We start from the raw sequence: 237,895 nt of genomic DNA on the forward strand, positions 1-237,895 counted from the left end.
ATGGCACCCCACTCCAGTACTCTTGTCTGGAAAATCCCATGGATGGAGGAGCCTGGTGGACTACAGTCCATGGGGTCGCTAAGAGTCGGACACGACTGAGCGACTTGACTTTCACTTTTCACTCTCATGCATTGGAGAAGGAAATGGCAACCCACTCCAGTGTTCTTGCCTTGAGAATCCCAGGGACGGGGAAGCCTGGTGGGCTGCCGTCTATGGGGTCGCACGGAGTCGGACACGACTGAAGCGACTTAGCAGCAGCAGCAGCAGCAGCAGCAGCAGCAGCAGCAGCAGTATTGGGATAGTTGGGAAGAAATGGGGGAGTGACGACTAAATGGTTTCTTTTTGGAGAGCTGGAAATGTTTAAAATGATCGTGGTACAGCTAAAATGATTGCACAGCTTTGTGAATAAACCGATTGCATTGTAAAACAAAAAACATTGATACTAGTGACCAATACAAAAATTGAAAAAGTATTTAATACATCTAATGTCTGCATCATTGCATCTGTCACAAAGTCCAAACTCGTACGTGGGAATTGAGTCACGAAAGGGTTGGGAACTTGAATTTAAGAAAAGCAAATTGAACTCAAAGGTGAACGGTCTGCCTACAAAGAAGAACTGCACTTGTAAGGAACAGTTTCGCTTAACAAAGTCATAACGGATCTTACACAATGTTTTGGGAAGCTTGCTTTTAGGGATTGGCGGTATTTCAGAAGCGTGAGCGTACACCGACTGAGTTCCAGCTTCCTCCGCACGGTTATTAGAGTAACGCTGCTGAAGGTCTACTAAACCTTTAGAAGCCTGGTCCCCGCAGTGAGGCACTTGCTGATTGGTTGTCGCCTAGAAGCATGGAGCTGTCAATGATTGGCTGAGGCTGACATTGATTTAGGCTGACTTTGATTTAGCAACTTTCAGAAGCCTAGGTACTGGAGTGAAACTGTTGTTGAATGGCTGATCTTCAGAAGCCACTGGAGTGAGGCTGTTGCTGATTGGTTGGTTTGCAGAGCCAGTGTACTGATGTGAAGTGATTTCTTGTTCAGGATTTGGAACTTGAGCCAGAAAATCTTTTCCTTTCTTGAATATGAAAAACAAGTACTTTTAATTTCTAGTTCCTTCTTTTGGTGTTCCCTCAGCCAAACTCATTGGAGAAACCATAGAGATTGACCAAATCTTTTATTTGTAGAGAAAGGACTTTCAGCTAGTAATTTAAGAACAAAATACTGTGGCAGAAAGAAGTGTTAAAGAGTGAAAGTGTTAGTCGCTCGTCCTTGTCAGACTCTTTGAGACCCCATGGGCTATAGCCCGCCGGGCTCCTCTCACCAAGGGATTCTCCAGGCAAGAATACTGGAGTGGTTCGCCATTTCCTTCTCGAGGGTATCTTCCCAACTCAGGAATGGAACCCGGGTCTCCCACGTTGCAGGCAGATTCTTTACCGCCTGAACCACCAGGGAAGCCCAATTGACTGTAAAAAGACGAATATAGGACATTTAGGGCATCCTGACAAAGTCAGTATATGACGCAGAACAAAATCATTAAATATATCCCATATATATATATATAATGCCTGGAAACTCTGTGAATTATACATAAGACTGAGGCTCTTTTGCTTTCTTACACATTGCCCTGCGGTTGGAAACGGGTGGACTTAGAATCTGAACTGTAAAAGGCAGGGATCCTCTGGGCCCCTGTGAGCCCCTAACGTCTGTGCAAGGTTAGGCGCGCATTGCTAACCCGAGGTCGGCTAGAAATCGGCTGAATGTTTGAAGGGAGGGTGCGTAGTTGATTAGCAGCGGGTGTAGAAACTGCAGCAAGGTACCCTCCGGGGAGACCGGGGTACGCGATCCGAGCACCTAAGCGGCATTCGAGTCTGCCCCCGCGCCGGCGAGGTGCAGCAGCTTCTGAAGGTTCTGCAGGAGGCCGAGGGCTGCTTAGCGGGGCGGGGCGGAACGAGGCCCCGCCCCTGGGAGCGCCTGTGTGCGTGGCTGGCAGCGCCGCAGAATCCGACTCCACGATAGGGAGCCTGAAGACAGGGCAGAGCAGCGGCGTGGTAGCCTTAATTCTGGGCAACCGCGCTCGCAGCATCCGACGCAACCGCCTCGAAGCTTAAGGAGGACTCGGCCCTGCGGCCCTGTGCCCGCCCCCTACCCACTGCAGACGCCCACATCCGCGCCCTTTGCGCCCGTCGGGCTCCGCCCCCGCCGTGCTCCTGCACGCTGCGCCCCCCGCCCACCCGGCACGCCCAGCCTCCCCGCCTGGCAGAAGTGGGCCTGAAGCCGCCCCTCAGGCTTGAGCGACCCTCGCAGCGGCTCGGTCCTCCTCCGCTGTCGACTGCAATGGACGCATATCCCCCGCACCGGGTGGGGCTGACCCGGGCGCGCTCCCTCGGCGGCCTTGGCCGAGGGTCGCCCTCCGTCAGGTACAGGGGGACGAGGCTTCACAGGGGCGGGCGAGGGGTTGCGGGCTGTTGGGGTCTGGCGACGCCGCTCGCCGAAGGGCGTGGTCCGATATGGCTTCCTAGCGGACGGTTTTTCCCTGAACAGTTTCCTGAGGAACGTTTCCCGAGGAACGGCGCCTGGTGCCGAGGCTCCCACAATGGCTTCCTTGTCGACAACCCCACAACGGATCCCCTGTGAAGACCCCCGTGCTATGACATCCCCACCCCCACAGAACATTTCACCATGAAAAGATTCTCTTATCGAGGACCTGCACAGTGGCTGATTAACTCACTTGCCTTCCCCGTAGAATATTTCTCCCAGAAATGGCCATCATTGAAGACGTCCCCTCACAATAGCTCCCCTGTATAGAACCCCATATTGGTTTACCTAGAAATGGCTGACCTGCCTTGCTCCCCTGAAGGAGCAGGTCTCGTTTAGAACCTTTCCTCTGCATTGCGTCTGCCCCCTCGCTCCCCCTACACAAACACCCACCCGGACCGCATCTTCCATACTGCGCGTTTCCGCACTTCCCCACTGCCCTGTCCTGAGTCGCTCCCTCACTCCATGATGAGGAGCTCAGATTGAGGAGAGGTGGAGGTCGTTAGGGGCGCAGGAGGCAAAAACTGCGTAGGGAAGGGGGGCCAGAATCCCCGAAAGCTGCGGACCCCAGGCCACAGAACCTAGAGATAAAGGCCCCGGGGTGCCTCAGTACAGGGAGAGTCCCCACTGCCTTTCTGTATATGAAGATTTATTTCTACTCTCTGTGCCTTTGGGACTGACCTTAATAGTCTTGGTATCGTTTGTGATGGAACTGGGTTGGGGCCGTCAGCGAAGTGCGGATGATGAAATAATGGAGGGGTTGTGGCAGAGACCGTTGAGAAGAATGGAGGAAGAGAGAGAAATGGGCTTTGGTTCTGCTAAATTGTCATTAAGCCAGAAGAGGCTTTTGTTTGTTTTGTTCGCTTTTTCTCGATTCTAGCTCTTTAGCAAAGCAAATATAGTGTTCCTATGAAAGAAGGTTCTCAACTTACCTGTGAAAACAGTCTTTCCTATATCTTTGTTACGGTATTTAAGGCATTGTATTTTAAAATTTTTGCTCGAAAATGTTTTTTATCGCTTTGTTATGTTTTTATCTTGTTTGAACTCCACCAGATTCGTGACGAATAAGAGCTAAATCTTAGAATCATGTCCTTCTCATACTTATTGACATTCCTTCTTCCACGCCAGCTACTAACGCATGTTTGTTGAATAAAGGATAGAGGAGGTGGGACTAGATACCCTTGGTTTCATTTGGGAGTCTTAGTTGCTTCTGATTTGGCTGGTGACAGGTGACATAGTTGGATTCCTCTTCTGCTCTGCAGTGGAATTCCATTGGGCTTTAAGGTTCCAATTGTTTAGCTGCTTGTGGTAACCATCTCCAGTCTGTTTTAACGTTTCTGGCAGCCAGTTTCACTGTTACAAAGTATTTGAATGTTGAATACAATAGAAACTGCTCTGGGTACTTAGAACTTGGGCAGCCACCCTTTAAATTCAAGGCCTTTGTAGACTTGAGATTTGTCCCTATCATCTTGAGCTTTGAAGTCTGGAGTCTTTTAAGGAAAAAAAAGCTTCCCAGTAAAATCCATCTCTAAAATAACTGCTTCCTTCCTTGCTTCTAGTAGCATGGCAGCATGCTTTTTTTTTTTTTGGTAAGTATTTTTTTGTTTTGTTTTGTTAAAAACATTAACGTTTACTAACTTTACTAATCATATTCAAATTTCGAATTTTCCGCCATGTGGTTTGAGTGAAACTTGTTAGTCGTCGGACAGGGATAGTACCAGGTACCTCAAGGCCTGGTGTTTGTATACCTTTGGTAAAAGAAATTTGATGCATTTCCTTTCCCTTCCGTTTTTGACTGAACATACTTTTTTTGCTCATTCAGTCAAGCCTTTCCCTGATTATGACGCTGAATGTTCCTACCAGGTTTGTTCTCAGTACTTTGCTATCACCCATATTTGGGCTTCTTTGCTACACTCCGACTCCTGAGTGATTAAAGAGGCAGGCCTAACTGGTGAAGTTACATTCCTAAAGACCCATAGATGGTACTTTGCAAGTGAGTGGCACTATTCTAGCAATGGGGTTAATCTTCACAGACTAGGTATAGAGATCACGAGTTAAAATATTGTTACTTAGATCTGGAAGCCACTCATGGTAGTCATCAGTGCTGTCCATCAAATATCTTGGGTTTCTGTCTCCTGGGCACATGGTACAGTTGTACTTGCTTGCCCCCTTGAAGTTGAGTATGGCCTTGTTAGTTGCTTTTGGTTAGTGAAATGTGCACAGGAATGATGTGTATCCCTTCATGGTAAAAGCTTCTGGTGTGTAACTTGCCACTCTCTTTCCCTCTGTTTTGGTGATTGTGTGCTCCAGATGGTGACTAGTCTTAATCTGGGAACCAGAACTAGCTTCCAGATGACCTATCTTTGACATGTAGACTGAGCAAGAAATAAGCCTGTTTTCAAGCCACTGAGATTTTGGAGTTATTAAAATAACTGAAGTGAAAGTCACTCAGTCATGTTTGACTATACAGTCCGTGGAATTCTCCAGACCAGAATACTGGAGTGGGTAGCCTTTCCCTTCTCCAGGGGATCTTCCCAACAGAGGGATCAAATCCAGGTTTCTTGCATTGGAGGTGGATTCTTTACCAGCTGAACCACAAGGGAAGCCCAAGAATACTGGAGTGGGTAGTCTATCCCTTTTCCAGCAAATCTTACCGACCCAGGAATGGACCGTGGGTCTCCTGCATGCAGGCGGACTCTTTACCAACAAAATAACTATCTTTGTTTGTACTAAGGAACCAATGGAAATAGTTGAAATATGCTTTCCTACTTAAGATCTTTTCCTGCAGAGGAATCTGATCCTGCTTTGGACTTGTTTAATAGTTTAAATTTCACTGCCTCTTTATGCAAATTCCAATATATACTGTGCTGGATGCTGTGAATTCAGACAGATAAGACAGACATCTGCCCTCCAAGAGGTTCTTTGTAAGGGGAGAGAGATAAAAACAGTAAAAATCATAATACAGAATGGTGAGAAATAAGTCTTGGGGATGAAATAGGGCTGAAGGAACAATAATGTTAGAAGGCATAGGCAGTTTTGAGACTCAGCAGTTGGAAGAATGGAGTTGCCAGTTACTCATATTGGAAACACTGGAATAAGAGTAAGCTTGTGGAAAAAGGGTTCAATTTTGGCCTTGTTCATTTTGAGTTTCCTAATTGATATCAAAGTGGAGATACTGCATTAGCAGTTGGATATATTAGACTGGAGTTCAGGGGAGAGATTGGAACTGGAAATACCACTCATATTACTGATGACTCCAAGTTTGTTTGTTTTTTTTAAACTTTTAAGACTGGATAGAAACCCAGGGAGTAAATGTAGATAGAGAAGAGGACCGGCATCCAAACTCTGGGATTTCCTGTGTAGAAAAGACAGTGTACCAATGTCTTCCAGATTTTGAGGGAAAATGGATTCCTACCTCCTGAAATAAGGGAAGAATCAAGGACAGTTATGGTCTAATGATAAATGTTAGCATAGACAATTAGATTTGGTAATACGGAGGTCGTTGATGGCCTTGACAAAACAGTTTTGGTGTAGTGGATTCAGGAGAATCTAGGAGAGAAATTGGAGACAGTGAGTATAAAGAGTTATAGTGATGTTATTTCAAGGATTGTTATAAGGGAGAGCAGAGTAATAGGGCTGTGGCTGGAGGAGCATGAAATGCTAAAGTTCTTTTTGTCTTTAGGTGGGCAGATAGCATGTTTGTAAGTTAACAGGATGTTGGAGTACAGAGAAACAAATTGATGATTAAGAGAGAGAAGGGACAATATGGATATGTTGGCCTCAAGCTAGATAGGGACGTGGACAACGGTTCATCTGTGGTGATTAAACTAACCCAAGTACTGGGGCATTGTTAGCTTGGTAGTGGGACAGAGTGAAAGTTCTCTTCTTATTACTTCATATGCTCAGTTAAATAAGAAGGAAGGTCTTCAGCTAAAAATGAAAAGTGAGAGAGGTGTTGGAAGTTTGAGGAGAAAGCAGGTGTGAAATTCATCCAGGAGAGTGAGGGAAAATGAGATGAATAAGGAAATATTTTTGGATTGCCAGATAGCACCAAGTGCCCGTTTGGTTGAATTTAAGATGAGACCCAGTTACCATGTTGAATATTTTACCTTAAGATGTATTAAGCTCCTTGGATGTGGGCAGTGGGGGAGGGAGTGGCAGAGGTAGGATAGAGCAGTGGTCTCCAATCTTTTTGGCACCAGGGACTGATTTCATAGAAGACCAGAGTTGGGGGTGGGGAGAATGGTTTTGAAATGATATAAGTGCAGTAGGTTTCGAGCTCCAGTTATGCCAGCAGTGGAGAGTGGCTATTAATACACATGAGGCTTCACTTGCTCACGACTCATCTCTTGCTGTGCAGCCTGGTTCCTAACAAACCATAGACCAGTACTGGTTGTCACCTAGGGGTTGGGGACCCCTGGGATAGAGGACATCATTGGAAGATAGGAGTAAAGGAACTGGGAGGTAAGGATAGTAGAAGGTCAGTGCGTATTGAGATCATCATGAATTAAGTTCGGAGTAGTAATAGCAAAGAGACAATGATCCAGAAGCCAAAATCTTGAGGGAATGTGGAGGACTGAGTGACCTATTGTAGATGTCTGTAACAAGAAGGGATAGTGAGTGGTTATTATTTGTTGGGATGAAGAAATCATCCAATATAAAATACAGTTTCTCAAAAAGTCTCTGTTTCCAGATTAAAACAACCCTCCAAAAATCCAGCACAATTAATTTAAAAATATGCATGTGTGGCATAGCATCATGACATTTTTGAGCACTATAAAGAGAAAAGGATATCTACAAATAAAATAAAGTCAGGAATCATAAGATTGGACGCTAGAGGATAATGGAGCAAATAGTGCTTACTAAAAGAAAATGGATTCCCACTCAGAATCCTTTATCCAACCAAATTCTCAGGCAGGTGAGGGAGGGATAAAAACATTTCACACATGCAAGATCTCATAGTTTGACTTTCCATGCACCCTTTATGAGTCACTGAATGGGGTGTGCTTTAGCAAAACGTCTGACTAAGGAGCTCCTGTGCTGGAGTTCTATAACATGTATAGGTGAGATTTCTTCCTTGTTAAAGGGCTCATAAGAAAGGGCCTTCTTCGTTGGCACCTGGAAATTACCAAAGAGTTGGGACCATTTTTTGGTTGTCATTTCCCACATTGCTTGCCCTAGTGCTTAGGTCAGTGTCTGGCACATAGTCAGTACTCAGTAAATGTGACCACTGTTGTTAGCTATTGTGAAACACTGCTTGCACTAATTATTTGTTGAATAAATGGACAATAATTATAGGTGAAACTGTGGGTTCTGGGTGTTCAGAGAATGAAGACTCACATTTGTAAGCTAAATGGTGGGAAAGTGGTTAATCATAGTGATGTTCTACTGAGAGGGCTTAAGTAAAGCCTCACAGAGGCAGATTCTCTCTTCAGGTGATGTTTACTGGCCAGTACCCATGGTTCTGTTTTTGGTTTACAGATCTACAGAAATAGTAATTGTCCCTGCCTTTGTTGTTGTTGTTCAGTCGCTCAGTTGGATCCCACTTTTTGCGACCTCATGGACTGCAACACACCAGCCTTCACCATCTCCCAGAACTTGCTCAGACTTATATCCATTGAGTCAGTGATGCCATCCAACCATCTCATCCTCTATCGTCTCCTTCTCCTCCTGCCTTATCTTTCTCAGCATCGGAGTCTTTTCCAGTAAGTCGGCTCTTTGCATCAGGTGGCCAAGTATTGGAGCTTCAGCTTCAGCTCAGTCCTTCCAGTGGATATTCAGGATTGATTTCCTTTAGGATTAACTGATTTGATCTCCTTGCAGCCCAACGGACTCTCAAAGAGTTTTCTCCAACACTGCAGTTTGAAAAGATCAGTTCTTTGATGTTCATCCTTTATGGTCCAATTCTGACATGTGTACATGACTACTGGAAAAACCATAGCTTTGACTATACCAACCTTTGTCGGCAAAGTAATGTTTCTGCTTTTTAGTATGCTGACTAGGTTTGTCATAGCTTTTCTTCCAGGGAGCAAGCATCTTTTAATTTCATGGCTGCAGTCACCATCCTCAGTGATTTTGGAGCCCAAGAAAATAAAATTTTTCATGGTCCCTGACTTAGGAGAACTCAATATGCAGAGCAAGATATGACCTTGTATGTATGAAGATGTGAAGTTTCACCTTCAGTATACTTACTGGGATGCTGGCCAGGGAGGCTTGGTTTGGTGCTTATAGAAGTAAAAAGGGTTTGCTTACTTATTTTTTTATGACCTTATTTCTGAACCAGGGGTGGAGGTCTATTTATGGATTTCACCCAGCTCTTAGAAAGTAGGGCCTTCCCAGGAAAACTTTTGTAAACTGAAATGGCATAAGTGAAGAAACAGTTACTTCAAAACACATCTTGCTAACAGAGGCACAAAGTAAATCAGGCTAAAGCAGAGATGCTCACAGACACGGTTCAAAGCTGTTGCTGAGATGCTGAGTGTAGTTACCAGGAATGAGCTTGGCAGTGCCACTCATTGCTCCACTGTAAAACAGATGGTGGCTATCTTTGTTTTTCATCTTTTTTTCATAAAAGCAAAAACCTTCTTCTAATTTCTTTCAGTTACTGAAAACGGGTAGGTCTTTTGTAAAAACGACATTTTGAAAAGCAAGCCTCTGCCTGCTTATTTTCACATATATTTGGGATGACTGTGTTGTTGCATCAATAGGGCACAGTATTTTAACAGTGTTTCCTAGCTCTTGGGCTCTTCTGTGATGTTCTGATTTTTGGAGATGGGGAGTAAATGAGATGCAGATGCCCTCTACAGCTTACATACTGTTGTTTTGCCCTGAAATTAAGAAGAAAAGAAAAAGCAGTTTGTGACTTGGGTATTTAAAACTGTTAGCTGTAATTTGGGGCTTCACTGGTGGCTCAGTGGTAAAGAATGCCTGCCAGCACAGGTTATGTGGGTTTGATCCCTGGATCAGGAAAATCCCCTGGAGAAGGAAATGGCAACCCACTTCAGTATTCTTGCCTGGAAAAATCCCATGGACAGAGGAGGAGCCTGGCAGGCTACAGTCCCTGGGATCACAAAAGAGTTAGACATGACTTAGTGACTAAACAACATCTGTAATTTTGAACCCTGGTTTGAGGGAAAGTTAGCTAATTTGGCCTGTTTTTTGTTTTAAGCTTCTTATTTGAAATAATATTTATAGGTGAGTTGCAAATATGGTATATAGTGTTTCTATATGACCTTTACCCTGCTTCCTCTAATGTTGACATGGTGCATTTATCAAAGCTAAGAAATTAATATTTGTATTTCATATTAGTTTACTAAGTAAATTTTTGTTTACTTGGAGTTTATTACTCCAAACTTCATTTGGATTTGCCCAGTTTTCCCACTAATGTCTTTTTTCTATTCCAAGATTCATGTCAGGACTCAACATTGCATTTATATTTTGGCATGCTTTTAATAGTCAAAGAAATGCAGGAAAGTAATTGTGGATGCCTTCTGAATGAAGACCTGTGAACTGACTTTCCAAAGAGCAGATTGTGGAAATGTTCAGAGAAGGCTGGAGAAAAGGAAAAAAAATGGAAAACAATATATTCTTTCAGTGAAGTGTAGTGATAGACTTTGAGATACCATTTTTCCATTTTCTGAAGTTGGGTAGCATTTTCTGAAGTTCTTATATTTAGTTTGCAGAGAGTCTTACATACCCCAATTTGTGCAATGGGTCTAGACATGAATTGTAGTTGGGTGCAAGTTTTAACCATTTTAGATAAGGTGACCTATCTGTTGTTGTTCACTCACTCAGTCGTGTCTGACTCTTTGTGATTTCATGGACTGAAGCACGCCAGGCTTCCCTGTCCTTCACCATCTCCCAGAGTTTGCTTAAACTCATGTCCATTGAGTCAGTGATGCCATGCAACCATCTCGTCCTCTGTCATCCCCTTCTCCTCTCGCCTTCTATCTTTCTCAGCATCAGGGCCTTTTCCAGTGAGTTGGCTCTTTGCATCAGGTGGCCCAAGTATTAGAGCTTCAGCTTCAGCATCAGTCCTTCCAATGAATACTCAGGACTGATTTCCTTGAGGATTGACTGGTTTGATCTCCTTGCAGTCCAAGGGACTCTCAAGACTCTTCTCCAACACCAGAGTTCAAAAGCATCAATCCTATTGGGACCTATTAGGAACTATTTGGCAGCTGGTAAAAGATAGTTAACAATAATGACAACTTTGAGGTTTAGTCTGTCTTGCAAAAGATGTCTGTCTAGAGGAGGGCAGGCTACTCCTAGTATGAAGTCATCAGGGAACCAGCCTCTTCTGTGTCTGTATTTAGCAAATGGATTCCATTTTTTCTATAGCTCCAGGGTCACAGAATGACTGCAGGAAGGAACTCCAGCTATCAGATCTTTGAGGAAAGAAGGCAGCTTTCCTAGATGTGTCAGTTCCTTCTCTTCAGAAAGCTTTCCCAGCGGCCTCAACCTGATGGCTTTTGCATGTCTCATTGGTCAGCTCTAGAAGTAGAGAAGCTGTGCCTATTGTTGCTCCAAATCAGAATACTATTAGTAAAAAAAGAAGGAGAAAATGCATATGGACTAGGAAACTGTCTCTATCACAGGGAGGTATTAATAGCTATGTGGAATGAAAGTTATATTGCTTAGAATTACTAATGGGTCTGGTGAACTATATGAAAAAATGCTGGGAGAAAATTCAAGTCACTGAATAGTCAGGTGATGCCAACACATCTCTCAGTCGTGCATGCTCACATGTATGTGTGTATGTGTTCCTTCAGTTTGAGTCACTTTTTGGTCACTGTTTAACCATGTATTGGTCATGATAGCAGTAATGTTGGCTTTGTGTGTTCCATTGCAAGTTGCTCCAGAAAGGAATTCAGTGGGAAAGGACATTTATTGACTTGAGACACATCCTGCCTTTTTGCCTTTCTTCCAAGTCTGTTTCACAGAGAGAATAAATAATTGCCACTTTATTGCAGAGCCAGCTTTCTTAAACCTTAAACCCTTTTCTTAGTAGTCCTACAGTAGCTCGTTGTAATCATTGCCTGAAGTCCGAATTAATGCTGATATAACTTGTGTTAACTCGTGTTGTTGATTTCCCCCCCAATATTTTATCATGAAAACTGTTCGTAAATACAAATAAGTTGAAAGAATTTTTCAGTGGACATTCATGTATATTCATACCTAGATTCTCTGCTTAATATATTTGCTCTGTTTGCCTTATAGTCATCCTGATATTCACCCATCAATTCATCCTATATTTTAATGCTTTTCAAAGTAAGTCATAGACATTGGCGTGGTTTAATCCTGAACATTTCCTGATGGTCCGTCTAATCAAGAGGTATGATTTTGTAATAAGAAGAATGCTTTCTGTTTCAAGTGACAGAAACCCAACTCAAAAGAGTAAAGTAAAAAAGGAAATAAATGTATTGGCTACTTGACTGGAAGGAATAGTGGGGAGATAGACAAGCAGATGATGACTACAGCCATGAAATTAAAAGATGCTTGCTCTTTGAAAGAAAAGGTATGACCAACCTAGACAGCATATTAAAAAGCAGAGACATTACTTTGCCAGCAAAGGTCCATCTAATCAAAGCTTTGGTTTTTCCAGTAGTCATGTGTGGATGTGAGAGTTGGACTATAAAGAAAGCTAAGCACTGAAGAATTGATGCTTTTGAACTGTGGTGTTGGAGAAGACTCCTGAGAGTCCCCTGGATAGCAAGTAGATCCAACCAGTCCATCCTAAAGGAAATCAGTCCTGAATATTCATTGGAAGGACTGATGCTGAAGCTGAAACGCCAGTACTTTGGCCACTTGATGGGAAGAACTGACTCATTTGAAAAGACCCTGATGCTGGGAAAGATTGAAGGCGGGAGGAGAAGGGGACGACAGAAGATGATTGGATGGCATCACTGACTCAATGGACATGAGTTTGAATAGCATCACTAGGAACAAAGCTAGTGGAGGTGATGGAATTCCAGTTGAGCTATTTCAGATCCTGAAAGATGATTCTGTGAAAGTGCTGCACTCAATATGCCAGCAAATTTGGAAAACTCAGCAGTGGCCACAGGACTGGGAAAGGTCAGTTTTCATCCCAATCCCAAAGAAAGGCAATGCCAAAGAATGCTCAAACTACCGCACAATTGCACTCATCTCACACGCTAGTGAGGTAATACTCAAAATTCTCCAAGCCAGGCTTCAGCAATATGTGAACCGTGAACTTCCTGATGTTCAAGCTGGTTTTAGAAAAGGCAGAGGAACCAGAGATCAAATTGCCAACATCTGCTGGATCATGGAAAAAGCAAGAGAGTTCCAGAAAAACATCTATTTCTGCTTTATTGACTATGCCAAAGCCTTTGACTGTGTGGATCACAATAAACTGTGGAAAATTCTGAAAGAGATGGAAATACCAGACCACCTGACCTGCCTCTTGAGAAATCTGTACGCAGGTCAGGAAGCAACAGTTAGAACTGAACATGGAACAACAGACTGGTTCCAAATAGGAAAAGGAGTACGTCAAGGCTGTATATTGTCACCCTGCTTATTTAACTTCTATGCAGAGTACATCATGAGAAATGCTGGACTGGAAGAAACAGAAGCTGGAATCAAGATTTCTGGGAGAAATATCAATAACCTCAGCTATGCAGATGACACTACCCTTATGGCAGAAAGTGAAGAGGAACTAAAAAGCCTCTTGATGAAAGTGAAAGAGGAGAGTGAAAAAGTCGGCTTAAAGCTCAACATTCAGAAAACAAAGATCATGGCATCTTGTCCCATCACTTCATGGGAAATAGATGGGGAAACAGTGGAAACAGTGTCAGACTTTATTCTTTGGGGCTCCAAAATCACTGCAGATGGTGACTGCAGCCATGAAATTAAAAGACACTTACCCCTTGGAAGGAAAGTTATGACCAACCTAGATAGCATATTCAAAAGCAGAGACGTTACTTTGCCAACAAAGGTTCGTCTAGTCAAGGCTATGGTTTTTCCAGTGGTCATGTATGGATTTGAGAATTGGACTGTGAAGAAGGCTGAGCGCCGAATAATTGATACTTTTGAACTGTGGTGTTGGAGAAGACTCTTGAGAGTCCCTTGGACTGCAAGGAGATCCAACCAGTCCATTCTGAAGGAGATCAGTCCTGGGTGTTCTTTGGAAGGAATGATGCTAAAGCTGAAACTCCAGTACTTTGGCCACCTCATGCGAAGAGTTGACTCATTGGAGAAGACTCTGATGCTGGGAGGGATTGGGGGCAGGAGGAGAAGGGGACGACAGAGGATGAGATGGCTGGATGGCATCATTGACTCGATGGACGGGGGTCTGGGTGAACTCCTGAAGTTGGTGATGGACAGGGAAGCCTGGCGTGCTGCGATTCATGGGGTCGCAAAGAGTCAGACACGATTGAGCGACTGAACTGGACTGAACTGGGAGTTGGTGATGGACAGGGAGGCCTGGCATGCTGCAGTCCATGGGTCACAAAGAGTCGGACTCGACTGAGCGACTAAACTGAACTGAGACAAGATAGGAAGAATTGTAAGAAGTAGGGCCTCAGGAACTGGGACTCTGCTATCAAAATAGTTGCCTCTATCCATATAGCCTCAAATCCACTTTCTTCCTGGACTGTGACCCTAGAGGCCATTTCTCTTCTACATCTGAAACAGAAAGTCCCTGGAAAGGACTCCAGCTGGGCTGGCTTGCTGCTGGGTGACTCATGATTGGATGCTGTCGAAGAGAAGAGGCATAGTGTATGTTACTAAGGAAGATAAAAATGGAAAGCATGCCGAATGAATTATATACCTCAGAAAGCTTTCCCACTTGTTCTTGGATGCGAGCATGATTCTGGTGTTTGACAGAGAGATTACAAAGGAAAATAACAACTGCAAAAATCCTAAATGAAGTACTGGTACAGTCAGCCCTTCAGATCCACAGGTTCTGCATCCATGGATTCAACCACTCAAATCAAAAATATATTTTTGAATTTAGGAAAGTTCCAAAAAGCAAAACTTGAGTTTGCCATCCACAAGCAACTATTTACGTACCATTTACATTGTATTTACAACCGTTCACATAGCATTCATATTAGGTTAAGTAATCTAGAGATGATATAAAATATACTGGGGAGCTTCCTTGGTGGCTCAGTGATGATGGATCTGCCCATCAATTCAGGAGACACGGGTTCACTCCCTGATCCAGGAAGATCTCACATGCCACAGAGCAGCTGAGCCCATGGACCACAGCTATTGAGCCTGTACTCTAGAGCCTGGGAACTGCAACTATTGAACTGATGTGCTGCAACTGCTGAAGCCCACATGCCCTAGAGTTTGTGCTCCACAACAGGAGAAGCCACTGCAGTGAGAAGCTGGCACACTGCAATGAAGACTAGCTCCCATGCAGCAGTGGAGACCTAGCATAGCCAAAAATTAGCAAATAAGAAAAATTATTAAAAAATGTACCAGATAATGTGCATAGGTTATAATGTAAATACTATGCCATTTTATGTAAGGGACTTGAACATCTGCAGATTTACTATCTGAGGGGTTCCTGGAATCAATCCTTCATGGATACCAAGGGACAACTGTCTGACAAGGAGACTTCTGACTATTACATTAATAGTTCAAGAGTGGTAATACATGGTTTAGAAGTTATGGGGAAACAGGTATTCTTATATTGTAGATGAATGTTTTAAGAAAACAATTTAGCAAAATTTCTCAAATTTTTAAATGCAGATACCTCTTAACCTGGCAATGCTAGTCTCTGCCTTGCAGAAAATTTGTTGCTATTCGTGTTCAGTAGGTAAGTCTTGTCCGACTGTTTTCCACCCTATGGACTGCAGCACGCAAGGCTTCCCTGTCCTTCACTATCTCCTGGAGTTTACTCAAACTCATGTCCACTGTGTTGATGATGCCATCCAACCATCTCATCCTCCTTCTCCTCCTTCTCCTCCTGCCCTCAGTCTTTACCAGTGTCAGGGTCTTTTCCAGTGAGTCGACTCTTTGCATCAGGTGGCCAGAGTATTGGAGCTTTGGCTTCAGCATCAGTCTTTCCAATGAATATTCAGGGTTGATTTCCTTTAGAATTGACTGATTTGATCTCCTTGCAGTCCAAGGGACTCTCTAGAGTCTTCTCCAGCACCACAGTTCAAAAGCATCAGTTCTTTGGTGCTCAGTCTTCTTTATGGTCCAACTCTCACATCGGTACATGACTGCTGGAAAAACCATAGCTTTGACTATACAGCCCTTTGTCAGCAGAGTGATGTATCTGCTTTTTAATACACTGTCTAGGTTTGTCGTAGCTTTTCTTTCAAGGAGCAAGCATCTTTTAATTCTGTGGCTGCAGTCACAGTCTGCAGTGATTTTGGAGCCCAAGAAAATAAAATCTGTCACTGTTTCTCCTTTTGCCCCATCTATTTGCCACGAAGTGATGAGATCTGATGCCATGATTGTAGTTTTCTGAGTTTTGAGTTTTAAGCCAGCTTTTTTTTTAGACTTGTGCCAAAGATGGCTTTATAAGGTTGTTCATTGAAACATTGTTTGCTGTTTGCAAAAATAATAAAAATCATGAATGTTCAATCATAGTGTCTTGTTAAGTAAAAGCAAAAGGATATAGTACAACAGTTTTAAAAATGAGGTTGTGTTGTATTTACTATCTTGGAAAGATCTTGAGGTACAATGTTAAGTAAAAAAAAAAAGCACGTTGCAGAGCAGTTACATATCTCATTATTTTGATTTTATGTAAAAACAGTGAAATGAAAAACAACTCTCTCCCCAAAAAACTCACCCAAACTATGTATTAACTGTATTATATCAGATTGTTCACAGCAGTTTTATAGGATGAAGTGATTCAGATTGGTATGAGAATTCACTTTGTAAAACATCCAAACCACAAAGCATATAAGGAGAATATATTCATGTTTTAATAGTTTGATTTTAAAAATCAAAAAGCATAAATTATGAAGAAAAACAGACAAAAATAAAAATTGCAAAATTTCTCCCATTTCCAGGGAACCATGATAATAAAACACAAACAAAATATACTTAGCTATGTATATAGTAATTGTTATAACAGCAATGAGCAGTGAACTAACTAATAAGTATAAAATGGACAGTGGGGAGAACAGAGGTGATTGTTAAGAATTCAGAAATACTGTGTCTGAGGCTAACTTTGTTGTCAGGAAATCAGTGAGGTACATCAGAAAGTAAAATTCAGAGCCAGGATATTTGGTCACTCAGGTTCTGATGCTGTTAATCTTTACTCAGCCTTGTGATCTGGGCAGACTGCTTCTGTTTAGGTCTTGTTTTTGCCGTATCACCTGTCATGTCTAGATTTTGAGGCTGAATCCAACGAAAGTGAGAAGTATAGTATTCAAGCAGCTTATTTGATAAAAAGTGTATTTCTGGCTGTGCTGAGCGTTCACTGTCGTTGTTTAGTCTGCTTTTGACCCTCTGCAGATACTCTAAAGGAGGAACTTTGTAGCGTTGCAGGTGACCACAGGCCTTCTACTCGGGATGTGCTAGCTTTTGTTCAGGTAGACCTGAAAGCTACAGGGCAGTGCTAGTGCTGGGTTTGGTGTGTGTCTTTGAGCGACTGAACTGAACTGAAAGTTTCTACTGAAAAAAAAGGGAAAAAAGACTGGATGGATACAAAGAAAACTCATAATGGTCACCTCTGAGGGTGGGGAATAGTGAAGACTTAAGTTTCGTATGTAGTGTTCTGATTTTTAAATAAAAAAGGATAATAAATTAATACTTCACATAACTGAAAAAAGCACTAATGTAGGTTAATTCTGAGTGCTTGGAATATGAATATTTTGGTTTTCTTATACTTAATAGGTGATTTTTAAATAGATAAATATTTCAGTAAATGAAAAGTTTAATGGTTCAGTGATAGGCTATGTTCTAGTCAAAAATTGGGAAGCAAGAAAACGTTCAAAGGAAAAAAAGAACTAAATTTAGATCTAGCCATTTTACAAGAAAATGTTATTAATGTTTTACTCTGGGAAGAGAAAGATCTTCCTACATTTTATTTGCTTCTACTTGCTTTGGCCAAAAAAACCCTCTTTTGCTCCTGTCTTGGCTTCCCATAGCAGTAGTTGGGGAACTGGCTTTTCCTGGTCACATGACCTGTTAAAGCTTTTTGGCACTGGCTGGTTCTGAGCTTGAAAACTCGAGCTCTTGGTAACTTGGTAGTCAGCCAGGATTGGGAAATGGACCAAAGGACCAACTTAACGAAATCTTTCTAGTGCAGAGAATGATTGCAAGATGAATCTTACATTAAACATGAGAAAGTGGGGATGGATAGGCAACCATTTCCCAGGGATAGAGTTTTCTTACTTTAATCTTAATCATGTTGCAGTTTAAATTCTGCTGCTTCCAAAACCCTGAGTTACTCCACATGTTCCCCCTTATCTCTGCTGCTAAGTCACTTCAGTCATGTCCGACTCTGTGCGACCCCATAGACATCAGCCCACCAGGCTCCCCCGTCCCTGGGATTCTCCAGGCAAGAACACTGGAGTGGGTTGCCATTTCCTTCTCCAATGCATGAAAGTGAAAAGTGAAAGTGAAGTCGCTCAGTCGTGTCCGACTCTTAGCGACCCCATGGATTGCAGCCTACCAGGCTCCTCCGTCCATGGGATTTTCCAGGCAAGAGTACTGGAGTGGGGTGCCATTGCCTTTCCGCCTTATGTCTAGCCCCAGATTTTTATTATGAAGATGTTCAAACAATACAGAAAAAATGAAAGAATAGTACAAGAATATACCCATCACTTAGATTTACCAGTTTTGACTCTTTGCCTGTGTGCATTGTCTTTAGTTTTTCTTTTCTTTTCATTCTTTTTTCTGTTAAACTCTTTATGTTGACATAGTAGTAGACATCATGGCACTTTGTAGACATCATGGCACTTCACTGAAAAAGGACGTTCTACTATGTAACCACCATAATATTATCTCAGCTAAGAAAATTGATAGTAAATTTGAATATGCCCTGGATAATAGATAATATTCTATTAATATGTAATAGAGGCATACTCAAATTTTTGTCAGATGTCTTATAGATGTTTCCCTTGGGTTGGTTGGTTGGTTGGTTTTGTTTAAATCAAATTAAGGTTAATAAGTTGCACTGACTTACTATTCTTTATTACAAGAGTTCTCCCTCTCTGTTTTTTCTGTTTTACATGACATTGGCTTCTTTAAACTTAAAATTTTTTAAACTATGGCAGAACATACATAAAATTTACCATCTAAACTGTTCTAAGTGTACAGTTTAGTGGCATTAAGTATTTTTACCTTATTGTGCTACATTCACCAGTATCCATCCACAGAACTCTTCATCTTGCAGAACTGAAACTCTGGTACCTGTTAAACAATAACTCCCCACTCCTTCCTCCACCTCATCCCCTCGTCCCCTGGCAACCACCATTCTACTTTCTGTCTTTGTAAATTTGTCTGTTGTAAGTACCTCATAAAAGTGGAATCATACAATATTTGTCCTTTCGGGACTGGCTTATTTCACTTACTGTAAGGTCCTTACGGCTTATTTCATGTATTATCATGTGTCAGAATTTCTGTCCTTTTTAAGATTGAATGATATTCCATTGTATGTATAGACCACAGTTTATCAGGTGGCACTAGTGGTAAGAAGCCTGCCTGCCTGTGCAGGAGACATGAGAGACATGGATTCAATCCCTAGGTTGGGAAGATCCCCTGAAAAAGGGATAGCAACCCACTCCAGTATTCTTGCCTGGATAATCCCCTGGACAGAGGAGTCTGGCATTAAATATATAATATTATATATTAAGTTCCAATGTAGGAATATGAATGTATTTCTGTTATTGATGTCTTCTTTAATTTACTTCAGAAATCTGCAAGTGATTCAGTTTCTCTGAATCATCACCAGCATTTGATATCATCACTGTTTGTTATTTTAGTAGTAGATGTATAGTAGTGTCTCACTGTGGTTTTAATTTGCATTTCTCTAATCTATGAAATCAAATTGCCAACATTCATTGGACCACAGAGGAAGCAAGGGAATTCCAGAAAAACATCTACTTCTGCTTTATTGAGTATGCTAAAGCCTTTGACTGTGTGGATCACAACAAACTGTGGAACATTCTTCAAGAAATAAGGATGCCAGACCACCTTACCTGTCTCCTGAGAAACTTGTTTGTGGGTCAAAAAGCAACAATCAGAACCTAACATGGAACAGCTGACTGGTTCAAAATTAGGAAAGGAGTATGACAATGCTGTATATTGTCACCCTGTTTATTTAACTTCTGTGCAGAGCACATCACGTGAAATGTTGAACTGGATGAATGACAAGCTGGAATCAAGATTGCTGGGAGAAATATCAACAACCTCAGATATGCAGATAATACAATTCTAATGGCAGAAAGTGAAGAGGAACTAAAGAACCTCTTGATGGGTGTGAAAGAGGAGAGTGAAAAGGCTGGCTTGAAACTCAACATTTTTTAAAAAAACTAAAATCATGGCATCAGGTCCCATCACTTCATGGCAAATAGGTGAAATCAGGTGCGTTCAGGGTGATATAGCCATAGACTTCATGGCAAATAGAGAAAAAGTGGAGGCAATGACAGACTTTATTTTCTTGGGCTCCAGAGATCACTTCTGACAGTAACTGCGGCCATGAAATTAAAAGACTCTTGCTGCTTGGAAGGAAAGTTATGATAAACCTAGACGACATTAAAAAGCAGAGACATCACATTGTCAACAAAGGTACATATAGTCAAAGCTGTGGTTTTTCCAGTAGTCATGTACGGTTGTGAGAGTTGGAGCATAAAGAAGTGCCCAGGAACTGATGTTTTTGAATTGTGGTGCCGGGGAAGACCCTTAAGAGTCTCTTGGACAGCAAGGAGATCAAACCAGTCAATCCTAAAGGGAATCAACTATGAATATTCATAAGGACTGATGCCAAAGCTGAAGCTCCAATATTTTGGCCACCTGATGCAAAGAGCCAACTCATTAGAAAAGACCCTGAAAGACTGAAGGAAAAAGAAGGGGGCAGCAGCGGATGAGATGGTTAAATAGTATCATCAACTCAATGGACATGAATTAGAGCAAACTCTGGGAGATAGTGAAGGACAGGGAAGCCTGAGGTGCTGTAGTCCATGGGGTTGCAAATGGTCAGACACGACTTAACTACTGAACAACAACAACAACAATGGATAATGATGTTGAATCTGTTTTCATGTGTTTATGTGACATTTCTCTATCCACTTTGAGAAAATTTTCTTTATACCTTGACCTATTTTCTAATTGGAGTGTTTTTTTTGCTGTTGAGTTTTGAGTTTTTTTGTATTGTGCTTTTTCAAATAAGTGATTTGCAAATATTTTCTCCCATTTTGTAGTTTGCCTTTTCATTCTCTCAATAGTCTTTCACAAAGCAGAAGTTTAAAATTTTGGTGAAGTCTAATGTATCAATTTTTAATGGATCATACTTTTGGTGTCAAGTCTAAGAATTTCATTGAATCCTATATCCTGAATATTTTCTTCTCTTCTTTTAAAGATTTTATATATAAATCTTTAAATCCGTGATCTCTTTTGAGTTAATTTTTGTGCCAGTTATAAGGTTTTGGTTAAGGTTCATGTTTTTGTCTATGGATATCCAGTTGTTCCAACGCCATTTATTGAAGAGACTATTTTTCCTCTCTTGGGTTACTTTCCATGCTTTCTCAAATATTACTTGGCTATATTTTTGGGTCTATTTCTGTTGTTCCTGTTCCATTCCATTGGTCTATGTATCTGTCTTTTAGCCAGAACCACAGTCGTGATTACTTTAGCTATATAATATGTCTTAAGATCAGACATAGTGATTCCTCCCACTTTATTCATTTTCTAAACAGTTCTCACTGTCCTTGAATGTTCCTTTATTTTTCCCTCTAAGTTTTAGAGTGATCTTGTCTATGTCTGTAAAAAAATCTTGCTAGGATTTTAATAGGAATTGTGTTAAGCCTATAAATCAATTTGAGAAGAATTGACATATATATTATGTTGAGTGTCTCCACTTACTTAGATCTTTTTCGGTTTCCTTTATCAATGTTTTGTATTTTTTAGCATGTAAGTACTGTTCATGTTTTGTTCAGTTTATATTTAAATGATACTATATTTTTAATTTCTGTGTTCATGTATACAGTTGGTTTTTATATGTTGATATTATGACTTTGTTGAACTCACTTATTCTAAGATTTTTTTATAGATTCTGTGAGATTCCCTATATAGGCCATTGTGTCATCTATGCAAATAATTTAATATCTTCCTTTTCTATCTGTATACCTTTTATTTCCTTTTTTTGCCTGATTGCATTGGCTTGAACTTCCAGTATTATGTTGAATGGGTTAATGAGAGCATAGATCTTTTTCTTGTTCCGTGTTTTTTTTCTTTTCTTTTTTTTTACCATTAAGTATATCCCAGAATTTGCTTTGGAGGGTTTTTTTGTTTGTTTTTTTTGGTATCAAAACCAAAATTGATTTTATCAAGTTGAGGAAACTCATCTATTTGTAGTTTTCTAAGTTTTTTAAATTATGAATTGGTGTTGAATTTTTTCAGATTTTTCTGCATCAATTATGTGGTCATATGATTTTTTTTTTTCTTCTTTAGCCTGTTAGATTAGGGATTATATTTATTGATTTCCAGACTTTCATCCCTCTTGGCCGTAGTGTGTAATTCTTTTTATATGTTGTTGACTTACATTTACTAATATTTTATTGAGGATTTCTGTATCTATATTCATGGTAGATATTTATTTGTATGTTTCTATATTTTTGGTGCTGTCTTTGTCTGGTTTTGGTATTAGGTAGAAGATGGTGAATGTCTTGAGGGAAGGTAGTGATAAGGACCACTAAGTCATGGACTTGGTGTGTGGGAACGTCAGAAAGAACAGGGGGAAAAGGGAATTCAAGACATGGAAATGGTGTTATTTAGCTGGAAATACTATTGCTTGGATGAGTATAGGACAAGTGTACTAGAACAGAGGAGTGAGGATGGAGTCTGACTGTTATGGATGGAACAGTTATTGTAGTAGGTTTATGGAGAATCTTAGATAATGAGGATGTGGTGGGGCTTCTAGGTAGCGAAGAGGAACTAAAGAGCCTCTTGATGGGGTGAATGAGGATAGTGAAAGAGCCAGCTTAAAACTAAGTATTAAAAAAACTAAGATTATGGTATCCGGCCCCATTTCTTCATGACAAATAGAAGGGGAAAAGATGGTAGTCGTGACAGATTTCTTCTTGGGCTCTAAAATCATTGTGGATGGTAACTACAACCATGAAATCAGAAGACAATTGCTTCTTGGCAGGAAAGCTATGACAAACCTAGACAGTGTGTTGAAAAGCAGAGACATTACTCTGCTGACCAAGGTCTGTATGGTCAAGGTTGTGGTCTTCCCAGTGGTCATGTACGGTTGTGAGAGCTGGATCGTAAAGAAGGGAGAGCACCAAGGCATTGATGCCTTCAAACTGTGGTGCTGGAGAAGACTCCTGAGACAAACTGTAAATCCTCTCAGCTGTTACATAACCGTATATTTACAAAAGGTGGGGGTGAGACAGCCTGGCCACCGCCATCTTGGCTAATTCACTTTTCTACAGAATTGCTCCATTTCTGTGCAAATCTCTGATTCCACTGCTGTTAGAGACATACTCTTCCAGTGCTTTTCAACACACTGTCTAGGTTTGTCATAGCTTTCCTGCCAAGAAGCAATCGTCTTGTTTTATCTCCCTTGGACAGCAAGGAGATCAAACCAGTCAATCTTAAGGGAAATCAACCCTGAATACTCACTGGAAGGACTGATGCTGAAGCTCCAGTATTTTAGTCATCTGATGTGGACAGCTGACTCACTGGAAAAGTCCCTGATGCTGGAAAAGATTGAGGGCAGAAGGAGAAGAGAGAGTCAGAGGATGAGATGGCTGGATGGCATCACTGAAGCAATGAACATAAACTTGGGCAAACTCCAGGAGATGGTGAGGGACAGGGAGGCCTGGTGTGCTGCATCCATGGGTTGTAAAGAGTCAGACACGACTGGGTGACCAAACAACAACGATTGGGAATATGTTGACTGTAGGGGGGAAAATTAATATAAGAGCCTTAAGGGGTGAATAGTGGAGACAGATCTTGGACCAGAAGGTGATATGGACAGACCCTATGGAAGGATCAGTCTCAAGCAGGAAAGTGAACCACTCTCGGAATCTGGGAGGGAGAAGGGATTGATACGGAAAGCATGGGGTCCTTAGAAGTGATATCAGTGTCCGGAAGTACCTCTCCTTATGCTTTGTTTGGAAGGAAGAGTATGTCTCTAACATCAGTGGAATCAGAGATTTGCACAGAAATGGAGCAGTTCTGTAGAGAAAGATCGAATTAGCCAAGATGGCAGTGGTCAGGCTGTCTCACCCCCACCTTTTGTAAATATATGGTTATGTAACAGCTGAGATGATTTACAGCACTGTGCACACACATCACAGTGTACTCACTTGGTCCATTTTAATTTTGTAAACCTGTATAATTTCCACTTGATAAGCCCTTGAGGCTGTGTTATGGCTGCATCCACTGGGTCAACCAAGAGAGAATGCAGCATGGCTGCCGTACGGCTGCTATGCCAGCCCAGAGAGAATTAAACACGACTGCAGTTCCTACAGCTCCTTGAGTCTTCTTCCAGCTTGCCCACGCACCCCTTGCCTACCCTGGGTTCAGTGAACAGTGTGAACAGCAAGACAGTTGGCGTAGTTGGCAGGATGATACAGCAAGAAATACCATGTACTGACACACTTATGGGGGTAGTTGTGATGACACTCACTGGTCCTTAGTTTGATTTTTATCTGCTTGTTTTTTGTTTTTAACAGATCAATAAGGACCACAGTTAGGGCAAATTAGTGTAGAAACTCTTCTTTGATAATATTCAAAATTAAGACATTGGAGGTTCTTCTGGTCAGCTGCTGGGTTCTAGTCCTGTCTAGCATTGATTATGACAGGGCCTTTGGTTCCATTCTTTGTTGAATGAGAGAGCCACTGATCATACAGTTTATAATCAGCAGTTCAGACTTAGTCTACAGACCAATTCTGCATAATCTCTTCCACAAAATATTAGAAAAAAGAATACGTAATTTATTTTTATGATTCTGACGTCAAAGTCAGACAGAGAACAGTTTCCATCACTTGCTGTCATTTTCTTTCTCATGCCTTCATGTGCTGGCACTCAGGGAGCTGATTTCTTTTCTTATTGCAGCTGCAGTCGACTCCGCCAGGTTCAGCGCATCTTGACCCAGAGCAGCAAGTCTCGACCCGACGGGATCCTCTGCATCCTAGGTCAGTGTTTTTCACAAGCTGGGACTCAGGGCTGGGGCAACTTGCTTCTGTTCACAGGAAGATATTAATAATAGTGTCATCACTGTGAGACAAGCTGTGAGTTAGTATTCTTCTCCCAGCCCTTGTTCCCCTTAAATCTGTTGCTGTTTTAATGAAGTCCACTGACGTATCAGTGAAATAGGGAGCCTGTACCACAGAGTAGGCACTTTGTTTATGTTATTTCTCCTCACAGTGATCCTTGTAAGGGGGCGAAATTGAGACTCTGGGAGACAAAACAGACTTGCCTAGGGCCATAGAGTGACAGAATTGGGTGTTTATTCTTTATCACTTTCTTTTACTATGAAAGAAAAATTAAGACAGTACACAGTAATGAAGTTTTCTAATCATCCCAGATACCAGTTCCACTCCCCAAGAGATAACATCAACTGTATTTTTTTTAACACAAAAGGGAACATTTTATGTATATTGTTGCTAACCTAACTGAAAAAATTTTCACTTGATAAGTGTATCTTGGAGATTTTTCTATGTCAGATCAGTCTCCTTCTTTATTTCATTTTCATTTACATTCACAGTATTGAGTCATAAAACTTGCTTGGATCAGGTTGTTTGTCTGTCAGCCTTCTAATTTCCTTCCCACCAGAAGTGAACCACTTTCTTTTTTGTCCTTCAGATAGTCTATGCATAATTTTATTTTTTCACTTACTAGCACTTTCATTTAAACTTATGAGAGTCAGTGTGCAGAGTGCACACTGGAGTTTGAAATACGCACTCTGGAGCCAAGCAGGTTTTGGGTTTGAATTTTGACTCCATCACTCACTTACTCAAGAGACATAGTTTACAGTGGGCCTAGAATTCCAGTCATTGGTTTCAAATGCTGAAACAACAATCACTGGATTCTCTTTCCAGCTGCAGCCAATAAAGGGGGTGGGGGCTCTCTCTGCCATGAAGTTACTTTTGAATAAAACCACCTATTTGTTACTGTACTTATGCTATTATTTCTGTTAGTTAAGGCTCAACCTAGTAAAAATAGGCAGCATAAAATCGATCACGTGGGCAACTTGAATACAAATACTAAAGGATTGAAAAAAGGGTCAACCTAAAGAATACCATGAGACCAGATACATATATATATATATATATATATGTAAAATGAAAACACAAATCTTGCAGAAATTGATGTTTGAAGGTGGGTATGTGAAGTTTAAGGTAAAAAGTTAATAAACCTCTAGGACAAAGAGCTGTGAAGCCAGAAGTCAATGAGGCACTTGTATGTTTTTAAACAACTTCAGGAGTTTAGTGAATTCTACTTTGGGGGGTAATTAGAGTTATCATAGCATCTCGTGATCAGTTGGTTGGTTTAATTTAGCCTTCTAACCCCTGCAGTATCCTTCCTAGCAACTCTGACTCCCTCCACTTTGGCATTTGCCATTTAGTTCTTATGATAAAGGAAATGTTTTCACTGATTTTCTGCTAACCTTTGTAAAAAAAACAGTTTTATGGTGGTATTAATTCATGTATAGTAAACTGCATATATTTAAAGGGTACAATGTGATAAGTTTTGACATATGTATGTTGTTGCTGTTTAGTCGCTAAGTCATTTCTGACTCTTTGTGACCCCGTGAACTGCAGCTGGGCAGGCTTCCCTGTCCTTCGCTATCTCCCAGAGTTTGCTCAAATTCATGTCCATTGAGTCAGTGTGATGCTATCCAGCCATCTCATCCTCTATCACCCACGTCTCCTGCCCTCAGTCTTTTCCAGCATTAGGGTTTTTTCCAGTGAGTCGGCTCTTCGCATCAGGTGCCCCAAGTATTGGAGCTGCAGCTTTAACATTAGTCCTTCTAATGAATATTCATGGTTGATTTCCTTTAGAATTGACTGGCTTGATCTTCTTGCAGTCCAGGGGACTCTCAAGAGTCTTCTTCAGCACCACAATTCAAAAGCATCAATTCTTTGGTGCTCAGCTTTCTTTATGGTCCAACTCTCACATCCTTACATGACTACTGGAAAAACCGTAGCTTTGACTATACAGACCTTTGTTGACAAAGTGATGTCTCTGCTTTTTAATACACTGTCTAGATTGGCCATAGCTTTTCTTCCAAGGAGCAACCATCTTTTAATTTCATAGCTAGAATCGCTGTCCACAGTGATTTTGGATCCCAAGAAAATAAAATTTGTCACTGTTTCCACTTTTCCCCCTTCTGTTTACCGTGAAGTGATGGGACTGGATACCATGATTTTAGTTTTTTGAAATGCTGAGTTTCAAGTCAGCTTTTTCACTCTCCCCTTTCACCCTCATCAAGAGGCTCCTTTTTGCTTTCTGCTGTTAGAGTGGTATCATCTGTATATCTGAGGTTGTTGATATTTCTCCCAGCAGTCTTTTTTATTTACTTATTTATTTTAATTGGAGGATAATTACTTTACAATATTGTGGTGACTTTTGCTATACATCAACATGAATTGGCCATAGACATACATGTGTCCCCCCGTCCTGAACGCCCCCACCACCATCTTCCTCCCCAGCCCCCTCTCCACCACCTTCCTCCCCACCCCCTCCCCCCAGGTTGTCACAGAGCACCAGCCCTGGTTGCCCTGCTTCATGCATGGAACTTGCACTGGTCATCCATTCTGCATACAGTAATGTACATGTTTCAGTGCTATCCTCTCAAATCATCCCATCCTCTCCTTCTCCCACTGAATCTAGAAGTCTGTTCTTTACATCTGTGTCTCCTTTGTTGCTCTGTATGAATCAATCTTGATTCTAGCTTGTGATTCATCCAGTCTGGCATTTCATATGATGTACTCCACATATACATTAAATAAGCCAAGTGACAATATGCAGCCTTTTCGTACTCCTTTCCCAATTTTGATCCAGTCCATTGTTCCATGTCCAGTTCTAACTGTTGCTTCTTGAGCTGTATACAGATTTCTCAGGAGACAGGTAAGATGGTCTGGTATTCCTATCTCTTGAAGAATTTCCACAGTTTATTGTGATCTACACAGTCAAAGGCTTTAGCATACTCAACAAAGCAGAAATAGATGTTTTTCTGGAATTCCCTTGCTTTCTCTATGATCCAACAAATGTTGGCAATTTGATCTCTGGTTCTTCTGCTTTTTTGAATTCAGCATGTACATCTGAAAGTTCTCTGTTCACATACTGCTGACGCCTAACTTGAGGGATTTTGAGCATTACCTTGATAGCATGTGAAATAAGTGCAATTGTATGGTAGTTTGAACATTTTTTGGCATTGCCCTTCTTTGGCATTGGAATGAAAACTGGCCTTTTCCAATCATGTGGCCATGGCTGAGTTTTCCAAATTTGTTGGCATATTGAGTACAGCACTTTAAGAGCATCATCTTTTAGGATTTGCTATAGTTCAGCTGGAATTCCATCACCTCTACTAGCTTTGTTTGTAGTAATGTTTCCCAAGGCCCACTTGGGGATGGTCTTGATCCCTGCCTCCTGTACAGTGTCATGAACCTCTGTCCATAGTTCTTCAGGCACTCTGTCTGACAGATCTAATCCCTTGAATTTATTTGTCACTTCCGGTGTACAATCATAAGGGATTTGATTTAGGTCCTCCCTCCAACTATTACTTGGGCCCCCTGAATCAGAGACCCTCTATATGAGGGTTAGGAGCATATGTTGCCTCACCAATTTAGGCACAATGCCCCTTATCCGCTTGGAAGCAATACTGAATGAGAACGATGCCCCCCTTTCCCTAGGAAACATAATTCTCCTAAAAGAAAAGGGGGGAATGAGAGGTTAACAGGCAGGAAGGCTAGGGGTCTCCAAACGGAGGAAATTGGCTGCAAGTGTCAGACGTTTTTTCTCTCTCTCTTAAGTGGCAGGAGGAAACAAACTACAAGTGTCAGATTTTTTTCCCTTCTCTACACAAATTTAAAAGGAAGTTTCTCTTAAAAGTCTGTGTTGCCAAGATGACACCTGGTTCCACCTGAACTTAACTTTTCTTGAGCTAACCTATGTGTTTTTCTTATAGAAATGTTTTTCTTAAGCTATGTTAATGAACTATGTATTTACCTTAGACTCTTTCTTCAAGTTGGTTCTGCTTAAGACTCAGAACAAACCACTGTTTTACTCATACATTGTTCTCCTAATCTATGTTAGTGAAACTATATATTTACTTGGAAACCTGCCTTTCTTCAAGATTCATGGCAATCATTTTACGGCCTGGGATGACTCACCTTGTGCCAGAGTTATCTCAAAATGCATGTTGTGGGTGAGGGGCTTGGTTCCAGGCTGTGGGTTTTGAGACATTCCCTTTCTGTAATTAGCAGCCTGCTGGTAGCTCTGTAACATCCAGCTAAAGACTAGCAGGGGGGCACTCTTTCTGCCCCCTTCTGATGTCTATGTCAGAAGCTTTCTCTTTTATACTTTAATAAAACTTTATTACACATAACACACACGAAGATGCTTGCTCCTTGGAAGAAAAGCTATGACCAGCCATACTAAAAAGCAGAGACATTACTTTCCCCAAAATGGTCCGTCTAGTCAAACCTGTAGTTTTTCTAGTAGTCATGTATGGATGTGAGAGTTGGACTATACAGAAAGTTGAGCACCGAAGAGTTGATGCTTTTGGACTGTGGTGCTGGAGAAGACTCTTGAGAGTCCCTTGGACTGCAAGGAGATCCAACCAGTCCATCCTAAAGGAAATCAGTCCTGAATATTCATTGAAAGAACTGATGCTGAAGCTGAAACTCCCAATACTTTGGCCACCTGATGGGAAGAACTGACTCACTGGAAAAGACCCTGATACTGGGGAAGATTGAAGACAGAAGGAGAAGGGGACGACAGAGGATGTGATGGTTGAATGGCATCACCAACTCAATGGACATGAGTTTGAGTAAGCTTGGGAGTTGGTGACGGGCAGGGAAACCTGGCATGCTGCAGTCCGTGGGGTCACAGAGTCGGACATGACTGAGTGACTGAACGGAACTGAAGGCCCACTTGACTTCACATTTCAGAATGTCTGTCCCTAGGTAACTGACCACACCATCATGGTTATCCAGGTTATTAAGATCTTTTTTGTGTAATTCTTCTTTGTATTCTTGCCACCTCTTCTTAATTTCTTCTGCTTCTGTTAGGTTTTTAGTGTTTCTGTCTCTTACCATGCTCATCCTCACATGAAATGTTACCTTGACATCTCGTTTTCTTGAAGAGATCTCTAATCTTTCCCTTTCTAGATTTCCTCAATTTCTTTGCATTGTTCACTTAAGAAGGCTTTCTTATCTCTCCCTGCTAGTCTTGGAATTCTGTGTTCAGTTGGGTGTATCTTTCCCTTTCTCCCTTGCCTTATGCTTCTCTTCTTTTTCTCTGTTGTTTGTAAAGCCTCCTCAGGCGACCACTTTGCCTTCTTGCATTTCCTTTGGGATGGTTTTGGTTACTGCCTCCTGTACAGTGTTACAAACCTCGTTTATAGTTCTTAAGGTACTGTGTCTGTCAGGTTCTATAATAATATATAAGGAATAGATTACATAATATATAATATAATATATAAGGAATAGATTCTCTTGAGTCTATTTCATCACCTCCACTGCATGATCATAAGGGATTTGATTTAGGTCCTACCTGAATGATCTAGTGATTTTCCCTACTTTCCTTCAGTTTAAGCTGAACTTTGCAATAAAGAGTTCTTAATCTGAGCCATAGTCAGGTCCAGGTCTTATTTTTGCTGACTGTATAGGGCTTCTCCATCTTCAGCTGCAAAGAATATAATCAGTCTGATTTCAGCGTTGACCATCTGGTGTTCTCCATGTGTAGAGTTGTCTCCTGTGTCATTGGCAGAGGGTGTTTGCTATGACGTGTTCTCTTGACAAAACTGTTAGCCTTTGCCCTGCTTCATTTTGTATCCCAAAGCCAAGCTTGCCTGTTACTCCACGTATCTCTTGATTTCCTCCTTTTGCATTCCAATCCTGTGATGAAAAGTATATCTTATTTTTGATGTTAGTTTGTATAAGGTCTTATGGATCTCAGAGAACCGTTCTCCTTCAGCTTCTTTGGCTTTAGTAGTTGGGACATAGGCTTGGATTACTGTGATGTTTAATGGTCTGCCTTGAAAACGAACTTAGATCATTCTTTTGTTTTTGAGATGGCACCTAATTACTGCATTTTGGACTCTTTTATTGACTATAAGGGCTACTCCATTTCTTCTAAGAGATTCTTTCCTACAGTAATAGGTACAGTGGTCATCCATTCCTTTCCGTTTTAGTTCAGTGATTCATGTTCATTCTTGCCATCTTGCTTGACCACATTCAATTTATCTTGATTCATAGACCTAACATTCCAGGTTCCTATGCAGTATATTTCTTTACAGCATTGAACTTTACTTCGGTTAAGGGGTGACGTATGTGTATACATGTGAGAGTACCACTACAGTCAAGATAATGTATGTAGCTATTACTAACTCTAGGTTCCCTTGTGTCCTTTTGTAGGGTCTCCATTCTGTCTCTTCTCCACTCTTAGGCAATTACTAATATGCTTCCTGTCATTATACATTAGTTTGCATTTCTCAGAGTTTTATATAAATCGAATCATACAGTATATATTTTTTTGTCTGACTTCTTTCACTTAGGATAATTATTTTGAGATTCATCCTTACAGTAGCATCTATCATGAATATGTCTCTTTTTATTGGTAATTATTATTTTATTGTATGTACATACCAGTTAGGACCTACAAATAAAACTACTGTAACATTTGCATACAGAGTGGTTCTACTGTATTATATTTTTACCAGCAGTTCTTGAGAGTTCCATTTAAAAAAAATAATTTTTTAGCCCAATTTTAGATTTTTTTACAATTTTTAGGTTTACAGAAAAATTGCAAAGAGAGTAGTACAGCGTTCCCATGTGCGCTTCATCCAGTTTCCCCTATTGTGTGTCCATGCTGTGTTGCTTCAGTTGTGTCCGACTCTGTGCCCGTATGCACTGTAGCCCATCAGGCTCCTCTGTACATGGGATTCTCCAGGTAAGAATACTGGAGTGGGTTGTCATGCCCTCCTCCAGGAGATCTTCCCAACCCAGGGATCAAACCCAAGTCTGCTGCATTGCAGGTGGATTCTTTACCAGCTGAGCCCAGAGAAGCCCAATTAATGAGTATTAATATATTATTATTATCTGAAGTCCACAGTTGCTTCACATTTTCTTAAATTTTACCTAATGTCCTTTTTCTGTTCTAGGATCCCATGTGAAATTTAGTTGTCTTCTTAGGCTTCTTTTGACCATAACAGTTTCTCAGACTTTCCTTGTTTTTGATGACCTTAATGACAGTTTTGAGGAGTAATAATGAAGTACTAGTACTAGAAAAATCCCTCTATTAGGATTTTTCTTTTGTTTTTCTCATAATTAGACTGGAGTTGTGAACTTTGGAGTGGAAGATCAGTGAAGTAACATGCCATTTTCTTCACATGATAGTGAGAGTACATATTAACAACAAGACTTTTCAGTGAATATTGACTTTCATCATTTGTCTGAGATAGTATTTGTGACATTCTGTACTATAAATTTTTTTCCCCACCCCTCCGTCCATACTGTCCTCTGGGAGGAAGTCACTATGCAGCTTACACACTAAGGAGTAGGGTTCATACCCCATTGCCTTGAGCAGAGGATAGTAATTACATAAATTATTTGAAATTCTTCTTCATGGGATATTTGTCTTTTCTCCCTCATTTATTTCAGTCATTTGTTTGTATCAGTATCAATTCATGAATATTTATTTTATACTTTGAGTTAAAATCTAGTATTATTTCATTTATACTTTAGGTTATATTCCGTTGCTACTTCAAATTGTATCAGCTTGACCATTTGGAGCTTTTTTGGTTGACTCCTATGTCCCTCCCTTTGATATATCCTCATCGAAGTTTTAGTCTGTTTAGCACTTCTGTATTTTCTGACAGTATAAGATTCTCCAGTCTTATTTTGTCTATTACCTGCTTCAGTCCTCAAAACACCCATGCTCTTAAGGAGCCCTGATTTCTGTTATTGGAGAATTGTATTAGAAACCAAGATCTAGGTACTGTGTATGCTACAGGGATGTCATTGCTTTTAGATCCTCCCAGCTGAGGAAGCTCGAGTTGAAGCACTCGGGTTCAGTAGTTGCAGCGCACAGGTTTAGTTGCCCCTTGGCATGTGGGATCTTAGTTCCCCAACAAAGAATTGAACCCACATCCCCTGCATTAGAAGGTGGATTCTTAACCACTGGACCACCAAGGAAGTTCCCCACTGGTTATTTTTAACTCTAGCACTTTTGATTTTTTTTTTATCCCTTTCTTCACTGAAGTGTTGGTTGGGATAGAAGAGGACTGTGCTGCTTTGATCTAGCTGAGAAAGTAGTCTTCCCACAGAAGTCCTCTCTCAGCCCTACTGGCCTGAATGCCCACTACTTTTCACTTTTCACTGCTCTGAAAAACCATTGGCAGTCCTGTTTCCCAAGCTCCAGCTGTATTTACATTCTTTGAGCTCCTTCTGCCACAGCCCCTTCCCTTCAATCTTACATAGACTGCTCCCTGCCCTTGACATGTCCCAGAGCTACGGCTCTGGGCTTTTACACATAGACAGGAACCAAATAGTATATGTGCCTTTGGCATTGAAAGGCAGTTATGAAGGCAGTATTTTAATTTCCTTTTCATTAGTCTCTGACCCAGCCCCATTAGACTGTAAGCTTCATGAGGACCATTTGTAGGCATGTTTGCATGCTTCAGCATCCAGCACAGTGCACGGCTTTGGGCCTGATAAATATTTGTGAGAAGATGGATGTCTGTGGTTTCATTCACTTGTCCTCTTTTCACTTCTTTGAGTTCTTCTCAAACCACCTTAATTCTCCTCTATTTGATTTCATTGTTTTGATAAAGGTCGTTTTGAGAAGAAAATACTTTTTCTGATGCCTAGTCCTATTCCAACTGGAAGTATTACAAAATCTTTAACCACCTCTGACAGGGTGTGGACTGTATTTTCTGGTAACTTCTATCCTCAAAAATTTCATTTGATTAAATTAATAACTTCTGTATTCTGTGCTGTTTCACCATCTCAGGTATTCAGATATTGAATCCATGTAAGAATACTTGATGCTGAGGCTACTTCTTTCACAGAGAGTTGTTTAGTTTGGTTTCTGGCACGAAACTGGTCCGAGGTGCTACCTTTAACTTAACCATCACAGTTTTGCTGAGCAGGGACAAACTATTGGGACTCATTTTCTCCCATAGTACAGTACAGCTGATCAGAACCTTCTTTGTCTTGCAGGAATCGATAGCAGGTACAATGAAGGCTGCAGAGAGCTGGCAAATTATCTTCTGCTTGGTTTGTACAATCAAAATGCCAGTGATTTTGAGAAAACAGGGTTTTCTGAAGAAGTTTTAGATGGTAAGTATATATTGGTAGACTCTGTGTGAGAGAGAAGTTACGTGATTTATTCCTTTGAATGCTTATTTCAGTGCCCTTTTATGGAAAATTTAAAATAGCCTGCGCTCCCATAAATTTTTGCTCTTTTATTAATGAAAAACATTTCTTCTTTGCTGATATGTTAAGTAATATGCTTTTGGTCACCTACTAGATAATAGACTAGTGACAAGTACGTGAACCATGAACTTCCAGATGTTCTAGTTGAATTTAGAAAAGGCAGAAGAACCAGAGATCAAATTGCTAACATCCTTTGGATCATCGAAAAAGCAAGAGTTCCAGAAAAACATCTATTTCTTCTTTATTGACTGGCAAAGCCTTTGACTGTGTGGATCACAACAAACTGGAAAATTCTGAAATAGATGGGAATACCAGACCAGCTGACATGCCTCCTGAGAAATCTGTATGCAGATCAAGAAGCAACAGTTAGAACTAGACCTGGAACAACAGACTGGTTCCAAATCGGGAAAGGAGTACGTCAAGTCAAGCCTGTATATTGTCACCCTGCTTTTTTAACTTATACGCAGAGTACATCATGAGAAATGCCAGGCTGAATGAAGCCGCAAGCTGGAATCAAGATTGCTGGGAGAAATATCAATAACCTCAGATATGCTGATGATACCACCCTTATGGCAGAAAGCAAAGAACTACAGAGCCTCTTGATGAAAGTGAAAGAGGAGAGTGAAAAAGTTGGCTTAAAGCTCAACATTCAGAAAACGAAGATCATGGCATCCGGTCCCATCACTTCATGGCAAACAGATGGGGAAACAATGGAAACAGTGACAGATCTTATTTTCTTGGGCTCCCAAATCACTGCAGATGGTGACTGCAGCCATGAAATTAAAAGATGCTTGTTCCTTGGAAGAAAAGCTATAACTCACCTAGATAGCATATTAAAAAGCAGAGACATTACTTGACCAACAAAGGTCCATCTAGTCAAAGCTATGGTTTTTTCAGTAGTCATGTATGGATGTGAGAGTTGGACTGTACAGAAAGCTGAGCACTGAAGAATTGATGCTTTTGAACTGTGGTGTTGGAGAAGACTCATGAGAGTCCCTTGAACTGCAAGGAGATCCAACCAGTCCATCCTAAAGGAGATCAGTCCTGAGTATTCATTGGAAGGACTGATGCTGAAGCTGAAACTCCAGTACTTTGGCCACCTGATGTGAAGAACCAACTCATTGGAAAAGACCCTGATGCTGGGAAGTTTGAAGGCGGGAGGAGAAGGGGACGACAGGGATGAGATGGTTGGATGGCATCACCGACATGATGGACATGAGTTTGAGTAGCCTCCGGGAGTTGGTGATGGACAAGGAAGCCTGGCATGCTGCAGTCCTTGGGGTCGCAAAGAGTCATACAGGACTGAACAACTGAACTGAACTGAGTGACAAGTAGTTTTCAGAGTATGTTTATTGGATAAATCAGTTTTAGAGGAAATGGTAAACATCAGTATTTGACATTATATCTTCTTGGCAAGGTACTAGTTTTCCTGTAAATTTCCTACTGCCTCTACATGCTGGAAGGCTCATGTTATATGCTGTTGTCCTATGATAGCACTTTCAACTGTAAGTCAAGGACGAGCCTGCAAGGTTCTCCTACAAGGAAGATTTCATGTAGATCTTCAGTTTAGGAACAAAGGCTCTTTGTCCTGCCCTGTCTTTGGGCATTGTTTTCTATGTGACTGTAATTTATGATGGTGCCTGTGATTACAATGCAGTCTTTCTGCTAACATTCCCCTTTTCTCACTTTGAGACACTCACCCTGTGGTTGTGCTGCTATGGGGGTGATGCCCAAGAGCTATCTCTGATATCACATACTTAGCATCATGACTTGTCTGCCAGATGGATCAGAAGACACGGGAATAGACAAATCAAAATGGACAAGAGACAGCTCTTGTGAAGCAGCTGGGGGATGCAAAATCTGATGTTGAAATAATCTTGCTGTGAATCTAATGCAGTGATTCTCAACTAGAGGGTTTTATCCCCCAAGGGACATTTGGCTGAAGACATTTTTGATTGTAACAGCTGGGCAGAGTGGGTAGAGCCAGAGATGCTGCTAAGCATCCTATGATGCATACATAGGCCAGCTCCTCACAACAAAAAATGTTCTGGTCTAAATGTCAGTAGTGCTGAAGTTGAAGAACCCTGGCCTAGTGTATATGAAAATTCTTCTAATTTCTTAGTAAAGTCCTTAGTAGTATCTATCATTAGAGATTTGTTAAAGTTTTTCTTTTTATTAGTGTGGAAAGAGCAGGCTGAAATTATCCCTTCTAGTAATTTTTTTTAACTCAAATTTAGTTTCAGATTCTGATGTTAAAAATTGCTTTCTTACACTGTATAACATCTACTGGTTTGGAAATAATTCATTTTGGCAGCTCATTGAGAATTATAAAAAGGCAGATGCTTGTGCAGCCACACATTTCATTCACTGTAGTCAAGGTTGCTAAGGACACTACAATATTGAAATAAAAGAAATAGTTTAAGTCCTCAAAAGTCCTCTTTTCTGCTTATCTCTGTCTTTATCCTGTCGCCTAGCACAATGAAGGCTTGTAATGAGCATTTTCTTCCAAATTAATTCATTTTTTAAATCCAAATAGCTAGAAAGGTGAGTTTACCAGATTTATCTTCTGCGTTACAATCCCTAATTATCTGAAAGAAAAAGAGGCAAATACAAAGAATTTATTAAAAAAAAACTTTTAAAATAGTTTATATGTTCATCCAGTTCTCTTACGCTTTCTTCTTTTACCTGCCTGTGTACTCTGTTAAAATTTACTTGTGGTGATAACCTTAGTCCTGTGAGATCCAAGCATGCTTCATTCGGTTTAGTGGCTGTTGCATGATTTCTTTTACTGGATCCTAATTCTTTGCAGTATGTTGTACATCAGTATAGAGTACAGTCGACACAGGAAGCTCTCAGTGATGTCAAACTCTCACTGTTAAGCAGGTCAGCTACAAGTGATTCAGAGTAAGTCTCCCAGAAGGATGAGAGGGCGGACTCTTTCCCATCCCATGGTGCCTTTTAAGTCCAGCACTTAGCTGAGAGTCAGCAGTGAAGAGGCTGCTCCATTCTGTGATCCCTTGAACACCTTGGATCTGACTGAGTGTGGAGCTTAGAGTGATTTTATAGGTCATAATCATAGAGCTTTATTTCATGAGGCCACCCAGCTGTGTAGTCAGCTGACATCAGTATTCACTGGGCTTTATGTTTTTGTAGATTATTATCTGTCACACTGTGTTACATGTTAGCATTGCCCTAAGCCTGGTGCCTCAGTTGCTCTCTGCTCCCATGCTCCTTTCTCATTTCCAGCCATCTCCTCCAGCCCTTTCCCAAATATTGTGTTGTTAGAAAGAGGCCTAATGGCTCTGGTATCTGAGGAGCCATAGAATGAAGCCTCTGCTTTTCTTCTGAAAGTGTGACACTTTCTTAGTGTTTAAACTGTTTTAATATTCCTGCCCTATTCCTTGGCTCATTTGTTAGTGTGTGTTAGTTGCTCCGTCGTGTCCAACTCTTTGTGACCCCATGGACTCTAGCCTGCCAGGCTTCTCTGTCCATGGCATTCTCCAGGCAACAGTGCTGGAGTAGGTTGCCATTCCCTTGTCCAGGGGTCTTCCTAACCCAGGAATCAAACCTGGGTCTCCCACATTGCAGGCAGGTTCTTTACCATCTGAGCCATCGGGGAAGCCCCCGTTTGTTAGTTTACTTGGTTTTATTTGCACCTTTGGGATTGCTTTGTTTATTTGACCCAGCAACACTGATTGTTATTCCTTGTATCTGTGAGCTGTTGATCTATTTATAGAAGCCTTGTCCACTTGCCTTTCCTTCCTTCCTTTCAGCCTCTCCTGTGTACAGAGTTCACCCTTGTATATAGTAACCTTTCCCAGGTCACAAGGAAAGTGATGTCCTCAGGCCCACAATTTGCCTTGACCCAAACTAAGAGCTTTAGACACTGATGTATGCAGGAGAACCGGTCACTGGCCATATTCTGTGCTGTTTTCCTGCCTCAGTGACTTTTAGCTGCAGAGTTGCCGTTTACTATTTATTTCCACAGTGAAGAACACAGCTGAGTTTGGTACAGCAGACTTTGCTTTGTTGAACTTTATGAAATGCACTGAAGGCTGTTCTTTTGACTTATTCTACCATAACCAGAGCGCTACAATGGATGAAGTGTTGTGTGGGGATGAGGAAATCTTTGCTGTCCACACTTGAGTGTTCTACAGTCACTTTGAAGCATGTTGCCTAATTTAAAATTTTTCAGTTTAGAGTTTTGTTACGTTGTTTCTGAGGTAGTTTTAATGGTTTCACAGATTATGTGGGCAGAAGGTGTCTAAAGGAAATCCTCTGACCATCTTGTGTTTTAATTTTGTTTTCTTACAGATGTGATTATATTGATTAAATCAGATAGTGTCCATCTGTACTGTAATCCTGTAAATTATCGCTATCTGTTACCCTATGTGGCCCATTGGAGAAATCTGCATTTCCACTGCATGACTGAAAATGAGGTGAGGAGAAAATATAAAATAAAAACATAGAGACACTCTAAGGATACTTAAGGAAAAAATAGACGTGGAACAGAAAGTCCTTAAAAAAATTAAATTGGGGCCTTCCCTGGCAGTCGAGTGATTAGGACTCCGAACTTCCACTGCAGGGGGCACGGTTCAGTCCCTGGTTAAGGAAGTAAGATCCTGCATGCCATGTGGCATGACTCCGTCCCCACCCCAAATCAAATTGTGAAATGTGGTTTCACAAAAAAGTTGTTTTAGTGGAACTTTTCATATTTCATTATGAAGCTACCCCAGCAATAAATTACATGCCTGAAAAAGGCGAAAAGAACTGTTAAAATTGTGACCTAATAGTAGGCTTATGAACCTACCTTCCTGCCCTGCTTCTTCATCCCCAACTTGGGCCCATTTGCTCAGGCCTAGGAATGGCCCCAGGAGCCGTTCTGTGACATTCCCATGTTTGGATTTCTTGGTATTTGTTTCTTTTTCCCTTTGGACCCTTTCTAAGAGTTTGGATAGAAATCAAATTGGGGCTTAAGATTTAGAATTTCATGGAAGTTGGGACCCAATGTAAGTTTAGAACCCTTTTTCCATATGAGCATTCGGGGAATTTGTTTTTGGCTGTGCCGTGTGGCATGCTGTACCTTAGCTCCTTAACCAGGGATCCAACCCATGCCCCCTGCATTGGGAGCTCTGAGTCTTAACCATTGGATCGCCAAGGAAGTCCCCCATTTGGGAGATTTTTGAGGATAAGTTTTATCTCTTGAATTTAGGTCTCTGATCCATTTTGAGTTGATTTTTGTGTGTGGTGTAAGGTAGGAGAATGATGTGTTTTTGATCAACAGACACAAAAAGCTGGCTTTAAAAATACCCTCTTGAAGGGAATTCCTTGGTGGTCCAGTGGTTAGAGCTCTGTTCTTTCACTGCCAAGGACATGCGTTCATTCCCTGGTCATAGGATTAAGATCCTTCAAACTGAACAGCATGGCTACCAAAAAAAAAAACCCCTCATGGGACATTTGGGACAACTAATAAAAATGCAGAGGAAATATGGAATTTTATATGATGTCTCATTAGAGCCTGATTCCTTTAATTTCCTTCTTTAGTATGAAGATGAGGAAGCTGCAGAAGAATTTAAAATTGCCAGCTTTGTGGACATGGTTCGAGACTGCAGTAGAATTGGCATTCCTTATAGCTCCCAAGGTGTGTATCTGACAGTCATCCATTTTAGAACCTTGCTGGGCTGGCGTATGAGTCGAAAGTCCTTACTTCTCCTTTCAGTGGAGACATTCATCTGGAAAACCCATTGATCTGTTTTCAGTAAAGGCAGAGAGGATCGGGCAGAATGAAATCTTAGGACTTTGCTATGCAAGTTTTTGTTCATAACTGAAGTTTCTGCAGCATCACAGCATGCTACCAGCAATCAGATTGAAGGACTCATGAGGATCTAGTCTGTACCACTTATTAAAGATGAAATATAGTTGTGGCGCCTCTTGCCAATAAGAAATAGTAATTTGGGTAGCTGTTAAAAATATGCTGACAGTGATGCTCAAAAATAATGTATAGGGGATTTTCCTGGTGATCCAGTGCTTATTAAGACTTCGTGCTTCCATTACAGGGGGTGTGGGTTGAATCCCTGGTTGGGAAACTAACGTCCCATATGCTGTGGGGCATGGCCAAAAAAACAAGTGTAAAAACAGAGGGAAAAGATCAGCAAGTTTAGCAGTGCTTCTGTCTTTATCTACTAAAAGGAAAAAAAAAAAAAAAACTTGTACATTTAATGTTTCCTTCCTTATAATAATAGGGAAGGAAATATTTTGATTTCATACTTTTCCCTTGAGGAAGTTGGTTAGCTATGTGTTTTTTAAGGGAAAGGAGTCAAGTTTTGGTCTGTTAATAAATATATCCACTTAGGGATACAAGTCAGATATAATAGGCCACTATTTGTTTTCTTACTTTCCCTGGAAACCAGAATGTGAAAATATGGAGAAACTTGAATTTTTGTAACTTGTTTGTATTTTGTTTTTTCCTTGACTTTCATTTTGTATTTCTAGTGTTAATATCTAACCATTTTATCTGTTTCAGTTTTTGGTATTTTTTTTGCTAGATGAGGCTGTGGTGAACTTGTAAGAAATGATGCCTTTCTGAGCACATTAGATCAGGTTTAGACTGCTGTATTCAGGATGAAATTTGATACATGTTGTACTTGATTCCTCTAGGTCACTTGCAGATATTTGATATGTTTGTAGTGGAGAAGTGGCCTGTTGTACAGGCCTTTGCTCTTGAGGGCATTGGAGGGGATGGATTTTTTACCATGAAATACGAGGTATGTATGAAAAGCAGCATGTTTGGTTTTTCTGCCACTAAGCTGTTTTTATGAAGGCCCACAGTGTGGGTGTTCATTATAACACTCTAGAAAGCTGGGAGTGACTCCAAAGGGTATGGGACAGTTTAAAGTATTTGAAATGGAAAATTATTGCTGTTTAAGGCTAGTCTGCAAAGTGAGCTCCTATGGCCTTTATTCGTAAAGCTTCTCTCTGTCCTCCTTTTTTTCCCCATTCTGAGTTACCTATAGCACCCCAGGCTGACTCCTCATAACTTTTACTGTCCTATGTCACTTATATCTGTCATACCCACTTACCCACTCACCCACCCCTGGCCTCTGGATTGGAAGTTTCTGGAGAACAAAAGCATTCTTATTGTTGTTTGTATCTCAGAAGTTTGTATAATTTAACTATTTAAGGGCAATGAAAGGGAAAGTGCAGAATTTTGTATAAGTACTGTGTACTAGGGGCTTCCCAGGTGGTGCTAGTGGTAAAGAACCCACCTTCCAATGCAGGAGATGCAGGTTCAATCCCTGGGTTGGGAAGATCCCCTGGAGGAGGGCATGGTAACCCACTCCAGTATTCTTACCTGGAGAATTCCATGGACAGAGGAGCCTGGCAGGCTGTAGTCCATGGGATCAGAAAAGACTCAGACACTACTTAACAACTAAACAACAACTAAAGGAATAAAAAGATTAGCTTTTATGGTAAGAACAGTATCTTTTTTTTCAGTGTTCTGCATCTAGAAGATGACCAGTTAAGTATTGTTAAGTGAATTAATGAATGAGAACTGGAAGAGAGGATCATCTAGGGTATGCATTAGGAAGGATGACTTGGTATCCATATGCCTCCATAGGATCCCCACTGAAATGATCTGCTCCCAGTACAGGAAACCAGACGTGCTGGAAATGGGGCCATACTCTTAGGGATAGAGTAAGTGGGATCTTTGGAAGCAAGGTCCAGGACTGATTCTTTTGCCTCCTTCTGAGAAGTAGCAGTGTCCCTGAGAAATGATTGGAGGTTCACCTGGCAAACCCTGTAATGTAGAGGAACATGGGCTGTAGGGATGAAGAAGACACACACCACATCAGCCCCATTCTTCTTGCCCCAAACCAGTTTTCTCACATTTATTACAATAAAGTAGTAGAACATCCACAAGGCTGTGGCAGCTGCCCCTGACAGCAGTTAACACCCTAAAATTTGGAAGAAGGGGGGCTTCACAGGTGGTAAAGAGCCTGCCTGCCAATGCAGGAGACACAAGATACATGGATTCTATCCCTGGGTCAGGAAGATCCCCTGAAGCAGGAAATGGCAACCTGCTCTAGTATTCTTGCCTGGAAAACTCCATGGACAGAGTAGCCTGGGGGGCTACAGTCATGGAGTTGCAGAGTTGGACGCAACTGAGCGCACACAGTTTAGGAGAATAGGGACTTGAAAGGAGGCATGCCATAGGACATAGAGAAGAACCTTAAAATTTTTAGTGATAATGGTAATGTTTATTTTTAGTTAATTGTATAAACTATGCATTTATACTGTCTTGTAGATGCCAGGCACTGTTCTCAGCATTTTGTATAAATTAATTTGGAAAGAAAGTGAAAGTCAGTCCTGTCTGACTCTTTGCAACCCCATGGACTATACAGTCCAGGAATTCTCCAGGCCAGAGTACTGGAGTGGGTAGCCGTTCCCTTCTCCAGGAGATGTTCCCAGCCCAGGGATTGAATCCAGGTCTCCCGCATTGCAGGCAGATTCTTTACCAGCTGAGCCACCAGGGAAGCCCATGAATTAACTTTAATTCCTACAATAACCCTCTGAAGTAGTTCTGTTACCATCCCTATTTTACAGAAAGTTTAAATGAATTTCCCAGGTCACAGAACTAGTAGCCAGTGAGTGGCAGGGCTAAAGCCCAGTCCAGAAAGTCAGGCTTCTGACCCTATGCTTCTAACCCCTGGGCTACCACTAGGTACTTGAAAAGCAGTGTGCTTGGAAGCTGGACAATTCATGCAGCTCAAATGGGGCAGGCCTCTGGCTCCTGCCTTGAGGTGCATCAAACCATGAAGTCAGATCCCAAAGGAACAAAATTCTTTTTCAGAAAAACTTTTACAAGGTAATGTAGATTTTTCCTGGAGGGTAGTGTTTTTAGGGGCAGTGAGGAGGAAACAGCATACATATCATATAGTAAAAGTTACTCTAACTCTTCTTTCAGAATCCCTTTCTTTAGATCCTGCCCTTCTTTTTAGCCACTAATTTTCATTCTCTCAAATACTTTTCTTTGTCCCCATCTCATTTTCCCCGACCTCTCTTCTCTTCCTTACCCTGTCCTTCCTTGTCCTTTAAGGTATGCAGCAGTTTGGCCTAGTGATCAACTCTGCCATTATACTGTCTGCTTCTCTCTGATTGACGTATTAGAGGCCTGATAACTGCCTGAGCCAGAAAAGTTCCTGCCTCCTTTGAAAGCTAGGAGGAGAACTACAGATATAACTTAAGTTTTTAAACTTCTCTTTTATTGCATGCTTATACCCAGAGGAAAATCCTTAACTTAGAGGATGTTTTGTCCCTGTTGTGGTAGGTGCCAGCATGAGAAAGGAAACCAGACCCTTAGAGCATTTATTTGATATTTAGGCTGGGCCAGACTAAGTTATGGATACAGAGAACTCTTTCTTCCTGGAAGCAGTACAGGGTAGTTCTTCTGCTAGGGCTTTCCCCATCTCCAACTTCCTTCTTACTCTCCAGCTATTAGAACTGTGTGATCTGGTAATATAAATTTACATTAACCAACTCTTCAAGGGAGAATTCTAAAAGCAAACTTCTGAGTAATAACTACAGAGCAAGCATTCATTCACCTGCTAATGGACAAACATAAAAATTTTTGTACTGAAAAGTAGAATAAACCCTATGAAAAAATTCAGAAGATAAGAAGGAGACCATAGCATATTAGATGCAGGGATGGATCAGCATGATTTTAAAAAATATTTTCTCCAGGAAATAAAAATTGAGAAAAATATCATTTATACTTTTCAAGCATGCAGTTTTTAGAAAGAGAGGCAAGATGTGGTATTTAGAGCAAGCAGAATTTAAAAGAGAAGTGGATGGCATATGAGAAAATATTGTTCTAAGCCTCAAAATTCACTAGTAGAATTAAGATTTGAATTTCAAAATAGAAATCAGGGAGATTGGCCAAATGGGGAATATAAGGACCCTGAGCTCATCCCCTCTCCCAAGCACACCAAAATCACAATTATTTGCAGAACAACCATTGATGAAAAAAAGACCATAACCTACCAGGAAGGACTTGCTACAGCTAAAGTCATAAGGAATGAACCAAAAGACAGGAAGGATGGACTTCTGATGTACTCAAGTCCCTTCCCCCAGGTAGGTGACCCACAGCTGGAGAATAATTACATTGCAGAGGTTCTCATAGAGCAGTGAGAGTTCTGCGCTCCATGGTGGCCTCTGCAGCCTGGCAGCCCTGCACTGGGAAGATGAGCTGCCAGAGCATTTGACTTGGAAGGCCAGCAGGGCTTAATTTCAGGAGTCCCACAGGACTGAGGGAAATAGAGATTTCTTTCTTACAGGGTATACACAAAGTATCACATACTCCAGGACTCAAGACAAAAGCAATCATTTGATAGAACCCTGGACCAGACTTATCTGCTGGTGTTGGGGAGTGTCCCAGAGAAGCAAGAGGCAATTGCAGCTCACCCTGGGGATATAGATGCTGATGGCAGCCATTCCTTGGGTGTGCCCTTCTGCCATGTGGACACTGGTGGTAATGGGCGCTGTTGTAGAATCCTCCCTTTCACTCATTAGAACCAAGACCTGGCCAATAAACATGTAGGAGCCAGTGCTGGGACACCCCAGGTGAAACTAATTGGGGGGAGGAACAGCCCCATCCAGGAGGAACAGCCCCATCCATAAGCAGGCAGGCTACCTAAAGATTTCCTGAGCTCTCAACCACCTTTAGACTTACCCCTGCCCACCAGAGGCCAAGACCCAGCTCCACCCACCAGTGAGAAGGCACCAGTCCCAGGATCTCCTGATCCCTGACCCTGCCCTCCAGGAAGCCTGCTGTGGCCTCTGGACCAGCCTCACCAATCAGGAGTCAGACACCAAATGCAGAAAAACCAGACTTCCACAGGCTGTGAATCCAGCCTGCACAAAGCAGGCCCTGACTTAAGACCACGTTGACCCTGGCCCTGCCCACACTAAGAGGCAAATACAAGCTTTAGGATATCCTGAACCACAAACGCAACTGTCACTCCCCTCTCCCAGTAATCTGACACCAGCTCTGAGATACCTGGGCCCAGAAACCAGACTCCAGGACCCAGATCTACCTGTTAGTAGTCTGGTACTAACCCCAGGACCTGGCTTCACCCACTAACAGTCTTAGAGTCTTATGGATCCTGACTCTTCCTACCAATGAACCAGCACGAGTCCTGGGGCTCCCTGAGGTTCTCCAGCCCACCAACCTGCAGCCAGCAGTCTCTGCACAAGGCAGGGCCTGGTAACCACCTGGACCAGGTGCCAGCAAAGTCTTACCACATCACCCAAATAGCCCTCCACAAAAGAGGGACCCATGCAGCCAACATGGGGAAACCCCTGGAACATATAGCTTGGGTGATGAGAGGGGTGTACACTGTTGAGATACATAGAATGTCTCCTACAGAAGGCCTCTTCTCTAAAGTCAGGAAACATAACTAGCCCACCAGATAAGTAATACATACAGCAGCTTAGGCAAAATGAAATGACAGAGAGACATGTTCCAGTCAAAGGAGTAAGAAAAAAAACCCAGAAGACAAGTGAAAAGCTTAGTTTTCCCAAGAAAGAGTGAAGGTAGTGATTGTAAAAATGATCAAAAAATGTGAGAGAAGAATAGATGCACAGAGCAAAAAACTGTAAGTTTTTAACAATGAGAAAATATAAAGAACAGCTGTAGATGAAGAATACAATTAAAATGAAAAATACATTAGAAGGAATCATCAGTTTAAATGATATAGAATGGATCAGTGAGCTGGAAGACAAAGTAGTGGAAATCACTGATGCTAAACAGAAAAAAGAATGAAATGACATATAAGAGACCTCTGGGACAACATCAAGCACACTAATATTTGCATTTTAGAAGTCTTAGAAAGAAAGGTGCTAAGAAAATCCCTGAATACTTAAGAGCCATAAACAGTCCTTCAAGACCAGGAAGTGCAGAGAGTCTCATATAGGATTAACCCAAAAAGAACACACCAAGACACACTGTAATCAAAATGTAAAATTTAAAGAGAGAATATTAAAAGTAACAAGACAGAAGGAACAAATAACATAAAAGGGAACTCCCATAAGGCTGTCAGCTGACTTTTAAGCAGAAGTCCTGCAGGCCAGAGGGAAGTGCTGTAAGTTTAAAGTGATGAAAGGAAAATACCTATGAGCATGAGTATGCTACACAGTAGTGCTCTCATTCATATTTATTGGAGAGAGTAAAAGCTTTGTAGACAAGCAAAAGCTAAAAGAGTTCACCAAACCAATTTTACAAGTGTTAAAAGAACTTCTCTAGGTGAAAAAGAAAAGGCTATTACTCTAAAAACATGAAAATTCTGAAATGAAAAAGGTAAAGGAAAACATACAATAAAGATAGGAAATCATCCATGCATGAACCTCTTAGGAAGGTTTAAAGACAAAAATAGTGAAATCCACAGTATCTACAAACACCCACAATAAGCAGTTAAAGGGTACACAAAACAATTAGATGTAAAATACGATACTGAAAATAGTAATTGAGAGGGGAGGAGAGTATACGCTGTGGGATTAAGATGCATTTGAAATTAAGAGATCAACAACTTAAAAACAGTTAAGTATGTACATAGAACGTTATATTAAAAACCTCATGATAGCCACAAACCAAAAATCTGTAATAGATATACACAAAAAATAAAAATCCAAATACAATACTAAAAATTGTCACTAAATCACAACAGAATTAAGGAAGAAGGAAGGGGTAAAAGGCCTACAAAAGTAACCCCAAACAGATAACAAAGTGGCAATAAGAACATACATATCAATAATTACCTTAAATGTAAATGGACTGAATGCTCCAATCAAAAGACACAGAATAGCTGAGTGGATACAAAAACAAGACATGTGTGTGTGTGTGTGTGTGTGTGTGTGTGTGTACTGCCTAGAAGAGATCACTTCAGGTTTATAGACAGACTGAAAGTAAGAGGATGGAAAAAGATATTCCATGCAAATAAAAATCAAAGCCAGGGTTGCAATACTTAGACAATAATAAGCCCTAAAATAAACGCTGTTGTAAGAGATGAAGAAGGATACCACATGATAATCAAGGGATCAGTGCACTAAGATATAACAATTATAAATATATCTGCACTGAATATAGGAGCAACTAAATAGAGAATTGGACTATAAAGAAAGCTGAGCACTGAAGAATTGATGCTTTTGAACTGTGGTGTTGGAGAAAACTCTTGAGAGTCCCTTGGACTGCAAGAAGACCCAGCCAGTCCATCCTAAAGGAGATCAGTCCTGGATGTTCTTTGGAATGTCTGATGTTGAAGCTGAAACTGAGATACTTTGGCCACCTGATGCGAAGAACTGACTCATTGGAAAAGACCCTGATTCTGGGAAAGAGTGAGGGCAGGAGGAAAAGGGGACGACAGGATGAGATGGTTGGAGGGCGTCACAGCCTCAATGGACATGAGTTTGGGTAAGCTCCGGAAGTTGGTGATAGACAGGGAGGCCTGGTGTGCTGCGGTTCATGGGGTTGCAAAGAGTTGGACACGATTGAGTGACTAAACTGCCTGAAATACATATATCAGATATTAATGGACAGAAAGGGAGAAATTGACAGTAACACAATAATAGAGAATTTGAACACCTCAGTTACATCAATGGACAGATCATCTGGACAGAAAATCAATAAGGAAGCACTGCCCTTAAATGACACATTGGACCAAAGGGACTTATTTGGTAAGAGTATTCCATCCGAAAGCAGCAGAATACACATTCTTTTCAAGTCTACGTGAAACATTCTGGAGGATAGGTCACATACTAGGCTACAAAACAAGTCTTGGTGAAGAAAATTGAAATCATATCAAGCATCTTTTCCAGCCACAATACTGACTAGAAACCAACTGCAATGGGGGAGAAAAATGGTAAAACCCTCAAAACACATGGAGGGTAAACAATATGTTACTTAACAAATGGATCACTGAAGAAATCCAAGAGGAAATCAGAAGTTACCTAGAGACTAATGAAAATGAAAACATGACAATTCAATACCTTTGTGTATGCTAAGTGTGCTAAGTCACTTCAGTCATGTCTGACTCTGTGGCCCTATGGCCTGTAGCCCACCAGGCTCCTCTGTCCGTGGGATTCTCTGAGCAAGAATAGTGGAATGGGTTGCCCGTGCTTTCCTCCAGTGGCTCTCTTGTCTCCTCCACTGGCAGACAGGTTCTTTACCACTAGTGCCACCTGGGAAGCCTCCTCAATACCTATAGTGAAAGTGTTAGTCGCTCAGTCATGTCTGACTCTTTGCAACCCCATGGACTGTAGCTTGCCAGGCTTCTTTGTCTGTGGAATTTTCTAGGCAAGAATTCTGGAGTGGGTAGTCATTTCCTTCTCCAGGGATCTTCCTGACTCAGGGATCAAACCTGGGTTTCCTGCCTTGCAAGGAAAATTCTTTACTGTCTGAGCCATCAATATCTGTGGGACACAGCAAAAACAGTTCTAAGAGGGAAGTTTGTACCAAAACAAGCTTACTTCAGGAAAAAGATAAATCTCAAACAACCTACCAGTGTGAGTGAAATTGCTCAGTCGTGTCCTACTCTTTGTGATCCCATGGACTGTAGCCTACCAGGCTCCTCCATCCATGGAATTTTCCAGGCAAGAGTACTGGAGTGGGTTGCCATTTCCTTCTCTAGGGACCTTCCCGACCCAGGGATAGAACCCAGGTCTCCCGCATTGCAGGCAGATGCTTTACTGTCTGGGCTACCAGGGAAGCCCACCTTACACCTAAAGGAACTATAGAAAGAACAACAAACAAATCCCAGAGTAAGTAGAAAGAAAAAAAACATAGAGACAGCAGAACTAAATGAAATAGAGACTAAGTAAAAATAGGAAAGATCAGTTAAACTAAAAGCTGGCTCTTTGAAAAGATAAAATTGTTGCGTCTTTAACCAGATGCATCAAGAAAGAAGGAGAGGGTCCAGATCAGTAATGTGAGAAGTGAAAAAGAAGTAACAACCAACACCACAGAAATACAGAGGATCATGAGAGACCACTACAACAACTACATACCAGTAAAGTGAACAAACTAGAAGAAATCAACCAATTCTTAGAATGGTACAATCTCCCAAGAAATAAAAAATATGAACAGACCAGTTACCAGTATTAGTATTTAATCAGTTCAAAAATAAAAAATAAAAAACCACACACAAACACCTTCCAGAAAACATTAGAAGAGGACCAGATGTCTTCACAGGTAAGTTCTACCAAACATTTGAAGAGTTAACACCTATCCTTCTGAAGCTATTCCAAAGACGGCAGAGAAAGAACACTTCCAGAATCATTCTGTGAGGCCAGCATCACCTGATAGCAAAACTAGACTAAGATATCACAGAAGAAGAAAATAACAAGCCAATATTAGTGATGAACATAGGTGTGGAAATTGTCAACAAAATCTTCAGTTGATTGCAAAGCACATTTAAAGGATCCTACATCATGACCACATAGGACCTATCATTGGAAATTTTCAGTATCCCTAAATCAATCAGTGTGATACATCACATTAACAATGTGAAAACTAAAAAAAAAAAAAAAAAAAAGTGGTTATCTCAGTAGATGCAGAAAAGGCTTTTAACAAAATTCAACATCTGTTTATGATTTTAAAAAAACCTCCAGAAAGTGCACACTAAGGGAGCATACCTCAGCATAATAAAGGCCATACATAACCAAAAAAAAGGAATTAAGATTGGAAAGGAAGAAGTAAAGCTGTCACTGTTTGCAGATGACATAGTTCTCTACATAGAAAATCCTGCAGATGCTACCAGAAATCTACTAGAGCTCATCAGTGAAGCTGGTGAAGTTGCAGGATACAAAATTAATATACAGAAATCTGTTGCTTTTCCATACACTAACGGTTAACTATCACAAAGAAATTAAGGAAACAATCCCATTTACCATCTCATCAAAAAGAATAAAATACTTAGGAATAAATGTACGTCAGAAGATAAAAGAACTCAGGAAACAGACATTGGTGAAGCAAATTAAATACAACACAAATGGAAAAATACACTATGTTCTTGGATTGGAAGAATTAATATTGTTAAAATGACTATACTTATCCAAGGCAATATACAGATTCAATGTAATCCTTGTCAGAATACCAGGGTCTTTCACAGAAGTAGAACAAATCTAAAATTTGTATGAAAATACAAAATACCCCAAATAGCCAAAATGGTCTTGAGAAAGAGAGCTGGAAGGATAACAGTCCCTGACTAAAGACTGTACTACACTACTACAGTAATAATAGCAGTATGTCTTAATACTGACACACAGACATACATAGATCAATGAAACAGAATAGAGAGCTCAGCATTAAATCCATGCACTTAAAAAATAAATCATGCACTTAAGGTCAGTTAATCTACAACAAAAGAAGCAAGAATATACAATGGAGAAAGGACAGTCTCTTCAGTACATAATAGGAAAACTGGACAGTTGTGTGTAAAAGAATGAAATTAGAACATTCTCTGACACCATATACAAAAATAAAGTGGATTAAAGACCTAAGTGTGAGACTGGAAACAATAAAACCAGAAGAAAACCTAGGCAGAACACTCTGACATTAATTGTGGCAATAGGTTTTTGGATCTGCCTCCTAAAGCGAGGAAAATAAAAGCAAGAATAGACAAATTGGGCCTAATTAATCTTAAACCATCAACAAAATAAAGACAGCCTTGTGAATAGGAGAAGATACTTGCAGATGATATGGTTGATAAGGGTTAATATCCAAAATATGTAAACAGCTCATAGAACTACACATAAAAGAAAAAATCCAAAAATGGGTAGAAGAGCTAAAGAGACATTTAACCAAAGAAGACATACAGATGGCCAACAAGCATGTGAAAAGGTGCTCAACATCACTAGTCACCAGGGAAATGCAAATCAAAACCATAATGAGATTTCACCTCTTATTTGTCAGCATGACATCAAAAAGAACACAAATGTTGGTGAGGATGTAGAGAAATGGGAACACATCATACACTGTTGGTAGGAATATAAATTGGCGCAGTCACTGTGGAAAACAGTATGGAGGTTCCTCAAAAAGCTAAAAATATAACTACCATATAACCCAGCAGTTCCACTCCTAGGGAACTACTGGGTTTTATATATATATATATGTATATATGTGTGTATGTATGTATGTATGTATACATATATATGTTTACATATATGTAAACCCAAAACCACTAACTCAATACATGCACCCCAGTGTTCATAGCAACATTATTTACAGTTGTAAACCCAAAACCACTAACTCAATACATGCACCCCAATGTTCATAGCAACATTATTTACAGTTGTCAATATACGTGTGCTGAGTCACTTCAGTCGTGTCTGATTCTTTGTGACCCTATGGACAGTAGCCCACCAGGCTCCTCTGTCCATGGGGATTCTCCAGGCAAGAATACTAGAGTGGGTTGCCATGCCCTCCTCCAGGGGATCTTCCCGACCCAGAGATAGAACCTGCAGCTCTTATGTCTCCTCCACTGGGAAGCAGGTTCTTTACCACTAGTGCCACCTGGGAAGCCCATTGTCAATATGCGGAAGCCACCTAAATGTTGATAAATAGATGAATGGAAAGAAGATATGGTATATATACGTATGTGTGTATATATATAGTGGAATACTGCTTAACCATAAAACGAAAACTTGGAACAACATGGGTGCACTTGGGAGGGTATTATACTAAGTGAGGTAAGTCAAAGACAGGCACTTATGATATCACTTACATGTGCAATCTGAAAAATACAACACTACTATGAATGGAAAAGAAACAGACCCACAGATACAGAGAACTAACTAGTGGTTACCAGTGGGAACAGGGAAGTAGGGGAAGGCAGGATAGGGGTAGGGAAATGAGAGGTACAAACTATTATGTTGAAGATAAGCTACAGAGCTTAATTGTACAACACGGGGAATATAGCCAGTATTTTATAACTATAAATGTAGTATAACCTTTAAAGTTGTGAATCACTGTGTTATATACCTGTAAGTTATATAATTTTGAAAATCAACTGTACTTCAATATCAAATAAATTAAAAAAATGGACATCAAGTTCAGTACCTCAAAAATCTCATCAGTTGGCACACTTGTAAAACTGTTGCACGTTACAGAGAAAGGAGCCAAATAGGTTAAATCAATGAGGAAAAAGATAATAAAATGGAGGATAGAGAATGGAAAATGGTGATATCAAAAGTGAAGGTTATGTAATAGTGTGTGTTTATGTGTCACGGAGTGTGACACAGAGTGACAAGCAACCAGACATTTACCAACTGCCACCTCCTTAGTAGGAAAAACAAGGAACAAAGTGAGTGGGTGGAGTTTCTCTGTGGAAACTTGAAAACAAAGGTAACGCTTTGGGTAGTGTAGTAAAGCTCTCTACATTTTGGTATTTAGAATATGAGGGAGTAGAGATCCTATAGCTGCCTCTTACATGTCTACTCTGCTACAAAACTTACTGGTACTTGACAAGCTCTGCTAAGAACAGAAAGCTTCCCATCAACATTTTTTTGAAAATATAAACAGGCAGTGAAAGCTCACCACACATTGGATTAAATCACCTGTAATTTGAAAGAAAAAGTCAAGATTTTTAAAAAATTCTGAATGTGACACAAAGATAATTTAAGATATAGGGGGAAAGTTAAGATATAAAACTCTATTTAGGATGCCTGGAGAAATGTAAGATTTGATGACCATAGAACAAGAGTTATTTTGTGATAAATGAATATAAGGAAAATATGAGCTCTGGGAAGTTATAAGTGATAAAATGAACAGAGCAATTGGGAGGGTAAAGTTAGGAAAATCTCAAAATTAAAAACTTTAGAAATAAAAGGAAATATGAGAAAAAACTTTAAAATCTTAGAGAACTTATCTATGATGTTTGATATCCTTTAAGTAGGAGGTCTAGAAGGATAGAACAGAGATACCAGAAGGGAGGAAACTTAAAAATAGAAGTAAACATTTCCAGTGATAATGATAAATAAAAGCTTTTAAATTAAATTTCTTAGCAAGCATCAGTGAGATTTTTAAAAAAGCTTAAATCTGTCTGTGCTTTTTTAAACAATAAGAATTAAAGAATATCATAAAAAGCTTCCAGGCAGAAAAAATAAGTCTTGTACGATAAGACAACAGAAGTTTGATTTCTCTCCTTCCCCAACCAAAACAAACAAACATTAAACTAACATTAAACATGATAAAAATGGTTTTTAAGACACTAGACGTCCGGCAAGGAGGTAATTCCCTTGAGAGAGAGAAATAGACAAGATGAACCCCAGGATTGTCCTAGCTTACTACAGTTGACCTTCAAAAAAATAGGAGTTTGAACTGCATAGGTTCACTTACACAGAGATTTTTTTTTCAGTGGTAAATAATATAGTACTACATGATCCACAGTGGGGTGAATCCACGGGCACAGAACCATGAATGCAGAATTGCTTTTACAGAGGGCTGACTGTAAGCTTTATTCATGGCTTTTCATCTGCAGAGAGCATCGATTCTCCCATGTTAGCATTAACACCCATGTCACTCAAGGATCAACTGTACTTTGAGAAAATTCCCAGGCCGTGGCACAGGAAGGGGGTACCCAGGTAGATCCCAATGTACTTCCTGAGCTGAGTAGATGCTGCTAAGATTCTGATGAGACCAAAGCATCTAGAGTACTAAAGAGGAAAGATTTCCCCCAAAACAGAACTCCCAAGGTCTGCGAAGATTCCTTTCCTCCTCCTCTGGCATCCCAAGTATTCAACAGAGTTTTGCTATATGTGCTTTTGTGTGACTTAACCACTGAAGTTGGAGGAAGAAAAACACAGGTGAAATTATTCCAGAACAGTTCCTGATGCATGCTTAGAGCTGGGAATAGTGCCTGTTCCCACCAATTAGGTGGGAACATAATTCATAAGGGGCATTGGATAAAGTCTTCAGGAGGGTTTTGTCTCAGTAGTGGGGAATAATCAGCCCTAGTATGAGCACTGCTCTGGACCCTCCTAACAATTTACAAAAGTAAGACCTGAAAGGATCAAACAGTTTTCAAGTAACTGCATTCCAGAATAAAGCACAAGAATATTTATAGGAATATGAAAATACCTGGTATCCAACAAGGTAAAATTCAGTGTCTGGCATCCAAAGATTATCACTTTACAGGTAAGTGGGAATATATGACTGATAATAAGGTAATCAGTCAAAATTGACCTGAAATGGACAGAAACATTAGAATTAGCAAACAAGGACATAAAACAGTTATTCTCATTGTATTCCATATGCTCTAGAAGCTAGAGGAAAGATTGAATGGGTTAAACAAATAGAAAATATAAAAAGGACCCAGATAGAACTTCTAGAAGTGAACATTGCAATATCTAAGATGAAAAATATACTAGATGGCAGTAACATTAACTTAGATCCTGCCAAAGAAGATTAATGATTTTTAAGCCATAGCAGTAGAAACCATCCAAGGTGAATGAAGCACAGAGAGACTAAAGAATCCAAAAGAATGGAAAGAGCATCAGTTTAGTTCAGTGGCTCAGTTATGTCCGACTCTTTGCGACCCCATGAACCGAGCATGCCAGGCCTCCCTGTCGATCACCAACTCCTGGAGTTAATCCAAACTGTTGGACACGACTGAGCGACTGAACTGAACTGAACTGAACTTGGTTATCTGGGTCATGATCTTTTTTGTGTACTACTTCTGTATATTCTTGCCACCTCTTCTTAATATCTTCTGCTTCTGTTAGGTTCATACCATTTCTGTCCTTTATTGAGCCCATCTTTGCATGAAATGTCCCGTTGGTATCTCTAATTTTCTTGAAGAGATCTCTAGTCTTTCCCATTCTATTGTTTTCCTCTGTTTCTTTGCATTGATCGCTGAGGAAGGCTTTCTTATCTCTCCTTGCTATTCTTTGGAACTCTGCATTCAAATGGGTGTATCTTTCCTTTTCTCCTTTGCTTTTTGCTTCTCTTCTTTCCACATACCTGAATGGTCTAGTGGTTTTCCCCACTTTCTTCAATTTAAGTCTGAATTTGGCAATAAGGAGTTTACGATCTGAGCCACAGTCAGCTCTTGGTCTTGTTTTTGCTGACTGGAAAGAGCATCAGTGATTGCCAAATCAGTCATAGGACAGAATAAAGACATTTTTAAACTTAAAAAAATTTTTTCCTTCCATTAATCTTTTCTTAGAAAGCTATTGAAGGATGTGCTCTAACAAACAAGGAAGTCAGCCAAGGAAGAGGAGACAAATTAAGCCACGGGATCAAATCCATCATGTGAAAGCTTCAGAATGAAGCTGGAAGAAAGAGAGAGATTATCTGATATCTTTAAACCAGTGGTTCTCAATTGGAATGATTTTGCTGTCTCATCCCTCTCCTCCCCCCAATATTTGGACATGCTTTTGATTTGCCTAGACAGGGAGGGTCATTGTTATAGGCATCCAGTGAGTAAGAGACCAAGGATGTTGCACAAAACAATGCAAGGGCATCCCCTCACATCAAAGAAATAACTGGCCCTCAAATCACAGTAGTGTTTCTATTGAGAAACTCTAGTGTAAGGAGATTAACTGTGAGCAAATTAAGTGGGAAAGGTAGAAAAAAATTTAGGATTGATTTTTTTTTTTAATATATATATATAATACAAGTAAAAAAAAAAAGCTGTTGGTAGCTTTTGGAAAAACGAAATTTGTTTAAGAAAGTAAATAGTATGGTATGTACTAGGCGTGCAGTAAATTTTATATATTACATATATATCTTTAATATTGTAAATAATAACTACTAGTATAGCCAACGGAGAAGGCAGTGGCACCCCACTCCAGCACTCTTGCCTGGAAAATCCCATGGATGGAGGAGCCTGGTGGGCTGAAGTCCATGGGGTCGCTAAGAGTCAGACAAGATTCAGCGACTTCACTTTCACTTTTCACTTTCATGTATTGGAGAAGGAAATGGCAACTCACTCCAGTGTTCTTGCCTGGAGAATCCCAGGGACGGGGAAGCCTCGTGGGCTGCCATCCATGGGATCGTACAGAGTCGGACACGACTGAAGAGACTTAGCAGCAGCAGTATAGCCAAAAAAGTCATATCATGGTATTAGGTATGTGTATGAGAAAAAGTGAGAATGGGGATAAGTATAGCAGAGCTACATCTTTGTCATAAGTCAGTATTTAATTTCTGAATTGATAAATGAAGAAATAGTGGTAGATGCTTATATCAAAATATGGAGGTAATTACCAAAAAGAAAACATTAAAAGACTTCAAAGTGGTTGCCTCTGAGGATTGAGACAAGGGGCAGTTTATGAAAGATTGAAGTAGGGATTAAATTTTTTTCATTACAGGCCTTTAGTACTAGTATTTGATTTTTTTAAACTGTAAGAATATATTCTAATTAAAATTTTATTTTAATTGAATTCACAATATATTTGTGTGTATATGTGTATAAATTTGTATATGCCCATCAAAGATGATATTCAAAAGATATACTAAAGTCTCTGAATCTGAAAAGATAGTTTCCTTCAGTGGGACACATTTATCAAGTATGTATAGGTTCTGATAATTGACAAAGTTTTGATATATTATTCACCAAGATAACCATTTCTAAATGTCAGAAAATAATTCTGATTGTCCTAATGATACCGACTCAGTTATTTCAGTGTTTTCCCCCTTGTATTACAGTTGCAAGATGTGAGTTTGAATCTATGGAATGTCTACAGCAAGATGGATCCTGTGTCCCTGGAGAGTTTGCTTTCCGAGGTAAAGAGCCACACTGTATTTAACATATAAATATAACCAGCTCAGTAATCTACTAATGATATTTAACTTGTAGAAATGCAGGATATATTTTAGTTTGCATTTAGTTAAAGAATTGAGCAGTTTCTTCCTTGATTGTTATCTTGAACTCCTTTGGAGTGAAAGAGGACCTGGAAAAGAGATACTGCCTCTTTCACTCTGAGAAACCACCTAAGATGAAACCAAGGCTCCCTGCCTTGTCCAAGGTTTAGGTTTTCACCTAAAGACATTCTTTCTGTTGGGCTGGACTTTAGAAAAACAGTCCAGAGGATGCCTTCTCTGAATGAAAAGATCTAATGAAAAGATTAAGAAATTAGGATATGTCTTAAAGGAATTAAGTATTAGGGGTTGGCAATGTTTTTCTGTTAAGAGGTGGATAATAGCATTTTAGACCTTGTGAGCCCTGTGTCTTTGAACTATTCGACAATACCATTGTAGGCAATGCTTTAATGAATGGTTATGTCTATATTCCAGGGAAACTTTACTTACAAAAATAAATGGCCTTCCAACAGGCTGTAATTTGCTGACTCCTAGATTAAAGGATCAGGTATTAATTTTTCATCTGAACTTTGAAGAAAAAAATTCACAATGGGCAGAACAGTTTGTAACAAGGAGCAACAAACAAAACTAAGATATAGGTACTTTGTTTAAACAGCTCAGTAGTATCTCTCAGCAGTCATGGATGGATATCCATGGAAAAAGAACAGCTTATATGTAGCCTTCTAATGATATTAACTGTCAAAGTAAGACCCCAAATAATTCCAAAGACAAAAACAATTCCAAAAATGAAAACTACACATCAGTTTCACTTACAAATATCAATGCCTATATTTTAAGTAAAATGTCAGCAAATAGTATCATACTAAAAGAACATTCTATGATGAATTAGGGTATTAAGCGTTTAATATTTAGTTTAATACCAGAAAATCTGTTAATGTAATCACTGTACTAATTTTTCTCCTTGGAACCATTTATGATGATTCCATAGACACCAAAAAGACATTAGATAAAATTGAACATCCATTCTGTTTAAACATTTCTAATAACATAGGAATATAAGAGAAAAATAAAACCTGAACTTTTTGTTCTCTAAAAAGACCTAATCGTCATCATCAGTCCATGGTGTGGCTAATTATGGGAAAAAGTGAAAGTGAAAAAATGTATAACATTAAAAGTGTAAGAATGATGGGATTTACCTAGTCGTCCAGTGACTAGGACTTCTACTACTGGGGGCCCAAGTTCAGTTCTTGGTCATGGAAATAGATCCCACGAGCCAAAAAAAAAAGGAAGGGAAAAAAAGACTAAGAATGATAAAGAAAATTTAAATACTGACAACTAAGAGTGATAAGTAATATAGGAATTTCTGCAAAGTATCTGGGAGCCACACCCCACTTGTGTGCAGTGCCCTAAATAGGGAGCTGCAGGTCACACATGGAGACTAGACATAGCATTGTAGTTTTGAGAACACTGCAATCATCTCCATAGTCAGTGGAATAGGACCACCCACAGAACATCTTTAATTATACCTAGAGCAGCAGTGACATCATGCAACATCAAGTAACAGCGGTAATCATCACGAGTTGTAGACCAAACCCTTTCATGGTTCTCTAATTTCCAGTGAGCTTCATATGCTTAGATGGTATCTTGAAAAAGTGAAAGGAAACCCTTTTAATGTCTGAGGTTGGACTTCCCATCTAAGAGGAAAAGTGAGGGCTCAGAGCCAGATTTAGTTTTATTTACAAAGAATAAAGTAAGATGGTATTTCTTATACCAAAATATGATTGAGTGCATTTATACCTACTACATTATGGAGAGCTCTTACCAATTGGTAAGAAAAATACAATGGTGTGGAACTGGAAGACAACTAGAATTGGCTGTTCACAAAATAAATAAAAATGACCATGATTTTTTTCCTCCAAGTTAGGGATATAGAAAATCAAAGGAGACCATTCTTCTCATCCTAACAACCAAACAATCTGAATATGCAGCAAAATAGTAGTTTAAAATCAATTAGAGAGCTGAAGATGCAAAGAAACTGCAAAGAACTCTGTTTCTGAAAAATAGGGCCCTTCATAGGATGCTGTTCTCATTTTTAATGGAACAGCATGAGGAAGAGAAATCTATCATACACAAGGATCAGTAAAAATCAGTTGACCTTTTAAAGACCTTTTAATGGCTGTATGTGAGTGAGTCAACACTTACCCCTCAACTCGATACCATAGGTCTTCACAAGTGTTCAGGTTAATCTACCCATCTTGCCTGAAGCACTTGATACTCAACTATAACCTGGATTAGAGATGAGAGCTGAGAGCAACCCTTTGGCAGCATTTCAGGTCTTCACAAGGTATAAGCAGCTACCCTTTTAAGGCTAGGGACAGGCAGCAAGACTAAGATCTCTTTACATACACAGAACCAAGGGACTGGAGATGGAGAGCAAAGAGAACTTCTTAGCCACCCAAAAAGCTGATAGCCAGCTTGTAAAGCAGGGAGAGATTGTCCGTAATTCCTAAAGCTGATAGCTTAGCTGTGAAATGAAAAGAGATTTCCAGAAAATTGTCAGAGCAAAATCACTAAAGTTCACAGCCTACCCTTAAAATATTTGAATTTGAATTTAAACCAAACTACAAATGTTACAAGATCCAGACCCTGATCAATTACAGATCAGATTAACTTAGTTCCCTGCTTTAGTGGTCTAATGAAAGAGAGGGATCTAGTGGCCCTTTCTTAGAGGTGAGTGGTATTTATGTCAGTTTTTACTGTTTTATATGAAACATCTGGCATATTTTTTTTTTAATTATAAAATAAGAAGAAGCAAGAAAATTTGATATGTGGTCAAGAAAGGAAACAGTCAATAGAAGTAGGCCCAGATGTTAGAATTGACCAATGGAGAGTTTAAATGATGAAAGTGCTAAAGAATCTGGAAGAAAATGGGACAACATATGTGAAGAGATGAGGAATTTTAACAGAGACCTGACAGCTATAAAAAGAACCAAATGAAAATGCTAGAAATGAAAAATATGGGCTATAAAAATGGAGAATTTATTAAATTGGCTAATTTATTAAATTAGACTCCAATGAAGAAAAGTTCAATGAACTTGAAGATAAGTCAATAGAAAGTTTCTAAACTGAAAGACAGAGAGAAAATGAACAAAAAGGGCAGAGCACAGTATCCAGTATCTGCCAAACAGTGTCAAATGATCTACATAGTAAATCATTGGAGTCCAAGTATAGTTGGAGTCCCAGAAGGGAGAGTAGAGAGAAAATGGGGCAATAAATTTAAGTTGATAATATCCAAAAACTTTCTAAATTGATGAAATACATCAATCCACAAATTCAGGAGCTTTCATAAACCCTAAATCCAATAAAATAAATATGTACGAAAATGACTATAAATTTGTAAAGGGATCTCTGAGGTGAATCTACATGTTTTAATAAGATTCAAATCCAACAACCAAAAGAAGTTAAAATGCAATTTCAGTCCTGACTTGTGCTGATAAAAAATTATTGAAGAAGGGAGCCAATCCATACCCATATTACCTCTTCGTTTTTTAAATTTATCTATTTTTGGCTGTACTGGGTCTTTGTTGCTATTTGCAGGCTTTCTCTAATTGCTACAAGCAATTACTCTCCAGTTGCAGTGCACAGGCTTATTGTGGTGGCTTCTCATTGCGGAGCACGGGTTTAGTAGTTGGAGCATGCAGGCTTAGCAGCTGCAGCTTGTGGGCTCTAGAGCAGGCTCAGCAGTTGTACATGGGCTCAGCTGTGGTTGTCCTAGAGTATGTGGGATCCTCCCAGACCAGCAATCAGTCTGTGTCGCCTACATTGGCAGGTGGATTCCTAACCAGTGGACCACCAGAGAAGTCCCTATAAAAAAATCTACTTTTTTTTTCCTTCTCTCTTTTCTTGCTCAGCTGCTCCATAGTCTCCAAAGTTGTCTTTAAAAACCCTTTTTCTCTTCACTGTCCAAATACGTTTGCTGTTCACATGTGTTTTCTCTTTGCTAAGACTGATAACCTTATAGTCAGAATTAGCATCTAGGCCTTAAATCTCACTGGCCAGTCTTTGCTGGCAGCTATTTGATGGCCAGACTGCCTACAGCTACATGCTTCTTGGTCAGATCCTGCAAAGAGAAAATGCAGACTGCTCTGAGATTTTATTTAGAAAGATGTTCAAAATATCTTTGGTGGGAAAAGTAAAAAAGTAGAGTATATGTCCATCTTTGTAAAATAATTTGTATTTGTGTATCTTAGAAATTTCAGATGGTAGTCTTACTGGTTATTATTTTTGTACTGGTTATATATTTAAAAAATATTATTATTTTACTTATTTTTGTTTTCTTACATTTATTATATAATGTAATTCTTAAAAATACTTTTAAATACTGAAATTAAACTTCTTTTCACCCTTTAAGTCATTTGAGAGCAGACACTGCTGTATGCCAGCCTAGGGCCAGGAGTCCTGTCTGAAGTTCAGGGTCCTTCCGTAATGGGCAAGGGTGAAGGCACACTGACATGTTTCTTGAGTTTTGCAGACTTTTGCTGCTTATCTGACCTTGATATCTGTCTGGGCCTGTCTTCTGAATTTGGCCTTGAGTCTGAGCAGATAGACCTTCCCTTCATCATCAGATCTAACAAACCAATTCTACCTCCATACACAGAATCCATTTCCACAAATGCAAGTGGAAAAATTTTGAGAATGATGTGTCTGGTGGAAACCATACAGGCTCTAGGTATCTCTCACATAGATATATTTTCACTTTTGCTGGTTATTAGTATTGCATCCTCGGGTAACTTTACTGTTCAGTACCTCAGTCTCCTCATATATAAAATGAGCATAGAGAAGTACACAAGGGTATTCAGTTCAGTTGAGTTGCTCAGTTGTATCCGACTCTTTGCAACCCCATGAACTGCAGCATGCCAGGCCTCCCTGTCTATCACCAACTCCCAGAGTCCACCCAGAGTCCACCCAAACCCATGTCCATTGAGTCGGTGATGCCATCCAACCATCTCGTCCTGTCGTCCCCTTCTCCTCCTGCCCTCAATCTCTCCCAGCATCAGGGTCTTTTCCAATGAGTCAGCTCTTTGCATCAGGTGGCCAAAGTATTGGAGTTTCAGCTTCAACATCAGTCCTTCCAATGAACACCCAGGACCGATCTCCTTTAGGATGGACTGGTTGAATCTCCTTGCAGTCCAAGGGGCTCTCAACAGTCTTCTCTAACACCACAGTTCAAAAGCATCAATTCTTCGGCACTCAGCTTTCTTTATAGTCCAATTCTCACATCCATACATGACCACTGGAAAAACCGTGGCCTTCACTAGATGGACCTTTGTTGGCAAAGTAATGCCTCTGCTTTTGAATATGCTGTCTAGGTTGGTCATAACTTTCCTTCCAAGGAGTAAGCGTCTTTTAATTTCATGGCTGCAATCACCATCTGCAGTGATTTTAGAGCCCCAGAAATAAAGTCAGCCACTATTTCCACTGTTTCCCCATCTATTTGCCATGAAGTGATGGGACCAGATGCCATGATCTTAGTTTTCTGAATGTTAAGCTTTAAAGCCAACTTTTTCACTCTCCTCTTTGAGTTTCATCAAGAGGCTCTTTAGTTCTTCTTCGCTTTCTGCCATAAGGGTGGTGTCATCTGCATATCTGAGGTGATTGATATTTCTCCCAGCAATCTTGATTCCAGCTTGTGGTTCCTCCAGCCCAGCATTTCTCATGATGTATCCTGCATATAAGTTAAATAAGTAGGGTGACAATATACAGCCTTGACGTACTCCTTTTCCTATTTGGAACCAGTCTGTTGTTCCATGTCCAGTTCTGACTGTTGCTTCCTGACTTGCATACAGGTTTCTCAAGAGGCAGGTCAGGTAGTCTGGTATTCCCATCTCTTTCAGAATTTTCCAGTTTATTGTGATCCACACAGTCAAAGGCTTTGGCATAGTCAATAAAGCAAAAACAGATGTTTTTCTGGAACTCTCTTGCTTTTTCACAAGGGTATTAGTAAGTCTTAAATATATCGATATTTATATAGATACATATATTTATATATATATGAACATTCCATGTATAGTGGTAGTTATTTTTGGTATGACAATTTATTGTATCTTCCATTTCAGTCATAGTGTGGATTCCTGGTGGTCTAGTGGTAAGGATTTAGTGCTCTTAGTCATAGCATGGAGTTGAAAGAAATATTTAATGGTTCATTTCACCTTATTCTATAATTAGTAGTGACATAGCCACCTACCTCAGGGAAGTTTTTTGGGAGCAAAGTGCCTATCTTCTTCTGTGTACTCCACAAAGCATAGAATGTTTTTCGCCTAGAAGATAACCAGAGAATGACTGCTACCAAACTATATAACTTCACTTTCTTACCATAGATCCACACCAAGGTGAGTATCACCATACAGGCTATTAAAATAGAAGCATACCTCTGAGTTTGTTTCTAAATAGAATTGTAAAACAGAACAAAGTGTATTCTGTACTATAGCTGTATTGGTTCTTTTTTGTTTTCCTAAGCTTCACAAAGTAAAGCATTCTGGCATAGACCAAGGGATTGGACAGAGCTGAGCAGATGAGGTACAGACCCACACTGGGGTGCACAGCCTCAGATGTGACTTTCCTGAGGCCAGTGATACACATTATGGGTGTCTGAGAGACAGAGCAGAGAAATGTCAGGAAATCTAGGGAGAGGCTCAGACATTCTTAGCCAACTCCAGCTAAGCTGATAGTAGAGGCAGAGAAATTGACAAGTATTGCAGGGATCTAGTATGTAAGACCTGGTAATAAGCACTTTCTATAGGTTATTTCATGTAATTCCTGTAATGTATCTGTAAGGTAAATATAATAATCCTTCCATTACACACATAAGGCATTTGTGTCTCAGAAAGGTTAGTTTCCTTACCCAAGGTCACACAGCCAGTAAGAGGCAAAGCAAAGGTTCTGGCACAAGTCTTTCTGAATCTAATTGTACTTTCAGTTCCAAGATGTGGTGGCAGCTAGCTGGAAATGGGGACTGGATCTGAGAAGAAGAGTTGGACAGACATTGAAGATTTGTGATTAGTGTGGTAGTTGGACGAGTGGAGAGTGCAGTTCTGTTCACAGTCCATGTGGGGTAAAACCAGTGCCAAAGTGGGAAGACTGTCCTAGAATCAGGGCCACTGATTGAACCTAATAGCAATGGGTCAAGATCTGAAACTCCGAAGGTCTGTTTTACTGGAACAAAGGGCAGAGGTAGTATGGCAAGGCAGCCTGACCTAATCAGTTGTAGACTACCAGTTACTAGTATATATTTGTTTACTCTGTAAACTACCTATGTAAAATTAGGAGAGAATATCTTAAAAAACATTAATGATTTTATTCTATTTTTTTCTGAGTTTTGTTTTTAAAGACTTTTTATTAAAGTAGCACAGATTCAGAAAGCAGCAGAAAATTAATGTATAACCTAATAATTATCATACGGCAAAGCAATAGAACCTTGCTGGCTACTCCAGAGGCAATCTGAGTGCTTTCTGCCGAATCTGTCACCTTCCTCTCTGAAGAATAACACTGTCGTGAATTCTGTGGTAATCATTTCCTTTTCTTTGCAGTGTATCATCTAGATGTGCTTCTGTAAACACATAGTTTAGCTTTGCCTGCTTCTGTGTGTTGCAGGTTTCTTCTAATGTTTAGCTTCCCCCTCCTTCTCTTTATTCCCACCCATCCCTTGCTAACTGTCAGTTGAAAAAACCAGATCATTTGTCTTATATTTGCCCTTATGGGATTTTATTGATTGCATTTCCATGATGTAGTTTAACAGTTTTCCTGTCTTGAATCTCCTGATGTTAGTAATTGATTCTAGAGGTTTTATCAGTTTCAGGATTGATTTTTAGAGGGAAAATTACTTCATTGTTTCTAGGTCTCTTCAGTGGACAGCACTAGGAAATTTTCTTCTCTCTCTTCCTGTCCCCAACCTCGTCTCTCCCTAAATGTGTGTGTGTGTGTGTATATATGTATCTGATTTTTTATCCTACATTATATATAAAACATATTCAGAAATATCAGCACTGTCTCCTACATATTACTGAAAATAATTTTAGACATATATTGATATATGTATATAATATTTATCAGTTCAGTCGAGTCCAACTCTTTGCGACCCCATGGACTGTAGCACGCCAGACCTCCCTGTCCATCACCAACTCCTGGAGTTCACCCAAACTCGTGTCCATTCAGTCGGTGATGCCATCCAACCATCTCATCCTCTGTCATCCCCTTCTCCTCCCGCCTTCAATCTTTCCCAGCATTAGGGTCTTTTCCATTGAGTCAGTTCTTCGTATCAGGTGGCCAAAGTATAGGAGTTTCAGCATCAGTCCTTCCAATGAATATTCAAGGTTGATTTCCTTTAGGATGGACTGGTTGGATCCCCTCGCTGTCCAAGGGACTCTCAAGAGTCTTCTCCAACACCACAGTTCAAAAGCATCAATTCTTTGGTGCTCAGCTTTCTTTATAGTCCAACTCTCACATCCATACATGACTACTGGAAAAACCATAGCTTTGACTAGATGAACCTTTGTTGGCAAAGTAATATCTCTACTTTTTAATAAGCTGTCTAGGTTGGTCATAACTTTTCTTCTAAGGAGCAAGTGTCTTGTAATTTCATGGCTGTGATCACCATCTGAAGTGATTTTGGAGCCCCCCCAAAAAGGTCTGACACTGTTTCTGCATCTATTTGTCATGAAGTGATGGGACCAGATGCCATGATCTTAGTTTTCTGAATGTTGAGTTTTAAGCCAACTTTTTCACTCTCTTTCACTTTCATCAGGAGGTCCTTTAGTAGTACTTCGCTTTCTGTCATAAGGGTGGTGTCATCTGCATATCTGAGGTTATTGATATTTCTCCTGGCAGTCTTGATTCCAGCTTCTGCTTCATCCAGTCCAGCATTTCTCATGATGTACTCTGCATATAAGTTAAATAAGCAGGGTGACAATATACAGGCTTGACGTACTCCTTTCCCAGTTTGGCACCAGGCTGTTGTTCCATGTCCAGTTCTAACTGTTGCTTCTTGACCTGCATACAGATTTCTCAGGAGGCAGGTCAAGTGGTCTGGTATTCCCATCTCTTTCAGAATTTTCCAGTTTGTTCTGATCCACACAATCAAAGGCTTTGGCATAGTCAATAAGGCAGAAATAGATGTTTTTCTGGAACTCTCTTGCTTTTTAGATGACCCAATGGATGTTGGCAATTTGATCTCTGGTTCCTCTGCCTTTTCTAAAACCAGCTTGAACATCTGGAAGTTCACGGTTCATGTATTGCTGAAGCCTGGCTTGGAGAATTTTGAGCATTACTTCACTAGCGTGTGAGATGAGTGCAATTGTGCTGTACTTTGAGCATTCTTTGGCATTGCCTTTCTTTGGGACTGGAATGAAAACTGAAAACTTTTCCAGTCCTGTGGCTACTGCTGAGTTTTCCAAATTTGCTGGCATATTGAGTGCAGCACTTTCACAGCATTATCTGTTAGGATTTGAAATAGCTCAACTGGAATTCCGTCACCTCCATTAGCTTTGTTCGTAGTGATGCTTCCTAAGGCCAACTTGACTTCACATTCCAGAATGTCTGGCTCTAGTTGAGTGATCACACCATTGTGGTTATCTGGGACGTGAAGATCTTTTTTTTTATAGTTCTTCTGTGTATTCTTGCCACCTCTTTTTAACATCTTCTTCTTCTGTGAGGTCCATACCATTTCTGTCCCTTATTGAGCCTGTCTTTGCATGAAATGTTTCCTTGGTATCTGATTTTCTTGAAGAGATCTCTAGTCTTTCCCATTCTATTGTTTTCCTCTATTTCTTTGCACTGATCACTGAGGAAGGCTTTCTTATCTCTCCTTGATATTCTTTGGAACTCTGCATTCAAATGTGTATATCTTTCCTTTTCTCCTTTGCTTTTGGCTTCTCTTCTCTTCTTACAGCTATTTGTAAGGCTTCTTCAGACAGCCATTTTGCTTTTTTTGCATTTGTTTTTCTTGGGGATGGTCTTGATCCCTGTCTCCTGTACAATGTCACAAACCTCTGTCCATAGTTCATCAGGCACTCTATCAGATCTAGTTCCTTAAATCTATTTCTCACTTCCACTGTATAATGGTAAGGGATTTGATTTAGGTCATACCTGAATGGTCTAGTGGTTTTCCCTACTTTCTTCAATTTAAGTCTGAATTTGGCAATAAGGAGTTCATGATCTGAGCCACAGTCAGCTCCCGGTCTTGTTTTTGCTGACTATAATAATAGTAAATATAAATAATATAAATATTGATAAATATAAATAATAAGTATAAATAATATTTATTACATGTAATGTTATATATATATTATAAATAAAATATAGATCATCTAGGCATCAAAATAGTGAAGACACTTGAGAATATTGTTTACACTAAGTATTCTCTGCAGAGGTTAATTGTGCCTTAGGCCTGAGGCCAGGTGTATAGTCGTTGCATGGTTAACACAGTTCATAGATCTGAGTACTTGTGTATCCTTAAAGAGATGACTAGGAAAGAGCATAGATCCAGACAGTCAGTTTTAGTGCAGCAAACAGAATGCCTACTGTAAGCAAGGTGAGTGCTTGTCATGTACACTTACACAGTGTGAGACGGCCAGTGAAAACTACTCTCCAGGGACTTCCCTGGTGATACAGTGAATAAGATTCTACCTGCCAATGCAGGGGAGACAGGTTTGATCCCTGGTCCAGGAGGATTCCACATGCTGAGGACCAACTAAGCCCATGTGCCACAACTACTGAGGCTATGTGTTGCAACTGCTGAAGCCTCTGCGCCTAGAGCCTGTGCTCCTCAGCATTCACCGCAATGTAGCCTCCACTTGCTGCAACTAGAGAATCACTGTGAGCAGCAGTGAAGAAAGTGCACAACCAAAAGAAATATAAGGGCAGGGTTGGTTTATTAAAAATAAGAAAACTCCTATCCAATTTGAGTACAAATTAACAGTGACTTCAAAATAGGGCCAAAGATGTCACTTCAAAATAAGGCCAAAGATCAAGCAAGTCATAGCTGATATTTTGGATTAGCTGATGATGCCTTAAAGAAAAGCCAAAAAAGCAATGTGTAGTGGTTGGTTACAGGAATGAATTCAGAGAGGATGCTTAAAACCAACTGGGATGGGGGAAGGAGGCAGGCTGTATTTGGAGGAGAATCAGCAGGTAAGGTACATATTTGCATTCCCCCTAGGAGGAGGGGATGAGGGAGAAAGGGGATCAGGGTCACTTCTGACCCCACTTAACTTCTAACTAAAGTCAACTAATTTGTCCTTGAACAGACTTCACTGTTGTAACCCTTTTGGTACTTACTAGGTACAGTGTCTCATAAATAGCTTTACATTGCCTCATAAATAACTCCCTCTCAACAAGGACTGCCGATTGTCCTTTTTAAAAATAGCTTTTAAAGGAAATTACTGTCCTTTTTTTAAAAAAAAGCTTTACTGAAATATAATTTATATGCCATAAAATTTACCCATTTTAAGTATACAATTCGATGATTTTTAGTAAGTTTACAGAACGATGCAATTATCACCACACTTTGAATTTTACAACTTGTCATCAACCCAGAGAGTTCCTTTGTGCTTGCAACAGAGCGGGTTGAGCACACCCCTTAACAGGCAGCCATTGCTGTGCCTCTTTACTCCACACCCTGTAACTAGGCAAATGGTCTTGCTCAGCCATTTGGTTGGTGCCTCAGTGCTGCCCTGTTCCTCCCCTCAACCCCTCAGCAATCAGCTGTCGAGTGACCCTTAGGGAAGTGATTCAGTCAATGGTCAGTGGTGTGGTAGTCACCAGGTGGAGAGTGAGTTAAGAAGCAGATTCAGGCCTTCTGGAGGCCTTCCAGCTCACCCATTCTAGAGGGCTCCAGAGCCCTCACTAAGGTCTTCCACTAGCTGTGGCCCAGGCCTTGAGGAGTAGTGAATCTCTTCCCCCTTCCCTGTCTGTCCATCCTACCAGCAGTGGATGTCTGTCTCGTCACAGTCTGTGAGATCTGGTCTCCCTTATTTGAGCGACCTGAGGAGACGGAGGGCCAGTTAGGTTGGGGGCCTGGCTCCCTCAGGGATGATAGCTGGGCAGGATGTGAGAACCAGGCCCTGAAAGAGGTGCCGACTGAGATCTGTCTTCTCTTATCCAGGACTGGGACCTTGGAGGGTGAAAGTTGTACCTTAGGGCTTTGCCCTTTCTTGTCAGGACAGAGACTTAACATTAAAATCTGGTAGAGATTTACAGGAACATCATTAGCTGACTATGTATGACCTCACCTCAAGAACAAAGGATCTGACACTGAGAAGTCTGCAACAACTAACTGCGCCCATCCCTCACCTTTTGCTTTTAAAGGAGCTTGCTGAAAGCTTTCAGTAACTTTGGGGTTCTTAGAGCATGAGCCACCCATCTCCTTGTATCAATCTGTAATAAACCTTTGTCTGTTCCAAACTCTGCGTTTTAGTATTGACAGGCCTCACTGTGTCAGGCACAAGGCCTTGAGATTCGGTACATGCTGACATGTAGTCAGTTTCCATTCCCACTCCCAGCCCTAAGCAAACCACTAGTCTACTTGCTGTCTCTCTAGATTTGTCTTTTCTGAGTGTTTCATATATTGTAGTCTCTCATATCTGGTGTCTTTCACTGGGCATAATGTTTTTAAGGTCCATCCATGTGATAACAGGTATCAATAGTTGGCTACTACCTTTTAAACAATGTATTTAAATAGTCTGGTATTTTGAGATCAGATGTGGTTTCATGAGTCTGGTTTTCTAAAGTATCTCCTTAAATGACCAAACGCATTATCTTTTTCATTTTCTTTCTAGGATTTGGTGGCTTTTGAATATCAGTGGACTAGCTTCTTCGCTAATTTTGACACAGAAATTCCCTTCTTGCTAGAATTGTCCGAATCTCAGGCTGGTGAGGTATGTAAAGGAAGGGTCAAAAAGAAAGAAAAAATTGGCTAATTTTTTTAATTTTTATTAAAAAATTTTTCAGACTACAACACTACCAATCCTAATTTGGTTATCATTTCCTTAAACTTTGTTGCATGATGTAAAGAAATTTTTAGTTTCTGTGCCACCCCCTATATTCTTAAACTTAATATATATATTAAGAATATATATATTCTTAAACTTTGTTGCATGATGTAAAGAAATTTTTAGTTTCTGTGCCACCCCCTATATATATATATAAGAATGTATATATATGAATATATAATATATATATAAGAATATATATATGTTCTTATATATTCTTTTTGGTTTTTCTGTGCCAGTTTCTTTATAATACAGATACTCATTTCTTAGAGGTGGTGTCCTTGTCAGTCAGGAATTCTGCTGGGCACCAGTTAATAAGCCTAGGAATAATTCTTCACATATGAATAGCACACCTTTGTCAGTTGAACCTCTAGGTGATGACAAGCTTTCTTTCTAAGCAAACAACGTGAAGTTGCTAGGTTCAGGCTAGGAACCATTCCATGAGTAAACTGAGGTATGTAAATCAAGAACTAAGGTACAGAACTGTTCCCAAAACTAGTCAACAGGCAGAATCAAAGAGATCTTGAGCTTGCATTTGAGCTTACTTTGGGTTTGGACTGCCAGTCTTCAGTCTCCTGTGTTTCACTGTGACCCAGTATAAGCCCTACTCCTGATCTTTAGAACTGGAGCTGATCTTTGTTGCCATGCACTTTACTTTTACCTTTTTTACCTTATGCTATAAACCCCACAGTATATTGGTATTATTCTTGTTTAGTCAATTATCTTTTTATCTTTAAAAATACTTTTTAAAGATTTTAAGTAATTTAAAAATCTTACATATCTGCCCATGCAGTTGAAATTTCTGGTGCTGTTCATTTCTTTGTGTTAGACACAGATGTTCATATGATATAATTCCCTTCTCCCTGAAGGATATCCTTTAACATTTTTTATAGTGTGAATCTTCTGATGATTCAGAAGAAAATTCTTCCAGCTTTTGTATGTCTGAAAATATTTTTTTCACTTTCATTTTTAAAAGTATTTTTGTGGTGTATGGAATCCTAGGTTGACAGTTTTTTCCTTTCAGTACTTGAAAGATGTTGTTTCACTCTTTTCTCACTTGCGTTGTTTCTAATGATGTCTTTTATCTTTTTCTTTGTTCTCCTGCATATAACTAGTCTTTTTTCCCCTCTGGTAGCTTTGAAGATTTTCTCTTTCATTACTGGTTTTGAGTAATTTGATTACCATATGTCTAACTGTAATTTTTTAACTGTTCATTTTTTTAAATCATTTATTTTTATTTTTGGCTGCCCTGTGTCTTCATTGCAGGGAAGACTTCATTGCTTTCTCTAGTTGCTATAAGCCGGAGCTACTCTCCAGTTGTGGCGTACAGACTTCTCATTGCAGCGGTTTCTCTTGTTTCAGGGCACAGGCTCAAGGCATTGGGCTTCAGTAGCTGCAGGTTGTGGGCTCAGTAGTTGTGGTGTGTGGGCTTTCAGACGTGCAGGCTTCAGTAGTTGTGGCACACGGGCTTAGTTTCCTTGCAGCATGTGGAATCTTCCTGGACCAGGGATCGAATCTGTGTCCCCTGTGTTGGCATTCTTAACCACTGGACCACCAGGAAAGTCCTGTCTGACTGTAATTTTGATCATACTTCTTATGCTTGGGTTTTGTTGAACTTTTTGGATCTGTGGATTTATAATTGTATCAAGTTTGGGAAGTTTTTGGCTATTGTTTTTTCTGTCCTCTTTCCCTTCAGAGACTCCAGTTACCTCTATATTAGGCCACTTGAAGTTGGCCCACCTCTTACTGATGCCCATTTCCTTTTTGTTTTTTTAATTCTTTTTTTTTTTTCTTCTCTCATTACTGATTCTAAGAGTGAAAAATATTCACAAAGATTTGCTCAGGCAAGTGTCACTCCTGGTTTCTTGGTACCTTGTTCTCATTCCCACTTTCTTCCCATTCTCTTTCACCCATTCTGTTACTAATAGGTAACAAATCTCTGATAAACTCTTTTCTGTCTCTTTTGCACAAATGATCAGATACATTGCTGTTTTCTTATAAACTCTTCTTTCTTTCATTGAAGAGTAGCATACTATATGTAGTCATTTCTACTTTGCTCTTTTAACACTATGCTCAGTGTATCCTAGAACTCTCTCTAGGTCAGTTCATTGAGAGCTTCCTCATTCTTTGTTATAATTCATAGTACAGTTGACCCTTGAACAATGCAGACTTGAACTACCTGGGTCCACTGATACATGGATATTTTTCAGTAGTAAATACTACAGTACTGCAATTCACGATTGGTTGAATTCATGATTGGATGTGGAGAAGCTCCGAATGCAGAGGGCTAACTGTAAGTTATACACAGATTAACCCATGTGTTCAGCTGTACTCCATTGTGTGGATTTATCTTAATTTACTCAGCCACTCTCTTAGGTATGTGTATTTAGTTTATTTTCAATATTATGCCATTGCAAACAGTGCCATAGTAAATAACTCTGTGCTTATGTATTTTCATATTGTTGGAGGTTTGTATACCTAGTAATGGGATTGCTGGGTCACAAGGTAAGTGCATTTGTAGTTGTGTTAGCTATTGCCAAATTTCCCTTCAGAAAGATTGTACCGATTTGCATTCCCACTAGCAACATATGAGAGTGCCTGTTTCGCCATAGCTTCCCCAGTAGAATGTGTTGTCATACTTTTTAAGTTTCGACAGTCTCATAGATGAGAACTGATATCTTGGAATTATTTTAGTTTGTGTTTTTCTAATTATTACTAAGCTTGAACACTTTTTCATATGTTTGAAGGCCATTTTATATTTTATTTTCATGTCTTTTTCCCATTTTAATATTGGCACAGTATTATTAACTGGAGCTATAGAGTACAGGTTTTAGGTCTTTTGTCCATTGTTTTTTTGAGTTCTTTATATATATTTAGTCTATTAACTTTTTGTCTATGATATATATTCAAAATATTTCTTCCTTTTTATCAGTTGCTTTGTTTATTGTGGTTTCTTGCCATGCAAACTTTTTATATAAATTTATTAATATTTTCTTATATTGCCTATGGATTTTAAATCGTATATACAGAAAGGCTTATTAAGGTTAAAGAGGAGTTTACTCATTTAGTACTTATATGGTTTAATTTTTTAAATTTAGATCCCTAATTTACTTGAAATCTTCTTGTGTATATGATGTGAGATATGAATCTAATTTTATCTCTTGTCCCCAAATCCAGTTAGAATCCTGACTATGTTGCTCACTAGCTCTGTGACCTGGGACACATGTAAATTAGCCAGCTCATCTGTGGAGAGGGTATCATGATAGACTGAACCACATAGGATTACAGTTGACCATTGAACAGCACTGGTTTTAGGGACCCAGACCCTCCACATTCTGCATGTAACAGTCAGCATTCTGCATGTAACTTATTGTCAGCCTTTTGTGTACACAACAGCCTTTTGTGTACAGCCTTTTGTGTACAGTCAACATTCTGCATGTAACTTACAGTCAGCCTTTTGTGTACACAACTCCTCCTATACTCAATCATTCCATATCTGTGTTTCCTTGGCATCTGCAGTTCCACATTCACAGATTCAACCAATTGTAGATCATATATTATTGTGGTATTTACTATTTTAAAAGATCCACATATAAGCGGAACTGTCCAGTTCAAACCTATGTTGTTCAAGGATCAACTGTATTTGAGATAATATATTTAAATACTTACCATAGTTCACATGGTAAATCCTCAATAAACTTTAACTGATTACTTTTAAAGAGTTTTTACAAATCAGTAAGACAAACTCCAACTAATAAACATACAGAGGATGTAAATAAGCAGTTAATGACCAAAGGGAAGTCCAAATGGCCACTGAACATATCTGAAATATTCTGCTTCATTAAAAATCAAAGTAAAATAAATCAACAATGAGGTACCATTTTTCATTTGTCACCATATTTTTAAAAGGACATTTAATGGACAGTGCTTACCTTGAGATAGGCACACTCAGATATTGTAAGTGGAAGTGTACATTGATCAAACTTTTTTGAAACCAATTTAGCAATATAGTTCTGCCTTTTTACCCTATAATTTCATTTGCCTTAAGGACATAATCAGAAATGTAGATAAAATTTATGATAAATTCATTGTAGTATTATTCATGATATAAGAAAGTTAGTAGCAATATAAATTTCCAAGAATAAAGGACTTTTAATAAACTTTGGTACAATCTGTATATATTCTATGACTATACCATAAAAAAAAGACTTGAAGAAAATGTACCAGAATGTTAACAGTTCTTAGAGATTGTAGGTGTTTTTATTGTGTTCTAAAATAAGCATATATTACGTATTTAAATTGAAGGGGAAACAGTGAGTATTATTTAAGGAGATTCAAATTGCCTTTTGAAGTTTTGAACTCTTGACATAGATCCTGCATATTAATGTTTGATTAATGTTTAGCACTATGCACGTCAAAGCTGAGACATACTTCTGTGGTTTCCTGAGAAACTTCTGTCAGTACTTCTATCCCTTGGATTCTTCCTCATTGCTGATGTTAAATTAGTATTATTAGAATTAATAAATATTGTAATTTATAGAAGTAACATACTTCTAATTATTGAAAATGTAGAAAAATTTTAATAGAAGAAAAATACTCCTTTATGGTTAGTAACTTAGAACACTGATGGTGGTTCTTCCAACTTCCTTTCAGTAGTTAAAAACTAAAAATTTGACAAGAATGTCTTTCCTTCACCTTCCATTTCCTTTCTTTTTCTTTTGCAGCCATTTGCCTTTTTCCTTTGCTAATTTTTGTTTGCTATCCCCAAAATTCGTGTTGTCCTCTTGTGTTCTTGTAAAAACCTGCAAACATATCTCTCCCTCTTTTTCTCATTCTCTGTCTCTTTGACACACTTTATTTATATACCTGCATGCATATATCAGGGGTTTGTGATTGTTTTATAAAATTGTGATCTTAATATATATAATGTTGGCTTCTTTTTTAGCCATTCAGAAGTTACTTTAGTCATGGAATGATCTCCAGTCATATAACTGAAAATAGGTAAGATTCTTGGGAAAGAAAGGTGAATGGTAATAGAGAAAATGGGGTTGATAAGGGAGTGGAAATGGGGGTAGAATCTTAGTCTAGAAGCTGGATCAAGAAAGTATGAGTTGATTTTCTTACAGAGTAAGAAATCCATACTCTATAAAATCCTTTCACTCCTTCTGTATTTATGTATTAAAGAGTTTTATATTAAACTGGTTTTTAAAACATTGTAACTTGCTAAAATCTAAAGAAAGGAATTTTTTTTATTCCATCCCTAGCCTAGCAAAACTAGAGGAAGCAGGGTGTCTAAGGGCTTGGCAGGCATCAACTGTGGCTTTTAGGGAGTAAACGGGATCCAGCATAAAGGTCCAGCCCCAGGAAGACATGGGAGCATGAGGGCTGCTGTGCTTGTTTTCTTGTAGTGTTTCCTCAGCACCCATGATAATCAGGAGGGCCAAGCTGGGGATAGTTCCTCTGATCAATAAATGAGAGTTCAGTTCAGTTCAGTCACTCAGTTGCATCCAACTCTTTGCGACCCCATGGACTGCAGCACGCCAGACCTCCCTGTCCATCACCAACTCCTGGAGTTTACACAGACTCATGTCCATTGATGTGGTGATGCCATCCAACCGTCTCATCCTCTGTCATCCCCTTCTCCTCCTGCCTTCAATCTTTTCCATCATCAGGGTCTTTTCCATTGAGTCAGTTCTTCATATCAGGTGGCCAAAGTATAGGAGTTTCAGCATCAGTCCTTCCAATGAATATTCAAGGTTGATTTCCTTTAGGATGGACTGGTTGGATCTCCTTGCTATCCAAGGGACTCTCAAGAGTCTTCTCCAACACCACAGTTCAAAAGCATCAGTTCTTCGGCACTCACTCTCTTTATAGTCCAACTCTCACATCCATACATGACTACTGGAAAAACCATAGCTTTGACTAGATGAACCTTTGTTGGCAAAGTAATATCTCTACTTTTTAATAAGCTGTCTAGGTTGGTCATAACTTTTCTTCCAAGGAGCAAGTGTCTTGTAATTTCATGGCTGCAGTCACCATCTGAAGTGATTTTGGAGCCCCCCAAAAAAGTCTGACACTTGTTTCTGCATCTATTTATCATGAAGTGATGGGACCAGATGCCATGATCTTAGTTTTCTGAATGTTGAGTTTTAAGCCAACTTTTTCACTCTCTTTCACTTTCATCAGGAGGTCCTTTAGTAGTTCTTCGCTTTCTGCCATAAGGGTGGTGTCATCTGCACATCTGAAGTTATTGATATTTCTCCTGGCAATCTTGATTCTACCTTCTGCTTCATCCAGCCCAGCGTTTCTCATGATGTACTCTGCATATAAGTTAAATAAGCAGGGTGACAATACACAGCCTTGACGTACTCCTTTCCCAATTTGGCACCAGTCTGTTGTTCCATGTCCAGTTCTAACTGTTGCTTCTTGACCTGCATACAGATTTCTCAGGAGGCAGGTCAGGTGGTCTGGTATTCCCATCTCTTTCAGAATTTTCTATAGTTTGTTGTGATCCACACAGTGAAAGGCTTTGGCATAGTCAATAAAGCAGAAATAGATGTTTTTCTGGAACTCTCTTGCTTTTTCGATGATCCAATGGATGTTGGCAATTTGATCTCTGGTTCCTCTGCCTTTTCTAAAACCAACTTGAACATCTGGAAGTTCACGGTTCATGTATTGCTGAAGCCTGGCTTGGAGAATTTTGAGCATTACTTCACTAGCGTGTGAGATGAGTGCAATTGTGCTGTACTTTGAGCATTCTTTGGCATTGCCTTTCTTTGGGACTGGAATGAAAACTGAAAACTTTTCCAGTCCTGTGGCCACTGCTGAGTTTTCCAAATTTGCTGGCATATTGAGTGCAGCACTTTCACAGCATCATCTGTTAGGATTTAAAATAGCTCAACTGGAATTTCATCACTTCCACTATCTTTGTTCGTAGTGATGCTTCCTAAGGCCCACTCGACTTTGCATTCCAGAATGTCTGGCTCTAGGTGAGTGATCACACCATCGTGGTTATCTGGGTCATGAAGATCTTTTTTTTATAGTTCTTCTGTGTATTCTTGCCACCTCTTCTTAATATCTTCTGCTTCTGTTAGGTCCATACCATTTCTGTCCTTATTGTGCCCATCTTTGCATGAACAGTTCCCCTGGTATCTCTAATTTTCTTGAAGAGATCTCTAGTCTTTCCCATTCTATTGTTTTCCTCTATTCCTTTGCATTGATCACTGAGGAAGGCTTTCTTATCTCTCCTTGATATTCTTTGGAACTCTGCATTCAAATGTGTATATCTTTCCTTTTCTCCTTTGCCTTTCACTTCTCTTCTTTTCTCAGCTATTTGTAAGGCCTCCTCAGGCAACCATTTTGCCTTTTTGCATTTCTTTTTCTTGAGGATGATCTTGATCCCTGTCTCCTGTACAATGTCATGAACCTCCATCCATAGTTCTTCAGGCACTCTTATCTATCAGATCTGATCCCTTGAATCTATTTGTCACTTCCACTGTACAGCCATAAGGGATTTGATTTAGGTCATACCTGAATGGTCTGGTGGTTTTCCCTACTTTCTTCAATTTAAGTCTGAATTTGGCAATAAGGAGTTCATGATCTGAGCTACAGTCAGCTCCCAGTCTTGTTTTTGCTGGCTGTATAGAGCTTCTCCACCTTTGGCTGCAAAGAATATAATCAATCTGATTTCGGTATTGACAATCTGGTAATGTCCATGTGTTAGAGTCTTCTCTTACGTTGTTGGAAGAGGGTGTTTGTTATGACCAGTGTGTTCTCTATTAGCCTTTGCCCTGATTCATTCTGTACTCCAAGGCCAAATTTGCCGGTTACTCCAGGTATTTCTTGACTTTCTACTTTGCATTCCAGCCCCCTATAATGAAGAGGACATCTTTGGATGTTAGTTCTAGAAGGTCTTATAGGTCTTCATAGAACCATTCATCTTCAGCTTCTTCAGCACTGTTGGTCGGGGCATAGACTTGTATTACCGTGATACTGAATGGCTTGCCTTGGAAAAGAACAGGGATCATTCTGTCGTTTTTGAGACTGCATCCAAGTACTGCATTTCGGACTCTTTCATTGACTGTGATGGCTACTCCATATCTTCTAAGGAATTCTTGCTGATAGTAGTAGATATAATGGTCACCTGAGTTAAATTCACTCATTCCAGTCCATTTTAGTTTGCTGATTCTTAAAATGTCGATGTTGACTCTTGTCATCTCCTGTATGACCACTTCCAATTTGCCTTGATTCATGGACCTAACATTCCAGGTTCCTATGCAGTATTGCTCTTTACAGCATCAGACTTTACTTCCATCACCAGTCACATCCACAAACTGGGTATTGTTTTTGCTTTGGCCCCGTCTCTTCAATCTTTCTGGAGTTATTTCTCCACTGATCTCCAGTAGCATATTTGGCACCCTCCAACCTGGGGAGTTCATCTTTCAGTGCCCATCTTTTTGCCTTTTCATACTGTTCATGGGGTTCTCAAGGCATAATACTGAAATGGTTTGACATTCCCTTCTCCAGTGGACCACGTTTTGTCAGAAGTCTCCACCATGACCTGTCCGTCTTGGGTGGCCATACACAGCATGGCTCATAGTTTCATTGAGTTAGACAAGGCTGTGGTCCATGTGATTAGATTGTATAGTTTTCTGTGATGGTGGTTTATAGTCTGTCTGGCCTCTGATGGAGAAGGATAAGAGGCTTATAAATGAGAGTAGATCTTTCCTTTCTTTTCTTCCCTAATTCCAGTCCAATCTGATAAGGAGACAAACTACCTGACTAGGATTCAGAGTCATCTTTTTCTGCTCAGTGTGTCACTTAGCTTAAATTAAGCATCAGAATAGAATCAGAGTCATGTTTACTTTCAAAAACCACAGTTTGATGCTTAAGAACAGTGAAAAGAAATGCAAAGGATTTTCCGCATGACATACTCTTAAGTGAAACGTGTCATTTTGGGGGCTCCAGAGAGCTGTAGTACCGTAGTCCTTTATGTCTCAGCACAGAAGAGAATTCAGCAAGAGGCAAAGTAATAGGTAAGAAGTGATTTATTAGAATAGGATGCTTTTGAGGCTTACAAGGGGGCAGTTGACAGACACTACATCTCCAAGAACCTTCTGGGCTACAATTTTATAATCATAGAAAGTGGGGAGGGGGAAATCTTTGTCTTTCTGGAGTAGAAGTCATGCTTCCATCATCAGCTACTCCTCTAGATTGAGCAGGAGAGTTTTCTTGTCCCTACATGGTCAAACTAGGTCCACAAATTATTGTTTTTTTGTTGGGTGCAGAGAGCATGTCCTAGCTTACTGAGCTCACTGGGCAAGATGTGGGTCTCATGTCACCATTGTTTTAATGTTTTGGGGCGTGTTTTGTGCTCCTGTTGCATGGTTTTGTGGTAACCACAAAAGTAGCAAACCTACTTTCTTGAATAATCATAAACTTACAGGGGTCTACCATGTTCTTTCTACTTACAGTCTCCTAGTGGGATTAACTATTTAATCACCTGCTTTGTCCCTTTACTTTGCCGCTTTCATAAGGACACTTTCAGGAAAGGATATGTGATAAAGAAAGCTGGCTTAGTCTGTTTTAGCTGCTGTGACAAAAATATCATAGACTGGGTAGCTTATAAACAACATTTATTTCTCCATTACAGTTCTGGAGACTGGGAAGTCCAAGATCATGGCACTGGTAGATTTGGTGTCTGGTGAGGGCCTACTTTTTCATAGATGGCTGTCATTTCACTATAACTTCATGTGGCAGGAGGGGCAAGGGACTCTCTCTGGAACCGCTTTTTATAAGTCTGTTTTATAATCCTGTTCATGAAGGCTCAATGAAGGCCCAAATCTCTCTCTCCTAATACCATCACTTCGGTGGTTTGGATTTTAGCAAGTTGAATTTTGGACGGACACAACATTCAATCTGTAGCAGAAAATATCTTTTTAAAATACCCTATAGTCATTGACTATTTGTTGAGAAGGCATGACATACTAAACAACAGATACATGATTAAAAAATAAACCAGACACAGTCTCTTCCCTCATAGAGTGTATAGCATGGTGGAGAAATAAGGCATTAATCAAGCATCCTCACAAAAAAAATATGTAATTGCAAAACTCTGATTCCTTGAAGGAGAAAAGAACATGGTTACTGTGAAGACCATACCCCAGAGCTGACCTCTGGGGGTAGATGTGAATGATAAGTAAGAATATTAAGGGAGAAAAGCAGTGGTCCTGAGATGAAAATATCAGAAACATAAAAGAAATGTGTGTGAAGGAAAATAAATTTGAGTTTGCCTGAAAGGGGGAGTTGGGAGAGAGTGGCCTTTCATGGAGCTAAGGAAATTGTCTAGGCCAGACCATGTAAGTCCCTGTTGGCCATGTGAAAATTTCAGCCCTTCTAAAAGTAAAGGTTTTGTGTGTTTAAAAGATTGTCTTCTCTGCCATGTGGAGAATGGATTGTAGAGGGCAGAGTAGAAAGCACAGAAACTACAAGGAAGCATTGCAGCCAAGAGGAAAGAGGGTAAAGGGGGGATGGTTGCAGGAATGGGCAGGTATGAGAAAGTTTGCAGCTGGGCTTTCCTCATTCCCTCCTAAAAGCTATACAGGAATGGTTAACAGCTCTGTTGTCTGTCTTCAGTGTATCACAACTGCTATCATTCTTGAAAATGTATATTTCTATCAAAATGCTGCTGTATAAAATTGAGATTTTGCTCTGTCTCTGCATCATGAATAGCAAACTTAAAGAACTTTCTCCTTAAGCAGCAAGAGAAGTTGAAAATATAAATGTGACTTCGGTTTAGTTATGTCTTCTCTTCTCAACTAACAGGGAGCGTTAGGTGGACTGTACTGATCACCTTGCTCAAACTGCAGGATGCCACTCAGAGAAGCCCAAGAATGTCCTCATTTAGAAGTTTCCTTGGCCAGGAATCTCTTCACTAATCATGTTTTTGATTTGCCACTCTAGCCCTAATAGGCAGCCATTCGTTCTCTTTGGTAATCACTCCACACGAGAAAACCTCAATGCTGGCAACTTTAACTTCCCTTCTGAAGGGCACCTAGTACGCAGCACTGGTCCCAGTGGGAGCTTTGCCAGACACATGGTGAGTGACTTGACTTCCTGGGGCTTAATTGGTTTTATTATCAATTGGGGAGGAGGGGAGCTGGATAAATGGAACTTTTCGAATTGGTGAATTGATTTAACCTTAAACTTGAAGTTGTTTTGGTGTAAAAAGTGATTAAAAACTGTTTTTATATAAAAGTACTAGGTATGATTTGAAAGCATATTTAATTTTAAAATATTTGAAAGGAAAAGGATAAAAAAATACAAGCCAAACTTTAAGATAGCCAATTAGTATCAATAGTAGAATAAGAATTTTAAATTAACTTGAAAATAGTCATTCCAAGCCTAAGTTTATGTCTTGACTGTTACATTTCAAGTGCTGAGAGAGAACTATCACCTAGAAATCTATATCCAGTGAAAATCCCGTTTAGTAATGAGGTAATCAAGACATGCCCAGATGAAAGAAAACTTAAGAGAATTTGTTACCAGCAGACCAACCTTAAAAGAATGATTAAAGGGGGACTTCCCTGGTGGCCCAGTGGCTAAGACTCTACGCTCCCAATGCAGAGTGCTCGGGTTCAATTCCTGGTCGGGGAATTAGATCCCACGTGCTGCAACTCTGAGTTTGGATTCTGCAACTGAGAGTTCACAGGCCACATGTTGCAACTAAGATCCAGAGCAGCCAAATAAATACATAAAAATAAGTATTAATAAAAAAGAATGACTAAAGGAAGTTTGGGTGAAATGAAGAAATGATTTAAAAAGGAAGGACTCTTAGAACAATAAGGAGGATGAAAGAATACAATGATGAAACCAGTACATTTTTTTGTATACTTTAAAACAGTGAATTTTTATCTCAAAAAGTTACAGAAAAAGAAACCAGCCCCAGTCACACTCACGTTATGGATGATACAGCCAGTTTCTGTTTTTAGGTCTTTATGACTCCAAAGCCAAAGGGCTTTGACTCATTAATTCAGTAATCCTTTTTGACTATGTTCCAGTCACTATGCTAGGTTGAGGAAAATATTTATGGTCTTTGCCTTGGAGGATCTCACAGACTACTAGAAGAGTCAGTGAGGATTGTGCTCTAAAATGTTTGGAGTGATAATTTAGCCATCCATTATACACCTTAGAATGGCTGAAACACTGACACCACCAAATGCTGGAGAGAATGGAGCTTCCGAAACTCTCATTCATTACTGGTGAGAATGCAAAATAGTGCAGCCACTTTGGAAGACAGTTTGACAGTTTCTTACAAAACTAAACATCGTTTTAGCATCAGTTATGCTCCTTAGTATTTACCAAGAGAGTTGAAAATTTATGTCCACACAAAAAGCAGCTACACAAGGAATTTATTTATAACATCACTTTTTATAATTGCCAAAACTTGGAAGCAACCAAGTTGTCCTTTAGTAGGTGAATGGATAAATAAAACTGTGGTAAATCTATATAGTAGACTGTGTTCCAGTGATTAAAAAGGGCTATCAAGCCACAAAAAGACATGCTGTTGCTGTTGCTGCTGCTTAGTCGCTTCACTTGTGTCCTGCTCTGTGTGACCCCAAGGACTGCAGCCTGCCAGGCTCCTTTGTCCATGGGATTCTCTAGACAACAGTACTAGAGGGTATTGCCATGCCCTCCTCCAGGGTATCTTCCCGACCCAGGGATTGAACCCAGATTAGGGAAGCCCCACAAAAAGACATGCAGGGACCTAAAATGCATACTGCTAAGCTGAAGAGCCAGGGACTTGCCTGGTGGTCTAGTGGTTAAGAATCTGCCTTGCAATTCAGGGAACGCCAGTTTGATCCGTGGTCTGGGAACTAAGATCCCACGTACTGTGCCACAACTACTGAGCCTGCACATTCTGGAGCTTGTGTACCATTGCTAGAAAGCCTGAATGATGCAACTAAGACCTGATGCAGCCAAATAAACAAATAAATATATATATTTTAAAATGTTAAGCTAATCTGCAAAGGCTACATAGTGTATGATTTCTACTGTGTGACATTCTGGAAAAGGTAGAACAATGGAGACAGTACAGTAAAGGAAATTCCCTGGTGGTCCATTGGTTAGGACGTTCACTCTCACTGCCAAGGGCCCGGGTTCAGTACCTGGACAGGAAACTAAGATCCCACAGGCCATGTGGTACAGCCAAAAAAAAAAATACCAGTGGAGATAGTAAAAGATCAGTCATTGCCTGGGGTTTGGGAGGAAAGGAGAATGGATGGATCACAGGGGATTTTTAGGAAAGTGAAATTATTCTGTATGATACTAAAATGATGAGCACGTCATTATACATTTGTCAAAATCCATAGAAAGTACAGTACTAAGAATGAACCCTAATATAAACGGTAGACTCTAGTTAATAATAATTTATCAGGACTTCCCTGGTGGTCCAGTGGCTGAGACACACCATGCTACCAATCCAGGGGGCCCAGTTCCCTAGTCAGGGAACTGGACTCCACATGCCACAACTAAAGATCCCATGTGCGACAACTAAGATCCAGAACAGCCAGATGATAAATAAAAATAAATATTTAAAAATAATAATTTATCAACATTAGTTCATCAGTTAAAACAAATATAATATTATAAGACAAATAATAGGGGAAATTGTGGAGACAGGGGGAAGGAGAGGAGGTAATATGGGAATTCTTTATACTCCTGGATCAGTCTTTCTTTAAACCTGAAACTGCTCTAAAAATAGTCTATTAAAACAAACATTTAGCAGATTATTTACACAACTTTTAATAATAATCAGAGTGCTTTATTATACAAATATGAAAACATAATGAAGTTAAGGAACTCACTTGAGAGCTGGTCCTGGGGCAGTGGGGGCCCTAGTTATGAACTTTCATCTTCATTCAGCTCTGTTCCAAGGTGATATACTTAACTTTTCCATTTCTGTGCTATTTGTGAATAATTTACAAATTAAATAGGTGATATTAAATCTGCACATTCAGATTATCTGAGCAGTTTTACATTATACATGCAGATCCTATTGTACCAATTTCCTTTTTAGTGTAAACATCAATAAAAATTTTTTGAAGTATAGTCAATTTACAATAGTGTTAGTTTCAGGTGTACAGCACAGTGATTCAGTTATACATACACACACATATATATATTCTTCAGATTCTCTTCCCTTATAGGTTATTATATTTTGTAATATTGGCTATGCTATACAGTAGGTCCTTGTTATCTATTCTATATATAGTAATGGGTATATGTTCATCCCAACCTCCTAATTTGTTCCTCCTCCCATCCCCGTTTCCCCTTTGGTGACCATGCATTTGTTTTCTGTGCCTGTTGGTCTCTTACCGTTTGCAAAGTAAGTTTATTTGTATTTTTTTCTTTTTTTGGTTCCACATATAAGCGATAATATATGGTATTTATCTTTCTCTGGCTTACTTCACTTACTGTTATAATCTCTAGGTCCATCCATGTTGCTGCAAATGGCATTATTTCATCCTTTTTTGGCTGAGTAATAGCCCATTATGTATATATGTACCACGTCTTTATCTAATCATCTGTTGATAGACATTTATGTTGTTTCAATGTCTTAGCTATTGTAAAGAATCCTGCAGTGAACACTGGGGTGCATGTATCTTTTCCAGTTAGGATTTTCTCTGGATATGTGCCCAGGAGTACAGGATCATGTGGTAGCTCTATTTGTAGTTTTTTGAGGAGCCTCGATACTATTCTCCATAGTGGCTGCACCAGTTTATATTCCAACCAGTGATGTAGCAGGGTTCCATTTTCTCCATAGCCTCTCCAGCATTTATTATTTGTAGACTTTTGATGATAGCCATTCTGATCAATGTGAGGCGATACCTCATTGTAGTTTTGATTTGCATTTCTCTAATTAAACATGTTTAGCATCTTTTCACGTGCCTTTGACCATCTGTATGTCTTCTTTGAAGAAATTTTTTCATTATTTAAAATCTTCTGCCCATTTTTTCATTGAGTTGTTTGTTTTTTTTGATATTGATCTGTATGAGCTGTTTGTATATTTTGGAGATTAATCCCTTGTCAGTTGCATTTAAATAAATTTTAGGTTAATATATGCTTACATGAATTTCTGACATCATCTAAGGAAGCATATTTGAAATACATGGCACCTTGAAAAAAAGCCTTTAGTTAGGGAAAATTTGGAAATCCAAGGAACATGTTGGAAATAAGCCTATTAACCAACAATTAGAATTATGTACATGATTTTTCATTTAGATTCATGACTATGTTGATCATATTCACTATGGTATGATTTAGATTAGTCAGAATTAAATCTTCATTTCAAGTCTATAACTTGGGTTACAGAAAAATGCCATTATTTTCTCTTGTGACTTAAACAGTGGAGTGAAATAGAAGGAATGGATATTTGTGTTATATTTAGCTATTTTTAATATACTGTACTAATTTCCTTTCCTTTAGTTCTTGTGGTAGCATTTTTGCATTTTGAACCTACTATCCTAGGAACCCTGATGAGATGTTGGATTTTCAAAGGAGAAAAGGACATCCATTTCCATCTGTATAAATGAACAACTAAGCAGGGAAGAAAAATAAGAATTAAAAAATCTAGAGAACTTATTTTCTCTCCTGGAAGGCCTGTGTACAAAGATGAAATACAGATGAAGAGAGGGGCCTGGGTATCACCTCCTTTCCTGAGTTTGTAGCTGCCCCTCCACATCTACATATCATGTCAACCAAGGTCCTCACTGTGAAAGATCTGGACTAAATATTAATGACAGTCAAAACCTAAGCACATTTTGTCTTCTTTTCCTTCTAAATTGTTAATTCTTTAGCATCCTGGGCTGACCCAACAGCAACCTCACAAAATAGCCGAAGTTAACACACAAAAGATATCTTTGGGAAAACAACAGTTAAAGGTGACCTTTTCCCCTATGCCTTTTCAGTTCAGTTCAGTCACTCAGTCATGTCCAACTCTTTGCGACCCCATGGACTGCAGCACACCAGGCTTCCCTGTCAATCACCAACTCCCGGAGCCTACTCAAACTCAGGTCCATTGCGTCGGATGCCTTTAAAAATTAATAAATCAGCTATTGGTAAAATAAAATGCATTTCCATTAATTACACACTTTGTAAAGTCCCTCCTCCTTTTTTACTTTTTTTCCTGACATCCAGGTAGTACAATGTGTTTCACCAAAGGGACCCTTGGCTTGTTCAAGAACATACTTTTTTGGAGCTACTCATGTTCCTTACTTGGGTAAGTCCATGTAAGTTGTCTCATCAGCTTGCCTATTCTCCCATGAACTAGAGATGGACTCAGGATTTACTCCTTTCCTCAGAAGCACATTTTATAGCCTCTAATTCCCTCTCTGGTTCCAAGTGGAGAGTTGTGCCTAACACATTTCACACAGAGTGTATTTCAGGAGGAATAATTATCAGCTCAGTATATATTAGTTCTAATCATATGTAAGACCATGTAATTGGTATCAGAGGGAAGGCAAAGATGAGTCAGCTGCAGTTGCAGATAGTGGGAGGAGATACGGGCTGCAGTGGGAGCTTGGATGACTCAGCCAAGTGCCTATTAGTCTTATGAGAAAAGTGAGGAAGAGCCACAGTAGAAGGGTACCTATAAGCTGGGAACATTGACAGGAGCAAGTGTCAATGCTCTTGAAAGGCCAGGCTGACTGAAGCTGTCGTCTTTGCTGGGCTAACCAGAAGCTACAGACTTCCAAAGAGACATAGAGAAGAATAAATGAGGATCCCAGCACTGTTCCACAGAGGAGAGTACATCAGAAACCAGGTTTTCTCCTGAGAGTTATTATGTAAGCTGAGAAATTCTGAACATAACATGACTTGAGTTGAATTGAGATGAAAAAAAGAGGTAGAACTGAGCCTGTTTACTTATACCTTCTTTTTAAAAAAATTAAATATAGAGGCAGAAACTTTCTGAAGCTGAAGATTCCACATGTCCTCTTTGGTATTTAGTGGTGATGCTGTGTGTGTTGTCAAGATCATTGTCCAGGATAAAGGTCTAAGAGGATATTCACAGAAGCTAGGTTTCACTATTACTTGTACGTGTACACTATTTAACTCAAAAGAAACAAAAATACAGTCCTTAACATCTCCTTCAAAATAGGAAATTCTAGTCTCCTTGTAAAGTGTTTGCATTTCCTGTAATCTCACATTAGTAATAAATGGTCCTCTTTTACAGGAGATGACAACAAACTGCCCAAGAAAACTGAACAAATGTAAGTCTTCATTTCTATTACACTTTTTATTTCTCAGAGTTAAGTTACTCAGAAGTTGAGACCATCACATCTACCTCCTTTTGAGATTGACATTGGGTAGGGCATTTGGTTTAAGACTGAGCAGAGCTGTGTGGTCTCCCAAGATGTCTCAACCCTGTCTCTCATCTTGGAGTCTAGGCTAGAGACTCTGCCAGGTTTGCCATCTGTTCCTTCTCCAGAACTCAGAGACTTCCTACCTGCACATCCATGCATTTAAATACCATAACTCTTCTTTTTTTCTTTTTTTAAAATGAAGAACCAGGCTTCCTTATTTCTTTTTTTTTTTTTTGGCTGCACTGGGTCTCTGTCCCTACAAAGAATGAGCTTTCTCTAGTTGTGGAGAGCGGGAAAGTTACTCCTGCATTGTGTGGGCTTCTCATTGTTGTAGCTTCTCTTGTTGCAGAGCTTGGGCTGTACGGCGCATGGGCTTCATTAGTTGCAGCTCATGGGCTCACACGAATCCTATTGGATTAGGGCCCCACCCTTAGGACTGCCTTTAACTTTACCTTTTAAAGGCCCAACTGTACCTCCAAACATTGAGGGTTAAGGCTTCCATGTGGATTTTCAGTTCAGTTCAGTCGCTCAGTCGTGTCTTTGCGACCCCATGAATTGCAGCACGCCAGGCCTCCCTGTCCATCACCAACTCCCGGAGTTCACCCAAACTCATGTCCATCGAGTCCGTGATGCCATCCAGCCATCTCATCCTCTGTCGTCCCCTTCTCCTCCTGCCCCCAATCTGTCCCAGCATCAGAGTCTTTTCCAATGAGTCAACTCTTCACATGAGGTGGCCAAAGTACTGGAGTTTCAGCTTTAGCATCATTCCTTCCAAAGAACACCCAGGACTGATCTCCTTTAGAATGGACTGGTTGGATCTCCTTGCAGTCCAAGGGACTCTCAAGAGTCTTCTCCAACACCACAGTTCAAAAGCATCAATTCTTCGGCGCTCAGCTTTCTTCATGGTACAACTCTCACATCCATACATGACCGCTGGAAAAACCATAGCCTTTGACTAGACGGACCTTTGTTGGCAAAGTAATGTCTCTGCTTTTGAATATGCTGTCTAGGTTGGTCATAACTTTCCTTCCAAGGAGTAAGTGTCTTTTAATTTCATGGCTGCAGTCACCATCTGCAGTGATTTTGGAGCCCCAAAAAATAAAGTCTGACACTGTTTCCACTGTTTCCCCATCTGTTTGCCATGAAGTGATGGGACCAGATGCCATGATCTTCGTTTTCTGAATGTTGAGCTTTAAGCCAACTTTTTCACTCTCCTCTTTCACTTTCATCAAGAGGCTTTTTAGTTCCTCTTCACTTTCTGCCATAAGGGTGGTGTCATCTGCATATCTGAGGTTATTGATATTTCTCCCGGCAATCTTGATTCCAGCTTGTGTTTCTTCCAGCTCAGCGTTTCTCATGATGTACTCCGCATAGAAGTTAAATAAGCAGGATGACAATATACAGCCTTGACGTACTCCTTTTCTTATTTGGAACCAGTCTGTTGTTCCATATCCAGTTCTAACTGTTGCTTCCTGACCTGCATATAGGTTTCTCAAGAGGCAGGTCAGGTGGTCTGGGATTCCCATCTCTTTCAGAATCTTCCACAGTTTATTGTGATCCACACAGTCAAAGGCTTTGGCATAGTCAATAAAGCAGAAATAGATGCTTTTCTGGAACTCTTCTTGCTTTTTCCATGATCCATCGGATGTTGACAGTCTGATCTCTGGTTCCTCTGCCTTTTCTAAAACCAGCTTGAACATCAGGAAGTTCATGGTTCACATATTGCTGAAGCCTGGCTTGGAGAATTTTGAGCATTACTTTACTAGCATGTGAGATGAGTGCAATTGTGCAGTAGTTTGAGCATTCTTTGGCATTGCCTTTCTTTGGGATTGGAATGAAAACGGACCTTTTCCAGTCCTGTGGCTACTGCTGAGTTTTCCAAATTTGCTGGCATATTGAGTGCAGCACTTTCACAGCATCATCTTTCAGGATTTGAAAGAGCTCAACTGGAATTCCATCACCTCCACTAGCTTTGTTCGTAGTGATGCTTCCTAAGGCCCACTTGACTTCACATTCCAGGATGTCTGGCTCTAGGTCAGTGATCACACCATCATGATTATCTGGGTTGTGAAGATCTTTTTTGTACAGTTTTTCTGTATTCTTGCCACCTCTTCTTAATATCTTCTGCTTCTGTTAGGTCCATACCATTTCTGTCCTTTATCCAGCCCATCTTTGCATGAAATGTTCCCTTGGTATCTCTGTGGATTTTGGAAGGACATAATCAGTCCATAATAATTCAGGAATCTCTGAATTCTATAAAGGGATTTTCATTCAGAAATATGAACATTAAATAGAGTTCTGTTATTACCTAATTAGATATCCTGGCATAAACTCTTTAGGTCTGTGCTTCCCAAAGGTAGGAGACAGACCACAGAAAATCATTTAAGGATCTTTTTAAAAAGATATGTTTCCCAGGCTATGGTATTTCTCAAAACCACTAAATCAGACTTTCTAGAGTAGGACCCATATGACTCTGTCCAAAACATATAAAGTAATATAGTCACACTAGAAAATTTGAAAATAAAGGGAAAAAAATAAGATTAGCTGTAATTCCTCCTCTTTGACACTGCCTATTAGTATCTTAATATATACCTTTTTGTTGTTTTTTAATTATACATACAGGTTTTGTGTAGCTGCAGTTACAGTATGTATAGATTATTGTCAGGGTTTTCTTTATTTTAGCAGCAAGTCAACCACATTCTCATATGTTGATGGATATGTATTATCTTGCTTTGTACCTGCTTGTACTTCCGTGCCAGCTGTGCTTAACCATTGCCCTGGATCCTCATTCTGGACCCTTAGACATTTTGCCTAAACCAAATCCATTGGTACTATACTTCAGAGACGGATGTTAAGCGGTGCTTGGGCCCACATCAGATGATTTGTTAAGTCACAGGGCTAGTGGAACTGCGGCCTAATGGAGTCCTAGTGAAGGCAGTAGCAGCACTATCCAGGCATAGAGCAGGCACTTCCCTAATCATGGGTCTCTGGACTCCTGTCCAGCCCTTTCTATGAGTCAGAAGTCAGGAAGCTTTGTATTGAACTCTTGCCTGAGAGTCTGTATAGGAGAAAGCCAGGCAGGGTGTCAGCCTGACTAATGGTACTAAGTGATATTTGAATTCAGCTGGGTGAGGAAGAGAGGAAGGGTATCTATATATTTTTGGCCTCTATAAATCTTTGCCCTTAGAGTTGAGATGTGAAGGCTTCTTGTCATGTCTGAAAGTGACCAAGCTCGTGGACAGTGTCCCTGCTGGACACCTTCCTTACCAGGACATACCCCTCTGCTGTAGCCTAGTCAACAGTCTTCAGGATATGTTGAACCTTGGAGCTGTCATTTTGTTATGTGTTGTTTCTCATTTTCTTCTACCCAACTCCAGTCTCTTATCTGCCATAAAAAGGTGTGGTGTGGAAGCCAAGAAGGAAATTGGCAGTGTGGTGTGACACAATGGAAAAGCACAAGGCTAAGAGCAGACCTGAGTTCAACTGTGTCATTTTCTATGGCTTTGGACAACTTATTGCACTGCTATAGGCCCTACTTTTTTTGTTTATAAGATGAGAATGACCAAATCATTTCTCTGATCCTTCCTGCTATCAAACTCCCTCCTTTTGCCTTCCTTTACCTGTTACAGGATTCTCAGGCTTAAACATAGGCATATTCTTAGATTAAACAGTTACTTGCCAGATACCTCCCTTACATTTTAAGGCCTTGTGAATGAGCCCCTTTTCTCTGCAGGTAGTGGTGCTGGTTTAGTCACTAAGTTGTATCTGACTCTTGGGACCCCATGGACTGTAGCCTGCCAGGCTCCTCTGTCCATGGATTTCCCAGGCAAAAATACTAGAGTGGGTTGCTGTTTTCTTTCTCCAGGAGATCTTCCTGACCCGGGGATCAAACTTGGGTCTCCTGCATTGCAGACAGTACTGAGCCACGAGGGAAGCCCCCTTCTCTCTGTAAATTATCCTAATAAGACCCTGGGTCTCCTGAGGCAATGGTTCTCAACCAAGGGCAGTTTTACTGCACCACTCCCACTAGTCCCTTCCCAGCCCCCACCCCCAGGGATATTTGGCAATGTCTGGAAACATTTTTGGTTGTCACAACTGGGGGTATTACTGAGAGGCCAGGAATGCTTCTGAATATCCTATAATACACAGGGCAGACCTCCCAACAAAGAATTGTTGTTGTTCCGTTGATAAGTTTTGTCCAACTCTTTGTGACCCTGTGGACTTGACTATCTTCACCAACAAAGAATTAGCTGGCCCAAAATGCAGATTGAATAACTCTACCCAATAGGGAACCAGATTGGGATTTTCTAGAGATCTTCATGGCATTCCCCATATGGCAAAGAAAACACCCTTCTTCTAATGGCTTTGGGAAGTGCAAAGTCAGATAAGAAGAGCAAGATTAGGCAGGGCCAGGGGGTCCTTCCCCTTGTCAGGTGTGGTTCTTCCCTTGGTCCTTGTCTTGTCACAGTAAAAGAAGTAAAACAATAGACTATAAAGCTCAGTAGGCAGGATTTATTAAACACATGACATGAAAAATATACTCCCCAAGATGTGAGAGCCGACCTACCCCAAAGGAGTGGGTCCCACCCCATTTTAGGTTTCTCTTTTTATGTCCTTGTTTCCTGCCCCCAAGCAGGGCTTGGAGTCTGATTTGTTTTGCCTCATGTCAGTCAGGGCTTGTATCCAGGACCAACTAGGGAAGGGGGCGTGTTGGGCATGTTTTTCCCACCAAAGCTCCTTGGTATAGATTTTCCCTTTGTTCTATTTTTCACGGGCTTTTTCAATTCTGTTTTTTTGTGGGCTTTTTAATTTCTTTATTTGCCTTTTAGTGCCACTTTTTAATCTCCATTTTGGACTCTTTACCTAACACCCTCAGAAGCATTCTCTGTTCTCTAAATCTGATATTTAGAAAGTGGTTTACGGCTGTTGTTTTTCAGTCACTAAGTCATGTCCGATTGTTTTCAACCCAGTGGATGGCAGCACGCCAGGCTTCCCTGTCCATCATCATCTCCTGGAGTTTGCTAAAACACTATGTCCATTGAGTCAGAGATGCCACCAACCTGTTAATTTGCATTTAAATGGAGGCTGTCTTTGCAGTCAGATAATCTCTTTTGTCCCCTGAGGGCTCCTACTCTGAGGTTCCAGTAGCAACCAGCCCTTAGCAGGGGAGGAGACTACTTGAAGTTGCGGTGTGGTTGGTTCCTGGAGAAGCAGCAATTCTGTGTCTTGACGCCTTTCAGGTCCTCTTTGAGGATCAGAGTACTCATACAGTTTTTGTCAACTAAAAAGAGAGGCACAACGTGAGAATTGTGAGTTAAGTTTTATTTGAGGCAAAATGAGGACTGCAGCCCAGGAGACAGCAGCTCAGATAGTTCTGAGAGACTGCTGCACATTGCCAGTGGGGGAAGGTCAATGTATATAATTTTTGTGAAGGATGAGTTCAGTGCAGTCAATCTAACTTTACAAAAGATTTTCTGCTAGTCACCAGGAGCTGATGTCACCATGAAGGGATTTAGTACTTTTCTAGATGTGAGGAGATACAAGCATTGGGATCAATTCCTGAAAATACCAAACTATCTAAAGATCTGTTCCACCAATTTCCTTGGAGCAGAGTGTCTCACCTCCACCCTGGACTGCCTTCAGGGCATGTCAAAGGTAACAGCTGCAGCAGCACAGGGTTCAGAGACAGATGGCATTTGCCCTTGGCAATTTGTAGTTGACATTTTCTTCTGTTAAATCACAAACAGGGAGAATTGGTCTTTTGAGCAGAATTAAAACAAGCTGATTCTCAGAGTGAAGTAAGTCAGAAAGAGGAAAACAAACATCGTATATTAACTCGTATATGAAATTTAGAAAAATGATAGTGATGAACCTATTTTCAGGGCAGCACGGGAGACATAGACATACAGAACAGACTTAAGGACACGGGGCGGGATGGGGGTGGGCAGTAGGGAGGAAGTAGAGGGTGGGAGGAATGGAGACAATAACATAGAAACATATACACTACCATATGTAAAAATAGATAGCCAATGGGAATTTGCTGTATGATTCAGGGAATTCATACCGGGGCTCTGTAACAACCTAGAGGGGTGGGATGGGTTGGGAGGTGGTAGGGAGGTTCAAGAGAAAGGGGACATAGGTATGGTGGTGATGGTTTAGTTGCTAAGTCATGTCCAACTCTTGAGACTCCATGGACTGTAGCCTGCCAGACTCCTCTGTCAATGGGATTCTCCAGGCAAGAATACAGGAGTGGGTTGCCATTTCCTCTGCAGGACATAGGTATGCTGCTGCTGCTGCTGCTAAGTCGCTTCAGTCGTGTCCGACTCTGTGCGACCCCCTAGACTGCAGCCCACCAGGCTCCCCCGTCCCTGGGATTCTCCAGGCAAGAACACGGGAGTGGGTTGCCATTTCCTTCTCCAATGCATGAAAGTGAAAAGTGAAAGTGAAGTCACTCAGTCGTGTCCAACTCTTAGCGACCCCATGGACTGCAGCACACCAGGCTCCTCTGTCCTTGGGATTTTCCAGGCGAGAGTATTGGAGTGGGGTGCCATTGCCTTCTCCCGGACATAGGTATACCTATGGCTAATTCATGTTGATGTATGGCAGAAACCAACACAGTGTTGTAAACCAATTATCCTTCAATTAAAAATAATTTTTTTTAAAAAGCTGATTCTTATCATGGTTTAACAAGAGCAAAGTAAAAGTTGGAATGGGGCACACAGCTTTTAAAAGGTCTAGAAATCAACAAATTCTGTTTTTATACTTTTCTGTGTTTCAAAATCAGTTTCTTGGAGAATGTCATTTTTGTGCATGCAGCTTTTGATGAAACCTTGTGATGCTATAGGTAACCCTTATTTTCTGTTTTTAAAGTAGGCTCTTGTCACAGGTATATGCTACTGTTATTGAGGCTGTTTTGGCTGCCATTGCATGTTATGCTAAAACTTCCAGTCTCATAAAGGTAATTTCAATACCACATTTCTCTTTCCTTGGTTATTTTAATGTGAAACTTCTTATCCATTTGTTTTACCTTTGGACACCTTTTTATACTTAATTTTGTGTGTGAGCTTGGGCACCAGATAAAGAGATGCCTTAAGAGTACTAAGCTTGTGATGCCTGGGACCTGCTGTTGTCTTATGGATGACAGCTGATTAGCAGTTCTTTGTAGATATCTGATTGTGTTAAAAAAAAAAATCAAACTATCGTATATTGTTTTATTTAGTAGTTTAAAATGATTTCAAAAGTTAAAAAAATTAAAGAAATAGAGATTATTCTGCTATGACTTTTAATAAAGTTAGATCAGTTTGTTTTGAGCTACATAAATTGATTTCCTATAATTCTTTCTTCTAAAAAATTAACTAAAGACTAGAAAAGCTAACTTGCCTCTCCTTGATAGGCATGTATGTTCTCTTTTTCTGACCATTTTCTTTTTTGCTGTTTGTGGTTAACCTGCCATGCTGAGTTGGATTCTGTATCTAACCCAGTAACAGATGAGACGAGTTGGCTTGATTCCTCCTATTGCCAATAGGACCTCTCCTGAAGCAAATCATTTGACATTGGAAAGGTTGTGTTGTAGATATCAAAGAGACTGTAGCCTAGTCACCAGTTCCTTGCCATCTTCCCTCCTCACTGAACTTGAATCCCCCCAGGACTTGGGATTTCTCAGCCCTTGGACTGAAAGCTTATGCAAAACAACAGGTTATTCTTTGATATCAATTCTGCACCTTTGTTTTTTAACTGATTTTTTAACTTTATTTATTTGCATGTTGATAGCATCTGGGCAAGAAATACTGAGGGCAGTGGTCCCTCCCCAAGAGCTAGGGAGAGGGTAGGAGAAAGCATTTTTCCAGGCCTCATAATGGCACCATCCCAGCCGATTACAGTTCACCAGATCAGGTTCCAGTGCCAACCTGCCTGAATGAAGTGTTTCCATGTGAATAGTAAGGACCTTACAGAAGTAGAAGAGTTTAGAAGAGATGTCTAATCTCTCCTAATCTCTTAGATCTCTTCTAAGAGATTAGAAGATGTGTCAAGAATACACAGAAGAACTATAAAAAAAAAGATCTTAATGACCTGGACAACTATGGTGGTAATGGTCACTTACCTATCACCAGACATCCTGGAGTGTGAAGTCAAAGGGACATTGGAAGCTTTACTACAAACAAAGCTAGTGTAGGTGATGGAATTCCAGCGGAGGTATTTCAAATCCTAAAAGATGATGCTGTGAAAGTGCCACACTCAATATGCCAGCAAGTTTGGAAAACTCAGCAGTGGCCACAGGACTGGAAAAGGTCAGTTTTCATTCCAGTCCCAAAGAAGGGCAATGCCAAAGAATGTTCAAACTACCATACTGTTGAGTTCATTTCGCATGCTAGTAAGATTATGCTCAAAAATCCTTCAAGCCAGTCTTCAGCAGTATATGAACCAAGAACTTCCAGATGTACAAGCTGGGTTTCAAAGAGGCAGAGTAACCAGAAATCAAACTGCCAACATTCATTGGATCATAGAGAAAGCAAGTGAATTCCAGTAAAATGTCTACTTCTGCTTCATTGACCATGCTAAAGCCTTTGACTGTGTGGATCAGAGCAGACTGGAAATTCTTAAAGAAATAGAAATACCAGACCACCTTACCTGTCTCCTGAGAAACCTGTATGCATGTCAAAAAGCAACAGTTAGAACCAGGCATGAACAACTGACTGCCTCAAAATTGGGAAAGGATTATGACAAGGCTGTATAGTGTCCTCCTGCTTATTTTACTTCCAAGCAGAGTACATCATGCAAAATGCTGGGCTGGATAAATCACAAGCTGGAATCAAGATTGCTGGGAGAAAGATCCAACAGCCTCAGATGTGCAGATGATGCCACTCTAATTGCAGAAAGTAAAGAGGAACTAAAGAGCCTCTTGATGAGGGTTAAAGAAGAGAGTGAAGCTGGCTTAAAGCTCAAGATCAAAAAAACTGAGATAACAGCATCCAGTCTCATCACTTTATGCTAAATAGAAGGGGAAAAAGTGGAAGCAGTGACAGATTTTATTTTCTTGGGCTCCAGAATCACTGCAGATGGTGACTGCAGCCATGAAATTAGAAGACGCTTGCTGTTTGGAAGGAAGACTATGGCAGACCTAGAGAGTGTATTAAAAAGCAAAGATATCACTTTGCTGACTAAGGTCCATCTAGTCAAAGCTGTGGTTTTTCCAGTAGTCCTGTACCGATGTGAGAGTTGGACCATAAAGAAGGCCACAGTATTGATGTTTTCAAATTGTGGTGCTGGAGAAGACTCTTTAGAGTCCCTTGGAGAGCAAGGAGATCAAATGAGTCAATCCTAAAGGAAATGAATGCTGAATATTCATTGGAAGAACTGATGCTGAATCTCCAGTACTTTGGCTCTTGATGCAAAGAGCCCATTCATTGGAAAAGACCTTGATGCTGGGAAAGATTGAAGGCACAAGAGAAGGGAATGGCAGAGGATGAGATGATTAGATAACATCACCGACTCAATGGACATGAATTTGAGCAATCTTCAGGAAATAGTGAAGGACAGGGGAGCCTGGCATGCTGCAATCCTGGGGCCACAAAGAGTCAGACACTACTTAGCAACTGAACAACATGTGAACCCAGCCTGAACCAACCAAATGTAAAAAGGGCCCTTTCCTCACAGCTAAATATACTCTTTCCTGCTGTGAAAGCTAATTGTCTCTGTTTTATTATTGGTTTTACAGGCCAAGGAGGTAGCTGAGCAGACCCTGGGATCTGGGTTAAATTCCGTTGAGTTGATGCAGTTTAAGGCAACTTTACGGTAAGCAGTGGCCTATATTATCAATAAAAACTTTTATTTAATGTTTGTATTTTTAAAACTTTCTCCCGTGTATTTGATATTCTGTCTCTCCTTTGAGGAATGTTCTGGTAAATCATTAGTATATGAAGGAGAGTCTTGCATGATCGGGGCTTTATTTGAGAAGCCAAGGATGGAGGAACTGTTTCAGAATCAGACACGCTGATTAGGCTGGAATGGGAGACATATCAGTGCTAGAACAGACAGATGTGGATTCCAAGGTTTAAAAGATGAAGCTGGGGACATGAATGGTGAGGTTTGTTAGTGGTGATGATGAGGGGCCTTGGGCACATGAAAATGGTCACTGCTTAGAAGAGAGTTGTCCTAGGCCTTATCTGCCTCTCAGATGGTAGAAACCCCTGAGCCTGGCCATGTCTCAGCGTCTAGATGATCTAGGAATTTGGCTTCCTGGCAGTCTTGCCATCACTCACCTGGCATGTCACAGTGGATCTCTGTGTAGTCTTTGTCCATAGCTAAACCTTCAGGAACCTAGTCCACTCAACCTTCTGTCCCATATTAGGACCATTTGGTGTACTTTTTTGCAAAGGAGACCAAAGACACCAATATTAGAAAGTTTCTTTAAGAATATTTCTGGGTTGTGGAGGGGAAAGGTGGCTTCATGGTGGCTCAGAGGTAAATTAATCTGCCTGCTAGCACAGGAGACATAGGTATGATTCTTGGTCTGGGATGATCCCACATACCTTAGAGCAGTTAAGCCTGTGTGCCACAACTACTGAGCCTTTGCTTCTAGAGCCCAAGAGCCACAATTACTGAAGCCCAGGTGCCCTAGAGCCTGTTCGCCACAAGAGAAGCCCCTGCAATGAGAAGCCTGCACACCACAGCTAGAAAAAAATCCCATGAAGCAATGAAGATCCAGAACAGCCAAAAATAAAATAGCTAATAGATAAAAATAAAATACTTCTGGAGGGACTTAATTCAAGGGGCCCAGGTTCTATGCCTGGTCAAGGAACTAGATTCCACATGCTGCAACAAAGATGGAAGATTCCATGTGCTGCAACTAAGTACAGCCAAGCAAATAAATATTTTTAATAAATAAATAAATAACATTTCTGGGATGTGCACTGTGATACCTTGGCTCCATGCCCCACATTTTCTTATGTCTACAGCCCTAGGTAGTGAGAAGGAACATTTAGAAAACTAAGTTAATAAACTAACAAGAATTCTTTGGCTACAGCTCCAGGAGTGAGCGGTAATGAGCCAGAACTCTTTGATACAAAGCTTTAGGCTTGCTTAAGATTTCTTGTCCTTTTTTCTGGGTCTTGTGGCTCATATCTCTGGCCATAAGAGAAGGCTAGAGGAAGTTTGGTTTCTTAAGGCTGTGTGCTGACCCGTACTATCTGTTCCTGACAGACTTGAGTTTAAGGAAGCTTCTTTGCCTTCCAACTGGGTGACTTGGGCAAGATAGGGAGCTCTCTGTGCATCTGTTTGATCATACTCCTGCCCTGTAGAGTGATTGGAAAAGTGAATGATAGCTGCTGTCTCAGTGAGTTCTCTTCTGTTACCATTGGCATGGCTGACAGAGTCATCCATTCCTCCTGTCCTTGGCACCTTGCCTAGAACACTCTGCCTTTCTGGGGCAAGCCACCTCTCAATCCCGTGGCCTCCTACATGGGGCTGGGGTGGGGAGGCAGTGTCCCACCCTGGCTAGAGAAAAGAACAAGAGGAGAACACCCAGGCGATAGGAAGAATCTTCGCGAGCCAGTTCTCCACTCTAGAACTCCACTTTTCTCTCCACATGGTTGCTTCTCTTAAACTGCATCAGATTAGCAAATTCTCCCAAGAGGAACAAAGGCAGTTAGCATATGACTGACCAGCATTTGTTACAGCGAAAAGATAAACAATTCAATTTAGAAACTTTCTTTTACAAAAGGAGTTGATGCCAAAAGGTTTATCTGGTTATTCCTCAGTTCTGAAGTCCTGTCTTGATTATACAGCAGCAGTTGATTGTGGGTAGCAGTCTGGCTCTAGTCAGGGATGGCAGCTTGACTGCACAGGTGTTGAAGAGAGGAAGAGGATCAGGAGAATATGTCAGGGCCGTGGGCCAGAGGCCTGGGGCACGTAGAGGTTCTCTCAGTCTGTCGTGGGCAGTAGTCACGTAGTTCTCTCCTGCTCTGTTCGAGAGTCAAGATAGTCCTGAGAATCTGCACAGAGGCAGGGCCATGACTGGAGTCAGACACTAGCCCCGCATTTGCTGATGGCATGAAACCCTAGGGCATGTAGCGACATGCCATATCTCACTGGGGCTCTGAGGGCCCAGCACAGGTGCATTGCAGTGGCAGGTGTTTAAAGAGCTTGCCATACAGTGGTCGCAAAAGCAGACTGACTTTTGTTTTGTTTTGGGTCTACAGCTCCAAGATGGCTTTTCATATACATGCTGTGAATAATCAGGGAAGGTAAGTATGTGTTTATGGTGTGTCCTCATTTGGGGCAAGTTTTAAGAGCAAACTAAGAGAGGCTACCGTGTAACTGCTATCGTGGATGATCTTTTCACCCTTCCACACCTGGCAGTGGCATCACTCCAGGGCTGGGCTCAAAGCTGGGTGTGCTCAGCTGAGACCGCTCTATCCTGACTGCTTCCCATGGAAAGACTAGAGTAGGGTCGGGGGTGGATCTGATTCCGTCTGAGTGGAATTTTGCATACATGCAACCCAGTGTTTTGAAAAAGCTCCAAAGAGATCTAAGTGTGTGAATTGCTTGCAAGTTGAAAAATAGAGAACATTGTAAATCTAATACATGTCTTTCCCATCAATTTCCTTTTCTAGAATCGTGCCTCTGGACAGTGAAGATAGCTTATACTTTGTGAAGACGGTAAGCAGAGCTGTTAAAGGTCAAGTGGCAAGGAATGGCCTATAAAGGACATCTACAAGGGGTGAGGTAGGAGTAGGTGAGGGTCTTAGGTAGCCCACTAGAGAAAGCTAGTTGTCTTCACTACTCTTCCAGCTGCAGCAGTGGTGAATCTGTGCTTTCTGAGGGTGCCAGGCAGCTAGCTGTACCAGGCTCACCACATCCACATGTCTGTGTCTAGGCACCCCTCGGTGTAATCTTAGCTGGAGGGGAGGGGGAGGGGGCACCGGGGGATGGTAAATATATCTTCCTGAGGTTCAGAAGGCTTCTTTCAAGTGGCTGAGATTTCTCTGACCTCACGTGGAAATGGGAGCTGAGGACAAGCCTACCTCAACACAGACCAGGTTTTCACTGGCTTCTCTATGTTCCAAGCCCTGTGTTGATGCCCTTATTTAAGAGGAGCTTGTGGAAATAAAAACAACCTAACATTAAAAAAAAAAACATACAGGTGAAATGGGGTAGTCAGAGCAGAGCTTTCTGACCTCTCTACTAATGGGCCAGGGGAATGGGTTTAGAGATACAGAAATATTGGTCCCTGGGGTGGTCTTCAGCAGCCAGAGTTTCTAGACTAGCTGCTCCCAGTCACATCTGAATCCTCTGTGCATCCTGCCCCAGTGCATCCTGATACAAAGAAAATTGGCAAGCAGTGCATAAGAGGATGGTGGATATCCAGCCAAGATTCTGGTTGTAGTGTATGTGGGTACAAGATACATCCTATGTCCATTCTGTGACTCCTGCCTGAACTTAATTTCAGTGAGATTTTGATCATGGGGAACTGGGTGCACAGGGGTGGATGACTTGGAGAAAATGCATGCTCATTGCCATCATCAGTGGACAAGCAGTAGTGTTATCTACAGAGAGTAGGACAACATGAGTAATTTTTTAAGGTTGTGAGTATCTGTTTTTATAATGTACCTGCTCCCTGTCTGTGTCAGCATTTTCTGTTGTTCTTTTAGAACTAATTGAGCCTTTTTTGTAACATTATTAAGACTGGAAAATGAATACTTTCTGATGCTTAGGTAGATACTACTTTGTCTCCTTGCTAGACTTTAGATTCCCTTACTTCTCTTCTTAGACTCTTATGCAATGCTCTGGAAGGTGTTTTGCACTGGAGTTGGTGATTAGGAGTTCAGTACTGTGTTAAGTACCCATTCAGCAGCAGCTAATGAAATAGGAAAGAAAAAATAGGATGTTGGTGCTTTCTGTCCAAATCCTGTCCTCCCTTCCAGGCAGAGATGAAGTTCTGCCTCTTCGTTTAAGCCTGCCCTACTGACTTCTCCCTACAAGTACTGTGTTCTTAGAGTACTCGAAGGTTATACTACATAAATTAGGGAGTAATTCTATAGTGTGTCACATGTTGACTTCTGTGTAGGAATGCTCTTATCTCTCCAACTTTACTTTATAGGTTTCCTGAGGATAGGAACCATGTTTCATATTTTTTCTGTCCCCTTGCCACATATGGGAAGTACGTAGCAAGTGCCTAAAAAATACTACATATATTCTTTTTAATGTCCTCTCTCCCCTTCCTGAACACCAGAGGCCAAATAAGAAAGTGGGGATTAGGAGCTACAGGATTTGTCTTTCTAATTGACTTGGGAACTGAATTGATCATTGTCATATAAGAGGAACCATGTAGCCCAGGATGGTTCTGTGTCTTCAGATACTCAAAATTCTTTGAAACAAATTTAAATAAACCTTGGTTCAGACGGTAAAACATCTGCCTGCAATGCGAGAGACCCAGGTTCAATCCCTGAGTTGGGAAGATCCTCTGGAGAAGAAAATGGCAACCCACTCCAGTACTCTTGCCTGGAAAATTCCATGGACAGAGGAGCCTGGTAGGCTGTAGTCCATGGGGTCACAAAGAGTCAGACATGACTGAGCAACTTCACCTCACTTCTAGTTGTTCAGCCTAATAAGAAAGTTAACAAAAATATAAAGCCTATCGTTTTATGCATTTCTTTATCATGACAACATGGATGAAAGGACTTTATGGTGTTTTTTTTTTTTCCTTTCAACTCTTCTGCCACCTTTTTTTTTTTAGAATCTCTCAGTCTCTTCTGTAGGCCAAGGTCTTTTGTCTCTGTCCTAAGGGTAGAGCAGGGTCCCACACAAGGACATCAAGATATGAAAATGAACTCTAGTTTCAGGAGCTCTGTACCTGGTCATTCAGCAGTGTCAGGCCAGGAGGGGCAGGAACCTGGGAGGGCTTATCATGCAACTTACTTCGTATCCCTCACCAGATTTTCACAGTCATCTCAGACTCCAACTCTGGTTTATACCATTTTCTGCATTTCCTCTGCTAGGTTGTCCTCAGAATTATTTTATTTTCACTAGTTTTTAACTAAATTAGAACCTTCTTACCAGCCATTCAGGAGCTTTCTCTGAGTTGCTTCAGTTTTTTTTTTTTCTCCTGACCTATGTAAGACTCTTATTTTTATTTGTCTTGGCCATAAAAGCTTGAACAGTTTTCTTTTAATTTTTTGGTCCTGAAAGGAGTGTTTGTATGTTTTGACATATAGCCAAAAATATCTGTGAAAACCTGTATCTTACTTTCCAGATTTGTTCAGAACTTGAGCCCAAACCAAAGAAGGAATGTATGACCATGTGGACATAGTAGAATGTAGCAGTGGTCACAGTTAAGAAAGGCTGTTACATTGCTTTTCAGGCAGGAGAAGCAATTTGAGGGAATTTATAGAAACATATGGAGAAGGCAATGGCACCCCACTCCAGTACTCTTGCTTGGAAAATCCCATGGTCGGAGGAGCCTGGTAGGCTGCAATCCATGGGGTCCCTAAGAGTCGGACATGACTGAGCGACTTCACTTTCACTTTTCACTTTCATGTATTGGAGAAGGAAATGGCAGCCCACTCCAGTGTTCTTGCCTGGAGAATCCCAGGGATGGGGGAGCCTGATGGGCTGCGGTCTATGGGGTCGCACAGAGTCGGACACGACTGAAGTGACTTAGCATAGCATAGCATAGAAACATAAAGATATTCTTCTTCTAGCCCAAGTGTGCCTCTGACCTAGGAGCAATTGTAAGGAAGCCTAGGTGATCCTGAAGTCATCTCCCAGTTTGAGTTGCATTTCAAGATAACTTGAGTTTTCCTTAGAAATTCTCAAGTATTTTTTTGCCATGTGGCTTAGTATTTTGTGGTCTATTTCTTGTGGATCTTTCCCTGAATGTTTAGGACTGACAACTGGTCTAACTCTGGTTTCTCATTTGATACAGGCTTGTATGGCCATCTATGACATTCCTGACTTGCTGGGAGGAAGGGGGTGCTTAGGATCTGTGGTGTTCTCAGAATCATTTTTGACATCTCAGATTTTGGTTAAAGAAAAAGGTAGGTGTATGTCATCTTTGGAAAGCAAAACTTGAACTTCCTTTTATATATGTGTGTATATATATGTATGTGTGTGTGTGTGTATGTGTATATATATATGTATATGTAATATTTGGCAAACCATAGTCTAAATCAAAAGACCAGGAATAAACTGGTGAAAATATTAGAATACTTGCAATAAACAAAGGGTGTATTTCCTTATTTATGAAGAGCTTTTATAAATTGATACGAAAGAAACAAGCTACCCAATGGTAAATGGGCAAAAAATATGAGCAGGCAGTTCACCAGAGTGTTTGAAAATAATATATATATTTTTAATGTTTATGCACACACACATGTACATAAGTGATCCCTGAACACAAGTTTAAACTACACAGATTTTTTTCAATAAGTATATACTACAGAAGTACATATTCCATGGTTGGTTGAATTCATGGATGTGGAACTGTGGATATGGAGTGCTGACTGTAAAGTTACTCATGGATTTTCAAGTGTGTAGAAGGTCAGCACCACTAGCCCCCACATTGTTCAAGGGTCCACTGTGTGTGTATGAATATGAATATGTACAGCCTTACTAGTAGTCAGGAAAAACAATTTGAAGCAATAGTTAGATCAGTTTTTTTATCCATTATGGTAGCAAAAAATTCTATAGAATGATAATATCCAGAGCTTGATGACCTTGATAATTTTTGTTTGGTTTTTTAATGCAAACACCTGTACTACCTTGGCAAAAATTAAAAGCATGGATTGAAAAGGACTCTGTATTTAAATATGTATTTCTATTTGTCTTAAAAAGAATAATCACATGAGGAAGCCTTTCTCCATCCCCTCATTAGGTTCTTGTCCCCATATGAGGAATTCATTTTCTGAAGGCATCAGACTTTGTATCCTAGTAAGAGGAGCTCTCACTCTTGAGGATGGGAAGCAGTCAGGGGCCTGCAAGGTGGGCTCTGGTGGTGGGCAGTAACCGACATGTCTGTGGTCTTCCTGCAGATGGCACTGTTATCACAGAAACCAGCTTTATAATCCTGACAGCTGCCATACCCAGATTCTGCTCCTGGCTGGTTAGTATCATTCATCAGGTGAAAACGGAGATAAACGTGGAGAAACTGGGGAGAAAATTTAAGGACGAGTCTCTCGTGGGATGTCAGATCCTGACCTAACCACTGTTCAGATAGAAGTTTTTATCTCTGCTCTTCTTCTCTATACAAATGAATCTAATTTCATTAACGTGTAATCTGGGGAAAGTTCCAAAAGAAAGTAAATTATCTGGGTCCCTGTTAAATTGTCAAGGGAAGAAGTTAATATCCTCATTTTACAGATGAGGAGCCTGAGGTTTAGAAATCTCCCAACCTGTCCAGGGTCACACAGGAAGTGAAAAGTGGATCGTGTGCTCCCTTTTCTGTCAGAATAGTTGCTGCTGAGTTTTTACAACCATGTCTCTACATGTGGAAAGGTCCCATCTTCATCTGTGGGACTCGGTCTGAATCTCTGGTGCCTTGGGACACAAAGTACTAGTAATGGTCTAAGTACCTATTTCAGAATTTGTTTATATTCTGTTTCTACAATTCTGAACTGAATAAAGACAAGCAAAAGTCATCCTCTAATGTGAACATGTTTAAATGAGAACACATTCAAAATATTTTAGTATGTTCTCTTTCCTTCATCCCTAAAATTCGTTTTCTCCAAAATGAAATTTAAGTGGAGACTAACATACTCTCTCCACATAATGTAGGCTCATTTAGCTGGACTTCATGTCCCTGTAAGGGAGCCTACCATGGCCTGTGCTCTGCATCTGGTATCCAGCAACCAGGTCTGCCAGCCATCAGGGCCTGAGAACCCTGGATTTGACAGAGAGACTGCTCTCTTAGAAATATGTGAAGACAGGGGGAGACCTAGCAGAGTTTATGCCCTTGAAGCAGTGAATTGAAAATCTGTACTCCTTTTGGACACAGGTAGAAGATATTGAAGTAAAATTGTCTGAGAAAACCCAGCAGTCAGTTCTGGTAAGCAGACTTCTTATTCTTAATGTTGTCAAGATGAAATGTAAACAATTTATAAAAACAATTTAACATATTTCATCTTACTGCTAATCTAAGGGTTCTATACCTCCTTGTCTCAATTCCTGTTGTATTCTTCCCCTTCAGAGCAGAGCTCTAGAAATAACCACGTATGGAGTACACAAGCGGGATTCTTACTGCCATTTAAACCTTTCCGTGTTTTTTCAAAATCTCTCAGTACTTTTAGAAGCAGTTCTCAAATTGAGACATATAGAACTGAAGGTCAAGGCTTTAGGCCAAGGAGAAGCCACCTCTGTTATCAGAGGATATAAATTTACTGGAATATGGACAAGCATTGCAGACCATGGTGCCTAGACTGAGAGGACCTTAACATTTTTCTTCTCAGCATAAGTCACAGGTGCCAGTAATATGGCAAAGAGCCAAGAAGTGCCAAGAACTGGAAGAGAAGTTGAGTATATCTGAGGCTGACTTAGCAGCTTTTGTAGACATACAAACGTGGACAGAAGTTTTGATTCTGTCAGTGTTTATGCTGTAAATCACCTGCTCTTTGTGTTTGTTTTTTCAAGGGAGATGAGTGTTTCCTGGGTACTTTTCTAACTAGAGGAGAAGGAGCATACCTTTATTCTAGTAATTCACAATCTTTGCCTGAAGAAGGTGAGCAGCTCTGACTTTTCTGTTTTTTACTCTGTCTGGGTCCCTCTTTCACAGGTTTTGACATGAATGTTGTAATTAATGATACATGGGATATTTGAAAAAACTTTTGAGTGTAGAAGTGTTTTCCCACAGCTTTTCTCTTTTGATCTGTCCATTTTCCAGATGAGGAGACTTGTGCTAGAAAGGACTGCCGCCAACTGCACTGGTCCTCTTGTTGCTGCCTGAGGATTGCTCTCAGGATGGGCTAGAGCAGCAGCATGTCCAGAAATAGGTTCTGTTGGGCCAAAACAAAATCTGGATTAGTTTTTTATATCTGTGTAACAAATCACCACAAATTTCATAGCTTAAAACAACATGCATTTATTATCTCACAGTTCTGTGGGTCAGAAGTCCAGGCAAATTTTGCTAGATTTCTGTGTAGGGTTTCATAATACTGAAGTCAAGGCATCAGCGGGCTTATCTCTGGAGTCTCTGAGAAAGAACCTGCTCCCAGGCTCATCCAGGTTGTTTGCAGAGTCCATTTCCTTCAGACTGGAGAACTAAGGTTCTTTTTTTTGTTGCTGGCTATCAGCTGGAAGCAGTCTTAGCTCCTACTTCCAGAGGTCCTTGCCCTGTGACCCTCTCCCATCTCAGCAACAAAGAACCTGCATCGTGTTGAATCTCTGACACTGTTAATCTCTCTGAACTCCTCTTCTACCACCCAGAGAAAACTCTGCTTATAAAGGGCTCATGTGATTGGAGGAGACCCAATCACATAATCTCCTTTTTGCTATATGATGTTACACAAACACTGGAGTAACCTAAGAGGCTGAAGGTCATGGGGGCTGTCTTAAATTTCTGCCTACCATAGTATGCCCTCTGACCCCAACAGTTCTCACATGAAAGATATAATCAACCCCCATCCAAGAGCCTCATTCCATTATGGCAGCAATTCAAAGTCTTAACTCTGACCAGCTGAAAAATCCAAAAATCTCATCATCAAGATTATCTAAATCAGCTGTAGGTGAGGCGCTGGCTTGTAATTCATAAAGTACAGCTCCTGAACAAGATTCCTTTCCATCTGTGGACCTGTGAAATTAGAGGCTCTTTATCTTCCCTAGCCCTCCCAATGTACAAGGTAGGAGTGGTATAGGGTATAGACATTTATATTAAAAAGGAGTCCCGAGCCCAAGACAACTTTGAAATTAAGCTAGGCAAACTCCAGCTCCTGGATTAGGTTTCAAGGCCTGGGAATAGCCCTCCAAGACCCTTAGCTCTGCCCTCTGGGTTCTTTGTTCTACTTGTTAAACTCTTAGTTCTGCCTCCTGGGTTCATGACTCTACCCTCTTAGTTTGTGACTATACCTGTGTCATCCTTCCTTTTCGTGAAGGTGGCACTTTGTAGCTTATTAGTTTTTCAGCCTGCTTCTTGCCTCTAGAATTTTGGGGGTCCAACAGGCTCCTTTCATTTTCTATTCTCTCTATCCCCTTCAATCCAAACTGGCAGTATTTCTGCTGATTTAAAGTTCTCAAGAACTCTGTGGGTCTTGCATGGATTTCCTGGGATTCATTCCATACTCCTTTTGGTCTCCTCAAAATAACGTATTCTTATGAGTCCTATTCTTTCCATGTTAGATAAGCCTTTTTTGTTCCACAAATTCCTCATCCTTTACTAAGCAGATTCTCTCTCTGGATAATTTGTTCTTCTTGAAAATTCTCTCCAGTGGCAAGTTGCTCTCCATGTTCTCAGATCACTGGTTAAACTTTAGCTTCTCCATTGTCACAGAAGACAAAACACAAGGAGTTCTGGTTTTCGATCCACAAAATGCCAGGTAGCGTTCACTATCATGACTGTGCTGTGGCCCCTGCATTCCTGCCTCTCCAGATCCTGGTGCAGAAGACCAGGAAGTTAGGAACATTTGCTGAAAACAAGAGTGTGTGTGACAGTACTCCCAGCCTTGAGGCAGAATTGCATAATGTTTTAAAATCAGCTTGTAGACACAACACAGAGACAGTTATACTCTGTCATAGTTGAGCCAGTTATAATATTTAGCAAGGATATTTGCCAAAATCAGTTTTCACCTTCTTAGCAAAAGGCCTTGTTAAAAAAATAATCTTACACTGTATTGAGTTATCCAGCAAGATTCAGTCTATCCTGAGATCTCTGTTGTTGTTCAGTCACTAAATCATGTCTGACTCTTTGCCACCCTATGGACTACAGCATGCCAGGCTCCCCTGTCCTCCACTGTCTCCTGGAGTTTGCTCAAATTCATGTCCATTGAGTCAGTGATACTATTTCTTCCTCTGCTGCCTTCTTTTACCTTCAATCTTTCCCAGCATCAGGATCTTTTCCAATGAGTCTGCTTTTTGCATCAGATAGACAAAAGTATTGGAGCTTCAACTTCAGCGTCAGTCTTTCCAATGAACATTCAGGGTGAATTTTCTTTAGGATTGACTGGTTTGATTTCCTTGTAGTCCAAGGGACTCTCAAGAGTCTTCTCCAGCACCACTGTTCAAGAGCATCAATTCTTCGGCACTCCGCCTTCTTTATTGGAGAAGGGGATGGCAATCCACTCCAGTATTCTTGCCTGGAGAATCCCATGGACAGAGGAGCCTGGCAGGCTACAGTTCATGGAGTCACAAAGAGTTGGGCACGACTGAGTGACTAAGCAGCAGCAGCAGCCTTCTTTATGGTGCAGCTCTCACTTCCATACATGACTACTGGAAAAACCATAGCTTTGACTATACAGGACTTTTGTTGATTTGCCTTTGAACTGATTCCCAGTTGATTCTGAAGAATGAACATGCCAGCAGCCCAGACCAGTGCCTTTTCTCTGGCTTTGAACCCTTGGGACTAAAGAAAATTAAATCAGGTGGAAATCACATGCTCACTTACAAGTAATTTAAAAATGGCAGAGCAGGACATGTGCTCATCTTCTGCGAGAACTCCAAAATTGCAACTCACTGCTGAACTACCATCAACAGGAGAATGTTGGATACCACCAAAAAAAGATACCACATGTCGAAGGGCAAAGGAGAAGATCCAACAAGATGGTAGGAGGGGCAAAACCACATTTAGAATCAAACCCAATAACTGCCAGAGATGCTCGGAGGGCTCAAACAAAACTTTGTGTGCACCAGGACCCAAAGGCCCCACAGAGACTGAGCCAGACCTGCCTTTTAGTGTTTGAGTGTCTCCTGTCAAGGCATGGGTCAGCAGTGGCCTGCCACAGGGACAGGGACTCTGGCTGCAGCAGACCTGGGACATGTGGTATGTGGCCTAAGCCCTTTTAGAGGGGGTTACCATTAGCCCCACCATAGAGCCACTGAGCAGACAACCCACAAACTGCAGTACTATTATACCAAAGAAATTCTCGCAATGTTAAAAAATTCTAGGACCCACAACAGATATCCCAACCTGGGGATCTGGCAAAGGAACTGAGAATCCCCAGGGAATTTGACTTTGGGGGCCAGTGGAATTTAATTACAGAACTTCCACAGGACTGGGGAAAACAGACTCTTGGAGGGCACACGCAAAACTGTGTGTGCACCAAGACGCAGGAGAAAGGAGCAGTGTCCCCACAAGAGACTGAGCCAGACTTGCCTTTGAGTGTCCAGGAGTCTCTGGTGGAGGCGTGGGTTAACACAGTGGCATGCTGCGGGGTCAGGGGCACTGAATACAACAGTGTAGGCAAAAGTCTTTTGGAAGGAGGTCGCCATTACCACCATTACCCCTACCATAGTTTGGCCTCAACCAAACAACAAGGAGGGAACACAGCCCCACCGATCAGTAGAAAATTGGATTGAAGATTTACTGAGCATGGGCCCACCCATCAGAACAAGACCCAGATTCCCCCACATCAGTCTCTCCATTCAGGAAGCTTCCACTAGCCTCTTATCCTTATCCATCAGAGGGCAAACCAGAATGAAAACCAGTCATACAAAACTAACCAAACCGATCACATGAGTTACAGCCTTGTCTAACTCTGTGAAACTATGAGCCATTGCCATGTAGGGCCACCCAAAATGGATGGGTCATGGTGGAGAGTTCTGATAAAACTCTCCAGTGGTCCACTGGAGAAGGAAATGGCAAACCACTTCAGTATTCTTGCCTTGAGAACCCCATGAACAGTACGAAAAGGCAAAAAGATAGGATACTGAAAAACAAGCTCCCCAGGTTGGTAGGTGCCCAGTATGCTACTGGAGAAAAGTGGAGAAATAACTTAAGAAAGAATGAAAAGATGGAGCCAAAGTGAAAACAGTGCCCAGTTGTCGACGTGACTGGTGATGGAAGTCAAGTCCAATTGCTGTAAAGAACAATATTGCATAGGAACCTGGAATGTTAGGTCCACAAATCAAGGTAAATTTGTGGATCACTAAAAAACTGTGGAAAATTCAAGAGATGGGAATACCAGACCAACTTACCTGCCTCCTGAGAAACCTGTTTGTAGGTCAGGAAGCAACTGTTAGAACCGGACATGGAATAACGGACTGGTTCCAAATTGGGAAAGGAGTACGTCACGCCTGTATATTGTCACCTTGCTTTTCTAACTTATATGCTGAGTATATCATGTGAAATACCAGGCTGGATGAAGCACAGCTGGAATCAAGATGGCCAGAAGAAATATCAATAAACTCAGATAGGCAAATGACACCATCCTTATGGCAGAAAGCGAAGAGGAACTAAATAGCCTCTTGATGAAAGTGAAACAGGAGAGTGAAAAAGCTGACTTAAAACTCAACATGCAAAAAAACTAAGATCATGGCATCTAGTCCCATCACTTCATGGCAAATAAATGGCGAAACAGTGGAAACAGTGAGAGACTTTATTTTCTTGGGCTCCAGAATCACTGCAGATGGTGACTGCAGCCTTGACATTAAAAGACGCTTGCTCCTTGGAAGAAAAGCTATGACCAACCTAGACAGCATATTAAAAAGCAGAAACATCACTTTACCAATGAAGGTCTGTATAATCAAAGGTATGGTTTTCCAGCAGTTATGTGTATATGTGATAGTTGGACTGTAAAGAAAGCTGAGCGCCAAAGAATTGGTGCTTTTTAACTGTAGTGTTGGAGAAGACGCTTGAGAGTCCCTTGGACAGTAAACAAATCAAACTAGTCAATCCTAAAGAAAATTAACGCTTAATATTCATTGGAAGAACTGATGCGGAAATTGAAAATTCAGTTCTTTGGCCACTTGATGTGAAGAGCTGACTCATTGGAAAAGACCTTGATGCTGGGAAAGATTGAAGGTAGGAGGAGAAGAGGGTGACAAAAGGTAAGGTGTTTGGATGGCATCACCGACTCAATGGACATGAATTTGAGCAAATTCCGGAAAATAGTGCAGGACAGGGAAGCCTGGCATGCTGTAGTATATAGGGGAGCAAAGAGTCGAACACAACTTAGCAACTGAACAACAGCAACAACTAGTTTTGTCATAGCTTTCCTTCCAAGGAACAAGCGTCTACACAAGAATAAAGCACACAAACCAGGAATTTCTCGAACCTTGTCACACACCTGAGAGCTTAGATTTCACACTTTCTTAGTTTCTGAGGAAAATGTAGTTTGAATCAGGAGATGGTTTTCTGAGGCCAGAAGTTTCAGTAGGAGCAGAGAATTTAAATAGAAGTGTGTTAAGCATTTTACCACTTTAGGGCTCAGGTCAGTTTTATAGGACTTGAAGTTTATAATTCGTTGGGGCTCTTGTAAGGAAAGTAACACATAAAATAAGTCTCTTCCTGGGCCTTGGAAGGGGGCTTAAGCAGGTGATGAGGGGTCCTGAAGTTTAAATATCCTTTGGATCTAGGTAAATCTGCCTGTTGCAGATTTACCTCTGAAGACATTTTAAAAAGTCACCATTGTGCTTATTTTGATTGATCTTCATACGTTGAGCCCCATAGAAGGTGAAAAAGTTGCCTGAGGTTCTAGTACAAGTTAGTGATAACATCTGGAGGGTGGTCCAGGTCTTTTACTTTTCAGTCTAGGGAAGGCTCAGTGAAAAAGAATAGTACTTCCTTTACCTTGAAATGTTTCCAGTTCTGTTTAAATTTTTTCTTCCTCAGTTAGTGACTTCTGCTATCACAAGGCTTTTTGTTATGCAGCTTTCTGTTCATTCATTTCCTTTATATGCCCTTCTCTTCCCCACCCTGCTGACCTTGGTCAGGCTGGCTGCCAAATACCTAATCCTCTGGAGCCTGCTTTATTTATTTGTTTATTAAATGATGACCTTATCAAGGGTCATTTTTTTTTTTTAATTATTTTTGGCTGTGCTGGATCTTCCTTGCTGCACAGGCTTTTCTTTAGTTGTGGTGAGTGGGGGCTACTCTCTAGTTGCAATGTGCAGGCTTCTCATTATGATGGCTTCTCTTGTTGTGGAGCACAGGCTCTGTAGGCTAGGCTGCAGAGCTTCAGTAATTGCCGGCTTCAGTAATTGCAGCACTTGGGCTCAGTAGTTGCGACTCATGGCCTCTAGAGCACAGGCTTAGTAGTAGTAATGCACTGGCTTAGTTGCCCTGCAGCATGTGGGATCTTCCCGGACCAGCGATCGAACTTGTGTCTCCTGCATTGGCAGGCAGCTTCTTTACCACTGAGCTCCTGGGAATCCCAGGAGCCTGCTTTAGAGTTTACCACATACACCTATATCCCTAAACAATGTCTTATTTTTTAATTAAATATAAATTAGAATCATACTCTGTCGTATTCTTCTGGGATTTGCCTTTTTTACTCAGTATTCTGATCCTCAGATTCATCCAGATTGTTTTGTGTAGTCATATAGTTGATTCATTTTCATGATTCCATAGGATTGCTTTGTGTGAAGATATGCTGTTTATCCTTTTGACTCTTGGTGGACATTTGGGTTCTTTATAGTTTTTCGCTGTTGTAGACAGTGCTGTTGTGAGCATTTTCATATATGTCCCTTGGTGCACCTGGCACTAGATAGTGCCTTGCAACACGTCTTTCTTGCTGTATCTAAAGACGTAATTGCCGTCTATTTTATCTCAGTCCTCTGACTTCCCTGCTACATTTCTGGCTGGTTGTATCAACAGCACTGAGATCTCTGGTATGTTGGTCCTCCCTTAATGTTTGCCACTATGATTGCTTCAAGTTTTGATATCTCTTTGTGTGGAATTTTCTGTGCTTTGCCCCCAAATAAAGTCAGCCACTCTGACAAGCCTGCCTCACTCCCTCATAAGACTTCTGCACCATGGAGCTGGAAGAGAGGTAATGTGAATAGCCTCAAGCTAAAATATTCCAATTTCTACTATTTTTACCAAGTTTCAGTAGAATTCCTTGAATGCATCTCAGTTTTGTTGTATAACTTTGGTCTGTTACCAGAGTCCTTAACTTTTTGTTTTTGACAGTCAGTCCAGTTTTATGGCTGTTTCCTGGGGAGAGAATTTTCCAGACTCCTCACAGCCATTTCAGAAGTTCCAAACCCCAGGACTTCTGAAAAGATATTTTCACTTGGTAAAGAACTGTAGGTTGACCATTCCTTTCTGGGCTTTACAGATGTAGCTGTACTCCACTGTCTTCTTGCTTACATTGTTTCTGAGCAGAAATCTACTGTCATTCTTATCTCTGTTCCTTTCTATATAACTCCAGCTGCTTTGAAGATTTTTTCTTTTTATCATAGATATTAAGCAGTTTGATCTTTATGTGACTGCTGTGGTTTGTTGCTTATCCTTGGGATTTATTTAGCTTCTTGAATCAATGGATTTAGAGTTTTCCTCAGACTTGAAAATTTTTTGCTCATTATTTCTTCAGTTTTTTCCCTTTGCTTCAAGGATTCCAATTACATACAATTGGCTGCCTAAAGTTGTCTCACCACTCCCTGATTCTCTGTACAATTATTTTTAGTCTTTTTTTCTCTTTGTGTTTTATTTTGCATATTTTCTGCATATTTTAATTTACTAATCTTTTGTTTTGCATTGTTGTTACAAGTTTTTTAAATTATCATTTGTTAATTGGAACAGAAGGTGCTGGATGGTGAGCCAGGTCCAACAAAAGACCACTAAAGAAATTGAAATAGAGAAGCGTATTATTCACAAATCCAGGAGGAAGTATATGGGATGCGCTGATGGGTCACACAGACAAACAGGGGAGAGGGGTCAAAGCAAGGTTCGGGCTAGACCTGGGGTATGTGCCTTAATTAAAGTCTGTGGGTGGAGTGCTTTGAGTTTTCCCAGGCTAAGGCCAAACTGGCCCATTCAAACCAAAGAGAGTGGAGGTTTTGGTAAGCTCCATGGGGTGATGAAGTCAATTTGACTATATAAGGGGCACACAAGGGGAAGACACTAAGGATTCGGGGAAGACTTTTGATGACAAGGGCTGCTGGGAAAGTCTTATTAGGAACTTACATTTGCTTGTGACTCTGCAGGCTGTTGTCTAGGACATGTGCTTACATGAAGAGCCCATAGTGTCAGTTTAAGGCCTGTGCAGGCCACGTGGCCATACTAAATGAAATCTGAGGCAGCAGTACCATGGAATAGCTAACCTCTCAAGAATTGTCTCATGTCATTAGTCTCACTCAGTGTTTTTTTTTTCTTCTCAGGAAATGTATTTTTCATCTCTAGAAGTTCTGTTTAGATCCTTTTTACATCTTTCACGTCTCAAGTTAGCATAGTTCTGTCTTTCCTCTAGCCTTGAACTTATGTGATACAATTATAATAATTGTTATATTTCTCTTCTAGTCTTATCTCGGCCTTTCTTTTTAAGTTTTGTCAGGCAGGAGGCAGAGTAGCATTTAGTTTAGAACTAATTTTACCCCAGTACTGAGTCAAAATCCTTCTGAGATCTCTAGCTGCCATCCCTATAAAGCATGAGGTTTTCCACTGTGGCTGGTAGGAATGGGCAGAACAGTGCAAGGTATGAATTGATATTCATTATTTTACATGGGCATATCCATTTTTTTCTAGCATCATTTGTTGAAAAGACTCTCCTTTTACTTTAAATTGTCTTTGTACCTTTGTTGAATATCAGTTGACTATATATCTACTATCTTCTACAAGCCTAGTGAATGGTTGACACTCAGGCAGCGCTTTCATTATTCCTGTAGCAATTTACAGATTCAGAGTATTTTTTCCATCAGACAGAGATTATTTAGCAATGAGGAGCAGAGATGCTAATACCATTGACGCATAAAGTCTGAGAATTCTGGTGACCAAGCTTTCACTTTCCTGTGATGGGAAGGCCCAGACAGTGGCCATCTGTTTGATTATGTACCCTCTCATGTGTTCCCTTGGGCCCATATGAACTGTTGAAGGACACTTTAAAAGAAACTTCTCTATAGTACTGACCATGAATGAATTAGACAGCATATACCTACAACATACATAATACCCGTAGTTGCATGTTACCTATGGTGTAGATGACTCTCAGGAATAGGATGTTGAAAGAGGTAAGCAAGTCACAGAATAAATGTGTGCTAAGATTCCATCCGTATGAAAGTAAAACAGACAAGACTAAGTCATATATAGTTTATAGATACATTGAAGTATGGTGAAACTGTATAGAATTTGGGATGTTGGTTCCCTTTCAGTGGAAGAGTATGTTTGAGGAAGAACACTCAGGAGGCTTCAAAGGCACGAGGAATACTTGATTTCTTAGGCTGAGTGGTGCAGTCTAGGCATCAGGGGTTGTTGTTTTGATTTTTTTTCTTTAAACCATATGTGTGTACTTCACATACTGTCATACATACAGAATGAAGAGTATCCACCCATTGCATCATATTTTCCCAGCAGTGATAGTGTTCCCTATTTATACAGGCTGGGCCATTGGAGGATTTTTATTTGTACAGCCTGTTGTCTGAAAGAGAAAAAGCCAAATTTTTATCATTAATGCTTGGTGTCTTATTTTTCCCTGAGGGCTCATTCCTCTCCTGTTAGACTTCTGGGGATGTAGAAGTCAATAGTAGTCCTGATGTAGTCCCCTTGCTCCTTGGGTACTGAGTGTGAACTTCCTCTTACCTTGAGTTTTCAGACTCACAGAATAGAGAAGGAATGACGGAGCCCATCAAGCAAGGCACCAATGATTAGATAAGAAGACAGTGTTCAGAAGACCTTAGGATTTGGCTCCCACAGTCACTGAGAAGCCCCTACAAAAGCATATCCCATCAGACCACAGTTTGACAGTCATGAGTCCAGAACAGATACCTAAAGCATTACTACTTCAAGTGGATTGGGATCTGAGAGACCAGGGCACTGGCACCAGACCACCCAGTGATGGACTTCAGTTATCTCACATGTTACTATTCCCAGAGCAAAACTAATGGGTAGCTGTGACATCAGTCTCTGCACCGGTACTATAATCAGCTCTTGTGTACTGAGTCCTTGCCCTGGATCAGGCCCCATAGTGAGTGCTTTTCCATACTTGTGAATTTCTCCCTTCCTCTTTTCCATTTTGTTTTGAGGCTTCAGAATCTAGAGGGAGAAAAAGTGCTGGAGATGACCTCCCTGATCTGCCTCTTTTCCCATCATCCCAGTGACTATGTGGAATATGCCAACTTTCAGATCTGTGCTCTTTTCTGGAAGCTTTGGAGTGATTTTGAGGTTTGTCTAGGAGGTCTTTAAGTTGGTACTTGTTCTTAAGAAGCTTCACATTAGAGATACGTAGGTAGACAGTGACCCCAGGACATGGAAGAGCCCAGAAGCAGTAGGTAGGGAACAGTTTCTACCTGATTACACCTGTTGATCCCTCTCTGTAACAGTAGGTAAAGCCATCTTGTAGCTGGAGTTTATGAAGTTGTGGTGTTAGGAGAGTGCTGAGGGTTTTGGCCATGCCCTGGAGGAATTGGTAGACAGAGGTAGCAATGGTGGGACTGCCAGGCAGCACTTGAAGACTTTTTGAGATTGAGGAAGCAGAGAAGGTACCTCATCCAGTTAGCAGCAGATGGGCTGTGGAGAGAGCAAAGGTGAAGGAAAAGTGTAAGAGAACTGAAGTGGCCAGCGTGTACAATGCTCTGGCGTCAGACAAACCTGTGTTCTGTACTTGCCTCCACTAACAAGTAGTTCTGTGACTTTTGGGAAGATCTCGCTAAACTTTGAGTTTCCCCATCAATTCTCTAAGAATACTATTCTCTCCCACTGGTAGTTGCAAAGATGCAAAACTATAATGTATATGACATGCTATGAGTAAAATCTATTCCCATCCCTGTCCCTGTGGATCAGCCCTGGGTATAGTTGAGAGGAAAGTCAAATTTTTGAGCAGTAAGAGAAAATGAGGTAACCAAAGGCTTTGAAGGCTCAGTGACATCACAGAATGAAGTTTGGGGAGTGAGATAGTTAAAAGGATGACGCCATACTGTAGTCAGAGATTAGGTTCTGGAGCTGAAGATTTCAGAAGTTAAGACATTCTGGGTGCTGCTTTACTGCTGTGGAGCTGGGATTGAGGAGCAGCAAGGCCAGATCTCAGAGGGAAAGGGAGTATTGGCTTCGGAAAAGAAGACTGAGCACATTCAGAAGCTATTTAAAGTGTTGTGGCATAATTAGGAGGGCAGTAGATGTGAGCAGTGAAGGAAAGGAGAGGCTTGAGTCTCTAAGGGAGTGAAAGTGTTGTGCCAGAGGGGGAGGGAATGGTCTGGGAACAGCAGTGACAAACCTTGGTGTGAGTGCAGGATGAGGCTGGGGCATGAGGAACCCCCACTCAGGAGAGCCATAGGGCAAGACTGTGTGTAGGTGAGCCTAGGTTTTACTTGTTAGCGGGTGGGAACCTTATTGGACTTGAAGCATTGAGTGCTTTGAACTGGGCTGGTTGGTAAGAATGCCATTAGTTCCCTCTGACTACTCATCTAGTTCGTCAGTTGATATTCAGATTTCAAACCTTCTTCTTGTACCTAAAAACTGCCTCCACCTCTCGCATTCCTCCCCACACCTCATTAATACACACACACAAGCACACATACTCACTAGGCCCCTCTGTGCCTCCTGAAACCCCACCTCCTCAGGAAACCTTCAAAACTTGGCCTTTGCTCTTCATATCATTATAGCCTTCCAGAGCTTTGGGGCTAACTTTTTAGAACTGCAACTCAAGGAATCAATCCCTCTTCTTAGTCTCATGTCCTCTGCCTTGAAAAAAAAAGTGAAAGTGAAGTTACTCTGCTGCTGCTGCTGCTGCTGCTGCTGCTAAGTCGCTTTAGTCATGTCCGACTCTGTGCGACCCCATAGACAGCAGCCCACCAGGCTCCCCCGTCCCTGGGATTCTCCAGACAAGAACACTGGAATGGGTTGCCATTTCCTTCTCCAATGCATGAAAGTGAAAAGTGAAAGGGAAGTCGCTCAGTCGTGTCCAGCTCTTCGCGACCCCATGGACTGCAGTCCACATGGCTCCTCCGTCCATGGGATTTTCCAGGCAAGAGTACTGGAGTGAGGTGCCATCGCCTTCTCCGGAAAGTGAAGTCACTCAGTCGTATCTAATTCTTTGCAACCCCATGGACTGTAGCCTATGAGGCTTCTCTGTCCATGGGATTTTCCAGGCAAGAGTACCGGAGTGGGTTGCCTTTTCCTTCTCCAGGGGGTTGCCTTTTCCTTCTTCAGGGGATTTTCCCAACCCAGAGATCAAACCCAAGTCTCCCACATTGCAGGCAGATGCTTTACTCTCTGAGCCACCAACTTTGCCTTAGCATACTGGTGGTATTCCCTTAGCCTTGCCTTGAGCTCTAAGGAACACTATTTCTTCTCTGTGAAAGCATGAAAAGAAAGGCTATTACAGGAACAGAAAGTATCCAGCTTGGACCAGTTCCAGAGAACAACTTTACCTAGTAGTCTTATGGGTGCCCTGGTTGTGTCATTTGGTTCTCCAAAGCAAGCCCAGGCCCAGCCTTAATCCTTATTACCTTCATTGTCCATCATTCTGTGATCTACTCAGTAGGGCCTGTATTGAGCTGCTTTGTAACCTTGGCTGCCTAGGAAGCAAGCAGCTCTCCTTAAATCTGAATCCTTGTCATAAGAAACCCACACTCAGTGTCTATGTCCCACCCATCTTGTTTTTGGGAATTACAGAACAGCAGCCTCCAGTAGAACACACTTGTTGCCCAACGCACATGTTCCTATGCTGGCAAGGGGCCCTTCAGCACCCTTCACCAGTCCTCAACAGCTGAGGCCACAGTGCTCTTTCTTGGGCCTTAAGTGAGAGATGTGGTCTCTTCAGAGCTGAGCCAGCTTCTGCCAAAATAGAAGAAAGGAGCATCTGTTAACTTAGTAATGGAGCAGACATACCCAAAGTCTTTTTTAGTATATTTTCCTGGAAGACACACATATGTGAATGTGAATTTTGCTTCGCTTCATCAGCTGGTAGCTTATTCACTTGTTTTTTCTGATTCTTATTGCAAAGACTGTATCTGATGCCTCATTTCTCTCTGAGGCCCTCAGAGGATACATGGCTTTCTCAGAGCAGAGGGCTCAGCATAAAGATTGTTTTTATTTTTTTAATATATATATTACTGAAATATATATGACTTACACTGTTTCAGGTGTGCAGCAAGGTGATTTAGTTATACAAATACACATAATTATTTTTGAAATTATTTTCCATCATAGGTTATTACAAGATATTGACTATGGTTCCCTATGCTGTACAGTAAACCTTTATTGCTTGCTGCACATCTATTTTTTAATTAGAAATCTAGCATTCTATTCATACTAACTCAAACAAATGGAATCAGAATGTCAAAATTTTTTTAGTTAGGCAAAAACTCATCAGTTTTCTAAAATATACATATTTATATATATGTATACAAAAGCTTTTCTACTACACTTGATAAAGGCTTGAGAAAGAACATAAAAAAAAAGATACGAAAAAAAAAGATGGAGCAGTTGGAGAAAATAATAATGAAACGGAAGCACTGAATATGAAATAGAAAAAGTGAAACAAACTAGATAAAAGTAATTACAGTCCAGTTGTTTTTAAACATGACTGCTCATTAGAAACATATCTGGAGCTCTGGAGAAAAAAAACAATACCAGAGCAATTTTATTCTTCAAAATATTTCAGGATAATTCTAATATGCATCTGGATTTTAAAAAGTTATTACAGGTTTTTCTGTTAGATCCTAGTTTTGGTGATACAGAGTTCTATTATTTTTCTGTTGATCGATCATGATACAATGGTATTAAATGAGTAATAGTTATATAATCACAACAGTAAAAGACATTTATCAGTTTTCACAATCAATAGCCAGGCAAAAAATAAAATATAATTGCAAGCCATAATGGGAACATGATTAACTTAACAATATAAAGTAATTATATACAATTTGGGGGGTCAAGCAGAGTGATGTGGTAAGTGGAAGTGCATGCATTTCACTTTTTCAGCCAGCCAGCCAGTCTATGTCTTTTGGTTGGTGCATTTAATACACTTATGTTTAAAGTAATTATAGATATGTATGGTCCTATTACCATTTTTTTAATTGTTTTGGGTTTATTTTCTGTAGGTCTTTTCCTTCTCTTGTGTTTCCTGCCTAGAGAAGTTCCTGTAGCATTTGTTGTAAAGCTGGTTTGGCGGTGCTGAATTCTCTTAAGTTTTGCTTGTCTGGAAAGCTTTAGATTCCTCTCTGTCAAATCTGAAGGAGAGTCTTGTTGGGTAGAATATTCTTGGTTGTAGGTTCTCCCCTTTCATCACTTTAAATATGTCATTCCATTCCCTTTTGGCTTGTAGAGTTTCTGTTGAGAAATCAGCTATTAGCCTGCTGGGAGTTCCCTTGTATGTTATTTGTTATCTTTCCCTTGTTGCTTTTAATATATCATCTCTGTCTTTAGTTTCTGTCATTTTGATTATTGTGTGTCTCGGTGTGTTCCTCCTTGGGTTTATCCTTCCTGGGACTCTCCGTGCTTCCTGGACTTGGTTGACTGTTTCCTTTCCCATGTTTGGGAAGTTTTCAGCTATTATCTCTGCAGATACTTTCTCAGGTTCTTTCTCTCTCTCTCCTCCTTCTAGGACCTCTATAATGTGAATGTTGGTGTGTTTAATGTTGCCCAGAGTTCTCTTAGGCTGTCTTCATTTCTTTTCACTCTTTTTTCTGTATTCTGTTCTGTAGCAATAATTTCCACCATTCTGTCCTCTAGGTCATTTATGCATTCTTAGTTATTCTGCTATTGATTCCTTCTACATATTATTCATCTCTGTTTATTCTTTAGTTCTTCTAGGTCTTTGGTAAACATTTCTTGCATCTTCTAATCTTTGCCTCCATTCTTTTCCTGAGACCCTGGATCATCTTCATTATCATTTTTCTGAATTCTTTTTCTGGAAGGTTGCCTATCTCCACTTCATTTAGTTGTTTTTCTGGGATTTTATCTTGTCCCTTCATCTGGGACATAACTTTCTGTTTTTTCATCTTGACTAACTTTCTGTAATATGTTTTTGTTATAGCTGCTGTGAGACTGTGCTTCTTCTTGCTTCTTCTGTCTGCCCTCTGATGGATGAGGTTAAGAGTCTTGTGTAAGCTTCTTGATGGTAGGGACTGGTGATGAGAAAAACTGTCTTGCTCTGGTGGGCAGGGCCTTGCCCAATAAAGCTTTAATCCAATTATCTGCTGATGGGTGGGGTTGCACTCCCTCCCTGGTGGCTGTTTGGGCTTCCACAAGAAGGCCTCCAGCACTAACAGGTAGTTTTGCTTCAGTCTCCTATGGGGTCACTGCTCCTCTCCTCTGGGTCTTGGTGCATGCAAAATTTTCTTTGTGCCCTCCACAACTGGGGGGTCTGTTTCTCCCAGTCCTGTGGAAGGCCTGTAATCAAATCCTTCTGGCCCTGAATGCCAGATTCCCTGGGGATTCCCGGTCCCTTTTTCAGATCCCTAGGCTGGGAAGCCTGACATGAGGTTCAGAACCTTCACAATAGTGCAAGAACTTCTTTGGTATTATTGTTCTCCAGCCTGTGAGTCACCAACCTGGCAGGTATGGGATTTGATTTTATCATGATTGCACCCCTCCTACCATCTGCTGGGCTTCTTTGTCTTCGAATGTGGGATATCTTTTTTTGGTGGGTTCCAGCGTCCTCCTGTTGATGGCTGTTCAACAGCTAGTTGCAATTTTGGTGCTCTCACAGGAGGAGATGAGCACACGTCCTTCTACTCCACCATCTTGAACCAGAAGCTCAAGATTGTTTAACTTAAGCACTGCAGAAGATCTCTAGTTACCACTCTGGCTTGCCCTAGGACCTGCAGGAAGAACACTTTGATACTGGCCACTAGGATCCAGCCCTCGGAGCTCTGACCAGCTCTCTTTTCCTTCCAGGAAAAGTACATTTCTTCTCTAATGGCCTTCTGTTTTCTGATCGTCATCACGGAAATATCATCATTTCCAAGGACCACATGAATTCCATTTTGTTCTATGATGGGGTAGGTGTTTTACAATCCAAGTTTTGATGTTCAGAAAGATACTCACACTTCTGAGGGTAAAATCAAATAACTCCCTGTCCCTCTGTCACTACAAGTCAATGGCTTAGGAACCAGCACTGCCCTTGAGGCAGGCAAGCAGGCAGGGAAGTCATGGAGAGAGAAGCTCTTGTCAGCCTCATCAACCCTGCCACTTTATAAAGGAGTTAAGTATAAATGACTTCCTGGTCAAGAGGGCCAGCAGCTACCCATGCCCAATTAACTTATCTCAAAGAAGACCAGCTGAAGGTGGCCTCCAGTAACCCTTCACAGATAGCCTCCGACCCAGAGACACAAAGACTCACCCACTTAAGAACTGGAAAGAAACAGCTTCCTGTGACATTTTTGGGGTTTCACTCACTTGTTGAACATGAGAAAGAATTATAAGAAAGCCTGAAAGGAAGAGAAATAACTAATTTTCTCCTTGAAGGCTTAGTTCCACCCCCTCTCATACTCAGAATTAACCTCCAGCTCTATGAAAGTTCTACTCCCAGAACCATCCTTTAATTCTATAGTCTGCAACAACAAGTCCCCCTTCCCTTGTGGGGATGTGGGTAGCTGTGAGTTTTCCCCTAGCCTGTACTCTCTGGCCAGGGCATGGCTCATCGTAGTACGACCCCAGAGCAGAGGGCAGGCTGTCCACCCTGCAGGGTCTCAGCCTCAAAACCAGCTTGTTTCGGAGCCGGGAAAGAGACCAGGTGAAGTGGTTTGGTCAAATAGTGCTGAAAATAAATTCTGTTATCAAGTTAGAAAGAGTTCTTTCTTCCATAGAACTTAAGGCTGTTCAAAAATGTAGGCAGACCGTCCAGACAGATTAGATGGTCCTGTTAGGTGAAGGCTTTAATATTAGGTTAAAGAGTCTTCCAACATCAGGAAAGAAAGGATGAATCTTAAGTGCTGGTATAATAAATTACTGCATTTTGGGGTGAGGGCTGGGTTTTAACTCATATCAAAAGTCAAAATGTACTTTTGAGAAAAGTAAAATATTTTAAAATTTCATAAGTAGAATATAGCTATTAATTATTTTCTTATGGTGAGAGCTTTTTAAAATTTAATATTTGTTTTATATTGGTGTATAGTTGATTTACAGTTTACAGTAGTTTCAGCTGTATAGCAAAGTGATTGAATTGTATACTGCATATATCTATTTCAGATTCTGATAACTTTTAAGATCTACTCTCTTAGACATGTATATTATTAAATGGTCACCACAATAAGTCCAGTTAAGAATATAAAAAAGAATATTTATTAAATTTTTAGGGACAGGAAGACATTCTAATCTTAAGCTTAGAAATGACTCAAGAAATTCTAAAGAAAAAGTTTGTTAAATTTGATTACTTAAGGATTTTTTCAATTTTTGCTGATAGTTTATTGAAGTATACTTTAAATGCAATTAACTAGCTACAAGGACTTAGTGTACAATGCAGGAAATGTAGCCAATATTTTATATTAACTATAAATGAATTATAACCTTTAAAAATTGTGAATCACTATGTTGTACACCTAAAATTTATATAGTATTGTACATCAACTATATCTTAAAAAAGCATGTGAAAGATCTAATACTCTTATATTGATTACATTTAAAATAATACTTTAGATATGTTAGATTAAATAAAATATACATACAATTAACTGTATCCATTTAAAGTTTTGACAGATGTATATACTCATGAAACCACTAGCATAGTCAAGATACAGATTTTTGTCATGCCCAACCCTCCCAGAAGTTTTCTAATACCTTTTTGTAGATCATATTTCTCCCCAACTTCTGGCTTCAGGCAACCACTTACTAGCTTTCTGTCATTGTAGATTAGTTTGCATTTTCTAAAATGTTATATAAGTGGACATCATACATTCTGAACCCTTTTGAGTCTAGCATTTTTCACTCAGCATGGTTTTTAAGGTTCATCAGTGTTGTGTGTATCAATAGTTTTTCCTTTTTATTGCTTTTTTGATGAGTAGTATTCCATTGTATAGATAAGAGCATAAAGTTTATCAGACTAATAATTTAAATCTCTACAAAATATTCAAAGCAAAAGCACAAACCAGGAAAACCATTTTTAGTGATTTTTTTTTAAATGAGTTAATATTTCATTTCTGTGACGAGCTCTGTCTTTACCAACATGAAAGCACTGAGTGCCAAATCATGGGCGTTCAGAGGACCTGAGGTTAGTTAACAGATATGTGGAAGCACAATAGATACAGCCTTACACTACCGTGTATAACAGTAAGTTAATAACGAGTAGATAAAAGGTACAGTAGACAAAAGGTGAGGTGGGATTGATAATATGGAATGTCCAGTCATAGTGGTGGGCTGAGAGGGGAGTGGGATGCAGTCTTTGAAAATGCTGACAGATAGTTTACAACAACATGGTAGATACTAATGGTAAATTTAAGTTTTAAAAGCAAGATACGGAGCTGTAAAAGTAAGTATGACTTCCCAGTCATAGAAAAGGGACTCAATGAACAGGAACAGAAGACTAGAAGGTTAAACAACCAAAAAGGTTGTTTAAAAAACAGTTTAAAAAAAGGTTGCATTTCCATACCCCACTGTGAATAATCTGAAAAGGTTCTTAAGAAAACAAGCTAACAGTGTTAGCTGTAGTTGAAGTTGAGTGATGGGACTTGGGATTAATATTTTAAACCTTTTTTCTGTATTTTATTTTTATATTTTTCTCAAATTTTTATTTCATAATGAATATGACTTTCATTATCAAAACTTAAATATTAAAAAACTCTGTCCCCTAATATCAGAAACAAGACAGAAATACTTGTTTTTGCCATGTCTATTCAACATGGTATTGGTGGAAGTCCTAGTGAGAACAAGTTAGGCAAGAAAAAGAGATGAGGCATTTAATTGGCCAAAAAAAGAAGTAAAATTAGCTCTCTTCATGGATGACATGCTTTATATGTAGAAATTCCTTAAGACTACATACACAAACTATTAGAATTAATAAATTTACCAGCGTTTCAGAATAGAAAATAAACAGTTTAAAAAAAGGTTGCATTTCCATACCCCACTGTGAATAATCTGAAAAGGTTCTTAAGAAAACAATTTCAATAAATTTAACTGAGGAATTGAAAGATTTAAACACCAAAACCCACAATGCATTGCTGAAAGAAAGAAGACCTAAGTAAATGGTAAGACATCCCATGTTCATGGATTGGAAGACTTAATATTATTAAATAACAGTACTACCCAAAGCAACCTATAGATTCCTATTGAAATCTCAATGGCATTTTTTGAAGAAATGAAAAATCCCATCCTGAAATTCTTATGGAATCTCAGGGAAAACCCCACGCCCACCCCCTGCCCAAGTAGTCAAAGCAGTCTTTAAAAGAAGAAAGTTGAGGACTTCCCTGGTGGTTCAGTGGTAAAAAATCTGCTTGCCAGTGACGGAGACATGGGTTCAACCCCTGGTCCAGGAAGATACCACATGCCTTGGAGCAACTAAGCCTGTACCACAACTATTGAGCCTGTGCTCTAGAGCCCAGGAATCGCAATTACTGAGCCCTCTCACTCCAACTACTGAAGCCTAAGTGCCATAAAGCCTGTGGTATTGGCATAAGATCAGATGTATAGACCAGTGGAACAGAATAGAGAGCCCCCAAAGAAAGTCTTGCATATATGGTCAAAGGTTTTCAACAAAGGTGCCAAGATCATTCAGTTAAAAAAGACAGTCTTTTCAACAGACAGTGCTGGGAAAACTGGATGCATGCCTGGGTGCTAAGTTGCTTCAGTTGTGTCTGACTCTCTGCAACCCTATGGACTATAGCCTGCCAGACTCCTCTGTCCATGGAATTTTCCAGGCAGGATTAAGCAACAGTTTCTTGGATTTGACACTGAAAGCAGAGACAACAAAAGAAAAATATATATAAATTGGACTTTATTAAGTCCAGTTTAAAACTTCTCCACATCAAAAGTCACTATCAAGAATGTGAAAAGCAACTCACAGAATGGGAGAAAATACTTGCAAATCATTTGTCTGATAAGGGACTAATACCCTAGAAAGAGAGATAATATTTTCAGTTCAGGAGAAAAGACTGTGTACTTCCCGTATCTCCTAAAACTGGGTGTTGGCAGGAACTTCCGTAACTGAATCCCAGTGAACCACACAATGTGAAAATAATTGGACTGACATTCACCATATGTGTTCTGACATTAGATGTAAGGGCTAAATTCCTGCAAAATGGCTTTTCTCAGTGATGTTCCCTCTGTTTCTCTTCAGGATTCCACCAGTGTTGTTGCTGCCCTTCTGATAGACTTCAAAAGTTCATTGCTTCCCCATCTTCCAGTTTATTTCCATGGATCAAGCAATTTTCTGATGATTGTCCTTTTCCCCAAATCCAAGATATACCAAACATTTTACTCAGAGGTAACATCAATCATTATTCAGCAAAACAATTACTACCCTTTTTCCTAGCAATTTAATTGGTATGGCAGTGTCTTAGGGCTAACAGTGAGGTGATGAGAGGGAGAGTTGGGAAGGGCTGCTGTGAGTGTAGCTGCTTCTAATCTCTTTGGGTCCTGGAATAGTGCTCTTGCCATTAAAAGATGAGAGCCTAAAGGAACTGAACAGAAGGCTTTTTAGCTTCTAAGAAAAATCTTCTTTTTTGCTAATTAGACTTATTTCCCTGTTAGCTACTTTATTGAGTTGTTGGGCCCTACCTACTGGATCAGAGCTTGCTGTGCTGTGCTGTGATTAGTCGCTCAGTCATGTCTGACTCTTCGCGACCCCATGGGCTGTAGCCCATCAGGCTCCTCTGTCTGTGGGGATTCTCCAGGCAAGAATACTGGATTGGGTTGCTATGCCCTCCTCCAGAGCTTCCTACCCCACCCCAAAATGTCCTTCTCCATGGTTCATAGGCCCTGCCCTTGTGAGTGGTTCCACCTGGCAGGCTGCACACTATAGCTTGTCAGCACAGATTGCATGAGTGAGGGAGCTCACCAAGAACTACACAGCTTACTTAGAGACCAAGCAGTAACCAGAGTCATACAAATGGTCAGTCTCATTCTGGTGGAGATGCTTGGAAAGGTGTGACTCAGCAGTTTTTGAGAGGATAGTCCCTCCCTCAGGACAGATACACAGAACATGGAAGAGGCAAGAACCAGCCTTGGCTCCAGAGTGGCTTTTAGGGCCAGTCTGTGTTTCTGTCTTACTGCCAGCTGATCTGTTACCTCCTTGTACTTGTCTTTTCAGTCTAGGAACCTAGAGATTCTCTTCAGCCATTCCTCTGCCTCTAGGCAGGAGTTGCTTGAACTGCTCCTGTCTGGCCCTGTCACCAGGGAAGAACGTGTCCCTGCTGCCAGAACAGTATTACGTGATACCCTCCTCTCTGTTTCCTGTTCTCTTAAGGAGCAGAATCCCTGGGAGAGGAACTCAGAAAGAAATTCTAGTTTGTAAAAATACAGAACAGAATTGCTTCAGGCCTCTATTTTTGAAACAAACTTGTTTGTTATGATGGTTTTTCTCTGTACTGACAGTCTAGATTTTCAGCAGCCATCAAATCCCCATGTGGGTTCCATATCCTGTTGTTGGGTTTAAAGTGTTCTTTGCTCTAATTCTGTTTTGTTTAGGTCTTCTCCCCCTGGCAACAGCAGACTAACTCAGGGCTGTCTTTAAAAGTGATCCAGGAAGATGGATTATCTGTGGAACAAAAGAGATTGTAAGTGGCTGCCTTCAGTGTTTATGCTAGCTTCCCTAGGCTGTGTGTGTCTGCTGTCTCTGCAGGATGACTTGCATTATGTAACACAGAAGTCCTGGCTTCTGAAAGGGCCAACACAGTCATTTCAGTGCTGCCAGTTTGCAGGTAGTCAGTGCTCTTAGGGAACAGAAGTCAAGACAGATGAAGTCCACCAAGAATCAGAAAACCATAGTATTACAAAGGTTTCAGGCTAAGCTTTCTATGTGGGCAAACCAGTCACCCTGTATTAACACCGAATTTTGCTTAAGTCAGTGAGATGCTTCTTTTCAAAGTGTTGACTGTCACAAGACTTTGGCTTAAAAATATCAGAACGAGTTATGTAAAGTATGTGTGCTGTTGGGAGATGGAGTTCTAATCTGTGAACCTTTGATATTCCAGACACTCCAGGGCACAGAAGCTCTTCAGTGTCCTGAGCCATTCTGCTGGGGAGAAACAGAGTCCTCTAAAGCTACTCTCAGCTAAACTCCCAGAGCTGAACGGGTGAGCTCTGTTTTTCTGTTTCTTTTAATATATCAGAACTCTTGGTGTTGGTGCTTTCTAAGCTCCATTTTCTTTCTTTATAGCTTCTTAAGGATAATTATAAAAACACAACATACACAATTGTATTCGCTAGAGATAATCACTAAGGTTTCTGTTCAGCTATTAAATAAGTTTCTCATGTGAATGGGCACATTCAGAAAAGGCTGGTGATGGTAACATAATAGCACTGTCTTTGTTTTTCTAGGTTTCTCCAGCATTTTGCTGTCAGCAGCATTAGTCAGGAACCCGTGGTGAGGACCCATCTCCCTGTCCTACTGCAGCAAGCCGAAATCAACCCTATTCACAGAGTAGAAAATGATAAGGTATAGCAGCTCACCAAAAAAGCTGAGAATTTATGGGAGGATGATCCTGATAACCTACCCTTAATATTCATTGTCATTTACAAAAAGGAGCTCAGGCAGAGTCCCTTTTATAAGACTCTCCACCTCCTTGAATACTGATGTAATGATACACATGAAACCCCTTCTATACACTGACAGTGTACTGGCATCTACGTTAATGCCACCTGAGCCCCATGGCAGTGATGAAACCCTGCCATATTTCTGTGCCCTCCTCTTGCTTCTCCAGGTCTTCCAAACTCTTTGTCAGTACTCTCATGCTGTCAGCTCTTTCTGGTTATAAGGTCTTACGTGGCACACTGAGCTTAGTAAGGGGAAGGGCCTTATTAGTAAGAGCTTGCTAGCATCACCAGGATAACGTGACAGTTTATAAACACTGTCTTCACAAGAGTGGATTTTAATCTGCTCCTGCTTCATACTGCTCTCCTCTTGACCCCCCACCATTTCTTTGGAACTATATGTCATAATATGCTCAAAGAGGGCATTTATTTCTGTGCAAATCTAGAAGACACTTGGCTGCAAAAGGAAAGAGAAGCATTAAGTAGTTAGCAGGGAGGCCTGGCGTGCTGCGATTTATGGGGTCACAAAGAGTCGGACACGACTGAACAACTGAACTGAAGTAGTTATAAGCTTCATTTTTTCCCTTAAGCAAGAGTAAAAGTAAAAATTTTATATTTTAAATATTTTTAATATATATATTTTATATTAACAAAGTGCTATAGAACTGGCCTTGAAGTAAGAAGGTGTCTGGCTGTGAGCATGTTTGCTGGGATTTGAGAGGCTGAGGCCTGGATGCCGAGAAATGGGAACCAAGATGAGAAAATAAACAGAAAGTCAGTTACAGGGAGAACTGTCCACAGGTGCAGAAAGGGAATCAGACCAAGGGTCTGGTCAGAGGGGAGGTGGGAGAACTATTTCCCACAAAAGATGAGGAATCCATAGCCATCTCTGTGCTGATGTGACTAGTTCAAGTGGTGAGTGCCACCAAGCTGAATTTTAGTCCAGGCCTGTCCCAGTGAATCTTGTGTATTGTTAAATAAAACGCATGTAAAGGAGCCCTTGCCATGCTGTGTCACTGACATTGTTATCCTTCAGCAAGTACATGGTTCCCTTCCTCCTCTGCTTGACACCTTCTTTGTCAGTAGATTTCTTGAGTTGGAATGTCTCCCTACAGACAGCTCTGTTTTCATGTAGTCATGTGCCAAGGTTAAGAAAGTTCAACCTGGCTATTTTCCCCATTAAGACTGAGAAGTGCTTCTTGACCCAGTTTGTTTCTTTACATCAGGCCATGTGGCTTGAAAGGCACAGGCCGCTCACCTCTTTCACTGAGTTTACCACACCAATTTAGCCTATGACATTTTTGTCCCAGACCTCCTTTCCTCCCAGTATTTTCCGTTATACTTTTAACTGATCTAGTCACAACCTGCTCCATGGAAATTATCATGGTAACACTACATCGTATATGGTGTTTGCTGTGTGCCAGACACTGTTCCAAGCACCTTGTTTACATATATTAACTCAGTTAATCATCACAGCCACCCTGCAAGGTAGGTTCTATAGTGAACCCAAGGTCACATAGCTAGTGAATGCTGGTGCTGAGGTTTAAACCCACAGAACCTGGCTTAAGAAGTCAGTTCTCTTAACCTGTTACACAGTGCTGCCTCCCAGTTGAATCATAAACCCATATGGCTTTTCTTTCATGTAGGTAATTATCAGCATTGTAACTGGTCTCCCAGGCTGTCACGCCAGTGAACTCTGTGCTTTTCTGGTCACTCTGCATAAGGAATATGGCAGGTTAGTATGGCTACTGCCTTTGCTTTGGGGAAAGGGGTTCTATGCTTGCTGCCTATGCACTGGGAAACCTTCAGCATCCACTGACCTTTGGTGTAATTGATATTGGCACGGTGATCATCTATCCATTTGTTTAACACATTTATACTGAGTACTTTCTGTATGCGAGACACTGTTCTAAGTATAGGGGACAAATGTACAAAACAGACTAGAAAACAGGTGGTATCTCTGCCTTCATGGAGCTTGTATTCTAGTTTTGGAAGATAGGCAATTAACCAGTTAAGAAAAATAGTACATTAGCTAGTGAAAAATGCTGTGGAGAAAATAAAGCTGAGAAGGCTATAGGAGAGCTGAGCTGGGGGACTGATTCCAGTTTTAATTGGGTACTCAGGGAAGTGGCTCAGACGATAAAGAGTCTGCCAGCAGTGTGGGAGACCTGGGTTCGATCCCTGGGTTGGAACGATCCCCTGGAGAAGGAACTGGCAACCCACTCCAGTATTCTTGCCTGGAAAAATCCCATGGATGGAGGAGCCTGGCAGGCTACAGTCCATGGGATCGCAGAGAGTCAGACATGACTGAGCGACTTCACTTTATTCGCTCACTCAGGGAAGACCTCACTGAAAAGGTGACATTTGAGCAAAGGCCTGACAATATAAAGGGATGAACCTCTGGATATCTGGGCAAGAGACCTGTTCCAGCAAGACCGGCATGGGCAAAGGCCTGGGAATTGTCACCAGGTTGGTTAGAACTTGAGAGCTGGTGGATGTGATCTTTCCATGGCCACAAAGGGACTGCATGAGTTTAGGTGGAACTGGGACATACTGGTTTAGATAAAATTGGAGAAATCATTCACCCATGTCTTCCATTTGGCTGACAGATTGCTAAACAAACCTTGCTGACTGAACCAGGCTTTTAATATCTAGTCAGTCTTCCTCAAAGTAAGCCTGCAGGAGACCATATAGAAGAACTGAGAAGACTGAAATCACCTAGGAGTTTGGGACTTTAGAGTGGGAGATTGTGGGGGTTGGGAAGATGAGTTTTAGAGAGATAATGGGGAAATATTAGACCTCCTTCATAAGTACTCAATAGCTAACTATCTCCTTCCTCATTTCCATTGCTTATGTTCTGTAAACAATCTGAATGCTTCTCCTTACCCATTATTATTTTTATTTTTTGGCTGTGCCATGCAGTTTGTGGGATCTCAGTTCCCCAACCAGGGATTGAACCTGGGCCACTACAGTGACAGTACCAAATCCTAACCACTAGGCCACCAGGAAACTTCCCCCACCCCTTCATTCCTTATTCTTGGCAAGAATTTTACTGCAAAGTGGACTGAAACTATTTTTCTGAACGGCTCTTCAGAAACTGACTGCCTGTTCAGGAGTCTTTCTCAACTCTGAAACCTGTTGATCATGTGCTTATCTGACCTTTCTCCCTATGACAGAGCATTTTGTGCCAAAAGCTCCAATAGAAGTGATTTCGGGGTACAGGGCTCCACACCCAGCCAGTTCCCTCTACCTGTTTCTGGTAGTATTGCTTTCTCCTGTATGGGTTCACGAGACCAAGTCTGTGGAGTACTAGTTACATTTGAATCCACTGGCAGAACCTATGGGTCAGGCCCTCATGCTGAGATTATACTTTCCATTTCCAGGTGGATGGTATACCGTCAAGTCATGGACAGCTCCGAATGTTTTCATGCTGCCCACTTCCAGAGATACCTTTCCAGTGCCCTGGAGGCCCAACAGAACCGCTCTGCCCGCCAGTCAGCCTATGTCCGCAAGAAGACCAGACTACTGGTGGTATTACAAGGGTGAGCCCTGGAAGTATTTTGGAAATAGTTGGGTAGTGTGGTGACCTTGCCATTATTTCATGTGTGGTTGACTTGGGGCACAGAATAAACTCCACATATGCACGAGAAGTGTCTAGTGTCTTTAGCAAGCAGGAACCGCTGTGGCCATCCTGTGGCCCAGAGTGACTGGTGAAGATGACACGCAAGTTTCAAGTTTGGCTTCAACGTCACATATCCTCAAAAGGCAAAGAACTGGGGAGGAGGTTTTCTGGGCAAGATTCTTTGATAATTCTTCTAACAGTAGTGGTCCCTAAGCCTTTTCGTTTGCCACCGAAGCAAGCAAGCTTCAGCTTTTTCAGTCCTCCTCCTGTGGAGTTGCAGACAGTCCCCACGCTCTAGTCTCAAGCCCCATCCACAAAGTGGCTAGGAAGGAGGAAGCAGGTGCGTCGTCCCCTGGGCCCGCAGGAGAACATGCCAGATCAGGAAAACATGGGCTGTGCTCTTCACTGCTGTCATTATAGTTGGTAATAAAGAAGCTTTTGGCAGTTCTCACAAAGTGCTTTTGTGCTGTGCTGTGGTGTTTTGTTTTGTGCTCATAATAATTAGTATTTGCAACTGGCTAATTGTTTCCAGTAAAGAATAGGCCCAGTTCCAAAGCCCTATTTGGTCTCTTGGATGTGATGGTAAGAATTGGAGGAAAGCCAGGCCAGTGGTGCTGCAGGAGGCAAACAGGAATGTGTCCCCTGCCAGGCCATCTTTTCTCTTATTTAGATCTTGTTCTTATATCTGCTTTGGGCTTCCCTTCTGTTGACTCTACTTGTGGGCTTAGGTTGTGGAAGCCACAGAGCAGGAAAGCTAGAAACCACTTGTTTTCCATCATCTCTAATAATCGAAAAAATAGGTTGGCCCAGTTTCGTCACCTCCTGCCACCTTTCCAGAGTTGAATGTCAGTGGGGGTATGGACCTGGAGTCAAATTTGGTACCTTGACATCGTATAGCTGAGGTCATTTCCATCTTCTATTACTTTAGAGAGTATTTTTGACTCCCCGTCTCTGACTGTACAAGTCTGCATAAGTGCCAGCTGTCCTGGCTGCTCTGGACTTCAGTGACAGTGTATGGCCAACCCACTTGTACTCTCAGAACCAGCAGTTGCCCAGTCACAGTCCCAGTACACTAGGAACATCCGATGGATTTCCTGCTGTGTTGCTCTGTATGACAGTGTTCTTACAGATGGGGCCCATTCCCCTGAGGCTCAGCAGGGAACACATGACAGACTCAGTGTAGCATATCCATCTCCTTGGAGCTGGACCTTTAAGCTCAATATTGAGGTGAGGGGACACCCCAGAGGCTTCTCAAGTTGAGAATTTTATTTCTTGAATATGGCCTTTATTTTGATTTATAGAATTCTGTGCCATCGGGCAGAGTTTTTTCTTGCCCCTATAGTGGCCTGGTCCCATTCTACTTACTGCTGCAGGTAAGCAGTGATGTTGAGCTTTGACACCAAGTGGAGTATTAGGTTGTTGTTTTAAAAATTGAATTAATGTATTTTTAAATGATAAAATTTTAGAAATGGGGGACAGATTAGTGGCTGCCAGGAACTGGGGATGGGAGTGGAGAGTGAGGGGGAGGTAGGTATGGTTATAAAAGGGCAACATGGAGGGAGCTTTGTGGTGTGAAACTGTTTAGTATCTTTACTATGGTAGAGGAGCCTGCACAGGTGACAGAACTGTATGGAACTGAATACATACACAAATAAGTAGAACTGTAAAAATCTGAGTCTTAAAAAGTTAATTTTAAGGAATTTGAGGGACTGTGTTAGTTTATACTCTAGAATATTATAAAAATCATTCTTTATCTACATTTAAGACAAAGTATCTCTCAAAACAAAAATTGAATTAATGTAAAATGAGGCAAAATTGCAGGCTTAAATTACAAATGTGAAATAGAGCCCAAAAGACACTTGTATGGAATATCTGTTGTTTTAGAAGAAAGGTAAAGTCCTGCTGGGCTTTTTTTGTTTTTAAATAAAGAAAATACTGACAAGAAAGAGGCAACATGAAGAGTTAGGTTTTTGCATTCATCATGCAGTTTGGGCAGTTCAGCCAAAGTGGCCAGGTACAGACTCAGAAGCTGGATCACTGTGCTCCCTGAAATGAAAGACTTATTAAAGAAAACAGACCAATGCAGGAGCTCTTAACTTGATGAGAAAATACCAAGTCCTGCCCCAGAGCCCCAGGGTCACCTGCAGGCTTCTCTGAAGTGGGTGGGCAGTAGAGTTCTTCCTTCCACTCACTCCTGCACAGTTAGAACTAGTGGAACTCGGAAGTACAGAAACACTGTAAACTGCAGGGGCTCTAAGTCATGAGGTGACTTGACCCCAAGGAGGCCTGTTGCTCTCTCCTCTTTTGGTTTCCTTCTACCCTTGCTCCACTTAGCCACTCAGCAAGCATTCCCCTCTTCTCCCACTCTGAAGCTCCAGTCCAGTAAACTTAACTACTCCCTTTTTTCCCCCTAGCTACACAGATGTTATTGATGTTGTCCAGGCTCTGCAGACCCATCCAGACTCAAATGTCAAGTCCTGCTTCACCATTGGTACCATCACAGTGTGTGTGGAGCCGCTGAGCTGCTACATGGAGCACAGGTACGTACTTAGGACCACCTCCAGCCCACAGGATGTGGTGTGTTTAAATGTACAGAAAGCTATTTACCTCCCACCTACCAGTAGGCGACGCATTTTTATGTGTTTGTCTTTTGAAATGCATCAGTTTACCCTCGTGGTGTTTCTGTTTTTCAGTTGCTAAGTCATGTCTGACTCTGCAACCCTGTGGACTGCAGCATGTCAGGCTCCTCTGTCCTCCAGTGTCTCCCATTTACTCAGATTCATGTCCATTGAATCAGTGTTGCTATCTAACCATCTCTTCCTCTCCCACCCCCTTCTCCTTTTCCCTTCAGTCTTTCCCAGCATCAGGGTCTTTTCCAATGAGTCAGCTCTTCATATCAGGTGGCCAGAATATTAAGAGCTTCAGCTTCAGCATCAGTCCTTCCAATGAGTATTCAGGGCTGATTTCCTATAGAATTGACTGGTTTGATCTCCTTGCAGTCCACAGATTCTCAAGGGTCTTCTCCAGCACCACAATTTGAAAACGTCAGTTCTTTGGCATTCAGCCTTCTTTAAATTCCAGCTCTCACATCCCTACATGACTACTGGAAAAACCATAGTTTTGATCATACAGACCTTGGTTGGCAGAGTGACGTCTGTTTTTTAATACACTGTCTAGGTTTGTTATAACCTACCTTGCAAGGAGCAAGCATCTTTTAATTTCATAACTAGAGTTGCTATCTGCAGTGATTTTGGAGTCCAAGAAAATAAAATATGTCACTGCTTCCACTTTTTCCCCATCTATTTGCCATGAAGTGGTGGGACTGTATGCCTTGATCTTAGTTTTGCATGTTGAGTTTCAAGCCAGCTTTTTTACTCTCCGTATGGACTGGCATCTTCTCACCACTTTTCTTTGTGCACTAATAAGTCACCCTTCTAGGATAGTGGGACTTGAAATAAATTCTCCCAGAAAAGAAGAATACCCATGGCAGGCTTTTCTTTTCTTCTTTACTGCAGGGAAGGGGCCTTCTGTAATAAGGCACTTGGAGTACCTCACAGATACTTTTTCATGTGGTTAAGCCATCTTAAAGCATCTTACCTCAGTTAATGACATTCATTCTCACTACTAACAAATGAACTTTTTTTTCCTACTTTGGAAATAATATGACAACAACAAAGAAAATTGGGTAATAATTCACCCATAATCTCACTAACTCAATGTAATATTATAATTTTTGTGAAGTCCTTTTTTATCTTTTATATGCATACTTTTTTTAACAGTTGTGATGTACATAAAGCTTTATATCTTTCTTAGGTTAACATATAAACATATTATGTAAGTGAACATATATCAGTCAGTCAGTTCAGTCGCTCAGTCATGTCCAACTCTTTGCGACTCCATGAACCTCAGCACGCCAGGCCTCCCTGTCCATCACCAACTCCTGGAGTCCACCCAAACCCATGTCCATTGAGTCAATGATGCCATCTGCCTCATCCTGCCCTCAATCTTTCCCAGCTGCGGTTCATGGGGTCACAAAGAGTCCGACACGACTGAGCGACTGAACTGAACTGATGATCAATTTTATTACTCTGTATTCCCATTCCCAAATTGCTTTCTGAGTGGGTTTTATAGTTTATACTGCCTCAGTGGTATCTAGAATTATTTATTTCATCATCAGAGAAGCCCCCACTGAGAAGTTTCAGACATTACATTTTCCCTTTGTAGAGCTGTTTGGAGGGCTCCCCTGTTAGCTCAGCTGGTGAAGAATCCACCTGCAATGCAGGAGACCCCAGTTCAATTCCTGGGTCAGGAAGAACCCCTGGAGAAAGGATAGGCTACCCACTCTAGTATTCTTGGGCTTCCCTGGTAGCTCAGTCGGTATAAAATCTGCCTGCAGTGTGGGAGACCTGGGTTTGATCCCTGGTCTTGATCCCTGGTCCAGGGAAGATCCCCTGGAGGCGGGCATGGCAACCCACTCCAGTGTTCTTGCCTGGAGAATCCCTGTGGACAGAGGAGCCTGGCAGGCTGCAGTCCATGGGGTCACAGAGTTGGACACGACAGAGTGACTAAGCACAGCACACATATCACAGACTTGTTTGGGGCTTCCCTGGTGGCTCAGACAGTAAAGAATCTACCTGCAGTGTGGGAGACATGGGTTCAGTCCCTGGGTGGAGAAGATCCTCTAGAGAAGAGAATGAGAAGGAACTGGCTACCTACTCCAGTATTCTTGCCTTTAGAATTCCAAGGACAGAGGCTGCAAAGTTTCCTTTCTCTGTAGCCTTTAGTAGAATATTTCTAAGAATGTATCCAAGATATGTTATCATGTGGTTTTTCTGATTAGTCCATATATTATTAATCATCTCCTGGCAACTGATTGATCTATCCTTAGATCTTCATCTGAAAAAGCTTCCTTCTTATTTGAGTCCTAAGTTGATATCTTTACACTTCTCATAGAAATTACATTAAAAATTACTACCCTAATTGTCTTAAGTGATCCTAAGAAATGTCTTTACCATTCTCCCTTCTCATTAGCTCTGCTTTCTCTAGGTTCTGCTTTCTCATTAAAAAAAAAAAAAAAAGCTATTTTTCCTTCTACCTCAAGGTAGGTTATTGTAGTGAATTCTGAGCATCACCATTGTACTTGAGAATGCTGTGTGGACTCTTATATGCCACTTTTTCTACCATCCATGCCTCTTCTTTTTCTCAAGTTTTTAGTTAAAGATGAATCAAGCAGAAAGAGGTCTAACATGGGACTGGACACTATCAGAGATACTAACATAGAAAGGTAGGAAAAGATAGTAATAAGCAAAGAACTAGACAAATACTGTTCTATACCATCAAGAAAAAATTAAGAAGAAGAAAAACTAATAGAGTGGCGTGGGAAGAGTTCAAGGAAGAAGTGTTAAAGGTCTGGGGAAATGGGAAGGTGGGATCTTCCTGTAGTAATGAAAATGTTTCTAAAATGAAATTGTGGCAGTGTTTGCACAGCTCTGTAAATTTACTAAAAAAAAAACACAAAACATTGGATCATACACTTTAAATGAGTGAATTTTGTGCTATGCTGATTATATCTCAATAAAACTGTTAATTGGAAACAATCAGGGACTTCCCCATGGCTCAATGGTAAGGAATCCACTTGCCAGTGCTAGAGACATTGGTTCAATCCCTGATCCAGGAAGATCTTATATGCCGCAGGGCAACTAAGCCTGTGCTCTGGAGGCAGTGAGTCACACCACTGAGCCCACATGCTGCAGCTGCTAAAGCCAATGTGCTCTAGAGCCTGTACTCCACAGCAACTTTTCCCTAGTTGCAATGAGCAGAGAGAAGCCTGCTCATTGCAACTAGGGAAAAGCCCTCACAGCAACAAAGACCCAGCACAGCCAAAATATAAATTAAAAAAAAAAAAACTCATTGCACATCGAGTCAGAGGTTACTGATTCAATCCGTGGTTGGGGAACTTTTCCCTAGTTGCAATGAGCAGAGAGAAGCCTGCTCATTGCAACTAGGGAAAAGCCCACACAGCAACAAAAACCCAGCACAGCCAAAATATAAATTAAAAAAAAAACTCATTGCACATCAAGTTAGAGGTTACTGATTCAATCCGTGGTTGGGGAACTTTTCCCTAGTTGCAATGAGCAGAGAGAAGCCTGCTCATTGCAACTAGGGAAAAGCCTGCACAGCAACAAAGACCCAGCACAGCCAAAATATAAATTAAAAAAAAAAAAGCTCACTGCACATCGAGTCAGAGGTTACTGATTCAATCTGTGGTTGGGGAACTAGGGTCCTGCATGCCCTGTGATGTGGCAAAAAAAAAAAAAAAAGACTAGAACGTTATTAAATAACGTTAATCTCATTCCATTAAGAAAAGAATTAGGGTGGGAGGGAGGTTCAAGAGACAAGAGGAAGGGGAAATATGTATACTTATGGCTGATTCACAATCGTCATATGGCAGAAATTGTAAAGCATTTATCCTCCAATTAAAAATTTAAAAAGCAGTAACACATTTACTTAAGAAAGTCTAAAATGAATTGAAAAAGGTAGTCATATACAAAAACATAGAACACTTTACTAATTGTAAAATTTTAAAAATAGTTGGTAAATTTCTTTAATTTCTGATATAAAACTTAAAGATAGAACTATTAAAGTAAATATAACATGGACTTCCTTGGTGGCGCAGTGGATAAGAATCCACCTGCCAACACAGAGAACACTGGTTCAATCCCTGGTCTGGAGATTCCACATTCCACAGAGTGACTAATCCTATGTGCCACAACTACTGAACCTGCACTCTAGAGCCCACGAGCAGCAACTGCTGAGCTTTCATGCTGCAACTACTGAGTCTTGTATGCCTTGGAGCCCATGATCCACAAGAGAAGGCTCCTCAATGAGAAGCCACCTCAGTGAGAAGCCACGCACCACGACAAAGTGTGTAACCCCCACTCACCGCAGCTAGAGAAAGTCCACGAAAAGCCACAAAGACCTAGTGCATTCAGAAAATAAATATAACAAAACATGCTAATGGATACACAATACATATATGTATTTATTAAAGTATTATTAAATGACAGAAGTAGTAAAAAGATTAAGTGACCAGTGTTAAGCCCGTACATTTGTAAAAAGTCCAGGAATTCCCTGGAAGTCCAAGAAACCTAGATGTCCATCAACGGATGAATGAATAAAGAAGTTGTGGTACATATACACAATGGAATATTACTCAGCCATAAAAAGGAATGGATTTGAGTCACTTCTAGTGAGGTAGATGAACCTAGAGCCTGTTATACAGAATGAAACGGGCAGTGAGAGTGCCGAACCTGTGGCCTGGGTTCGATCCCTGGTCAGGGAACTAAGATCCCAACAGCTGCATGTCACGGTCAAAAAAAGAAAGAAAAGAAATCCTTATAAGGCCAACTGTGGTAGATTAAAATTCTGGCCATACATTAAAATGTGTATATTATCATATGTGAAACAAATCACCAGTCCAGGTTTGATGCATGATACAGGATGCTCGGGGCTGGTGCACTGGAATGACCCAGAGGGATGGTTTGGGGAGGGAGGTGGGAGGGGGGTTCAGGATGGGGAACACATGTACACCTGTGGTGGATTCATGTCAGTGTATGGCAGAACCAATACAATATTGTAATTAGCCACCAATTAAAATAAATAAATTTATATTAAAAATTCTGGGCATAGCAAAAGCAGCCTTTCCCATCAGGACTTAAGTTGAATCTACTTTTCACCGTTTGAATCTTGGCTCAGGCATTGTGACTTGGCTTTGGCCAATGGGTCCTCAAGAAGCATGAAACAAGCCAAGGCTTGAAAAGCATTTTACACTTTGGGGCTTGCCCTCTCTTGCTTCTGGGAGTTAAGAACCACCATCTGAAGAGGCTGTTGGAGGGTGAAAGACCATGTAGATAGAGAGCCCCAGCCATCCATTCCTACCATCTAGACCAAGACCACTGTTGGGCCTGTGAGTGAGACCATCTTAAAGAGTCATCACCCCCCCTAAGCTATACCCAGGCTGAAACAACTGCCCATTCAACCTATAGAATCATGAGAAATAATAAATCATCCTTATTTTAAGCCACTTAGTTTTGGGGTGATTTACTATGTTGCAACTTGTGTAGGAAAATAGGTACTTTCATATACTTTTTTCCCCCATACTGTTGATAGGAATGTAAAATGATTTAATCTCTTTGGAGTCAAATATGGCCATTCCATTGCTAGAATTTTATTATACAGTCATATTTTTAGAAATGTGCAAAGATATATATGTCTATATAGGAGTATTTGTTTCAGGCTGAATTTTTATTTTTTATTTATATATTTTTTTAAAGTTGTGAGTTTAAATTTTATTCAGGGTCTTAACTGAGGACTATAGTCCAGGACACAGGTCTGAGGAATTCAGGCAGAATTATTAATTCTGAACTGTAGAGCCCACTCCAGCATGTTTAGTTGGGGAGGAATTTACTAATGGACAAAATAGCTTGAAAAGCCCCTGGGAGGGTCAGACTGTATTGATGAGGCATCCAGGTGGAACACTCAAACTTCAGTAGCGCTGCCCCAGTGAGATCCCCCTCGGGCTGTCTGAGGCTATCTCAGTCACTTCTTCCACCAGAAAATGGAGTCTGCTTCCAATACATCCCCTCATTCACTGTGTTCTTTGCCACTTGGAGTCTCATTGGTAAAACTTAGGTCATATGCTTATACCAGATGGCAGGAATGGCCAGAAAAGCAGTTTTCTGCCATTTATTTGAAGGACAGGCTTCCTCAATCCAAGTCTGGGAAAAGTGTTTAGAAGGTATGGGCAGTCTGAAATATAATAGATGTGCTCTACGGTGTTCAAGACAATAATGTTAATAATATCAAATGGAAATAACCCAAATGCTCATTAGTAAGTGACTGGTTCAATTTGAGGATATTCATATAATGGAAGCAGGTGGCACAGTGGTAAAGAATCTGCCTACCAGTGCAGGAGACACAAGAGATGCAGATTTGATCCCTGAGTTGGGAAGATGCCCTGGAGAAAGAAATGGCAACCCACTCCAGTATTCTTGCCTGGAAAATCCCATGGACAGAGAAGCCTGGCAGGGTATAGCCCATGGGGTCACAAAAATTCAGACACAACTTAGTGAATGAGCATGTGTAATGGAATACTATGCAGGCATTTTTTTAAATTAGGTAGATTTTATGTACTGATATGGAAAATGCCCATAATACTTTGTGAAGTGAGAAAAGAAAATTACCAAAACAATATGTATTCTTTAAATGTCTATATGACTAAACATAGAAAATATCTGGAACAATACATCCCAAACTGTGAATAGTGGTTTCTTCTGGGAAATGGTTAGTTCCTTGGGGGCAGATGTTAGATGATGTGTAAAACATTTGATATTTTATAGTACCATGTATATTGCTTCTTTTAATATAACAGCTTTATTGAAATGTAATACACATATCATAAAATTCACTGTTTTAAAATGTCCCTTCCAGTCACTTCCCATTTCTTTTTTTTCCCAATCCCTGGCAACTAGTCTACTTTCTGTTTCTGTGGATATGCTTATTCTGGATATGTTTGTATATGTTGCCTTTTGTGCCTGGCTTCTTTCAAGGTTCATCCATGCTGTGGCATGTGTCAGTGTTTCATTCCTTTTTATGGACAAATACGCCATTGTATAGATATATCACATCTTTTTTATCCACTCATCAGTTGATGGACATTAGAGTTTTTTACATTTGGCTATCATAAATATACTGCTATGAATGTTTATGTTTAAGTTTTAATATGGTCATATGTTTTTCTGTTCTCCTGGGTAGAATTGTTGGGTCATATACTAACTATTTAACTTTTGGAGGAACTACAAACTGTTATCCAAAGCCATTGCACCATTTGCATCCTCACCAGCAATATATGAGGGTTCCCATTTCTCCACGTCTGTCTTCAGTGATATTACAGTTTTAGGGGCTTTCCTAGTGGTCCAGTTAAGAATCTGCCTTGTAATGCAAAAGAAAGAGGAGGAAAAAAATATATTACAGTTTAGGAAGGAGGATGATATGTATAGAAGGAAAGGAATTGAGCTGTCATTTGTTTTCTGCTGTTTTTTAGACACTGTGATGCTTTACCTCTTTCAGTCCTCAAAATCCCTTTAAGTATTTTGGGAGGCATTTAAGGTAAGCATCATTACCATGTTTTACCATGAGGAAGCTGATGCTCAGAAAAGTTAAATAATTTCCCGAATGCCACATCCATGGCATGTACACAGTCAGTCGTGATATGGGGTGGGAAGTACTATAATAAAAAATCCATGTAATTTTACAAGAATTGTTAAAAACAGTGATATCTCAATGAGAAGTTGCATAAATGTGCAAGTCCGTGTGTTGAGTATTTTCTTTGCAGCTCTTTAAAGTGAGTAACTTAATGACCCTCTAACCTGTCAGAGGTTTAAAATACGAGCTTCCAACCTGTAACTGGATAAGATGCATGGAGAGGGAGCTTTGCTCAACTTCGTCTCAGATGCTACTGGTATGAATTGCTGTGCACTGCTGCAGGAAAGCAAGCAGGACACTGAGAATGGCTTTTAAGGCATATACTGTAAAGTCACAGGAACATCATCGAAAAACCTACAAATAATAAATGCTGGAGAAGATGTGGAGAAAAGGGAACCCTCTTACACTGTTGGTGGGAATGTAAATTGACACAGCCACAATGGAGAACAGTTTGGAAATTTCTTTTAAAAACTAGGGATAAAACCTACCATGTCATCCAGCAATCCCACTACTGGGCATATACCCTGAGAAAGCCATTCTAAAAGACATGTACCCCAGTGTTCATTGCAGTACTGTTTATAGAAGGCAGGTCATGGAAGCAATCTAGCTGTTCATTGATAGATGAATGGATAAAGCCGTTGTGGTACATATATACAATGGAATACTATTCAGCCATAAAAAGGAATGAATTTGAGTCAGTTCCTAGTGAAGTGAATGAACCCAGAGCCTGTTATACAGAGTTAAGTAAGTCAGAAAGAGGCAAATGTCGTACATTAACGCCTATATTGGAAACCTAGAAAAATGGTCTTGATGAACCTGTTTGTAGGACAGCAGTAGAGACAAAGACATGAAGAACAGACTTGTGGACACAGTGAGGGAGGCAGAGAGGGAGGTGAATTGAGAGAGTAGCACTGAAGCATATGTAAAATAGATAGCCAGTGAGAATTTGCTGCATGACACAGGAAGCTCAAGCCAGTGCTCTGTGACAGCCTAGAGGGGTGGGATGGGGTGGAAGGTGGGAGGGAGTTTCAAGAGGGAGGGGTCATATATATACCAATGGCTGATTCATGTTGATGCATGTTAGGAACCAACACAACATTGTAACAGTTATTCTCCAATTATAAATAAATTAAAAAAGTTACAGACACTTACTTGAGGGGACAGACATTTTCTAAGAATGCATTTGTGGACTTTCCTGGTGGTCCAGTGGTTAAGAATCTGCCAGTGCAGAGGACATGGATTCAATCCCTGGTCTGGAAAGTTTCCACATGCTGTGGGGCAACTAAGCCTGAGCACTGCAGCTACTGAAGCCCAAGTGCCCTATAGCCCGTGCTGTGCAACAAGAGAAGCCACTGCAATGAGAAGCCAGCACACTGCAACTAGAGAGTAGCCTCTACTCACCACAACTAAAGAAAGCCTGTGCATAGCAATGAAGACCCAGCACAGCCAAAAATAAATACTTTTTTTAAAGAATACATTTGCTCTGCAGCTGACCCTTCAGTGGACTATGAGTACAGTGAAGTCAGTGAGCTCTGTTCTTGGGAGACTCAAGTGAGGATCTCTCTCTCTTTGTTCTGGGGCTCCTAACCTTATTCAGAGCACATCGGGGTTCCTCTGTGGAATTCTTTAGAAACCGTGAAGGAATCAGGCAGGTGAACTAGATCCACAGCCCAAAGTTATACTTACCCAAGTGGCTCACTTATCCACGAAATTTGGTTCCAAATGGTGTGTGTCTGAGCATTGTCAAAAATCAAATTAAAAAATGAAGATTTGCCACCACCAAGGAAATTGCAAGAGAAGAACTCCCCTAAGTGTTTTGAACAGCATTGATACCTGCCAACTAGACAAGCAACAATTCAGAGGGTGACTTCAGCAAACATCTTACTTGCAGGGGTAGACAGCACAGGAGCTTTGTGGTGTTAAACAAACCTGGGCCCCTGTGTAAACCCTCCCATTTCCTAGCTGCAGGTAGGACCTTCGGAGAAGGCAATGGCACCCCACTCCAGTACTTCTGCCTGGAAAATCCCATGGATGGAGGAGCCTGGTAGGCTGTAGTCCATGGGGTCGCTAGAGTCGGACACGACTAAGCGACTTCACTTTCACTTTTCACTTTCATGCATTGGAGAAGGAAATGGCAACCCACTCCAGTGTTCTTGCTTGGAGAATCCCAGGGACGGGGAAGCCTGGTGGGCTGCCGTCTATGGGGTCGCACAGAGTCAGACACGACTGACGTGACTTAGCAGCAGCAGCAGCAGGTAGGACCTTGGGCCAAGTGCTTAGCTTGCTTAGCCACCATGAACCCACTGTTTGCAGCTTTTAAGTACCCAAGGCACAGGGTGGATGTGAGAATAAAATTGTATGTGTGAACTGCTTGCCCAGTGCCCAGTCAAAGCCTTTGATCAAAGATAGCTCTTTTCATTAGTATTGGCTTTCTTCACCAAGAAGAGCACTGTGGTGTTTTAGAAGTTTTAAAACACTAAGAATATTGAGTTTTTCTCTGGAGCTTACTACAGAGCTACAGTTGTTAACTCATACTTTGAATTAGTCTATTAGTCTATCCTCAATCTATTCAGTCAGTCTCCTACATTTCATTCACCATTCGAGCTTAGAATAAGGTTAAAGGGTGCGGGGTCTTCTGTGGTGGTCCGGTGGTTAAGAATCCTCCTTGTAATGTAATGTAATCCTCCTTGTAATGCAGGTTTGACCCCTGACCCATGAACTAAGATCCCACATGTTGTGGGGCATCTAAGCCTGTGTGCCACAGCTAGAGAGTCTGCATGCCATAATGAAAGATCCCGCTTGACACAACTAACACCAGACACAGCCAAATAAATAAACAAATGCTTTTTAAAAAAGATGAAAGGGGAACCTGGATTTAGTTGTGCACATAACAGGAAATATGGCAACTTTGTTGTTGAAGGCCCTTGGCAGGATTAGGCAAGTGTAATTTTTCTCATTTTCCCTTGAAAGTTTCCCTGTACTAACAGGACAGTATCTCTCCAGGGTAAAAGAAAAAGACCAATCTCTCTTTCTCCATTTCCTATAGTCTTGGTAGTTGAACAGGGATCTCCTGTTCAACATTCCACCAAGAGTTGGCCATGTTGGGACTTTTTTAGGGTTTCTGGCTTAGGGAACTCTGGTTCAAAACTATGAATACCTTTTGTATAACCATGGCTATCCTTAATGTTCAGTGTTACCTGCCAGTTGCCCCACTGAGTAAGCCATTTTATATGTTAGTGATAGTCAAAATTTTGCGAGAAATCAGTGAAAATTGAGATTAATTGTTTTAAATATTTGTTTTCTCTCCGTAGATTCCTGTTTCCTAAATTTCTTGACCAGTGTTCGCAAGGTAAGCAATGTGCTCTACATCCTGCTTGCATGCCTTTCAAAGTCTGTTTAGATGCAACAGACTTTTCTTCATGTTCCCACCTACCATTCTGAAATCTAAAACAAAACTGATCCAGGGAGAACTGGGGCATTTTTTGCTGTTATCTTATTTGAGAGGTGGATTTCTTCTAAGAGTTTGTCTCAATGATAATAAATTGCCATGTCAACACCTCTTTTGAGCTGCGCTTAACTCTGCCCTCCATTCCAACTAATGTCAGTTGACTGAATAAGTATTCCTAGCCTGCGAATCAGCAAGATTTTGATGCATTTCTCCTGTCCCATGAGTGCAGAGTATGGCCCAGTAGAACCTTCTCCTTTAACCCTCTGCTGCATACACTGAGATTTTCCACATCTGCTTATATATAGAAAAATCCACCTATCTTTAGGTTGTACTCAACCTTGCATTGTCGTACCATCTTGCAGTCTGGAAGCAGCACTTTTTAGTCAGATTAGCTTTAGTGGCTGGAAACCCAGAGTAAATTCTAAATTTCCTACAGTAGTGATAAAATGCTTATTGTTGTCAGAAGACCTGGGGTCTGGGCTTCCTGAAGCAGCCCAGCAAGTAGAAATCAGATGGAAGAAAATAACTCAGTGTCCCCAGCACAGTTCTGCCCTGCTGATCCCATTGCCAGTCTACAGGGAATGGGGACCACAGAGCATTAGCAGAGCTGTTGTCTTGGGAAAGAGCTGAGCTGGAGGCTGTGCAGAGCAGGAGACTGGGTCACTGGAGAGAAGAATTTACGTGTTTGGCTGCTGCACTGAGGAGTCTCAAGTCCAGCTTTTTAGAGGCCCTTGTTGCTTTTTAGGCACTGCTCCCTAGAAGCAGAGTTGAATGGAGGTTAGCTGGGTCTATCCACAGTGTCCACCCAAGGTAGATCAAAGAGATTTTTGAGGGGCTGGGTCAATAGGATGTGGGAACAGGCTGGATGGAGGACATTGAAACAAGACATATCTGGAATGACTTCTAGGTTTCTAGCTTGGGAGATTGGGAAAGTTGATGGTACATATCCTTGAAATAGACTACATAGGAAAAAACATAGGTCCAGGAGATAACCAAGGAGAGCTGTCTGGTCCTTTGATAAATGCTTGGAAGTCATCATCAAAGCCAAGGGTGTGGGCTATAGTCTGCCCCATGTCCACCACCTGATCACACGGTGTTTGCCACCCTAGTGCCACTTGGCTTCTTGACACTTTCTCCTTCAGTGGCCTTCTCCCTTTTTTGCATGTGGGAAAAGCGATCAGGCTGCCTTGGCAAAGAACCTTAGGGAAGTGCTCTATCTTTACCATCCATGAACCTGGGCCAATATTACAAGAGGATAGCCCTTTTAAAGCCAAGACAGGATGAGTTCTTTCTGGCATTTGGTAGGCATATTTCATTAAAAGAGCCTTCCAACTCATTGTTCAAAGGCAATGTATGTCAATTCTGTGCTTATATAAAGAAAGCTAGGGGGAATTCCCTGGTGGCCCAGTGGTTAGGACTTGGTGCTTTCACTACCACAGCCCAAATTCAATCCCTCATCAGGGAACTTAAAAGAAAGCTAGGGATGTGATCAGATGTGGACAGGTGCCTTTGAGACCATATATGCTGTTTTCTGAAGTGCAAGGGGCTGGTTAAGTGGTAGTGCCTTAGTAAACATCTTCCCCTTACATCTGGGCACAGAGGACCCTATAGACTAATCTGACCTGGTTCACCATGAGCACTGGCCTTCTGGGAAAACAGGAGATAAGGGCAAGTATTTCTCCTCGGAGATTTAGTGCCTTTCTTAGAGGTGGAATCTGCCACCGGTAGACAAACATTTCATGTCCCCAGGGAGCATTTGCCTCCTTTGCTCCTGTTCATAAGTCAAGCTCTGATTCATTGCTTTTATAACAAGGGATTATTTTACAGTGAGAAAAGCACTGTATTGCAACCACAAAATGATGTGTATTACAGAAATCCAAGGATTAGGGAATAATCTCAGTGCTTAAACGACCAGCACAGCTCATTATAATGCTAGCTTTAAAGCAGAGAGCAGACATTTTGCTCCCATGATCTGCTTTTAGAAGTATCTATATGGTGGACGAAATGGCAACCCACTCCAGTATTCTTGCCTGGAGAATCCCAAGGATAGGGGAGCCTGGCTGGCTACAGTCCATGGGGTCGCCAAGAGTCGGGCACAACTTAGCAACTACACAGATATAGAAGACAAACTGGTGGTTACCAAAAGAGAGACAAAAGTGTGGTGGGACAAATTACGTGTATGGGATTAAGAAATTAAAAACTCCTATGTATAAACAGCAACAAGTTTATATTGTATCAGATAAAGAATTATAGCCTTTATTGTATAATAACATTCAATGGAGTATAATCTGTAAAAATACTGAATCACTGTGCTGTATACGTGAAACTAGTATAATATTGTAAATCTTCTATACTACAATTTAATAATTAAAAAATTATCAAAAAAGAAATATCTGTAGATTTTTGAGGTTTGATTTCTAGGCTGCTGGAAGCCTTTAGCCAGACTGAGATGGTCAAACAGACCTCAGAGATGTTTCTCCTCTTTTGGGAATGGGCCAGGCCAGGCTGCCTGCTCACTCACAGCCCAGACTTGTGAGGCATTGGCTAAATCAGAGTATCCATTCCTTTGTACATAGCAGGAGGATGGCCCAAGCAGGATGAAACTGCCCACAATGGCCTCTTCACCTTGTGCTCCAGATAACTGCTGTACCTTGCCTTAATGATGGCATTTCCTCTTGGCAGGTAGCAGTTTGCATAGCTGGCCTAAGGAATGCTGGGGATAATCCTTTTGCTTGTTTCTCCATAAAGCAAAGCCCCTTTTCTATGTCCAATTCCTGACCTAGAATCCAAAGCCCACAGGGTTTGTCTACATGATACTAATGGGGAAACAGGACTTTGAGAAGGTGTCTGTCAGAGACTCAGACCCTAACTTTTTCTCAGGCAGGCCAAGCCTGTGCTTGTGATTCTGGTGCATGCCGCTCAGGTTGGCATGTTTGCAGTAGACTGACTCTTCAGTTTCTTTTGCCCAAGAAGATACTAAATAGAATCCAAGGGCCTTTGCAGAGATCTCTCGGCCTTTCCTGGCTCCTCACTGCAAGATACACCACAGCTATTCTTGTCTTCACCCTGGGACTTTCATGGACCCTTGCAGGAGCTGGCTCTCATAACTGCCCTCTCTGGAATGTGCTGACCCTTCTAGAACCCTACCTACTTCCCCACTGTGCCACATTCTGGGCCTGGCTGCCTAGTCTTGTCTTACTTAGTTTCCAGAGGCCCCAGCCACTTCCTGTAGCTGCACCAAGACATGGGGTTCTGGCAGTAAGCTCACCAGACTGTCCTTATTGCCTGCCCGCAGCCTCCAAAGTGACCTTTTTAATGGGAATGGGAGCACAGGCACTGCCAGTGTCACCTTTCTTAGGAGGCTTCTCTGACACTCTGACTGCAGATAGTCCATCTTAATGTTAAAGCTTATGACAAGGAAGCCATATGAGCAGCCTTTTTAAAACTGAATAAACAAAAAGTAGACATATTCTACATTTGAATTTCTAAGTCTTATGCTATTACCATATCTAAGCCATACATGAAAACCTAGGAGATAGAAGTTGTAAGTGTGGAAGAAGTTGTTAAGAAAATACGGTTTTGTATATTCGTGTATACTTGTATATGCATAGACCATCTGAGGAGACATACCCCAAATCCGCTTATTAGTGGTTGCCTCTGGGGAGAAGTAAGGTTCAGGGTGCCAGAGAAGGGAAGAAGAAACTTTATACTGAACCCTTTCATACCTTAATGAATTTTGCACCAAAATATGTATATCTAATCTTAGCTACCTTTTAAAATGGCTGTCTGATGAATGATACTTGCTCAGATTTGCAAGTGGGAAAATTTTTGGCATGTGGGTACCCACAGCTTAGTTGTTTAGGCAGCTGCCTCAGAGGTCAGGTTGCACATGCCTTTTATTATACTTAGTTCATTTATTCATCTGTTCAGCAAATCTTTATCCTATACCTTCTCTAACCCAGTCCTAAGGGATTAGGGAAGTCTTCTGGAAGGATGCTGTTTAAATTGTCTACAACCTGAAGTAGGAGTTGGTCCTTCAAAAAAGAAAGGAGGGAAAAGATAGTTCCAGACAGAAGAAACAGCAGGAAAGAAGACCTGATGGTGACTAGAGCCTTGAAGAAGTGCAGCATGCGGGTAGGTCAGACTGGCCAAAAAGTTTAGATATCAGCCTACAAGTAATTGGGATGCTGTAAATGTGTTAAGTGGGGAAATGATTTGATCAGATTTATGTTTTTGAAAGATTACTTTGACTACAGGAGAAAGAATGAATTGTAGTAAAGGAAGCCTGGAAGTGGAGAGAATGAGCACAGAGCTAGTAAAGAGCAGTGGTCTAAACTAGGCAAATGGTAGCAGGGACTGAGAGTGGAGGATGGACTATGGCGCAGGTTTGGGGAATTCAGCAGTCAGTGTGCCCTTACCAAGTGACCACTTGAATGTCAGGGGAAGCCACCGAGAAAACTCACCTTTGAATCCTCATAGGTCTCTCAAGCACTCTGCAGAGGCAGATGGGCTGTATTTGCCTAAGGCTGATTGACTTGCTGTGGAGCACTAACAGATACTTGAGAAGAGCAGGACTCATGTCTCTGAACCAAAAAGCCAATAGATTCCCAAACAGCTTGTTAAACACCCAGGAAGCAGATTCTGTACTCAGCAGTCAAGCCTTACTTCCTGACATTTACAATCTTAGACATATTGTATACCTTTTGTGTACATCATGCTAAATGCCGGGCTGGATGAATCACAAACTAGCATCAAGATTGCTGGGAAAAATATCAACAGCCTCAGCTATGAAGATGATACCATTTTAATGGCAGAAAATAAAGAGGAACTAAAGAGCCTCTGGATAAGGGTGAAAGAGGAGAATGAAAAAGCTGGCTTGAAACTCAACAGTTGAAAAAAAATCAAGATTGTGACAAATAGAAAGAGAAAAAGTGGAAAGAGTGACAGATTTTATTTTGGGGAAAAATTTTTATTTTTCAAAATCATTGTGGATGGTGACTGCAGCCATGAAATTAAAAGATGCTTACTCCTAGGAAAGAAAGCTATGACAAACCCAGATCACGTTTTAAAAAGTAGAGACATCACTCTGCCAACAAAGGTCTATATAGTCAAAGCTATGGTTTTTCCAGCAGTCATGTATGGATGTGAGAGTTGGACTATACAGAAGGCTGAATGCCAAAGAATTGATGTTTTTCTAATTGTGGTGCTGGAAAAGATCTTGACAGTCCGTTGGACTGTGAAGACATCCAACCCAGTCAGTCCTAAAGGAAATCGACCCTGAATATTCATTGGAAGGACTGATGCTGAAACTGAAGCTCCAGTACTTTGGCCACCTGCTGTGAAGAGTCAACTCAATGATGCTGGGAAAGATTGAAGGCAAGAGCAGAAGGGGACAACAGAGGATGAGATGGTTGCATGGCATCATCAATTCAATGGACATGAGTTTGAGCAAACTCTGGGAGATGGTGATGGACAGGAAAGCCTGGCATGCTGCAGTCCATGGAGTCACAAAAAGATGGATATGATTTAGCAACTGAACAATGACAACATACCCTTTGTGTATGCCTTGTCCCCATCGTAACACATGACCATTGACATGAATCTCCTAACCCCTGCTCCCTGGTTGTGAATGGAATATGGTTATGAGGTTAGAGTCAATCTTTAGAGTTTGGGAACACTTTTTAAGTATGATTGGTGAGAGGAAGTATCACTGACTTCTGCCCCAGACCAGAGGCAAAGGCCAAGGCCAGGGGTCCTGGAAGCTGCTTTCAAACTAGTGATAGCCACTCATCTAAACCATGGGCTCAGTAATCTAGGCTGGTGAGAGTCACGTGACTTAGCTTCCTGTGTGTTGCTGTGGCTAACTAAGGTCCACGTGCAGCAGCCATCCCTGTCCGTCTGAGGAATGGATCAGTCCAGTCTCCTTGATGTAGATGATGGTGCTAGTAGTAGTGTCAGGTTACATTTAATGAGTTCTTTCTTTCTGTAGCCTGTGATAAGCATTTCACTGCTAACCTGGAGGTGCATGTTCCCATCTAACAGAGGAGGATTTAGGGCTCAGAGAGAAAGTTGAGCAGCTTGCCTAATGTTACCTATGAATAATTAGTAGAACCCAGAATTCAAACTCAGATTTTCTTGACTCTAAAACTCATGCTTTCATCTTTATACTGTCTTTTTTTACAAATAAGAAGAAGATAAATAAAAATATAAATCATATTTTAAGCATTGCCCATGTTATTCAAAGGAGCTCTCCTAAGTTTAGAGAAAGGGAGACAGCAGGGTGGCATGAGGGGTGGATTGGACTGGTAAGGTATTAGAGAAGATCTTAAAGAAGAAGTAGGCTAGTGAACAAAGTACAGAGTAGTATAATATGCCACTAATCATGGGGGAAATGTATGTATACACATTTGCTTGTATAATTCAGCATATATCTGGAAGAAGACTCTGATAAATGTGGTTGTCTTCAGGAAAAGGTAGTAGGTAACTGGGGAGAAAGGGAATTTGTTTTCTCTTGTGAACTCTTCCATACATTATGACTTTTGCCCTCAGAAACTAAGTATAGCTAATTTTAAAAAAAAACCAAACACTTTATTGAAGTAAATAGTATTAGTAAGAGTCCTCTGTACTGAATCTTATTATTCAGAGTCCTAGTTACACGGTTATTTAGGAAAGCTGAAGTCTTACAACTTAGAGACATTGCTGCTGCTGCGTCGCTTCAGTCGTGTCTGACTCTGTGCGACCTCATAGACCGCAGCCCGCCAGGCTCCCCCGTCCCCGGGATTCTCCAGGCAAGAATACTGGAGTGGGTTGCCATTTCTTTCTCCAATGCATGGAAGTGAAAAATGAAAGTGAAGTCGCTTAGTTGTGTCCGACTCTTAGCGACCCCATGAACTGCAGCCTACCAGGCTCCTCCATCCATGGGATTTTCCAGGCAAGAGTACTGGAGTGGGGTGCCACTGCCTTCTCCTTAGAGACATTATGAACTAATTATTTATAAAACTAGTCTCTGTTAGTGAAAAGATTAATGATGAGCGTTAAATCTTTTTAGATACAAGACTAATTACAACATCTATGAGAATGCTATTAAAAAATAGAATATAAATGTTGAAAATCTCAAAAACCTATAAATGAACTCATATTTAATAAAATATTAGGAAGCAGTAAGAGAGAAAGAGATTATCTGTACATTTTCTCAAGTGGGAGATCTGTAAATTTTAAAGCTGTTAAATCAAGTTATAAAGAGTATTTATACTCTTTAAAGGTATAAAAATATCTACTTGGAGAAACTATAAAATTATTAATATAACCAGCCAGAATGTGATAGTGGAGAAATGGGATGAATTTAAAGGTATATGAACTTCCCTGTCTCATGAGGAAAACTCAAAAGATATTGTTTAAAGGTGACAGGATAGCTATCGTAAGAACTTAAAACAGACTAAACTTATCAGAAGGAACGCAGAAAACGATGTAGAATCATACTGGTAAAGGTTTAAAAAAATGTTTTTTATGTTGAACAGAATTCAACATAAACAAGGTGATAGAACCAAAGTACCATTAAATATTAAGTGGGATGTGCTGTGCACTCAGTCATGTCCAACTTTTTGTGACCCCATGGACCGTGGCCCACCAGGCTCCTCTCTGTCTATGGAATTCTCCAGGCAAGAATACTGGAGTGGGTTGCCATTTCCTTCTCTATAAGTGGGTTAAACACCTATCAAAAGAAAAATTATCTCAGGTTAAACCAAAAAATCAAATCTAAATTATATGATGTTGTACACAAGATCATCTAAAACTACGGATGGTGATAAAAGAATGGGCAAAGATATGACAGACGAATGCAAACAAAAAGAGGTGATGTTAATAATAGCCGAGTTGAATTTGTTATTGTTGTTCAGTTGCTAGGTCTTGTGTGACTCTTTGCTACCCGAAGGGCTGCAGCACACTAGGCACCCCTGTCCTTTACTGTCTCCTGGGGTTTGTTCAGGTTCATGTCCATTGAGTTGGTGATGCTATCTATCTCTTCCATGGCTACCCCTCCTCTAAGGGAGGCCATAATCTTAGTTTTTTGTATGTTGAAGTCTTATGCCAGCTTTTTCACTTTCTTCTTTCACGTTCATCAAGAAGTTCCTTACTTCCTCTTTGCCTTCTGCCATTAGTGTGGTATAATCTGAATATTTGAGGTTGTTGATATTTCTTCCAGGTATCTTGATTCCAGCTTGTGCTTCATCCGGCCCCTCATTTTGCATGATTTACTCTGCATATAAGTTAAATAAGCAGGGTGACAATATACAGCTGACAATATATATATACAGGTGACAATATAGCTTTTATCTTCTTCATCCACTAATGGACACTTAGGTTGTTGGTTGTTTCTATAGCTTGGCTATTGTGAATAATGCTGCAGTGAACATGGATGTGCAAATAGCTCTTCAAGATAGTGATTTCATTTCTTTCTGATATAAGCCCAGAAGTGGAATTGTTAGATCATGTGGTGGTTTTATTTTTAATTTTTTGAGGACTCTTCATCCTATTTTTCATAGTAGCTGTACAACTATAGCGTTTACATTCCCGACAACAGGGCACAAGTTTCCCTTCTCTCCACATCCTCACCAACTTTTGTTATTTCTTGTCTTTTTGAAAAACATAGCCATTCTAACAGGTGTAAGGTGCTATCTTATTGTGGCTTTTTAAAATAACAAATTAAGCATTCAACTTAAGTTTGAAAAAGAACAAGAACTTTTTTTTAAAAAAATTGAAGCTGTAAAACAGTATCTAGCCTGCTAAAGAACACTATGGAAAAAAAAATAAAAGAACACTATGGAGATTCTATTAGCAAAATCTAGACTACAAGAAATATACAAGAAGCAGTTCTTCAACAAATAAATCACAGAGAAATAAGAAGAAACTATAGATTGAAAGCAAATTATGTGATATATCAATGAAATATAATATAGGGGCTTTGGTTCCTCATTCCAAACAATTAACTCTAAGAAAATATTCTTGAGTCAGAAAAATTTTAATGTGGACTAGATATTTTATATTAAGAATTTATTGCTTAATCATTCTTTTTTTTTTTTTTTTCCAAGATTTATGTATTTACTTATGGCTGTGCTGGGTCTCTGTTGCTGCCCATGGGCTTTCTCTAGTTGCATAGAGCAGGGGCTCCTCTTCATTGTGGTGGATGGGCTTCTCATTGCAGTGGCTTCTCTTGTTGTAAAGCACTGGCTCTAGGTGTGCTGGTTTAGTAGTTGCAGCAAGTGGGCTCAGTAATTGCAGCTTGCGAGCTCTGGAACACAGGCTCAGTAGTTGTGGTGCGTGGCCTTTGCTGCCCTGCAGCATGAGGATCTTCCTGGAGGAAGGATTGAACCTGTGTCCCTTGCACTGGCAGGCAGACTCTCAGCCACTGGACCACCAGGGAAGCCCCATTCATTTTTTTAAAGAGTCCTTATCTTATGGTAATACATACTGAAATATTTTGGATTCAATAATAGGACGTCTGTTATTAGCCTCAAAATCATCCCCTGGGGAAGGCAAGGAAAGCCGAAAAGGTGGGAGGGAGTATGATATAGAAGAAATACAATTAGACAAATGTTGGTAATTCTTGAAGCCAGGTGATGGGCACATGGGCATTCATTACACTATTTTTTTTCTATTTTTGTATATGTTTGAAATGCTCACATTATTGTCAATAAAAATGGTTGAATCATACAAATGCAGGTGACATTATAGCAGAAGTGGTGTGTATACAATGATCATAGCCATCTAGAATAAATACGAAGAGATATTATAATTGTGTTGGCATGCTGGGATGTGATTAAATTCTCTGATTTCCAGATTATCAGTAGTGTCATAGTGTCATGGATTTTACTTCTGTATTTTCACAGAAGTATGGGAGTGATTGTGGCCCACTCCACAGCATCTCTTTATATGGGCCACCCTTCCTTACTGTGTCACTCTGTAAATATCTTTGTTAGAACTTACCTTGTAATTGTAAGTCCATGGGTGAGCCTTCTTGACTGTGCACTCTTTAAGAATGATTAGCACCTGACATATGGTTTGTGTTGGTAAATGTCTGTGTTCTGAACTGGTGAAAGTCATTGGCAGCAGTTCTAAGGAAGTTCATGGGATACGGAAAGGGCCATTTGATGAAAAAGCTCCAGGTATCAAAGTGAAACTAAGAAGACAGAGGAGGTTAGGAAGAGGGGCAGCTGCAGAGCTGAGGCCATTCACTTCCAGAGGCTGCAGAAAGAACGGAATGATGGCTGTTGTATCAGTATTGAGGGGCAGGGGTGTCTACATGAGGGGCTGCTAAAAGGGATATCAGGCGAGGGAGCCAAGGGCTCACATTTGTGCAAATCCTCAGCCCCAGTCAGAACTCTGAAGGCTGAACTGTTTTTGATTTTATCCCCCAGGCCTGGTTAGCAATGTGGTATTCACCAGTCACACTATGGAGCAGAGGCACCCTCTCCTTGTTCAGCTGCAGAGCCTCATCCGAGCTGCTAATCCTTCTGCATCCTTCATTCTTGCAGAAAATGGGATTGTCACCAGGTAAACTTAACAGTCACTTCCCTCTGTAGGACCAACCACTTTCTCAAATACAGCATTCTGTTTGTGACCCATTGGCTCTTTCCACTGTATCTAAGACCTGAGCATTTACAGAAGCCAGGTCTTGAACAAGTGCTTTTGATGCTGTATAGAAATCACCAAGAGGATTCCCACATGTCAGTATCCTGTACTGTTTTGAGATGTTTTGTTTTTGATGCATTCTCATTCTCATTCATTAAAGGATTCAAGTCAAGACTCTCTCAGTGTTCTTTATGTTAAGATATGAGAGAAGTAGCATAAAAACATAGGGAAATTATATCTTTTAATTTGTAGAGTTGGGTTCTAGTTACAACCTAAAAATAGAAAATTAGTGACTTTTTATGTAACGATACTAAGAGTTGTATACTTTTTATATAGTTTCGACCTTTGAGCATTGCAGATATTTTACATATTCAAAAGTTAGGTCAACAAGGAGGAAAAAATACAAAAAGTGAATCTATCTGTATATCAAAGTAATAACACCCATACACACACAAAATAATTCAAGTAAGTTTTGAACATAATCCTCTGTTGGAACCCGAATTCCAAACAACATCACTGAACATTAGGGAAGGGAGATTGTAAATATGAAATGGAAAGGTAAGGAAAAACCCTGCAGATATTGGAGTTGAATAGGGAGACTCAATATAAATTCATTAGTTCAAAAAAATGTGTATTCCCTCTTTCCATTAAAAGGGACCAAAAATAATACCACAGTCGCAATTAATACCTTTACTGCTGCTGCTGCTAAGTCGCTTCAGTCGTGTCCAACTCTGTGCGACCCCATAGACGGCAGCCCACCAGGCTCCTCTGTCCTTGGGATTCTCCAGGCAAGAATACTGGAGTGGGTTGCCATTTCTTTCTCCAATGTATGAAAGTGAAAAGTGAAAGCGAAGTTGCTCAGTCATGCCCGACTCTTAGCAACCCCATGGACTGCAGCCCACCAGGCTCCTCCGTCCATGGGATTTTCCAGGCAAGAGTACTGGAGTGGGGTGCCATTACCTTTACCTCTAGATCTTAATTTCTAAGTACCAATCCCTACTAAAGGTATCTGGTCTCTTTGGAGAATTAGTTGATTGCAATTTAGGCAGTGAAAGTACAATGTGAGCCTAGTGCATTTTATGCCAGAAAGGCAGGGAAGTATTCAACAATTAGTGGAGATATTTCAAAAGGATACGGAAGCTAGCTTAAGAAGCTCCCACTTAAGTTTGGGACAACTTGAGTTGTGGTATGAGAGAACTGTGATACTAATGGATATAGCACATGGAATAAAATGAGTCTATGGTGATATTAAAAAAATTAAAAAGGGAGGGGGACAGAACAGTAAAGCTCTTCTCTATAGAAGAATGTTAGCTAACAAATAAGAATTTATAGAACTGGAAAGACACCATTTTGTAACCTTTCATATAATAACTTGATTTAGGCAAGAATTATCAGTGGATGCTAAAAGTAGTGGATGACAGATTGTTGAGGAAAAGGATATTCACTTGACTGAAAGTATTTGTCACTCCATAGACTTATTTACTGCTTCCAAAGACCTTCTCAGTGAAGAGGTCTAATCTAGAAGACATGACATTGACCAAAATATTAAACTTAGCAAGACCACTAATGGAACCAAGTGAGTCATGTGCTTCCTTCACATGACACTGTGGGAGGAACACATCACTCGGCCATTACTCTTGCCATAAGTGTTTAACTGAATCTAATCATGAGGATCAGCCAGACAAATCCAGGTTGTGAGACACAAGACAGCTGACCGTGTGCTCTTCAAAATTGTCAATTCCTTGAGAAACAAAAAGTTGGAGGTATTTTTTCCAGATTGAAGGAAAATTAAAATTATAAATTCAATGAGCGATCCTTGATTGGACCCTGAGTGCCCTGTCCCCACTAAAGGGAGAAATTTGAAAATGGATGTATAGTATTAGATCAATAGTTTCCAACTTTAACATGCATATGAACCTCTTGGGGATCTTATTAAAATGAGGGTCCTGATTTAGTAGATCTGGAGTAGTCTAGATATCCTGCATTTCCAGCAAGCTCCCAGGAGATACCAAGGCTGCTGGTCCTCCATATTAAATTCCCTTAGGTGAGAATTGGTGAGAATGTGCTTGTTTCTAGAGATGCATATTAAAGTATATAAGGGTGAAATAACAAAAAAAAGTGTATATGTATGTACTTGTATGTGTATACAGGGGTGTGGAAGGGAAGGAAAATGTGCAGGTTAAGTTTGATAGTTCTGACTAACCTGGGTTTTCTGTATGTTTTTAAAGGAATGAAGACATTGAACTGATTCTCTCAGAGAACAGTTTTTCAAGTCCTCAGATGCTACGATCTCGATATTTAATGTACCCTGGCTGGCAAGTATTATCATTGAAAAATAGCTAAGATTTCTTTGTAAACTAAATGATTTGTTTATTTACAGGAAAGTAAAAGAAAAAGTGAAAATACCAGGTGTGCTCTGGGAGGGTGACGATGGCAGCTGCAATGGCCTGAAGTCCCAGTAGCTACTGGCCTTGTTAGAATCCCAGTGATCCACATCTCGGTCTCAAATTGAGACCCTTGCTGACTTAAGGAGTCATCTTGTGAGCACTAAGCACAGCAACGTCCTTTGTTTCCTCTAGCTTCTAGTAAGAGTGAGGCAGCTGGCATGGAACCAAGGAGTTACCACCCTTCTGAGTGAAAGAGTCACTCCTGAGAATAGTCAGTCCTCTGGGGTTCCCATCTGACAGATAGGTTGCCTGCTGTTGTGGCCCAGAGGATGTTCTCTTCTCTGCAGGTGGCCTCCCAGCCTAAACCTGTCCTCCCGATTCAGGGGAGCAGAGGAGAAAAGAGAGTGTGAAGTGTACTGTCGTCATATTTCCAGCATCACTTGAGCACTTACTCTGTGCTACACATTGTTCTAAGACTTTGCTCTCCAGTAAAGCAGCCACTAGCCACGTGTGACTACTTAATAAAATTAAATATATATTAATAAAAATTAGGTAAAATTTAGAATTTAGTCTTTAGTCACACAAGATCCTTTTCATGTGCTTAACTATAACTAGCAGCTACTGTGGGACAGTACATTTCCTTCATCACAGAAAGTTCTGTTCACAGTGCCACTCTGAAGAGTTCAGCCTGTGTTATCTCATTAATCCTCAAACCAGGCCCCAAAGTAGATTACATTAGTTTCTTCATTTTAGAGATAAGGTAACTGAGGCAGCCAGGAGTTAAATGTCCTGTCCAAAGTCACACAGCTAGTAGATCAAAGAGTTGGGTTTCAGATTCAGGTTGTGTGGCTTCAGAGCCTGTGCTCTTTTTTTTTTTTTTTTAAGTGTAATAGATTTACAAAGTTATGTTAATTTCTGCTGTATAGCAGAGCCTGTACTCTTATCTGCCATGTTGTACTTGTCCCTGTATGGAAAGGATAACTAGTTTTGCTGTGTTGAAGGTTCAAGGCAAGCCAAAATTGATCCCTCATGTTGGTCTGAATCATCTCTATAATCCTTACTCATTTCTCTCAGCCATCTCTTTATTATCCTTACCCCTCAGCCATGAGTACTGTTTTTTAAAATAGTACAGTCAGTACTATTTTATTTTAAAACACAGGTCGATATGTAAAATTGAAGATTTTCATGCTTATTCTTAAAAGGAACCTCTGGTTTGAGTCACATCATAATTAAATAGTGGGTAAGTAGATCATTCCTTATGCCAAAACAAGACAGTAATATCTTAGCTAAAAAAAAAAAACAGAGAGAGCTTCTGGGGTGAAACTTCTCTAGAGTGGCTGCAGCTGCTGACCTTTGTGCTGCCAAAACTAGGCCTCTGGGCCTAGTCCTGAGACGTCTGCCATCTCTTCTTGGTGCCTCAGGAAGTGCACGCGCTTTTCTGTGTGTGTGTGTGTGTGTGTGTGTGTGTGTGTGTGTGCGTGTGTGTGTGTGTGTGTGTGTGCGTGCGCGCGTTAGTCAGTCGTGTCCGAGTCTTTGCAACCCCTGGTGGACTGTAACCCACCAGGTTTCTCTGTCCATGGAATTCTCCAAGCAAGAACACTGGAGTGGGCTGCCATGCCCTTCTCCAAGCATTCAGATAAATTATTCTTTTATCAAGATCACCATCATCAGACTTCTGTGCATCCCTATACATAACTCCCCTCTGTCCTTGGATGAGGGCCATCACCTCAGAGTGAACAGGCTTTATTAGCTGTAGGATGTCCTCAGCTTTGTGATGTGCAGAGTCTCAGCCATTCCTCTCTCACAGCCCTCTGTTGTCATTGACCCCACACCTACCTCCCCTGGTAGAACAGCTTGTTCCTAGTCTGGAAGGAAACCTTGTACTCTTCCCTTGGCCCCTCCAAATTCTCCTAAGGATGCAACTCTGAACATGGAAGCCTGAGAAGCCCATGGTCTCCAGATAACAGTCTTCAAAAACTGTTATACCACCACCTTGCTTTTAAGAAATAGCAAAAAGTGAGCTACTTTCAACAGTATAAAATTCAAAACTGCAGTGCAATTTTGAAACAAAGAAGACTAATCAGAAAATACAGTAGACTAGAGGAAAGTGTTTGCATCAGATGTGACAAAAGGTTAATATAGTATTTGGGAGGCTTGTTTAGATTTTAAAGAACAGTTGTTGTTGTCATTGTTCAGTCACTCAGTCATGTCCAACTCTTTGTGACCCCATGGACTACAGCATGCCAGGCTTCCCTGTCCTTCACTATCTCCTGGAGCTAGATCAAACTCCTGTCCATTGAGTCAGTGATGCCATCCAACCATCTCATCCTCTGTCATCCCCTTCCTGTCCTGCCTTCAATCTTTCCCAGCATCAGGGTCTTTTCCAATGAGTTGGCTCTTCGCATCAGGTGGCCGAAGTACTGAAACTTCAGCTTCAGCATCGATCCTTATAATGAATATTCAGGATTTATTTCCTTTAGGATTGACTGATTTGATCTTTCTGTCCAAGGATCTCTCAAGAGTCTTCTGCAACACCACAGCTCAAAACCATCAATTCTTCAATGCTCAGTGTTCTTTATGGTCCAACTCTCATATGCATACATGACTATTGGAAAAACCATCGCTTGACTAGACGGACCTTTGTTGACAAAGTAATGTCTCTGCTTTTTAATACGCAGTCTAGGTTTATCATAGCTTTTCTTCCAAGGAATAAGCGTCTTTTAATTTTGTAGCTGCAGTCACCATCTGCAGTGATTTTAGAGCTCAAGAAAATAAGGTCTTTCACTGTTTCCATTGTTAACCCATCTATTTGCCTTGAAGTGATGAGACTGGATGCCATGATCTTAGTTTTTTGAATGTTGAGTTTAAAGCCAGCTTTTTCACCCTACTCTTTCACCTTCATCAAGAGGCTCTTTCGTCCCTCTTTGCTTTCTGCCATAAGGGTGGTGTCGTATGCATATCTGAGGTTATTGATATTTCTCCTGGCAATCTTGATTCCAGCTTGTGCTTCATCCAGCGTGCATCTCTCGTGATGTCCTCTGCATATAAGTTAAATAAGCAGGGTGACAATATTCAGCCTTGATGTACTCTTTCCCAATTTTGAACTAGTCCGTTGTTCCATGTCTGGCTGTAACTGTTGCTTCTTGACCTACATACAGGTTTTGCAGGAGGCAGGTAAGGTGGTCTGATAGTCCCATCTCTAAGAATTTTCCACAGTTTTGTAATTCACACAGTCAAAAGCTTTAGCATAGTCAATGAAGCAGAAGTAGATGTGTTTCTGGAATTCTCTTGCTTTTTCTATGATCCAGTGGATATTGGCTATTTGATTTCTGGTTCCTCTGCCTTTTCTAAATCCAGCTTGAATATCTGGAAGTTCTCAGTTCATGTACTGTTGAAGCCTCGCTTGGAGAATTTTGAGCATTACTTTACTAGCATGTGAAATGAGTGCAATTGTGCGGTAGTTTGAGCATTCTTTGGCATTGCCCTTCTTCGGAATTGGGATGAAAACTAACCTTTTCTAGTCCTGTGGCCACTGCTGAATTTTTCATATTTGCTGGCATATTGAGTACAACACTTTCATAGCATCATCCTTTAGGATTTGAAATAGCTCAACTGGAATTGGCATAGTGGGAGCCCGGAAGAAAGTGGGAGGGGATCCTGAGTAAGAGCCAAAGGGTATGAGGAGGGACCCCTAATCCCAGCTGGGATACTTGAAAGCTTCAAAAGTAGAAGAGGTCTTTGACTTGAAGAAATTGCTAGTCCAAAGAAATTGCTAGTCCGCTCTTCCTTCTCTGAAGGGGCAAACATGCTTTCCAATTCACAATGAAAGAGACATAAATGCTTTCAAATAGGTGTTTTGTACACAAAATGGCATATGAGTAAGGGAGAATTCAAATACAATAATACATTGTTCTATCGAATGTAGTATATAATAACACTCAAAGCCCCAATTACTTATATTTATAATTTTTTAAACCTTTTAAGGTATGAAGGTAAATTTGATGCTGGATCAGTCTTTCCATTGATGGTTCAGATCTGTGTATGGTTTGGTCGTCCCTTGGAGAAGACTCGCTTTGTGGCCAAGTGTAAAGGTAAGCCTTGACTGGAACATGTCCCAGCACTGGTAAAAGAGTGCCCCAGAGTTGTCCCCACTTCCTGGCACCATTTTGATATTCAGTGTGCTGTCTCTTCTCACCATTTGGGTCTGAAAGGAGGCAGAGGAATTTGAGGACCCAGGCATCCCATCCCCTGAGGACAGTGGCAGAGCCACTGGGGGAGGAACTGGTATGAGTACCTGTGAACCCTAGAGGAGGCGCCTTTCCTAGTGCCTAACCCTCCCAGCTGTGCTGCCCTGGCCTTGGTCTCTGCCCCCAGATAAGTAACAGCCCTGTCCTATTCCTCCACCAGCAATTCAGTCCTCCATCAAGCCGAGTCCATTCTCTGGAAACATCTACCACATCCTGGGCAAAGTGAAGTTCTCAGGTAACTGGGGGTTTGAATTTGGGAGCTCTGCACTGTGGAATGATCACATCTCATAATGTGATTTCATAGCCTCCGCTGATGCTTAGCAGACCACTGATGTCTCTTGTTGTTCAGTTGCTGAATTGTGTCTGACTCTTTTCGATTTCATGAACTACATAGCCTGCTAGGCTCCTCTGTCCTCCATTATCTCCTGGAGTTTGCTCAAATTCATGTCCATTCAATTAATGACACTATCTAACCATCTCTTCCTCTGCCACTCCTTCTCCTTTTGCCTTCAATCTTTCCCAGCATCGGAGTCTTTTCCAGTGAGTCAGCTCCTTACGTCAGGTGACCAAAGTATTGGAGTTTCTGCTTCAGCATCAGTCGTTCCAGTGTATATTCAGGGTTGATTTCCTTTAGGATTAACTGGTTTCATCTCCTTGCCGTCTATGGTACTCTCAAAGAGTCTATCACTCCTTCCATTTTTTTCCCCTTCTATTTGCCATGAAGTGATGGGACTGGATGCTATGGTCTTAGTTTTTTTAATGTTGAGTTTCAAGCCAGCTTTTTCACTCTGTTCTTTCATCTTCATCAAGAGCCTCTTTAGTTCCTCTTCACTTTCTGCTATTAGAGTGGTATCATCTGCATATCTGAGCTTGTTGATATTTCTCCTAGCAATCTTTCCAGCTTGTGATTCATCCAGCCTGGCATTTTGCATGATTTACTCTGCAAAGTAAATAAATAAATAAGCAAGGTGACAATATACAGCCTTGACATACTCCTTTCCCAATTGTGAACCAGTCCGTTGTCTCATGTCTGGTTCTACCTGTTGCTTCTTTTTTTTTTTTTTATTTTAATTTATTTATTTTAATTGGAGGTACCTGTTGCTTCTTGACCCACATACAGGTTTCTCAGGATACAGGTAAGGTGGTCTGTATTTCATCTCTGTAAGAATTTTCCAGTTTGTTGTGAACCACACAGAAGCTTTAGCATAGTCAGTGAAGCAGAAGTCCGTTTTACTAGAACTCCCTTACTTTTCCATGAGCCAACAAGTGTTGGCAATTTGAGCTCTGGTTCCTGTCTCTTCGAAACTCAGCTTGTACATCTGAATGTTCTCGGTTCACATACTGCTGAAGCCTAGCTTGAAAGATTTTGAGCATAACCTTGCTAGCATGTGAAATGAGAGCAGTTGTATGGTAGTTTGAACATTCTTTGGCATTGCCCTTTTTTGATATTGGAATGAAAACTGACCTTTTCCAGTCCTGTGGCCACAGCTAAGTTTTCCAGATTTGCTGACATATTGATTACAGTACTTTAAAAGCATCATCTTTCAGAATTTTAAATAGCTCAGCTGGAATTCTGTCTCCTTTTTTAGCTTTGTTTGTAGTAATGCTTCCTACAGCCCATTTGACCTCATACTCCACGATATCCAACTCTAGGTGAGTGACCACACCATCATGGCTATCCAGGTCATTTTTTTATATAGTTCTTCTGTGTATTCTTGGCACCTTTTCTTAATCTCTTCTGCTTTTTCCAGGTCCTTACCATTTCTTTCCTTTGTCATGACCATTCTTGCATGAAGTGTTCCCTTGATATCTCCAGTTTTCTTGAAGAGATCTCTAATTTTTCCCATTCTGTTGTTTTCCTCTGTTTCTTTGCATTGTTCACTTAAGAAGGCCTTCTTATCTCCCCTGGTATTCTCTGAAACTCTGCATTCAGTTGGGTATATCTTTCCCTTTCTCTCTTGCCTTTCACTTCTCTTTTTTTCTCAGTTATTTGTAAAGCCTCCTCAAACAACCACTCTGCCTTCTTGCATTTCTTTTTCTTTGGGGTGGTTTTGGTCATTGCCTCCTGTACATTGTAACAAATCTGCATCCATAGTTCTTCAGGCATTCTGTCTACCAGTTCTAATCCCTTAAATCTATTTGTCACTTCCACTGTATAGTCATAAGGGATTTGATTTAGGTCATATCTAAATTGCCTAGTGGTTTCTCCCTACTTTCTTCAATGTAGCCTGAATTTTGCATTAAGGAGCTGATGATCTGAGCCACAGTCAGCTCCAGGTCCTGTTTTTGCTGACTCTATAGAGCTTCTTCATCTTTGGCTGCAAAGAATATATCAGTCTGATTTCAGTGTTGACTGCCTGGTTATGTCCATGTGTAGAGTCGTCTCTGGGGTTATTGGAAAAGGGAGTTTGCTATGATCAGCTTGTTCTCTTGACAAAACTCTATTAGCCTTTTCCCTGCTTCATTTTTTACTCCAAGGTCATACTTCCCTGTTATTCCAGGTATCTCTTGACTTCCTACTTTTGCATTCCAATCCCTTGTGATGAAAAGGAGATCTTTTTTTGGTGTTAATTCTTCAATGTGCTATAGGTATTCAATGTGCTATAGGCTTCACTGAGTTATGCAAGCCCAATCGCCATGACAAGGCAATGATCCATCAAGATGCCTCTTAGACTCTCTCAAAAAAAAAAAAAAAAAAAAAAAAAACCCTCCCCTCTGGATCTTACACCATCAGGCTCCTCCAGTCTTCCCTTTCATTCAGGATACCAATCTTTCTTCAGGCCCTTCTGCTCTGCAGTGGAAGATCTGTTTTCCTGCCCCTGCATGCACCTGCTCAGGGCCTCTCCTCACAGCTCCTTGACTTCCTTGTTCTAGAGACTTTAACACCGCACCCCTCTTGAGCCATCCATGGCTTCCTCATAGCCCTGTCACCAGGAGCTACCCCAATGCTGAGCTCTCTGGCTCTGGATCTGTTTCTGGTAGAGTCTTCAAGCCCTCTACTTTGCTTCTGCTCCCCTTCAGCAGACCTGTTTAACAGCCTTTGACCACTGGAGCCCTTGCAACCTGAAGTCAGTCAGTCCTGGACTGGGGTTCAGGGAAGTTGTCAAAACAAGGAGCTAGTCAACTCAACATTGGAAAAGGTGAGAATGCTCCAGAGAAAAGGAGCATTTGCTGTGGATCTGAGGCAAAAAGGGCATATTTCAGGAACCAAAAAGAGTTTACTGTGGCTGGGGCCTAGGGGAGGATGTAAGGGAGTGTGTCTGGTTACAGTGTCTTTGGTAGTTACAACAGAAAACTCCAGCTCAACTAGCAGGTGTTAGCTACACAGCAAGAAGTCAGGAGGTCTGGCAGTGTAGCAGGACCACTAAAGACCCAGGTAATACATGGCTTTTGTGTGCTTCCATTCTTAGTGTCAGCTTTTCCTCAGGTTTCCACCCCTCACGGTTGCCAGGTAGTGCTAGAGGCTAGGCATCACATCCAGACAGAACACCCAGCTGATGGAAGAGGCTGGCTATTCCTGTGAGTGGCTCTATCAGTTCCTCAGCACTTCTGTCATTGGCCAAGGTCAACTTGACATTGACCATGGGAAATTCATATTGGGGGAAGAGGATGCTGGGCAGGCAACCAGGAATGTCTGCAGCAGGAACCACTGAGAGTTGTAAGCATGGAATCATCTGAGTTCAGATAGGAAAATTAGGTGACAGAGTCTGTATAAAAGAATCTCTCATGGTCCTTAACCTTTGGCTTAGTTTATGTTATTGAATCAGAAACTTCGGCCCCTCTCTGTAAGCCCCTTACTCAAGCCCTATTCACTCAGGCTTCAACAGACAGCCCCCAACCTGCCTCAGTGGTCTTCATGCCTTCATCTTCCGTCTGCCCTATCATCGTCTCATTTTCTTCCTTATTTAGACCAACTGTTGACCCCTTTCTTGTTCAAGGTGTAAACCTCTCTTTGTTTTAGAGTTCTTATCATGCCTTTTTGGGGACCATTACCCTTTTCTCGTGTCTCCAGTAAATCTTAGCCCCCAGCTCCTCGGCCTATAAACCCAGTCACCTCTTTCCTTTCACCATGTGACCCTCCTCTAGCACTTGTACTGTTGAGCATGCCCTCTTGCCTTGGCCTCTCAGGCCTTGGCTGAAACCCACCCTCTTTACCTGTACCAAGGCGGCTTTCCTTGCTTCTCCTCAACTATCTCTTCCATAGGAGTGACCTGAGCCATCCCCTTCTTCTAATGACTATGTAGGTTTCTCCCATTCAGGGTCCCACAGTCTTTCAAATGCCACAGATGCAGAGTCAGACTCTTCTCCTCCCTCCTGCAAACTTTCTTCCTCTTGTAATCCCCTTCTGGGTTAGTGGTGTCCACCTGATCACCCAATCAACTGAGCTAGAAACTTACATAGTTCCTCCCTTTCTTACTTCATCCTTTCTAATTTGCTGCCAGTCACATCAGTTTTCCCTCCAGCATGTCTTGGGAATCTGTCCCCAACCCAGCTGCACTACCACAGTCTTACTGTGACCTTAACCTTTAGGGGCAGGGTCTCGGGGACTAAAGTGTTCTCCTTACAGACTCTGAGAGGATGATGGAGGTCTGCCACAACACTCTGGCCAACTCCTTGAGTATCGTGCCAGTTTTGGAGGGACCCACACCACCCCCTGACTCCAGAACCTCACCTCAAAGCAGCAGCGGGCAGCAGGAATGCTACCTCGTGTTCATAGGCTGCTCTCTGAAGGAAGAAAGTGTCAAGGACTGGCTGCGGCAGTCGGCTAAGCAGGTGATTTCGAAGCCCAAACAGATCTGGTACCAATATCACCAGACACTTAGGGGTTGCTACTGGCTCTGAGGCAGAAGCCACCCCCGCTCCCAACCCTCTCCCTGCTTTCTCACCACTGGTTCACCTGTCACAGGCTCAGCCAGCATTTTCAGGGACTCTGAGAGTGGGAGGGAGCCCCTGAGGCAAACTCTAGGCAGAATTGTTTCATTGACTATCCTGTGAGCCCGGGTTCTGAAAGCCATTTCCCATTTCTACTTCCCATGGCAGACTGGAGTTACTTATTAGGTGGCTTAACCAGGACCTAGGTGAAACCTAGTTGTTTTGTATGGACCCTGGATGAGCTTAGTGTACTAAACTCAAAATGTCTTCTTAGCTGAACCTAGTTCATAGCCTCTCCTGTGTTCTGAGCCCAGCATCTCCTGTACTTTGGTTCTGTCTCTAGAATGGAGATACAAAAAGATATGCTTAGAGCCCTTTGCAAACCAAGACTCCAAGCATAGACAGCAGAGGCCCCAGGGAGAGGTATGGGGAAGAGGAGGCTTGCCTGTAGATATGAACAAGCATCATTAGTTCGGTACTACAAAGGAAAAAATCTGAACTGGAGTTAAAATCATCTAATATGCTACAAGCTTCAGGTGCTAAGCCTCTGCACATGGTCTGAGGTTTAGCTTATCCTAGAACTCTGGAAATAAAGTTGGCTGCAGCCCAGGTCTCCTGCACATGCCAGGTTGGGACCTGTCTTTTATACTAAGGCGGGAAGGCTGCCTGCAGACTGTGTCTTTCTCAGACTCAGTGGCTGTTATTGTCACTGGGAAAAACTCTTACATGGTATTGGACTATAAGACCTCCAGTCCTTTTGTCTACATGTCTGTCACTGGTGGGATGATTTAGGATTGAGAATCTTCAAAGAGGCAGAAACATACCTATTTACAAAAACATCAGTCTGATTCTGCCACTTGTTACCCCCTGGCATGTAGGACTCTGTGGGGGGAAATTGGTGCTCTCCAGGGGCTGACAGGCAGGGTATTACATCCAGGCCATGACAGCGCTTGTGCTTCCCCCTCTGCTGGCATCTAAGTCACGTAACCAGCCCCCCAGCTCTGACCCTCACCCTTCCATGTACTCCATCAGTTCGGTTGGGACCTAACCCCGCCTTTACTTCTCTGCACAGAAGCCTCAGAGGAAAGCCCTGAAGACCAGGGGGATGCTGACCCAGCAGGAGATCAGGAACATTCATGTGAGTACTCTGTCTTGGAGGCCTAAGTCCCCTCAGTGTCCCAAGGCGGTTCTTGCACAGCTCTGTCCTTTAGGATTCCTGAGTGAGGTGGCTGTTACTGGGACATGCTGGAGGTCCTGCTTCTCTCAGTCTGCAGAGGGAAGCTGGGTAAAGAGAAACCTCCGCTCAGCTGGCCTTGCAGCCTCAGCGAGAAGGACAGGTGACCCCTGGTGTTGATGTGGTCATGAGATTGAGGAAAACCCAGTGCCTGTGGGAGGAACAGATGACATGGAGCTCTGTTTTATCATCCTGTTCAAGCAGCTGCAGAAGTCTTTTCCCCCTACCTTTCCTCTGTCCTAGATATAAACCAGCAAGTGCCCAGGTAAAAACTGTCTAGATCCTGAAGTTGCTCATGGGCAGGTCGTGGAATCCTGAGGCCAGAGCAAAAGGCTCCTTGAGGAACCCGCTCAGACTCCAGGCTGACTCCCAGGCTCTGCCCTAGTCTGCATCCGCACTGAAGCCTTTTCCTGATGGGCTTGGGGGCAAAGGCCAAAAGGACCAGAGAGTCCAGGTGTCTGCATGAGCTGTGTCACCAGTCCCAGTGATGGGCAGGCGGGCAGGACTCTGGACCTCCAGGAGCCCCTGCTGTGGACTTGAGAAAGATCTCTTAATTCCAAAGCCTGGGCAACTCTGCATGTTCCTGGTGAGGAGACTGAGGGCACTTCAGAAGGCAGGCAGTGTTGCTTCCCCAGATGTAGACCTTAAACAAGGATTTGAGTGAAGGTAGTTTATTTGGGAAGTGATTCTGTAAGCTACCAACAGGAAAGTGGGAAAGTAAGAGAGAGAAGAGAAGGGTGTATTGTCAAACCAGTACCACTGTGGGCATCTGGGGCTTAATCCCATTAGGAATTCCAGAGTTCCTCCCTGAGAGGTGGGAGAGCCTTCATTCATTGTTTGATGGCTGCTTGGGGATGGTGTGATGGTGTTAATTCCCTGGCATATCTTTTTTTGGCTGCACTGGGTCTCATGGGCTTTTTGTTGAGGTGCACAAGCTTCTCGTTGTGATGTATGGGCTTAGTTGCCCTGTGGCATGTGGGATCTTCATTCCTCAACCAGGGATCAAACCATACCCCCAGTGGCAGCGCAGAGTCTTAACCACTGGACTGCCAGGGAAATCCCTGTTTTTGTTTTTAATGAATGAGTGAATTATAGGAAATGGTCAGCTTAATTCTAACAAGACTCTCTTCGTACAGGTGAAACGCCACCTGGACCCCCTGCCTGCAGGCTACTTTTATAATGGCACCCAGTTTGTCAACTTCTTTGGTGACAAGACTGATTTTCACCCACGTATCCTTGGAATCTGATGCACAGAGGCTGCGGGGGTGTGAAAGCCTAGCTGTAAAGAGGGTGTCTGCTAGAGCCATCACAGCCCAGCCTTTGGTGCAGGGTGGGTTCGGGAATACACAGCAAGCCACAGAGACTGACTTTTCATTTTGTCCTTTTACAGTCATTAAAATTACATTTCTCCTTCATTCAGTGATAGCTGAGGTTACTCTGTGGGTTGTAGTTTAAATGCAGCTGTGGTAACATCCTGTGGTCATCAGGGAGTCATAATTTACAAGCTGGAGACTGGGTCTGATTATAGTAGTTAATCTGTGAAAAAGGTGGATGGGGTGCTGCTGTGTTTGGTGAAAGTGGAAGGGCTCATTCCTAGGAGCTAGGAAGGGCCCTGTGTCAGTCTCTGTCACACTGTCACATTCTTTGTAGTTGTGGTGCTGCCAGTATATAAAAAAGCCAGTCAGGTACCTTCTGTACAGGCTGAGCAGTCACTCAGCCTATACAGATTCCTCTGGCCTGGGCAGCTCTCTTGGCCCCCAGGCTCAGAGCTTTCTTCCTTAATGAGGTGCCAGTCATGGACCAGTTCATGAATGACTACGTGGAAGAAGCCAACCGGGAAATTGAGAAGTATAACCGTGAGCTGGAGCAGCAGGAGTATCACGACCTCTTTGAGCAGAAGCCCTAGAGGAAGAAGACCTTGGAGATGGACATTGAAAAACGGGATGTCTTAACTTCAGCTCTTCCAAAGGCCTCTCCCTAGAGGGCTGTCTTTGTTCTCCTTGGCCTTTGTGTGCTGCTTGAGTGCATGTTGTCTTTATTCTCTATACAGCGCTGAAGAGCATCACCTGCACCACTGATACTTGGCAGCGGGGTGAGGGTGGGGGGGTCCTCATGGAGGATGAGCAGACAGATACTTCCCTTCGTTTGCAGCTGGCAGTCCAGGACCTCTGGGTCTCTGATAACAGTATTTTCTTTGGGCTGTTGCAGCACTGTGTGAGGGTGGGGAGAAGCATTTGGATTGCACAGAGTAGCTGTTGATACACAAAGAATCCTGGCTGTCCAAACTGTGGTCATGGCTGCGGGGCCTGGGCCACCACAGGCCTCAGGCTTCAGACACTGCCCCAGGAGAGCCTTTCTCCCCAGTGGAATGCCTGCCTCCCTGGTTCAGCCCCTTCCATTGAAGGTTCGGTCCCTGTTGACCCTGTGCCCAGTCCTGGAGGACGCAGCACAAGCCCTGGCCAATCCCAACCATCAGAGCCAGCAGCTTGGACTGAGATCAGTAGTTTCTTCTAAAATGAGGGGATTTCCCTTATGGACTAAACTGAGGAGAAAGACTTGTTGCTTTCCAAAAGTGTGGCTTTTGAATTGACACAAGCAGCCCGCCTTGGGATCGGTTTTGAGCTCTGCTCATGTCATCAGTCTGGTTTGCCTAATAATTCTGGGATGAGAAAAACTGCTGCTCAGGCCTTGCTGGCAGTGTCTTGCCTCACTGTTAAGGGCAGTGTCCTTCAACTGCATAGTCTTAGGCCCAGGGTTCTGATCGCTTATGGGACATCTTCACTTAAAGGGCATTCAGTCTTTGGCACCCATACCTCCCCTCAGTCTTGCCAGGGAAAGCCTGGTTTTCAGCCCAACCTTTAGGCAACTCATGTCCCCAGGCATCATTGCTGGCCTTGGACTAGTTTGGCTCCTGAGAACCAGGAATTTCAGAGCCTTCCAATATCGAAGTTAGAATTCCTTCTAGTAGCTTTTTTCCAGCTGAACTAAAAAGCAGAGGGGAATTTCAAGTGTATCCCATGCCTGACTTCCAGAATTAGTACAGGGAAGAGAGAGGTCACTTATGTGATGTCTGTTAGGACTTCAGCGCCTCAGCTGCCTAGATTGTAAATGATTTCTGAATTTCACTTTTTTTTTTTTTGCATGCCTTAGAAAGGAGCACATAGGCAAAACCAGCAAAGTTTTTAGTAACGTAGAGGGGTTTTTTAGAAAGGGCCCTGGCACAGAAGAGAGAGAAAAACGATGGAGCACATGTGATCTGTCACACAGAGGCCTGCATGCAAGTAGTAAAGCAGTTGTTAAGGGCTTGTTAGTAAAATGTACTTAATGTTAGAAAAAAATTTGCATTTGAAGCCAAATGAACAATACTCCAAATACCATTTAATAAGAACTCTTGCATGAAGAAAGGCTTCTGAAAAGACCCATGTGCTCCAGTCCCAGCTCCAAAGCTGCTGGTGACAAAGGCCCACATGTGGAGCCCCAGTCTAGGAGCCCTTCACTTCTAGCTGGCCAGAGGCTGGGGTCCACAGTAGGCCTTCCTCTGCTTCAGAATCAATAACCAAGATCTTAAGTGCAATTGATGAGATAAGCAATGAGTTACTGTAGCTTCCTTTAGCTCTACCGAGCTCTTTTTAAAAACTCAAACTTGAGCAGCCTGGTGGGGGGAGCGGGGTGGGGAGGTTTGGGGTCGGGGAACAACAGGCCATCTGCCTCAGGTAGATTGCTGTGAACATTTAAATGAATGCTCTCTTTCTTGGAGCTTGAGCCATTTCCTGGCTGCTACACAAAAGAGTTTTTAAAGAGAGGTCGGAAGCCCACCCATAAAAGTGGGTCTTAAACACTGTGTGGGGCTATACCTCCTGGTGGTCTTGGTTTCTGACCATTGTCCATAGAAATGCTCTCTCACCAACTTGCCCCACTGTCCCAATTCCTCTCCTGTTAGAGGGGAAACTGTGATTACCTCAACTTGAATATGAAACTGTGATTGAAAAAAGTCAAAAGGTTAAGTTTCAAAGCCAAAAAGGCAAAACTGGCTGAGGCTTCCATAGATACTCCTCAGCCTACTTGGGAGTATGAAGGGCACACTGGCGAAAGGGCATTCCTTGGGGCACACTGGCTGTGCCCTGGTAAATAGGCACACTGTGGTGCACTGTGTGAGCTCCTTGAGAACTGAGACTGGAAGGGTGCTTCCTCCCCACACTGCTCCTTCTGGAACCTTTGGGGCCTCTGGGTTTTTAATGTGAAGTTTAATATCCACTTGATGCTTCTGGGCACTCCAGGTGGAGGTGTGGTGTCTTAGGCTGTCTCTAGAGGAAGGGTCTTGACACTGTGTTTGACATTTTGACCTTAGAAGTGGATACCAGGGATCCAGCAGAGACATTGGTTCCCAGGGACAGGCAAAGTTCTCCAGGAGCTTAATGCTTTTTGCCAACTTTCCTATTAGCAGCTTCAGTTTTATATCACCCCGAGTGAGTGTGATAATGTTGAAGTCGCTGAAGTTATAGGTTATTTTACATTTTGATGTGGGATTTTTCTTTTTTTTTTTGATTGGAAAGAGGAGGCAGATATTGGAGAAAAGGGATCACCCTAGGAAGGGGCCACTGGCAAGGAGTGGCATTGGCCCCACAGAGCCCTGGGGGCTCTGACCTGAGGCCTAGACACTAGGCCCTGTGGGTCACAAAAAGTACCCTCCTAAATTCTATTAGGATTTTGAAAACTTTTGCACAGTAATAAGCTCTGGGTTTGCTCTTCAGGCTTCTCAAAAGGGAAAAGTTAAAGACTATAAGCTATTAAGTATTCCAGCCATGTTGCTGACCTAGATGGATAGTTGTACCTCAAAAAGTAGGTGAGAAATGGCTTCCTCATCGCCCCAGGTTGTCAAATACTAATGACAGAAGAGCTCACTTATGTGCCAAAATTGACTTTTATACTAGTTTTTCAGTGCTTTAATATTTGTAACTTAAATTTTAAAACTATTTACAAACACTACTGTAACTTCAGTGAAACAATTGTGTGATTGAAGCTTTTTGCTTATTATAGTATTTATTACACTACTTCAGTAAATATATAAGAGTAGCTTTCAATTTATTTTTATATTATTTTCATGTTTTTACTTGCAGTTGTGTATGTGAATTTACCTTGTTAACTGAGATGTAATGCTAAGGACCAATAAACTGTCACTGAACAAGCAGGGCCTCCAGTAGTTGCCTGTTGCTATGGTCCCAAAGTGTTCTTGGGGATTGAAGAGGTGGCCTGGGATTGGGGACCTCTCTGCAGCTTCCCTGGGAACGCCTCTTTGTTGGGGCTGTTGCAGGAGGGGTCCTGGGGACTTGACTCCCCTCCCCGGAGCTCTGAGCCACTGCTGCCATGAATACAATTCATAAGAGGCCACTTTGGCCTGCGGTGGGTACTCTCTGAGAGTTCCAGATCCCAAGGAGGACCTCGAGAAGCCAGCTTGTGCGTACAGGGGTCCTGGGGCCCCAGAAATAAGTTCTCCCACCTCACCCTAAGAAACTACATCTGCTGCCTTCGGGCTTGACCGTCAGGGCACCTGGCCTGCACCAGGCTGCATTAAGAACCATTGCTTCACAGGCTGGTCAGATCAGATCAGTCGCTCAGTCGTGTCCGACTCTTTGCCACCCCTTGAATCGCAGCACGCCAGGCCTCCCTGTCCATCACCAACTCCTGGAGTTCACTCAGACTCACGTCCATCGACTCAGTGATGCCATCCAGCCATCTCATCCTCTGTCGTCCCCTTCTCCTCCTGCCCCCAATCCCTCCCAGCACCAGAGTCTTCTCCAATGAGTCAACTCTTCGCATGAGGTGGCCAAAGTACTGGAGTTTGAGCTTTAGTATCATTCCCTCCAAAGAAATCCCAGGGCTGATCTCCTTCAGAATGGACTGGTTGGAACTCCTTGCAGTCCAAGGGACTCTCAAGAGTCTTCTCCAACACCACAGTTCAAAAGCATCAATTCTTCGGCGCTCAGCCTTCTTCACAGTCCAACTCTCACATCCATACATGACCACAGGAAAAACCATAGCTTTGACTAGACGAACCTTTGTTGGCAAAGTAATGTCTCTGGTTTTCAATATGCTATCTAGGTTGGTCATAACCTTCCTTCCAAGGAGTAAGTGTCTTTTAATTTCATGGCTGCAGTCACCATCTGTAGTGATTTTGGAGCCCAGAGAAATAAAGTCTGACACTGTTTCTACTGTTTCCCCATCTATTTCCCATGAAGTGATGGGACTGGATGCCATGATCTTCGTTTTCTGAATGTTGAGCTTTAAGCCAACTTTTTCACTCTCCACTTTCACTTTCATCAAGAGGCTTTTTAGCTCCTCTTCACTTTCTGCCATAAGGGTCGTGTCATCTGCATATCTGAGGTTATTGATATTTCTCCCGGCAATCTTGATTCCAGCTTTTGCTTCTTCCAGTCCAGCGTTTCTCATGATGTACTCTGCATATAAGTTAAATAAACAGAGTGACAATATGCAGCCTTGACGAACTCCCTTTCCTATTTGGAATCAGTCTGTTGTTCCATGTCCAGTTCTAACTGTTGCTTCCTGACCTGCATACAAATTTCTCAAGAGGCAGATCAGGTGATCTGGTATTCCCATCTCTTTCAGAATTTTCCACAGTTCATTGTGATCCACACAGTCAAAGGCTTTGGCATAGTCAATAAAGCAGAAATAGATGTTTTTCTGGAACTCGCTTGGTTTTTCCATGATCCAGCGGATGTTGGCAATTTGATCTCTGGTTCCTCTGCCTTCCAGCTTGAACATCAGGAAGTTCATGGTTCATGTATTGCTGAAGCCTGGCTTGGAGAATTTTGAGCATTACTTTACTAGCGTGTGAGATGAGTGCAATTGTGCGGTAGTTTGAGCATTCTTTGGCATTGCCTTTCTTTGGGATTGGAATGAAAATTGACCTTTTCCAGTCCCATGGCCACTGCTGAGTTTTCCAGATTTGCTGGCATATTGAGTGCAGCACTTTCACAGCATCATCTTTCAGGATTTGAAATAGATCAACTGGAATTTCATCACCTCCACTAGCTTTGTTCGTAGTGATGCTTTCTAAGGCCCACTTGACTTCACATTCCAGTGAAGTCAGTGATCACACCATCGTGATTATCTGGATCATGAAGATCTTTTTTGTACAGTTCTTCTGTGTATTCTTGCCATCTCTTCTTAATATCTTCTGCTTCTGTTAGGTCCATACCATTTCTGTCCTTTATGAAGCCCATCTTTGCATGAAATGTTCCCTTGGTATCTCTAATTTTCTTGAAGAGATCCCTAGTCTTTCCCATTCTGTTGTTTTCCTCTATTTCTTTGCATTGATCGCTGAAGAAGGCTTTCTTATCTCTCCTTGCTATTCTTTGGAACTCTGCATTCAGATGCTTATATCTTTCCTTTTCCCCTTTGCTTTTCACTTCTCTTCTTTTCACAGCTATTTGTAAGGCCTCCCCAGACAGCTATTTTGTTTTTTTGCATTTCTTTTCCACGGAAATGGTCTTGATACCTGTCTCCTGTACAATGTCACGAACCTCATTCCATAGTTCATCAGGCACTCTGTCTATCAGATCTAGGCCCTTAAATCTATTTCTCACTTCCACTGTATAATCATAAGGGATTTGATTTAGGTCATACCTGAATGGTCTAGTGGTTTTCCCCACTTTCTTCAATTTAAGTCTGAATTTGGCAATAAGGAGTTCATGGACTGAGCCACAGTCAGCTCCTGGTCTTGTTTTTGCTGACTGTATAGAGCTTCTCCATCTTTGGCTGCAAAGAATATAATCAATCTGGTTTCGGTGTTGACCATCTGGTGATGTCCATGTGTAGAGTCTTCTCTTGTGTTGTTGGAAGAGGGTGTTTGCTATGACCAGTGCATTTTCTTGGCAAAACTCTGTTAGTCTTTGCCCTGCTTCATTCCGTATTCCAAGGCCAAATTTGCCTGTTACTCCAGGTGTTTCTTGACTTCCTACTTTTGCATTCCAGTCCCCTGTAATGAAAAGGACATCTTTTTTGGGTGTTAGTTCTAAAAGGTCTTGTAGGTCTTCATAGAACCGTTCAACTTCAGCTTCTTCAGCGTTACTGGTTGGGGCATAGACTTGGATTACTGTGATATTGAATGGTTTGCCTTGGAAACAAACAGAGATCATTCTGTCATTTTTGAGATTGCATCCAAGTACTGCATTTCGGACTCTTTTGTTGACCATGATGGCCACTCCATTTCTTCTGAGGGATTCCTGCCCACAGTAGTAGATATAATGGTCATCTGAGTTAAATTCACCCATTCCAGTCCATTTCAGTTCACTGATTCCTAGAATGTCGACATTCACTCTTGCCATCTCTTGTTTGACCACTTCCAATTTGCCTTGATTCATGGACCTGACATTCCAGGTTCCTATGCGATATTGCTTTTTACAGCATCAGACCTTGCTTCTATCACCAGTCACATCCCCAGCTGGGTATTCTTTTTGCTTTGGCTCCATCCCTTCATTCTTTCTGGAGTTATTTCTCCACTGATCTCCAGTAGCATATTGGGCACCTACTGACCTGGGGAGTTTCTCTTTCAGTATCCTATCATTTTGCCTTTTCATACTGTTCATGGGGTTCTCAAGGCAAGAATACTGAAGTGGTTTGCCATTCCCTTCTCCAGTGGACCACATTCTATCAGATCTCTCCACCATGACCCGCCAGTCTTGGGTGGCCCCCTCATCCAAGGTAAGAAGCAGCGGCTGCGCTTTGCTGGAGCAGCCATGAAGAGATACCCCACGCCCAAGGTAAGAGAAACCCAAGTAAGACGGTAGGTGTTGCAAGAGGGCATCAGAGGGCAAACACACTGAAACCATACTCACAGAAAACTAGTCAATCTAATCACACTAGGACCACAGCCTTGTCTAACTCACAGGCTGGTAGCTCGGTTTAATTCTGGCCATAGCCCCACAAGGAGGCCACACATTCCCACTTTAATAATGGGCAATGAGCAAGGCACGAAGAGTCCAGTAGTTGGCCCAGGGGGCAGACTCACTGCCCTTGCCCTGTTACATCTGAGCACCCCTCCTGGCACACCCTCGGTCAGGCGGGCCTTGGAACCACATGGTCCAAGCGAGAGGTTGGCAGAGCCCCTGGAGCTCTTAGGGAAAGGCAAGACGACAGCATGCTTCCTGCCGCAGGTGGTGCACTGAGGCCTGGGGGCTCGCTCACATTCTGTATCTATCTACCCAGGCTGGGATAAGGGGCTTCCATCATTTCGGGGGGAAAAAGGCTAACTGGAGAGGTCACCACCAATATCCACAGAGACCCTGCTTCCTTCCTATACCACCTTCAACGCAGAGGCCTCTGGACAAAGAAGTGTCCCATTGGGAGGATCTGGGCACTGACTCAAGGGGCGGAGTACCACAGCCTCCCTCAAATTAAGGTTGGGAAGGCGGTCTTGGGTTTGGAGGCTTGACATGATCAATCAGTCATGTACAAACCAAAGGCAAAACTGCCTGCAAGGGACGAAGAGAATTGGGGGAGGGGTCTTGGCCACAGTATGGTTATCACCCTCCTCACAACCTGCTTATCCAGAGCCTCTCAACACACCCACCTCTTTCCCCCTTGCCCCATCCTGCAGGGCGTGAAACTTGATGGAGCTCCTGTGCTTGCACTTCCCGGAAACGACCAGGGTGTGGGGATTACCCGCAGAGAACTGTCAGGGAGGAGAGGCAGACAGTAAATGGTGAACAGCTCCAGGGCTGGATGATCTTCTGAGAACCAGGAGGACTCAGATGTCTGAGGATGGGGAAGGGGGCCTTTCCCACCAGGGCTCCACAGCAGGGATGAAAGTGGCTACTGAACTGAACCCTAGGGGCATGCTTGACCAAGCCAGAGTCCCAGAATCAGGGCGTCATGGTGGGACAGACATGTGGAAAGTGGTTTGGAGCAGAAGGTGGAACTGCTAAAAAATCACTGTGAGGAGCACAGAGGAATGCTGATGTGTTCATTTCTATCATATAATCTAGGGAACAGCCCAAAGAAAATCTCACTATGACCCTACTGCCAGTTCATGATGGAATGGCTTGCTTGCTCTATAAGGAGTCCAGAGTAGTACCAGCTTCAAGTTCAGCTGGTCTCATGTCATCAGAGTCCTTTCCATCTTTAGTGATTTCTCTGCTGGCAGTAAGCTTCCTCTATGCCACTAACAAGCTCAATACCCTAAGGCAAGACCCAGCCTCCCTCTCCAGAGGCAACCCCAAAATCTGGGGTCATATTCTCATCCCTGAATCAGTCAGTGGTCAGGAGTCACTGATGGGCCTGGCCAAGGGTCACTGCACATGTATGAGGGCCCCCAACATTATTTGGGAGCTGGATTCCCCAAAGAAGGGTTTGTTCCCCTTCTTTGGATGTGCAGTGTAGGATCAGCACTGCACATCCAGCTGGAGGCTATTTCTGAGCTTTTCTGTTAAAACCAGATATCTATTGGATTTAAAATGTTTTGCTTTCTGCTAGTCTTTTCCAGTACAAGTGATAGCAAACAGTTGTTTGTTGCTGTGGTGATGATTGGTAGTAGTGACTTATAATCTTGATTAAGAGTAGTGACGTTTACAACGTTTTTTAAAACTAAAAGACATTTGAAAACATCTATTCACTAAGATATTTGCGTGCTCGCCCCCCACCCCCGCCGACCCCGAAGATGGAGAAAAGCTCTCTACTGCCTCTGGATACCCAGGGACATCAGTATTCCATGGGAACCTGTTTGATAACATTTTTTTTTTCCTCCCCTTAATTAAAAGACAGGATTCTGCACTTCCCCCGCCATGGCCCAGGCTCAATTCCTGGCCAGGGAACTGATTCGACCAAAAAAAGAAAGATCATTTAGACTGTAATGCGACTCATTGGTGGGGTAAGAAGTAGACCAATTAGAGAGTGATTCTGAAGGAACGGTTGACAGATGAGATGACTAATGAGACAAGAGCCAAGGGGATGATCTTAAGGTAGAAGTGGAAAAAGCCAAAGTGGAAAAAACCCCAACTTTCTGAAACAACTCCAAAACTTTTTTGTTTCATTCTCCAAAAATCTGAAGAAAAAATAAATTTGTTTATCCACAAATTATTCCTGTTTTGCCCAGGACTTTACATGGCTAAACTAATGAGCCAAAATGACTAGGTTAAAAAATTGTATCAAGGTCAACAAATTTTACATCAAACTGATAAATAATAATAAATCTGAAAAAAAAAGCTAACCAAATAAAGTTAACTGTATTTACATCCTACCATTACTACTGTTTTTCCCATACCAGTAAAGAAGTTAAACTTTTTTCCTTCATAGCTTCAAATTTTTAAGACCTTTACATCTTTACTCTGAAATTTCATGCCTGGGTGAATGTACAAATAATAGCAAAATAAAGACAACAGGAAGAGAAAAGATGGTTTGATAACCAGAAATTCATGGAATTTTCTACTAAAAACATGCAGTTTCTAGATAACTAATAAAAATCTGGGTTTCCAAGGTGGCTCAGTAGTAAAGTATCTGCCTGCCAATTCAGGAGACATGGATTTGCTCCCTGGGTAGGGAAGATTCCCCTAGAGAAGGAAATGCACTCCAGTATTCTTGCCTGGGAAACGTCATGGACAGGGGAGCCCATCAGGCTTCAGTCATGCGGTTGCAGAGAGTTGGACATGACTAAGCACGAATACTCTGTAATGACCTACAATAGGAAGAGAATCTGAAACACAGTGGGTCTATATATACATAAACTGATTCACTTTGCTGTACAGCAGAAACTAACACAACATTGTAAGTCAACCATACTCCAATAAAAATTAATTTTAAAAAGATTCAATTTCAACCTCTTTTATAGGTAAAAAGGGTCAGAGACACAAAGAGGCTGGACATCTTGCCCAAGGGTTCTGTCCTGTGCCTTCCCCACTCACTTTTCTACGCATCCAGCTTCCTTAGGGGCGCTTCCTACCAGGAGCTGTAGGTCACTTGAAAGGCAGCCGAAGTGGTGCCACAGGCAGTGTCAGCCCTGAATGATGAGCTTGAAGCAGAACATTGGGCAGCTCCTTGACACAGGGGGTCAAGAGAATGAGAACCATGGATAAGGAGGATGTGGGGCACACATAAAGGCTAAGGAGGGCAGTGATGGCCAGAAGGGTGACAGGCCACCTGGAAGGACTTAGGTGGCTGGTGATAGGGTCCAAATGAAGTGGGGCCTGAGGGTAGATGAGAGTGGGGAATTTTGGGGCCCAGCTCTGCTGGGAATACAGATTCCTGGACCCCTGTAGGGATACCCTGGAGAAGGAGGAGGAGAAGTGGTATCTGTCTGCTAGGAGTTTTTTGGCTGAGAAGCTGGGCTGCAGAACTGGAACCAAGGTCAGAAGGCATGAAGGCAATGGGGCAGCTCTGGAACCTTCCTGCTCAACAGCCTGCTGAATGGCACTAGATTCTGACTCTCGAGTATGGGGGGGCGGGATGGCAAGGGCACAGAGGAATGTTGTCCTGAGGGGAACAGGTTCTTCTGGCCCTCCACAGAGCTCCTTGCCTTCCTGGCTGCCGTTATAGGAACTTGGATCTTCCTGAGGTAGATGGCAACTCCCTCAGTAGAGGAAAAAGGCATCAAGCTATGTTATTTGAGCAACAAGGGTCTTCCTCTCACCTACCCAGGGGCCTGGAGAGGTCCCCCAGGAGAGCAGGGAGGCCCTAGTCTCTCCCTCAGCCCCTCCAGCACCACTGGAGGCTTAGTGTGGGAGCAGCGTCTCTCCTCCCAGGAACAGTGAGGAGGTGGTGCAGCCACAGCTGAGAGAAGGGCTGTGAGGGGCTGGGAATGCTGGTCAAGGCTGCCTGCCGTGGGCAGCAAGGAGCCCCAAGAGGCTTGTGACTCCAGGGAAAGCCTGAGGCTGTAGATGTGGGAAGCCATGCTTGCCAAGGGTTCAAGGAAGGTGAGGGCAATGGGACAGGGCAGACTGGAAGTAGAAAAACAAGGACCTGGTGACATCTAAAGAGTCCAAGTTACAGGAAGGAGGCAGAGGGAGTCAGGAATATCTGGCTGGAAAATGTGAGTGGGAGTAGAGGATGAAGGCTAAAGAGGTCATCTGGGGGCTTCACGGCTTGAAAATTTCCAGGAACTGTGTATGGATCCAGGTGTTGGTCATGTGTTCAATATGTCATGTATTTATTGAGCATCTACTACACCAGTGTTTTGCTGATGAAAGATTACCATACAACTGCTCTCAAGGAGATCACAGTCTAACCTGGAAGATGGACCAGGCAGCAAAGTAAGAAGAATAAAGAAGCGTGTGCTACAGTTAGGGGTCATAAGGATCTGTGGAAGGAAACAGGAATGAACTTTAGATGATGTGAGCTGAAGGAGGAACTGAACCATGATAAGAGCGGTGGACATGACACATCTTCCAGACACTCAGACTCTCCAGGCCTGGAGGCAGGTAGGGGCCAGTTGTGTTGGAGGAATTGTTGGCAGCCACGTGGCTGGAACAGTGCCCTCCTGAGAGGAGGAGAAGGGGACGACAGAGGATGAGATGGTTGGATGGCATCACTGACTCGACGGACATGAGTTTGAGCAAGCCCCGGGAGTTGGTCATGGACAGGGAAGCCTGGTGTGCTGCAGTCCATGGGGTCGTCAAACATGACCGAGCGACTGAACTGAACTGAACTGAGAGCAGAAGTCTGGGATGAGATAGGAAACAGGCAGGTGCCAGCTTGTACAGCACTCCCTAACCCACACCCCTGTTCCCCTGGGCCATAGCAGAGTGTTTGCTTTTATTTATTTCCTAAATGCCATGAGAAGCCATTGGAGGCAGAGAATGGATGGTGGGTGGGGGCAAGTCAGAGGGCCAGATGAAGGATGATGTGCAAACGCAGAACTGAGCTCTATTTTGAAGGTAAACCTAACAGAACTTACTCATGGATCTGTGGATGAGTTGGGTCCAGGGCAGCCAGATAGATGGTGGTGAATAGTGGACTCAGGAGCTCTATTTTCCCTGAATTTCATCTGAATTCCCAATTTGTCATCCAGGTTGGGGACAGAGGGTAAGTAGGCTATGTCATGTTCAAGCCAGGAGCTCGGTAACAGGCATCATGGATCCAGGGGAAGATCCAGAGCTGGCCAACACTCTTAGGTCTGAGGAGGTGAGGAGAGAAGGGATTACCTAGTTACTCAGTGGTAAAGAATCTGCCTGCCAATGCAGGAGACATGGGTTCAATCTCTGATCTGAGAAGATCCCACGTGCCACGGAGCAAGTAAGCCCAAGTGCCACAACTACTGAAGCCCATGTACCCTAGAGCCTATGCTTCGCAATGAGAAGTCACCACAATGGGAAGCCTGTGCACCACAGCTGGAGAGTAGCCCCCACTCTCTACAACTAGAGAAAAACCCGCACAGCAAGGAAGACCCAGCGCAGCCAAAAATAAATTTAAAAAAATTATAGTGGCTAAAGGAGAAAACTCAGTTGAAATACTTCAGAAAGCCATTAAGCGCCTTGTGGAACTCAGAACTTAAGGTTGTGTCCACAGCCCAGTAAAGTCTGAGATCTTGAGGATGGGAATGAGAAGGAATGTGTGTGTTTATGTCTGAGTCCCTAAACTACCTGTGTAAGGACCCAGTGGGGCACAGAGGTGTGGAGGTGAGGGGAGAGGAGACGGGGGAGACCTGAGGCATCTCAGCCTCTGATCCACAGTGGACAGGAGGCAGCTGGGAAGACTAAAGGAAACAGCTTCTTGCTCTGCAGCAGGGGTGTAGGGGAGCCAGCGGCTCTCTCCAGGACAACGGGGGAATGGAAACCACAAGGGCAGAGCACAGGAGGCTGTGGTAGAGAAGGGGTCAGAAGGGGTCTGTGTCAGTTTCTGTGAGTCTGGTCCATAGGCCCCTGGGGGAGATATTGACCGGGGGCTCCTGTTTCCTCAGTGATCTCAGTGGTGAGGCCTCAGATGAGGGAGGAGGCTGCAGGAGGGGATGAGAGGTGGCCCCTACATTCTAGGTTTGCCTCCTGGAACAGCTGGGTTGGAAGGTCCAGGTGTTTGGGAGAGGCTGGTGACACGGAGAGGTAGATGTAGAAGCCCAGGCATTCTGAGGTGAAGGGGTTGAGGGCATAACGAGTGGCTTTTCAGGGGTCCAGCCTCTGCACCTCCCACATGGAGCTCTCCTCCCTGACAGTCAGCCTGCCTGTCGTCAGCCCCCCTCAAATCTCCATCCCCTACTCCTGGGGCTGGGGGAGTCTGTGCCGCGGGCTGGTGTATAGCTAAAGGGCATCTAGAGAAAGTCCCATGGCTGTGTGGAGAAGGTACCCCAGAGCAGAGAGGATCTCGAGTCTCTGCCTAGTCTGCTCACCACAACCAGAGCAGCACGTGGCCAACCCCGAGCCAGGCACGGTCTGAGCATCTTCTTCAGTAGTGGACAGCAGGGTGCTCAGGGCCATCCTGACCCCCAGGCCTTCATCTGCCAAGGGGAGCAACCTCATAGCTTTGCTCTTAATGCTCTCTTACCTCGCTGGGAGGGGACACCAGGTCAGCCTCACCCAATCCATGCATGGCGCTTCTCCAACGCACCAGGAACCCTTGGGGGCCACAGGGAAGCCCCCTGGTAGAGGTGGGATCACTTTCTGCTTGCTTCGCCAGCCCTCTTCCAACGTCTGGGGGACAGAGGCTGAACTCCGTGCCAGCAGGAGGTGAGAAGGGGAAATCGCGGCTCTTCCTCGGGCTGGTAGCCAGTGTGGAGGGGATGGGGGTTAGCACTTCGTTGTGGGGAGAGTTCCTGGGTCAATCCGGGGCCCAAGAGCTATAGAATCATTTGATGAGAAGCCGCGGAAGGTCAGACCTAGAGTTCATCGGAAGGGTTGGATTTGCCTGGCCGCGCGCACCACCGCCTCCCTGCACAAGCACGCGCGCGCATCCTACCTCCCCCACCTACTCAAGGAGGACCAGGCGCCGGAGAAGGCGCGTCCCAGGGCTGAGCTCCCTCGTGTCTGGGAAGAAAACCGGGCGGCGGGGCCATCTTGGGAAGGAAAAAAGCTGCAAGTCAAGACCTTGACCAAAGAGAGAGCCGAGGACTCAACGAGACCAGGAGCGAAACCGTGAAGGGCTTTGCCAGCAAACCCGACGCCGCCGAGTCGGGAGGGCGGCGGGCTCCGCCGGCCAGGGCGGAGCCCAGAGAACGCGCACCGGCCGGTGTAGAAAGTCGAGGTGCGCTTCCTGGAGGAGGAGTAAGAGGATTTGCTGCCTGAGAAGCCAGGGTGAATGGAGGGGGCGGGGCCCGGGTGGGCTGGGCCCAGCGGAGGCCCCCTGCCGAGAGGAGGGGACTGGCCTAGTACTTAATGTCAAGACGAGGGAGGCCCCACCGGGACCCGCCGCACCATCTCAACTCCGAGGGGCTCTCAGCTCACCGTGCTTCTTCGCAGAAACTTCGCAGCCCTGCTCAGCCCCTAACCGGGCGACACCTGGGCGGGCGCAAGGGCCCGAAGAAGCCCAGTCTACGCGTTCTAAGTGGCCGCGGGCTCCCGGGAGCAACCCGCCCGGGGTGAAAAGGAGTACGGGTGAGGGCGCGGGGCGGGCGGGCGGGACCCTGGTCCGCGCCGCACGGCCTCCAGCTCCAGGGAGGACCGTCGGCGCGGCATTAGGACCCAGGCGGGGCCCAGGGGTGTGTCGTCGGCTCCCGCCGCCGGCCTGTAGGAGACTGCGAGGTAGGGGTCCCGAAGCCCCGCGTGAGGACCCGGGGCGTGCGCGCGGGTGTGCAGCGGTTCTGCGTCTGACCGCTGGGCCGTGGCCGCGGGCACCAGGTGCGCGTTCCATCTCCAGCCATGAGGCCGATGCCCGGGGCGGGAAGGCCGTCCAGTCTCCGTCGCAGAGCCGTGCTGGGCTGGGAAGCGGAGCCGTCGAGGCGCTGGGAGGAACGCGGACGCCGTCGGCCTTCCACGGCCCCCGGCGTAGTGGGCGAGAGGGTCTTGGGGGCTTTCCAGCCGGGGCGGTGGTGCCCGGGGTGAGTTCGGCCTCTAGGAAGTGGAAGTCCAGGTCGGTACACGGGTGGTTGGGGAAGCACAGGACGGCTTCGTGGGCACTGCGCGCTTGACTTAACGCCGTTTTAAAACAACAGTGTTTGAACCTACGAGATAGCTGGGGGAAGGGTGGAAGTGTTGCAGATAGCGGCGCGGAGTTGTGGGGTCCCCAGCACCTCGAGCTCCAGGGTCTTCGCAGGCGGGCGTCACCCCCTCGGAAAGCCTCATTTTACATTCTACCGACGCCTTCGGCGCTGCGCGGCAGCCTGCCCACTCCTAGGGGTCCCTGGGCCTCTGACTGTGTCCCCTGTGCGGCCACGGCAGTCTCTCGGTCGCCGCTCTGACACCTGAGGGCCAGCACGGGGGGTACTGTTTACGTGCTCTTGAATCGTGCGGCATGGGAGTAGGCTGTGCACCATCCCCACCGTTCCATAGCTTCGTCACCCTCTTCCTGTGTCCATCCCGCGCCTCTACTGCTACGTTTACTGCCCCCGCGCCTCCCTTCTGCATGCCGCCCGGGCTCCTGTCCCGGGAGACCGTCCGCATTCTGCACGACCCCTCCCCCCGACCCCCACGGTCTCCGAGTCTGAGGCTCTTTCCTCTCGTGCACGCGGCCGCTTCTGTCGCTTCCTTCCTTGAACAGAGCAACACAAACAGCGTGGAGCATCCATCCGGGGGCCCGGCGCAAAGAGCGCGCACGCCCCACCCCACCCCCGCCCCCGCGCCATCTCCCAAGAGGACCAACGGCTCCGCCTCCCAGGAGGCCCGGAAAGTGGGTGGTGCTGAGGGAAGGAGGCCGTTGCCCCAGGTCACCCCGTGTGACCCCGGGCGCGGGAGGTTAGGGGCCACTGCACGTGTGATGGGTCTTGATGGCCCCAGGGACCGACATGACAATGAGAGCCGAAGAGATGTGCTGGAAGAAAAGCCTCAGCCCAGTTTCTGGACTTTGCAGCGAAGGCTTGACAGAGGGAGGCTGTCTTCTGCAGGGAAGGTGGCCAGACAGGTCTCCTCCCTCCAGATTTCTACAACTAGCGTATCCTTCCTTCCTTCACGGGGTACTGTTAATTATTCCTGGAGAAAACATGCTGAGAACATCTCCCCGCCTCCCTCCTTTCCCACCTGGACAAGCCCCTAGTAGATGGGTTGAAGAATAACAGGAAGTGGCTTCCTCTAGCTCCTCAAGGGGCCCCTGTCTAGTGCTGTCCCCTGCTCCTTTTTCTCCCAGGGGCTCTGGGAAGGGTAAGAAAGACTCAGCAGGGGTTGGTGAGGGGTGGGCAGCAGATACGGAGGAGAGGCTGTCCAGAACTGACACATGGAGCTGCTGACAATTCTTTGGTTTGCCTTACAGAAAACTCTTCTGTCATGTCGCAGAATGGATACTTTGAGGATGCAGGTGTGTGCCTTTCGGGTGTGGGTGTGTGTAGAGAGCTTCTTGGTCAAAAGGCTTTAGGGGACCTAGTCCATCCACCTGGGTAATCACGGTCCTCTGCTGGTGCTGGGATGCCTTTGGATTCTACCTCCAGGAGGTTGTGGTGTGGTCAGAGAGGCAGCTGACAATGCCTTGGACACTGGCAGGTCTCTGGGGGTCCTGGGGTAGCGAGCTGCTCCCCATCCTGGGCTATGTGGACCATCTGATATGTCATGGTTTGCTGTTAACAATGCTTTGGTTATCTGACCCAGTTTTAGGCCAAATGTTGTATATGCTCACATTCCTAAGATCCTGCCCAGCCCTGTGAGGGAGGGGCTGCCACTGTCCCTCTAAATTGCAGTCTCTGCATGTCAATTTTCCCTGCTTGCACCAGCCTAGCTCTCTCCTTCCCCATATGTCTGGGGTGGCTACATGCTCCTGTGCCCAGATTTAGGAAGCGGCCTGACCATCGTTTAGTGAGACAGTGCCTGGACAGAGTGGCAGTGTGCTCTACATAGAGTTCCCAAGGCATAATGATGGCATGTGCCAGGCTGCTGGTGGGCAAGTCCCAGGAGCCTTGCAGTGAACTGGTGGTGTCTATTGGGTAGGACCTAGGTTGAGCTCAGGATAGGGGAGAAGTGGGGCAGTGTGAGGGACATTCTGGGGAATAGACAGTGCTGGTGGGGGTGGTAGAGGCTGGGACAGGTTGGGGCTGGGAAACCAAGCAATCTAAGCAGAGCAGGTCTAGAACTGGGGAGGAAAGTGTTTTTCATGGACATGAGCTCCATGACACGTAGGGGAAGGATGTCTTTTGACTTTAGTTCTTCTCTGGGCTCTGCGTGCAGTGCAGACCTGGAGCCTAGGGGTCACCAGTCCATGAGGGTGTTGGTAGGGGAGGCCTAGTGCTTCCTACCCAGAAAAAGCCCAGGCTGAGCACAGGATACTGGGGGAACAGGGCCTGGGATGTAAAGAGGAAACCAGCAGACTAGAGTGGAAGTGAGTCAGGGTGAGTCACTGCCTGGCAGGTGGAGGCGTGCTACTGACCCTTCCCTGTCCCTCCATGGGTGTTTTTAGGTGTTTGTGGGATCTGACCTACAAGGGCCCCAGGAGAATCACAAGTGGTGGACCACAGGGGACCCACAGGACATAGTGAGGAAGAGGGGCCAGATAGGCCAAGAGTAAGGCAGGGAGGGCCCTCAGTGGACTTGCCAGAGGAGGAAGGTTCTGTTGAGCCTTGAAGAAGCCCCTCCAGGGAGGGAAGCCCTCAGCTTGCAGGACAGGAATTGGCCTGCCTGGGGTGCTGGCCACCTGGCCTGAGGAGTAAGAGATTGAGGTGGGGGTGGGACTGGGCCTGAGGGACCAGGGATCTGGACTGAAGCAGCAAGGCTGGCTCAGAGGCAGTGAGAAGCCCCAGCAGGGCTCAGAGCAGCATGTCAGCCAGGCGGCTTCCTATAGGAGGGAGCCTGTGCTGGGGAGCAGTTGCAGGAACTGAGAGGCAGACCAAAAGAAAGGGCAGCAGGCTCTGTGCTCTGGGGTCCCAAGGCCTGAGATGAGGTCTCCTTCTGGGGTCCTGTCCCCTCTCTGTCCCTGGCTCTATTTCTCTGGCTGTCCTGCTGCCTGGGCCTTGTCTGATGTCAGACTAAGGCTTCTCAGCCTTAATGCTTTGCCCCCCACACCCTCCTGTGCCAATGAGGTCTGTATACTGCAGGGCTCTGGCTTTTGTTGGGTTGCTTCTGGGGAGGGAGCAACCCTCCCCAGAAGCCAGACAGCTCCCTCCTCCCTGGGGAGCCAGGCAGGTCCAGGTCCCACAGCCTGGAGGTTCTGGGAAGCCAGTGGCCAGGCAGTCTCAACTGTGTCATTGTACCATGTACCTGGCCCAATGTTTGTGGAACGGACATGTCTTTCTCTAGCTAAAGGATATGCATGGCACAGAACCATACATGGTTCCCACAGCTGAAGAATGCTGGAGAAAACTGTTGGGTAGGGGGTGCCAGCTGGCTGCTATGCTCAGGGCTGCTATGCTCAGGACCAGATATTGGGCCTACCTGAGCCAAGGCTTCCTTCCCGGCCGCTAGAGGCCGCCCTCACCACTCACCAAGACTGCGCCCAGTAGAACAGCCCAGGGGCCCTGCTCCTTTGGCTTGGAGTCCCTCTCCCCCATGTGTAGCACTGACAGCCAGGCCCTCTTGGGGGGGTCTCTCTTGGTGGTGGTTGGGGCTCCAGGCTACCTCAAGTGTGACACAGATGATGCCTCTGAAACCCGTGAGGAGAGCCTGAGGGATGAGGCCTTCGACACGGTCAACTCCTCCATTGTGTCTGGCGAAAGCATCCGCTTTTTTGTCAACGTCAACCTCGAGGTGCAGCCTACCCAGTCTGGTATGGGGGTTGTGGCAGGGACAGGTTGGGGGGGGCATGCACGGGACTGGGGACTGAACAGATACGGCCCACTTCACCAAGGAGACCTGAAGGGCTGGGGCAGCACCCTGAGCCCTCCCGCTTTCCTCTAGCAGAGAGTGAATCACCTGGCGGCTATGGGCTCCTACACACCTCCCGCAAGGTGAGCGGCCCATTGGCTGGATGGGAAACATTTGGTTCCAGGCCACTAGCTGGGGGTGGAGGTGGTCGCTTCCCTGAGAGAGCTCATATTAGCCTGGGGCCGACCACACTGGCCTTCTCTCTGGGAAGGGGGTGTCAGCCAGGGTCTGTCACAATGGAGGGGTCCAGGCAAGGACAGAGGGTCTTATTTATGGGCCTGTCTGGTTCTGTGCACGGGGTCCCCACAGTACCTGAAGTTAAAGAACTTTGAGGAAGAGATCCGTGCACACCGGGACTTAGATGGCTTCCTGGCACGGGCCAGAATCATCCTGGACGAAACGGCCACCTCCCTGGATGACGTGCTGCGGGCTATGCTGTCCCGCTTAGCCCAAGACCCCTACAACACGGAGCCAGACTGCAACCTGGACCTGCTCACGGCCATGCTCTTCACTGACGCAGGGGCTCCCATGGAGGGCAAAGGTAAGGCGTGTCTCTTGGCCTGGGCAGGGCAGGGAGGCAGACCATCTGACTGTGCACTTTGTTAGCAGTTCACCTGCTGTCGGACACCATCCAAGGGGTCACTGCCACAGTAACGGGGGTACAATACCAGCAGTCATGGATCTGCATCCTGTGAGTTGCCAGGCCACCATGGTGGCCTCCCCACGTCACCTCAGAGACAGGCATCCAGTAGTGGAGGCTGGCCTGCTCAGTCTCGGGGGAGAGTGAGGAATTCATCCCATCTGGTCTTTTTTCCTCAACAGAGGTCACTGAGGTCATAGTTGGGAGTTCTGGGTGGCAGGGGTGGAGCCCCAGCTCCCAAGGATGGCAGCCATGTGCCGTGTGCCCTCCCTGCCCCACCAGCTGTACCTCCAAGGCCCTGCTGAGGCGACACGTGTGCATCAGCCGCCTGGACCGCCCACAGAACTGGGGGGAGAATTCCTGTGAGGTGCGGTTTGTCATCCTGGTGCTGGCCCCACCCAAGATGGTGAGGAGGGGTTTCGGGTGGCTCTGTTTCCTGGGAAAGAGGGTACCAGGTTACCCTGCCCTCTCCCTGGGGGCATCTCTCCCAGTGCAGGGGGCCTACAGAATTGGCCTCCGAAGGCTACATTCTCCCCCTATCTGTTCATCCCTGGGTTTATCTGAAGAATACTTGCTAGGTCCTCATCAAGCCCTGATTTCCCCAGAAGTTGCCCAAAAGATGATATTTCCTTCCTGACTGAAAAGAGATACTCGTTAAAAGTATTACTGTTCAAACCAGGGGCCTTTCTTTGGCCTGCAGGACGCTGACTTCTAATCAGCTGACTGTGATTTGTTGACCAGAGTCCCACTTTTTCCTGGGCTGTTTACCCCCTGGCCAGGGGCAGGTTATCTCACTTTTGTAGGGGCTGAGACATACAATTTGGGGAATCTTCTTTTATGGGAGAGGATTTAAAAATTTTGAGTAGAAAATGGCAAGGGTCCCTCTCTCCAGGCTTGGGAAGGGCCTTAATGCTTAAGCCTCCATTGGCTTTTTGATGATTCTGCCCTTGCCTCAGATGGCTTCAGATGGCCCCTCCCCAGGCTTTCTCTATGCATAGGGGTGCTAATGGGATCACAGACACACTGCGAATCTCTCTAGATGTTACTGTGCTGGGAACAGAGGAAGAGCATTGAGGGCAGCAGGCATCTCATGGGTCAGAGGAGTAACAGCTGACACGTGGCCAACAGTTGGAAAAAGCAGAATCCCTAGGGCTGAGTGGCTAGACTGGCACCTTGTGACGCGCCAGCCAGCCCAACACCTGGCTCCGCCTCGGGAGAACAGGCCTGTTCTAAAGCTACCAGAAAGCAGTGGGCACGCCGCAGGTGCAGGCCTGGGACGCAGCTTTGGGCAACCCAGAGGGAAGGATGCTGCTCCTAGGGGCCAGAGTTGTCGAAGTGAGACAGGCTGCTGTGGTGGAGGCTGGACACGGAGTTCACAGACAAGGCTGACCTTGGCCAGGCAAGAGGGAGAAGGCTAGATGGCCTGGAACCCCTCTGAAAATCAGATAAAGCAGCAAACAGTGCAAACACTCCAGGTGAAAAGTAGCTGAGCAAACATTTTTTTTCCATCATCAGGATTTCATTATCCACAATTACGCAGATTTAACCTGAGTTTGTAAGAAAAATACTAGGTCAGTGGTAGTCTAGTGATCTGCTGACCTGGTGGCAACCGTGGCAGGATCCACTGTGTGTGAATATTGGGGGACTACACCTGGATCATGGGGAGAGAGAGTGGCCAGGGCTGGGGAGGGTGCCCTCTGCTCTGCAGTGGCTACAGATGTGACTCTCTCGCCCCACCCCCAGAAAAGCACCAAGACCGCCACTGAAGTGGGGCGCACATTTGCCACCATGATGTTAGACATCACTTTCCGCCAGAAGCTCCTGAAGACCCGCACAGAGGAGGAATTCAAAGAGGCCCTGGTCCATCAGCGACAGCTGCTCACCGTAATGAGCCACTGTCCGAGTATCAGCATGGACTACAGCACGAGCTCCATCTGCATCGTCAGACACCCACAGGTGCAGGGCAGACAGGGCCTGGGCGGGTAGCCCGGGGCAAGGGCACAGGGCTGATGGGCGTGTCCTCTTCCCAGCCCCCACGGCAGAAGGACTTCCTCCCCATCGGGAAGGGCATCCAGGAGGACATCGCCCGCAGGTTCCCCGTGTACCCTCTGGACTTCACCGACGGTAAGTGTCCCATGACCTCTCAGAGCTTGGCCTGTAGCTCAGGCCCCCGGCCTGGCCTGCGTCCCCAGTACACTCCATCCCGTCTCCCTTTCTTAGGCATCATCGGGAAAAACAAGGCTGTGGGCAAATACATCACCACCACCCTGTTCCTCTACTTCGCCTGCCTTCTGCCCACGATTGCTTTTGGGTCCCTCAATGATGAGAACACAAATGGAGCCATCGGTGAGGGGTCGGAGGCTAGCGGGGAGTGCTGGGGGGCCTAGGGCCGTGGTGCCCCCTGACCCTCACTTCCTCAGACGTGCAGAAGACCGTGGCCGGGCAGGGCATCGGAGGCCTCCTGTACGCGCTCTTCTCTGGGCAGCCACTGGTGGTGCTGCTGACGACCGCGCCCCTGGCCCTCTACATCAACGGTGCAGCGGGGGCGAGAGCAGGGAGATGGGTCCTGGGGTCCCTGCCCCCACCCGGCCCTGACTGCTCACTCCTGTCCCGCTGCCCGCAGTGATCCGTGGCATCTGCGATGACTATAATCTGGACTTCAGTACCTTCTATGCGTGGACAGGCCTGTGGAACAGTTTCTTCCTCACGCTTTATGCCCTCTTCAACCTCAGCCTGGTCATGAGTCTTTTCAAGAGGTAACAGAGCCTTCCCTAAGCTCCTGGGACTTTCAAGCAGGAGGGAGACCAAGGCCAGGGACGTGGGTCAGCTTCCATGCCACCCTCCAAGGCCCTGTAACCCTAGATAAGATGCAGTGCCCCTACCATATCACTACCCCAAGGGGAAAGCCTGGGGCCCTAGCCTGGGGCCCTGGCCCTCTTCATGCAGGAGGGTAGGAGCCATGCCAAGGCTTGGGGAAACCCACCCTCTACAATTCACCCCATCTTATGAGACATACCTTCTGCTGGCAGGTCAACAGAGGAGATCATTGCCTTGTTCATTTCTATCACGTTCGTCCTAGATGCTATCAAGGGCACAGTCAAAAGTGAGTATTATACAGCCAGTGGCCACCTGCTGCAGGGGAAGCTGAGTTGAGATGGGGGTATAGACTGTGGCAGGGTAGCCAAGAAGCATGCAAGCTAAGGCTGCTTCCACAGTCCAGGGTGCGACGGGAGTCATGATTGACAAAGCGCAGCAATTAGCAGGTGACAGAGCTGTATTCGGCAGGATCAGAGGCTCTGGGCCAGGCAGGATTCGCTGCCAGAAATGGACAAAGGGCAGGGTGTGGGGTGGTGGGTAGACAGGCAGGTTGAGGAATCCTGGCTGACAGAAGGCCAGCTCTCCCCTTTTCCACCCAGAATCCCTTTCTCCCCTCAGGGCTCCTTCCGCCCACATCCAGGAGGAAGTTGCTAGGCCCAGGCTCCCAGAGCCCAGATGGCTGAATTCTGATGGTCTGTATCCATAGTCTTCCAGAAGTACTACTATGGCCATGACGCTGCACTCTTCAAAGATGAGCCCTCCTTGGTGAGCCTGCTGGGCCTCAACAGTAGCCTCCACACTGCCCTCAACACCAGCTTTCTGACCAGCCCACCGGAGCTAACTTCAACGGGCAGCCAGGACCCCGAGCCCCTGGCCCGGGATACGGCTGTGCTCAGCCTTCTTATCATGCTGGGCACGCTCTGGCTGAGCTACACCCTCTACCAGTTGAAGAAGAGGTGAGGGGTGCCCTCTCGGGTGAGGGGAACACAAGCCCCTAGGCCACACTGACACTCACCTGCCTCCGTAGCCCCTACCTGAACCCCTATGTGCGTGAGCTCCTGTCAGACTGCGCCTTGCCCATTTCGGTGCTTACCTTCTCTCTCATCTCTTCCTACGGCTTCCAGGAGATTAAGAGTAAGTTAGGACCAGCCGTAGGGTGGGATGGGGTGGGTTGCTCTGTGGGGGATGCAAGCTTGAGCAGGGGCCTGTACCCTACTGCAGTGGTCAAGTTTCGCTACAGCCCGAGTAACAGCCTGTTCGAGATAGCCGAGATGCACTCGCTATCCCTGGTGGCCATCAGCAGCGCCATGGGCCTCGGCTTCCTCCTCTCCATGCTCTTCTTCATAGAGCAGAACCTGGTGGCTGCCTTGGCCAACGCCCCACAGAACAGGTTTGCAGGGCTGGGCATGGAGGGCTGAGCATGTGCCCAACCTTCCAGGGGCCAAGAGGGCTCTGGCCATATGTGACCCCGCCCGCTGCAGGCTGGTGAAGGGCACTGCCTACCACTGGGACCTCCTGCTCATCGCCATCATCAATACTGGGCTGTCTCTGTTTGGGCTGCCCTGGATCCACGCTGCCTACCCCCACTCCCTGCTGCACGTGCGAGCACTGGCTTTGGTGGAGGAGCACGTGGAGAACGGGCACATTTACGAGACGTGAGTGTGAGGAGGGCCCCTCGAGACGTGAGGCCAGTGTCATAAGGGCCCTGAGGTGGGGGGCAGCCCTGGGCCACATGGGACTTAAGGAGGGATACTGGCTTGGGGGACAAGGGCCCAGAAATGACAGAGCCTGGTAAACATGTGACCTGGGATGGACACAGCCCCGTGGACCAGGCCAGAGTGACCCAATGCACTGGACCCTCATAGGATTGTGAACGTGAAGGAGACACGGCTGACCTCCCTGGGTGCCAGCATCCTGGTGGGCTTCTCCCTCCTGCTGCTGCCCTTCCCACTACAGTGGATCCCCAAGCCTGTGCTCTACGGCCTCTTCCTCTATCTCGCGCTCACCTCCATCGACGGCAACCAGCTGTTTCAGCGCATGGTGCTGCTGCTCAAGGACCAGGTGAGTGGCCCTGAGAGTGGGGGTAGGGGAGGGAGATCTGGCTCCAGACGTGCCCACACCTGGTCCCTGCCACCCACAGACGTCATACCCACCCACCCACTACATCCGGAGGGTGCCCCAGAGGAAGATCCACTACTTCACAGGCCTGCAGGTCCTGCAGCTGCTGCTGCTCTGTGCCTTTGGCATGAGCCCACTGCTCTACATGAAGATGGTCTTTCCCCTCATCATGATTGCCATGATCCCCATTCGGTACGGAGGGCGGACAGCGGCAGAAAAGACTCAGCGGGGTGGGAGAGGGTGGGCTGGAATGGCTGCTCTCTGCCTACTCCTCCCTGCCCCAATGCTTATCTTCCTGCCTGGTCCTCCTCCCCACAGCTACAACGTGCTGCCCCAAATCATTGAAGCCAAGTACTTGGATGCCATGGATGCTGAACACTGACGCCCTGACTAGCAGGTCCTGGCCACCCCCCATTCGCCCATTTCTCCAGGTCTTGCCAGGCTGGCTGTGTAGCTGTGTGTGGGCATCCGGGAATGCTGCTCTGTGCTGCACCCCCTCACAGCTGTCCCAAGTGGCCGAGGGTGCCTGGGCACTGAGGGAGCTCTGAGGGATGTGTCTGCTCCTCTTCCCACTACCCTTTGCTTTGGGTTCAGAATGCTGTTCAGGGCAGCTTCTGCCCAAGCAGGACGGATTTTCTTTTGATAAAGAGTGTCAGGTGGCCGAAAGAGAAACCATTTCCTTGATTGTGTAAGGAACTTGCTGGATGCACATTAGAGAATAAAGCTCCTATTTCTATGCTTCTACATGCCACCTCCATCCATGCTGCCCTGCCCCAGCCTCTGAAGGCCACCCAAGGACTCTAGGGAGGAAGAGACCCTCCCAGGGGAAGAGGGATGAAAGGGACTGACTGTTAAGTGCCACCTAAGGGTTGTTACTTCCAATTCCACACAGCACCCCAACAGGGAAATGTGGAAGATCCAGGAGGCCCTTGTAATGCCATGTTGCCAGGAACCTGCAGGGAAAGTGTTCTAGGAACAGCATATGCGAGGGCCCCAAGAAGAAGGCTTGAGGCCAGTGAAGAGGTGGCTGGTGGGGTGGGACAGGCACAGTCACCCTGCTGCTTGCAGGATGGGTCAAAGTAAAAGTAGTAGTCACTACTACTGTCCGACTTTGCAACCCCATGGACTGTAGCCTGCCAGGGTCCTCTGTCCATGGAATTCTCCAGGCAAGAATATGGGAGTGGGTTGCCATTCTCCTCTCCCAGGGGATCTTTCCAACCCAGGGACCGAACTCAGGTCTCATGCGTTGCAGGCAAATTCTTTACCATCTGAGCCACCAGGGAAGCCTGCAGGATGTGTAGCTAAGTTTAAAGACGGGGACAGAAAGTGTACTGTGCACCCAGGACAGAAGTCTATGAGGAAGCAGCTGGGGACCAGATAGAGAGAGGTGCCCTGCTTCAAGCACCACGTAGCCACCCACTCACATAACACAGCAGGTGACCCTTCTATGGGGCCCCTCCCCAGTAGCCTGGGTGTTCCCTGCAGGTAGGGCCATGTCCGGGATCACCAGGTAAGAAGAAGGCAGGCACCCCCCATCTGAGTCCCAGCCACATACCACCTACTCCAAGGAGACAACCCAGAGGAGGCTGGGCATGGCCACTGGCACTTCCGGAGGAAACGCCCAGCTAGGCTTCAGAGGAGCAAAGGGATGAGGTCCTGTCCTCCCCCATACCTGTTGACACAGTCTAGGGAAGCAAACGTTAAATCCAGGCCCCAGGCCAAGCTGCCAGGACTGAGGAACAGTGATGGGAGGGGACGCAACCTAAGCCTGGGAGTGACACACAGCACTGAGGACCCCATCCCCAAGCTGCTGCACACAACAGGCTTCTCTGACTGTCCTTGGGGTTGGGCAGCTCCTCTTTACCAGGGTAACACCTGCAGAAAAGCAAGGGAGCCACTCCGGCCCTCTGAAATCCCCTCAGGGAATGGGTTCACCAGGGCACAGTAAGGGTCTGGGGCAGCTGAGTCAGGCCCCTAGCTGGCCCCCCAGGCTGAACTACAACATATCAACCCAACTGGAATCAAGTACTCCATCCCCCATCCCTGCCACAAAAATAAACCTGGAGTTATAATCATAAACCAGCATTGTAGCTGCTTTAATGTACACCAGCATAAAGAAAAAGCACTCACCACCCCACACTGCCTGCCCCACAGCCCAGTTGGCAAACACAATAGAGGCCAGTTGAGTGGCGGAGTGGATTTCGCATGGAAAAGTTCAACGTGTGATCTGAGACTTGAAAGACCAAAGGGGAAGACAGAATATTCCAGCTAGCAATGGTACACGAACAGCCTCAGCACAGCTCTGCCTGCATCTGGCCATCCCACCCCTCAGCCCTCTTTCCCAATCCTGAGAGGTTTCCTGCTTCTGCCTAAAGGGACTCAGGAGGCAGACGCCTGCCTGGGGAGGTTTCAAAGCAGCTATACACAATTTATTATGGAAGCAAGTACCTTCTGGAATTTTTATTTGCTGTATTTAAAAAACATCTAAGGCTGTTTGTGTGGTTCTTCCCCAAACTGTTAACCCTATGAAGGGTTAACTTCACCGGAGGTCCTTTCAGGATTCCAGGCCTGGAGGCCGTAGACCTCTGAATCCACAAGGGCAAGAGGATGGTGTTGTCCTTTGGCCAAAGTCTCTCCAAACAGAGCCAGTTGCTCCCAACAGCTGGTAACACCGCCAGAAAGTGGTAATCCTGAAGGAAATACTTGGACAGGTGCCTGCCTGATAGAAGTGGTTTCAGGCTACCCCTCTCCGGATCCCCAGCTAGGGTGGTCATCACCGACCCCAGGAGTCAGGCTGCTAAAATATTCTTGCAACGCAAGCAGGGCCCGGAAGCGATGGGAAATGGTGTTCTTCTCAGCCTTGGGCATCTCTGCATACCTACAGGGCGACAGTAACAGCTCAGAGAAGAGGGAGCCCAGATACGGGGAGGGTATGTGCACCTCACCGCATCCTGCAGCCCGAAGCTCAAAGAGTCCCTAGTAAAAGGTAGCAGGGCCACCAGCTCCTGGCAGCCAGAGTTAATTTTTTAAAAATCAAAGAGCCTTAAATTCCTCTGTATGTAGAAATCCATATTAACTGTGTGGAAGGATACTAAATTTATTCTAGTGTCCAAGAGTCATTAAAAGGAAGCTGGAAACAGGGGGATGAGCTGCATGTTTGAGCAGCTTTGTCATCTGTTGACAGGAAGCAGTGGGGCCTAACAGAGCAAACACAGCAATGTCCTCCAGTGCACTGTGGGGTGGGCAGACAGGCGGGGGAGTGGGCCTTGAACAGCGAGCAAATAACCTGCTGTCTATGTCAGGATTCCACTAAGCTGAGAATCCCATACTCCAATTGTTACTTTCATATCTATGCCACCCAATACAGTGGCCATCAGTATGTGGCCATTTAAATTCAAACCAATTACAATTGAATAAAATAAATTCTGTTCCTCAGTTGCTCTAACCACATTTCAGATGCTCTACAGCCACATGTGGCTAAGAGCTACTGGATCACACAGTGCAGCTACAGAACATTTGTGTCATTGAAGCGATGTTTCATGTTGTCCTCAGCCCTGTCCCGGCTGTTGTAAGGTCTCAGGCCACACACCTGAAGGCTCCCTCCAGCGTGACAAACCCGATTCCCAATAATGGCCAACATATCCCATGTAAATAAGTGGGGGTTAGCATGAAATACTTGGAGAAGGCAGTGGCACCCCACTCCAGTACTCTTGCCTGGAAAATCCCATGGATGGAGGAGCCTGGAAGGCTGCAGTCCATGGGGTTGCTAGGAGTCGGACACGAATGAGCAACTTCACTTTCACTTTTCACTTTCATGCATTGGAGAAGGAAATGGCAACCCACTCCAGTGTTCTTGCCTGGAGAATCCAGGGACAGGGGGCTGCCGTCTATGGGGTCGCACAGAGTCCGACACGACTGAAGCGACTTAGCAGCAGCAGCAGCATGAGATACAGAGAACACCTGGCACTGTGTGTGTGTCGGGGGGGGGGGGGGGTGGCACACGCGTTAATGCGGTGCCCAGCTGTTAACATTTTTCCAAACTAGATGAGGGTCAGATAATCATCCATCCATCACGAAGCTGACAAGCCCAAGTCAGAGAGGGGAAGCTGCACAGCTGCTTTGTGCTGAGATGAACCCGAGAGCCCAGGACTTCCAGCTACACCCAGCTGCCTCCCAGCTGTGGACTGCGTCACTCAGATTCCTTGCATCCACCCCCAGCAGAGCTGCCTTCAACTGGAAAGGCACCGCAGAGCCTGCCCCCGCCCGCATCCGCATGCCTGCACCTGGGTGGGGCGCTGACCCGACCCAGACCACGCCATCCGACCCCCACACCCCTGGGAATAACTAGGGCTCCTTACGTCTGCTCGTATCCATCAGGCTGAAAGCAGGGGTCCCAGCCAAAGTCCCGGCAGCCACGGGGCACCACAATCCGGCCCTGCCAAAGAAAAGGGGGCGGAGCTATGTCACTGGACGTGGAGGAGATGCACTATGAGGAGGGCAGTAGCTAGTCTGAGTTTAGTTAATGAATTCAGTTAAACCCTAGTTACTCATATTATTTCAAGGGGTCCATGGTGCCAGCAAATGTTTGCTGAACACACATAAAATGCAGAGCAGGAGAGCTTGCTCTCCACAGACAGGGAGGAACCACATGCTTGATCAGGCCACCGATACCCCAGGGACCAGCCTCCCTCTCTAGAGGTTTGACATACTGTGACCTCACTGAAGAAGAGTCAATTTTGAAAACCTAACAGAAAACATTTTCCCCTAAGTGGAAGTTTGAGGGTCCTAAACTTTGCCGACAAATCCCGTATCTCCTACTATTACTACACTTATCAAAATACAAAGACGGCTCTAACAAATAACAAAATAGCACAATGTTCAACTCAAAAATAGCTCAATAAATACTGGCTGTAATAGGCAAATTCCAAAAGGGAAATTTTACAAAGAGAACCAGTATCATGAGATATCAGGTTACCTTGGGAATTAAAAAAAAAAAAAACATTAAAAATACAAGGGAAGTAGTAGAGGATGCGAATTAGCCACATAAATTCTAAGTCCTTTAGACCAAAGGCAAATTCTGCTTTTGCTAATGGGGAGCTGTGTGACCGAGGCCAGTTACTGAAACACTCTGAACTTCACCCACGCGACAAATGTTTTTTGAACACCTTATCGAGGCAGGTAGTGTTTTTAGCACTGGGATCCAAGAAAGCCTTAGCCTTGCCTTCACAGAATGGATCTCTTCAGCAAAACGAGCACTGCACCAGTACACAAATCAATGATCACCGAATCATTAGAGGGCACAAACTGGGACCTGGGCTCAAGAATCACAGGTCGGCGAGCTCAGGGAAGGCCTGGGTGAAGATGGGACACTCTGACCACATATAGGGCTGGGGCAGGAACATTCTAGGTGGAGGACAGAGCTGTGCCAAGGTTCTGAGATGGAGAAGGGCCTAGCACACACCCTGCTGAAAGTACTATGTGGTTGGGGGTTAGAGAGCATGGCTGAGAAAAGGACAAGTAGAAACAAGGCTGCCTCATTTAAAGTAAGGGCGGCAAACAACAAAGCACAAAAACAACGAAGCCAAAGCCGGGGAGACTGCAGGGCATGGTGGCAGTGGTGGTCAGGCCCAGCCAGCGGCACAGCAGCTACTCGGTCACAGTGCAGGGAGCTGAGCCTGTGGCTGGTCAGACTTTTGATTTCTGAGAGAATGTTTCTGTGAGAATAGCAGACACTATAATCAACTTTTAAAAATGTCACCAGGCAACACAATCTAGTAATCCTATCTGTGGATATATATCCAAAAGAGCTGAAAATGGGATGCTGAAGAGATATTTGCACGCCCATGTTCACAGCAGCATTATGAGCCAAAATGTGGAAGCCATTCAAGTGTTCATCAACAAATACAGGCAAACCTCAGAGATATCGTGGGTTCAGTGCCAGACCACTGTAATAAAGCAATTGTCACAATAAACCAAGTGGCATGAATGTTTTGGTTTCCTACTGCATATAAAAGTATGCAATAGCATTATGTCTTAAAAACAATGCTTGTTGTTGTTCAGGCACTAAGCCATGTCTGACTCTTTGTGACCCTGTGGACTGCAGCACACCAGTCTCCTCTGCCCTCCACTATTCTCCCAGAATTTGGTCAAATTCATGTCCATTGAGCCTGAGATGTTATCTAACTTTCTCATCCCAGTAGCACATTAGATACTTTCTGACCTGAGGGGGGCTCATCTTCTGGTGTAATATCTTTTTGCCTTTTCATACTGTTCATGGGGTTCTCACAGCAAGAATACTGAAGTGGATTGCCATTTCCTCCTCCAGTGGACCACGATTGGTCAGAACTCTTCACTATGACCTGTCTGTCTTGGGTGGCCCCAGACTCATAGATTCATTAAGTTACACAAGCCCCTTCACCACGACAAGGCTGTGATCCATGAAGGGAAAATAAAAAACATAAATATCTTAATTTAAAAACAGTTTATTGCTAAAAAATGCTAGCCATCATCTGATAGTGCAGGGTTGCCACAAACTTTCAATTTGTAAATACAGTATCTTCAAAGCTCAATAAAACAAGATATGCCTGTAAATAGATAAAAGTGGTACATACATTACAATGGAATGTTATTCAGCCTTAAAAAAGGAGATCCTGTCACATGCTACAACATGGATGAAATGAAGACTTTATGCTAAGTGAAATAAGACAGCCACACAAACACAGACACTGCAGGACCCCACTTATATGATGTGCCTGAGGCGGCCGAACTCAGAAACAGAAGGTGGAATGGCGCTTACCAGGTGCTGGGGACAAGAGAGGAAGTGAAGTTCAGTGAAATGAAGTTAAAGTCACTCAGTCATGTCCAACTCTTTGCGACCACATGGACTGTAGTCTGCCAGGCTCCTCTGTCCATGGGATTCTCCAAGCAAGACACTGGAGTGGGTTGCCGTTCCCTTCTCCAAGGGATCTTCCCAACCCAGGGACTGAAGCCAGGTCTCCTGCATTGCAGGCAGATTCTTTACCGTCTGAGCCACCAGGGAAGCCCAGAAGAGAGGAAGGTGGACTGTTATTCAAATGGGCATAGTTTCAATTTTGCAAGATGAGAAATTCCTAGAGATCTGTTGCACAATAGTGTACACTACTATACACTTAAAAATGGTGAAGACGGTAATTTCTGAAACCTGTTTTTTACCATAAGAACTGAACATCTCATCAGGGAGGCTTCCCTGATGGCTTAGTGGTAAAGCCAATGCAGGAGATGAGGGTTTGAACCCTGGGTCGGGAAGATTCCCTGGAAGAGGAAATGGCAACACACTCCAGTATTCTTGTCTAGGAAACCCATGGACAGAGCCTGACGGGCTACAGTCTACGGGGTTGCAAAAGCATCAGACACAACTTAGATGGAGCCACTGGTGTAGGGCTATATGGGCTACAGTGAGACTGGATTTTATCCTGAGCAGAGAGGACAAAGCAGAGAAGTGATGTGTCTGAAGGTAAACCCTGCCATAGGGAGGGAATGAATAGGCTGAGGCGGGGGCGGGGCGGGAAGCCCAGCACAGAGGGTGGTTTGGACTGAGAGAAGCAGCTGAACCTATGGTCTGATTGGTAAGCCTGGAGACACTGAAGGGCACCTCTGAAAGGAATGAGGTGGGGGGAGAGGAAGATTCTATATGAAGATAAAAACTTGGAAAGGCTGTGAGATGTTCAAGGGAAGATGTCGCACAGCAGTGTGATAAGGAGATTCAAGCTTGGAGAAGTTTGAACTGCAGATGTAGCCCTAGGAGTTGTTATCTTTAGTTCCCACATCTTCTCAGGAGAGCATACAGTGCACAGCTCTGAGTATACCAGGCTCCAAAAGCTGTGAGCCATGTATGTTTCCAAATATCAGACTCAGGGAGGCAATAAGTTTCAGGACTGACAGCTGTGGTACCTAGGAGTGTGACCATCCCACCAGATAGCATCACTGGGGATGGTCAGAGCGCCCTCTGGTGGCACGCAGGGGAACGAGCATGGGTACATACCATTGTCCGGCCCCTGAAGAGGCGTACGGGCTCATTCGGGTCCCCAGTGCTGAATGCGAACGTGCAGAGTGCATAGGCAGACTTGTCTTGGAACCCCTCCAGGAGCTGGTGGAGACCTGAGAGAAGGTGCAGTGAGGGCTCAGCACACTCTGCTGCCAAGCCCCAGGCCCAACTCCCCACCCAAGGGGCCCAGCTAGGGGAGGGGAGTTATACACTTTACCAAATAGGCCCTGTGCTGATAACCCAGGAAGCTGGGTGATGGGGATGTAGAATAAGGGTTCTACCACTGTGGATTCCAGGGCAGGGGGCTGGGACCAGAAGGAGAAGCAAGGTGTCCCCCTTTCCATCTCCTGCTGACAACGACAGCAAGTGGTGGGACCAATCCTCTGAGGGCCAGAATCTCCCTTTGCCGCTCAATCTCAAAGCTTTCACCACAACCGCCACCCCCATCTACTCCTCCACATCTCAGTGCTCCCTGGAGCTAGGTTTACAGGGAAAGTGTGAGCGTTGATTATAGATGGGGAAACTGAAGTGAACAGAGGCCTTGAAGGGGACAGAACCTGAGACTCCTGATTACTAGCTGGAGCTCCTCCCCCAGAACCCACAGACTTCTTAATTCCAAACACATCAAAAGAAAGAGACAAATAGGGATAATACCTTCAGGCTTTAACTTCTCCAGAAACCACTTTCTGCAAGAGAAATAAAGGTGAGACAGACACCACAAATGGATGGATGTTCCTACCACCTTCTTTCCAGGCTGCATCCCCCAGGGATTAAAGCTCTGAGAAAGTCAAGGAGAAAAGATAAAAAATGTCTCAACTCAAAATGAAGGGAAATAATCCAACAGGAAAAAGGAGATGGAGACAAACAGGCAAGGCACAGAAGAATCGATAAACCAACGAAGGCCTCAACTTCACTGCTAATTAGGGAAATACAAATTAAAATTGCATGTGATAACATTTCCTACTCACCCACTAAAATACTAAAAAGTCATGAAACAGTGCTGGTAAGAATACGGAACATGTGTAGGGGTGCTACTGCATTGGCAGACAAATTAGCAGTCCCAAAGTTGAAGATACAGTTAACCCTTGAACTGCCGAAGTTCACTCATAATGTGGATACCGTTCAACAGTCAATACTACACTAATACATGGCTGAATCCACGGATATGGAAGGCAAACTCTTAAGTTATACGTAGGTTAATCCCAAGTTGTTCACAGATCAACTGTATACGTAACCAAGACCCAACAAACCGGGGTATTTGTATCCTGTGTGTGTGTGCCCTCACTCAGTCATGTCTGACTCTTTGGGACCTCATGGACTGTCACCCACCAGTCTCCTCTATCCATGGAATTTTCCAGGCAAGAATCCTGGAGTGGGTAGCCATTTCCTTCTCCAGGGGATCTTCCTGACCCAGGGATCAAACCCACATCTCTTGAGTCTCCTGCATTGGCAGGGAGGTTCTTTACCACTAGCACCACCTGGGAAGCCTGAGGGGGTCCAGGACACTGGAGAGATTTAAGGAAATCCATTTGCAGATCTCAACTTCCTTATTTCCTCTTTCCTGAAACTGACCTGCCCAAGAATTACCTCTCCAATGGGTGAGTTGCCCTTGCCCATCTCAACTTACATACATTCTCACACTTAACAAAAGAAAGGCATGCCTCTCCCCTATCTCTAATCCTTCCTCAACAATCTGACATACTGGTGTTGACACCAAGACAGTGAATGACCTGCAGTATCAAGTAACCAATCAAAGGGGTGTGCTATCACTCACATGTAGGGGCCAGGGAGGCCTCCAAGGGCGTTGAAGCACAGACAGGTGTCCTCTACCAGTACAGGGCCCTGCACCTGCAGCACAAGGACATACAGCCCTGAGACCCGGGCCCACCAGCAGGCCCCACCTCCCCTCTGAGTTCTCAGGGCACCCAGGAGCCACCAGAATAAGAGGAGCAAGGACAAGACGCGAACGGAGCAAGCACCTGGCGAGCTGCCTCCTGACACTTCCGAATGGAAATCTCATCAGGCTCTCCTTGGTACTCTGGCACTTGTGAGGGAAACAGACACACAATCAGGTCATGGGGAGTTAGAGAAATTGAATCATCTTTTAAAAATAAAACTAAACAGAGACATACGGTCAATTTTCTGCGCCACCAAAGTACACGGAAATTTATCTCCTAGAATCTGAATGACCTGTTCCAAAATGAAAGAACATTTATCAGCATTTAATGATTCCCCATTACTGCACAAGCTGTCACCCACCATTCTCATCAGGTAACTCTCCTGTCAGTTCTCTAAAGTTCAAAGTCAGGTCCACGAGGCTCAACTGTAGCCCTCAGGGTCCCACCCCAGCAGGTCAGCTCCCTCATCTTCTCATTTTCTGATCCCTCCCTCCTACTTCAGGTCTCTGTTCATGCTAACCACCATCTAGAACACCCTCTTCCCTTCTCAATGGTCCCAGAACCTACTGTTTAGGCCAGGAATTTTCTATCAGGGGTTACCCGGAATTCAGGAGGATCTACCCAGAACTTGGATAGGAAAAAAAATACCTCTCTATTTTCATTAACCCTGAGCTGAAATTTAGCATCTCTTTCAATTGTGAGTATAGAAAACAAACAGCATCAGCAGTTCCTGTGACATTTAAATCTATTAAAATCAAAGATGTTGTCATATCTCTTTACAGTTCTAGCAGATAATCTCAAAATACCATTTACAGCCTTCACTATTTTTAAATTATGGTAATAACACAAAACAATAGACTGAATTCTTTAATGCATGAACAAAAAATATGTAACTAGATCACAGATATTTATATTTTGAGAATTGTAAATCAATAGAAATGATTTCCTTTGTGGTGGTGATATTGTCACTAAGTCACGTCTGTCTATTTGCAACACCACGGACTGCAGCCCGCCAGACTCCTCTGTCCGTGGGATTTCCCAGAAAATCCCCTTTTCTCTAGGGGATCTTTCCAACCCAGGGATTGAACCCACATCTACTGGATTGCAGGTGGATTCTTTACCGCTAAGCCACCAGGGATTCCCCCGATTTCCTTGGTAATCCCATGTATCTGTTCGTTTCCAAGGCAAACCATTCAATATCACGGTAATCCAAGTCTATGCCCCGACCAGTAACACTGAAGAAGCTGAACGGTTCTATGAAGACCTATAAGACCTTTTAGAACTAACACCCAAAAAAGATGTCCTTTTCATTATAGGGGACTGGAATGCAAAAGTAGGAAGTCAAGAAACACCTGGAGTAACAGGCAAATTTGGCCTTGGAATACGGAATGAAGCAGGGCAAAGACTAATAAGAGTTTTGCCAAGAAAATGCACTGGTCATAGCAAACCCCCTCTTCCAACAACACAAGAGAAGATTCTACACATGGACATCACCAGATGGTCAACACCAAAATCAGACTGATTATATCCTTTGCAGCCAAAAATGGAGAAGCTCTATACAGTCAGCAAAAACAAGACTGGGAGTGGAGTGTGGCTCAGATCATGAACTCCTTATTGCCAAATTCAGACTTAAATTGAAGAAAGTGGGGAAAACCACTAGACCATTCAGGTATGACCTAAATCAAATCCCTTATGATTATACAGTGGAAGTGAGAAATAGATTTAAGGGACTAGATCTGATAGAGTGCCTGATGAACTATGGAATGAGGTTCGTGACACTGTACAGGAGACAGGGATCAAGACCATCCCCAAGAAAAAGAAATGCAAAAAAGCAAAATGGCTGTCTGAGGAGGCCTTACAGATAGCTATAAAAAGAAGGAAAGCAAAAAGCAATGGAGAAAAGGAACGATATACCCATTTGAATGCAGAGTTCCAAAGAATAGCAAGGAGAGATATGAAAGCCTTCCTCAGCAATCAATGCAAAGAAATAGAGAAAAACAATAGAATGGGAAAGACTAGAGATCTTTTCAAGAAAATTAGAGATACCAAGGGAACATTTCATGCAAAGATGGGCTCAATAAAGGACAAAAATGGTATGGAGCTAACAGAAGCATAAGATATTAAGAGGTGGCAAGAATACACAGAAGAACTGTACAAAAAAGATCTTCACGGCCAAGATAATCATGAAGGTGTGATCACTCACACTTGCCTAGAGCCGGATATCCTGGAATGTGAAATCAGGTGGGCCTTAGAAAGCATCACTACGAACAAAGCTAGAGGAGGTGATGGAATTCCAATTGCACTATTTCAAACCCTAAAAGATGATGCTGTGAAAGTGCTGCACTCAATATGCCAGCAAATTTGGAAAACTCAGCAGTGGCCACAGGACTGGAAAAGGTCAATTTTCATTCCAATCCCAAAGAAAGGCAATGCCAAAGAATGCTCAAACTACTGCACAATTGCACTCATCTCACACGCTAGTAAAGTAATGCTCAAAATTCTCCAAGCCAGGCTTCAGCAATACATGAACCATGAACTTCCAGATGTTCAAGCTGGTTTTAGAAAAGGGAGTGGAACCAGAGATCAAATTGCCAACATCCGCTGGATCATCAAAAAAGCAAGAGAGTTCCAGAAAAACATCTATTTCTGCTTTATTGACTATGCCAAAGCCTTTGACTGTGTGGATCACAATAAACTGTGGAAAATTCTGAAAGAGATGGGAATACCAGACCACCTGACCTGGCTCTTGAGAAACCTATATGCAGGTCAGGAAGCAACAGTTATAACAGGACATGGAACAACAGACTGGTCCCAAATACGAAAAGGAGTACATCAAGGCTGTATATTGTCACCCTGCTTATTTAACTTATATGCAGAGTATGTCATGAGAAACGCTGGGCTGGAGGAAGCAGAAGCTGGAATCAAGATTGCCGGGAGAAATATCAATGACCTCAAATATGCAGATGACACCACCATATGGCAGAAAGTGAAGAGGAACTAAAGAGGCTCTTGATGAAGGTGAAAGAGAAGAGTGAAAAAGCTGGCTTAAAACAACATTCAGAAAACTAAGATCATGGCATCCAGTCCCATCACTTTATGGCAAATGGATGAGGAAACAGTGGAAACAGTGGCTGACTTTATTTTTCTGGGCTCCAAAATCACTGCAGATGGTGATTGCAGCCATGAAATTAAAAGACACTTACTCCTTAGAAGGAAAGTTATGACCAACCTAGACAGCATATTAAAAAGCAGAGACATTTCTTTGCCAACAAAGTTCCATCTAGTCAAGGCTATGGTTTTTCCAGTAGTCATGTGTGGATGTGAGAGTTGGACTATAAAGAAACCTGAGTGCTGAAGAATTGATGCTTTTGAACTGTCATGTTGGAGAAGACTCTTGAGAGTCCCTTGGACTGCAAGGAGATCTAACCAGTCCATCCTAAAGGAGATCAGTCCTGGGTGTTCATTGGAGGGACTGATGTTAAAGCTGAAAATTCAAATACTTTGGGCACCTGATGCAGAGAGCTGACTCATTTGAAAAGACCCTGATTCTGGGAGGGATTGGAGGCAGGAGAAGGGGATGACAGAGGATAAGATGGTTGAATGGCATCATCGACTCGATGGACAAGGGTTTGGGTGGACTCTGGGAGTTGGTGATGGACAGGGAGGCCTGGCATATAGCAGTTCATGGGGTCACAGAGTTGGACATGACTGAGCGACTGAACTGAACTGAAAAATATTTTCCTGAGAAAGGTTCCATAGGCATCATCATTCTGCCAATGGAATAACAAGTTAAAACTCTCTTACTTTAGGCCAACTTCAAGTACATCTTCTCCAGTGAGCCTCCTCTGGCCACTCCAGCCTGTTCTTTTTTTTTTTTTTGGCCATGCCATGTGGCTTGTGGGATCTCAGCCACCCCACTGGGGATCTAACCAGAACCCCAGCAGTGAAAGCTTGAATCCTAGCCACTGGACCCTCAGGGAATTCCCTCCTGCCTCTTTAAATGTGGGAGGCAGACACATTCTCAACCATAAGTAGAGATGGGCTTGGGAGCTGGCAGCCACCATCTTGCATGGGGCTCTGTTCAGGGTGGCACTGCCTGTCTGACTGGTCTGGCCTCAGGATCCCAAACCTTTTCTCAGCCCAGGGCTCTGACTTCTGAGAAGGCCACTCTGAAATGGCAGAGACGTGCCATCAGTCCTTGTGCTGAAGATAAATGAAGGGTCCCCTAATGACTGCACCCCACTGGTCTGCCTCAGATATCAAGTGGATGTCATCCTGATTCCCCACACATGACCCATCTCCCTGGCCATGGCTGAAGGGGCAGGGACAAACCTTTGATCCAAGCAAGGCCAATCAGAGCTGATGTCTGGGAGAAGCCTCACTGCCTCCTCCATCAGGAGGCGAAATGCAGAAAGACCTCAAAATGAAAAGCGATGAGCATCCAGAGAGAACTAGAAGGACAAATAAACCCCTCTCGAGGGACTCCTGAGAAAGACTCCTTAAGTCCTGTGGAACAGCACACTATTGGATTCCCATGACAGTCACCTGGTGGTTTACATAAGCTATCTGTGTCTCTTTACTATTTGCCGCCAAAGAGGTTCCATCGACCCCCAGAATCCTTACAGCTAGCCACAAAGCCCCGGTAGACAAGAACGTTGATCCACTGCCTCCCTCACACCTCTCTTGCATTATCCCCATTTCAAACAAACTTCTTGCATTATCCCCATTTCAAAGATGGCAGAAAGAGGCTGGGAGACCGAGGACCACATTTCTGGACTGTAGTGGGGCGTGGACGGCTCGGCTTGGATGCCTTGCTCCACGCCCTGTCCGGTTCCTGACAACCCCAGGCCAGTAGCGGTGTTTGGATCAACTCCAGAGGGGTGTCGGAGTCCTGGTTTGGGAACCAGCTTAAGAGGTAACCTTTGGGACAAGTGCTAAGGACTTCACCACTTAGCTCCCGAAGCCCCTCAGCTCACAAGTCCTGTGCCCAGATTTGTCAAGGGCCTTATTTTATTGAGCACAACCCCGGGTCGCCCCCACTCCGCAAACGTTCGGGTCCCACTCCGCGCGGCACTACCCCCTTACAGATCCCACCCATCCCTCCCCGTCCGACTCTTCGTTCCGCGTCCGCTGCTCCACCCGCTTGCTTCGCTCCGCCTGGAAGCCTCTTCCGCCTTCTCCCCAGCCAGCCTTGCCACACGCTACCCTTTCACCGCCTCCTAGTCGGCCTCCGCCACCCTTCCGTCACCTCCTCCAGCTTTTTGGCGTTCCCCGTGACAAACACGATCTTCTTCCCGGCCAAGGAGGCCGCCATGGTGATCCCCAGGTACCCCGCAGACCCACCGGAAGTCCTTCTGCTTCGAGTCGCAGGCACTTCCGACTACCGGCGGAAGGGGATAATCCGATTTCTGAGCTGTGGTCCCAGGAAGGCATCCTGTGGTTTGTGTTGCGGTGGCCGGGGCTGCGGCGGCGACTGCGGCAAAAGTGGCAGCCTGGGCACCTTTGGGCAGGAACGCCTCTCTGGGCATCCAGAAGCCTTGCTCAGACCCCCAGTAGCAAGACGCCCTTTTCTGGATGAGCAGCCTGGGGCCCCCAACGGCTAGAAGGGAGGAGAAGGGCTTGGCCACCTTATCGGAATTGCTGGGGTCTAACGGACACTGGCGGAGAAGGCAATGGCACCCCACTCCCGGACACGACTGAGCGACTTCACTTTTCACTTTCATGAACTGGAGAAGGAAATGGCAACCCACTCCAGTGTTCTTGCCTGGAGAATCCCAGGGACGGGGGAGCCTGATGGGCTGCCGTCTATGGGGTCGCAGAGAGTCGGACATGACTGAAGCGACTTAGCAGCCGCAGCAGCAATGGACACTGGAGGTTGCGTGCGCCTAGACCAGCCCCTCCCGCCGAAGCCAGAAGAGACTATTCTAACCACCTGCCCCACTCCTGTTTTCACCCATCTCTGGGACAGGGGCACCGAGGAAGCAAAGAAACCCTTCGTGCTTACCTCGAGGCCTGTGATGAACTGCCTAGGCTCTGGACGATTCGCCTTCACTGCCGGGACCTCTAAAGTTGTCTCTGAGAACTGTTTCCTTCAGGACAAGGGCTCCCAAACCTGGGTCTTTATCCTGACCTCATCTTCAGCTCGGCTTCCTTAGCTCCGCCTTGCCTGCCAGCTCTGAACTACCTGACTGCGATTTTAAACTTTGCATAGCCTTAATCTAGCCCCGTCTTTTCACCCATGTCCCAGACTTGGGAATTCAGTATTTAAACTCCTTTATTACAACATCCCTCCAGTCCCTTAAATCCATCTTTCCTTCTCAGCCAATTATTTTCATCCCCAACACAGCAAAGAGTAGAAAGTGCCCCAGCAGACCCACCTTGCAATAGGTCTTGACCCACTACTGACACTCTTACTGGGCAATTCAGCCGTCTCTCTCCTTCATGGGGCAGATTCAGGGCCAGCTCTACTCCTGGTGAGGCAGCTCCTGTCAGGAGTATCATCGAAAGTCTGGAGAGCTGGCAATGCCTGGATTTTGTTTACTGTTAAAGACATCTGATCATCTCGATTATCAGCTTTTTTTTTTTTTTTACACGCCAGAATTTGTCCTTGGGGAACATATTTTATCTTTTAAAAAAAACCCTTTGCTCAATGACTACCATAGTGGGAATATTGCACAGGCCAAAAGGCATTACTATGTCTTAACGCAGGTCCTAGAATTTCCCATTCTACCATGTGATTCTACCATATGATCCCTTTCTACTGGGTGATTTGCCAATCTCTTTGGAGTTGACACGAGAAATAGTGGGTTAGATCAGGAAGTGGTGCCCTTGGTCTATGTCAAGTGTCTTCCTCATGAAGTCATGGTCAATCTTCAGGCATGTGAGATGGTTCACAAAAGAGGTTCACCTCAGCAAAGCTGACCTCCTGATAGGCTAGGAGGAGCTTTCCAGGGACTGAGTATAGGCAGCTGGTGTACCACAGATAAGAACCACGTGGTATGATCAGCACAAAGACAGTCAGAGCCCTGGAGGCTGAGAGAACCACCTAGGTTGATTGAGGGCTCCTCAACAAGATGTGGGAGACCACAAAGGTTATTAAGCAGGAGTATTGGAAGTGGGTATTCACTCTTAGAGTGAGCTGGACCTCACTCTAAATCTGATGGCCTTGGGGAATTCCCTGGTGGCCTAATGGTTAGGACTCTGCTTTCATTGTTGAGGATTTGGGAACTAAGATCCTGCAAACCAATCAAGCAGTCAATCATCCTGAAGGTCTTTGAGCCCAAGAACTTGGTGAGGAGGGAGAAGATATGTGAATACAAAAAATTGTATGAGGAAGTTTGTGTATGTGTGATTTTTAATCAGGATCCTTGGTTGCAAGTGACAGAAATCCTCTTAGGCAACAAGACAGAACAGAGACATATTGATTGCTTTACCTAACTGATGATCCAACATATAAAGAAATAGGTTCTTTGTTGTTCTGAACAGAAATGAAAGGGATTGCATTATTCGTTCATTAAATAGACTGTTAGAATTAAAATGTGAATTTTTATTTCTTTAGCTAGGATTATGATGGAATAATCTCTTTGGAACTGCACTTCCTTCATTGTGGAGGAAACTAAAGTGAAAAAAGGCAATTCTTGCCTTCAAAGGAGATTGTCAGATCCTATTAATTCTACCTCTGAAATAGTTCCTTTTATTTTTTTAGTATTTGAATGGTTGCCTGCATGCTTTTTTTTTTAACATATATTTTTATTTGGCTGCACCAGGTCTTAGTTTCAGTTGTGGGAGATGGGATCTTTAGTTGCAGGAAGTGGGCACTAGTTCCCTGACCAGGGATTGAACCCTGGCCCCTTGCATTGGAAGTGCCCAGTCTTACCCACTGAGGAAATCCCTCTGGTATTGTTTACTGTTTTGAAAATAGACAGTGGTTCAATCCCTAGTCTGGGAACTGAGAATCCCACGAGCTGTGAGCCAAACCAGAAAAAAAAAAAAATCCTAAAACAGAAAGTATACATATATATATATATATATATACACACACACACACACACACACACACAACTGAGTCAATGTGCTGTGCAGCAGATTGATTAAGAAAAAAAACTAGGGCCTCCATTTAGTTAGGCCAGGGCGGGGCCGAGAGGTGGGCGGGGTCTAGATAGGAAATAGGAGGGGCCAGATGGGCGTTGGGCGGAGCCTGGGAGAGCCCGGGTGTCTGGGTGAACGCGCAGGTTCCACCTGGAAGTCAACATCATGGTGTCCCCCGTGGTGTACTTGGTGGTGGCGGCTCTGCTTGTCGGGCTTATTCTGTTCCTGACTCGCGGCCGGGGCCGGGCGGCAGCAGGTAGGAGATGCCGCCGCGCCAGGGCCGGTGGGGCCACGCGTCCTCTTATCTCCTCAGTCTGTGTAGGCCGTGGAGCCGCGGCTCACGCGCATGCGCGGACTTGCCAGGCGCAGCTGACCAGATCTCCGCGCCTTCACCTCCCGCAGGCAGCACGCCTGAGCATGCGCGCAAGGCGGCGACCAGCAGCTCGCTGCAGTGCAGATGCCAGCTCGCGGACCGAGTGGCAGGGTCCCTACACCGTTTTCCTGGCCCCCAAAGAGAGCGTGCCTTCATCTCCTCGCCCCTTGGCCCTCCCTGAGGGCCAGGCCCTGGCAGACACTACCATCCTTCAGCCCCCCCCGCTGCGTCCGTTGAGCGATCCACAAGGGTTTCCCATCCCTGCCAGGCCGGCTCCAGAGCCGCTGATGAGAAGGGGGCCACTAAGTGTTTTCTACCTACCTGTGAACAGAAAAGAGTATGAGGTGGCTCCAGCAAACTCTCTCCTTACCCCTCAAGAACACCCATGTGTGCATGCACCCTCCTCCCTGTTTTGCATCCCTCCCGGAAGGCCGTGTCAGCTGCCAGGGCACGTAACAGATACACCTGTCATCCTCCACCCTGGCCCCCTCTCCATCATTTCTTTATCGGCATATGAGTTTGGGTATATGTCCCTCCCCTTCCTTGGGCCCACAAGCTATTCGCAGCATCTTTCAGGGGCAGGGGACAGAGAAGCTGAGGTAAGGCAAATAGCCAACAAGTCTTCCTGGGAGGAGAGACTTCACCTTCAGGTCCGCTCTCTAATTGGAGTTCCAGATAAAACCGTGGCAGGTGGTGTTAGGCAAAAGATTAATACAGTCCTGCTGTGGGCATTCATTCAGATGAGGCCTGGAGAGGTCAAGGTGGGCTTCTGGAAGAGGTAGAACAGCTCCATTTTGCAGGGTGGTAGTCTCCTGACAGGTCAGCTGGAAAGATGGGGCCGTAAGAGGAAAGAAGGGTATCAACAGAGGTGGGAGGAAAGGAGTGCTCTTGCTGCACTGGACCAAGGTCAGGGTTTGGGTTATGAAAGACTCCACAGTCAGGCTGAGAAATTAGGACTTTGTTGTGGGCAGCAGGAGCTTGGAGGAAATTGAGCAGAGGAGAGTGAGGCTTCCAGGATGCTGTTCCCCCTGCCAAGAGGTGAGTTGGGCTGCCAGAGAGAATCATGGTGCTTCTCTTCCCTACAGCTGCCCAAGAGCCTTTGCACAATGAAGAGGTACCCGCAGCAGCAGGCCGAGTGGCTCGGCCTCAGCCCTTAGAGCCCGAGGAGCAGAGAGCTGCAGGCAGGCCCCGGCGCCGGAGAGACCTGGGCAGCCGCTTGCAGGCCCAGCGTCGAGCCCAGAGAGTGGCCTGGGCCGATGAGAATGAGGAGGAGGCCATCATCCAAGGTGAGAGGGGCCCAGCCTGGTGGAGAAAGGGCCTGGGTTAGAGGGTGAGGTGACCCCAAAGCTGGGCAAAAGAATTCAGTGTGAAGCCATAGTGTGGGAGGAATGTCTGGGAATCATTGGATGTGGTTAGGAGACACTTTGTTGTTGTTTAGTCGCTAAGTCGTGTCTGACTCTCTTGTGAGTCCATGGAGTCCTCTGTCCTGGGATTTCCCAGGCAAGAATACTGGAGTGGGTTTCCATTTCCTCCTCCAGGGGATCTTGCCGACCCAGAGATCAAACCCACGTCTCTGCATTGGCAGGTGGATTCTTTACCACTGAGCTACCAGGGAAGCCCCTAGGGGAGACTTAGGACCCATCCTTTGTTCCCTGGGGACTGGCAGCTCTGGACCCTGATCCCTATTCCATTGGGCCAACCCCTTCTTCCTTCATTTAGGCTCTCAGTGTCCAAACAGGAGGGCAGGAGTCTTTAGAGTGACCTAGAGAATTCTTCAGTCCACTCCTTCTATCCCAGCACTCTTCCTTGTGGGGGTACACTCATTCTCTGAGGGCTTCACCCAAGGACTCAAGTGCCCTCTTTATGGCTATGTAGCGTCTAATGTCGGAGAAGGCAATGGCACCCCACTCCAGTACTCCTGCCTGGAAAATCCCATGGATGGAGGAGCCTGGTAGGCTGCAGTCCATGGGGTCGCTAGGAGTTGGATACGACTGAGCGACTTAACTTTATATTTTCACTTTCATGCATTGGAGAAGGAAATGGCAACCCACTCCCGTGTTCTTGCCTGGAGAATCCCAGGGACGGTGGAGCCCAGTGGGCTGCCGTCTATGGGATCACACAGTCGGACACGACTGAAGCAACTAAGCAGCAGCAGCAGCAGCAGCGTCTAATGTTATCATCTATTTTCTTGCCCCATGGTTCACTCACCCCTCTCCCAAACCTAACACACACATCCCAGACAAATTTCTGCGTGGCAGAGGCTTTAAGAGGAGAGCTGGGCTAGTGGTATTTGCAAGTGAGTGGAAGGAAATCCCCCTCAAGGAGAGCAACAAGAGAGAAGGTGAATATCATCTGTCTTCTGTGGCCAGGACCTGACGTGTCTTTCTCTGATCATACTCAGCCCAAGAGGAAGAAGACATAGAGAAGCCAGTGGAAACTCACTTGTCAGGGAAAATTGGAGCCAAGAAACTACGGAAGCTGGAGGAGAAACAAGCACGAAAAGCCCAACGTGAGGCAAGCAGGAGGGATGGGGTGCAGCTCTGAGAGGTGGGAAAGGGCCCTGCCTTCCATGTCTCCTATGTAGTAGACCGTCCCCTCATGTTGGGTGGGTGTTTGATGCTTGCCTAACTCCATCTCCTGTAACCATGGTCTTTGGCCTGACCTGGCCTGTTTGGGAGGTGGGCAGGCTCTGGCTGGAGGTGGAGATGTCCCAACTATGAAAGCCTTTCTCCAGGCAGAGGAGGCTGAGCGTGAGGAACGGAAACGCCTTGAGTCACAGCGTGAAGCAGAGTGGAAGAAGGAGGAGGAACGGCTTCGCCTGGAGGAGGAACAGAAGGTGAGCCAGGCCCCAGAAGCTGACTTCTATCTGCTGCCCAGGCAGCCTTACTTCATGTGTGTATGTGTGTGCATGCGTGTGCATGCTCGCGCACGCTCAGTGGTGTCCAAGTCTTTGTAACCCCATGGTCTGTAGGCCATCAGGCTCCTCTGTCCTTGGAATTCTCCAGGAAAGACTGCTGGAGCAGGTTGCCATTTCCTACTCCAAGGAATCGTCCGATCCAGGGATCAAACCCACGTCTCTTGCATTTCTTGCATTAGCAGGTGAATTCTTTAGCGCTAGTGCCACCTGGGAAGCCCTCTTGCTTCCCATGCCGCTTCCCTGCACCTGCAGCCTAGAAGAGGGGCTGTGAGCCAGGTGCAGGCCCTGGTTTATTTGCTTTCTGTGTTCTGGGCACAGCTTCTATAAAGCTGCTGCTGAAAAATGAGCCTGAAACTGAAATTTTGTGCATGTAATTTATTGAACACACCTGAAGCATTTGAAGAACACTGAGACAGAGTGGCTAGAGCAGGGTAAGGAAGAAGGAAAGGGATCAGAGAGGTGAGGTGGGGCGGGGGGACTCTGAATCCTGAGGCCCTTTGGGCCACTAAAGAGCATTGTAAGAGATGGTGGATCATATCTATAGCAGGTTCTGTTCAGGGCCTGGCATAGAGAAGATGCTTGGAGAATGGAGAGCACTGCAGTAAGTGTGGTGAATCAGCCTTTGTTTGCCAGGTGCTTCCTTCCTTTTGAGAATCAGGTGCCCAGGAAGGGCACCACCATAAAGTTGTGGGGTGTATAGAGTAAGAGCCTGGGCTGCCCAGCTGGGAAGACCCCATAGCCTGGTACCTTTGGCCTCTGACTGGCCTTGTTATTCAGGGACACTGGATGTCCGGAAAGCCTGGTTCTGGATGCTGTGACAAATGCGCTGGAACACAGCAGAAGATTTCAGTCACTAAGTCGTGTCCAACTCTTTGCGATCCTGTGGAGTGCAGCATGCCAGGCTCCTCTGTCCTCCACTGTCTCCACAGTTTGCTCAAATTCATGTCCACTAAGTCAGTGATGCTATCTAACCATCTCATCCTTTGCCGCCACCTTCTCCTTTTGTCTTCCATCTTTCCCAGCCTCAGAGTTCACTTTTCTGAATATTGATTATAATAATGCACCTAAAGTATTCTGGGGCTCTTCTCCCCTACACCCCATTTCCCTTACTATTAACATCGTACCTTACACCTTACTGTGGTATATTTCTTACAACTAATAATTTATTATTAAGTGAATTTGACACATTATTGGGATTTCATTAGTTTTGCCCAAATATCCTTTTTCTTTTCCAGGGTCCCATCCAGGATGCCACGTTACACTTAGTTGTCATGTCTCCTTAGGTTCCTCTGAGTTGTGATAGTTTCTCAGACTTTCCTTGCTTTTGATGACCTTGACAGTTTTGAGAACTGTTGGGAAAGTGTTTTATAAAATGTCCCTCTATTTGCATTTGGCTTATGTTACTGTCAAGGTTAGAATGGGGTTATGGATTTCTGGGAGGAAGATCAGAGGTGGAGTGCCATCCTCAACACAACATGTCAAGGTTTCATGTTATCGACTTGGCTTATCACTTGTATGTTAACCTTGATCACCTGGCCAAGATTATGTTTGCCAGATTTCTCCATTTCCCATGGTTTCTTGGAAACAAGCTACTGCATAGCCCACACTTAAGAAGTAGGGAGTTACGCTCCATCTACTTAAGAGGAGAGTATTTACATGAAGTATTTGAAATTCATTTGTACAGATTTATCTTTTCTTTATTTATTGAATTGTTTATTTGTATCTACATGGACTTATGAATATCTATTTTGCACTTTGTATTGTAATCCAAGTGCTATCTTTGTTTTTTAGCCATGCCACATGGCTTGTGGAATCTTAGTTGCTCAACCAGGGACTGAACCCAGGCCTTCAGCAGTGAACATGCAGAGTCCTAACCACCTGACTACCAGTGCAGTCCCATCCAATGCTATCTTATTTACTTTTTTGCTTAGATTGTTCTAGCTTTGGCTACTGGGAGTGCTTTTAGTTGGCCCCTGTTTACCTTTGACATACCCTTACTGTTTTTCTTCTTTGAGTACTTTCTTACTTTTGACACTGAAAAATGCTCCAGGCTCATCCTGTATATTCCATGTCACAGCTTTATCTTCATGTTTAAGATAGATCTTTCTGAGAATTCTGGAAAATGGGTTGGTTTGGGCCAAGACTGTTGCATTAGGTGGTGGTGGATGGATCAAGCAGTTTTCCAGAAGTTAAAGAAAGAAGTGGTAGATGGAGCCTCATTTCTGACCAGGGCAGCTGGCCAGATAGCTGTGAGATTCGCTAAGCCAAGGATTCAGGAGGAGTCCAGATGTGTGGGGGGTAGATCACAGGGTCTTTCTGGGACATCATCAATTTGAGGTGTCTGTGAGACGGCCCAGTGGGTGTGCCACGTGGGCAGTCGTGTGTTTGGGAAGAGAGATTTGTGGAGGGATACAACAGCAGTAGTCACTGGCACTCAGATACCCTTACCATTAACATCATACCTTACTGTGGTATATTTTTTATAGCTAGTAATAATACGTTATTATTTAGTGAATTTAACACATTGTTGGGATTTCATTCGTTTTTCATTAGGGCATAATTGATGCTGTGGGCATAGTGAGGTGGCCTAGGGAGTAGAGGAGAGAGAAGGGACTGGGCTGAGTGATGGAGGAGGTGGGAAGAATGACCCAAAGAACAGGAGGAGATCCAGGAGAGGGTAGGGTCTGAAAGCCGAGGGATGGAAGAGGGGATGGTAGGCTCTCCCCAAGGCCACTGAGAGGACTGGGGTATGAGGCCTGATGGTTGTCCCTTGAGTTTGGTGGGTAGAGGACATGGGTGAGGCCATAGCAGGACTTATTTTGGTGGAGCTGAGTGTGCAGAAGCCAGATTGGAGTGGGCTAGAGGGATAGTTGACTGATGGGAAATGGAACCTGGGTTTTGTTCAAAAAGCTTGGACATGACAGGGCAGGATGTGGGAGGGGGTGGCTGGAGGATGTTATAGGACATTCATGGCAGGATTTTCAGGGAGAGGGATGCTGAGCAGCATCTGGGAAGTGATAGAACTGATTGAGAAGAGGGATCGTGCAGTTTAGCTTAGGGGCCAGAGGGATCAAGGTCTTGAAGGAGCTCTGTCCCTGAGCTCTGTCTCTGGCCTCTGGGAACAGCAAAGACTAAAACAGAGTAGGATGGCCACTCTATCTGACTCTTGCCTCCTCTGTGTCCACAGGAAGAGGAGGAGAGGAAGGCCCAGGAGGAGCAGGCCCAGCGGGAGCATGAAGAGTATCTGAAACTGAAGGAGACCTTCGTGGTGGAGGAGGAGGGTGTGGGCGAGACCATGACTGAGGAGCAGGTGGGTCCACCAGCCCTAGAAAATGTTCCCTGAGCCCAGAAAGGCAGCACAGCCCCATCTCAGACACCCTGCGGCTCCTCACCTGCTTCCCTGGCCTTCCAGTGAGAGGCGGGTGGGCATCAGGATCAGCAGGCTCTAGTGGCCGAGACCTCGTCTTTGGGAGAGGTGGTGCCTCGATCCCCTCCCCACAGGAGGCTGTGCTGCTCACCCAGGTGGTTGGACAGGCACTCGGCTGGGTAGGTGGGTAGGCATAGAGCCTTGTGGCCCCTGCCAGGGGACTCTCATCTTGATTTCTCTGCCTCTCTAGTCCCATAGCTTCCTGGCCGAATTCATCAACTACATTAAGGTAAGAAATGCAGAGCAGAACCTGGTGTCAGCTGCTTGCTTCTTGTATGTGTGTTGGGTTCATCTTCAGGGCCTGGAGGGGGTAGGCCCAAGCGGGGTCTGCACACATGTCACTCAAGCTTGTGCAGGAGTGGGCAGGTGGGCCTGCTAGGGTCCTGGCCAGGAAAGCCCCTTCTCCTCTGACCCCAAAGGTGGGGAAGGACCTGATCTGTGTGGGAGGTCCGATAGCTTCCTCATGCTTAGGGTTTGACAGTTTCCCGGCTCTTCAGACCCCACGCTTAGTGAGTCATTGTGTTTTCAAGTTTCTTCACACGTGTTTTCTACCAGTTCTGTCATACTGAGGAGAAGCCACATCCCCTGCCACGTGTTCCTGACCAGGAACTTGGGTCTTCCTCGGGATACTGGAGGATGTTTCCTTTGGAATCTAGGGCAGGGTAGCAGGTGTGCCCCCTTCTGTCTGCAGCTGCAGCGCGGGCCTCCTGAATACTGCTCCGGTTGCATAAGCATGTCCTGCTCTGCTTTGCTGCTAAGCAACTTCTCTCCCACAAAGGATGCGATGAGGGGAGAGGTTTTCAAGTGCAGCTTAGGGTGCAGAGGCGGCTGAGGGAAGGAGTACAGAGGGAGCGGAGGCGGTGGTGGGGGTGGTACTAGGGGTGCCAAGGAGCCAGGGCTTGCATAATCCCCCCCACCTCTCCCAGAAGAGAGCAGGGTTTATACACCTCCTAGCTGCAAGGGGCTAGGCTCACAGCCTAGGGGCTGGGGGTTCCTGAGAGGGAGAAGGCTCCCTCAGACTGACCATTCCTTTCTTATAGAGTCCATTTTCCACCCTGGCACACTTGATTGAGGGCTGCAACCCTGGGCAGGATATGGCACACTCTCCTCTATTTGGAGCTTACTGTCCCCACCCACTCAGTGGGCAGCAACACAGCCCTGAGTCTCTCCTCCAGGAAGCCCTCCTGCATCAGCTTCAATCTCCGCCCCCACAAGGCAGAGACCTGAGAACCCCCAGGGAAGTTCCTATCCTTGCTCTCAGCAGCTCTCCGGAGGGGCCATTTTCTGGTGTTTTCCAAGCTCTTTTGGAGTTTAGTAGAAGTTTCTCCAGCTTATGCTAGCTGATTGTCCCAGAGCTCCTGTTGTAGGGAAAAGGAGAACTTCCAAAACTCAGCCTACCCACCTTCCTCTTGGCTTAAGGGGATGGGCCCTTTCATCCTAGGGTTTCAGAACTAGAGGGACATTTCTGTGCGTAGCAGTTACATGAAGCTCGGCTGTAATTTGATATTGTTGGTTCACTCTCCCTTCTGGTTGGGTTGGGTTGGTTGACTGATTAGTTTTTCCAGACATACTTTTAGTGCCAACAACCCCTCAGACCAGGTTTTCAGGGACCACCTGGGGTGACTCCATAATCACACTCTGAGCTGTTGCTGGGAGCCCGGCACCCACTCCCTGCTTTGTAGGTAGAGGCCAGCTGGCCAGGTCACCTCGTACTTGCCCACGCCCTGGCCCAACTGCCATTCACTTGCCTCCCTGCTTATATATTCAGTCTGGCATTTCGAACAGTCTCACGCCATCTGCAGCTGGGGAGGTGTCACCGTGTCAGTCCTCCCCCAGCTCATTTGCTGTGGAAGATTCACGGAAATGCAGACGATCGCCTTCTCACAAGTCATGTGCTCTTTGTTTTGAGGGAGACGGGGCAGATGCAGGTAGAGCCCACCAGTGGACCCTCAGCTGCACCCCCTGGGAACTAAAGTTTCTTCTGAGGGTGTGAAGGAAGCTTGTGGGCACATGGCTGTGTGTGAAAAGTGCTGGCTGGTGTTACTGACAGTTATCTTGAGGGCTCATACAGTGTGAAGAGGATGGTGACAGGAAGTATGGGCATGTCAGCATTGTCGTGATCTTTGGGCTAGGGAGCAGTGAGCAAAGGTGAGGCAAGACTTAGCTGCCTAGGTCCTGGCTTACTGGGGCTGTTTATCTGCTCTGTTCTCCCCATTCTCACCTTCTCCTTGGCGGGGCTGTGGGCCATGTCCTGTTCAACATTGCTTCTCCCACACCTTCTCAGTGCCTGGTCCTGGCAAGTTCTCAGCAAACACAAGTCCCAGAAAAGGTTTTTTAAAATAGCTTTTGGTGATTGTCATTCCTCCCCTTCATCTCTGTGGCGTTTCCCCTTCCAGCCTGTCCAATGTATTAGAAAGACACCTCTGGTTGCAGAGGAGAAGCCGGCAGCTGTGCTTGGTTCTGCAGGTGTGTTGCTGTCTCAGGGTGGTCCTCAGTCCAAGGGCCTGGCAGGCAGATCGCTGCCCACAAGCAGGGGAACAGGAGAGTTTATGAACGTGTATGTCCTCTGTATGGGTGATTGGGAGAGTGTGTGAGTAGTGTGTGAGGGGAACAAGGCTCTCCCGTAGGATCTGCACAGTGTGTGTCTAGCCACCCAGAGCAGATCAGATCAGAACACCAACTTCAGAGGGTGCCAGTATGGAAAAGGATTTGCCCAAGCTCAGCCTTGCACCTTCTCCTCCCTTTGTAGCAGTCCAAGGTCGTGCTCTTGGAAGACCTGGCTTCCCAGGTGGGCCTACGTACTCAGGTAAGCCCTGTAGGGTGGCCTGTATGTGGAGTGCAGCCATGGAATGTGTGTGGCTGTCAGAACGGGCCTGCCCTAAAGATGGAGAGTCTCAATGCCCCTTCCCCCCTACCCCCAACCAAGAGTGAGTATACTGTAGGAATCTCTCGTCACCCCAGGCATCCTGCCTTTATAACTAGTTGGAAAGCAGTCAGGAAGAAAAAAAAGAAAAAGGTCTGAACCCCATCACTCCAGCAGCCCAAATCCAATTACCTAGACAGCTGTCCTACAACAGGCCATACCAGCCTCCTCAGCCAAATGTCACCACTTCTCTTTTGGTTGGAAGGGAGTCTCTCTCGGGGTGGGGGTGGGGGGGTCCTGCCAGACTCCAGGACCAGAGCCCCTTCCCTCTAGGACCCTCCAAAGGAGACACGTGGAGTCACATTTCAGGGTGGCCATGAGAAGGAGAGGAGAGGTTTGGTTGTGGTGGGAGGAAGGTTGTAGGTGCTCCTTCTGGGGGCAGCAGTGCCTGTCCCTACTCTAAGAACTGTTCTCCTCACAGGACACCATAAACCGCATCCAGGACCTGCTGGCTGAGGGGACTCTTACAGGTGAGAGGAGGACAGTGTCACTGCGGGCCCTGGCCTTGGGGAGCATCTAGCCGTGTGGGGCTGCAAGGCTAGGATGAGCACCCTGGGTAGGGGAACAGGGTACAAGGAGGGGCCCTGAGAAGGGGGATGCAGTTCAACGAGGAGGATGCCAAGGCCTGGTGATGGCTTTGGGTGACAGGACAGGCAAGGAAGCCTGATGTGACTCACCAAAGTTGGATACAGCTGGGAAAGGCCAAGCAGGCAGGCAGGAGGAGTGGGTGGGTCGCTGGGCATGTGGGGAGGGCTCAGCACCACGACCTGCATGTCCCCACAGGTGTGATTGACGACCGGGGCAAGTTCATCTACATAACCCCGGAGGAACTGGCTGCGGTGGCTAACTTCATCCGGCAGCGGGGCCGGGTATCCATCACTGAGCTTGCCCAGGCCAGCAACTCCCTCATCGCCTGGGGCCGGGAGACCCCTGCTCAGGCCCCAGCCTGACCTAGGACTTCCCTCTTGGACTGAGAGCTGGCATGGCCTACCTGGCCATACATCTTTGTTCCTTTTCACCATCTTGGGGCAGATGGAGTGTGGCCAGGCAGTTACAGATTAAAGGCCCTATCAGTACTCGTGAGCTTGGTGTGGTTTGGTGTGGCAGAAGGCCTGGCCTGGGGTGCCAGATGAGCTGGTGAAAATCTCATTTTGGAATTTATCTTGGGGATTGGGGTGGGGTCCTTTGGAAACAGATGCAAGTTCCATTGTTATGAATGCATGCATTCAAAAACACTGATCATTTACTCTGTTCCTTTGTGCCCTGCATGCCCAGTCCCCAAAGCCTGGATGAGGTCTTACTCCCACCCCTCCCACCTTACCAGAGCCATAGAGGGAATCCTCTTGGGACACATCTCCCCGAATTGAGGAAGGAGTTCTCACCATGAGAGCTCTTATGAAGAAGAGTTAATGAGAGGTGCCACAGATAAAGAGTCCTAGAAAACATCAGCCTTAAGTGGGAGGGAAGGGAGGTCAGGGAGGAGAAAGGCTGAGCCAGCTGCTTGTGGGACAGGGAGAAAGAAGGGGAAGACCTGCTTGAGCTGGATGGAATTGTGCGGTGGAGGGACCTTGCTTCATATAGGACTTCACATGAATTCAGTTCTACATCCTTGACAAAAGTTTAAATGGTGTGGGCGATTCCACCCACTGGGGGATGTAAGGACCATATGTTCAGGAGTAGGTGTGAGATGGGAGATGTGTGTCTCCCATAGGGTCAGTCAGTGGTTCCTGTGGGCTGTTCAAGGCATGAGCTTCCTGCTGTGCTGAGGGTGAGGCATGTGTTTAAATGTGTATTTTTTATGCAACATGGCCCCTAAACACAACCACATACTTAACTCTGGTGCCTGGTGGAGGAAGAGGCAGCTTTCTGTTCCAGTCCAGGAGGAAACTACCTACGTAGATGGTGATGGGGAGATGGGGCATCAGGCTCCCAGAACAGACCCTTCCTGAGGGATTATCAAGGGTGATTTTGACTCATTTGATTCTGTAAGCAAAAACTATAGTACCTATATTCCAAGTACGGTGGGACTCTGGTATTTCAGTCAGCAATGGGCTGAAAAGCGCTACCTGCGTTGTTTGGAAGGCCAGTGGGAGCTCAGTCTAGGAAGAAGAACTAGACACAGATAACCCAGTGTGAGGGAGATAAAATCCAAAGGGAAAAGAGGAGCTGGCTTACAGTTAGAGCAGTGGTTCTCAGCCCTGGTTGCTCATTAAAATCACCTGGGGAGCATACCCCAATCTCATGCCAGGCTGTACCCTGGACCAGTTCAATCAGAATCTCTCAGGGTGGGTCCAGGGAGAATCAATAAGAGATTCCAATGAGTAACCAAGGTTGAGAGCTGGTGATGGAGGTGGAGGTGGGGTGGAAAGGCAGGCCGAAAAGTTGCAAGTAATTAAAATCCATAGTGGAGAGGGCTTCCATGCTTTCCCTCAGCCACTGCCATCCACATAATAAGACGGCTGTGGCAGCCCCAGCCACTGCATTCTATCCTCAGGACACTGCCCATAGGGTAGGAGTGTGAAAAAGGCATAACCCTCCCTCTTATCCCAGAAGCCTTCTAAGATTCTTTATGTTCCAACAGCTTAGTGTGGAGAAGAACCTGTAATCCTTTGTGCGCTATTTAGTAATCAGTCTACTAGTCTAACAAATTTATTAAATGAATATTCTTCCAGACAGTAAGTGATTAGTGTTTCAACAACTAATACATGAAAACTTTCAGGTTTAACCACTTAGACAAATTTTCATGCACATATTAATTATTACTTAAATACTTCTAAGAATTTAAACTCCCCACGTGAGTACAGTTGACCAACAACAGGGCGTTGGGTGTACTGGCCCTCAACACAGGTAAATATCTGCCTGTGTAACTTACGGCCAGTCCTCTATCCAAAGTTCCTCCATATCTGTGGTTCTGCATCTGCAGGTTCACTCAACCACAGATTGTGCTGTACCATAGTATTTATGCTGAAAAAAATCACCTCATGAGTGGATTCAAACAGTTCAAACCCATTTTGTTCAAAGGCCAGCTGTATATGAAATTATTTTTAAATACTTTTATACCTTAAAAAGTTGACCAGACACACATGGTTACATTACTGATCGGTATCTGCATTGCTAAAACTGATGATAAACATTTCAGTTCAGTGGATTTACATTTGCTTATTCACTAGCTCTGTTTGTACTTATATTTTTTCCTGAGGGTACAGTTTTCACTTATCCTGAAGCACAAAGGTGATTATTTCAACTGGCGGAGGGTATAAATAACTGGCAGAGGATGGTGATTCAGAACCAGAGACCCATCTGAGTCCTCAACATGTTTTGTGGCTCCTCTTTCATAGATTTTTCCTCTTCTGTCAGGAACTCTAGACTGATGGCTTCAATCAAACCGATAAGTTTTGGGTTTTGTAACCCCTAAATTACACAGTGCTTGTGCTTACAGGTGCCTCATCTTCACAGCCCAGCCCAACAGGTCTGTTTTGAAAGCACTTTGCTCCCAGTAGTTTGGTTCTTTCACAGCTTTTCTTTCTGGGGCCTCATCATGCAGTAGATAGGGTCTTAGATCCCTGACCAGGGATGGACCCTGCGTCCCCTGCAGTGGAAGTGCAGATTCTTAACCACTGGACCAGCAGGGAGGTTCCATAACATTTCTTTTTTAATGCACCTTCAAGGTGTATTGAAAAGCAGTGGTTGGAGAACCATGTAGTAAACTCATCTTTTCAAAGGAGTTGTTTACAAAATTGATCAAAAGTTAAAAAACTATTAAATACTGAGTATGAATGAGGTAGGTTCCCCAGCTGCTGTTGCTGCTGCTAAGTTGCTTTTAGTCATGTCCAACTCTGTGCAGCCCCATAGACGGCAGCCCACTAGGCTCCTCTATCCTTGGGATTTTCCATCCAAGAGTACTGGAGTGGGTTGCCATTTCCTTCTCCAATGCATGAAAGTGAAAAGTGAAAGTGAAGTCGCTCAGTCGTGTCCGACTCTTAGCGACCCAATGGACTGCAGCCTACCAGGCTCCTCCGTCCATGGGATTTTCCAGGCAAGAGTACTGGAGTGGGGTGCCATTGCCTTCTCCAAGGTTCCCCAGCGAACCACAGTAAATAAAAGATGGCCTCATCCACAGGTGGGGGCAGGGCAGTGCTATTAGTATAACAGGGAGATGGTCAGTTATCCAGCCAACAGGTGTGTGGGCTATACTACAAGGGGAGGCCTGGGCTGAGGGGAAGCCAGGTGTACAGAATGTAGATTTATGGTTCACTGAGGGACATGGAGCGTTGGGTGAAAAAAAGGGAATGTTGGGGGCAAAGATGAGAGAAGGTGCAAAGGGAGCTTGGGTCCCAGTAGGGAAGAGCTGAGCCCAGACATTTGGGCTATATTTTAATTAGTGTTTTAAATCACGAACTCATTTCTTAAGCCTTCTTTGCAATCTGTGTATCCCACAAATCTTTATTACTCTGTCACCTCCTCCCTCCACACCCCCATTGTACTGCTGGCGGGTACTGCAGCAAGCCTTCACGAGTGTGTGCTCCAGGCACCTCCAGTCCTAAGTCCTGCCCCCAAGATTGGAGATGACTATTCTACCAAAGCTGTGCTTTTCAAACTTTTTTGACAGTATCTCTTACTAAGAAAACCATTTTACATTCAGGACTTGGTACATGTGTGTGTGCATATGTACAGATGATGAGCAAGCTGAAGTTTCACAGTAACCCTTTGCTTATCATGGTTTGATGTATGTTGATATTTGTTTCTCTGTTTTCTTTTTTTGGCCACCCCGCACCTGTTCTGGCCCATAGCAGAGAAATCCCGGACTCCCAACCCCTAGACCACCAGGGAACTCCCTATTTCTCTATTCTGTTTCACTGCTGATGGTGACTAAATTGATTGTATAGCTCATTCACAGATCTCGACCTACAGTTTGAAAAACAGGGTTCTAATGAGCCTGTTCCTTATGTATTGACAGGGCCAAGGAGCAGTATCTGAGTGAAGAGTAGCACATCATATAACTTAAAGTAGTCACAGAGTTGTAACAAAAACAGTGTAAACTACAGTGGGGACATTGAAAAAAAATATTTTCCTTGGTTTAGCCTGATATAATGAAAAAAAATATTTTCCTTGGTTTAGCCTGATATAATTTTTGATTAGTCATACATAATTTTTGACTGGTTAATGCAGTATTTTACTACTCATTAAAGGTGAATGTGAAAGGGAACCTCGTAATAGAACCTACCAAATACTGATACCATAACGCTAAGCTTGTTTAAATATAACCCTTTGCATGTAACCTACTAGATTTACTTTGACCAAGTAGTCATTGGAACTTTCTTATATGATTTTACAATTTGACTTAAATTTCTAAAATGATACAAAAAACAAATCCATCATCATCATCATCCCCAAACTAAAACCAGTAGTGTTCCAACTGTATCGTAATTGAGTAACTGAGATAAATACTTCTGTCGTTCTATTTTCTTTATTTCTCATCAGTGAAGTAAATCAAATCACTTTTTGCTGTGCTAAACCCTATAGTAGGTATGTGGACACATACTTGATATCTAGCTTGACAGTTGTCTTGATGCCTTTTTAGTTTGTGCATATTGGATATATGAGAAATGTGGACCCCGAAGGCAGGTAATAAAAAAAAATTTTAACCACCCCTGTACCTATCTGCAATATTAATGTACAGAGTTTACAGAGAAGACTTTCTGCTGGACAAATTTACCCCAGATTTTACAAAAATTTATTCTGGTAACACTTTTGGAGTTTGCAGGTTTCCATAAAAACTGATTACAAGTTTGGACATGACCATAATTTCCATGATGCAATAATCATTTAAAATACTATTTTGCTTGGGGCTTTAAGAAGGACCAACATGCTTCACAAATAGATGTGAGTACATAAAACTCACTTGAGATGGTGGGTGGGGTGGTGACTTGTATTCTTTTTTACCTATTTCTAAATAACTTGCAGTGAGGTTTATATCATATAGGTACAGATAAGTCTCTGTCAGTATAAACAAAACATCAATTATATAAAAACAGAAAAGAAAAATATTACCCAAAAAAATTCCTGGAGAACATAAAAGCATAAGCCATCTTCTATCTTTGGTAAAACGTGCAATTAGTAAAGAATAGTAGTAAAAAGGAGAACACAGTCTAATAATGTTCTTTTATTTTTCCTTTCGCTTTCCATTTTCACGGGCCCAGAGTGTGTATGTGTGTGTAAACATCATCAGGTTGTAAAAAAACCCATCATACTTGGGTCATCAACATTTCAGTTATAGTTTTATATTGGTCTAGATAACCCCCAAGACTTTTACTGGTCATTCCTAGGAATTTTTGGCACAGATTCAGAGGTTTTTATTTCTTTTATGAAGCAAGCACAGCTAGAAAAAGCTTTATGCAAACATCCAAACTTTAGCATGGATTTGATTGTCTGCTCCCCAGTTTGGCATCTCGAGTTACTGCCCAGTCATTCCAGAGAAGCCCTAGTTCCCTTCTGGATAACTTGGTGGGTAGGTGTGATCCCAAAGGATCACAACCGTCTGCTAATTTGGTAGGTTTTTATTTACATATCTTCAATATCAGCTGAAGATGTTTACAACTGCTTATTGGCCATTTGTATTCTGTGAATGATGTGTGTGTGTGTGTGTGTGTGTATAATATATATAATATATTATATTATATGTATATATATATATGTATATATATGTATATGTATATATGTATATGTATACATATACATATATACATATATATGTATATATATATGTATATATATATACATATATATATATATATACATATATACCTATACATATATACATATACATATACATATATATATATGTACATATATATACATATATACATATATATATACATATATATATACATATATATATACATATACATATATATATATACACATATACATATATACATATACATATATACATATACAATATACATATACATATACATATATATGTATATACATATATGTATATATATGTATATATATGTATATATATATATGTATATGTATATATATGTATATAATATGTATAATATATATTATATATATATAATAAATATATATATATATAAAATATATATATATAATAAATATATATAATATAAATATATATTATAAATTAAATATTTATATTTAAATATTTTAAATATATATTTAAAATATATATTTTAAATATTTAAAATATATGCTGGGTTTTTGTTGTGTCATGCAAGATCTTATTTCCTGACCAAGGACTGAAGCTGGGCCCCCTCCTTTGGGAGCTCGGCATCTTAACCACTAGATCACCAGGGAAGTTCCAATGATATATTTCTATCTTTACCCATTTTTCTAGAGATCCAGGGATTTTGTGGCTTCATTCATCATTTAAAAATGAATGTTGAATGTCTGTTACATGCTTGCATTAGTTTTCTAGTGATGCTGTAACAAATTACCAACTTAGTGTTGTAAAATAATACAAATTTATCATCTTATAGTTATGTAGAAATCCAACACAGGTCTTACTGAGCTAAAATCAAGGTAGGGCTGTGTTTGTTTCTGGAGGCTCTTTTCCATCTTTAAGAGGCCACTCATTCCCAGAGCCTCCGTCCTCTATCTGCAAAGCAAGCTATGTTGTATCCCTCAAACCATACTTCGATAGTCACATCTCCCCTGCCATCACCCACCTACTACTTCTACTTTTAAGGACCCTTGTGATTACATACAACTCACCTGGATAATCTGATTTTAAAGTTATTAGAAAACTTCATTCTATCTGCAACCTAAATTCTCTTTTGTCATGTAACCTAAGTTAGTCACAGGTCCTCGGAATTAGGACTTGGACATCTTTACTTACTAGAGTGTTAAGATGGGAATGCTGTGCTGTGTGATGGGAATGTCCGACTCTTTGTGACCCCATGGACTGTAGCCCTCGAGGCTCCTCTGTCCATGGGAATTCTCCAGGCCAGAATACTGAAGTGGGTTGCCATGCCCTCTTCCAGGGGATCTTCCCAACCCAGGGATTGAACCCTGGTCTCCCACATTGCAGGAGGATTCTTTACTATCTAAGACACCAGGGAAGCCCAAAAATACTGTGGGTAGCCTAGCCCTTTTGCAGGGGATCTTCCTCACCCAGAATTGAACCAGGGTCTCCTGCATTGCAGGCGTATTCTTTACCAGCTGAACTAGGGAAACCCAAGATGGGAATATGGAATTTTAAATAAAGGATCCTGTCTACATAGACGCTATTAATACAAACTAGTGGAGAAGACAAGTGGTTTATCAATCACATAATTTTCTTCTTTTATCTCATTTGTCAGATTTTGGCATTAAGACTATTCTACCTTTATAAAATAAATTAGCTTTTTTTTAAATTATAGTTGATTAACAATGTTGTGTTAATTTCTGCTGTACAGCAAAGTGACTCAGCTATATATAGATATGTATATTCTTTTTCTTTTTCAAACTTTAAAGCCAATTAACAATGGTGTGGTAGTTTCAGGTGAACAGTGAAGGGACTCAGCCATACATATACATATGTCCTGCTGCTGCTGCTGCTGCCGCTAAGTCGCTTCAGTTGTGTCCGACTCTGTGCGACCCCATAGACAGCAGCCAACCAGGCTCCCCCGTCCCTGGGATTCTCCAGGCAAGAACACTGGAGTGGGTTGCCATTTCCTTCTCCAATGCGTGAAAGTGAAAAGTGAAAGTGAAGTCGCTCAGTCGTGTCCAACTCTTAGTGATCCCACGGACTGCAGCCCACCAGGCTCCTCCATCCATGGGATTTTCCAGGCAAGAGTACTGGAGTGGGATGCCATTGCCTTCTCCGATACATGTGTCCATTCTCCCCCAAACCCCTCTCCCATCCAGGCTGACAAATAATGTTGAGTAGAGTTCCATGTGCTGTACAGTAGTTCCTTGTTATCCATTTTGAATATAGCAGTGTGTACATGACCTTCCCTAACTATTCCTTCTCCCTGGCAACCATAAGTTTGTTTTCTAAGTGTGTGAGTCTCTTTCTGTTTTGTAAGTAAGCTCATCTGTATCATTTGTTTTTAGATTCTACATATAAAGGATGCCATACGATATACCTCCTCTGTCTGACTTACTTCTCTCAGCGTGACACTCTCTAGGTCTATCCATGTTGCTGTAAATGGCATTACTTCTTTCTTTTTTAATGGCTGAGTAATATGTACCACATCTTTATCCATTGCCCTGTTGATGGTCATTTAGGTTGCATGCATGTCTTGACTATTTATAAACGGTGCTGCAGTGGACACTGGGGTGTATGTATCCTTTAGGATCATGTTTTTCTCCAGATATATTCCCTGGAGTGGGATTGCTGGACCATTACGGTTTATCACAGGATATTGAATATAGTTCCCTCTGATGTACAGTAGGACCTTGTTGTTTATTCATCCTGTATTTAATACTTGCATCTGCTAATCCCAAACTCTCAGTCCTTCCCTCCTTCACCTCCCCCTCCCCTTGGCAACCACAGATCTGTTCTCTATGAGTCTGTTTCTGTTGCGTAGATATATCCATGCATGTCGCATTTTAGATTTCATATATAAATGTCTCTCTCACTTACTGCGCTTAGTGTGATAATCTCTGGGTCCACAGAGAGCTTTCCTTCTTTTCCTGTGATTTAGAATGACCTGTTATATAGGTTGGTAGAACTCAGTCTAGAGCTGCTGCTGCTGCTGCTAAGTCACTTCAGTCATGTCCGACCCTGTGCAACCCCATAGACAGCAGCCTACCAGGCTTCCCCTGTCCCTGGGATTCTCCAGGCAAGAACACTGGAGTGGGTTGCCATTTCCTTCTCCAATGCATGAAAGTGAAAAGTGAAAGTGAAGTTGCTCAGTCGTGTCCGACTCTTAGCGACCTCATGGACTGCAGCCTACCAGGCTCCTCCGTCCATGGGATTTTCCAGGCAGGAGTACTGGAGTAGGGTGCCATTGCCTTCTCCGAAGTCTAGAGCTAGTACCATTTAAAAGAGTAGATATTTGGGACTTTCCTGGTGGTCCAGTGGTTCTGCACTTCCACTGCAGAAGGAATGGGTTTGATCCCTGGTCAAGGAACTAAGTTCCTACATGACACTTGGCATGGACTCCCCCCAAAAAAGGTAGATCTATAACAATGCAATTTGTAGTTATTGATCTTATTAAAAACTACAATCAAAATAGTATTTAAATAACCATTTTTCTATCTGGAAGCTTTAGTTAGTACACTGAAAAAAAGCTTGAAAAGAAAAAGAAAAACATTGAAAAAGAAACTCATTTTATTATAGATAAAATGATTTCATCCTAGAAATCTCTTTTTTTACTTCAGGCTTGCTCCCGATGCTCCAGGTCTGTATCTTGAGTGCACCTCTTCAGCAAGGCCTTCTACCTTATTCTGAATTGGGATCCCCTGCAATCTCAACTTCTCTTTAGTACTTACCACTTTCTAATTCACTGTGTATTTTACTTATTGTCTCTTCCTACTTGAGTGCAAACTCCATTAGGGCAGGGATTTTTGAGCAAATGTGTAATATTTTAATAGTTTTTCTAAATTTTCAGAGTTTACTCACCTGTTTATTCTTCCAAGCAAACCTCTTTACCTTAAAATAAAGGTTTTTTTTTTTTTTTAAACAAAAGTAACACATGCTTGTTGTAAAAATGCAAACATTACCAAAGTGCCTAGAGTCCTCTCTTCTGCTATGCTCCCAGAAATCCCACCATCTCAAGGTAGCCACTGTTATTAGTTTGGTGTGTATCTGTTCAGGCTTTTCTATGCGTGTACGTATTTACTCTTAAAAATAATAGAAAAATTAAGAGTATAGTGTGTATACATGGTATTCTGCCACTTGCTTTTTTGGACTTGCATTGCATTGTTGCATTGTTATTGATTAATCTTCTACTAATAGAAAAACTTTTTTTTTTTTTTTTACTATTACAACCATTATATCAATGACTGGCTTCTTACATCTATCATATAATTTGTGATGGTATGGTATTTCTTCCAGAAATGGAATTGTTGGGTTCAAGGATATAATGCATTTCTCATTTTAATAAATCACCCAATTGTCCTCCCAAAAGACTGTACCAGTTTATACTCTCAAAAATATTTTAAGAGTTCCTATTTTCCTACAGCCTCACCAACATGGAGTTTTAATTTTTGTTAGTCTGATACACCCTCTCTTTTTTTGGCCTTCCTCATGGTCTGCAGGATTCCCCAACCAGGAATTGAACCCAGGTCCTTGGCAGTGAAAATGGAGTCCTAATCACTGGACCGCCAGGGAATTTTCCTGTTAGTCTGATATACTCTTGTTTTGATCACTTGCTCTTCACCCTATTGGTGAGGCAGAGATTCTCACTTTAGGATTATGGGGATAGCCAAACACAGTACCTGGGACTGAGCAGGTGAGACTGACAACACATATACTCACAGCTCAGGAGAGAACACCACAAGCTACACAGGGCCACAGGGGTGTTGCACTAAGGAACAGAGTGAACAACCAGAGACTATGGGAGGCCAGCTCTGTAGCAGCAAGAGGGCGAGTGCCCCTGGTTCCTGCAGGGGATATGCTTGGCTTTTTAAAATAAATCTGAGGGCTGATAGAGAACTGAGACCCACTACAGTACTCAGAAATAATCTGTACCTCATCCATTTGATAAGGAGGATTGTTTGACTAGGGCCACTTTTGGTTTAGGCCATTGGAGGCCCTCTGGATTTTACCAGATGTCAAGGTAGCACAAAATATTGAATCTTAATGTCAATCTTTCCTAGTTAATTATGAGAGTTCTTATTTTACTTTTGAATGACTTTTTGGCATCTATTTTGATGATTGTTTTTTCTCATTTAAGACAGTCATGGATTAAGTTCTTATACAATAATATCTAATTTTATTTCCTTGATTTGTATTTAGGATCCCCCCACCTCAAACTGATCAGTATGACTGGTTCTTTTTCTGTCCTTCTTCCTTTATTGGGAATTGGTATAAAGGGAATGGTGGCTTCATAAAATGAAATACCATTTTTACTTTTCTGGGCTCTGATAGAAATTTCCAAGGTGAGGATTATCTGATCACTGAAAGTTTGAAAGAATTCTTCCATTAAACCATCTGGGCCTCGAACCTGCTTCGGACATCTTCCTTGGATAGTATTTTCAACATCTTTCTTGTTTTTGTAATTTTATTTCCCAGAAAAGGGTCCACATTATTAAATATCAGAGTTTCCGTATGCATTAGAACAGAGTCAGATATGGTATTCTCTTACTTTTCTGGTGTTCCTAAGATGCAAAACCACATTCTTAATGACATAAGAACAGAGAACTATAAAAAGATACTAAGTTGAGATCAAGACAGAGGTAGATGGAAAAACGAAAGGAAACTAAAATGAACAGAATTAAATGTTTTATTAGAGAAAATAGAATACCCTTAACTGTGAAAATTAAATCAATGATGGTGAAAACCAAAACTTGAGATACTGTCCCCAGGATTTAGAGAAAAGGGACAAAGAGATTTAATTGACAGTGGTAATCCAATGTGATAATTTTAGAGGAGAAAAAAAGTCCAAAACAATCTGTTCATAGAATGGACAAGAACATAATAGAAGAGACCTTTTCTCAGTTGAAAGGAAGACTTTCTGAAAATTTAATAGAAAAATGCCTATACTAAGATTTATACTGGCAAAATGTTTGACTTTTGAGAGTAGAGAAAAGTCCCAACAAGCACCAGGCAATTTGCTCGCCTAAAAGAGACCAACCGAGGTTTGCTACCTTTTTTTGGAGCTACAATATAATTGACATATAATATTAGTTTCAGATGTACTTGCTACTATTTTAAGAGCCGAAGACAATGGGATATGGACAAGAGAATTTTGAGGGGGAAAGTTTGAGATTCAAGAATTCTATAACTAGTTAAGCCACCCTGTGTGTGAGGACAGCAGAAAGGCATTCTCACCTAGGGCTGCTGCTGCTGCTGCTAAGTCACTTCAGTCGTGTCCGACTCTGTGCGACCCCATAGACTGCAGCCCACCGGGCTCCCCTGTCCCTGGGATTCTCCAGGCAAAAACACTGGAGTGGGTTGCCATTTCCTTCTCCAATGCATGAAAGTGAAAAAGTCAAAGTGAAGTCGCTCAGTCGTGTCTGACTCTTAGGACTGCAGCCTACCAGGCTCCTCCATCCATGGGATTTTCGAGGCAAGAGTACTGGAGTGGGGTGCCATTGCCTTCTCGGTCACCTAGGGCAAAGACTTAGAAAAATGTAACATCCTGGAGTTCACTTTGAAATCACTAGTCAAGTTGGGAGATGGGTCTGAAGGAGGAGTAGAAAAATTAGTGCATAAGAAACTGTCGGTGATGTTACCAATTAAATCATTGGCAAAAGCCAAAACGATTGAAAAAGGATTTTGTGTCTTAAAAGTGTAAATAAAAACTGAGTCTGTCATCCTGGATTAAGTGGACAAATATAAGTAGTGTGAGGGCAGCAGGCCAAGAGATGGAAATTTCTCATTACAGAAGAGGAACAAAAATGAATGCTCTGTCATTGACTTTAATAATTTGTGAAAATAAACTGCATTTTTATTTGATAAACTTAATGGCAACAACCAGAAGAATTAAAAACAGGCTTTCTGCATTACAAATCACTATGGGAGATAAAAGCAAATATGGAAAAATTCAGAAAACAGGAAATAGCCAGAAATAAAAACTATTTAAATAGAATGACAGCTGACCAAACAAATCCTCTGTAACAGTAGAGGTACTATGGATTAAATGCCAACAGAGCAGAGAAACTGCAGTTTTTAGGTCAGATCCTTTGTGCCTCAAAGATTTTGCTAATGCTGAACCCTAGGCCTGGCTTGCTTGTCTATCCTATTCAAGGTGAAGGCCTCCGTTCCAGACGGA

General features: G+C 43.3%; 4 protein-coding genes across 26 annotated transcripts; 3 read left to right on the forward strand and 1 right to left on the reverse strand.

The window, feature by feature from the left end:
- Positions 1–2,000: 2,000 nt before the first annotated feature.
- On the forward strand, positions 2,001–175,094 carry DNAAF9 (dynein axonemal assembly factor 9). 3 transcript variants are annotated; one of them, XM_010811460.4, is made up of 37 exons: positions 2,001–2,414; positions 24,749–24,828; positions 34,084–34,203; positions 38,614–38,738; positions 39,844–39,940; positions 40,957–41,063; positions 56,996–57,073; positions 69,940–70,038; positions 75,098–75,153; positions 81,115–81,250; positions 86,350–86,431; positions 87,386–87,422; positions 94,389–94,473; positions 97,231–97,307; positions 99,713–99,757; positions 100,127–100,172; positions 103,438–103,549; positions 104,543–104,613; positions 105,505–105,555; positions 106,137–106,224; positions 122,425–122,528; positions 126,797–126,943; positions 128,146–128,234; positions 128,652–128,753; positions 128,998–129,115; positions 130,857–130,945; positions 132,594–132,752; positions 135,247–135,372; positions 146,407–146,444; positions 156,956–157,091; positions 159,398–159,484; positions 163,541–163,647; positions 163,964–164,038; positions 168,371–168,576; positions 169,748–169,813; positions 171,046–171,139; positions 171,703–175,094. In XM_010811460.4, exons 1-37 carry the CDS (start codon positions 2,332–2,334, stop codon positions 171,813–171,815), a joined length of 3,531 nt encoding a protein of 1,176 aa, XP_010809762.1. In that variant the 5' UTR covers positions 2,001–2,331; the 3' UTR covers positions 171,816–175,094. The 3 variants fall into 3 exon arrangements, with proteins under 3 accessions (XP_010809762.1, XP_010809763.1, NP_001073066.2); NM_001079598.2 differs by having other exon boundaries at positions 2,268–2,414; positions 94,386–94,473; positions 171,703–171,815; XM_010811461.4 differs by lacking the exon at positions 69,940–70,038 and having other exon boundaries at positions 94,386–94,473.
- An 11,108-nt stretch (positions 175,095–186,202) lies between these two features.
- On the forward strand, positions 186,203–197,098 carry SLC4A11 (solute carrier family 4 member 11). Of its 19 annotated transcripts, none has more exons than XM_059892665.1 (20): positions 186,204–186,438; positions 188,246–188,290; positions 190,529–190,681; positions 190,813–190,862; positions 191,089–191,320; positions 191,386–191,470; positions 191,702–191,825; positions 193,163–193,375; positions 193,450–193,543; positions 193,640–193,765; positions 193,840–193,953; positions 194,043–194,175; positions 194,449–194,522; positions 194,943–195,192; positions 195,264–195,370; positions 195,458–195,626; positions 195,718–195,891; positions 196,102–196,297; positions 196,377–196,546; positions 196,673–197,098. In XM_059892665.1, the coding sequence occupies exons 2-20, from the start codon at positions 188,260–188,262 to the stop codon at positions 196,734–196,736; spliced, it is 2,559 nt and encodes an 852-aa protein (XP_059748648.1). In that variant the 5' UTR covers positions 186,204–186,438; positions 188,246–188,259; the 3' UTR covers positions 196,737–197,098. The 19 variants fall into 19 exon arrangements, with proteins under 19 accessions (XP_024856456.1, XP_059748648.1, XP_059748653.1 ...); XM_059892670.1 differs by having other exon boundaries at positions 190,550–190,681; XM_059892668.1 differs by having other exon boundaries at positions 186,205–186,438; positions 190,816–190,862.
- A 1,701-nt stretch (positions 197,099–198,799) lies between these two features.
- On the reverse strand, positions 198,800–213,169 carry ITPA (inosine triphosphatase). 3 transcript variants are annotated; one of them, NM_001076282.2, is made up of 8 exons: positions 211,524–211,603; positions 206,510–206,567; positions 206,357–206,421; positions 206,152–206,225; positions 205,032–205,063; positions 204,375–204,490; positions 200,713–200,789; positions 198,800–199,232 (listed from the first exon to the last, which is right to left on the reverse strand). In NM_001076282.2, exons 1-8 carry the CDS (start codon positions 211,587–211,589, stop codon positions 199,094–199,096), a joined length of 627 nt encoding a protein of 208 aa, NP_001069750.1. In that variant the 5' UTR covers positions 211,590–211,603; the 3' UTR covers positions 198,800–199,093. The 3 variants fall into 3 exon arrangements, with proteins under 3 accessions (NP_001069750.1, XP_024856569.1, XP_059748729.1); XM_025000801.2 differs by lacking the exons at positions 198,800–199,232; positions 200,713–200,789 and adding an exon at positions 202,819–202,938 and having other exon boundaries at positions 211,524–211,634; XM_059892746.1 differs by lacking the exons at positions 198,800–199,232; positions 200,713–200,789; positions 205,032–205,063; ... (1 more) ...; positions 206,357–206,421; positions 206,510–206,567 and adding an exon at positions 202,819–202,938 and having other exon boundaries at positions 211,524–213,169.
- A 1,295-nt stretch (positions 213,170–214,464) lies between these two features.
- DDRGK1 (DDRGK domain containing 1) lies at positions 214,465–225,079 on the forward strand. Its single transcript, NM_001075498.1, is given in 9 exon segments — positions 214,465–214,619; positions 215,822–216,022; positions 217,138–217,250; positions 217,471–217,572; positions 220,841–220,963; positions 221,271–221,309; positions 223,830–223,886; positions 224,425–224,473; positions 224,787–225,079. Coding segments are annotated over 9 exon segments (942 nt in total). The 5' UTR covers positions 214,465–214,528; the 3' UTR covers positions 224,954–225,079.
- Positions 225,080–237,895: the final 12,816 nt, after the last annotated feature.

Source organism: Bos taurus, chromosome 13, assembly GCF_002263795.3.
Source record: "Bos taurus isolate L1 Dominette 01449 registration number 42190680 breed Hereford chromosome 13, ARS-UCD2.0, whole genome shotgun sequence".
NCBI lineage: Eukaryota > Metazoa > Chordata > Mammalia > Artiodactyla > Bovidae > Bos > Bos taurus.

Excerpts from the sequence above, each read along its gene's own strand:
- ITPA (XM_059892746.1), bottom strand. The coding sequence starts at position 212,106 with ATGTCCGACTCTCTGCGACCCCATAGACGGCAGCCCATCAGGCTCCCC. Across the intron at positions 204,491-211,523 it reads ACGCCAAAAAGCTGGAGGAG|GTCTCCACCAGCTCCTGGAG; the intron begins GTGACGGAAGGG and ends ACCTTCTCTCAG. Across the intron at positions 202,939-204,374 it reads TCTTCAGGGGCCGGACAATG|GCATATCTTGTTTTATTGAG; the intron begins GTATGTACCCAT and ends ATCTATTTACAG.
- SLC4A11 (XM_025000681.2), top strand. The coding sequence starts at position 187,295 with ATGGGAGTAGGCTGTGCACCATCCCCACCGTTCCATAGCTTCGTCACC. Across the intron at positions 191,471-191,701 it reads CAGTCATGGATCTGCATCCT|CTGTACCTCCAAGGCCCTGC; the intron begins GTGAGTTGCCAG and ends CTGCCCCACCAG. Across the intron at positions 193,544-193,639 it reads CCCTCTGGACTTCACCGACG|GCATCATCGGGAAAAACAAG; the intron begins GTAAGTGTCCCA and ends TCCCTTTCTTAG.
- DNAAF9 (NM_001079598.2), top strand. The coding sequence starts at position 2,332 with ATGGACGCATATCCCCCGCACCGGGTGGGGCTGACCCGGGCGCGCTCC. Across the intron at positions 99,758-100,126 it reads GCTGTGAATAATCAGGGAAG|AATCGTGCCTCTGGACAGTG; the intron begins GTAAGTATGTGT and ends TTCCTTTTCTAG. Across the intron at positions 146,445-156,955 it reads TCTTGACCAGTGTTCGCAAG|GCCTGGTTAGCAATGTGGTA; the intron begins GTAAGCAATGTG and ends TTTATCCCCCAG.